General features: G+C 37.0%; 2 protein-coding genes and 1 long non-coding RNA gene across 3 annotated transcripts; 1 reads left to right on the top strand and 2 right to left on the bottom strand.

Moving 5' to 3' along the window:
* Window positions 1-20,224: 20,224 nt before the first annotated feature.
* Window positions 20,225-29,437, bottom strand: MINAR2 (membrane integral NOTCH2 associated receptor 2). The gene is made up of 3 exons (XM_063181382.1): window positions 29,273-29,437; window positions 21,215-21,460; window positions 20,225-20,404 (listed from the first exon to the last, which is right to left on the bottom strand). Exons 1-3 carry the CDS (start codon window positions 29,435-29,437, stop codon window positions 20,225-20,227), a joined length of 591 nt encoding a protein of 196 aa, XP_063037452.1.
* Window positions 29,438-35,152: 5,715 nt separating this feature from the next.
* ADAMTS19 (ADAM metallopeptidase with thrombospondin type 1 motif 19) lies at window positions 35,153-165,492 on the bottom strand. The gene is made up of 23 exons (XM_063180612.1): window positions 165,373-165,492; window positions 163,789-164,399; window positions 140,029-140,194; window positions 133,310-133,482; window positions 132,278-132,361; window positions 131,274-131,431; window positions 120,945-120,988; window positions 98,447-98,552; window positions 87,573-87,713; window positions 86,833-86,983; window positions 79,625-79,726; window positions 76,721-76,851; window positions 74,977-75,146; window positions 71,871-71,998; window positions 71,073-71,193; window positions 69,013-69,093; window positions 63,372-63,529; window positions 62,505-62,658; window positions 59,603-59,738; window positions 57,109-57,313; window positions 54,992-55,144; window positions 38,911-39,088; window positions 35,153-36,373 (listed from the first exon to the last, which is right to left on the bottom strand). The coding sequence occupies exons 1-23, from the start codon at window positions 165,455-165,457 to the stop codon at window positions 36,222-36,224; spliced, it is 3,588 nt and encodes a 1,195-aa protein (XP_063036682.1). The 5' UTR covers window positions 165,458-165,492; the 3' UTR covers window positions 35,153-36,221.
* A 16,714-nt stretch (window positions 165,493-182,206) lies between these two features.
* LOC134432321 (uncharacterized) lies at window positions 182,207-192,487 on the top strand. The gene is made up of 3 exons (XR_010031294.1): window positions 182,207-182,367; window positions 186,273-186,469; window positions 191,531-192,487. It is a non-coding gene; the product is annotated as an uncharacterized LOC134432321 (long non-coding RNA).
* Window positions 192,488-277,514: the final 85,027 nt, after the last annotated feature.

Genomic DNA, 277,514 nt, shown 5'->3' on the forward strand with positions numbered 1-277,514 from the left:
TCTGGCACTCTTTGTCACAAAAAGAGCAGGTAAACCCATGAGAGGTGATTATAAAGCCCTTTACACACTTCTGAGTTGAAAATGGACCGCAAGTTGTTGTGTATTGTCAAAATAATTTATAACGTGTGCATCTACCTGCATTTGCATTTTTAGTTCAATATTATTCCACTGTTTTGATACACTGCAGAGAAATCTGTTGAAGGTTTGCCGGATTTAATGGACACAGATGTAGATTGGACCACTTTTATAGGAGCAATGGTGGCATCTAGTGGTTAACAATAACATCCTGCACCCGTGTTGAGAAAGCCTTTAAAAATCATGTAAAGGTCATCTAAAACACCATATGTATTCATAGCCGCCATAGGTGAAAAGCATTGACTAAATCTGGCTGTCCTTTAGGTGTTCCATTAGAAAGTTAAGAAAGAATAATGGCTGAAGACCATTTTCAAAACAACACCAACAAAAGGAGCCTCAAAAAGTGGTGAGAAGTAGATATATTTGATGCAAGAAAGGGGAAATTTAAGATTGTTGTATATTAAATATTGAAAGGACTGGAGCTATTTCTATAACTAGTCAGACAAATCTGAAAAATTTGCAATAGGGTGGCAGTGCTCAAATCCAAAACAAAATCTTTTCCACTACTTTTCCACTTTCATTCTTTAAAGTATCACCACAAATGAGCAAATAACTCCCTTTTAGGTGTGTGAGATTAAAAACTAATTAGAGCATTTGGCTCTAAGTGATGGAAAATTATGTGCCCAGCCCACAAAAATAGCTCATATCAGAGCTAGCACAGCCACCTGCAAAAGATAAAGAAATATCAATTGTCTTTGTAGAGCAAACTTACAGGAACTCTAAGCTTTAAATTCCCCTTGGGCATTTGGTTTCATTAGGGAGGCATACAGACATCATTTACAGAGCAGTAGTTGTAATTTCCAAACATCCTATAACATTTTTTTAAGCATATATTTATTCATTGATACACCTGGGTAATCATATGCGTTAATTGTATCTTAACAAAAAAATAGTCTTTAGTCTTTATTATAATGTTCCAAAACTCCTCAGGGTTTATGGCTGAGTTTGGTATTTTTACATTGTGTTTGCATTATTGCAACATCTGGCTTTATAACCATTTGCATTTTTATGCACCGTTTTATTTTGGAAGGTAATTATATGTCCAATCTATTAAGCTTCACAGGCATCTAACTGAATGTGGTTAAAGCCTTTTCAATTGTTTTTACTGGGCACTGGACACAGCCACATCTCAGATGAACATGCCCCTTTCTTTCAAGAGAGATCGGCTGCTTAAATCCTTAAGATCTGTCTTGGTTTGAAAACAAGTGTCTGCCATGGAAGGTGGGAACCTCCCTTGGAACAGAAAAAAAAAAAATTACACCCTTCCCTCTGAATTGCTATCACTTAGAAATAAAGGGGCCTTCAGGCAGATATGGGAAAAGGAACAGTTCTTTACTAGTATATATTTGTGTAACAAGGCAAAAAAACAACGACAGAGACAACAAAAAGAACCAGAAGAACGAAACACCTCTGAGGAAACTGGTTGACTTTTTCCTCCCTTCTTGGCAGTCTGCCTGGGAGGAGGTGAGTTTTGGTGGGACCAGGGAAAGTGACATCCCAATTGGCAGCACCCTCCTGTACCTGTGGAAACCCTTGCTCAGCACAGCTCACTACCTCTGTCTATACAAGGCAGCGTAATTTATTTAAAGAATATCAGACTTGCTGGGTTTTCAAACTGAAGTTGGTAGGGTTCAGTTGAGGCTAAATATCTCATGCAATCCCTTTTCATGTGTCCTACGAAGCAGTGCTTGGGAAGTGATTCCCACCTGCCAGTGCTACAGGAAGCATCCCTCTGAGGGGGGAGAGGCTCAGGGATCCCAACTCAGGTACAGAGAGTAGCAAGCTGCACCCTTCTCCTTCCTCCTCCTCCTCGCAGCAACATCTTTTTTTTCTTGCAAGTATCAGTAGTAATTGTTTCTTAGAAACAGATAGGACAAAATTCCATGAGAGAAAGAAACAAAAGGAATAATCCTAATCCCCAACACAGTTTTACCAGAATTTCCTTGCAGAGAAATTAGACATAGTGCAGCAGGAGGCCAACTGCAATATCTTGCTCCTCCACTACTGTCCACAGGGCCAATTCTGATGCTCAAGTATTCAGTCCTGTTCCAGACCGAGATCAGTCAAGTGCAACAGTTATTACTAAAAACAAAACCTTTATATCTTCTAGAATTATTTGCAGTTCTAAAAATCCATCAGTAGTTAAAATTTTAGATTCAAGATGATTTCACAACATTACCTATTAGTAAACCCATATTTTATTCTGGGAAAACAAACAAACTACACTATCTGCAATTTAACTAAAATGTGGAGCTTCATACTCAAATTTAAATAAAAACAAAATTTAAATTATATGATAGACTATGCTGGGAAATCTGTACTTCTGAAAATCTGTTTAGATTTAACATTTTCTTCATTATTTATAAAAAAATATTATTACACCAAAGTTTACATGGGCAATTTATGTGTAAATTTGTTTAACCTGCTTTATTTTACTCCTATTTCAAACTGCTTGTCTTGTCTGTACTTTGTAGTTGTTTTTCTGTCTTCTTAGAAGAGAAATAAATTAGGCAAAATCACTGTCTTTTATGAATAGAAGACCTCCATACATAGCTCCCATCTCTGCGTGGGATGCACTAAAAGGTTCTAAGTGGTGGACAGCAGTGTTTACTCTCTTCCTTCTCAGGTACCCCGTGGTATATAGCCAGGGACTAGAATGGAAGACATAGTCTCAAGCGGTTTAAACAGATTTGTCTTAGCACTTTTGTCACACATTATTGCGTTCATTCATCTCTAATGAGAGATGAAAGAATTAAAAGAAAGTCAGCAAAGCTGCCATTTGAAAGAAAGTCAGCAAAGCTGTGTTTCCAAATGCTTAGGATAGACAGAAATCCACTGTACCTCAATCCTGGTAAAGAGATGGCTACAGCTGTAAGGAGCACAACAGAAAATTTCTCTTTTAAAGAGCTTAGCAAACACATTCTCCATCTGAGAATAGCCTGTATGGAGGAAAATCAAGATTGAAACTAAAAATCTTTCTTGCTTTACATAACTTCCTGCAATTTCTGCATTAGGAAAATAAACTGTGTAGTGTTTTAGTTCAAAATTGTAAAATATGTTCATAAGACTGAAAAAGTTTTAGTTCTAATAGCTTTTAGCATTTTTTTTACTACCAAAGGTAAGAGCACCATTTGATTAACCTGGCCACAAGAAATCTTTTTTCTTTTTCCACCTTGAAAAGAAGAGAAGATAAAATGGAGGAGTAATTTCTAATAGCAATAGCAGTATCCTACATACACAAATACCTTGCTGGTAGTCTGCAGACTGCAGTAATGCATGCAGTGTGAGATACTTTGCTGTATGGTTTGGGAAAGATAGAGGTCACTGGTTTAAGGCTGCTCAAGCAATCTGAAAAGAAAAGTCTGGCAAAGTAAATAAAAATCCAAACTGAATTTAAAAAAAAAATTCTACTCAGAAGAGAACTCTGGAAAGATAATAGCAAGATGTCTACAGACACAAACAGCTATTGCTCCCAGAGGAAGAACTGAATAGTTATCTTTCATTATAAACCAACCAAAACCAGTAGTGACAACAAACAACATACACATCCTCTCTTCCAATATCCAGTGTCAGTGAGCTATGTGACATCTGAAAAGGAAAAACTAGGAAGGGAGAACTGTATGGTCAGAAGCCGGATTCTAGGTGTATTGGTTTCATGCATTTACGTAATTCTTTTTTAGGAACTGTTGAAAAGGTTATAAACCAGTTGATAACAAACATTTTTTCTAAGATTTTTAGGAGTTGTACTCAAATATGACTGTTACTCAGATTTGACATCGAAGTCACCTAATGGAATATCCTTCTAGTCTTCAACTTGAAATGCCTGGATGAAGGACAAATACTGATACTTACAAGACTCACTATCTTCATCAAACATTGCAATAACATTATTTTGCAATTATTATAAAAAGCCAGAAAAAAAATTTCTTTCTGTATATTATGTCACTTTTCCACTTGATCCTAGAGACAAATTTCCAAAGTCTGAATTAAGGATATAAATCATTATACTTAACATTAAGAGAGAAAAATAGAAATAATTTTTATTAGAATCCACTCTTTTAGTCTATCAGTATTCTGAATTTATGTAAAAGCTGTCCCATTGAATTTGGTAGGATTATGGATATGTCAGCTTCTTGTTCTTATTACTGGATTAGTGTATTAGTAATCATACCAAGATTTCTAAAAAGCCAGATGAGAGCTAAGCATTATGAGATTATATTTCCTGAGAAGTTTAATATGTTGTCTGCTGTAGCTAATCACACATGGGATTAGAAAGCCTGACAGGGGAGTTTAAACATGCCATGGATAAACTATTAAATTCCTATCAAAGACATCGGAAAGATGCTTATTGATTTCAACTAGCCTTGGAACGGGCCTGACTTCTTGTTTATGCCCGAGACTTCTTGTTTATGCTTTCTTGATTTGAATACAGGTAGGTTCTTTAACAGCTACACTGGGAGCCTAATTAGATGTTGGATGAAGAAAATATGCATGCACAATAGGAAGAGTAGTTGTGCCACCTTGTGAAACAACATCATGGTTGCAGTCAGATGGTTTCTGGCAGCATTTCATTACAATTCAAACCCTCACATAATGTCTTCTGGACCAAGTTATTATTACACTGTTTTGTTTTATACCTTTTATTAGAAAAATATTTTGAAAGAAACAACTTTTCTGGCTTTCTGATTTATTTTCTGAAAATGCTATCACAGTTTTGAAAAAAAGTATCTTTTACCTGCTCATTTCTGCCCTATGTAGCTGCAATAGTTTGTGCAAAGAGTAGATATCTATTAATAGCAAAAATTTTTCCAAAATAATGCTATCTTCGTCAAAAATAGTATAAAATATTTTGTTCAGAGAATCTAGAATTTTGAGGGGAAACACAAATAAACAAACAAATCTTCTAAGAGGCATAAGGGATTTCCCAAGGAAAAAGTTTGATTTTTTGTTTTATCTTTATCTTATATGATTGCATTCAAAAATTTTTTAAAAATTAAAGCAATTGAAAGAAAACTTTTTGGATTTAAATTATATGATATTTGTGTGAGTAAAAATATGTGCTTGAAATATCAACCATGAAATCCATTCAACAAATTTCTACAAGAACACAGTTGGTCTCTTTTAAAAATACATCATATAAAATATATACATCATAATTTTTACTAGCATTTTTTACTTATAAAACAAATTGGAGATTTGATTAGTAATGAAAACCTGCACTTGGCTGAAAAGAACCCCACAGCTGAAGAAGGAATTATCCCTGATTTCCTGTCTATCATTTGACTTATTCAATGAGCAGTTTGTGGCGTATTTTCTCTGCTCAGTTACCCAGTACATGGTGGCCCAAATTCACCAGAATATATTCTTTTTAGCATAGAAGCTATCCTAATGGAACTAGGACGGTTAAACTAGAAGTTTCAAACCAGAAATTATGAAAGGTTAACTTTGTGCATAAAATAAGGACAACCCCACAGTATTTTACTTTAGAATGACTATATTTTAAGAGATGCTACAAGTAAAAGTTCAGGTTTGCATTTAAATGCACTGTCCCCAAATCACTAATATGGGAATTAAGCTTGTTGTGATTAGAGAAATAGAGGGCTTGAAATTAAGTCCATTTTAACTTCTTTTTAAAAATGTATTTTTACTCTTAAAAGTTGCTGTAGTGAAGAGAGAAACTACGAAATTCAATTTGTGACTCATATGCATTTAGAACTTAACATTCTCAGGGCAATGGCATCAAGCGTGAAGTCTGGCAAATTTGCTTTGCAACATCCCACTGCTTACATATATATTTGTATTTCATGCAACGTTTACAAAGGAAAAGTTTACTCGCTGGAGAACTGGCATTAACAACACTGATGAGCATCAGCATGTAACAAATTGCAGAACATATCCAGGCTCAGGATTGTTTATCAAGTTAGTTTGTGGCCTTGAGGTAAGAATGAAGAAAATTTACAGTTTTACAGTCTCATGCTACAATTTTCTACGAGAAATATTCTCATAGGTTCTTATGATCATCTGAAATTCTATTCTGAATTTCAGATGATCATAAGACAAATACGAATTAATTTCTCTGATGATAAAATAAGCATATGTGTCTTATTCTCTTTTGTATTATCCTGACTATGGTTGTCTCCAAGAGGTGTGTCTATGCAAAATCTAGCTAAAGTAAAAAAGGCTTTGGATTTTAAAGGTAGGCTAGTTCGTCAGGCTCCTGTCCCATGTGGGCACCCATCCTTCCAGGCTGGAAGATGCAAGGTTGATGACAGCAGGCTGATCCCCATGAATTCTCATTTCATTCATATTATGTAACAATTCTATATGCCTTGTGCCTCCCAGCTGCTACGGCCTATGTGGCAGACATAGAAGAATGGGCTGTTAAGAACTTCTGAGTGCTCTCTGGACAAAGATGTGAAAGTTCCCCTGCGGCAAGGAGGATAAATTGCCAATTGTTCTGAATTAATAAACAAAGGACCTAGGAATTCCTCAAGTAGTATATTTCAATACTTCCATTTTGTATAGTTCTTTCCACGTGGCTGAGACAAGCAGGACTGATATGGAGAGATATCTCCATATCACCCAAAGGAAACAGCCACAAACAGTTTAGCAAGAAGTCGTGCACTGCTCTTTTTGGCTGGACTGGTAAGACTGATTGCTGTGGCCATCAAAACTTACCCTCTGTCATTTTTCTCACTATAATCTTTTGTAAAACGGGAAGGAAGGAAAGGAGAAGCCAGCAACGAACTAAACCAAACTTTGAAAGGCTGGAGATAGATGTGAAGGCATAGATGTGCAGCACAATACAAAAACATTTGAAGAAGGGAGACAACCCCATTCCTTCTTATTCCTAGGACAGTAAACAACACTTGAAGTCGTTACCTAAAGACATTTTTATATTAAATTGGTGGTTCGAGTATATTATTAGCTATATTTGTCTTTATTTCACCAGTAGCTGTAAATGAGAAAGCAAGGAATTGGCATTTCTTAGTCCTTGCTGTGTGTATGTGGCTAATCCTTGTCTCTGGCTCCTTTTATTCAAGAAATCACCACTAGGAATTTTAACACTTGAACTTATATTTTTCAGCTAACTAATTATTTTCTCTCAATAATATTTTAAACAGATTTCAGCTGTTCAGCAGCTAGAGCAATATAAGATCAAATTCAATAATACCATGCCCTGTCATTTGCAGCATTTCTCTTCTGCCATGCTACAAAAGGTGATTAATATGCTAAACCAGTGTTATTAGTAAATACAGCTTATAAGTATTTTTTCTGTCAAGCACACATGAAGATCCCTGCTACTACCCTCAAAGTAGTATTTCCCCAGCAGCATAAGGCTGCAGAATTTATTTGCTGGAGAACATTTTCTACAGATTGACCTCCCTATTTTGATGGAAAGGTTCAGACCTCAACACTTCTCATATCTGCCTTTTCCCAAAGTGTGATTTCCTGAGCAGAGGGGAGTCAGAACATTCCTTATCTGTCTCTTGCAGTGTCAGGCAGGAAATTATAGATTTTATTGAAGATCTAAAATTTGCCATTCTCTTCCATTTATTTAACTTCACTCTTTTAAACCAGAGACATGGGAAATAAGTCTTCTGTTCACCTTCAGTACACCCAGTGATTCATCTCTTCTGTTTTCAGAGTTGTATTTGAAAGCCTTTTCACACTGAAGAGTGCTCAGCATGCTGCTTTATGCTTAAACAGTAGCTGACAGATCCTGCACAAGAAAAGAGTTTCCTTTTCAATGCCTCATTTTCAATGAAGCTGAGGCTAGCATGGGGGCATATTCTTAGAAGAGAACTCACCACTGACACCAGTTTTCAGCAGAATGATACATTACAGAATGGGCAGGCATGAGTAAGTTTAGAGCACTGCCATGTAAAAATCCCTTGGATTTCAAAGGAAGCAAAAAATTGGTTTCTCAAAGAAACAGTGCCAGCGCTAAGAGAAATTCCCATTGTGTGCATTTACAGTGCACACATTAGGTACAACAACTGAGCCCACCTGACTTAATTTTATATTTTTAGTGCCTTAAATAAAATAAAGGGGTATGCAAAATGTGAAAAATAAGTACTGAAAACAAGGCTGAACATTTAATAAAGTATCCAGGGACTAAAATTATGCAGTATAACAGTAGGTATCAGAGGTAACAAGAGCTCCTTGTGCAGTTACAGGAAAAGCAGTGATGCTGAGCAGGCCAGAGGGCAGATATGTGAGCACTCATTACATCTTTCTTTCCTTTAAAATGCCATAATACTTACATTTTTCATTAATTTTAACCGAGGAGGCTATTTTTGAACTGGTTGATAACACAGTCAGCACCAAAGACATAAGAATTCAGTATAAGGTAGGGCAGGAAGGCACCAATGAGAGCCCTTAGGGAAATTATATATTGCAAACGTGAATTCTGGGATGCTTCCAGAACTGGGTTGCTGCTGTAAAACCAGAAGTTGCATCTCATAATAGTGAATTTGGTGAGGTTCTACACAAACAAAACAGTACCAGTGCTAAACTGATTTAAAGTTCAAACTTCAGTGTTTAGAATCTCATAATTTGCCTAACTATGACTTCCAGAGAGAATAGCCTGAAGCAAATCCAGCAACTTCCTGCTATGTAAAAGCCTAACAAGAGCTGAGAGTAGAAAGTTCTCATGAACTTGGGGCTTTTCTGAGCACAGGGAGATGTGCTCGGCCAGTTTCCACTTTTGAAAACAAAAACATGTCCTGAGGTTTCAACATGTTTTACAAAATCTAATCAGCATTTCTTGAAGATGACTTAGGTTCAGTCACCCAAAAATTCTAGATTTTTGAGCATGGTACTCAAAATTAGAACAGGAAAAATTGGTATATTATTCTTAGTACCAATTCTTTAACTCTTTACAGATTTTTCAGGTCCACTGGTCCACTGCTGAGATTGACTTTGAAAACTAGAAATCTGTACTGATGCCTGTACTTTAAAAGGCTTTTACCATTGTTCTGATCAGGAGATCCCATCTGCCCTCTGCTTAAGTTCAAGTGACTTCAGTTCCTGCTTCTAGTTCCATGGACACCTCCACAGTGGTTCTAAACTCTCCTGATCTTGGGTGAACTCTTCCAAATATTTCTGCTGAGGTTTGCATGTGGAAGCTCTATTGCCCTGACAGACCATGGGATCCTCTGCCATGCCAATGCTGCACACATCACTCTCCAAGTCTGTGCAATAAAATGTCCTGGTTGTGGTTTCTTGGCAAGCATTTGCTGGTACACTTACAGCAATGAATTCTTTCTAAAAGGGTATCTTCCTTGTCTGCCATTTGTCTATCTGCAATAATGCATTTTATGCATGATGACTGCAATAATGCATTTGAACAATCAGCAATCTCCCAAAGGAAAGCAACCAAAAAACCTAGGTTTTTTAGAAAAAATGTATATCAGGAGGGCAATGTTACGATGTCTTAGGAGAAAAGCATTGGGTTTGTATCTGTAGCTTGTATTAGCAGTAAGTTTTCCCAGGGTGTATTTCATAACAAAATATAGTTCAATTCACAATAACATAGTTAAATTATTTTGTTGAGGGGTTTTTGGTGCTTTTTAAATAAAAATAATAGAAAGATAATATCAAAGTTCAACCTCCAAAATTAAAGATAAGCATTTTTCTTTCTGGTTCTTCATTTATTTCTACTTTCAAAAAAGCATCAAATTAAACTTTGAAGGAAAACGTAAGTTTTAAAAAATAATTTAATAAATTTTACGGCATTTTTCAATACAACAGTAATCACACTTGTGTTCCCTGCTTTGATGCCAATATTTTCATCAATGGAATAGATGTTAGCTGAAGACATCTTTTTTTTTTTTCATGTAAATTGTCATCTGAGCATTTTAGCTGTCAATGGAGAGGTTACACTAAGTGGAAAGCAAATTTATATTGCATAATAAAAAATGTACTTTCATAATAGAGCTTATTGACTGCTTTGATGTGTTAATATTCTCTGGAAGAAGTGTTCATAAAGTAGACCCCAACCCTGCCATTATAATGCTTAGTAGTTATAGTAATTTACTTTATAAAACAAACTTGTATAGGTTTTAATTTTTGGGTTTTTTTTCTTTCTTTTAATTTCATTTGAAACTGCAAAACAGTAGTACTTAGAAGACAGAACCAGGTTAAAACTCATGGCTGTCTGGTTTACTTACTGAGGGGAAAAAAAAAGAGAAATATCTGGGGTTTGGGCAAATTCTGCCAGCATAATTAAATAGAACAAAATCCTTGTTTATGACCAACAATTACTGAGAACATTATTCACTTTCTTTTTCTGGAATAGATAGTAACTCATTTTTTGTCTTAACATTGCCACATTGAAGAAATGATGTGCAAGATGAGCCGAAATTATTCACCTTTTTACAGAGAGCAAGGAATTTAATTTTTTTATGAAGACCAGTTACTGCTATTTGCAGCATGGTGATAATTTAGGCAGTGTCTCTGTGCCAGGCAGCTCTGAGTTCCTGCTACGTTCCTTAGGAGTAGGATCTGTGCACCCAGGAACTGGGTGATGGTTTAGTGACAGCCACCAACTCCCCAGGAGTTCTCAGCTTCCCGCTTCTTAAAGCAGCCCGGGACTGCTGCTTAACAGCACCTGGTCACCTGCATCCTGCCTCTGAGAGCATCATATTTCAGAGTCTACCTGTTTTCATCAGTCTTTACCCATGCATTTTGAAGTCTGCTCATTTAAATGTGCAATGGCCACCTTTTGAGGTCGCTGGCCCTAGCGCAAAGCATTACTCTGCTGTAGGTGGTGGTGCTGCTTTCCTCCAGATGGTATGGCTGAGATAGCTCAGTGTGGTCAGCCAGTCTCCACAGAATATTGCATCAATATTCTGTGGTGTAAATATGGTGCACTTAAGAATATGCCAGAGGGAGCTGCAAATATATACTGATTTATTTTGAACCCTAACCTGCTTGCCAAACTTGCATACTGTCAATGTGTAGCATGAATAGAAACTGGATAGAAGCAAGCAGTGGATGTAGTTGGCTCCATAAACTTGAACTGTGTCAGATAACCAAATATGATGTTGGTATATACAGATATAACCAGTATGGATAAGCAGGAGCTAAGTTTGTGTCAGAAAAGAAACTTGAGAAGAAACTCATAACTGTACTGTAAAAGGAGGATTTGTCTAATAACACTGCTGATGTTACAAAGAACAGCAACCAAGGGATCCTGACATTCTCTCTAAATGCCATATATGAAAGGAAAAAATTACAAAATCTTAAGCCATTGAACTTTTTTTTTAGTAGGACATTATTTAGATTCCTTAGAATGAATTGTCAAGACATGCGACTTATTGTTATCAATTTTTAAAGGTATATCTGGAAGAACATCTTCCAACAGAGAGCAGGCAGGGAAAACTTCCTGGACTTTAGTACCTCTCAATCAAGTATACCATGTGCTACTAGTGACAGAATTAAGTCTTTGCTTTGCAAAAGTTTATAATGGATGTCTTCTTCATCATCTCATTGATCAACAGGTTTCTCGAATTTATTCTACTGAAATAATCAGTAACAGCTTGTTCCTTAACACTTCATAAGCATGCAGCAGCAGTTTACTTAATTAGTAGGTTTGAAACTGATTTTGGACACTAAACAACTCCTGCTAATTCACATAAATATATATAATTTTGGTTTTGGCGACCTGTCACTGTATCTCACATTTATGGGCCACATCACCATGCTGAATAATGAAGTTAAAACGGATTAAGAAAACAACAGCAAAAAGAAGTTTTATTTTCAGCAAGCTTTCAGCCCCCAGTCATAACATGTTAAAACATTTGCAGGGGAGAAAGTGGGGAGGAACTTTTTCATTAAAGGTCAGGGTCATCTCTCTGGAGTGAACTGATCCCACAAAAAGTTTCAGTGGGAGCCAACAGAGATAACCAATTCTACCTGCCTGGTTTGCCCCAGTTGCAGGGCTGCCTTGCTCCCCAGGTTGCCAGTACAGCCAGCTGAGCTGCTTCAGTGTCCAGCTCCTTGTCTGAAGTGCCTGTCTGACAGGCAGGGTGCCCAAAGCCCTGCGTCCCCTCAATAGCCTCAGCTCACAGATGTGTGAGAAATGCAGCTTTACAGACCTCTGCATAATTCAGATGTTAATTCAGGCATAATTCAGAATGAAAATACACTGATGAGCATGCCTGGAGCAAGAGGTGCGCAACTGAAGATCCAGCAAACAGGTGTCAAACAAATGGAAAGGTCAGTGGTAGCTGCCTGCTGCCAGGATGCAGAGGGAGGAAGGCCAGGTACTTTGGCAGCATCTGACTGAGCCATCTTCACAATTGTTGTGGCCAAACTCAGGTGTGCAGGGAATAATCTACCATAATGGAAGGAAGGAGATCTCACTTGGAATGGAAGCAGATTTTCTGATGGTAGAATTGCCTTCTGAAAACAAGGCCACTCGCTTTCCTCTTGTGATGGGGGTATGGACACAGCACTAGGGAAAGTATCTGACCAAGGCACATACTCTTAAATGTAGTCACTGGTAAAATTCAGTAGATTTCACTATACAGATCCTACCTTTATTTTTGTCAAAAAACACCCAGAGAAGCTCATTTCTCACTTCAAGGTCAGACATGCACTCAGGCCCTAAGTGAATTCTTCTCTCCCTCAGCAGTTTGCAGGGTATTGCAACATTCATTTCCACACAACATTACTGCTATAAACATTTTTACTCACTTGTTTTCTACTGCCTCAGGACTTGACAACTTGCCAATTTAACACACTGCCTTCCAGGCTGCAAACAATATCTCTATTCCATTTCCCAGGAGAGCCCATTTTTCTCTAGCTTTGAGCTTTGCATAAACTTATACTTCCAGCTTAATTACTTCAAATATTTAGTATTTTAACCCATATGTAAAAAGCCAGAAATACTGTTGTATCAGCTCATTCAATTCTAAATGCCTTGCCCAGGATTTATCCTTGTCCTAAGTATACTTTCTATGTCACATTTCAATCAGGGATAAAGCCTGATTTAATGTCATAGCTTTCTCTTTATCCTCAGCTTAATCTTAACAAATTAGGAGGTTTTCCATTCAATTTCTCGTTATTTTATTTTTAAACAGTCTCTATAAACTGTGCTCTATGGAAACTTAATATTGCATGCATTTCAGAAGTGTTTATGGGGTGCAATAACTTGTCAAACCTTTAGAGCAATACAGACCATTTCAGACAAAACAGGGTTTTCAGATTCCTTACTTGAATTTTTTTCCCCACAAATTATTCTGAAACTTAATGCTTAATTAATATGAGTCAGTTATTATTAGATGCTTAGTTAATATTAAGAAGAAGACATTTAAAAAATGAAAGTAAAAATAAACATTTAGGCCCTCAACTACACAAATTACCAACATGCCAGTTTACTAACACTTAGTTCAGCTCTCAATGAGCTGAGATAATATTTATGGCATTGCTCATTAAAAAAGCCAGAGAACTAATGCAGATTTAAAGATTGAATGCCCTGTGCTCATTTTAGCCTAAGAAATACTTTCGTGAGGCACACAGTCTCCCCTTTAGCAATTCACCAGCACACAGAACATTATTTACTAATGGCTTCTGTATCCAGATTATTTTATGTCCCAAGCAGTTTTAAAACATTATCATTCTCACAGTTCAGAAAATAAAAAAATGCATAGGTGGGTGCAGAGAAGAGGACTCAGACTTTGAACAGAAGCAGGCGTCTGCCACAACAAAATCATCCCCTCTTATTTCCATTATCTTTATCACTTCCGTCTGAGAAAGAAACAAGATTTTTAGAAGAGAGGCCCAAACAGCTGAACAACACCACCAACAACAACAAAAAAACTGCTTTAGAATACATGCTTATGTCTGTGTTTTCAGTATTGAGTTGTGCCTAGAGAAAAGCAGCTTTAAAGGCTGAACAGGCACACACACCCACAGGTATTAAAAACAGCAGTCTGCCAAATTTGAAGCAAATGAGCCCAACGCTCAGTAGGTTTGTGCTGTGTATTGAACAATAACTGTGCTGCCATAAAACTTTCTGCCTTCTGCCTTAATTCCACAATGCTTCCTCCAAGAAGACTGACCTTACCACAGGCAAGAAGAATTCCCACAGATGAACCCACTTACAGCTACAAGAGTTTCAATTTACTACAGCAGCTGCAGCAAATTGATTTCTGAGCTGAGAGTGGCTTATTGGAGAATTTCCAAAGAGAGCACAATCAGCACAGACAAAACCCCAGAGAGAAACAAGCCCTCTTCAGGAAGGCTGGTTCTGGGTTGTCTGTGAAGCTAAATACATGGATAGAAAAAATAATGCACACCAATTCAGGATCTGTGTGTTTCCATCAAAGTGACATAGCTAGTCATGCTGCTATGAATTAACCATTCTTCTGTCTCAGTCTAAAAATTGCTAAATGTTTTTGCTGGGTTGCCTAAATAGAATGTAATATATCAGAGGAGAGAGCGACCAGCATTTTTTCCACAACTAGATGACTTACAACAACTCTGGTGAGGGAAAAGAACCCTTAACAATATGGAATTGGTAACAGAATATTCTGGCTCTTGGATTCAATGTCTCAGGATCAGCATTTCGCCATATCAGGATCACTGCAACAAGGAGGAGAGTTGCCTGTCAGGATGCACTGCCACCACTGACCAGACCAGCTGCTCCCAGGGAGAAACTCACTAAGAGACAGCTACAAAAGGAAGAAATCAAGAGGGATAGAGCGATCTGGTCAAAAGCTGCTTACCTAAAGCACATGTTCGTTCAAACTCCACCTCAGCTCAAGGCTGAACTACATCTGTTCTTCAGCAGAAATCTGCAAAGAATGTGGGTTTTTTTGGAGAGGAGAGGAGAGGAGAGGAGAGGAGAGGAGAGGAGAGGAGAGGAGAGGAGAGGAGAGGAGAGGAGAGGAGAGGAGAGGAGAGGAGAGGAGAGGAGAGGAGAGGAGAGGAGAGGAGAGGAGAGGAGAGGAGAGGAGAGGAGAGGAGAGGAGAGGAGAGGAGAGGAGAGGAGAGGAGAGGAGAGGGCAATGCTCCCACAAATCCCAAATGTTGCAAGTTAAATATTATACAGATTTAGATTCATGGACTTAGAGATGAATATTACATGAAGAAATTTATTGTTCTCTACCATTGTTCTGTTGTCCTCCTTTCAGATCATGGACTGTAAGTGGGCACAGGCCTATCAAACTTGACTTATATCTCTGAGTTTGCAGTGCCACCAAGTTGCTGAGAAATTATTTGAACCATAGCACATGTCACGTTCCCATGAATATATGTAGGTACCCCATGCACCTGAAGTGGGGTGTAGCAGTGCCTTGAGTCCAAACTAATACCATGGAAAATAAGAGTTGGAATAGAGAAATCTTTTCAATATAAGCAGGATCTCACAGACAGAAAAAAACAAATAAAATGGGAACTTAGTTGCATATTTCTGGACACTTTTGGGATGAGAAGAATGAAGCAAAGGAAGAGAAAGGCTAAGAATTTCCTCAACAGAGTCTTCCAATATATTCTAGTGATTTGGGAGAGTAGTTGTACTGAAAGCCATATGAAAATTTTATTCAATTAGGTAGTTTTAAAAGCTAATCCTTATTTACTGGAGAATAGGTAATTTCTCTAAAATCACTTGTGAAAGTAATTGACAGTGCAATTATAAGTGGGCACAATCTGCAGAACTCTCATTTGCTTCCAGGTTGCTGCTGTGCAATTTATAAGAGCAAATTCCCGCAGTTCCTGCATGTTACTGCAAATGCCAGTTTTGCCAGCAAAAGGTAGTATTCTACCACAGTTATATCATTGTCCTACATCTTTTTAGAGGCGCTGGTAAGATATTGATGTATCAACTTGTATGTTAAGAAGTTTCACTGACTACATAAGAGTCTTTGCTGCTATTTTAGTTGATTACTACTGGAATAAAAAATTAAAAATCAGACCAGGATTGTTTATGTTCTCATGAAAACTTGACTTCTTTCCTACCTTTAAGCACCTGTTTAAAGTCCTGTTGAAGTTAAGTTTTCTGGAGGGCTGCAGGAAGGGGACCTTGAGGTCCTTATTAAGGACAAGTTGATCATGAGCCAGCAGTGCCCTGGCAGCCAGGAGGGCCAACTCTGTCCTTGGGGGCATCAGGCACAGCATCACAGCCAGGCAAGAGAGGGGATTGTCCTGCTCTGATCTGCACTGGGGCAGCCTCACCTCGAGTGCTGGGGGCTGTTCTGGATGCCACAATATAAAAGAGTTATTGAGCTATTGGAGAGCATCTGAAGGAGGGCTGCGAGGATGGTGAAGGGTCTGGAGGGGAAGCGGTATGAGGAGTGGCTGGGGTCATTTGGCCTGTTCAGCCTGGAGGAGACTGAGGAGAGACCTCACTCAGGTTTTCAACATCCAGCAGGGCGAAACAGAGGAACAGGTACCAATCCCTTCTCTCTTGTGACCAGTGACGGGACTTGAAGAAATGGAATGAAGCTGAGTGAGGGGAGGTTTAAGTTGGATGCCAGGAAAAGGTTTTTCACCCAGGGGGTGGTCATGCCCTGGAATAGTTTCCCCAGGGAGTTGATCACAGCACCAAGCCTGACAGAGTTCAGGAAGCATTTAGACAATGCTCTTAGGCACATGGTGAGATTCTTGGGGTGTCCTGTGCAGGGCCAGGAGTGGGACTTGATGATCCTGATGGACCCCTTCCAATTCAGCATATTCTATGATTCTGTGAAGTATGAAATTATGTGTGTAAGCATGCTTTCAGGGTAGGAAGAGACCAATGAATGTAGATCACAGAATACTTACTGGAAACTTACCTAGTAGTAAGTTTCCAGTAAGACTTGTTTCATTTGTGGAGTCATATCATGATTAACGTTGGAAAATATCTCTAATAGATATCAGTGCCAACTCTTAAACCAGCACCACCATAATGACCACAAAACCATGGCCATATGTTTCTTTTGCACTTCCATAGGTGATGACTCCATCACTTCTCTGGGCAACCTGTTCCTATGTATGACAACCATTTCAGTGAAGGATTTTTTTATAATATCCATTCCTAACCTTCCCTGGCACAACCTGAGGCCATTTCCTCTTCCTACCTGGGAAAACAGGCAGACACCTACATGGCTCCAACCTCTTTTCATGTAGTTGTAGACAGCAACAAGGTCCCCCTGAGCCTCCTTTTCTTATAGTGTTTTAAGCATTTTTGGAATATACTAAATATTCTGTTCTCTAACCATCAATACCTTTATTATGAATGTTGTGTGATGACGTGTCTTTTTCAGTCTCTGTCATTAATGAATTAAAAGAACTCTAAATTACCCAAAAGCAAAAAACTCACATGACAAAAGAAACAATACACAGCAATGTCTATCAACCAATTCTTTTTTTTCTACAGGATAAGTAAACCAACACTGCATCAAATGGTTAAAGGAGGGGCATCTAATTTACTATTTTTGGAGTTAGCACATAGTACAAAGGATCCCGAGGCTCCACCATTCTCCTCTGATGAAAAGTCTTTGTCTCTCAGTCTGTTGAGCGGGTTGGTTCCTCTCAAAGTATCCGAGTGTTGTTTATTTTCCATTACCAGCAGCACGGCTCGCGTTTACGCTGACAATCGGCTCTTCCCATGCCAGCGCTCCCCGAGGGGCGCAGCAGCAAGCCCCTTCCTTCACGGGCGGGCAGACGCTCCCGCAGGGCACGAAGGAGCCGTCCCTTCCCTTCCCTTCCCTTCCCTTCCCTTCCCTTCCCTTCCCTTCCCTTCCCTTCCCTTCCCTTCCCTTCCCTTCCCTTCCCTTCCCTTCCCTTCCCTTCCCTTCCCTTCCCTTCCCTTCCCTTCCCTTCCCTTCCCTTCCCTTCCCTTCCCTTCCCTTCCCTTCCCTTCCCTTCCCTTCCCTTCCCTTCCCTTCCCTTCCCTTCCCTTCCCTTCCCTTCCCTTCCCTTCCCTTCCCTTCCCTTCCCTTCCCTTCCCTTCCCTTCCCTTCCCTTCCCTTCCCTTCCCTTCCCTTCCCTTCCCTTCCCTTCCCTTCCCTTCCCGGGAGCAGCAGGATCCGCGGGTCCCTCCGCCCGCCGCGAGGGGTCACCAAAGGAACCCGCATCCCAGGCCATGCCTGAGGATCGCAAAAGATCGAGCAGCCCTTCCCCCACATCCAAGAGAAACATGACATTATTTAAAAAAAAAAAAAAAAAAAAAAAAAAAAAAAAAAAATGTTCCAAGCGGCATCTTCGCGCCTGACACGTTTTTCGTCTTTGCTGGCTCTCCGCTAGGTGACAGCAGTGAAATCGGACTAAAACAGCCCGTAGTCAACTTGTGGAGAAAACGGCTTTATCCTTTCAACTAAGCCCTCACAGAGTAATGTAGTTTAGAAACTCGCATTATTGGCGATTTTCCTGGAAACTACAGAGCTCTTTGCTTTTAGGCTTCCAGCCTGCAGGCCTCAATAATTTACAAAAGTACGTCTCTGCATTATATGCAATGCACTTAAAGCAAATGTACTTGGGCTGGAAAAAAGTCAAGTATTGTAGGTTTAATGTTAGTAGTTACTTCATAATGTCAGCTATTAGTCTTGTAAAATACTCCCAAGTTCTTACTTTTGTAAACTGAACGGGCCTGATCTTTCAGACAAGAATCCCCATCTGCACTGAAACTGCAGCAAGGCAGGAGGCTGAGTTCCCTTGTATATTTACAGCAATGTACAATTTTGTAACAGGGATACTAATTTTATGCACGTGCATTTAAATGCTACTACTCTTTTACTGTTGTCTGCATATCAGATCAAAGCACTAAGCTTTTTTAGCTTGAATTTTTTTTTAAGTTGAATCTTCAAACTGGTTATAGTATCAGCTAGAGCAGGTCCAAGAAGTTGCAGCACACAAAAGAATCAATCATGAACTAGATGAGAAGGAAAGCATGAAATACACTTGTCTGAGGATGAATTCATCTTGACATGAGTTAAAGCACTGTAAACCAGCTGTAGGTAGGACACATTCTAGAATTCAGAAGACACAGTACAAACCTTCTACCTTAGTTCTATTCCTGACTAATCCAAAGCATTTTTTGTGGGATAAGAAGCAGACCTGGTATAACCTCAACTTTCCAGATTATGTGTACCTGTGAGATTCTCTTCCAAAAGGGAAATATCTCAACAGTATTCATAGCTCCTTAATACCAAATACAGGGGTATAAAGGGTTTGCAGCACCCAGAGTATCTTTTCGGAAAGAAAATAATTACTTGAAGTTCTTGTCTCCCTATTCACTCACTTTTTCTTTTGTAATTTTATCTCATGTTTTGATTCCTCTGAATTGTTCTGAGGCATATTAACTTAACGGTCTAAGTGCTCTAAACATTTCATTTTATTCCTTTAATTTACAGATATTCTTTTTCACAGCCTGGTTACACAACTTTAATATTTTAAGGTGTGTTAATTCCAGTTTATACCCTTGTACTCCACAGATTTTATTGAAAATAAATATTGTCTCTCCATGTTTTGGGATGACAGAAATATATTGAAAGAATATGAGCTAGTGATGGAAGAACTTTGTCACAGTTTATGGAATTTTTTGATAGAAACACAGTGGTCTATTTTCTGTTTTTCTTCTCTGAAAAAGTGTAAGAAAACATTTATGTGTTTAGGCTGGCATTTACTATGTGCTCCAACATTGCAGCAATGCATTCAGTGACTAAGTAATGTGTTAATGTTTGTTTTATAATTCTTTGGGATATCTTGAATAATGCTTTATAATGCTTTTCTATATTCTAAAAATATGTATCATAAAAAGACAAGGAGTGTAGTAGGTGTTTATTAGAACAAATAGTCAGCTGGTTCTCTATATGTAACATACCACACATACTGACTTAAATCATTAGACTAAAGAAGGCACAAAAAAGATTGAATATAGTTTTCTTTTTAAATTATACCTGTAAGGAGACTTTTAGGCATGCAAAGAATATTTGTCTCTTTTCAGGGTCAATTCCCTGTGCTGTACAGGAATATTTTGAAGAAGTGACATTAAATGAATCGTGTTTGTGACCAAAAAAAATTGACTTCAAATAAAACCAGAGAAGGAAATCATTTAATAAAACTATTTATTAAAAAAATTCATCATCATTTGGCTAAGTTAGGTAAGTAAAATACTAAGTGTGATTACAGAAATTAGAATGCAAATGGCTAGTATCATGAGCAGAACGATACGGCAATATTTTGAATGTTTTTTTTCTCGCTCCTTCTTTTTTAACAAGGTATCATACCCAGGAGTATAAATATCCCCCATCCAGAACTGTAGATCATTAGGATTTTCCTAGAAGAAAGATCAGAAGATGAAATCATTTCTCTCTTTTACACACAAAGTCATTAGAACATACCCAGAAGTATTTTGGCTATCATCAGACACTGATTAATGAATTTAAGATATCACAACACATATGCAAGACACTTTCACTTGAATGTAGGTTGTGCTACTTTCCAGATGCTGCAAATGCTCCACTGGGGAAAATTAAAACCACACTTTTCATCCAGGAACCAAAAGTAGGACACCAGCCATTGAAATGCATTTAAAAACCCAGAACAAACCATGTTGTCTTCTCAAGAAAAGATGCCATGCTGTGAAACACAGTTCGGACTTTTCAAAAAAATGGAACAGCAAAAAAACCCCAAACCAAACCAAAAACTAAAGTAATCCTAGAAGTGATTTGTGCCAACCCACGGGGAGGCAGGAGCCTGTATGGTGTGGATGAGGCTGAAAAAAAGATGTAATTTGATAACAGAATTTTGCTACAAATAGTTATAAAGTGACTATATAGTATTTAGGTGCCACATTTGTAGCTCTTCCCTATGTAAACAGGGGAGCTGAGTTACACAGCATTGTGGTTTAGGAGTTTCTCTCATCAGATGTCATGTACTGTAAAATTTAAATTCTTGGAATCTCGCCAGATGTGTGGACTTCTTTCCTGATCACACTCCTGTTAGTGTCATGCCTGTTCCAGAAAATACCTCCACATTTACTTCTGTAATCCCACCTAAAGATCAAGAGGGCTGCACAGTGGTTTATGCACGCACCACACAACTCGCACCAATTCACTTGCTCAAACTCAGCACAGCAGCCAATTACCTTTATGTGGCTGGCCAAGTTAGAGTGCAGTGACTGTCTGTCATAGTCTTGCACAGTCCAGGAAGGGTTCTTTTTCTTCTCCTCCCAGTCATCCTCCACATGAATATCACTGTACAGTGGGTTGCTCTTGATTGTGGATTTCAGGGTGATGGGAGTAATGTGTTTCCCCAGTGATTTGTCTATTATTTCTTGACTGACCCTGTTGAAGTCTAAGCCTGGCAGCTCGGTGACAGTTTTCTTTTCTCTCTGTAAGACATAAGTTAGATCAGAACCTGGCTTTCATTTGCATTACCTACAATACAGGCCCCCTTCCAGAATTATCACTTGTAATATAACAGAATCATTTTAAAACTGAGCATGCAACAATTTTTCTCCTTCTGGCAAACTTCTACAACAAGGGAGCCTGACTGCTCACTCTGGACAGATTTCTTCCTTCTGGGGAAAGCAGGTGGGTACAATCTGTACATTAAGTTCTTTTGCAAATGTGAACTGACGTTACAATGCCTGCTGTAAGAAGACCTCTGCTTTAGTGAAACAGTGCTATGGAGAGCTGCAGTAGAACATTATAGTTCTGGTGGAAGCCATGGATGTATGATGCAGGAGCAAAGATGTAAGGACAAAGCAGAATGATCACAGGGCAATGGTGTGTAAGTGAAAACTTCAACTGGAAATGCATCTCTGATAGCAGGGGTGAGACACAGTTACACAGTTCTGTTCACACTCTTGAATGCCAGATCAAGAGTGTCAGGATGTTGAAGAGGGTCTTCATTCAACTGAGGTAATTAAATTTCTGAGCATTCACCCAATAACAAAAGCTGTTAAATAAGACCTTTTACAACATGTGAGTGTCAAGAGAGGAAGAAGAATAACAGCCCCGGTGGGATAATATTTTTTGAGAAACCACAAGCCTCTTAAAACGGCACTAAGGACCTCTTTAGGGTTCTGTAAAATAGTAGTTATGATACTTTTCAATCTGTAATTGCCTGGAGGAATGCAATCAGACTCTCTATTCCAAGCTATTCAAGATTTGTCCCAATCTTCTGTCCCCAAGACTTTCAATTAACCTGGTACTGATCTGTGGTACCACAGTGTGTCAGCTACCTAAGAGACCTGCTTTTTCCAAAGCCTTTGTCTTGCACTAACACCTCTCCCATTTCTTAGGATTTTAGAACCAACACAGAGCATATTCATCCCTCCTCACCAGTACTTTTATCCGTAGGAACTTTATGTTGAGTCAAGGGGAGCCTTGGCCTGACCCAGTGGTTCCTGTGTCAGGTATGCTGGGAGGGGGCAATCCCCACCTCTCTCCTGCTCTCAGAAATCACAAAGCACCTGCTGCAAAATGCCCATAAGGTAAAGTGCACATACTAAACAGCCAATGAAAAAGACAGGTCCTGAGAAACTTACTTCCATCTAAGGATGACTTTCCCTGAATTTTTCACTTTTACTGAGATCTCCAAACTTTAAGGCACCCCAGGCTGGATGGACTTCAACTGCAAAAGTGCTGGGGGCATGTTCTGCTTCTCCTTCCACCTTTCTGGTGGGAGCTTGGGGCATCTGACCTCCTGCACACTGGCATTGGGAACTGCTTGGGCACCTCATCAAGTCAGTGAAGGTCCCTAAGATGATAGTAAACTGTTGGCTTCTTCTGCTTGAGTAATTTTCTGCCCACTTTGTGGGCTGGTGGATCCATTTTCAGTGAAAATCAGCTCCTGTGTGCCATCACCTGCTGAATGACTGCAGTGTCATGTGTGCATGTATAGATTCCTATACATTAGTCTGAGGCAGGCAGGTGTGGAAGGAAGCATAAGGATTGATTTCCCTCAGAAAGTGAAGGTGGAGAAGAGAAAACAACCGACTTTGTCTAAGAAACTTTAGGAGGAAGCATCATGCTGGCATTCCTATCACTAAATCCTGCAGAAGTGACTAAGCATGTTTCCCATCAATAATTGCCATTAGTAGGCGGGTGGATCCTCAGCGACGTCCCATCCTTCTGTTAGTTCATAATTTCCACATGTTGTTCCTAAGCCTCCACACATCCCCTGATAATATTACTCTCTGCATTGCAGTTACAGCTGGCACTGAAGCCCTCTGGGCTGTACTGGCCAGATTTCAGCTGAGCTGGTGTTTTGAACTGCCTTTTCTTTCTGACTGCATTTTATTTTATTTACTTTATTTCTTATTTAAGATTTGTCATTGACCCTAATGGCTCTTCCCTCAGGCTTGCTAAATAGTTGAACTTGGAGAACATTTTGTTGAAGAACGCGAACTGTCTCACCAGGGGTTGATTGGTCTCCCTAGGCTAAAGTGTTGTGAGAAGAATGTGACTTGACAGTAATTTTAAAAGCTGTTTTCCATAAAATTCTCCAAAACTTGGAATAGATGGCACAATGCAAAAATTTGTTTATAAAAACAGTGCTTTGTAGCAACATTTTTCCCCCTACTGTCTGAAGTACCTTTCTTTTCATGGGCATGAGGAGAGTGTGGTGGCTTGGAGCAGATATAGAGAGGGAATTGATTGGGAGGGGCAACCAGGTTTTATCATGAAAGCTGGACCAGAATTTGGGGTAAGATATAGTTGGCAGAAATTTTAGAGAACAGACATTGAAGTGACAAGCTAACTGGGAGAATGTACTTGAGTACAGCAGATGTTTGATTGTAAAATTTCTGTGGTAGATATGTCCTACAGACTAGTTAGGGAAAAGTAAGGACAGAAGCTGGAATCACACACAAACCCCAAAACTTTTAAGACTAAGATATCATACAAAGAAATATGAAAAATATTGCATTAAACATATGCATTTCTAGAAGCAGAGAAACATAAGATTAGATAAATATGCTTGCTAGTATTAATTGTTGCAAAAGTTACCTTTTTACATTTTCTTTTAAGATTCAAAACACTTCCCAACCTTTGTCACAGACTCTGACTCATGCAGCAAATGTTCAAAGAAAGAGAAAAGTATAGTAAATTTAGGTATCAATATCCATTACAGAATTCATGCTATATACACTGAATATAGGAAGACAGTGTGAATGAGGTTGGACAGAACAAATCAAAGGCAATTTATGTTACTACTTACTAAATTGAAGGAATGGATAGTGAATACTCAAAGAAGCAGTAGTTATGGAGAACACTGAAAATTGTAGATGAAATACGTTTCTGAAATACTTATTTAACAAGATGAAAAGCGCTCAACTCTGCAAACACATAACTGTGTTTGATCTACGTATAGCTCATGAGCAAGAACACTGTTATAACTGGTTAATAACTCGTTTTCCACGGAGAAGAGTATGTTCCTCTTTGACAGACCCAGAAAGCTGACACATGCAAGTACTAGTACTCTGTGAAAAGCCCAGAGATCTATAGAGGGTTGATGTTAGTTCCATTACTGAGTCAACATGTGCCTACTCCATGTTTTTTTCTTGCTGATTATTTTAGAATTCAAGTTATGCATACCTTACAATACACATAACTGAAATTATAATTTAGTCTTTATTACTAGGAAATATTTTTATTTCATTTTTATCTTGACTTTATCCTTCTGTTCCCACTTCTATTGTTATTAATAGCACTGAACAACCCAAGCACCAAACCATTATTTTCTCAGCCTGTGATATGAGGTATCACCCACAAAACCCAGGACATCAACAGTTAAGGCTAGACCTTGGTTTAAAGCCCATTCACCTGAAAGAAGACAACAAAGAGACAGATAAAAAATCAAGGAAATATACTTCCTGGAACTCAAGCCTTTCTTTCCCTCCAGGCAGGACCAGTTTCTCTGTTCCCATGGCCAGCCCCAGTTTCCACTTGATATTGGCGATGATGCTCAGGGGAAGTGAGAAATGCTGCTGATGGGCTGCTACAACTAGAAGTTTTAACCAAGGCAGTCCTACAGAAACTTACAGCCACCAAATAGCACAGGATTGGTTTCATAACAGCCTTCTCAATCCTAATGACAAGGACTAGAAGAGTGGTCATTATATTTAAGAGTAGTTTGTTTAATAATATAATCCCCTGTTATGCAAAACCTTTGTAAGAGATTGTGGAGGACCCTCCCTGCACTCATAAGGATGTTTTTCTGATGTAGAGAAATATTTTGAAGGCAAACAACTTCTAGAGTGTAGCTAAGAATCCCTCTGGTAGGTGTATCAACTGAACAGGTATTGCTAGACATTTGGAAAATTAAAAGCTCTTTCACTATGAAGAATATTAGCACTTGAGAGCTTTGTTCAACAAATCACATCTCGTAGGAAATGCAATGGAAAAGCAGTTGGGAAGGTAAGGATTAACTAAAGGGGCATAAGGAGACAAGCAAAACAGTAGGGCAGACAGTCACATCAAGGGCTCCTAAGAAGCCTGAGCAGGTTCAGACGAGGCTGCAATGATCAGAGGGTTGAAACACCTCTCCTATTTGTGCGAGCTGGGGTTGTTCTGCCTGGGGAAGAGAAGGTGAGACCATGTAGCACCCTTCTACACCCATCATACAGATGTCTGACAAGAAAGCTGGAGAGACAATTTTTACAGAAATAGGACAAGGGAAATGGCTTTAAACTGCAAGAGGACCGGTTTGGATCAGCTATAAGGATGACACATTCTTTGTGAGGATGGTGAGACACGAACAGGTTGCGCAGAGAAGTTGTGAATGCCCCATCCCTGACCATGTTCAAAGCCAGCCTGAGTGGGGCTTTGGAGACACCTGCTCAAGGGGAAGACATCTCTCCATATGGCAGTGGAGTTGGCGCCAGATGACCTGTGATGTCCCTTCCAACTCAAACCTTTCTATGATTCTAGATATGAAACTTTTCTCAAGGAAGGAAATAAAGGGGATCTGGATTCCTTGTCAGAGACATTAAGACAGCCTCAGGTACTGCAAAACTGAAAAGCCACCAGACATGGGCGGGAAAGAGAGGGGTCGATGGTTACAAACACTTCAGCCAAAGTGACAGGAATACTTAGACAAAAGTGAATATTCATATGGACTATCTAAATTGTGCATTATTGAGACTACTACTTCTAAAGATTTTTTTAGTTTAAAAAGATGTTTTATCTGTCGTTGGCAATGCAGCTCTGCAGGGCTGTGAGAGCATTATATAAAAACTTTTGTACAGACCAAAGCTCCTGCAAACCTTGCAGCTGGCTCTTATTGTGGCCAGTTGCAGATGTCTAGGGAAGAATAAGAGAGAGAGTTGAAATATGTAATGCACATATGAGCCAGGGGACAAAGAAGTGATTCTAACCCGGCACCTAACTTACAGATTTTTAAAAACTCTCTTGTCCTCGTATACTGAGAAACAAGCAAGGACAGGACACAGGCATTAACTCATATGTAAGGCCAAAAACCATCATGCCAAGAAGTAGCATGCTGCTAAGACTGAATGCTCTCTGTTGTCTTCCAAAAATAGGTGGGAGAAAGGGGAAATATAAACAAGAAAGAGAAGTCAGAGAATTGCAGAAAACTACCAGGTTGACTACAGGGAAGACATGCATGAGAAACAGATATGGAGGATTAATCATCTGGTGTGTGCTGGGCATTAAAACATATTGTGGGTCAGAGAGTCCAGCAGGACTGGAAATTGTCAGGGTGAGCAGAATGCAGTCAGCAGTGATACATTTGCTGGAGAAAATCTGTGCTTTTTATGCTGCTTTTCACAAGGAAGGGCCAAAATTCCAGGACTGCTTTATGGTTTGTTTTAGTCAAAGTAGATGATGAAAGTACATGCTAAATGGAGAAGCTGTTCAGTTTGCCTGATACCAAAGAGGAAAGTGAGGAGAAAGACCAGCAGTTTTCTGTCATTACATGAAGCTGCTTTTTATAATGGAAACAAATTTTAAAACCTAAAGGTGGAGAAAACACATAAGCACTTCAGTGCTTTTGAATTTAAGTGATGTCATAATAAACGTTTGGAAGACACCACAAACATACCACCATGCAGTCACTTTGCATAGGGAGACCTGAGTAGCATTAGTTTCTTTAGAGAATATTAACTTCTAAAGAGGGAATTTAGGCTACTCTCAAGGTTTAATGACTTTAGGAATCTTTAGATCATGCACATATTCTGAAATTAATTCTCTCTCTCCTCCTCCCATCCCCCCTTTTTCCATTTCTGAATTAACTAACCCTTAACCCTATTGTCTTTCTCATCTTAAAGTGAAATATGTTATTCCTGCACCATTAGTTCTCCACTGTGCCATAGTGGTTCTTCTAATGTCTGGAACTCATCAGTACTTTTTCCTTTATTTGATTGTCAGCAAAAGGAGAAAAAGAAGGCGAGCTCGTAAGGGAGAGAGAATGGCACAATGAATTTTATCGGAACAGTTTGAATTCTCTAATGACTACATTAAAAAGTTTAGGTTGTATCCTAGGTTTAACACTTATAAAATAATACCACTTTGCAAACTCCATTTTTGGAGTCATGGTGAGTACAGACATTTCCTTTGTAACAGCCATCCCGGGCTGGGACACAGAGTTCCAGGAAAACCTTCTCGCTGGTGGCAAAAAAGCAGAGCGCAAGTCAAAAAGCACGGGGCTCCCGACACATTTTAATCCTCCCGCAGCTCTGCAGCCCTGGCTCGGTGTCAGCGCGTCCTGATTGACAACAATGGGGAGAAGGATCCCTGCTGCTGCGGAGGCTCTGTGTGTGGCTGCCTCCCTCCTGCACAAAAGAGGGGCTTGGACGGGGGGAGGGGGTGAGGCCGGCATTGCACCATCGCCTCCAGTTCGGCATCCCTCAGGCTCCGTCCCTCGGTTCGGGCTGTTTGCGTGGGACACCACGGGCGGCCGCGCGTTCCCCGCCCCAGCTCTCCTTGGGGAGCCGCCAGCAGAGATTATACAACACGAACAGAGCGGCTGGAGGCGGTGGAGTAGGCACAGGGAAGGGTGTCTGGGGCAGGGGAGAAGCTAGGGGGAGTAAGGGGGGAGCATGGAAGTGGATATAATGGGAGGAGGATGGAAGCAGGTATCACGGGGGGAGGACTTTCGCAGTTGGAAGAAGACTGGAATGGACTCTGAGAGGGAGCAAAGGGGGTTTAGAGAGCTGATGGGGAGAAATGTATGAAAAGGGAGAAGCGCAACGAGAAGTAGCTGTGGGAGACTTTCAGCATCAGTCTCCTCCCTTCCCCCAGGTTCAAGCTTTTTTGGCTCTTCGTCCTCATTTCCCTGGGGAATCAGATCCCCACACTAAGGATCCTGAGAATGTAGACCCTTCTCCATCACTCCCCTCACCCCCAACCACTTATGTATGTCTCCATCCCTTGACAAGAACCAGACCTTGGAGCTTTTGCTCATGCTAGGGGTGGGGAAAGGCGAGGGGCTCCCTGGGCAGCAGGGAAGGAGCGCTGTGGAGTAGCAAGAGGGGCCCAGAGGGGTGTGAGCTGATGCAGCTGTACTGCTGCTGATCCAGACATGAACTTCTCCTCCGCCAGCTCCAGGGCCTCTGCTAGGCAGTGCACATTTACATTTTTACCAAGAAACTGCTGCTACCACTACATAATAACCTGGATTAATGCAGTCAGCATGTTTCCCACTTTCAACAGTTGTCTTTCAGTATACTGGGAAGGCAAAGTTCAATGAGGGGAAAAAAAATAAGGAAAATAAAAAGGAAGTTATTGTGAGCTATGTAGATATATACATTTGTAGCAAGTATCTTTAATGTCCCTGTAATGTGCCTTTTCATCAAGTTTAAGGGATGTAACTTCACTTTTAGTTTTAAATCTGGGGCTTTTCTCACTTCAGAGAGCACATTTCATGCACAACTTTAGTACAATTAAGTTGTATTTGACTTCAGTAGACTTTCTGGAAAATGCAATGAAAATGTTACAAAGAGCAGTAGAAATCCTCATACACTGAAAAATGTCAGTGGACCCCCGCTGAAGAAAGTTACCCTTCTCATGGATCCTTGCTGATGTCCACGGGAAAATACACAGGAATATTAACCATGTGGATTAAGAGACGCGGGAAGCTGAACTACAGCTGAACTGTCACCATCATGTAATTTTTCTCCTGATCGTTAAAACAAGGTAGGAAAATCAGGAACATGTCAGCCTCTTTTAGACCTTACCTGTAAATAGATCCTGTTGTGCCACCGCTGCACTCCAGGTAAAGCTGCTTCTGGGAATTTTGCCCAGTTGGCTGGTAAAAAGGCAGAGTTTTTCACTAAAGTTTTAACCTCCAGTTGCAGGAATTTATCAGGATGGTTGTTGTTTGGCAAAACGGAGAGGTCCATGTTTCTGTGCTGTAGACTAGTAATGAAAACAGCCCCAGCTTCTGCTTCCTGGCTGTGCATGCTCTTTCTATTATTAATGACGTGAAGAAGGATACGACAGTTTCCTGAAACTGTATCTGACCCCTGCTTGGTATCAGGCTCACTTATATCATCTACCAATGATAAAAGATTGTTTAGAAGTGGCAGAGAAGACAGGACAAGTTTGTCTAAGTGCCTGGCTTAAGTTTTTGGGTTCAAGGTCTATTTTGATAGATACATATGTGCTCATTCAAACTAACTGAGTACCAGTGAGTAGATGCATAAGACACTTAAATGCATACCAGCACTTCCTCAAGTTATCTGCCAAAAATGTCAAGCCTACAATACTTCAAAGTAACATTTTTTCCCCTGAGAAAATTAGAAGCAGCTTCCCGTCAAAGCAAGTCTTCCTTTACTGCAGCAGTACCAAGAGGCTCCATTGTGGTGTGTGTGTTGGTACCATTTACCACAACAGCTATAACATGCACTTTTTTTAGGGTCAAGGATTTCTTTCACAGTAAATTCTTCTTGACCCTGGGAAATATTAGATTGTTTCAAGTAATTGATAACAGAAGTTTTCAGGGAATTGATTCTGCTCCCATTCAAATGCATGGAAAAATTCACTGCAACTGACTTGAATGGTATGGCCTCAGTCCCATCACTTTTATTATTTTATTCTGAGATTTGATATTTTCATCATCATTTTATGAGTCTTAAGTCCTTTTGACTTTCAGCTAATGAAATTCCCCTTCTCATTATGGTCCCTATGTATGACTAGCAAAAGTAGCCTCCTCATTCTTATTTTTAACCTTTTCTTAAAATATGTATGTTTTTCCAGGATATGTTTCATTTGGATGAAATTGCTACAGAGGATAAGGTCATTGCTTGAAATCCAGGAAAACCTTTTTTGAATCAAATTTGTGCTGAGAACTAGGGCATCACAAAAAATTTACCTCTGTACTTAGACCACAGAATCAAAAAAATCTATTTACCACACAAAAAATAGCTGAAATATAGAAACAAAATAAAAATAGGAAAACATTTTTTAAATACTAAAGTAAAAATTGATTGTTGGATATACATGTAAGTAAAACCTGTTATTTACTTTAAAAGCTCATGATGTTTCCTTGCATGTAATTATTGGAGATCTTAAAGCATATCTGTTTAAAATTATTAATATGGCACCTTTCAAGTAGGTGCTGAAATAAGTATCTGTGAGAAGCCACAAAAGAGGTAGTAGTGACTGTGTTTCTGAGTGGATGTGCATGCTTTTGGGGAACCTGGTGCTACCTTTACAACTATGTCTCCCCAGTTTAATGAACCCCTGAAACACTAATTCAGGTTTCCAGTGTACCCTAGGTATTACCATGAAGCTGCTGTTTTGGACTTACCATGGCACATAGTTCTCACTTTTTCCCTGTGCAGTAATAACAAAGAGAGTAATGATTTGTGTTCTAAAATACATGGGTATATGCAACCATGACTTTTAAAACATAGACTTTCCAGCATCTCTAGAAACACAGGGCTTGTCTGTGCTACTGTTGCGTAAGATGTGTGCGTCTGTGTGAGTTTACATACCAACAGTAATCCATTTGACATAAGAACATAAAGGTATGTTATTAAGTCAGACCTCTCCAATCCCAGGATTTATAATTTTTTTTTGAAAAGGACAAGAACAAGATGCTGTTTAGGGAGTCAGTGTACACCCTGCTACTTTCATTCTTTTACTCCCTCAGAAGTCACACTTTTTTTTTTTTTTGGTGCTGAAGTACCTCTTTTCCAGGCTATTTATTATCTATTTATAAATTGTCAATAAAACTGCCTGTTTTTCAATTCTTCTGAGAGGACCTCCACCAGAAGCAAGATTCAGAACCTCATGACCATCTGCCTTAACTGCTTACTTTTATGTCTTTTAAATTAATTTCCATATTAGCCATATCAAGGATGCCCTTCTTGTAGTACTGCAGAGTTTTAAGAAGAGCTCCCCAGACAGCTTATCCATCACCTTCAGGATTGTTTAAACTATAGTTATTTCAGTCTCTTTCTTTTCAATCTGGATTATCAACATTTTAAATCTCATCTTGTAAGCCACCTAGTCTATCTCCTTGCTGATTTATTTTCAGTGTGTTGCATTGTAATTCCACTACATTGTTCATTAGAATACAGCAACCATAAATTAATACAATGCTCATGTTCTGGTTACACCAGTTCCAAAAATGGGAAAAATTATATCTTTCTTTCTGAAAACATCCGTCAGTTACTGGTGCTTTTTTCCCCACTATTCTCATAGCAGTAGTAACTCTCACAGGGCTAGTAACTTCACTTCTGTGACTGCCAGTTGCAAATTCAGTGTCTCATAGGAATGGTTCAGGCTATTTTTATAGCTATAATACTTGACATATACCTATATCAAAATTTTTCAGTTAATGTCTTGACCAATCACTCAGTTTTTTGTTTCTTTACAACTGAGGCAGGAGTTAACCAGAAGAGCTTTATGGCACCTGCCTAGACAGAGAACTCAGTTTTTACTCTTCCACATGCCACTGATGAAAATGTCAAAATTCCTAACTCCTTAGGGAACCATACTGCTGACTTCTCTCCATCCTGAAAGATGATCATTTTGCTTCCAATCCTTTAATCACCTTTTAATCCATAAAGATTGCTCCTGTAGTCCTGTGTGAATGCAGTTTCTTGAATATCCTGTAATGCTGAACAGAGATTTTTGTGTCCAGCAGTTTCTTTTTGTTCCATTCACAACTGGAGCCATGCTGACTCTCACCCAAGAGCACACGCTTATCCAGGTGCTCAGGGTTCTTATTATTTTCATTGGCTATTATGGCAATCTGTAGCTCAAGGGGTTGCCTTTTCCACAGGCAGGAATTACACATCAGTCTGCCAGCCTGGCAGACTGACTCTTTGCAATGACAGCTTGGGCAATATGGCACGTGGCTCTGACACCAATTTCCTAGTTGTGTTCTTCCAATAATCTCAGGTGACTGCAACCCTAGATACTGTTTGCATTGAACATATTTATTTAGTCTTACTTTCCTGTACATTTCCTTCACCTCGATCCAATTTCTCTGACATCTTTGCTATAAGGAACCTTGCAACTTTTCATCTGGAAAAGTCAACACAAGTAATTCACTGAACTTCTCTTTCGCCACTTTATCACTCCTGAGTGTCCCTTTCACAGCTGTGTTATCAGATGGTCCCACCGTCTCCTTTTTCAGCTTCCTGTTTTGGATGTATTTCAAGTTCCCTTTCTATTGGTTTGCACATCTTTTTTACAAATATCTTTAAATTCTTTCTGAGTGCTTTTAATTTTCTTTTTATAGTTGATCTGTTAGGTTTTAGGGCCTCTCTTGGTATCATGACGCAGGCAAGCTTTCTATTTTTAGTGTATTTTTTGAATATGCAAATGGCTGGTTTTCTGTCACTAAAGAACATAATGAAAACTGAATGGAAAAAACCTGAAACAACCCCAAATGTAACCCACTTCCTCCAGAACAAAGCAGCAATTTCCTTCAGAATAAATGACAATGCTATTAAAATTCAGGTATTTCTTTAGGAGAGTTATGAGAAGTGGTAGCTGTTGTAACTTTCGGTCACTACTCTAGCTGACCAGTGGGAGCAGGAAGTAAACCTGCTGTGCACCAGACTAGCACAATCCCTACGTACCACTTAAGTCCCACTTAATCTGACAAAGTAGGGTTTAAGTGGTATTTAATTAGCAGAGAGGCCTGCTGTAGCCCTTAGGAGCCAAGAGTGAATTTCACCTTTACATGCCAGCTGAACTTGATTGATTTGACACTCATTTGTTGAAATGTTACATATTCATCAGGCTGGACAGAAAACGTATTAGTGCAGAGGGACTGTCCTTGAAGAAGAAAGAACAAATCCAAAATAAAACAGAAAAGAGTAAACTCTGGACTGTTTATGCCTGCAGAAGTCGATAAGGCTATGGCTTGCCTGAACACAGCTGGAAAGGGCTGCCTGCTGCCACCCAGGTCTATGGAAAACTGGCACATGCCTGCCCTCCCCATGGCATGCTGCGGCTCAAGTCATAGCCTGGGCACATTTTCAGAATGTTCTTATAATTTCCTGACCAAAAGAGTATTTCAGTCTGTACTGCTCCTCTGAATGTTGATAGGATCCAAAGCAATAAAATGAACTTGCAGTAAAATGAACTTGCTTTCAAATTCAGAGGTATATTTGCTATTTAGACACAAAACTGCTTCAAAATGATTCACACACATTTAACTAGTATTTTTGTACTACAGTTGCTAAAGGAATCAGAACCAGACTTATCAGCACTATAATATCCTGATTTCACTATAACATCCTGATCAGAATATAATAATATCTGATCTTGATTTCCCTCATTACATTTTTTAAAAAAAGTCATTTTCAACCACAACTTTCCATCCCTGCCTCTCAATGAAAAGTACTTCCTTTTTATGATCTTCTTATAGAGGTGATGGGAGGATGATTTCAGCAGAAGTCACTGATTTGTTTTTGACAGATAGAGCCAGAGTCAAAACACACTTCTTAAATTTTGTGATTAAGATGACACTCTTGTTAATGAAATATTCAAAATCAGCAGAGGATAAACATTTAGAATTGTGAAGATGATACCACTGGCTGATAAAAATTTTCCTCTCCTAGTCTGGAGGCATCTTTTCTTTTGCTTGATTTTCAATTGTGATTCAAGTGAGTGCAGGAGTATTACCAAGATCTGTTGCTAAGTATGAGGAAAACTTAAAATAAAATTTGCTTCTTTTGCCTGCCAACTACAATAATTCTATTAGACTTTCAAATGTGCTTCTGTGACTTCAAGGAATTATGCCCCAAAGCAACTGAATTTTCTATGCATTGAAACTTTTTTGTTACACAAAATGTAACATTCCATGATGTCAACATTATTTTTTTTCTTTTTTTTACTTTTCAAAACCAGAAGGTATTTTATTTAAAATCATACACTAGCACCTCATTAGAGTTGGAGTTTTCAAGTGCAGAGCAGTAAGATGCCAAACTAAAGATTTTGATAGTACAGCTATTTGAAACACAGATGTTGATTTCAATGGTAGCTAAGACTGCTACCTAAGTATTCTAAGTACCTAAGTCTAAGTATTCTTTCTGGACAGAATCACAGTCCTGACTGGGGGCCTCAGTTTATTGTCTGTGGGTATCTGTGGTTATCCATCTGTGGAAACTGTGTATCACACCTACACACTAGACTCTTTGCAGAGAAGGAAAAGCAACATTCACTTAAATAAAGCTGCATTTACTTTTTGCTTTGAGTAGAAAATATACCTTTTTGGCTTATTTCTCCAGCTGTCTTGCCTTCAGGACTTGCTCTTCTACATATTTTAAGAACAGACATAAACACTTCCATCATAAAATGAGGGCAGAAGACCCACTGCTGTTCACTTGCCAAGTTCAGCAGTTGCAGGACACACCTGAGATGAATACCTGCATCTCCACAGAATGTTACCCTCTTATTCTCAACTTTCCATGGATACATATCGAGGCTCACGGAGTGCCATGTCTGTCTGCAGCTGCAGAGTGGTGCCTAAGCCAAGAGGCAGAAGGCACTCGTACTGTAGCTGTACCTGCTGCGATGCGGGGCTAGATGGATTAATCTACCAGACCCAGACACACAAAAAAAGAAAAATTCAAATAGCAAAAGGAGCTTTACTTTTTATTGAAAATGTAAAAATCATGTGAATCATGTACAGTATTTTCTCATAAGGAAAATCTTAGCTGTTTCATAATGTTTCACAAAACTGTAAAACATTTAATTTTTATAAAGACTGTTTCATTAGTCAAAGATAAAACTAAAGTAGCATTACAAAGCTATTTTCTAAATTATCAACAGAGAACTGAGAATGTTTAACAGATTAATCCATACAAGTGGCAGGAGAAAGGACTCTTCCATTTGTAAATCTGCAAAAGGACACACAAAGGTATAGAGGGACATGGGTTTTTTGTTTCAAAACTTTAAAAAATTAAGTGACATGTTAAAACACTACAGATGTGGATTCATAGGATGGTACAAGTTCTAGGACTGCATTTCTCTACACTACCTCAAACAGTGCAACAGTGATTCAGTGTAAATCTCTACAGTGTTTCATTGATTTAATACTTGTGTTCAAGTATGTGTCCATGAGAATGATCAAAATCTCTACTTAGCTATTTTAATTTTCTTGTTTATAATATAAGTTACAGTAGAATATCCCCTTCAGTATGTTTCTAAATCAAATGAACTAATTTCACAATACATTCTGTAATAACCTGTTTAATAATGTTAGCTTGTTCACTTTGACATCTGTTGCAAAAAACACAAGCTCATTCTGACTCCAAATGCCAAAAATATAATAAAATTTAAAAGAACTTTATTTCCATATACAGCAAAACTATTCAGCTAAATTAAAATAAATTCAAGATAGCATGGCTTTTTTTTGCAACAGATGATCTTACTGAAAATAAACATTTAAAATACTAGTTACTATTTTTTAAAAATTCCGATAAATGTATCCAAAAGTGTTCATATAAAAATTAATTATGAAAATGTCAGAAGATAAAACATGTTGGCTGTTTAACCAAAACCATTAAGGATGACTGGCAGGCAAAAATAAATTAATTTGATTAAATTATATGCCATCTGATAATATTTGGTCTGAAAAAGCCTGTGTGGGGGTGTGTGTGTGTGTGTTTATAAATAATAAGATTGCAAAGAGCTGAGAGCCAGCCAGCCTGACAGAGGTCAGCTCTTTTGTTGCATTTTTTGCGCATAAAAGTCCCTGCACGTCTCACAGCATCGTTGATACCACCTCATGTCTTGACAGAGGTTCTTCTCTCTTATCACTCTGCAGTACACAGGCCACTGGTCTCCTAGGCATTTGAATGTCAAAGCAGCTGAAAAAAAAGTGTAACAGCAACAGCAAAATCAAATATACATTACTGTTGCCTTTACTAGTGAAGAATCACATACCAAAAGAGACAAGGACATAAGAAGCGTGTCTGGGGAAGAGAAAGGGTTATAGATGTAGATATTTAACAAAAGAAGGAATTCTCCTTGTCCTCCTATTGCCAATATATTCAACATCAAAAAATTTTAAGGCCAGCTTTATTTACACATCGGATTAAGTTGCATCGAACTTAATTAGTTTAATGTCATGCAACTACTTTCTCATGACTAAGTGGAGCTCATCTTTCTGCCTTGCTTCACTTATGAAAGCCTCCTTACACAGCTTATCACAGAAGGACTGTGTTACTGAAGTTGGAACTCTTCACATTTAGTTACATATATCAAGTACTTGCACACGTAGTACGTAGTACATACATGGAATTAAAATGGGAACTCAGTGAAAAACAGGGCTCAAGAACAAGATATTATCCAAAACACATCACAAACACTGAATAAAGAACTCAATCTCAGATTTGAGTTAATCTCCTCTGCTAAAAGAAGATAAATTTGTAAAAGCTCTGGGGGCACAATCCCCATCAGCTTTCACTAGCCCTACCCCCCAATTCTTTACTCATGATATGAATGGAACTGGAGTCCAAAATTATCAGTATATTGAAGAGAAGCATTGCATTATGTATTTCAGAGATGTTAAGGTTTCTACTGGATTGGATTCTGACTCCATGCTGGATGACACTGACTTGTAGATTACTAGTATCAGTTCTAAATAATCCATGCCATGAGGACAGTGTGGCCAGCAGGGGAGGGAGGTCATTCTTGCCCCTGTACTGGCACTGGTGAGGCCACACCTCGAGCGCTGTGTCCAGCTCTGGGCCCTCAGTTTGGGAAGGACCTTGAGACACTTGAGCATGTCCAGAGGAGGCAACGAGGCTGGTGAGGGGCTGGGAACACAAGGCCTGTGAGGAATGGCTGAGGGAGCTGGGGCTGTTCAGCCTGGAGAAAAGGAGACTCAGGGTGACCTTACCACTCTCTACAACTCCCTGAAAGGTGGCTGTGGTCAGGTGGGGGTTGGTCTCTTTCTCCAGACAGCAGCTGACAGAACAAGAGGACACAGTCTCAAGCTACACCAAGGGAAATATAGGTTGGGTATTAGGAAGAAATTTTGTACAGAAAGAGTGATAAATTACTGGAATGGCCTGCCTGGGGAGGTGGTAGAATGACCATCCCTGGATGTGTTCAAAAAAAGACTGAATATGGCACTTGGTGCCATGGTTTAGTTATGGTGTTTAGGGCATGGGTTGGACTTGATCATCTTGAAGGTCTCTTCCAACCTAGTTTTTCTGTGATTTCGTGTGACAACATAACCCTTTTTCTTTTTCACTTCACATTAAGTCAAATTTTAATTGACACTGTATTTTTTGTGTGACTCCGATTCACTTGACTCTGTGACACAAAGTTGCTTACATAACTTCATCAGAGGAAAATCATCAATGATGGGGAGATAGCATCTAAATTCTGAGAGACCAGCTGAACAAAGAAAGATAAAGTACAAAGGGGAGGAACATTCAAACAGTGAAATAGCAAGGAGAGGACCATAAGCAACAGAACATTGCAACAATGACTACTGTGCAGTAATGTTCGAAGGTTAAAAACCTCAAAGAGAAATACACTTCACTGTCTTAAAAGAAGTATTGCGCACAGTCTGAAATGCCAGTCTTGTTTTCCATGCAGGAGAAATCTACTGGACAGGAGGTTTTATCTTAATAAGGGCTGGAAAATCAGCTGGAGAGGGTGTGCTGTCTTAAAGCAAGCTTTTGAATATTCCCATCATGTTCAAGATGCAGACGAATGATTAGGGGAACTAATGGTAATCATCATCAATGATGCACTAGGAAACAAAAACTACCAGAATTAACAGTTCTGTAGTTATATAATAACATAATTTCCTTAAGAACAGAAGAGACCTAAGTTCTGCCAGGTACAGCAAATCTCTTCATTCAAAGTAATTTTCCTTCATACATCCTAATACATTGGGCATAGATGTAGATTTGAACTAAAGACAAGTGGAAAGAGCTGTTTGTATTTAAGGGGCAAATAAGGGCCTCCTTGATCTCACAAATATCAAGAGATCATAGTTTGCAACATTTTTTAACAGAAAATAAGGTATTTTCTTACTTTAGAAAGATTTGATAAAATTGGGTAAATATATAAATTATATATATATTTAATATATACATATATATATGTATAAAAGCAAATATGTTTAGAGTGTCTCTAATATAAATATATTTTCATAGGGGACATAATATCAGAGTCTCATAGTAAGGTCCTTCCATGGATAACAAAACCCTTCACCATTCTTAGTTACAGTCTCTGATGTACACACTCAAAACCTGAAGAAAGATCAGTCTCTGCGTAGAATTTAAATCTCCTGAATACCTCCTGACTTCTGTTTCTAAACTGGGATCATCGTTAACTGTATGGAGAGAAAGATCTGAAAAGAGATTTGTCATCTTTGACTGCTTACCTAACCTGGGTGATGTTATTGTATTAACATTAATTTTCTCATTGCAGGGATGGAGATGACAGGGTCTGTAGGCTGCAGGCTTTTCTGAAGAAAAGCATTCATTGCCATGCCTTCCCGTGATCTTGTGCATGCACTGGATGACTCGAGACTGCATTCCTTTGCCACAGGTGACAGAGCACTGGAACACACAGGAGACACATTCATTGGAAAGGTATTTTAGCCAGAAATCATGAAATGAAGTGCCAGTCCACGTGAAGTGAGTGGCTGCGTCTTCGGATGTCAGCATTCCAAGATTTCTGAATTGTATTCCATTAGCTAAATGAAAATTAATTTTAAAAGCACATATTAATTAACGGTATTAATTGAAGGACTCACTTCAGCATTCTATTGCTGTCCAAGTTTATTTTATAGAGCCTGTGATGAAACTCAAATACAGCAATGTGCCTGGAGGAAGCAAATATTACTCTCTTGTATCTACATACAAATTTACTCTTATTAGAGGTTAAAGTGATGGTAAAACCATTCACAGAGAGAAGAATTTTTAATAAAGCTAGTTAATTAACCACAACATAAGTGTTCTTTCTGCTGAGCATAGTTTCTGCCTCCTGTCTTTGTATCACATCTTCATGTTTTCACGTGTCTCACAAATAGAACACGCAGAGTGAGACATAATGCCTGGCCTTTAATTAATTTTGACATCTTGTTGCCACAGAGAATGAGGTAAGAAAATAAAACAACTGAGCTCTTTAACAATGGTAAAATTTTAATTCTATCACAGTAACATAACATATTAGAGTAAAAATTTGGACAGGGCTGCACAGATGCTTACAAAACCTATTCCAAACAAACAAAAAAAAAACTAAACCAAAATATGCTTTTGCCTTTTCTGACTTTTTGTGAACAAAATTTCATAGGACATGAATTACTTTTCTGTCCATTTGACTCACATGCTATTGCTTTAACTACAAATCTATTAAAAATTACATATTGGAATTTTATCCTAGCCTTTAATGGTTTCTCAATGGTTTCTCTAATTGTAACTGAAGTACCCAGAAATTTCAAGCTTTACAGAAATTTTCTGTATAGAACATCTTCAAATACTAATCAGTTTCTTGTAATGAATAATGTAAGAGCTCAGGCTACAATCCTGAAAATGTTTTTCTAAATAATTTTAATTTCATAAATATTCAAAATATATTTCCTTTAGAGGCTTCAAAAAGCAGCTGAAAAAAAAAACTGAAAGAAGAAGGTGCTATAATGAAAAATATTTCCCAGCCATCCTGTCTCAAGATGGAGAAGTGTAGTTTTTTTCAAAGGATGAATAAACTTTGACTATATGAAACACTACACAAGTTTTTACCTGTTGATTTGGATCTCTATGTGCGTTTAAGTGACAATTTAAACACTTATCCAGAAGGAGGATTTACATGTGCTTAATGGAAAATAGATATGTACATCAAGAGAAGGGAGAAGCCCGTCTTTTGGACTCATAAGACTCCAACAGAGGTACGAAAGACTAGGATATACACTAGGATGTTTTCACAAGGGACTGAACTTGTAACCACATGAAATCAAACAGTGGCATTTTATAGAGGCAGCAAATGGACTTGATTTTGCTCCTGTTCTCAGTGAGCCAATACAGAACTGTATCTTGCTGAGTTAAACAGTTACAGCCTCCATGAATCAAGGCATGTAAAGACATTAAATTATGAATACACAGTTGTCTATTCAGTATCAACCACAGTTTAACACATGAACAAATACATGGTTTACAGAAGGGAAATCAGTTAGTACTGATTTATTTTCAAAGTATGCTAGCAAACCTAGTATACTGCTGTAAAATTGCATGAGAAAAGTCTCCCAACAGAACTTGAATTCTTCAAGAACAGAACTCCCCTTCTTGAATTCTTTGCCTTTTCTCTGTGCAGCTAAAAATAATCTGAGTTCCTATAACAGCCAACATTATGCACATGGTCAACATGTAAAACCACATATACACACTGGCACAAATTTTATCCCCAACAGCAGATGGAACATAGATTTTAATTTTGCCCAAATTCTGACCACTCCTTAAATTCCTCTCATCATAGTTCCAAAGATATTTATTTTTGGAATATTTTAATCAAATTAAAATTGAGACAATGGAAAAGCAAAATTTAAAAAGGTGTAAAGAAAGACAAAACTAAGACTACAACACAAAGAGAAAACAAATGTGAGAGTAAAAGAAAAATGTAGGTGATATAATGAAGCCAATATGTTGAAGGTCTCTAATAAGGAAAGATAATCTTTAAATGTTATCATGGTGATCTTAATTTAGAGTAATATTACACACAGCATTACATTTTTTTCCTTCAAATATTAGTATGTTTATCAACCAAAGTTAGAGTATGTGTGAATGTGTGTCAGCTGCAGAGGAGGAGGATATGGGCTGGTTGACGTGGTACATAAGATCACCAAAAATAATTTCTCTGCCCTTAGGTCATCCTAGAGTGAGTAGATGCAATCCAGCCACCTGGAATACTGGAGGGGAGAATGGGATTTGAAAAACACTACTCTTTTGCTAACAAAATGGGTTCCAATGGTTTATCTGTTAATTGGCAATGCCAAACAATTCATGTGGGCAGGTGACTTTGTAAAGAGTGCTCTGGCAGCAGCAGATCTTCTCTACATCAAATGAGCTCTGGCTTGAAAGTTTGTTGTGACTGCAACTGACACAACAAGCAACAAACAGACAAATCTCTCAGCTAATCAGTGTTTAAGTCTGAATTTCTATGCATAATCTGGCAAGATTTTGGCATTAAAATCTCAACTGGTGAATTAATATCCTTTAAATAACTGAGCCTGCACTGGCCTTGGTGAGATGTAGTTTTCCATCCCGAGATGCAGAGATCTTGCAAACAGTTAGTCTTGATTGACCTACTTATTAAAATCACAATTTTAGAAACTGACATCAAAGGATGATTAAATGAAATGTTTGAGTTCATATAAGAAACGTGGCAAAGCAAGAAATAGAGAAATTTGTGATCTATGCTCTTTTATTTTCACAGAAATGTACTAAATTTTAACAGTGCATTTATTTTTATTTTTTTAAAAATGGGAACTTATTAAGTCTTGTAAGATGCTAGTGGAATATTGAGAAAAAGCAGGGCTACCCCAGCAATTTGCAATCCAAAACTTTTAAATCCAACCTAGCCAACATGCAAGTAAAGCAAGATTTTTCCAAACACCCCGGGTTTTAAAATCAGTGAGGGATCTGATAAGCATGCTGTGCTCTTCTATGTTCACATGGCAGTAGCAGGAGCAGCGGTGGTGTCTGACTTGGAAATTACGAATTCTATTGACTGGAAGCCAGAAAAAAAGTCTATTTACCATAAAAGCTCATATTAGCTATTAGCTATATTAGCTTATATTTAAAATAGTATGAAATAGGGAAAGCATCAGGCATTTTGCAGTGCACTTGCTAGCCACACAGACAAACCGTGAAGTTTCTGTGTTCATGATGTCCATGTCTTAACTGTGAGTTTGTCTTACAAACACATCAGCCAACTGCTGCTTTAACTGAGAGCAGACACTGAATATTAGAGAATAAAAGTAACTTGTATTTTTCTTCTTTATCCTTAAAAGATACAGACTTGTTCTGACTTCACTAGGAGACAACTCAACTTCTGCAGATCAGTTAGATGCCCCTTCAGAGCAACATCTCTGACCCTCATTTTGACACTCATTTTACTGTATATACATGTGTACATTCAAGCTGAAGCAGACTCTTCCAAAACTGCCTCCCAAACTTGCTTCACCTTTGGATTTCTCCCACTGCAAATATTCAATCTGAGGTAAATACCTTTCACTGCATATGCAGCTGTCACATTTTAGGTAGTGCTTATGGTACGTAGTTGAAGCTGTATAGGTTCTGTATATTTCTGGACTTTAAAGGTTTAAAACTCCAACAAAGTTTTTAATTTCAAAGAAATAAAAAATATTTTCACTTTTACACATTAATCAGTGAATGTAATAAAAAATAAATTTAACTGTCAAAACTGTTTGTATTTTTTGTATGTTTGTGTGTGTATATATATATTTATATATATGATTTGCAGAAAATGCCCACTCCCAACCAATATATAGCATTTTCATTAATTCAGCAGGTTCAGGTTAATTTAAACCCACAGCTTCTATTATTAGTGAATGAAGAATACATTTCTATAGTTCTTCCCACCCACTCTATCTCCCCACATGTCAGTCTAGCACATGCAATACTTTATTTTTGTGGAGGTTAATTACATTTTACTCCTCACTATTCACATGACCTACAATTTGAGGCCATGCAGCTGATTAGCAAAAAATTCCTGTAGGAGAACCGTATTTGTAGGTTTAGACTAAATGTTCTAGTACACAGCCAGAGGAGTTTTTTTTATGTGGCTGTTAATCTGTGCATCTTGGACACAGTCCTAAAGGTACTGTAAAATCATTCAAGCAGCAAGACATGTAAAACATTCTTGTTAAAGATTACAAAAAATCCTGAGTAAAGATAGGTAACAGCTATTTTTCTAAAATTCTTTTTTTCTTTAAAAAAAATCTTACCAGCCTGTTTGAATTTGGTCCAACTTTTGAACTTCTTTTAGATATATTTTCAAGGACAGAAATCTAGGTGTTAAATATAACAATTCTTACACTTGGCATGCACACCCGCTACCCAAGATTCCTTCTTTCTGTTCCCTGCCAAAGATATATATTCTGGAGAGAATACATATTCCCAAGGCCAACAGCTGAGGAAGTTGCTGTAATGTGTTAGCTGCTTCCAGCTGGCCTTCATGAGAAGTAGGAATTCCTAAATTAAGGGAAAAATTGTCACTGGCAGACAGTAACGGTCAAACTGTGTCTTTCTGCCAAGACAACAGGCAATCACTGAAGAGGCTGATACAATCCACAATGAAAAAGCCAATCTGTGACAGTATTAACAGAATTGACTTGGACAATTTATTTTTGAGAATAGGTGGACTGCTCAATAAAAGGTTTTACAAGTCTAAGTAGCATTCAAAGCAGGCTGACGTGCCTCTAAGGAAACTCAGTGATGAGTTTTACTGGAAATTATTAGCAGAGCATTCCTAATCATTTATGTATAGGTTCATCAGTTCCAGCTTTAAGCAGTTTCAACCTTTTCATGAAGTGAGTGTGAAACAAGAATAGCAAGCAATCAGACTTTAGCAGCAGGATTCATATTTGCTAACACGCTTGCAAAATCTTCTGCTTTGTCTTTTACGAAGCCTGCATTTAAAGGCAGGTAGTAGATAATGTGGTGCATTTTTTTTTTCAGCAAAGGCTTCATACTAAATTTGGCAATATTCCTAAAGATTACCTAAATCAAGCAAATAATCTGAAGTTTATTTAAACCTTTTAAACCTTTTTTTTTTTTTTTGTTACAAAGGCATTTCTGAATAGTGTAGCAAAAAGAGGGATTGACGGATACAAGCGTAAGATGGAGTCTGAGTTCTCACATGCATCATTTCCAGGAAAGTCGTTCTGCCTCTCATTTCTGACACACCCAACACCTCAGTATGCCAAATTTAAAATTCAGAACTTGTGCTAAGTTTAGCTAAAATGTATCTGCTGTTGGTCTCTTCTAAGTTTAGCAAGTTTGAGTCGTGCCTATTTATTTTATAGCCTTCTTTTTCTCCTTCTTCTGCCCGCTGCCCCTCCATTTTTTTCTTTATAGCTCTTCTTTCTAGGGTAAGAAGATATAAGATTCAAAAACAGATAAGATTTTAAATTAAGAGAGACAGAACTCCAGTGCCCTTGATAAACCTAGAGATAGGGTTCCCATGGAGGAAATCCTCATCACCTCATCTCAAGAATTTGAACCTTTCTTTTCTCTCTTTTTTTTTTTTTTCTTTTTTTTTTTTTCCCTGAATCCTTTTTAAGGCCCCATGCAGAACAATCTGGTTGCTTGGCAGAGGAGGCAAAACTGCCTTTGGTATCAAGACAAGAAGCAACAGAAAGTTCAGGAGCTGATTACAAAAAGAAATTTATTTTATCTAGGTCAGTATATATGTATCTTTTCTTCATTGCCTATCAATAGTGGGGTTGGATAGGCTCAAATCTGAATGGGCTCTCCGGACTCAGCTTGGAAGTGGAAAATTCTCTGTCTCCATGTGAAACCCAGGTTCCATTGCCCAATTTCTTTCTTGGGTGAATTAATGAAACACAATCACCCATTTAACAGTTTAAAAACTGGGATTATTCCAATGACACAAATTTGTTCTATTAGAGACAACCTGGAGTCAAAATCCATAAAAAACCTGAGACTCAATTACCGCCTATCATTTCTCCCTGGTGTCAGAGAAGGTATCAGCATTTTTCTCTCATCATTAATATATCAATCTCTCATCATTATTATATCAAAGCATGGACAAATCCTGTAATACTGTAACAGATCTAGAAAGCCAAGTTCCTCTATGTGCTCCAGATGTACGTACTCACCATTTTAAATTTTGTAGTTATACTTTCTATAAACCTATATATAATAAAAACATATACAAGTTTAAAGGCAATTTACGTATACCTGAAATAGTTATTTATTCTTATTTAGGACTTTAGACACACTGCTAAATAGTATTTCACATCATAATACTGGTACATTTTACAAATTTCAGCCTTGTTTGTGCACCTCAGCCTGGGCACTTGCTGCAGGGATCCTCTGTTAGCAAGGAAGCAGAAATAAATTTTAGCTGTGGATTTGTGGTTGTCCCAGATGCCTGCCTGTGCTGACTCACACATGGATATATTACTGCCACTAGTGCTTAGCAATGAGCAAGACATTATTACATTTCAAACTTTGATATCTGAGATATCATTGCCTGGTATTTTGGCAGAAGATGACCGTCCATTCATTAGACTATCACACATCCAAACAAGAATCTGGAAACAGTTAGATTTCATTACATAATTATCTTTATCTTTCTGATTAAATTAGTTGAGTATGCTATTCTGGAATGATGAAAACAAATTCTTTAAATTAACTTAAAATATTAACCTTTGACTATATAATTATATTACCATACATGACAATGCTAGCCTGATGCTCAGTTGAAAACCTTGCACCGAAAAGCATTAGAACAGCACAAAGAAGTAATTAAAGGATTACAGTATTTCTAATGAAAAGACATGTCACAAAACCCACTAAGGACACAAAGGAAATTTCAAATCAGGGAAATGAAACCTACAAGAAAATCCTTTCTTTTAAAAATTTCTATTTTATCTATTTACTTTTCAGAAATCAAAGAAACATATGTCAAAAAGCTCTTCTGTTCGACATAGAATTAAGCACTGTCCTTTAAATATCATCACACTACGCACCACTTTAAAGTTTTTCCAGTAGGTTGAATAAACGAAAGAGTTCTTTTCTGATAATGACTTTACTTCCAATCACTCTATCTACCATATTTTAAATAATGAAGATCTGAAATAGCAGATCTATGGCTGTGAAAGGTATTAAAAAACCAAAACACAAAAAAACCCTATGAGATTACAAGGAAACTGAACTCCTAGGACTCTTATTTAACTGAAATACAAGAACAAAATCATAGAATCAGTTAAACTGGAAAAGGTCTTTAAGATCATTGAGGCAAACCATTAACTCAGCACTGCCAAGTTCACTACTAAACCATGTCCCTAAGTAATGCAACTACATGGCAACTCCACAATTTGCCTGGGCAGTCTGTTCTAATGCTTGATAACCCTTTTGCTGAGGAACTTTTCCCTAATATCCAATGAGCCTCTGCTGGCTCATCTTGAGGCCATTTCTTCTCATTCCCTCACTTGTTACCTGGGAGAGGCGACCAAATTCACCTCACTACAAACGCAGAGGGAGTTGCAGAGGGAGAAAAGGTCTACCCTGTGCCCCCTTTCCTCCAAGCTAAACAGCCCCAGCTCCCTCAGCCACCCTTCACAGGACTTGTACTCCAGACCCTTCACCTCTGTTGCCCTTCTCTAGACATACTCCAACACTTCAATATCTTTCTTACAGTGAAGGGCTCAAACCTCAACAGCCTCACCACTGCCAAGTACAGAGGGACAATCACTGCCCTGGCCCTGCTGGCCACACTATTGCTGCCACAGGCCAGGATGCCATCGGCCTTCTTGGCCACCTGGGCACGGCTCGCTCATGTTTAGTCACTGCTGACCAGCACCCCCAGGTCCTCAGGTCCTTTTCAGCCAGACTGCTTTCCAGCCTCTCTGCCCGTGCCTGGAGCAGTGCCTGGGGTTCTTGTGATCCAAGTAAATGATCCACCACTTGGCCTTGTGGAAGCTCTTACCACTGGCCTCAGCCCACAAATTCAGCATGTCCTGATCCCCCAGCTTTTCTACCTTCAGCAAGTCAACATTCCTATGCAAACTGGTGCTGTGTGTGAACTTACTGAGGGTACACTTGATCCCCCTGCCCAAATCACCAATAAAGATGTCACACAGGACTGGCCCAACATTAAGCCCCAGGGAGCACCTCTTAGTGGCCAATTGCCAACTGGGTGTAACTGCATTCACCACTCCTCTCTGGGTCCAGCCATACAGATAGTTGTTAACTCAGCAAGGAGAGCACCTGTCTGAGCGATGGACTGCCAGCTTTTCCAGGAGAATGCTGTGGGAGACAATGTCAAAGGCTTAGGCACAGGTAAACAACATCCACAGCTTCTTCATCATCCACTAGGTGGATGACCCTGTCTTAGAAGGAGATCAGGTTAGTCAAGGACTGCCTTTCATAAACTATATGCTGACTGGGCCTGATCAGGCAGGTTCAGCACATGCCATATGATGTCGCTCAGGATGACCAGCTCCTGACCTTCCCTAGCCCTGAGGTCAAGCTGACAGGCCTGTAGTTCCCTGGATCCTTCTTCCAGCTTCCTCACTATACTCATGTGGATCCCATCCACCTTCACAGAGCTGTCTGTTTCTAAGTGATAGACAAGGACCATTTTTCCTTTCCATTATGAGGGTTTGATTTTATTTCCCATTCCTGTCTTTCAGCTCAGGGGGCTGGGCACCTGCAGAACAACTGCTCTTCATACTAAAGATTGAGGTAAAGAACATACAAAGTACCTCAGCTTTTTATTCATCCTTTGTCACTATGTTTTCTTTTGCATCCAATAAGGGATGGAGATTCTCCTTAGCCCTCCTTTTCTGTTGGACATGATGCATTTTTTGTTGTCTTTTATGGCAGTAGGATGATTAAATTCTAGCTGGGCCTTGGCCCTTCTAATTTTCTTTCTGCATAACCTCACAACATCCTTGTAGAGCTCCCAAATTATCTGCCCCTTCTTCAAAAGGCCATAAACCCTTTTTTTCCACCCAAGTTACAACCAAAGCGCTCTGTTCAAGCAAGGGAGTCAGCTCATCTTTCAGCACGAGGGGACAGGCAACTCTTGCACCTATAAGATTTCTTTCTTGAAGAATGACTAGCCTTCCTGGACTTGTTTGTCATTCAGGACTGCGTCTCAAAGGATTCAGTCAATCAGTCTTCTAAACAGGCCAAAGTCTGTCCTCTGGAAGTACAATGTGGCAGTTCTGTTGCCCCCTCTCCTTACTGCTTTGAAAACTGAAAACACTCTTGTTTCATGGTTGCTGTGCTCAAGACAGCCCTTGAAACAATTATTTCAAAAGAATTTTTCAAGATTCAGTTATCTCTTACATTTTTAAAGTATTTTCATCTTTTGCCTTATTATAAACTATCAGAAAACAGCAAAAAAGTGACAACCCCATAGAGTCAAACAAAATAATGGAAACCAAACAATAAATATTTTGAAATAAAACAAGAATTTCATAGAATAACAAGTTTATCACAAGAATAAATACAAGACACAGTATGTTATTTAGCTGCATGAAATACAGGATAACAGCAACATGAAATAATAAAAAAATCCAACAAAGATAAGCTAGATCCCACAAGAAAAAATGGATTACATAAATTTTAACAGAACCCAAGTGAATCAGCTGTAAGAGTTATGCCTTTGCAGATGACAGAGTCAGAGATACTGAGGAAAAAATTAGAAAGAGAGAGGTGGCCTTAGATATGGAGATACACCAGGCAAAAGAATGCCTAATTCACCAAGTCTGAGCACCAGACCATTTATTTATCTGCTGAAAATACACATCAGCCTTCCAGAAGATCCACTGTTCAAAGATTCCAGTGTCCTTAAAAAAAACCTGGCTGGCATTTCTAGGAGAAGTCATAGAATATAAAGGACTTCTCTTCAGCTTTTCCCAAGAACGGCTTCCTTCAATCTTGCTATATGCATATGTACGCATATGTAAATCCCCTGCAGCAGTAATGTATGGCCTAGCACTGTAAAACTCAAAAGCAAAAAAGTCTGGAAATTTGTACCTGTTTGGGTATAGACTGCACTACAATGACTTGGAAGACATTAGCAGTAAATAAGGTGATGAAAAGCTGCGAATGCTATTCTCCCTAACTTCCGCATTTGAGGAATATTATATGTGGTGCATGACACAGATTTTCTCCTTCACCTGGCCTTCGAAGGGATCACTACACCCAGTCAATCATACTTATCAATTTCAAAGAGTGCCAACTTCTGGTACAAGAGAGACCAGCTCCACTGTTTTGCTGATAGCAAAGGTTTCAGTCTGTTGGTAGAACCATAGAATATTTGGCAGGAATCAGCATGCAGAAAATTTATAGAGCTGCCTAAAGATTTGAAGTCAATGGCCGCATACTAATAGCAACAATATTTCATTCTGAAATACTGCTGGGCATAAGTAAACAAGAACAAAACTTATTTATAATGTTATCAATCATCCATTTTAGGAGAATTTTATCATTTTACTTCTGCTATCAGGGAGTAAAACCCTAGCTTTTTCAGGGATATTTCAGATCTCATTTATTTTTGGATTTCCTACACTTCCTCTAACTGTTCATGTTTAAGAAGGTGATTCAGAAGTCAATCTTTTCACTACAGATTTGTGTCTCTACAGAAGACATCTCAACCTGCTTCCCTGGAAACCACTTTTTAAAATCTTCAGAGTCTAAAACAATTTGTTCAGTTGCTGAATGCATCAGTGTTACCCCTTTCTTTCTCTGTCCGGCAGTGAAAGAGACACAAGAGTGTCTCCCCAACAGTGGCTGTGCAAGTGAATCTCCTTCTTTCCCACACTGCTCCTTCAGGTGAGCACATTGTACATTGTGTGGCAATTCTGTGGTTGTACAGACACATTTAAACACGGGTCTGCATTTGCCTACACTACACGCTGCCATCTTCCAGGCATCCTCTTCTAGCTATGAGGGTTGGTTTTCTGCACATGCACCCTTCTTTCTGCACAATACCATCTTCTGTAACCCATGCTGAGGTCACAAACTAGCTTACCCTTGATGGAAACATAAAAGGAAATGTATAGTGGTGGTAACTTCTGCTTAAGACCCTCTCCTAGGACACATAAGGAAAAAAAAGGTATGTATTATGAGGTGGATTTAAATTTCTTTCTTTCTTTCTTTTTCTTTTCATTATTTATTTGATTATATAGTTCTCCCACTACCATGTCACTTGTCAAGTAAGGCAGAAAGCATCTTTCAGCAGGAGCTGTCCTCTTATTTTGTTCTTGTTCATTTGTGCTTTGTTTTCCTCTGAGCCTAGGAAGGTTCAGTCCTGATGGGAACTATTAAGATGTACCAAAACTTAATTGTTTTCTAATATAACCACACTTACAGATACTGCAACTTGAGAGATAACACTTGTAATTACATTTTGATTCCCCCAAACTTCTTACACTAAAGATGCTTGAAGCAGAAAACCAACAAAGATATCTTAGTAGATCTAAGTGTGAAACAGATACTAGAATTTCCCACTTACGAGTGATTTTCTCTGTGTGCAAAACAGGTGATATCTACTTTTAAAATCCTTTCCAGTCTTAGTGGTTTCTTCTGTTATGAAAGGTGGTCTCATTCTGTTTTTCAGGAAACTGACATGACATTATATTTATTCCAGCCAAAATTCTGCAGTATATTGATCTAAAAAACCCTTTATATGAAACAAAATATGTTAATATTGTTAATATTATAGGACTGGTTAGAAACGCATAAAATCTCCCAATGCCATTTCCTTACATTGACATCTTCCACATTATTTGATAATGCTTCATTTCTGAAACAAAGACATGCATCATTTGCTGCAAATTAACTATATTTAAGTCAATATGAAAGTTATTTACTTGATTACATAATTAATTTAACTTCTATTATTTCACATTGCATAATTGCTTTGTCCATATATCTACTGATAGTGCAATATTACACTACTGCTACTGATAGAGTAATTTTGACTCGTGGCCAGCACTATTCCATTCCAAGTATCTAAAAGAGATTAATAATTTTGGATGGGGATCTGAGGAAAAAAACCAAGATGAATTCCCTTGTCAGTAAAATCATAACATTAATATCATCCTTTTTTTTAATTGGAGGAGATCAGTTGAGTTTGTTTGCTGTGGAAATTTAGAGTCTGTTTAAATTCTGTGTTAAGCACACAAAATAAAGGCTGCACATCCTGTGCTCTTGAATAGTTAGTAAAAAAAGTTTGTGGGCATTTACCTCTCTCCATTTACATGTGTTGTTTGACTGGGGAAGAAGGCAAACAATCCTTATCACTGACATCAGCATTCTGTACCCCTCAGGAGATCTCTCTGTGAATCGGCCTCCCTAACAGCTGGAGACTTGACTTCTTCTGACTACACACACACACATACACACACACTTTCTAGGGAGCACTGAAATACTCTCTGAACTAAATAATTTGGAATAGGATGTGAATTCTGGGATTCATTGTTGTAAAAACTAAGAAGTTGGCTCAAATTCCCTTCCAGACTCAATAGAAAAATAGTAGGAGATTAACCTTTGCTTCATGTTTTTGCTTCTTCAGGCTATAGACAAAGGGAACTGCATGCCAACCGTTGGGACCACTATCTCAGATGTCATATTTGACTCCTCAGCATCTCTGGTCTAACACATAGATACTATTTAGAAATTTTGCTGCTGTTCCATCTTTAGTTTCTACAGAATGCATCCTTTTGCCAATCTTTTTTACAACTTATGCCACATTATCTTCTCTGATCTCCTATAGACATATACTGTATATCTCTTCATCTTACAAACTGCTGTTTCTAAATTCTAGTTTGTTGTCCAGACCTTTGTTCCTATGTTTCCTTGCTGAATGATATACTATTATATCAAAGTTTTAAATTACCATTTTCAATATCCCCTTTCCAAATTATTCTTTGTTCCAAAATTCATTCTGGTTCTCATGCTTCATTTATTCTGACAATGGTCTGAAAAGTGTGATAGTAGCAGACAAAAATATTCACATTTTCCTACACAAAGTACTGTAGACATGCCCTTTGAGCACCCTATGTTGCTGAAATTTAAGTGGTTTTTGGAGAATTACTTCTACAATGATGTGTTCTTTTGTATGGTTTGCAGATGTGTAAACATGCTGTTCACATGAATTTAATTTCACCTCTCCTCAGCCTAATTGTTTATACTTAGCTGATGAATGCCTCTGAGCATGATCCTGTCCTTGTATGGCTTTGAAATGGGTAGCCAGTGGGCAGCTTAGCAAGGGACACTGTTGCTAACAACACCTTGCCCTAGCTGGTGCTAGAAATAGCTATGAACTCTAAGCATTCCTCATTTGAAGGTAACTCGCACATTGTTAGGTAGGATATGCCATGGATGGCATATGCTGGGAAAATACAGTGTCATTGGCAATGCTGCTAGGTGCTGGCTCCAGAAGTTCAGTTTGAGCTTTTATTCTTTCCTTTCTCATCATACCTATATTCCTCACAAAGGTGGCACAGAGCCTAAGTGATGTTATGAACAGCAAGTTTTAGCATATTGACCCACTCTACTAAATTAAACACCATTACAGAGTTAAAGATTGCACACAGGCTGGGTTGTACAGACTTCCTTTAGACTGAGTTTTAGAAGGACTACTATCTCCATAATTGATGTATTGGAACTTGGAATTTTGGTCAAATTTTATTTGATCTTGGTATTGTTAAAACATAGAGGTGAAAAACTATTTGATCTTTACGTGACTATACCAATAAAACAAACTAACTGTGTTACAGCGTTCCATAATTATTAATCATGTTATCTTCTCAGTAATAGTGCAATTTAAGCTTAATTAAAAATTCTGTCTTAGGAGTTCAAAGGAAGCAGCAAAGCAAGTAAAGATATTAGGCCTCTTGTTTCAATGTGTGAGAAGCATCATCTAAATTTTTCAAGCCAAGTCTTGGCATTAGCTAGAGGGAACTTGGCTCTGCTCAAAGGAACAGACTTCTGTCAATGTCAAGAACAATCCTAGAGTAAAAACTGAACACAGAAGGCTGCATTGAACCACTGGATAAGAAACAAACAGAGCAAAGATTAACATTTACCCAAGCTTTTCATTTGTTCTCACCATTGCAGACATATCAACATGTAGGCCATGACTTCATGTTGCTATGTAGTCCTTCAATGGAACAGAAGATTTACAGAGAAAAGAAATTCACATCCAAATATATTTAAAATTGAACTTGTGTCCCTGTAGAGAAATCAAGATATCTATTTTTTAGTATAAATCTTGGAAAATCTCTGCTGCACAAGTCATAGTCAGACTGTATGTTAACTGTTCAAAAGATTTTGCCAATTCCATAATTCCTTATGTCCTAATTTTAAAGTTCAAAGTGCAGTTTGGGTGAGAGTATTACAGCTTTGACTCAAAAAGGAGAGCAGGAAATACAAAATTGCCAGTAAATTTTAAACAAGAAGATATAAGTTTTTGTACACTCATCTGTGACAAGGTTGTTTGTGAAAGGTGCAGAGAGGATAAAGTTCTTCACTCCAGAGGGCACTGGAAACACAGTGTATCTGTCTCAGCATACCCACATAGCCTCAGCAGCCCCAATTTGAATGGTTGCTTCAATTAAGAAAGCAGATGGTCATTTCTCCATGGTTTACTTCCTACTCGTGCTAGTGCTAAATGAGGCAGGTTTTCACTGTGGTTATGTAGTAGAGAAATGGAAATACTAAATATTATTGCCAAACATATCTTCTTGTAAAAGTAATATTGCTACTGAAAGTTAGTTGCTTCTGTTGTTTAAAAAAAATAATGGCTATACTATGTGCTTTTGAAGTAGCTAGTTACTCACAGAGTACTTGAAGCTAATTCTTGGAAGGCTGGCTAGCCATACACTGCTGGCTTTAGTCCTTGTTTCCAGCTCCTACATCACATGAAAGACAACTAAAAATACATTAAATACTTCTCCATACAAGCAAGTTTAAAAAATGCTGCAATAATGTTAGGTGCTGAAAGTAAAAGTGTGTGCAAAGTTATGAAGAGAAACAAAGGAAATAAAAAAAGATTACAATTTTTCTGCTGAAGTGTGGTCTGTGATACAGCAAGAGAAAACCTTGACAAGGTTCAATTTCAGAATTTCAGCATGTTTTGGGTTTTACAAAACTGTATCAGATACTGAAGGCTAATCACAGATCTAACTAATATTGTTTGTTACTGATTGACCAATGCGTATCCACCTCTCAGAACACATATGCCAAGGAAATAATGTAATGACAGTTATGCTGAGTGTCCATAATAATAAAAAAATAATAAAAGAAAAACAGTAATAGATGCTTCCCACATGCTAAATGGTTTATGTGGAAATTTAATAAGCTAAAGGTGCTAGTATATAAGACTGGAGAGTGTACTTTACTGGAATCACAAATAAAATGTGCAAACACAAATTAACAAAATATGTGAATGGTAAGGTTGGAGCTGGCTGCAGTTTCTGAAGCTGTTTGCCTGCCTGACACAATAAGATAATACAAATTTGCATTATACTCTAGATTTATGTCACATTTACTTTATATTCCTGATTTTTATTTATACTGTAGGCTCACTGCGACTACCAGTTTAGGTTTTTTTTGTTTATAGCCTTATTGTTCCCTCAGCTGGGACATCTGTACACTTTTGATAAGAGTAATTCTTATTAAGAACTCAACTTGCAAAATGTGTGATGCTGGGAGGTAATAGTATCAAGGATTACTCACCTTAGACCAGTCTCCCATTCTCCAGACATAGCATTTGGAATAGTCCTCACAGTCCTCTGCTTCTTTAGGTCTTGTGGACAAAACACATTTCTTGCGTGGATTGGTGCACCTCACAGTCCGATGCCGTACTCCCTTACCACACTTCACAGAGCACTGTTGGAAAAAATGGTTTTCCAGATTTCTACAAAGTTCACTTACCCCATTTCATCCCCTTCTATATGACTTCTGCCAGGTCAGCATAAATATTTCACAGCTTCAGTGATCTCCTAACTTCCAACCTTCAATAGCATCAATACTAGATTTATTAAAAAAGAAAAACTGCACAAAAATTCTTTAGGGGACAAAATGATAATTGATTCATTTCTACCTAAAATTAGAGAAAAAATTACTTGCTTAAGGACAAAATAGTATTTGGAATAAGAAATGATCCAAGAAGTCATGATTAAATGAATGCAAAATTTTACACTAAAAATACAAGGCAATCTTTCTTCTTCCAATAAAATGAAATACAATGAAAGAAAATCAAAATAACATTCATATGAATAAGATATGAAGCAATTTACATCTTGCTAACAGCGATATCTACTAACAGAGATATCTACTAACAGAGGAAAGCTCTGTTAGTGTCCAACAGCCTTTTTTGGGAGGAGGAAAAAAATGCAGAATGGAAAAGTAAATATTCCAAAACGATGAAAGAATCCAGACTGAACATGAAAATTCAAAGTCACTATATAGTCAGCATGTGAAAGCTCTTTTCAAGTTGCTTAGAAGGTCCTAATCTATGGGGTTTTTTCACCATTCCCCCTTACATAGCCAAAAATGATGCCATTTCCTTCTCAAAACATTATCACTGCTTTTGATCATCCCACTGCTTGCAGTTCAAAACTCTCCTGTGCCAAGGTGATTATAACCACAGGAAGCAGTAATGGCTAGCTTCCTACATAATGGTGATAGTAGGAATGGCCACGGGAAATACCTCGCTCTTCAAAAAGTATTTATTGCTTCCAACAAAAACATGCTCTCTCATTTCTCATCTCTCAAGTAACACAAACTGACTGAACAATCTGTGATTCTGATTTCTTTTACTCATCTCTGTAAATGGATGCCTTTCTTCTCACAACCAGCTCTTGCGTCATAACACTGTGTACCTCACCAGAAACTGGTGTTACTTATATCTCCTGTCTCTACCTTAGCATGTGCTTTCCATCTTTGAAAACATTCCCTATTTGTTAGCTCTTTCTTGCTTGGGGATCAAGGAGTTCTGCTGAGTAGAGCAATTGAAAGAAGGGACTGCACCCACATTCAGAAGCTGCTATTCCTATTTTGATCACAGAGGTATTCATCGCACAGCTTCTAGTCTGGGAGGCAATCAGAATTGCCTTTACTCTTTCAATGAAAGGAGAAGTTCCAAATAACCCTTTCATCTTGTCCAGATGGCAGTGAGAACAATACTCTTCTTCCTCCAGTTAATTTTAGAAGAAATCAAAGATGAAGAAAGCCAAATAGACAAGCACATTTAAAGACCTTGAATTAATAAAGCTTTTTGAACAATGATTATATTTTACAGCAATACTTCAGGATGCAGCATATGTGAAATTGTGTTATTTACAAGCTCATTTGTCTATTGCTGTTGGTTTGGAAAAAGAGCAGAAAAGAAAGGAAGGCAAGAAGATGTCCTTTTTTTGCCAAAGGCTCTCCTCAAAGCCTCTCTGAAGCAGAATAGCATCACTCATCTGCTGATCAACATCCCTTGGTACAAAAGTACATCCCAGATGTTTCCACTCTGAACCCAAGGTCTTGTAGCTGATAAGTGGTGCCTTAATTCTATTTCCCCCAAGTTACCCACTACTGCACACAGGACATACTTGATTATATGTGCTTGAGAACTGGCCAGAAGAGATCTGCACAACATTAACTAGGTAAGATGCAGTAGCTCTACACAGCTGGTTTTCCTAGCCCCTGAACCCTTTGCCAAAACACTGCACAAGGACCATGAAAATCATTAGGCTGAGCTGTGCCACTTGATGCTGAACAAAACCTTGTTTCCAAAAAATACCAAAGCACAAATAACAACTGTGGAGTATTTGGAGAATATGGAGTATAAATAAATGCATCACCTCAGACCAGACTCCTGCCTCCCACACTGTCATGCAGTCCTGGCCTTCACAGCGCTGTGCAGAAGCAGGCTTTGGCCCCAGACAATCCCTCTCCCTAGCTCTGATCAGGGTCCCATTTCTGAGCTGCTGTGTGCAAGCTACGTGTCTGTTCTGGGTTCCTTTTCCACATGTCCTTGAACATGGTGTCCATTCTGTCATCATCCATCTGCAAAAAAACACAGGCAATGTACTAATACAAAATCAGGAGGGAAAAAATGCCTTCACATCTTATTCACTTAGAATAAGTGTATACACCCAAGACACACTTGCATCTTTTCAGCCTCCTTTTACTGTCATTTTGCTAATGGAGTATTTATGAATCTAACATATATTAAATTTCATATGGTATTAATGAAATCCTAACCTTTCCCCAGACCACTACCCCTATGTTTTCAAACTACTTTCCTCTAATTATAATCCCAATTAGAAAATTTCCAATATATATATACATAAAGATGACAGATCCCTGATCAGCCTGCCTGTTATTCTCTGTATGTCTATCTATCTCAAGCATCTAAAGCCCAGCATTCCTTGAAAACACTGTGTTGCAAGAATCACTCAAGTGTGAAAGACTCATTGCCCTGGAAAAAGCACAAAAGCCCAAAATTCTTCATGTTCTTCAGAGTAAAGCCTAACAGGTTGCATGGCTTAAATCACAATCACAGGGAAGGCTGATGCAGTTTGGCACAGACCACATACCTAGAGAGCAATTGTTCTAGAACATAATTTTCCCCAGATGTTCTGCAGATCCAGATTATGGCCATGTGCCTTTAAAAAATTAAACAGCTCTGCCCCTGATGTTCTGTCTCCTGAAAACACAAAAGTTTTCAAGGAGACTTAGTTTGCAAGGAAAGTTTTTAGGAAACTGATATTTAATAACATTTTTTCAATCTTCTGTCATGCATTTGTAGCAAAAAAATTAAACATTTAACTGAGGAGTTTTTTTGTTATCTGTCCAGATATATAATTTACAAATCATGACCTGTCAAGATGATGAAATACACTTCAAGATATTTCTTCATAGGCCCATAGCAAATAAGTATTTATGCAAGTGTATGCTTTGGTAACATTTCTGCCTGAAAGGTAATAAAATTTTGTAATCATCATTTAGAATATTTAAAAAATTGGATTATTAAATCTTTCTACATTTCTCAGAACAGCATCTGAGTATCAATTAGCAAAGTTTTAAAATTGTCACTTAATAAGCTGGAAAAAACACAGAATACTGAAAATTTATGGTAGACAATGCCTCAGAAAAAGATCAGATTATTCCATTTCTATCCATTAAGTGAACAGTGGTGCTAATAAAACAAAATAAAGATCTTCTCAAATATGCATACAATGAAGTTTAAATAATCCCTCCAAAGTGTAACGCCCTATTTTGTGGAAGACCAAATGTCAGTTGTTTTGTCTTACTTAAAATCTATCATACTTCATATTTTATCAATTTCAGTACTCATCCTTTCCAAGAAAGCTATGCCTTCTCGTTCACTTTACATACTTTCTTCAACAGTATTTGCATTTAATTTATTTTGCATTATTTTGTTTAAAAATGCCATCTACCTGTCCTCCAGATGAGTGCAGCAGACTGATCCTAGTGCTTACTCCCGGGGATGCTAGCCAGCTCTTGCTAGCTGCTTTCCCCCCCCTTGAAAGGTGTGGACTTCCTCTAATTTGCTTTTAAAAAGTACATGCAATTCTGGAGGACCTCCTTAACAAATAATTTTTAGCTGCCAAGTGGTACGACTCTGAAATGGGCCCCTGTGCTGACCTGGTCAGCCAGGGCAAGGAGCAGGCTGCCAGCTCAGCTGCAGGAACACCAGTGGGTGGTGGGTGGGATTTGCTTGGCACAGGCTGCACACGGAGCTGCCTCCTGCCTCCTGCAATGCTCAACCACCAGAGTCCAGTTCAGTCTGTTTGTTGATCCACATACAAGGACTTCCCTCTCCTGGGGTGAGAGGAAAGACTGGAGTGAGGGGCAGGCTCACTACACTTCAAGCTGCATTAACACAAAAAAAAAGTGATAAATAGGGATTTATTTATTTATTTACTATTTAGGGTACCCAGAGTTTATCCAGAGCTTTAAAGACATGAAGCCTTGCTTCAAAAAAAAAAAATCCCACTGAAACATATCATTAATTAGGAATATGGGATTAAATCCCATATATGTCTTTATATAAACAGCATTTAAGTTTTGTAGCACAGATCAGTCTGTGAGAATACTTCCTGAGTAAAGGGATTAACTGCTTTACTGGATAAGAATTTATTCAGGCATGGTGCTTACAGACTCTCTTTCATTAAAACTCAGGAGAAACAATTTCCAGCATTTCTGTTTTCCCTTTTATTTGCATTATAATATTTTGAATGAATGTATTTACTGCCCATTCATTGCGAGAAGCAGTCCACTGCTTTGACATCTAGATATTATAGTTTAATTTAACCAAATCACTATTACCTTGTCTGGCAGGGTTGTTCATTGCACTTGCGGATCTGTGGTTCAGGTTTTGTTAAATATTTGCACTTCTTGTTGTCAACAAGACTGATATTCTTGTTCATAATCTTTGTGCAAGAGACTGTTGTCTTTCTTTCACCTAGGAAAAAAAAAGAAGCAGGTTTTTGAGGAAATCCAGAATATGCAAATTGTTAAGGACACAGATACAGCTATTTCATACACAGTTTGGCTAAAAGAACTGAAAAACCAGTGTAAGAAATTCAAAATTAGCAGGGAATCTGAAAGAAATCCTACAGTTTGCAGGGAACATTGTGAGTTTCTAACCTAGTCTTTGCACACCAGCATCAAGAGTCTTTCTGCTTTACTCCTGCAACTAGTTATAGGTCAAACCCTCATTCTAATTTTCTTTCTCAACCACTGCAACTCTATCACTGAGCAATGCTTGAAGAAAACTACAAATATGGTTGTTAATTACTACATAAAATGAGGAAAGAAATGACAAATTGTGGCTGGCATTCAGATAAAGGCAATCAGCACATGCATCCTTCAGCTGGGAGCCTGCACTATTTCCCATGAACTAGAGGCCAGATGACCTGATCTGCAGGGTCAGAAAATCATTTAGGAAGCGGGGTACTGCTGCAGAGATTGAGTGCATGCTGTGTACAGAGTCCTTGTCCAGATGGTGGCCTGGAGCCTGGTGTCCCTTGAACATGGAAAGACTAGAAATTAGAATTTATTGTAATACTGATCACAAGTAGTAACTTGCAATTAGACTGGAGCCTTAATTTTAGAAAACTAGCAATCCTTGAATTCAGGATTTCAGTTAGAACCATTTTTTCTTGTAGTTACTTTTATTCTGTCTGGAAGTTTACTGGCAAAGGGGCTGTGTGCAGGAGCGGGGCAGGCTTAAGCATGAACATTCACCAGATGTGAAAAATGAGCCCGTGGATGAAGCAGTTATGTTATAAATGCACACTATGTGCATGACCACTGCTGACATTTTTACATAGGGCTTGTGTACGTGAGAGCACATGCAACTAATCTGTCATATCATAGGTTTTGAAATGTTTGACAATTCTTTCTGCACTTATATATACATCTATGTATTCATATTCTCTCCCATGCAAAGAAAGCTTTTCTGCAACACAGGAGGTCACAGACCAGTTACATGTGCAAATATACACAAAACCACGTCTTCATCAATAGTTTTATCCTCACACATGCTTTGAGCAATTAAGCAAAACTATTGATAACTGTATTATTATTTATTCATATTAATCAAAACATTGATGTTAAATTTTAATCAAAAATACTTAAAGAGGGTAAGAGCTGGTATTTTGATTTCATTGCTGCTTGATGTTTAAGCCAGAAAGTAAAAGAAAAAGGAAAACAGTTTTGTCCAGAGTAAGAAAAATATTTCAGTAGTATTTCAGAATATTTACCTTCTAGGGAACTTTGCAATAACTTAGCTATTTTAGACAATAACATAAAATGAAGACCAGTTACAACACAAAAAAAAAAATATAAACATTAGAGTAAAACATTAAAATATTTATTTAAGCATTAATATAGAATAAATTACTGACATACTGCATTTTGAGATTTCTGCAGATGATAGAAATATTTAGAAATATCTGGGGCAATAATGACAGATTGTAGTAGCATTAAAATTATTCTAAAAATACATCAGGAAACTGTAAAAAGTGTGAATTCACAAGTAAACTGGGACGCACTATTAAGAATAAGAGGATGCTACTAGCACCATGAACAAAATACCTTCTAGGGAAGGAGCTTTCCTACCAAACCACAAAAAGCATGTTTATGGAAACTAAGCAATCTTTCATGACACCAGGATTGTTCACACAGTCAGAGGAGCTAGAACACTGTGTTCTTTATGCTGATGTTATGAGAAGGAAAAGCCTTTCCAGGCTTTCCTATTCAATCACAAGGTGCATGGCAGTTTTCAGAACTGTTGATGAGAGCAGCCACGACCGTCAAAGCTGTCGGCATGAAAGACAGCTATCAAAAATTAACCACTGACTAACTGCACAAAGTATAAACACATCACTGTCCATGCCATTTATTTAAAAAAAACCCCTACCTGAAGTGATTTTTAAGTGTAAGTAAGTATCATTTTAAATAACATCTTCTAGAAAACAGTTTGAAAGACTTTGTTACATCAATACTGCTCATATTCCAATATTTGTTTTCAGAATCAGATTTTGTTCTTCCAAAATCACTTTTTTATGTTTGATAAACTCAGGAAAAATATCATATCAGTATAGTAATATCTGCTGTTGCAATATCTGTTCCATATGTTTTTGGATCATCCTCAACTCATGTTACTAACTGTACTTATTTGATCTGAGACTGGGATTCAGCTTTTCTGTGGTTTGAAATGTCTCTTACAGATCATTTATCTTCAGGAGTTCCAAATGCAGAGTGGAATGCACTTTCTATTCTTGTTCTAGCTCTTGCACTTGTATTTCTTCTTGGCAACTGTGTCCTGAATTTGCTTGTTAGTCTAGATTTTGTTCCGTCATTACCATCTTTTGCTACTTTTTATATTTAGTTTTAATCTCATCCTAGAGCTATCACAGTATTTTTAATGCAGTCAGAAAGCACAAGACTGACATACGTCTACATTGTATGGAAACATACAAACCACAATGAGGATATTAGTATTAAATATACAACATTGACCATCAGAATCCTAATTACATATAAACATACAGTGTTTATACATATAGGTGTGTATTGCACACACACATTTGCAATACATATATACATGCATATTGCATGCACATAGTCATTTTTCATGTGTTTTTCATGTGCGCGCGCGCGTGTGTGTGTGTGTGTGTGTGTGTGTGTGTGTGTGTGTTTGTACATTTTCCTTTTATTTTACCTCCTCCACATACAGCATCACAATCTTCCCAGGTAGAATGTGTCCACATGAAAAGGGGCTCTGGTACTTTAGAGCTCTGATTTTCAGGGAGAGGATCCAATGGGATTGTGTATTCATAGTGTAAACCATAGCTCTGGTCGTGGAAGAGCAGCACCTGCAAGATACAAAGACCGAAAAACCTTCCTACATACAGAGACACTATGGAAGACAAGCTCCAAGCTGCAAGTAGATCACCTTGAAAAGCACAACAGAATGACTTGATGCACTATTGCCTTTCAGCCCTCCTAACGGATTTGCTAGAATAAATTAATTAGAGCATCCAGATCAAGCCAATGGAAGAAAATATTTTGCTTTATTAAGAAAATTCCTTTAATTAAAAAGATTTTAATTTTATGAAGTCCTTTGCCGTCACTTCTCCCTTTTTCTTTATGGTGGCTATTAACTTTTCCTCTCCTAAACCGAAATGCATCGAAATTCCACTTTTTTCACAGAGAATTTGGTGATTGCAATTCTGAAATGGTGATGCTGTGCTATAGTCTGCAAGAGATTTCAGAAAAACACCTGAAAATAATTTGAATTTCTCTCCTTATCTGGCACATCGGCTTTTTATGACATTTGTAGGAATGCTGAGACCTTCAATGCTGCCTCAACAAGATAAAGATTGCTCTTGGATTTAAATGCATTTTTTTACAACAAGGCTGACAGACCTCTCTCTCCTCATCCCCTCCTTCCCACATTCATAGATACATATGTAAACACAAAATCAGGTATATCTTACACAGATCTTATTCTCTTGAGGAGTCTGGAAAAAATATTAGTTACTATCCTCTATCATAGGAATCAAGTAAAAAAACTGAATTGTCATACCAGTAAATGTAAGGGTGATGTTGTGGGACCTTTGGCTGATATTTTCTCCCAGAGACCTCTCCGAACATAATGGACTGTGGTCCCAGCAATATTGAATGTTCCAGAATGTTCTATCTTCCAATCACTATTGATTGACTGTTTTCCAGCATCCCTAAGAGCTGCAAAATACATGAAAAAAAAAACAAGATAAAAGGTTCCTCTTCAGTAGTGATTTTCTTCTCCTCTCACTTTCTGTTCAGATAATTTAAAAAGTAGGTGAAATTCACCTAACTCTGATTGCAAAGATATTTATTGATCCTACTTTACATGAACTTCAGTTGATATGTGCTTCAGAAATACATTCTGGAGGGAATGCCTGGCAAAATTGTGTGCATTTAACATTACTTCAAATTAATACTTCAAATCAGCATTTTAATGCCTGAGAAGACTGACAGACTCTAGCATAACTCACAATTGAAACACTGAATTACTTTAAGGCAAAGGGAACTACATTCTCTGTTCCCAGGGTGGCCATTTCTATAATCCATAAAAGCATGGGAAACACAATTTTCACATGGGACTCTTCAAGATTTGTGGACCTAAGCTAAAACTTAAAAAAAAAAATTCTACTTAAAAATTCTTTTCTCTCTAATAACCACACTTGCCTTTTTTGCACCTTAGAATTTGGTAAGACTTTACACACTTTCACCATGTAATTGCATGCTTCTAATTAATAGCAAAAGCTTCTTCTTTTTGGCTGAATCATTCTCAAGTTGATCTAATTTATATTTAAAAATATGATCAAACCAGACAATATATACTCCATACACTGAAAACAAAGAATTCTACATAAATAAAATTGACATTTTCTATAGTAAATGAAATAGATTGTTCAGTAAATTATTTGTAATTTTATTTTATTTTGGTCCATTTTATTTTGGTATAATATCTTATTTTGGTCCAATTTGTTTTGAATAATCATGTGAAGTAGACTTGAAGAGATCTTCTGTACAAGAAGTTTCACATGTCTGACTTCACTGAAATTGCATGTTTGGCATCAGATTGTTGTAAGAGAACGTCCACATGTTCCAAAATTTCCCTTTTTAAAGTTGTAAGTTAATGTGAGTCATTCCTGTAATCATGTCCTCTCCTATTCATATTTATACTGTTATGTTTTGTTTCTATGGGAAACAATGGCAACAGGCCTATGGGCTGGCAGGAATCCAATTGAATAAGACACCACTGAAATGTACAACTGCAGCACTGTGTAATAGATGTTAAGACTATAAAATCCATTAACACTGTATAACAGTCTTGTACTAAAAAGAACCAGTGATTCTACAAGATTTAAAAACCAGTATTTTAAGGTAAAGCATTCAATTATTAATGGTAATTAAGTTCTATTCAGTGTTCAAACTGTTGGGGCTAATCCTCTTCTCAGTGGAGAAATTAAAGAAATACACTCAAACATGCCAAGGTCCAGCCGGGTCATGCTGCTCAGATGGAGCAGCATCCTCTCCCCAGAGAGCAACAGAAATCATTCTGTCTGGTCTTTAAAGTGAATGCGTGTGCCATAGCATGCAGACATGCGCAGGAAGCTGGAATCCCAGCTCAGAATACAGAAATATGCCAGATCTTGCATTTTCTGCTTTCAGATTCCTCATATGAGTCACTGGTCTTAGAAAAAGCCAGAAAGTGTGTCCTCAAGCCTTAAATATGGATGTGGATTTGGATTCAGACAGTGCAGCTTCTGTTCTTGACTCTGTCACACCCCATTTTGTAAGCAAGTTCACTGAGTTTTATTCCATACTGCACATATATTCCTATTCTGCTTAACTTTTGACAGAGGAGTTTACTCCGTACAAGGTAACCCAAAATAGGAAGAACATTCAGAACACAAGATATCCTCTCTCAGGTAATTCAAGCAATAAACCTACACCTGAAAAGACCACCAAAGAACACTTGGACTGGGAAAGCCTACCACAACTTTAATAATGTAACCACAACCACAATTTCAGTGCTAAACCAAGGGGACTAATTACAGCTGTATCTCTGTTGAGCATAAAGCAGCCATCACAACAATGGCATTTAAATGACGGTGATGAGTGCAATGTATTTTTTAATTACTGTGCCAAGACTATACACCTGTCTAATTTTAATGAGGTGTGAGAGGATACAAAGCCAGACATGCAACAAATCAGTCCATCTACTGCATTTCCCATTTCTCAGTGGGGAGAAGCAGTACCCTGGTTCTGGTCCTCCACTTGGTAAATCAGTACCTACTAATAATTTGGGTTTCTTTAATATGGACAAATCACTCTACTGTATTAACTTAATGAATCTTGTTTTCTGCTTTGTCCAAAATATATTCATATTTCAAGAAAAGTGTCAAAATAATGTCATTTTGACTGACCCTTACTTTTCTACAGAAAATGTAGAAATCATCTGAAATTCAATTCCAAATGAAAGTACAGTCACTGATATTTCTTTCAATGAAGTAACTGCTTCACTTCCATTCAGGTTATCAGGTGTCCCTTCAATACATATTAAGAACATTAAGACTTGATATTTAAGTAATTTTTGGAAACAGCAGGGCTAAGGCTGACTGATTGCTAGTTGCCAGTGTCCTCTTCATTATCCTATTCTCTTAAAAAATAATGCAATAGCCCTTGTTCTTCAGCCAGTGGGCACTACAGCAGGCTGCCATGATTCTTCAAATATACTTGAGAGTGGCTTGATAACTATATTAGCCAGCTCCCTCAGGACCATGGGATGCATCTCATTAGATCCCATATATTTGTGTATGTTCCGGTTCCTTGGGTGGTCTTAAAACTGATCCAGGATGGGAGGAACATCATTCCACCATTCCCTGCCCTGGTATTGAGGGACTTGAAAGATGTGGAAAAAGTGTTTACCACCAAAGCTGAGGCAAAAAACTGTGAAGCACTGCAGCATTTTCCACGCCCACCATCATTAGTTTTTCTTGTCTTATTTTTCAGTGTGTGTTGTGGGTGTATTTTCTTTACTATCCCCTTTCTGACTAAAAACCTGTAGAAACCCTTATTAACCTCCTCATTCCTTGCCAAAATCAGCACTATCTGTGCCCTAGTTTTCCTGAACGTATCCTCACATATATGAGCATCATCTCTATATAGTGCCCAGGACATATGTTCCTGGTTCCACTGCCTGTGCACTCCATTCTTACACTTTGTTTTTACCAGAAGGTAAAAACATTCTCACCCATGCTATTCTCCTGCCTTCCTTGCTTGATTTCTTATATGTTGGCATAATCAAGAGCTTTTGCAATCTAGGAAAAATTATTATCCTTAATTGCGACTAAAGAGTATTATCCTAAATCTTTAACAAGCTGCTATCCTAAATCTTTAATGAGCTCTGCTTTGCCCTGGTAGACCCAAGGGCAGTTTCCCAGGTGCTACCATCTACCAATTCCTTAGACAACTGAAAGTTCGCTCTCATAAAGTCCTGGCTTTAGTCTTCACCTGGCCCATATCCCTAAAAATGAGTTCCAGCAGGACATGATCATTGCAGTCTAGGCTGCCACCATCTCTCTAAATAACTCATCTGGGTTGGGAAGAAATCAACAAGGTCCAGGAACACCATTACTTGGGCCTATAGTTTTGATTAAAAAATTATCCTCAGTACACTCCAGGAGTCTCCTGGACTATTCACAGGTTGGTGTGCTGTTTTTCCAGCAGATATCAGGTTAATGAAATTGCTAAGCCAGATCAAAGACTGCAAGCATGATGATTCCTGTAGATGAAGTAAGAGCACTTCATCAACAGACTTCGCTTGGTTAGGCAGCCTGTTGTAACCTACCAACAAAGAAGTTTCCTTTCTTGGGCTGGTCTTTATTTTTTACCCCTAGGCTCTCAACCATTTCCTGATTTCCTCTATAAAGGAAAATTGGAGACCAAACAGAAATAGTAATGGCCTGTATTGACTAATTTCAAGTACAGAACCAAGTATGGTGCCACATAACATTAGCATAAAGAACTGTAAAATAGAAAACATGAAACATGAAAGACTTTAATATATTTTACATTTCAAATTTTTAACCACAGCATGTGAAGAATCTTGTTTCTAAGATTAAAGTCTTAAGTTCTCACCTCAAAACTTTCATTATGCTATGCCTATTCAAAAACTATTCCTCTGCAATTCAAATTCTGATGCTTTCAAAATAACCTAAAAATGAAGAAAGTTTAAATACCTTGTGCTAGCAAAAAAAAAAAGGTGCAACAATACAGGTTTTAATTCAAGATATGGCAATCAACCTGTTACTGGGTCCCCAAAAAGGCTTAAAAAAAAAAAATAAGTTGTAAGCCCAGCAAAAGATTGCACACAGAAATACTGGCAGAGCCTCATTCAGATATAAACCAGTAAAATTAGTGAAAACAAAATTAAAGTAACAAGAAAATAGAAGCTAACTGGCAACTTTCACAAATGAGCATCATGAGTGATATTATTTCATGGACATAAAAAAAAATTTCACTCTTTTTGCCTTTTGTGGGGCAAGGGTAAAACCAGTTTGTGGCTCATGAAGAAGGAATAAATTTCCCTAAACACAATGCCAGCATTTATTTATTTATTTTTACATTATTCAAAAATAGAAAATAATAGTATTTCTATTCCCCACATATGTCAATAGAAAGACAAACTTCAGTTATTGTTTTAACACTCTTACATATCCATGTCTGTGGTTCATTGGGGAACAATTAAATATTCCAGATCTCTAAATGTCCTGGGAAGGTGCAGGCCTCAAGGCAAACCAGCAGTCACCCACTAATAACCTAAACTATCATAATTAAGATTCACCAACTTCAACATTCTCTCAGTTGAAGTACTGAGAATACTCAAACACTTCTTTAAACATAAATATTTCTTATGAACATAACTAAGAACAGTGACCAAACCAGGGAATTTTTCATATCATTGTCCTACTTCTCATGCTATGTCTCTCTCAATTTAAATTTAAGCACTGCACAAAACAATACCAATTATGAAATCTCATATTTTTGCTTAAACCCTGTAACAATAATGATAACAGAGTGTATTTTCTTACACAACTTCTTTAGACCTCATTAAAAGAGAAATACTTTTTTTAATCAATGAAAGACAATTTCACTTAAATGGAAAAACTAAAGGAAAAAAATCACTGTGATTAAGTTTGTCTATTCGAAGATTCAGACAATTCAAATTAGTGAAAGAAATACTTTTCTGCTTTTTCAGTCTAACTTTAGAACTTCTGTTTGACTTTGTTAGTGAACTTCTTTATGATGCTCAGTGTCTTCTTTTCTGAGTACAAATTATTTTAAGTTTCAGCACAAAATTCTTTTCAGTAGTTTTAACATACTTTCCATATAAAAAATTGAAAATGTGCAAATATACATATATATACACAGACATTTTTTACATAATCTAAATACAGTGTTTGTAATATTCTCTAAAAAAGATGAGACAAAAGTCCAAAAGAAGACCTATATGAAAAATGGTTCTGTAATAATTTCTTCAGTTCCTTAGACAAGTTCTTCACAGATCTATTTTTCTACTCAGAGCTTTGTTGAATGACAAAGGCATGTTTAGCTTGTACTTTTCAATGTTGAGCAAAACAGGACATTAACACTAAAACATATATAATATTTACCTAAATAACTGTGAGCTGGTTTTTCTTCCACAACTTTGATTCTTCTTGCTCCTGCAGGTATCACCAAAGCTTCCACATAACCTAAACATGAGACCAGATGTCCCAAGTTAAGTAGAAAAATAGAAAAGCATAGAAAAGTATATCTTGTATGCTTTCTCATTTCTTCTCCCTTATTTTGCTCCTTAAGGGTAGCACGTTATAATTTATATAGCAGTACTTTGAAGATTCTTCCAAATTGAAGAAAAGCTATGGAACTGTGTATTATATGTAACATATATATATAATGCTACATAATTAAAAGAGTACGGCACAGTAAAACCTAACAAGAACTAGTGAGGCTTGGAGACTGGGGCTGGAGCCAGTGTAGCTATTTCTAGATAAGTGGTTCAATGTCATCATGACCACAAGATGACTGTAAAATAATTCCAACTTCACTCAGCATGTAAAGACAAATGGCATGATGCTAAAATCTAAGCATCCTCCCACCACTTGGTTTTTAGTTTGTTTTATGTATCTCCTCTCCTTCTTCATTTAACATATTCAAGCCCTGTTATGATAGGCTTTGATTTTGTAATCTACTTATTTACTTCAAATTGAGATTGTCTCTTGCTAGTGTGAGACTAAGAGAGGACGTCGAACATTTTACTTCAAGTAAAACTCAGTGAAAAGGCAACAAAGGTGGAAACCACTACAGGCAGGAATGTCATTAATAAAAAAATCCCCTATTTTAGATTATCTAGGTACATTTCACAAAGGGAAAAAATATTTTATCTTTTATTATGTGTAGCTATGTGATATCCTACAACAAAATACTTAGCATTTACAATACTTTTTCAATAATCCTGAAACGTGAAAGTTAAAGCAGCATCTTTCATTTCTGTAAGAGATAATAACACTTCCTAAATATTGTTTACAGCTTCTTGAGAAGCAAAATAACTTACACAAGGGTTAAGATGGCAATACCACAATACTGAGGATTGACACAAACAAACTTGAAAGTGTGTGGATATTCACATTAGCCATTGAAGAGAGCTGACATAATGTGATTTTATTAGCAGGAACTGTCTTTGCTGGTTTTTTATATCTTGTAGTCCTCCAGACTCATCTGGGGTTTGGGATGCTTGATTTGCCTTACATTCTGCTTCAGAGGGCCAGACATAAACATTTGAAGACCATGCGTAACTTTCCGCTCTTGCCTAAAGTACTATACTTGAGTCTGAAATCCACTGAAGTCCTTTATTTTTCTAAGATATGCTGTCTGCTTATAATTACAGTATTTTTGTTGTGATTTACTTGCCACCTCTAAATTCCACATATTTTTTACTCAGGAAACTGAAAGTGTAATGGCAAACAAATGATGATAGTGGGTCAAATGCTGTTTCAAAGAAAAGATACTTGTGTACATGGTGCAAGATGCACATTATTAGGATTTCAATTCTCTACTCTGTCCACATTATTGGGCTGGAGCCAGTAAGCTATTCCTATTAACAGGACAGATCACAGCAGCATTTGGATATCTGATGTTCATTTTGCATTAGAAAACCTATTGGCTTGTTATCATAAGTTATTATTGAAATAAAATAATGAGTAATGAAGAGGTATTAGACTTCTTCATGCATTTGCCTTTATGATTTTTCACTGCCTGGCTTCGTTTGGTAACATTGCTCTAAATAAAAAATCATAATTTGGATTTTTATTTTGAAGAACACTAAATGAAGCTAAACACTAAAAGAATTTACAACACACTATTTGCTAAAAATATAAACCCAATTTCTCATACCCCTTAAAAATCAGTCTCTCCTATGAAATAGAGTGTATCTTAATGTAAGATCTTTCCTTCATTTTGCAAATGAAATAATGTGAAATAACTTTGCAACAAATTTGAAAATACTTATGGACTCTTATCCTCAATGTCTTAGCATCTTTAAAAAGCTGGATCTAAAGCTCTTACAAGGAGCTGCATAATTTTAAGAAACATAGCTTTTTTAATTTCCCAATGCTCCAAGTAATCAAAAAGCCATTTGTTTCTTTAGAATTTGAAATAAACAAACAGACATTACCTGCTCCTCTGGTATGGTTAAAATCACCTTTAATAACTTTGCATGACTTTCCATTACCATTGCATATACCACAATGATCTTCACGAGCCAGAGACCCTAATATACCATCACAGCCAAATTTCTATGGGAGAAGAAAATAAAAGCTATTGAGACACAGGCCAAGTTTTTCATAAAGTTGCTTTTAGTATCAGGTACCTCACCCTTCCTCAAGATGCCTAGCCAGCATGACCCAGCCTTGCTGAGAGTGAGGGTTGCACTAGCTCATGGCAGAGATCTGTCCCATAGCAAATTCCCCTGTGACTTTATGCAGAGCGCTGCATTCACTCTTCCTAGGTGGTTGGCTAACTCTACCAGCTGCTCTCCAAGAGAAACTTGCAGAAACAACTGCAGTCTTATCTCCTGGTGGGACCTGTGGCACATCAGACCACACCCCACAGGTCTTCCCACTAAGAGAACACAATGTGCCTCTCCTGCTTTCTACTCAAAATTTGGATGGTTCTTTGCTATGCCCACAATGGTAAAGTGCCATTAATGTCAGGACTTATTCTGAATAGGGCATAAGCAGGTCCAGAATATGTAAATATAAATTATACCCACGTTTTGATCAAAAGCATTCAGTTTAACAGAAATTAAGTTTACTCAAGCATTTCCACATTACTGTTAGATACATTTCTATGAATTAATATCAGGGGTAGCTTGACAACAGCCTAATATGAAATAAAAATGTTCTAAAGTCTTAACACATGTGTATGCTTGGTGTGTGCCTGTATACCCAGGTTCAAAACAATTAACTCATACCTGGCATCTACCATCTGCACAGATATCTAGCCCATGCTGGCCACAGGACGTCCCATCCATCACCTTTTCTGTTAGAAGAACGGGTTGATCCTTTCCAGCCGGTGAACAGAATAAAGCACACGGCTTTTCTGTAGCAGCAAAGGGTGGAAAAACGTGCATTATTAGAAAAAGGGAACTTTAGAAATACAGAATTATCATCAATACGCTTGTTAAAACTGATAATTGCTTATGCATGGCATGCAGCTACATTAGCATAAGAAGTTATTTTACACACAGGGAAAACAAAAAAGATTTTGATCAATTTCTTAGCTGTTTAAAAAAACTTGGGGTTTTTTCTTCCTAGAGCATGCTGTTGCTATAAACTTGGCCTACACAGTACTCATGTCATGCTCATTGTTGCAATTAAGAATATACACATTACAGCTGTTGCAATATTTTGGTTGTAATCTATACTTTTATTCTCCTATATTTTTGTCACACTATAAATATTGGTTAAAAAAGAAAGTTAACACTTTCCAGACTTCCTAACTCTGCAGGTCAAGGAGAAAAAAATGAAATAACTGACACACCATTGGAAGAAAAAGATATGAATTTATGAAGTTTACATTAAAAAAAAACAACAAAAAATCCCCACAAAACCCCTGGAAACATTGTTATGAAGCTCAAGCAATTTTCCAATAAATGCCTAAAACATTCTGTAAATAACTTCTAATTATGAAAGAGCATAAAAATGTAGTAATATCCTATGTATCCATGTATTCCTAATGGCCACATCATAAACAATGCAGTTTGTCTCACCACTGTGAAAGTAACAGCAAATAAAAGAAACTAAGTCTCTCCTCAGTGGTCAACCAAGTACAAAATGACAGGATTTTTTCATATCTTTGTTAGCAAATGTACTTACTCAGAACTTCTTCCTAAATCTGTTGCAAATTTTTAAAAGGATAAAAGTCAGTCCTGAGCCTGAAACTGATTTCACTTGGATACAATCTATGCCACTCTGACTTCATACTGACTTCTAGATTCCTGGAGTGCATTTTTATTAGTAAATTAAACAGTTCCAGGAAACATTCAGGGGCACTGGAATTCTACTGTCTATACAGCTGAACTGTAAAACAGTCTATGCCACATTTTTTTGCATTTGCTAACTAGAACCAGCTCAGTCTAGACTGGAAATTGCTATCTGCAAAGGACTGTTTTCAAAAAAAGTAGTTTTAGCATGCAAAGGAGCAGAAAAGTACAGACAGAGGAGTTTTGTGCCAGCTGACTTACACAACACAGAGTGGTCTGGGCACATTTAAATTACTAAAATTGACAGAGCCTCAGGGTATCACTAGAGGACCAGTACAAACAGATGTGATCTCTTCTGCCAACATGTGAAGCTAGTCAGACACAAGCCATCTCCAGCTGAAAAGCAGCCTGAGTTTGTGCCCTCTGCATTCCAGTTATCCTCCTTAAACAGTAAACTCAAAGTTCCCTGGGGGCTTTAAGCAGGTATCAGCATTTTTTAAAGGAATACAAGATTGATGACCTAAACATTATTTTAAAGACACTGAACTCAAAGAGACAGCAACTAAACAGCACCAGACAACTTCAGCAGACTACAGGAGATCACATACAGCAACTATTTTGGACATGGTGCACAGTTAGTGCTAACTAAGAGAGCAAACAATTAAGGATTTGAGAATAATGTAAAATGGGATACAGGCATTATCTGGCTGGTCCACTTTTGTTTCTCCTGAGGGACACCTCGAGATAACAGGATCACTCAGAAAACAATTAGATCTGTACTCATTAACATGGCACACGACAGTGTCAAGATTTTTTCATTTGAATTAAATAATATTATTCAAAGCCAGATAAACGTTTAGATCCTTTAGGATATAAAAAATGTGTGCCTGTGCTAAAACAAAATGTAGTTAAAAAAACCAAACTAATTGACTTGATAAGCACCTTTGTAACTGTTGGAGAGAGTTCTTTTTACAATGAAATGAGCTAACATACAAGCCTAATGAAAATAGTATCTAAAGTTTTCCTTTGGCACCTTGAGAGAAGGCTTAGAAGAAAAGAAAAACACTTCTCGAGTTAGACATATAATATGTTGATAGCAAAAACAGTCTTCAATGCTTTCTAATGTTTTCTGATAAATTATTTCAAGAGTAAAAATAGTTTACAGTAATGAACTCCTTAAAATTTGGTAACACACACTTATAGTACTGCTGTGTCATTCTTGGGTTTTCTTTATTACAGCTTGCTATGATTTTGTGAAGTTCTCAAGTCAACTGTTTTCATAACTGATGTGTTTTTGTTGTGCTTTTTTCTTTGTTTGCTTCTAATTTCAATAAATTAAAACACAAGAATTTACAGAAAATTCAGTGAGGTGGAAATTACTGTTCAATGTTCCAGTAAGAAGGAATTTGTTTTCTTAGTCACTGATGTTTTACACCAACATTATTGTTGCAGATAATGTAAGTCTGACCTTACTATACTCTCACCTGAGCATTTTCCTAATGAAACAGTATTTAAGCAAGTTTGTTGCACAGAAGCATGCATACAGTATGCCAGGACTTCGTATGCAATAGGTACTAGGATTTATAGAAATCTAACCAAAGTTTACAGCATACATTATGTACACACTGCTGCCAAATCAAACACTGATATGTAAAATACTCCCAATTTTAAGCTTTCTCCTTCCCCAAAAACAAAGGCTCACAACATCAACATTGTCTCTTTGTCTTTGCAGGTAAAAAATATAACTGATATAGCCATGTTTAATAATGGAGCATTACTCCAGAAAGCTGTATTTCTGAGTCACTTCATACTACAATTCTAACTAAAAAGGAAAAAGTTGATTGGATTTTCATTTAAATGTAGTTATTACCTATTAAGTAGGACAAATTCAATGGGAATAAAAGATAAAATATTCTAGAGCATACAAAAGTATCGCGAGATCTTGTCTGTGAAATTAAAATAACTTACCAAAAATACTGTATTTGAGGTTTGTTTGTTTTAGTTTTAACTACATCTTTCTTGATTAACCACAATATCAACAAGCTGGAAGCCATTTAAACAGATTATAAGAACAAGGGAGATAGTTTACACTTACCATCATCAATGACAGCTTGCCACTGGTGCACATGCTTCTGATATGAAGATCGGACACTGAAAGCTTGGCACTGCCAGTCCCTAAAGGCAGGCACTCCAACAGGACAAGAAGGATTTTCACACACCCTATACTGCATTGTGGGCCCATGACACTGTCCTTCAAGGCCTGAACTAGAAAAGATGGCATAAATACAACCCTTTACTGTTGGCAATATTTTGTCAAACTTACAGTATAGTTTACTTATGGTAGACACAAATTAAAAATAGCAGGGTTTTTTGTTGACACTTAGCATTCAGAAATCACCCATGAAAAACTGAAGTCACAGAACAAAACATGTTTGCCTTCTCTTTGTACTGGTTACATTACATATAAGGAGTGACGGGTGCTAAGCCACAATTTACATTTAGCTGCAAGAAAGCATGAGGACTAGCAGGAGTTCTGTCAGGAGAGCCTAAGATACAGTTTTGATAAAATTGAGATTTTTCTCTATCTGGGCTGAGCCAAAGGGCCTACTGAAAGGAAGCAACACCTGCAGATTTGCTACCTCTCCTTTTCCTACAAGTGTGGTGTTACGGGGTTCAGACAAATGCTTTGTTTCTCTTTGGTCACTCCAGCTGTGCTTGCAGGTGCGAATGAACAAATGCACAAGAGAAAACTGCAGAAACTGGAGCTCATTATTTGGAACCTTACCTGGAAAAATGAATTAATGAGCATGAAATTAAGACATCCATAAATGCTAGAAAGAGCTTTAAGGTATACAGCTGGGGAGTATAGCTTAAAAGTGGTGTTTAAATGGCATGAACTATGAAAGAATTCTGCATATCAAAATTTCTGTTAAATCCTCATGCTTTTGTATAGCCATATACAACTTTTCCTCAAAATTATTTTTTAAACCCCCTGCCTATTTTACAACAAAATCTGCCACACAGTTTTCCAAAACTCATCATTTTCCCCCTTGTTTTATTCTTTTTTTAAAACAATTGATTCGAGCCTTATCCACTCTGGACTAGTTTTCCCTATACTTGCCTTCATTACTCCACTCTGTTCCCACTCCTATGCCTATATTTTATTTTCTTTTTCACTTGGTGTATAAATGACACCAAAAAAAAATCAAACTGGTACCAAGTAATTAAAAGGAAAAGACCTTTTAGCTGGTCACTGAGATACAGTGAAACAAATTTCATTCAAGTGAAAAGTAAAAGCCTTTATCCCCAAAGGCAGAAGGTTTTCATTTTCACAAGATAAGGAATCTAAATTCTGTTTCCAGATAATCTATCTAAATGTCTGAGAAATGTCTATCTAGATGTCTGAGAAATGTCTATCTAAATGTCTGAGGGCAGAAAGATCTCTTCACCAAACCTTCAGTTCCTTGGTTTTGCAGATGAGAAGCAGAAGTCAATCTTCTCAAGTTGAAAAATTTAAAGACTGGGATTACACACTAACAATCTGCAAGTCATAAATTTTAAATTTAAGTTTCTGTTGCTTCCTCAGGTGAAGCTTACAAAGAAAGTTTTATTCTTCTGTTAATATTATCCAGGGTCTTGACAGAAGCAGAAAAGATGAAAAATAATGTTGCCATGCAATAAAATACCTGAAATACGCACTCTTCTAAGTGTTTTTCAGTATTCATAAAGTATTAATTGCTTAGAAAAAGGCCAACTAAATCTTCATGGGGTCCTGTTCTGATGTAAATTTTGTTCAGAAATTCTGATGAACAGCAATGGAAACCTGAACTTGTTTTTACCCAGGGCATTTGCGTTGTCGACTGCTGATTCCAGTGTTGCAAGTGCGGCTACAAGTGCTCCATGCGCTCCACTCCCCCTCCATGTGCTCCGTGAAAGAGGTCCGATTGATACAGTCTCCAGCCTTGCACCACTAGGTAAAAAAATCAGCTCTTAGGTTAATAAATCAAGGCGTATGCAAAACAATTCACTTCTCCACGAGCCCACAGGAAGCACAACATAAACATTTGGTTCAATACATCGTTTTCAGATATATTCAGATGTATTTCAGATTTATTTGAGTCAGATATATTTTTGCCTAGTACTCTCCAAAGCTTTTTTACCTGTCCTAGTAAATGCAACAGTCAGAGACCTTTCTCTGTTTCAGTGGCCAAGGAGCAGGTTCACCTCTTGTCCACAACCTCAAAAGTAAGTTCATTTCCAATGAAGGATACCTCCTTCATTGGAGGTGTCCATAATATGCTGTCTCCCTTCATTTTAGATCGGGCATTGCCTAAGAAAGCATTTTAGGGTCCAGCCCAGACCTGCTGCAGGGATCATTGTCCAGCTGAACTGTGCAGATGATCACAGCACAGTGTCCAGGGCCGTTTCAGGACTTGCTCGGCTCAGCATGACAGTTCCCACCAGCAGGAACTTCATCGTCCCTCATTATCCAGTGACAATCTCAACAGAAAGACATATTAGAAGTAATAGAGGAAATGAGATTTTATTCACCATTTGTATTCAAAGATAAATTGGAAGCTTCAAAAAGCTGATGTTGAGAAAGTCTAGAGAATTTCTGGCATTTATTAAAATAGTAATAAAAAAATCAGTGATCTTGCATGCATATATAATTTACTAGGAAAGCTGCAATTTCTCACTCAAAAATTTTCCAGTCACTATTGTTAGGCTTTGTAACCTATGTCCCTATCTCATACAAATCACCATAAACTCTGCAAAAATTAGTGCTTTATCAAATTATACCAACTTAATATCTGTCCCATGTATTAGGAAATAGAGGAATTCTCCCGCCTTAGAAATTTCATGATTCAATGATTCAGCAATTACAAAGCAAACAATCATCAGTTAATGACATTAACATTAGTAATTTAACTAATTTCTTTTTACTTTCTGAACTGTTGGTAAACCACGGTTACCAATGGATAACAGACTTCCCAAACAAGCCTTGTACTTGTAGCAAAAGAAAAGATGTCACTAATGCAATCAAGAGACTTCTGTTTCTTTTAGAACATACTTCTGTAAGTTTTAATGTCCATGCTGAATCTTCACCTGGTAGCCTTTTCACCTACAGTTTGAAACTGGTCTTTACTGATCAACTGATGTTAATTTTCTCTCTTTAATCATCACATTACAATGAAGGCATAATCATTCCACTTTTAAAAAGTCTTCACGTAGGCAGTCTCAATCTTTACATTAGATTTACAACCAGAAAATATAAATTTTGTAATGCCCTTGGATGTTTCAAACCAGAAATGCTCATATACAATTTAAAGTTATTGCTTCAGATAAAATACAAATTTTTCTATTGAGATAGCATCTGCTCTCTGTGCAGCCTAAGGGATTTTTTTAAATTCTTGACTTAAACCCCAACCAAGTAGGACGCTATGCAAATGACATTTCCATCACTTCCTAAGACCCTAAGAGGAGCACAAGACAACAATACTTATTCAATACAATAATAAGTATTGAACAATACAAGATCAATAAAAAAACCCCAAAGCCAGTGACCTGTGTATCCTAAACCTCATCCTGCACAGATAATAAAGCAAATAAGAAGAATAATTCTTTCTTATCCCCTGCCATGTTTTGGTAATGAATGCATAGTTTTCTACTGCTGTACATAAATAAGTTATCTCTTTAGCCTGGCTCAATAAGCTGTTTTAATTACAATCAGTAATTGTGCGTAATCATCATAAGAGGTTCTGCTTTCTTATTCCATAGCATGGGCAGGCCAGTCTCAATGTAAAAATTGTGATATCAAACAAAACTCATGTCTCTTACTTTCCAGGTATTGACTTCAGACAGTATCAACTACGAACTTTATCAGAATTAAAATATTGAAGCAATTGTCATTATTTTAGAGATATGAACAGAAACACAATCCGGTTTTCCTTTAGCATGTTATCTGAACATTTGATATTAATTGATTGATTTGATTTTAGGAGAATGATGAGAGTCTTGGTGAATGTAATATGACTCAAAGAGTAAATCACTCCTGTGGGAAATGGCTGTCAGCACAGTATCTTGAAAATCTCAATACATATGTATGCTCTTTCTCTGTTTTCTGTTTGATGTTATTTATATTCGTTTACAGATATATACAAAGATCACAAATAATTTTAACTGGAAAGCTCTTGAAGGACAATTCATCTAAGTCTGATTTAATGTGTCTGTGATGGCATGTTTTTAATAGAATTTGTGACTCTTAAATGTGCATGGGATTACACTCTTTTACACCGTATTTCTTGATAACACTTATGCTGAAAGGTTTTAACAACTATCTATCAATTCCTTCAAAGAGACTATTTCTAAATCTTAAATTATAGCTGAGAACTCTATATCTTTGAAAGTTTAAGTTTCTATTTACAGTTGGAAGAGCAAAAATTGCATTCTATTCATAAATATGACAAAAAATGTGAAAGAAGTTGAAATAAAACAGCATAAATATTAAAACATCTGTCTCTTTGGCTAACCTTGGTTTAATTCACTGGTTTTAGGGAAATGTTCTCTTTTCATCTCTTTATTATAAAATCTATCATATATAGTACATGCAACTGTATATAGCTTATTTGTATGATAACTGAGGTAAGTAGGAACTTTAAAGAACAGCAAAGAACTATTCTGCTTGTTTCCTTGAATGCTAGATGTTTGGTATAATTAATATTGCTTTTCCACCAGAGGCATACCTTTCCAGTGTCACAGTCTGTTCCATCCATTGGTGGATCCAGTTTAGTTTTGCATTCCTTCTCACTCTCCACCTTACACCACAACCCAGTGCAAATGACATGCTGAAAACCAAACAAAGAGTAAGCACAAAATTACTTTCTGCATGCAGGCCACTAATGTTGTCTAAATTTACTAGTTTGATGGTATTGAAATACATTTGAAGACGTATTAAACATTAAAAAAAAACAAGTGGGCAGAGTCTGCTTAGACTTTCATTAATTGTGCTTCTCTAGGACTTCCAGATCCCTCTTGTTTGTTCTGCCCCAATGACTGCTGCTGTCATGCTCTTCAATAATTCATAATTCCTCTAGAATTCACTTATCACTCTAGAAAAAAATTCCAAAAGCCATCAAACTTGATCTCCACAAAGAAGCCAAAAGCTACCTGACAAATGAAATATTTTTGCTGGAAAGTAGAGAAGGGAGATGACAGGGGTGCAAGTCAGCAACGAATTTTAGAGATGGAAAGAAAAGCCCTCTGAAGTATCAGAACAAAATACTTTTTACTTTACTCAAAAGAAAGCCAAGCCTTGCAGGACGCTGGCTCACATTTCCCAAATTTCCCTGGCAGCTTTCCCTATTTTTTGCCTGAAAAGTCTTCCTTCTCCCATGGTTTTCAGTCAGGACTGCATTCTCCCTGCTGTTTGTTCCCCCTTAATAGTAAACCATGTGGAAATGAAGAGAGGTCCCGTGAGGCTGAACTGTGTCCTGAGTATTACTGCACATGCACAGTGATCCTCCACAATGGATACTGCCCAAAGCGGGGCAAGAAGGATCAGGAGAGGGGGAGGTGATGCAAGCAGGATAAAAGATAAAGAACAGCTGGGTTTTTTTAAAACAGGGCTGTCAGAAGACCTACTTTTCCTGAGTGAAATGATTTGTTGTATTGGTACACCCAGTAAGAGTCTCTTTGCCTTTTTACACTATGCAGGAAAAGCTTGTCATAAATCTTATGCTACCTTGAAAAAAGACTAAGAGCAGACAAAACACAATTCAACAAATGATTGTGTTTGAACCAAGGAACAGGGCAGTTCCATTGGGAGTCTTACATGTAAAAATGTCTGTAAAATCAGTTATCAAAAAAAGAAAAAAAATCAAAGATTGTAGAGGTCTGAAGCATTTTACGGAAACAAGAGACAGGATAGCAGCAGTCGGACTCACTCTTGATTCACTCTGCAGCAGTTTTTTGCTGAAGCTGAGCTAACAACACAACAACCAGCTTATGTATGTCTCCGAAACACAGCTACAGAAGTCCTATCCTGTTCCTGGGTAATTTTAGCAAGCATTTTTCAAGTAACAAACTCTAATTTCTGTTCTTCTTCATTGTTTTTTAAACAATGTAGATGATGACAATAGTAGATCAGATACAGTATCAGATGTTCATGACAAAGTAGGAAATGAAAGACATACCGTTGATAGCACTCCACAAAAATATATGTTAATTTAATTGTCCTAATTAAATTTTTTCTATAAATATCCTTAAATATTCAGTATGAGCAAATACAATTGTAGAAAATCCATCCAGATTTATCCAAGTTTTCAAAAAATACAGGCAAATTTTCTCCTGTGACATCACATTTTTAGGTATATTTTTTTTCCCCTAAACACTTTAAATGTATGCTTAATTTGACTTGAATGTGATTGCAGAATGGCTTACAACAAACATTTCTTTACAAATCTAGAAATAATTCTTCTAAATATAGAGAGGCAGTAAATCAGATTTACAGGGTTTTGGGTATTTTGAGTACCTAAACACAGAGACATACTTGAACCATGTAAACTAAATCAAGAAAATCAAATCAACACTCTTTGCTTGCTAATGTACATTTTATACATCTCATATTTCTACAAATACTTGTATACTACCTCCCTTTGAGCCATGACCTAACTTCCCCAAATAGAAATTACTTTGGGCTTTAAGTGAACTGCATTCTAAAACCACTCACTTCTGCTGAAATAAGCACTCAGTATTGGACTTTAATATTCCCCAAACCCAGGAAAAAGGAGGTATGAAATTACTAAAATTGGTAGTTTACTTGCAAGTTGGTTTGCTTTTTTTTTCCCCTAGGCTTTTCATTCCAGTCAAATCACAAATAGACTCTTTAGTTACTGTTCAGACTCTATTTCTGTTGCAGTGGTATGAGATATGGAGATTATTGTCAGTATCTGTATTTTGACATTTAAGGATTTCTGCATAAGGCCAGGGAAAGACTGTAACACACAATATGGGTTTTTCATTAGCAACCTGCAATGAAGCAGATCCAGACTGATTTGAAAGCAAACAGAAATATGGAGGAGACTTGTGAACTTTACAGCTACTTCAAAATCAGGGCACAGACTTCTACACTAGGATTTTGCTCCTCTTAAAAGAAACTTTCTTCAGGCAAAATACAGATAGCTAAGGTAATATTCACAAAGGTTTACCAGTTATCTATGATACGTATTGTTTAACAGCCATCACAGCTTTCTAGATGAGCCAAGGGAAAGAACAGACATTGGAGATTTAAAACTTATAATTGTGATATTAGCCTATTCACAATCTGTAAAATATTTTTTTGTGTGTACACTGGAAAACAAAATATTGCCAAGCACACACAAAGGATTTTTTTTTTCTTTTGAAAGAATGTGTTAGTCATGAGTTATTAACAGCAAAATCTTGTAAAACAGAACATGGAAGCCACAATGCATTACAGAGGTCACTCCAGTTTTGGAGTTGTGTGGAGGTTTTGTGTCTGTTTGTGTCTATTTAATTTAATTAGTAAGGCAGCTCTATGTGAATCAGAAGAATACATTTCCAATCATGTAAGCATATGGAAAGAAATTTCAGTTGAAAGGAATGACCAGAGACAAAAAGGGAATTTTAGAACAGTATTTGTGCAAAGTCAAGATTGTTTAAAATGTGGTGGTTGAGATGAGGACAGATATTTCACCACGACTATAGTGTTTCCATTACTTTTCTACTTTTCATGTGATCTTTCCCTGAAATGCCTTAAAAATCCCCATGAAATATAACCAGTCTCCTACTTCTTTGCAAAGATCACAGCTGTGTTATGACAAGAACTGTTTTACTGGAACTGACCACATAGCATTCACATCCTGGACTTTAATCTTAAAAGCCAGTATTTAATAGTTCAACAATTGCATTAAATTGTCAAGTTTTACAATCCTGTTTAATCATCAAGAACAACTTCTGGACCATGATCTCACTATCCGTTACGTGAAACAATGTTAGGATCTAATTGATTCTTGCATGAGACATCATGGGCATAAAAGCAAACTTGGCTCCCTTACAAGGTAAGCATGGAGACACAGCATAAATCATGAACCTGAAGATCCACTCATTCTTTTCTAGGGTCTAAAAATTTTACCTAGGATATAAAAAAAAATGTCTTTGAAATGAAAATGAAAAGGAAAAAATAAAGTCACCATTTATGAAAGGGGAGTAGGAGGGCCTCACTTAGGAAAATGCAGGAGTAGGACTGAGTAGCTCCTTCAGTTCTTTGTTTCATTCATTAAATTAAATAATAAAGAATTCTTGATAGCAAGGGAACATCACTGGCACCAGCAGCATTTCTCAGAGGTTGCCATGTAATGCAACTGCGAAGTGCAGTCCTAAAGTACTACTTAGTAATAACTACTGTAGAAAATTGTATCTCAGCAGAAATGCGCTATTAATTGTACCACTGATATTTGCAGAATAAAGATTATTTTTCATCATTACTCAATTGTTTTCTTAGTTAAACAGCTGTTATATGTTTCTTAATGTAGAAGACTGTATAGGACTCTGTTCATTAAATAATCTTCCAGCCTCAAAAAACTCAAGATTGTGACACAGTTCATAATTTATATTTTACACGGTTTTACTGAAGTGCATGAACTGTTCAGCAAGTAGAACATGCCTAAAAAATCCTGGGCTATAAATTGTTGGATTTACTGACATTTAAATGAACCTTAGAGGAGTGTGTTTCTCTCATTTCCTGGCTTGTGGACAACAACTATAACCATAATAAACTTCCAGTTACTGGCAGAGTAGGACAGACTATACAGAGATTAAAGGAAGTAGTCTGGATATCATGGAATATTCAGTGATTACCTATGCATAATTAAATAATTATTGTAATGAATTAATACAGTTCTTATGTAATATGTAATGAAATACTGCATTCAACTTAGAAAGATATTCTAAATATTGATTTCTCCAATGGCAGCCACAATAATTTGTACAGTCAACACAATGAAATTTGAGTCATCTTCATATTAAGTAAAATGTAATTAATATTGCAAGGTTAGACTCAATATATTTGTTACTTATATCTAACATGCTTTTATTTCTGAAGAAGACAAAATTAGCAACCAAGTAACTGGGCTTCACCAATAGATGATGTTGATGTTGCACAGTCCATGTGCTAGAACTCATGAAAGATTTCTGGAAAGCTTAAATGGTCTGCGTCTACCTAAATTCCAGCGGTAACTTTTTTTTTCTTTTCACACATATGAAAAAACCATGTAGATGAAGGACAACTTTCTTATCCTCTGGGCTGTACTCTATCCATTGCTCTGAGTTTCCCCTTCACCACAGAAATGTTATTTCTATTATTTAGAAATTCTGTGTCTAACTGGAGCAGCAGTAAACTTCCCTAACAGAAGAGATAAATTTAAAACCCACAGTAGGGAACAAAAGAAGATTCGAATATAGAGCCTAAGCTTTCTGCAGTAGCTCTTCATGTCTAGAAACTGAGCATCAAGTTTCTTGGACTTTTTTTTTTTGTTGTTGTTGGGAGGAAGTTAGGAGCGTAAATTTTGCTTAGATAGAAGAATACAGAAGAAAATCAACATGGTGACTTTACCAAGGTCGGGAAGGAAGCTTTGGAAAAATTCTTTTCTACTCTCACCATGTTTTCTCAATTTTGTCCTTAGTGTCAATTATTCATTTCTAATAGATCCAAGGTTCTTAAAAATTCATTACAGTAATTTCTTGGTTCAATATTTCAATATACAATTTGCAGTTTAGGGTTACCAGTTTTCTGCAAGATTTTGGGAAAACTGCAGAAGATTCTTCCCATTGCTGTCTTCTCCACAGATGATACTGAGCTCCTTTTCTAACTGTTAAGACCATAAGGTCATCAGGTAACAAACACGTTTGCTTTTATGATGAGAGCTAAAATTAAATTGCAGTTTATCAGGAAAAAGCATAGTTGAAAAAACATTGGCCTTTTGTATTGTCTTACTATATTCTTTCTTTGCAGCAAACTTGGATTATACTTGGATATAAATTACAGTGTTTCATTTAATACAATACCATTTAATAATATTAAATAGTATAGTAATACTAATATTTAATATTACAGTAAAATTGTCAGAAAATTCTGTTGATTTTACTATAAATATAAATATTTAATATAAACATAAAGCAACGATCCCATAAGAAGGAAAAAGCAGACATATTTACTTAGCTGAAAATAATTTTTTTAGCTGAAAGGCATCTTACATGCAGAATGTCAGAAGAGGGGAATATGACTGAAGATGACTAGAAACGGACAGTTAGCTATGAGCACCTAGAACATAAATCATCTCCGTGCAAACAGCTGAACTCTACCCTGGTAATATATACACTGAATTTAATTTCCTAATATTTCTAAAATAATAATGTAAACCAAAGAAGAGTCAGAGTTATGATATTGAAGGGCAAATATTTACTGAATCTACGACAAACAAAACAGGCATAGGACAACTTGACTATCTGAATTTAAATATATGAATAAGAACAAAACATAAAGGTAACAGGAAGGGAATTTATCCAGACAAATGAAAAGCATATAAAGACTTCTCTTATCCAACAGAAAATCTTGACGTTTCTCTCTTTCTTCAATTACTTTTGAGAATCTTTAACTGTTAAAGAAGATCCACAAGAAATACTAAAGACACTACCATTTCCTTGTTCAAAATAGGCTTCTAGAGAATGAAAGCCAGAAATTACATCCTTCCTTTGAAAGCAACGTACGGAAAATCCAGACACAGGTTGAAATTCATAAAAAAGCACTTGGAAGTAATGAAGAATATCTGTAGAACTGTGACATTTAGATTTACTGCCCATATCCAGAGGGAAAATGTTTTCAATAAGACAGCTAGAAAAAAGTCCATTAAACTATGACTGTTTTTTCCTTTTCTCTTCAACTATACCACTCTCAGCATGCCTTAGAAGTACATGCACTGCAATGTTTCCTTTGAGAATCTTTTAGATAAAGATTAGTTTAAGTGAAAGTCTCTGAAAAAACAGTACTATGTCTAAACTGAAAATGGGAAGAGAACTGAAGAACTAAAGGAGAAAGGAATTATGTTTTCCTGTTTAGTACTCCTAACCTTTTCAGGCTACCTGCCCACTGAATCCTTATGAAATTTTATTTCACAGTTCCTCTAGTGTTTGCTTTATCAATCCACACTCCATGCTCTTTACATATTTGTATATTGTCTTCCCATCTTGTATTGGCCAGTGTCTTAAGGGCATCAAATACGTTTAGTCTCTCCTGTTGATGCTAAAAAAGGTTGACTTTTCTCTGTAAAAATCATTCTTAAACTGCTTCTTCAATCAGATGAAGCTCATAAAATTATGAAGACCTGTTCAATTTTGCTAACCTGTCTTTTTAAGGCTAATATAGTGACACTGTTTCACACTGGCATGAAGCAAGGTCAGCAAACTGACTTATGTACTGGAACTCCTCTTGTCATGGCACTGTACAGCTCTGCCTGGGCTCAGAGGTGCAGAGAGCCCAGTTAACATCACTGCTACTGCTCCCAATTTGCACAGGCACAGCATAATCTTCTGAAGGTCAGAAATGGATGTCTAGTACCCAAGCCATAATAAGAGGGAATCTAATAATAAATTGCAAATATCCCACTTGCTGCAACAAGGTGTCTTAACACTATGACATCTTATGTTTCTAATGTACAAGGGAAGTATCAGTAAAACATGCTTCAAGATATTCAGAAACCTAAAGCAAGACTTACAAGATAAACCAATGAACATGTGCATAATAATTTTTGGAAAGGAAGTGTAAAATTCTAACTTCAAAGATATCATATTCTCCTTCCATCAAACACATGCACAAAAGCTACTCTCACACAAATATTAGATGGTAGATGCATTTTCTGAAGCGCAGACACAGCCTTACCTGCATTTCTTGGCAAAAGGAAGCAGTTGGTCCAAAAAGAATCTGACACTGCTCATCTGCAGTGTACGTCATTCCTGGGAGCTTAGAGGGAATAATCACAGAATTGAGGCTCTGAGGATTCGTCTGTACCAGACAGTTACTGGCCTTTGACCTGGTGATATGCAGAGATTCATACGCTGAGAAATCCAAGGGTCTGATTGCCATGCCAACTTAAACTTGTATACAACATTCAAAATACATGGACAATTATAATTTTCTTATTCATCAGCACTGGACTACTGCTCGTGTTTAAAATTACATGGCCTGCTTGTTATAAGTTAATCTGTTCCGTTATTCTACATTTGCAGAAAGACAATATAAATGATCAACATTTCAGAAAAGTGCTGGACAACATTTTAGCATAAAACTTACTTAATGGGTAAAGGTTTTGGTGGCCAAACATTTCAGTACACAGCATATTAACATATAGTAAACACAGTGACACATAAAAAATTTTTATAAGTATATATAATTATAATCATACCCCTGAAAGTATAAAAATCCATACCATTGCTGAAAACCGATATTAATAAATCTAATATTAGATTGTGATAATTTCAAATATTTTGACAGATTTTGTAAAACAAATCTCCCAGAGGAGTAAAAAAAAATTGAAAACTTATAATTTTAATATATTTATTGCATCTATTTCTAAACAACATACAGCAAGAGTTCTTTTCTTCTTTTCTTGAATTATATACCTGAGAAATCTTTCCAGATCTTCTCTGCTGCACTGAGACCATGAAACATCCCCAAGATTCTGTCCTTTAATCCATTCTCCAGACATGATATGGACACCATCTGCACAGGATGGGTGGTCATTGTCGTGGTTTATCCCCATGCTGAATTTTGAAGTTATTAAAAATAAAACAAAGTGAAACAAAGTAACAGGTTGTTTTCAGAACTTTTTAAAGTTAAAACTCTTGCAAAGGGCTGAAAATAGCTCATATATATTACATGTAGGAAACCACTTTTGATTATTTTTTTCATGGTATCTTTCATAAAAGTGCATGTAATCATGTGTAGATGACTATTTTATAAAGATGGAAGTGGAGCTGCATTTATTTGATGAGAAATATTGCATTCTAATCAGTTCAATACATATTTTGGACAACTTCTTGAATTTTCAGAACTGCACAATTGCAAATTTAATGAATACTATTTATCTTTTAAATGGGCAACATATTCTTATTTTTTAAGATCAGTGAATATTTTGGCAGTGATTCTACCTTCAATCTATATGGAACAGATTGGTTGAAATTTTATGGAATACTAAAATGATCACTACTTTGATGGGCAATTATTGTGTCTAAAGAAAAAAACACCTAAATGATTTTTCAATCTCTTGTTAACAATAACACTGATGAAGAAATTAAATTGATTTTGATTATAAAGACTTAGCATCCTTACACATCCCAGAGAGTTCTAACATTCAATGCACTGCAATGAAAAATTCCACTGAATATCTGCTTGAAACTCCTGTTTTAACTGAAGACTCACTGTCATTCTCATTCAGAATTAGCTAACAGAGAGGAAGAAGAGGCACCTAAATAAAACTAAGATTTTCAGAATTAGCTAAGTGGATCATGCTTGACTAATATTACAAGAAATAAATACACTCAACTGTCTTTGGAGATTTACAAAAGGGTGTGAGACTACTCTCCAGAGTATTGGATTTAAAATAGTGCTGGAATTTTGCATCATTACTATTCCCTGCAGAAAAGCAAAGCTTCAGGCTTAATAAAACTCTATGCCTTGTATTGATTCTTTCACTTACAGACTGCAGAGTAAGTTTTCTGTGTCTACAAAAACTGGAGTACATTGTGGTTTCACCATCCCACAGCGGCAAATGGCAAAAAAGACCTGTCTCCCCACACTTTTGTTCTCCACTCTATACCAAAATCCATTCATGACTCAAACCATACATTAATTTGCAATTTGCTTTACCTTTTGTTTACTAATGAAATTAATGGAAATATCATGCAGGACTTTACCTTGCCTATAGAAGTGCTCTATCTCTTACACTGATGTGTACATCCCACACTCTGAAGTACTGGAACAGTGCTTTCTGCAAAAATTAGGTAATTTTGCTGCCTCTAAACCATATAACAGAACTGAGGCAAGCAAATGTGTCTAACTCTGATCTTAGCCTCTGTCTTTTCCTGACCTGCCTGAATGGCACAAAACAACTATACAGAAGTGCCTCTGCACTTGCCTTACATTCTTACTGCATGCCTCACATGCAGAATTCGAGACGTGTCTATCTCCAGAATTATTTACACCCATTGGAACTGTGCAGGAAGACACAGGAAAGCTGGGGATATGTAACCTAGTGGACTACATAAGAAAAAATTTTGCTCATAGCTCTTTGAGTTTTATGCTTCCTTAATGCAAAAGTAGTAATTTAAAAATACTCATTTGTCAGCATCATATACACTGTGGGATTTTAACTAAAACATTTACAACACAAAATCTTGACCAAATGTATTATAAAATTCATGGTTCCAATTTATGCAGAGTGGAATTAACACATTTATATGTTATTTAAAATACTTTTAAGGTGAAAATTACAAAATCCCTGTAATTTCTAATTATGATTAATTCCCTTCACTCCGAAAAACAATTCTTGAAGCTTGACTTTGTCACAAAATATTCTGTATAGTCAGCCAAAGAAATTTGTGCTGAGCTGAACCATTATCTTGATTATTTCAAAAAACACAAGCCACCATTACAAAAATATATAAGCGCACCCCCCTTTTTCCAATCTACTATCACAGAAGCATTTTATGAATTATATTAGCACAAGAATTCCCAGGAAAACATTGTATTTTAAAACAAACAGACTTAGTCCAATAAACTCCACTAACAGATAATTCAAGTCGACTGAAAAAAAAGTTTTTATCTAAAAACCCTCTAAAACTTTTTTAAAGGAGTTTCTATGTGATACCATGTATAAAAGTGAAATAATTTTTGCTAAATCTTTAATATGCAAGTAGAAATAATACAAAGAAACAACATCACTAAATTCTGTGTATTTAGAATTAGTAACTCAGGCCACTGAAAGTAGAAGAAAAATATTAGCTCAATATTTCAGTAAAAAGGCAATTCTTTTACAATTAACTACAGCTGCAATTATACATGTACAGCTGGAACAAAAAAGGCAATAGCATCTCTCCTGTCACTTTAGAGAACAGCTTATATTCTTGCATTCAAAATGCATTCCAGTGTCAACGTACTGAACAAGCACCAAGTAGTACTATTTTACTCCACCTAATTATAGTGGAGTATTACAAAATCAAAGCTCTTTTAAGCCTCAAAAGAGGATCCTCAGACATTATTCTATATTTAAATACGCTACATAAGGTTATGCACACACCTTGAAATAATTAGGTCTGCACTGCTATTTTAAATTACTTCTCACCATAGGACATCAAAATTCTTTGACATGTGCTACTTTCATGACAATATGCATTTGCTCAGTGACTCCACATGCTTCCAGATAAAAGCTTTTTATTATTTATTCATTATTTTGTTTGTGCTTTGCAAATGGTAGATGATTGTTGTCACCACTCTATCACACTTAAAATGCAAATAGCTCATCTGAACAAGAATGATGTTGTTAAATCAGAAACAGGCAGAGAAGGGACAAAGATTAAATAGTATCAAAAAATTATTATATGAGCAATTAATTGGGTTAGTTCAGATAGATGTGGAGAATTACTTTAAGCTTATCTGTAAACAAAAACTGAGAAATTAAAAAAAATTAAAGAGAACAACTAAAGCTCAGATTTTCATAGTCATTAACAGTGAGACAGATTACGAATAAGAGGTAGATTAAGAAAAGTGCAAGAGCAAGTGCTGGATCAAGGAACCAGTGGTGTTCACTACAATAAATAGAATGTTCAATATGATAAATAGATTCCCAAATAAAGGACCTATTTATTCCAAGTGATATATAGAACAAAAGAATGATGAGTGTGAACTGCAGATCAAGTATAATACTACTAGTATGACCTCAGGAAAGACTGAAAATTACTAGAAAACTTTCCCCTTGTGAAGGAGAAAATAAATCTCTGAATGCAGTTGACAGTTTATACCTGTGATGTATGATGAGATCACAGGGATTCCATTTGATTTGTTTAAAATTCATATTGGTATAAGTGATTACTATACAGTATTTGTAAATTCTCTGCAACCATTATCCTAGATAATTTTATATTTGGTGAAATAAATCACTAATATAATAAATTCTGTACCTTAAAAATAAAAATAACTTTAAAAAGTTATTTTTAATATAATACTTCATTATTATTAATAATGAAGTATTATCTTCCTTATTATTTCCATTGCTTTTTTTTTAATCATTTTGTGCAATAGTACAGTAGAATGATGGAAGCATTTTAAACTATGGATCCAAAATTTACAAGGCTTAACAGCTTATATGCAGTTTTATAGCACAATGATTTTCACACGAGTTTGTCTGATCTCCAATTCTGCAGTATCATGAGGATGTATTTAATAAATGAATATAATACCCCTTATGTGATTATCACAGACAGAAAGACAGCAGCTACACTACCTTCTTAGTACTTTTATTGCACTTTTTCAACAAAATGATTTATCACACTGCTATCTTTATAGAGAAATATATATAAAAAAGACCAGACTAGTAGAAGGATTTTATAAGCTGTTATATGTTGGCTTGTTGGTTATTTTTATGTCCTAGTTAGTGAAGTATTAAGTGCTGTATGATTTTTATATGTCCTTTAAAACAAATGAGGGCTTCTCAGATGATTGAATAAATGGAGTAAGAAATCTTTCAACCAGGAAATTAATTATTTAGCTAAAAGTGAAAGGCGGTTGACCAGCTACAGAAAAATTATGATGGTAAAAGGTAAAACATGATTTCTTTTGGAAAGAATTTATATTCAAAGGAAAATCTACAAAACAAGGAAATCTCCATCTTCTTGTTAAAAATTATATGATCAGAAAAAGTAAAAATAAATAACTCTATGCAACTGTTATTTCCCTTTTGTAAATCATTGCTCATTCTCCACAATGCTGGAAATTCAGATTGCATTTTCAGTCTTAAAACAACTGGGTAAAAGTAAAACATGCACATTAGTATAGGGATTTTAACATATGCTGGATGCTGCTGTCTAGCTGACTTGGCAGCTTTTGCAGAACAGCTTTCTTCTCTAACTCCAGTACTTCAACCACCATGCTTCCTGCGGCTGGATCTAGACAAACTACTGAGCCACAGTCCTTTGACTGAAGTATACAAATAATTTAAAGGTTTGCTGTGACAGGTATATTTAGCATCATAACATTAAAATATACATTGCTCTTCCTGAAGGTTTTTTTACAGAAATGATATAATACCGAAGAAGTATTGGCTTCTGGTAAATATGACACCCATGCCACATTGTTGAGCTATCACAAAATCAGTGAACAGCTATAAAAAAACAGGTTTTGCATTAACAAATACATTGACATTGTTATGATCTTTTGCCAATTTTTTCACATGTATTTTAAATGTATCAGACTATCAATTAAGCTTTTGCATCCTGTAGGATGTTTTTCAGTTACTAATTGTTTCTTTTACAAATGTTATCCTAAGGAAAATTTAAGATAAATCCACCCAGGAACAGTATAGCCTGGCAGAAACATAACCCTTAACACCTTGCTAGAGAGAGAGTTGAATAATCTTAATTTCATGTAAAAAAATCATATCTTTTCATGTTACTAAAATGCTGATGCAGTGCTTCTTCCCTGTCTCTGTGCTTCATTTCTTCCTGAGCTGTTTCTTCAACTGTCTTGCTACTAGCAAAAGGTTAGAGATGCTTTATTTCTGCCTGATGTTGCAGGGATGTGATGCATGAACATGATTAGAACTGGACCAACAAAACTAATTTTTTTCATGGTTTTTAATACCAGAAACATTTTGAGTACAAGTAAACATAAATGTGAAATATGTTAACAGACTTCATTATTTTCCGTCATCTGTAATCTTAAATGTGTTTTATTGTACAATTTTCAGGCCACTGAAGTTTGGAAATATATACCCATGTGCCCAGTAAGATCCTAAGCTGATTTAAGTCAGCAAAAGTATATGACTGTGGAACAAAGATGTCGACTTTGATGTGGATGCAGGCAAAAAAGAGACTATCAATTTTTAAAGAACTTACCCACTAAAGCATGAAAATGAGTGTAAGGTAATCTCAAGGACTTGCATAGTTGAACATCTAATATATATATACTTCTAACTTCATTAAAGTAGTTTAAAAAAAAGAAAAGAAATTCCTTTCAAGACCATTCAGTGCAGTGTTAGTTTAACTGCAAGAGTTTAGAATAGTTATCTTATGGATACTTTTCCTGACCTATCAGGAAAAAAAAAGTGATGAAACTACTAGGGTGGTTTTGTACAAATCATGTTTGAAATAGAGAATATGTAATGCTGAAATGAAATACAAAGATAAAGTCTCCTGTTAATTTTTATCAACTAAATAAGTTTCAAGGAAAAAGGAAAGCACATTATCCTTCTTTTTAAGAGTAATTTTAAAAAAAGTAGATTCTTATTAAACAAGTACTATGCTTTATAGATAAATATCCCTATAAAGTTTCCAATTTTTAAACAAGGAGGATAGAAAATTTCACAGACAGTAAAAAATACAAAAATAATATAAAAATAAGAGAACCATAGAATCATATAATGGTTTGGGTTGGAAGGGACATATAAGATCATCTAGTTCCAAACCCACAGACAGGGCAACTTCCACTAGACCAGGTTGTGGTCAAAATTCCACCCTGCCTGGTATTGATCAATTCAACATGGGGAGTGCACAACCACTATGGACAACCTGTTCAATGCCTCACTATCCTCACAGCAAAAAATCCTAATATCGAATCCAAACCTACTCTTATTCAGTTTAAAGCCATTCCCCCTTGTCCTGCCACCATGTGCCTTTGTAAAAGGCTCTCCAGGCTCTACTGCAGGTCTCCTTTAGGTCTGAAAGGTGCCAGAGCCTCCTCTTCTCCAGGCATGTCCACATTGTATGCAGCTATGCACAAAAAGAAGGGAATTATAACAATTTCTCTGTAAATCTGTAATGACACAAATACGTGTATGGGAAAGATGATTGCCTATAACTGTTGTGCATGTATTTTAAAAATCACTACAAAGCTCAATTTTTCAAACAGTAGCTGTACTTTTCAAACTATTTTACTCAAAGTTAGGCTCCTGTCTCTACACTTCAATTGACTTTGATTTGAACAGAAAACTCAGTGGTGACGAAAACCAGCCAGAACAGTCAAAGTTCAACATCTCTGATAGTACCCACAGATAAATTAATATCCTTATCTCTGTATCTTGGTCTGGAAAACCCAGCTTTAGACCATTAGCCAAAAAGAACAGAAAAAAATTAAGAAAGAAACAACTAGAGGGAAATTAAAGACTTTGCAGTTGGAATAAAGCCACAATGACAAGAATTTTCCCTGGGTATTCTATCCAATACCCTAATAACCCATGGTGTTGTATGGGAGAGAGACGGAAGCAAGATTATTTGGGTACAGCTTACCAGCACAGTCTCCACCGACACTGTGGGACCCTTGATAAACTGAGTGAGGATTTCATACAACTTTTTAATATATTCACGAAGAATATATGCTTTCTGCTTATTAACTACTAAATAGGTGATTCAGAAATTCCACAGACTCCCTGTTCATCACTAAAAAATATGTGGCAGAATATCCTGAATTTTAGTAACAGTTACCTCTCATATTCCAAAAATGCTTGTCAGAAAAAGAATGCAGAGGTATAAAATTAATTCTGAAGAATTACACCAGTTTCTCTTTTAAGTGGCTAAAACAACTTCTAAACTACACTTAGAGCACTTAATAATTGTAAATTAACATATTTTGAGATGCAGAAATTTACATCCGTTCTGCATTTCTCCATCCCTCAAAAGGAATCCTAGCACTTAGAGGGCCATCATTCAAGTAAAATCACATGTAGCTTGTTAACCTCAACACCAGCAATTGTCACTCTTATCTCTGTCCTCCACACAATGTCTTTTAATTAACTGTTATTAGTTTTTACTTTGTAATGTGACCTCATTATGTAATTACCTAATTGCTTAGTAAATTTTTTTTAAAAATTAGAATATGTTTAATAAAACCAAGTCCATTAATGTGATACAATTTTTAATGACCAATTACACACAATTCAAAAATCAACTGTTGACTTACATAATTTCTCAATGTCATTAAAATCTCTACATCCAGATACACAAGGCTAGAACAAAAACATTTCACATTGCAAAGTAAGGTTTAGTCTGCCATTGTATTTCACTGAGAATATTTCTCTTCCAATTGGAAAAACGAAAATAAATCAACAACACAACACTTAATAAACATCCATGTATCAGAATGTATTTAATATAAGGGCATGTTCTTCCACACAACTGGCTACAGGACAAGAGGACATGGCCTCAAGCTGTGCCAGGGGATGTTCAGGTTGGATATCAGGAAAAATTTCTTCAATGAAAGGAACGCATTAGAACTTTATATTCATCAATACAATGACAACTGGTAATGTCTTTGTATATGCTCTCAGAAAATGAAAATCAACAGCATCTATATTGCTTAAGTTTTGAATCTATTTGTACAATAATTTATGAGCAAGAATATCTGTTGTACACAACGGAAAAAAATTGTTTTTCCTTTATCCTTCAAGAAGCAAAGTCTTTGAGAAAGCTTTTGGTTCTACATTGCAGATATTACATACAAAAAAGCCAAGGTAGTAGTTAAAAGACCTCAAGATTCAGAAAAAGTTAGTGAAAATTTTCTAGAAAAGATGATGTATTGTAGAAACCATTTATGACTAGTCTGTATGGTGAGCATTTAATCTCTGCTTCTGAGGCAGTTAAGAACAAGCAAGACAAATCTCTGTAAGAGATACTCTAGATATATTTGAAGCTGCTCAAGTCCCTTCCAATAGGATCTACATTCAAATGTTTGTCTTCAAACATTTTTATATTGTCTCTTCACAAAGCTTCAACTATTTCTAGCATCTTCGTTGCAATTGCCAGGGCCTGGCTGGCAGACAGAGACACCCATGCAGAAAAAAACAAATCTCTCTAAAATGTCACCCTACACTCCTTGGTGCAAGACTGCTGTGTTTCAGATTGTGACAGCTAAGGACTCTGAATCCATCATGAAGCAGGAATCTCTCCTCTACACCTCTTCATCTTTGGCACTGGGGGGTGCTCTTTTTTTTTCTTTTCTTTTCTTTTTTTTTTTTTTTCCTTTTCTATACACTATGTGGTCTGTTATAAACCTTCATTAGTTTGGACTTCTTGAAGAAATGTCTGATTCAATCAACATCCTGTCTTTTATATTAACACAAGATTTTATTTATTCTTTATTTCCACTTTCTAAAAATACCTATTACATCACCCACAAAGAATTTTGAGGATATCTCCAACAACACCCAAATGCCATTACTATCATTACCAGTGAGAATATGATGGCTGGGATACCAGCATGATTTGTTTTTCCACATTCATTTGAATTTGTATGAAAGGATTTGAAAGCTCTGAAATCTCATATGTAGCCTTGTAACATTTTTTTTCCCCTGGGATTTATATATCAGCAATATAAGTTTTATGTTCCTGTAGGAAGACTGTGTAAATTCCTTCTGTTTCACAGTCCAACTGCAATGCAAATCCATGAAGATATTCCAAGTTCACAAAAAAATGTAAGATAGGTTATAGAGTCTGACCTGTGCTGCAGTCTTGGAAGAACTGCTAGCAGCAACAGTGAGCTTTTCTGTCTACCTTGTTTTATGTATGGACTGCCATCTAGAAGAACTTTGACTTCTTAGGAAGTCAAAGATAGGTTTGACTGTCTTCTGCAAGACAAAAACCTTACCAGTATGTAAGCATATAAACTTCTCAAGATCCATATCCCACATTCGGAAATTTGCTATTGCGCAACCAACACACCACCCGTAACTATGCAAGAACATTACCTATCACCATTTTTCAGAGAGCATATGATGTTGTACTCTTTGTTGATTGAGATGTCTCTTTTTTCAAATACAGTAATTTTTCAGCAGAGGCTTTTATACTCTAAAAACACTTTTACTGTGTTGGTCATAAAGCAGTATATCTGTTATTATCATACTTGCAGTAAACAATTATCTAATTTACTCTACCAGTGAACTTATCTGCAGATCATATTCAGTGATTGTTTCATTTCCCTTATTTTTGGTTTACTGCCATCAGAATAAGTTTACAGAAAACAAATCTTCTTCTACCCATTCCCTCTTCCAATACCAGCAAACACTACAGCAAAAAATAGAAATAGAATGATGTTTAGCTACAAAACATGAATACGTATTTCTTTTTAGGCCTTTCCTTATCACAACTATCATACAAGCAGGCTGGCTTATATTAACCAGGAGATTTTTTTCTGCAGTTATGAAAATACAAAAAAAAAAGAAAGGAACATAAAATATCAATTTCATGCAGCAACTTATACTTCTGTCAATCTTTAAATAATTGCTCTGTATTTGCTTATTTTGCATCCAGAAAAAAAAAATCAATAAAAATATTTTAATTTCCAGTTTCTTCTTATAATTAACTTCATTTTTCAACATTAGATGTTAGGATCTCCATTCTCAGGAAGCTTGACCAAATTTAAACCAAGTCACTTTCAATTCAAAGTATTTGTCCTAAGATACCTAACCACACACCGAGCAAAACATCCCTCTCTGTTGTCACTTGAAACTGACATTATAATACAAACACACAAATACCTGGCACAGACACTGCATAAAAAATGATAGAGTAATACATACTCCCTTTTTATTCCAGTTTAAATTAAGACATTTTCTATTTCCTTTTTTTTTTCAAGTAATGAAGGCAAGAATGAAGTTGAAATCTTATTAACAGATTTTATTATTGCAAAATATTAATTTTTCACTTTGGGCTAAAATATTTGTCACTGAATGAGTAAAAGCATCCAGCCCAGCTGTGAAGGACAGCTAACTTCACCTTCATTTTGCCATCCTTTTCTTCTTCTAAGATGAAAAACATTAATGTTGCAATGACCAATGACTGTTCTACACTATAACAGGATCTATCCTGAGAAAGCCAAATTAAATAAGGGCTCTTCCAACTTATGATCTCATTAAAATGCTTGCTGGCAACAACTGTTAGAGTTGGACCTGTTACACAATACCACAGTCAGCATAGAACAAACATCTTGGGGCACCTGATTTTCCCCAGACAATAGCAGTCTTTCCAGTTAATTTATTTATTTTGTAGCTATAAAGATTTTTGTATTACTTCAAGTCATAAACAATTTGTTAAGCTACATACCATATATTGATACATATTATTAATATTATTATTAACAGAAACACTACTTTCTGAATTTTAAATTTAAATCCCCTCATTTAAATCCCCTCCTTAGAGAAAGAAAGGAAAAACTGAAGTACACAATCAAATTAGTCAAATCGCAGTAGTATTACATGCAAGTGAATAAAAGGCTTTAACATCCACATACTTACTTGTGACCCATTTCATGGGCAATTGTAAAAGCCAGATTCAGACCATTGTCCTCTGCAATAATACATTTTCTTTTTTCACTGCACATTCCACTCAGGTATGCTATACCTAGGAAACACAACCACCACAGTAAATTATTTTGTTTTATTACTAATTTTATATATTACAGCTTAATTAGACCCAAACAAGACTGAAACCTTGTTGTGGTCAGAACCATCCAAGTATATAAACAGGTACCTGACAAAGGTTTACTTACTCAATTTGCAGCCAGTGGTAATATTACCTCACAGTAATGATTACATGGACTGCAATGTATAGAAAATGCATCCTTTAAAAGCATTGCTCGGTACCTTAATGAGATATGATAGAATACGTGTATGACTGTCAACAGGGCTGTAAAGGAAAATAAATGTCTACAGCAATAGGACACAAGTTTGAACAAGTATTTCCTCTGACAGAAGAATCAAGTGCACAGAGTTGTCCCTCTACATTTATCACTACTAATTATTCATAAAGCATTCAGCATGTTAGTGGTTTTAAAAACATTTAGAAGAGTCAGATGTCCCAGAAGAGTTCATAGGAGACTGCAGCCTGTCAAACATATTAAGTGTAGAAGCTATAATGCCTTTACTACATAATACCTTCGTTTTCAAAAAACGCATTGAAGCCTTAATGGTAGGGGTTTGAATTCAAGCTCAGCTTCTTAAAAGTGGAGTGTCTGTAACTGTAAAAGCTTGAGGAACATGAAAATTAATTTGAGTAATGGTAAATTTTTCAGACCACAAACACATTTAGTGGGGATGATTGTCGTCGTTCCTTGTTTGAAAATCTGGAGTAAGCAATCAAAACACTGTTTCAAGCGTTTGGCCTTCTTCCCAGGAACTTCCTTTCAATGGAATGGTGCCCTCCAGTTCAGCATGTTTGCTGGATTATTTGCATGTAAAGGTCAAGTTTGAAATGTTTGACAGTATTTGAAATTCAGTCATAATTATCATTCCAATTTAATAAGATAAGCCTTTCTTCTTACAGTCCAAATATCTGTCAGTCTGTGAGCACAACACTTCACCCACAAGTAGTAGTAAGCCCATCACTATTCTGCCAACTTTTGAGTATCACCCTCAAAAGAACTGGCTGAAAGCTTTTGGACACAGAACTTTTGACAAAAAATGGTGTCCAGGACTGAACAAAACAATGACAAATAAAATTTGAATAAGGCAGAGTATTTAGACTTTTACTATTTGTTTCCAAAATAGGGAATAGCCATCTGGGATACGAAAGAAAAAGCACAATCTCATCAGGAAAAAAAATGTAGTCTTTCAAATGAGACCTCATGCTAAACATAGGTATCACTCATACTAACTTCAATAAAAAACAGAGAAGAAATGCTCTGAAACGCAATGTTTTATTTCAAAAACGTTTTGTTGCAATGACTGAACTATAACCAAGAATATTTCTAAAATTTTGTGCCTTGTAGTTCCACAAATATATGCATCCTCTTTTACAATTTGGTCACCAAACTGAAAAAGACAGAAAGACTTCTAATGCTGGAGCTTGAAGTAGTACAGCTGGTAACAGTACCAGAAGAAGCAGTCAGGGTCCTGATTTTAGCCATCATCAGTGAACTTAAAAATTGGTCCAATAAAATAGAAAAATCACTCTTGCCATAGACAAAACTCAGTACTGCATTTTGAAGTACTGGGAGTGATCCTTTATTATAAGGCGAAACATTTAGAAATACTTTTCTTGCTCGTTTTGGCTGTGATAGAGTTAATTACACAGTAGCTGGTAAGGACCTATGTTTTGGGTTTGTGTTAGAAAAGTGAGGGTAACACAGGGAGGCGCTACTTGTTGCTGAGCAGTGGTTACACAGATTGAAGGCCTCTCCTCCTCCTCCTCCTCCTTGCACCACTTGGGCAGACACTGGCAGGGGGCACAGGCAGCACAGATGGCCCCAGCTGAGCAGGAGATCCCACATCCTGCAGGGCTGCGCTCAGCAAAAAGAGGAGCAGGAGGCTGCCAAGGGGCTGAGGCTCAGGGACTGTCCAGCCTTCGGTTGGTTGGTGGTAAGCAGTTGTTTTCAGCAGCATCACCTTGCTTGGCATTTACCTATCTCTGTTATTTTCCTTCTCATTATTGCTATCATTCTTACTGTTATTTTTATTTCAATTAGGAAACTATTTTTATCTGAACCCATTGCTTTTTTCACTCTTACCCTTGCAATTCTTCTTTCCCATTTCACTGCGTGGGGAAAAGAGCAAGCAGCTCTGTGGTGTTTAATTGCCATCTGGAGCTCAGTCATGACAGTGTTGATGGCTACTCTCAGTTGGATAAAACTTAATTGCTGGGATCTACAGAAAGAGAATTCCCAAACCTCCCTCTTCCTGATGATGCTCAGTACTAACAGAAAACTGCAGGATAATCTCTAGCTTTCTAAAGGGAAAAGGAATTCCCTAACCTTCTTCTGACCTCTAAAATGAAAAAAACAAACAAACAAAAACCACACTAAAAAAAAACCAAAACCAAACCATTAAGTATCAATGTCATGCAGCAATTTATACTTTTGCCCCTCTAAAATGGCAGGTTTTCCCTCTAAACCTCTAAACTGGCAGGTTTTCCATACAACAACATGAGTACTACCAGTTGCTGTCCACTATTCTGACTGCCCCCTCCATTTACTCGCAAAGAATTACAAATGTTTCCATTTCATACCTATTCTGCAAAAGAAGTAGTCAGCATTATTAAGAATTTTCAATAATACTCATATATTGATCATATAATATTCATAATAATACTCAAGTAATGCTCATATTCTCACATAAATGTTTTCATACTTGGAATTCTTTGAAGAAAATTATGTTTGAACTTTATAAGTTTGGCAGACAAAACCTAAGATGTAAATTTCATTGAGATTAAATTAGTTTGCTGATTCTAGAAATGTCTGAAAGCATCAAAAGCAATTAATACTTTATGACTTCTCCCCTATTAACTAAATTCAACCTCCTATGTGCAAGCCAGACTCAATAGCAACTGCTGAGTGTATATCAGCCAACTACCAGCTGTGAACTAGTTTCATGTCTTGTTTTTGCTTATGAATTTCACATGTAGTGAAAAAGAAACTGACTTCAGTAAGCAGCTGCTCTTGCTTAGTTGTCTATGTATTAGGTAAGAGACCAAATTTTTTATAATATATTTATGTTGAGTGAAGCTTCCTGAGGTTTATTAACACAGCTGGAACTGCTCCAAGGTTAAATCCACACTTAAAAAAAAAAACAACAACCCAAAACAATAAAAGGTCAATGAACAATTGCTCCCTTGTTATGATTAAGATATTCCTAGTGAAACCCATTAGCCTCAACACACTGTTTCAAATTAAAACCCTTAGTATCTGAAAAGTATTAGCTAGAAATCAGTAACTTTATCTCACTGACAATATAGGGAAGGATCTGATTATTTATCTATAAAAAGCTATGGTTTGAAACCAAAAAAAAAATCTTGATTGAATACATTAATCAAATGTAATACATTCAAATTACTTCTCTCTGTGGATAACTTTTCCTCAAGTTAATTCAGAAGAAAATACATGTCACATCAATTAGAAGAGTAAAGCTGTAGCTTTGTGCCTGAGAAGAAGCACATAGGGACTACATTTTCTTATCAAACACGTAAATATCCAAATGAAAAAAATGCTGCTTCAAAAAAGTGGAACTTTTCCCCAGGTCATAGCAGTAGTTTATTACTCCTGTTATTAGCGCTACCCTTAGATGCCGGTGTTTCATTCTACAAACTATGACAAATTTTCTTGTTTGTTAATGAACATATTCATCAAATCACCAACCTACTTATTCTTTGAAATTAGGTGTATATCTACACCACTTCTGTTGAAAAGTGATAATTCATTTGACAGGGATGTTACACTTAACACCTCACCAGCTAAAGTATCTGAACAAGTCTGTTAGCTTTACCTATTCATTCAGGGCCAGCTGCCTGTAACATAAATCCCCTACCTATGTTAAAAAGGCAATTGTCAGCATTGCCCCCAGGAACAAAAACTCCATAGTATACAAACCCCAAAGAGAATCACAGCAAGAGACAAGCAGTCAGCCTTACAAACACTGTCTTCCTCACAGTGACCACAAACCATGTAGGTATGACTGCAATACTGCATTCTAAAAGGCTAGAAAATGGTTCTTTTCCTTTTACAGTGAGCACTGTAAAAACAGAGTTAATATTCTGGAACTCTAACCACCCAAATTACTTACTCATCCCACTTACATTTCTTTTCCTCTGAACTTCCTTGGTTTCACAAGATATTAAAGATTTTTTTGTTATGGTATTAGCTATGCATTTATTCAGAACTTCCAACAGCATGATCTTCATTTGAATTATCAGTGGTGCACAAAACTCACAAGCCACTACAACAGAAGCATAATTTAAAGTCCAAGTACATCTGGCTTTTGATTCACAAATAAATATTTCGCATTAAAATATTTAAAATATATTTTAAATGAACTGGAAAATCAATGGGCTTTTAAGCATAAAAATCATTATTTAACTGCACTTGATTACTAATCTAACAAATTATTTTTTTAGCAGACCTACTAAAAAAGAGGACCTTTTTTTAAAAAAGCAGGAAAAAAAAGTTTTCCACCAAGAGGACACTTCAAAGTCTAATTAGCACAAGCTGTTCTGAAGAGAGTCACAGATGACTTCCAGGAAAAACAAGTTTTGTCAGTTGTCTGTGAATCAACAGCTCTTAACCATAGCAGTAATCAAAACAAGACAGTTAACAACCAGAAGTCTCAAATACAAAATCCAAAGCCCAGGAACATTAATTTTTGTCTTTTTAAGTGAGCGATATAACAGCGAGGGCAAATATATCTACTCGTGTGTGTGGGGTATCCTCACAAACACACATCACAGCAAGACATCAGAAAAAATAATGAGATACAATCAAATCAGCTTCTGTTGCATTATTCCCAAATGAAATTTAATTTTTATTCATGTCTTTTGTTATTTTATGATTTATGTACATCTTAGAAGATCCATGCTTTCAGCAGAACATCAATAACTACACTAATTTATATGTACTAATAAGTGTGTGATTTTATGTTTCAGAATAGACTATTAAGCTTACTCCTACACCTTGAAAGAAACTGCTGCACTTTAATCCTTAATTTCCCCTGAGAAGGGGAAAAGACTAAAAATGGAGAGTGTGCATGCATGCCATAATTGCAAAAATAAATTTTGAATGTGTATTTACACAGTTTTAGGTTTTTAGTTCTTGCAACATCTGAAGGGTCCACAGGCCTCCAAGATACTGTTAGAGGGATGGGATGGCAAAAGTGCTGAAAGATATACTAATTTTCTTTTAACGTGCTGCGCACATGAAAGCATTTCTGCCAAGATGAACAATAGGTCAATAAGTAAATTCTCCCCACTGCCCATTCCTGGCCTTTGCTGACAAGGGACGTAGGGATGCCCTGAGCTAAAGGCTGGCTGCATCGGTACAGCCAACTTTTACAGCCAACAAATTACTTATTCTCTGAATTTGGGTATTCTTCTTACATGCGTCTGCCTGGGTCTATAACTTGTCATGGCAAATAACTCCAGAGTGTAGTTGCCTACAACAGTACATATGTCTCCTTTTATGAAGACTGCAGAGAGGGTGCTCTAATTCAAATACAAAGCTCTATTCATCTATTAAAAGTAATTTATGCCCTCCTATATCTCTGTCAGCAACTGCAGTGATCAACTGAGAAGATCTAGTGAATTTAGCAACTCCTCTGGCAGAGGCCATTTACGCGTATTTGACATCTTATGTCCCACTGCATACCTTACTTACTCTTGTACTACTAAAGTCTTTCAGACAAAAGTGGTTATAGTTAAAATTACTATTTTACCATGGGATAATAGAAGACCAACATAATGATCTTTCTGTGGTTTTCTATTTTTTCCTGCTCAGTCCTAACATTCAGTTTACTCAGCTGATCATGAGGACCAATGGTATTCTGGGCACACTGGCAAGAGCATTGCCAGCAGGCTGAGTGAGGTAATGCTGAGTGCCATGTGCAGTTCTGAGCCCAAGACAAAGAGCCACTGCAGAGGGTCCAGTGGAGGAAACAGAGGTGATCTGTGATCTGGAGCACCTCTCTTCTGAGGACAGACTGCAGGAGCTGGGCCTGTTTAGTCCAGAGAAGAGAAAACTGAGAGGGGATCTTACTAGTGAATATAAATATGCCAAAGGCAGGCGCCAAGAGGATGGTGCCAGACTCTTTTCCATGGTGCCCATGACAGGACAAGTAGCAATGGCCATAACTAAAACACAAGAAATTCCATCTCAACATGAGAAAAAATTTCTTTACATTGAGGCAGTCAGAGCACAGGAACAGGCTGCCCAGGGAGGTCATGGAGTCTCTCTCTTGCAAGACATTCAAACCCACCTGGACATTTCATTTTTTCACCAGCTCTAGTCGAATCCCCCTTGCTTTTGCAGGGGAATTCGACTGGATGATCTCCAGAAGTCCCTTGCAACCCTAACAATTCTGAAATTTTCAGAGAACCAGCCCTTACCATTCTCTGATCTCTTTCCTCAGTGGCAGCAATGCCCATGACTTCACACATACAGGCTGAAGACTAGTACTTTTCTTAATATGCATTACCTTGTCTATACTTCATCTTCTTTTTCACTTCCTTTTCAGTATCTTGATGTCTGTAAACAATTCTTTTTGTCAGTTTTTTTTACTGAACTATCCAGAATGCTTCAAACCATATGAAAGCATATGCAGGCTACTACTTCCAAACAGTTTATGAAGCAAGGCATCTCTGAACTCAAGGATATTTTCTTCTAGTGTAAAAACTGACAAGTAATTCCCATGTCATCTTTTTTTTTCATGTATAAGCCACATATAAGAATTTCTTAAAAATTTAAAGGAAAATATTTAACACCATAACACACTGTCACTGAGTACAGTCAGTATACTTTTAAAATATTTTAATTACCCCCCCCCTTTTTTTTTTTAAGGCAACATCATCAAGTGGAAAACTTGTCCATGAAAGTATGCATGAACAGGAAAAGACACAGATGGAAAAGAAAACTGCATAGCGTTAAAAGAAAAGCTGAAAGTCATAAATTTGAGAAAGTCACAACTTCTTTATCTCCTCGTTTCACCTTCCTTTTGTAATCTAGAAAGAGAAAAAAACCCAACTTGAATAGATTAATATAATTAGTATTAAAGAGGTCCTAAATGATTCTACTCAGAAGAAAATATGAAAAATTGGATATGAAGTTTTATGCCATAAAAATTTTCTTTGCTTCATATTTTGTCATACTATGAACATGAAAGAAAAACCAAATGTAACCTTTCTAAGAAGTAACTCAATCTTCTAAGAAATTGAAACAGTTTACTTTAACATTCTCATTGCATAATTTTCACGAGCAACTTCTCTAAGTGTTTGTTTTACATGGCATAGAAAATTAATAAGAATCTTGATCTAAATTTATAAATTAGGCATTTGGACAGAAGTAGAAATGTCTATTTTAGGACTTACACAATAAAGACTTTCAGTTCCTAAAGTACCTGGGTAAATTATAAGAGTGCTGTATGAAACCTTCATGGAATTGCTGTATACAATCAAATAAGATGTGACTTTGAAGACACCCCACTTAATTTGGCAACAAAACTGAATGAGGCTCACCTAGTAAAGGGAAAGTTTGTTCCTTAAAGAGCCAGCAACAGGTTGCAAGCTTAGCACAAGAACAGCTCTCACCAAACACATGCATAAATAAGTTAATCTTGAGGATATGGTTTTCACTGATGCATTGGATAGGGATGACAGATACACAGCTTACTTTGAATGATTATCACATGCCCCAGATAATGAGTTTGGGCCTGCTTCCTACCATAAAACTGTTTTTGTACACCGACCAAAGCCTTTGTTACTCTGCGAAATGGTGAGATGGATGACAGTGAACACTGCAGTATACCACAGGAAGTCATTTTAACAATTCAAACTTGCTTTCTGTTTTACAACTTGTTCTATAGTTCCATCTTCTTTAAAGGTGGGCAACGTGACAATGCTGCTTGGCAGTCTTTCAGGCTTTCCCACACAGACCCTAAGGAAAGACTGCTATAAACGGACCACCATGACCAGGAAATACACAAACCAAATAATACACTTCCCTTTTTCTTCTTTACCTTTGTGACTGCATGCACCACTAATCCAGACTGACACCTACACTTGTGTAGTGCTACAAGATGCACATGCTGTGAAGGCTGTATCTTATTCATTTGACCATCTCTACGCTTCTGAGCACATACATTTATTCACTTTTCTTTTTCTTCTCTTTTGGTCTTTATTTAGTTTATCTTTCATTTTTCTTTATCAAACCTCTTTTTCTTGAATAAACCCGTTTATTAAAAAAATAAAATTACCTTTTGATTTCTGGTCAGGAAACCCCTAAAAGAGGTGTGGTGGCAAGGGTGATGTACTTACGAAGCTGAGCAAAGAATGCAGGGAATGACTGATCACAGCTGCTGCAAAGAAAACTGAACCCAAGAGGGACTGGAGAGCTACTTTTAGATAAATGCTTATATCAGTCCAGTGGATTAACTGTTTGTGGAAATGTTTATGCCTGAGTTAATCAAAAGAGTGTAAACAGCTTCTTGAGTTAGCCAGCCCAGCAAGGGGTAAGTGCATATGTAGCTCAGCTCAGAAGAGAGTACAAAAACTGAATAACTGACAAAATGAACTTTGAACAGAGCAGTGGGCTTGAGCAGGCTTTTACACACATATTCCTTCCCAGCCCCGGGGAATGCTCAGCATCATGACAGGGAGCATATGAGGGCCAATAGTGAGAATGAGATTTGTACTGTGAACCCACAGTGCACTGCAATGGCTGCACAATGGCTTGCATTGATTTCAGTATACTGCCATATCATTTTCTGCTAAATCAAAATCCTACACAATATCAAATGTACTCAGGTAAGTACACTTAGTTTTAAACATTAAACCCTCCTCGTGTGGAATATCTAATGGAATGTGGTCATAGAATTCTGACCCTCATGAATTCAGAATACCCACAGAGGGTACTCTTTCAAAGATAAAAGAAAAATTAATACTGTTCTATACAGCATCCATACAGAACTAGCCCTTTCTAAAACATATTCTCTTCCTTGCTGTTTTCAGCATGAGTCAAGTTCTGTTCAGTTGCTGGAAACTAATATTAGAGCATGTAGTAGCTCTTTAAACTATCAGAAAGCAAGTGAAACCACTGTGAACATCTGGAATATGTAAGTGGTTATCTTTGCTTAATAGTGCCACAGAAAAACTTGATAGAGGAGGTCTTGAAAGTGAAAATTCTCTCTGAAGTTCTTTTAAGAGACAAATTATTCCTGAGATCATTTAAAAATAAATTTCCCATGTTAAAAACAGATAACAGGAAAAAAGTATTATGAAACCCGCATTTTTCTTTCTAGAACACTTTTTTACAAATAAAACACCTGATACACGGGAGCAAATCCTTCATTCTTAAACAGCCTGATTAGTGTTGGATGATTAATATCTGGTATTTGTCCATTCAAAAATAGAAGGCACATATTTACTAGGACAAGTATTTAAAAAGAGTTAACTTAAAGAAAAAGAGAGAACAAGTTCATTTTCTAGCCCAGTATAATTGTACTTTGGAGTACAATTATAGTCCAATATTTTGGAGGCTTGTAAACTGAAGTTTCTCCCAGGATATGACTGTAAAAGGGGAAGTAGGAACAAAAGTTTCTAGTGTAAATTCAAAGGAACATAACTGTGCCAAAAAAGACAAGTGAAATTTTTGTCTAGAATATCACAGTATAGGAAATCACAGTACGAATACCTGCTACTACTAAGAAAGAGAAACAGACCTCATTTGATGAAGACAACTCTTCCTAATAAATTGTTACAGCTTTTGTCTCAGATGCTTTCTTGCTGCTGCCAGTTTTTAAGTTACCTTTTTTTTTTAATTTAATCACTATTTAAACATATTTTTTATAAAAATAACACACAAAAAGGCTTGGTCAATTAAAAAATATATTAAATGTCTGGAATACATGAAAACACCCCAACATTTTCTTTTAAAATATATATTTTTTTAGGCCTTATCATTTGATGTCATGGGCCCTGGCTTAAGGAAATAAGAAGCACAGCGCACAGAAACAGCATGTTGATTAAATGCTGATGTAAGTGTAAGTTTTAGAAATCCAGGGAACCATGCAGGGGCTTTAAAAGTTACCCTAGTTTCCAAGATCAATTCTGAGGCAGACTTTATTTTCCATTTGACATAATTTCTGCAACCTTAAAAGAATTGTGCTGGCCTTAAAACTTGAGCGCATAAATCATTTTAAGATTTAATGTCCTCATTTACTTGTAAATAGAAAAAACAAAAAAGCAGAAAATACTTATTGCATTATTATTTTAATGAAAATGCTGTATGTTTACAACTCTCTCTTATCTCTGATTCTGCCTCTGAAAAAATTTGCCTCTTCCTGTAAAAAATGTGATGATTAAATGTAGCCCTGGAACACCAGATGGTACAATTAGTTTTCAGAACTGCTTCCACTGCTGTGCAGTGTGAGTTCACTTTAACATATTTTAGACCATTATGAGTCTACAAGTTGATACACTTGGGTCAAATTATATCAGCATCACAGAGTAAAATGCATACGGGAATAAATTAAGAATTATGTCACTCTGTCAAAGTAGTGAAAATATTCACCCAAGCGACTATCTCTCCTTTTGCCTTCCTGATATCTGGATTTCAGTTCTGACATTCATAAAGTGTGCAGCTGCTAAAGCTGCCCCCACGTTCTGTACTCTACACACAATGCAACACCTTTGAATTCACCTCCTGTCTCATTTCATCAAATCTTTTTTTCTCCTGAATATGTTCCCCAGGCTTCTGTAATATCAATACCCCATACCAGCTTGATCTACTCAAAATATATCACTGATCTTTTTCCTGGTCTTAAAAGAAATACAGACTTGATACCCTATTTAGCTGATTCTCCTGCAACTTATTTTTGGGTGCCTTCTTCCTGGAAGGTGGCTGGTACCACCCACTATGCAACAGACCAGTGAGAAATTGCTCACATAATTTTCACCCTACAATACATTATTTACATTTATTTTTGTTCCTGCAACAAACTAAGGAAAATGAGACTGTCTTGCTTTCTTTTGTAATTTATTTTATTATACCAATGTTATGAAAATGACCTCTGTTACAGAAATATAAAATTATTCCTTGACACAGAGGGCTTTAGCACAGTAAAACATTTCCTCATTTTCTGCAACCAGAGTCATTCCTAAAACACTTCTCATGTTTTTAGGATACACTCAACTTAGGTGATAGGATGTGATTATTTTTCTATTACTGAGATCACACTTAAAGAAAATAGTCAGGATTTTTGTTCCCATTTTTAATGGGGTGCTCTCTTTCATGTGAGACAAGGGACAGTTAGTGGGATTGAAAAAGGTATTAGTCTGGTTTTTCTTTGACTATTCTATGAATGTACTATTCTATGGCCAAAGCTTTTGCAGTTTATGCTATTTAAGATTTTTGTGTGAAACTGTACTTTGTTTCACTGAGAGATGCACTATAAGAAAGTGACTGCTCTTGGGGCTGTTTATAGCATAAAGTACTAGCATATATTCTAGAAAATATGAATTGAATAGCCAATTGTTCCTTTATAAAGAAAACAAGGACCAGATATAGATGCATAGCTTAGTTAGTACCTTTTGTTCAATGAGAACAAAGGAAAAGCTACCTTGAGAAGGGTCTTCCACCACATCTCTTTTTAGCTAAAATAATTTGATTTAAAATTACTACTGTTATCTGCAGATATTCAACCAGTATTTTGTCTACACTGGTATAACTAATGCGATGTTGTTTCATGCTGTACTATCACACATGATGACAGCATTTATGCTGCCCCAGTAAGAATCAGTGTTAACTGACTGATGGCACAATCTGATCAGTTTCTTCAAGTCCATGTCTCAATGCTCTCGCAAACTGTTTTCACTTCATAAATTCCTGGAGTTTGTTGGGATGGTTCTCAGAAAGTTTGATTTCAATGAAAGCAAGCTGAGTAGACTGAGTGTCTACCCAGGTCATTCTTCTCCCAGGGTACCCATTATAACCCAAAATAACCTTTGCAAAGTCTGCAACATGCAAGGTAATTGAGAACTAGAATGCAGCATTAGCCTCTGCTTGAGCAATCAGAGTAAAAGGAAGACTTACTTGATTGTTTTATTCAGTGTAGGGTACAATCACCCTGGTAAAAATCTTCAGTATAGACTAAAAACTTCAGTATAGACTCAAAACAAACTACAAAAACAAAACAAAACAAAACCAAAAAAATAACCAAAAAACCTTGTTGCCACTTAAATGCTACAAAAGGGAGCTATGAAACAGACTCAAACTGAAAGTCTTCCCAAAGACATTCAAGTGAAGAGAGAGACTCGGCTGTTTCCCTCTGTTCTATTCTGCTGATGTTTGTGGAGCACTTTTCCTTTTGTTTTGACAAGCTAGATGCAGTTGAATAGATCATCTGCAGTACTCTCCACAAATATGGAGCTCTTTTTGTCTCCTCCTCAGTTAAAGGACTCATGTACCACTGACTTCCAATCTCACTCTTCAAACAGATGTGGTTTTTACAATCTAACTCCATTACATTGCTTTTTTTCCTCACCATTATATAGTTACAGGATGCAGAAACTGATGCATTAGTTGCAAGGAGCTACTTGCCACTCTGAAAACATTGTTCTGAAAACATTTCCACTAAAAAACACTAGGATTCCCTAGTGCACAACACTATATAAAGCTCCCTATTCATGCATTACTTTGCAAATGCTTCTTTTAAAGGGGATAAAGAAACTATACACAAGCATATCTATGGAGAGCTGAGCACAAGACTAATATGAGCAAAATGGATGATAGCTGGAAAACAACTATATATTTTACAACCATAGATTCTGAATCCCTTTAATTTGTAATGTGTGACAGAACATTTTATTTTTTTATTTTTTTAATTTAATTGTATGCATGATACATTAAGTAAAGAATTGTTCTTTATAAAGACTAATACAGAGTATATACTGGTATTATAGCATACAGAGTAACTTATAATTGATGCACAACTGTTTACAGCTCCAACCACATGATTTTATAATTTACATATTAAAAAAAGCCCATAAAAGATGAGTAGTGAAGCTGTAAAATCCAGGAGACAATGAAAAATATTTTTAAGTGCTCACAGCTGCTTGGACCTGATTCAGTTTTTCAACAATTTCAGAGAATAGAGTGACACAAAACATAATTCACTCTTTAATGCATTGAGATGGTCTCTAAATCATGCATGTTTTTATCTTTTGCAATCTGATTAGCAAAAAATGGTAAATTTTCTCCTGGTGAAAAGATTGTGTAATCCTAAGTAAGCCATGCCCACTTCTGTCCTCTGCTTTGTGTCTCACTGCCCATGCCCCTTGGCATGAGCATCTCTTGTGTACCATGGCAGTATTGCTCAGAGGCTTCACTCATTTTTCACTTCGGCATCTGGCACACCACAGGCAGGATCCCCACATGAAGTTAGAAAGCACACACTGTTCATAAGACAGACAAAATTACTTAGATAATTACCTTGAAATTTCCTTCTCTTTTCTTTAACACATAGTAAATATCCACCACATAATACATGGGATTCCTTTGTCCTTACTTTGCAGTGCCATTTTCTGATGGACCCAGGAATTTTGTCTATGGACAAAATTCTGAACTGAAGTTCCAGGTTGAAATATAAATATTTTGAATCCTATTTAGTGTAATGTTAAAATTCTAACATATAGTACATCTCTCTATATTTCAAGTTCCTTTGAAAAAGGATTTTAAATACCTCAGATAAATTGAAACTAAACAGAAAACAAAATAAAATAAAAAATCATACCTAGAGATGAGCCAGCATAATCTGCCGAAAATGAAAAACTTTTAATGCATTTTCACAGAAAGAATATGATACCACAAAGGCCTATGGATAGTACTGAGGCATACTACACCACTCCTTACTCAAGAGCCAAATTCAGAGCTTGATCTAGCTGAATCCACTCGGATTTAAATATATGTTAAGAACAATGATCCCATGTTAACTAAATGAGAAAGAGCACAACTAAATCTGAACTGGAATGTGCAACAGGAATTACATATAGGTCTAACCTAATAGTATTATTTCAATACAGGAAAAAAAATCATGTCTAACCTCAGAGATATTTCAAGACAGACACTATCTGGAAAAGTTTATTTCTTTAGTGACTGAGGAATGATTGCACCTTTAATACTATCTTAACAACAGTGCATTTATTTTTTTTAGAACTATTATACAAATAAACAGCTATTATACAAATAAATAGTACCAAAGGCAACCATCCACACCAACTCTATCAACAAATACACAATTTTATCCTGCATATCAAATGAGCAACACGTTTCAGCCTCAAATACCCCTTTAAATAGAATATCCAGAGGCTAATGGAAGTTCCATACAGAATGTCATAGATTTTCTCAGCTCTATCTAACATTTAAACAGACTTCATTTTAAAGATCTGAAACTATTTGTAGACATGAAAATTAACCTTCCCATCCTCCTAAACACACTCAAAGGCCCTACTGCTTCCTAAGACAGACTGTTAACACATACTTAGCAAGAAAGCAGTAAGTGACCTCTGTACTATAATCTGAAAAGCAAAACTGAAAATACCTTTTTTATTACTTTCAGCTCTCTAAATACATTGGTTAACTGCTTCAAAGTAAAATAACATAAAAGAAGGTAAACAAAGGAGTTGCCTGCATCAAGTCCTTGATCAATCGTTTAATGAAGAAAAGACTTTTTTTTTTTAAGTACTGTAAGGGTCACTAATTAAAAGCTCAGTGATTATGAAATTGCAATCAAGAGTCCATTCAGACAGATTCATTCTCTGTCACCCTACTGCTGTTGAGATTAATCAAGCTTTAAACACTTTAAATAAAGCACTGGAAAATGAAACAAGCTGATGTGTTGTAACCCAGTAATTTTGTGTCTGAAGTTACAATATTGCTTGAAAACAAAAGTTTGCATATCCTTACGTGAAAACCCATCTCTCTGGTCTCACTGGAGTCTTGTCATATTCTGACTCAGTAAGACAAAAGGCAAGGTAAGATAGAACAAGCATCCTAAGAGCTTTGCTCTTCATAAAACATGAAGTTTAATACTTTTTTGAACTGAATTTAATATAAAAAGAATAAAGTTGAGGATTGTAACAGTAATGTCTGGATATAATGACTGAGCACATGTAGTACAGTCAGCATTCTACATTCCTGAGAAACTGCACCAAGCATGTATAATTCATTTGATGTTTTATGACATATGAGGTAAATTCTATTTACTTATTTTGCTTCGATTTTTCACATTTTTAATTGGAATTCAGAATAAATTAGACCTGTTTTGCCGTACTTACAGACATGTAACTCACCAACAAAATCAAATTTTATTCTGTAGGCTGTAGAAGTAAAATTTTCCAATTATTTTTTTAAAATCTTGTGTATTAAAGGTACTTATATACTAGATACACTGGACTATCGTATGGATATCGCTTCCTAGGGAACTTATGCATTTCTACAGAAGAAAATCAGTAGAAATGCACTGTTCAGAAGTCACATGCGAATAATGAAGCTACTGAGGCATCTGCAGGTACAGACTACACATCTGAGCTACGGTGCTTTTCTTTTAGAAGAAACAGAAGTCCAGGAATTAAAATTGAGTGAGATCACTTCGTCTAGCTTTTCTATAAAAGTACTTATAAGATGCCCCTGCTCTCACTTTATGAGGTGCTCCTCTCTATGTAAATATGTGAGCTACTATGATTTTGCTAGAAAAGAGAATGTTGCATGAATGCAAAACTGTATGCATTGTAAAGGTTATGTGAACCTTAAGATTAGATTAGACATTGGAAATCTCTACAGGAAATCTTCTGCAGATTAAATTGTGAGCCCAATTCTCTGAATGTCAGCTATCTTACTGAAAAAAATATCTTCCCTTTACATAAGATACATTCTTAGAGTATCTATTGTTCAGTGGGACAAATCAATTCGAAGAGCAAAACTCAGAGCTTAAAATGCTTTTGCTGTTTTTGCAAATTTTGTCTAGCATCAAAAAGATATGTCAGAGAACATTTAAGACCTAGGAAATTTAACAGACTGCAGTTATGCCTTTGCTGGGAGAAACTTGCTGTAATTGTTTCTCATCATCCAATCTGTCATTCAACTGCCCTCCTCCCACTCTGAATTCCCCATGGCACCACAAACAGTAACAACCATAACAAAACCAAGCAAATTAATTACACTGGTGATGAATATCTGAAAAAACTGCTGGTGTACATCTCTATGTACAGGTAACCTTAGTCAATAGAATTTTAAAATGGTATATACTCATAGAATATTCAGTTACTTAAAGCGTAACATCTTTCACAAATATCCAGCTAGACTGTGAGCAATGCTGAAATGTTAAAAAACCTAGATGTTGCAAAAATATTACAAGCCTCATTTTTCTATCCTTAACTGATTTCATCCTCGAAACATTCTTCCTGCACTTCTATCTGTAAGACTGACTGTACTCTGCTATGTACAGAACAGTACCTATACATAGGTTCTATATTACATCCTACGTGGTAGTACTCGTGGCCCATATCCCAGTCTCAGCATTACCTGTCTTGTGGAAACACCTGTTTCCAAAAATGCACATCAACTTTAGGACATACCATAAATGGGAGGCCCTGGGATTTTTGGATTCCTATTTGCCTTGACTGATTAGAAACCTTCCTATACCCCCACAAGTGACAACACCTAAATAACCCACAATATTGATTTATAACTGCTGCAAGATGTTTCTTCGATAACTGACTCAACAAAAGAGAAGTAACAAGCAAAAAACAAAGAGTAACAAAGACTAACCTTGCCAGCATGGTTTATGTCACAAGGGCTCCTGTTCTGCAGCCCACAGGTACTTGAACTAGGTCTGAATCAGCAGCACTGAGTGCCCAGGGGAGTCCAGCACACAGCTCAGCATGAGGAGGTTCACTGCAATTCCCAACAAACTGCTACCAGCTAGTTAGGCTGAGGGCAGCTGCGCCAGACTACAACAGAGCAGAAGTCTGGATAAGAGGAGGGAAGCCAGATGAATGGATTCAGATGAGGAAGTACAGGGAAACAGACTTCTTCAGTTTACTTCAGCTGGGCTGCTGCCTGTGTTCTCTGCAACTTCTTTGGCTGCTTGTTCATTGGTAACCAGCCCTAAGCATTCATCTTCAGTTTTTCCAGCATTAACCACTGGACATGGATAGTCTGCCCAATTCCCTATTTCTATCATATCTCTTAATGCATAGGGCTGGTCTAAACCTTTGTCCCTAGGGCAAAAGTTTGGAGGAAAACTCCAAGCTCCTCATATTAAAGATCGATAGCTTTCATATTAGGAAAGAAAAGTAAATAAATCTATCTTTGGTACTTTTCTAAGTTGGATGGAAAATATGTTCTTTCACTTCATTTTGGTTTAGGTCTTTATTGTGTAGATGTTTGTCTGAGTCTTTATCAATTATGATTTGTACCCACACCATTGAGTTCCTCTGCTCCAGAACAAAAACCTGATGGTGCCTTAATTTTCTGCCTTTTTTTTTTATCTACAACACTACATGTTACCAAACTTAGAAAATTTTAATATGCTATATTTATGCCCAAAAACAATCTGACAAGTTTTTAGAGGAACTCTGTTTAGAGATTACATTTTATTGGAAAAATCCTTTTTAACAAACAGTTTAGATAGAATCACATTTTTATAGCTGTTGCTTTAACTGAAAATGTCTAAAAAAATAAATGATCAAAAATGAAGAAATCACTGCCTGAGTTTCAGCAGATTAACAGGGCCCCAAACTGATGCCAATACAAGACACACATCATTTTAGAATATTTCCATGCCTGTGACACTGCATTCAAAGAACACTCTAGTACACTGTTTCCACAGAAGACATTAGGTAGCAGCAAACAACAAATCTAATCCAAAAGAAATATGACTCACAGAGTCACTGTCTTGGTTGCTGAAGTGGAAATGTAGACAAGAGGAAGGGAAATTAAAATGTGCTTATACTTGCTTCAAGAAATAGTCCTTCTGTGTTTACTTGTAAGCCTACTTGTTGAGAAAATATCTGTTGAGATATCTGTTTTCAGTGAGAAAATATCTCTTTACTTTCCTCTTAAAGGGAGGAAATATCACTTTATTTTCCTCTCTTTTGCAATATCCCAATAACAATTTTCCCAATGAATAATTGCTCGTCTGAATTACTTCAATAAGGTAATACCAGAAGAGTCGCACACAAGAACAGTATAGCATGTGCAATCTCCAGTTTGCATTTTGTGCTGATTCTATTGCAATGCACTTCTCTGGAAACCAACAATTAAATTACTTAAATTTTTTTAGAAATTCACTGGGATGTCTACACTAATAATTTTACCTGTCATCAGCCCAAGAAAAAGAACAACATTCCAAATCACCAAAAATTCAAAAGCAGCTTCCTCTAACTAAGTTAACAAAACTTGCTTGTAGGAAAAACTACTATGATCCCAAACCCCAGTTGTCTTCTGGGGGAAAAGAACCTTGGACAATCAGATATCTAACACAATCTTTTCATTAGCTAAATTTAATTTCATTTTTATACAAACGTCTTGATATTTTCCACCCTCAGAAAAATCCTCTGTTGTAATCATAGGATGTCCATGGTGATCATACTGAAAAATAAAGTCAGAAACCTCTCTTTAAACTATAGAAAAATTGTGAGAATCAAGGGAGCAGTATGATATGAACACTTCTGTGCAGGAATAAGGGAGAGAAATGAAGCAGAGATAAGGGAGACATATAAGGGAGACAAATGAGCAGAACAGGAGGGGCAGAAAAAAAAAAATGCTGCAGCCAACCAACCAATCAGAGGAAACCCCAAAACACTTGAATCTGGTCAATTTTCAGCCTAGAACAATTGCTTTGTGGTTCTCCACCCAGAATGAAGTTCACAGTGGCTGCAACAATTGGCAGTGCTGAAATCCGAACAGCTTTGCAGAAATCAATTGACCTGGGCTGACTGATACCACATGAGAGTCTAGCTTAATGTTACACAGAAACATGGGAGTAGGTAAGGAAGGCAATTATCTGAGTTACTCTGGATTTACACTATGAAGTAAGAAAGTAGACCCTCAACTTCCTGGCTACAGCAGAGACTTCTAAACATTTCTAGCAATAGGGAAATACTTAATATTGAAATAAATACATTCTACTTCCTAAATTTCAAGACACTTCAGGGAAATCAAATTCCTGAAATCATTCCTCTCTTTCTGTCTACTTTGCAAAACTATAAAATATGAAGTATTAATGAGTTTTGGAATCATAAAATGGTTGAACAGGAGCTTAGAGATCATCTAGTTCCACCGCCCCTGCTGTGAGCAGGGAAACCTTTCACTAGATCAAGTTGTTCAGGGGTGCATCCAACCTGGCCTTGAACTCCCACAACTTCTCTGGGCAACCTATTCCAGGTCTTCACCACCGTCTGAGTAAAGAATTTCTTACATATACCTAATTCACACCTGACTTCTTTCAGTTTAAAACCATTTCCCCTTGTCCTGACACTATCTGTCTGCATAAAAAACCCTTCTTCCTTCTTTTTATAAGTCCCCTTCAGGCACTGGAGGGCCACAATGAGGTCTCCCCAAAGCCTTCTCTCCTCCATGATGCTTGGTCTGCAATATAGACAGATTTCTTTTCCCTAAGAATGCAATATTTTGACAATCAATGCAAATAATGTTTTTTATCTCTTTAGAAAAAAATCTTGTATTTTTCCACTTAAAATGGTTTTATGAAGGAATATTTAGAAGATTATCACCACACATTTTATTCAAAATCATTAATGAAATATATTTCAGTGTATTTCTAGGGAGGTTTGTCATATGGTTTTGATTTTGAGTAAACATTTTTTTCCGGTTAACAGAAAAATTATATCTTTAAACCATTAAATCTTCATATAAATCACTTATTTTAAGAGACAATGAAAAAGTACTTTTTGAAGAGTAAATAAGTTCTTTACTTTCTGTAGAACAAGACCAGAAGTACAAAAAAGTGCGCTATTTGCCACCTGAATACATGAGAATTTTGTCTATATAACAGAATACTGGTCTTTTCTCTCTCTGGCCTAAGAGGATACTCATGTCCAGTCTGAAAACTCCGAGTCTAGGCATGTAGTGACTAAACAATAAATCCAGTATTTGTCTGCTTAAAGATCACTGCTATTATCCAACATGACGTCCCTTTCCAATATTGAGGTCTGTCCTGTACATGCTCCCTTCTCACAACTTTCCCTTCTGGATTGCCTAATGTGCAATCAAGATCACAAAAGATCACTTACAAAGATCACCTTGATTGCCTCACATTCCTGTGAGGAATATTGTATTAATATTTCAGAGATAATTGCTTTATTCTTCTTTTTAGGGTAAAGAAGAGCCTGTAGTGTGCATTCTTCTGGACTTCTTGAGAGGGGGGAAGGTGAGGCAAGGTCTCACTGGGAAATTGTATAGTACATTAGCATTTCTCATTTACTGTCTTTGGCAAATTCTGTAATTTACAGCATGTGATACATCCCTGGAATGTATTGTCTCTTTTTGCCTATAAACTGTCTCTTTTTGTGTATAAACTGAATATAGGAAAAAATATCAAACTGCCCTTCAACTCCTTTCCAGAAACTTTTACTCATGATATAATCTAAAATCTTCTGGTTTTCCTAGGGGAAGAAAAAAGTCAGGGTAGATACCAAAATGAAACAACCTTCCACATGTACTTTCAACAATTTGGCACTATAACCCTGTTAGCCTTTAAATAATTTACGTAATATATCCCTGGCATTAACTTTAAAAATCCTCTTCAAGAGGAATGTGCAAAGTTTTTCAACCCTCTTCCTTAGATGAGCTCCAGAATGATGGTAGACAAGACCCTCAGAAAACCATCTTCTAAACAGTGAGCATGAACCCACAGTACTGTAACTATTTATGGAAAAAGGAAACCCTACATTTATGGCAAGGCACTATATTCATCTGGGGAAATAATGACTGAAATTTAAAAAATAAATGATGAAACATAGGGAAAACAATTACCTTTGCTTTTGCTGCACAATTGTACCTATTGAAAGGTACAATTGTACATATTTGTATGTATAGTCCTATGGAAAGGACTATACATACAAACTGTGGTTCAGTTCCTGAAGAAACCACCAAACAATAACCCAGAGAATGGCAAATTCCACAATAGCCAATCCACAATACGCCAGATCATTCAGTCAACGTCTACTTCATTTTGTTTATCAATATTAAGACAATATTAAATTTAAATTTTTTACTTCCTGTGCTCTTAACAATTAATAGACTGCCACATTTTCAAGTTTCATCCTAGCTTGTTCACCACAGACCTGTCAATTACTGATACTTGAGTGAGTTTAATTTTATCCAATTTAAAATTCTACCGACAAATTCAGAGACAAATAGCTCTCCTACTACCTCCAAGCTTCAGCCAAAGAAAAAACATTGTTCAGGAAAAATCCTTGAATATATTCACTTCAATTCTGAAATTCAGGAAGCAGCCTATCCTGATTTAGATACACTTGGAAGTACTCCAGATTTAAATTTCAGTTTAAATCAACATAAAATGATGAAGACTTCTTGTCACATTGCTTCCTCTTTCAGTTGGAAGCAAACTTTTTTGCACAAATAAGTCAAAAATAAATGCCTCATACAGAATTCATCTAAGACCAATACACCAATTAGTGAAAGAACACTATGAACTCTTAATCATTTACTGCTGTGAAAGACATTACATTCTTATTTATAAGGCTTTTCTCTTGGTAGCCATCCCACAGATAAACTCACATACACTTGGGAGACAGCAGTAAAAGAAAAAAGAACAACAAGTGGTGAGGTAATATAGTTTACATAAGAATTCTCCTCAAACCTTTGCAACTGAAATGAAACAGAAAAAAAACCCATAAACCCAAAAATTTATAAAAATATTCAAACCAAAGATAAATCCATTCAATAAAAAAGAATCATAAACACAATTTCTTAGCTTCATATTCAAAATTAAAAATCTTTAATAATAAAACAATTTTCTATCAGTCAGTGAAACTAAAAAGAAAGAAGTTTTAAAGTTTGATCTATGAAAGAGATAGAAATATTATACTAAAACACTTATTGTGCCAGAAGCATACACCAATCTAACAGTATTATTAGCATTTAAGATGTACTTTGAATTTTAGCTAGTTACTTATTTCTATCACTGATTTTGCTGTCATCTTTTAGCTTCACATTTCTACCTACATAAAACTAATTTTATTATGTAGTTTATACACAGTCTCTTGTGTTTATTTACTTACCAACAGTATCACATGGTTCATCCTTATGTACACAGAAATCCTTCCTAGAATTGGGGGTGAAAGAAAAAATGTTAAGCAAGTCAAGCTGTTAGTTGTTAACAACGGTGTAACCTATTTAGAAACATTTTTTACGGCTCAATGAATAAATACAGAACACCATTATCTCAACAAAGCACAAGGGGAAGCAAAGGCCGGGATTACACAGAGCACTTAAACTCCAGCTTATTCTCAGAGCACGTTTAAGAATAGTCAGGTGACAAAACATGTACTGTATATTCAAATTGCATTGCACCTAATTTCTATGTTCTGCTGGGTTTTGGGGTTTTTTTTTTCTTTTTCTGTTAAGTATCTTGAAAAGTAACAAGTCTAAAGCTAGTCTTCCTATCATTCAAATGAAGATACTTCCAGTGATTTACATAAGATACAAAAGCAGCATTTAGATCCGTAATAGAGTCAGAAAATTTTTATTCTATCAAGTTAATGGTTAAAATCACTAATAGGAATATGTCAGGAAGCATTTCTGCTAGGGCATCCTCTTATAGTAGTGGAAAACTTATAAAAATTAACTACCCTATCTCCAACATGTATTTTAGTCCATCATAGGTCTCTAAATAAGACTGTTCTAGTGAATAAAGGAGAATAAATATTTCAACTGTGTCTTAAACATCTGCTTGGGATTCTTTTGATTTCACACGTATTTTACTTCTTGGAGACATGAAACGTTATTAAAAGAGCAAAGGGAAAACTGCTTTTTACTGGAGTATTTATAATGTTAATTTGTTATTTTACTTTAAAAAATGGCTGCTGAGGTACGCATGAATTGGAAGGTTGGGAGGGAACCAACAGGCAAAAAAAACCAACGAAAGCACCTCAGATATAGCGACCCCACAAACAAAGAAGTTCTGGTTTTCTGCTGTGCCACAGAGTAAGGATTTCTGTTTTTAGGGAGAGACCATATGAATCAGAGGAATTTAGTTCTTATATTCTGTCTATGAAGGCACACAGATAAGACAAATAGATTGATAATGATAAAGATATACATACAAAGAAACACCCATTTTCCAGGAACAAAATACAGGAATTGTTTGGTGCTTGAAATGAAAGATACTGACACTTATTTTTTTACCAAGTGTAAGTACTCCAAGGGCTGTTTCTTTGTTGCGCACAGACTATTTCTACATAGGGATTTAGACCCAAAAGCAATTTCTGGAGGTTGGCAAATTTCTGCCAGTTGTTAAGGGCCACACAGATAGATGCATGGGGTTAAATAGCTTTTAATTCACCAGTCACCACTACCAGATAATTCCACAGAGGAGAAGTAGAATGGCATTGCCGTAAATTGATAAAGTTGTGAGCAAAGTGATCAGGACAATCTGGGAATATACTCAAAAGGGCCTTGGAAATTGAGCAAAAGGTGGTGAACAAGAAACTATAATCAGACACAGAAGAAATTTATTTTATTTTTTCAAACCTGCAAGAAATTGCATTAATGCACTGGGTTGTAACACAATTCTTTGTTTTGTGCTATGTGACGCAAGGAACTTATTGTCTTCTTAAGCAACATGACAGAATGATTAGAAATATGGGACTTGAGGTGAAGCAAGAGAACATGTGTAAAGACAATCTAAGGACATTGATTGCCTTCCATGCACACCCACCCAACCACCATAAAACGCCATAAAATTGATTGATGTAATAGTAAGTAAAAAAAAAAAAAAAGAAAAAGAGAAAATAATTATGTCATACCTCCAACTGTAAAAGAATGCTACGTTATGTTTGAAAACTGCCAATATCCAAGAGGTTTCTGCTCATGTAATAGCTTTCTTGTCATATACTTACTGACTGTTTTTCTTTTGTTTTCACTTCTTGGCTGAATCAGACTATGATTATGTTGTGCATTCAGGGTTTCATTATGGGACTTGGGGAAAATGGTACTGCTATGATTTGGCAAGAGGGAAATACAGTAAACCATTCTTAGATCCCGACTTACATCAAAGGAATGTAATGCCTCCTTTAATATCCAGGAATATGAATGCATTACATATATAGGCTCTGTAGTAAAGATTTACAATTCTAGCTATCAGTGACTCTCACAAAAATAAAGCACACTACTAAGACCTCAGACAGATTATTTGCCTTCCTCCTTCTCATCCCTTCTCTCAGCAAAGCAGAGCCAAAATATTAAAATTACTGTTACTGCATATAGAATATTTAGGGGCACAGTTGTTGAGTCTGTCAATGAAAGCAAGAAATAGTAAAAGCCCACCTACTCCAAACAGTACCCAGGACATAATGTCCATTACTCTAAATGGTTATCTTCATATACATGGAAGAGAAAACAGGTCCTTACTCAAGTGAAGGAAAGGAGGAGCTTTCACACTATTTATGCCTGAATTCTGCACTTGAATGAATTGGCTAACCCCAGAAAAGAATTCTAAGCAAGGACAGACAACCACTACTGCATTGTTTCAGAAAATTATGTTTAGTTAGTAGATTTTAGTTCATTGAATGTAGCATTAGGAAAGACTTTCACAGCACACAAAGGGTACTTAATTTCTAAATACAAAGTATCTCAGTACTTTGTTAAAAAAATCTTGATGTGTAGGTGGTATGTACAGCAGAAGACAAAAAGAACAATAAAGGCAGACTAAATTAAGAGCCAGACTTATTTTTCCTAAATAATTGCCAGTAATTTATCATTTTAGATAAATTTAATACTTGTTTTTGGCAAGTCAAAATATTCAAAAGATCTATTTTTTACTCAGCCTGGTGTATCATATCATATGTTTGATTGGAGAAAAGAAGAAAAAGGACAGTTAACAGATTTTACCTGTCTACCGGATCTTCATTCTGGTTGCACTCTACTCCAATTTCTCTAATGTTTGTAATTTTGAAACATATAGGTAGCTAGAATAACAGCAGAAGTTAGACTGCTTGAAACTTCAGTCCAACTTCTGCTGTTATTGATTCCAGGGCTTACCACATTTTTGAGGCTTATTGCTGAAGTAGTAAGTTTCATCAAGTCGTAAGATTTTCATAAGGAATAGTTTCAATAAATGGTACTCGTGGCAAGTGACATTATCATCAAATTGCAAACACCTTCACTTGTATTGTGCAAAGTGAATAACTACAACACTGAAGATGTTCTTGTCTCTTCACATAACAGGACATTCTGAAATACTTCTCACATATAAACCAAGCACACATGTACTAATTAAAAAATGCACTTTTAATGACAGCAATTAAATCTAAAATTATTTTGGTGTTAATCAACCACAAGAAAAATTACTTATTTACTATTTACTTGGGAATTTAAATAAATGGAAAATGGTAAATGGTATTTCAGACACTGTTTATTATTTTGAGGGTAAATCTCAAAGGCATCAGTATGTACTGGCCAGTGTATTTTAGGAAAAACAGGAAATTATATATTTAATTATTTCAAATGGTTAACACATCACTTAGGCACTGTAAAGCTGAATTGAGATTAAAAAGGGTGATATAAATAATCATATTATTATTATATTATAAAGCTCATATTTCATTCAGAATGAAAAACAACAGTTTGGAAGTGTGATAAGTAAACAGCTGAACTGAATGTATCATTAACATATTGAAACAGATACAGAGTAGTTAGGAATCCAAGAAAGGTCCTTTTGAGTGAAGTCTAATAGAACCTAGACGTAGCATTAGCATTAAACAATGATGCAGAAGAAAATACAGAAGCATTCCTGGCAAAGTTTAAAAATTAAATGAGTTCTGATAGATACATATAAGAATCAATACACATCAAATTTTAAAGATAACTCATTTGAGTAAATTTTCTTCTAGTGTAGCCAAAAGTGGCCTCCCAACTTGATTAGACAAAACAACAAAAAATGAGTATTTGGAACCAGGCAGTAGAAAGGAACAGCATCCTTGGATAAAGATACAGGAAAATATCAAAATGACACCACTATTCTGTTCACACAATATAGTGGCCAGTTTTGGCGTTTATGCTTGAAAAAAAAAATTTGTAAAGCAGAAAAGGTCTGGAAAGAAGTGAGAGAACAATTACATAGAGTAACCTCTGTAAATTACTCTGAGACAAAGAGTTGTGACTTCAGCACAGCCCACCAGTCTTTTCACAGGGAGGAGTTTTCCAACAGATTTCAGCAACAAAGGCTACAAAGGGTATGGTTGAAAGCTGAAGTAAGAAAAATTAGAAATACATCCAACTGCCTATTCAGAAAGTACATAACTGTAAACAATCAACTGCTAAACAGTTAATCTTCCTTTCTTTCAAATTTTTTTGTCTAAAACTTGCCTACCTTTCTTAATCACCAGAAAATTAAAATGTAAAAATAACTGTATAAATTTTATGTTTGGGTCTCACACTAGATATTCAGAGATTTTAAATTCAGTTTAAGTCCATGTATTTCTAGGGAACAGACCTGTACTTGTGAATGGAACATACATAGCCTAATTATTAGAGCTTGAAAGAGTAAGCTGACAGCAAAAGGTAAATTCATGCAAATTTTTCCCACACCCATTATTACAAGCATTATCACTTCACAGACTCGAACATATTAAAAATTAAAAAAACAAAAGAGCATAAGATGACTTAAAATTAGTGAGATTTTTTAAAAATACACAAGGTAAAAATACAGGACCTCAATCTTACAGGAGATTCACTTTTTATTTAAATATGCCCTTTTCACGTTTCCCTGCTTTCTTCTGCATCTGCAATCCTATTAATTAAATAATCAACTAATTAATTATCAGAAAGGCCATGTGAGATTCTCATGAAATTCCCTGATGCCTCCTGGTAGTGCCAAATAAACCAAATAATCAAGAGATTGATAAATTGAGTACAAAATGGTCAAGAGAGTTGGCAGTACTGAAATTATAGTGATGAAGACAAAATTAAGAATAATCTCATCTCTCACCATGCATGTGCAAGAATTCAGCTTTCCAAAGCTGAAATTCTCTAGGAGTTTGAGGACAGCAGTAGCAGGTTAATAACCCAATCTCTATTTCAATATGTTTCAGCCATTTTGACTGCCAAACACTCCAGGTTTTGCAGTGACCCTGTGGTATCAGTTCCATTTATGCAGGGATCTTTCACAGTCTTCCTCCTCTAACTTTCTTGAGGATTTATTTTTGGTTCAGAAAGGTAATAAAAATCAAAGTCAGAAATTTTGGCTGTTCATTGGAAGGTAATAGCAACACTAAAAAAAATCTTGTCCAAGCTTTGGGATGAGTTCTGGATGGCTGAAACTATTGGAAGTGAAACAGTATTTATGAAATCTAAGTGCTGTTTATGCCATTAGATACTTCATACAACACGGTACTTTCTTACAGCGGAAGGAGCTAACAGCACTGTTTCAATTATGTGTAACCCAGGGCAAGGAGACCTCAGATAATGATGATCAGAAAGAATAAAGGGATGATGCACATCAACATGGAATATCACTACCTGATGAATATGAGGAGAATCAGAAGTCTATTTTCTGTCACAAGGACATGTGAAAATATCAGTTCTGAGAAGGAGAATAAAGAACTTGGTCTTTTTCTGTATTATTCTTCTCATATTTTTTTCTACAAACCACTGTGACACAACAGGTTGACCAATGCACTGGAAAAGCAGCAAGATGCATAAGTTTTAGCGAAGGTAAATTCTGCCTCATTCTTGTAAGCACATGTTTGTACACTTCAAAGCTTTCATTACCTAATTTGTAATAGAGGCTATATAGGAACTTAAGCACCATCACACAACAACTGGGAATTCCACAGGGCTTTTCCTGCCATATTCTCAGTTACCTCATTCAGGTCAAGCACCCTGTGCAGATAGGAACTGATAATGTCATCTCAGGGGCCACCAATATCTGGGCATGTCTCTGCACATTCAGACCCTGTACCTTAAAAGGCAAGGAGGATGTTGATGCAACCTGCTGCATTTTTTCCTCAGAGAAATTATCCACCTTTTTATAGCTAGATACAGTTTATAGATAGACAGTATCTATATCAGATAGATATACTATCTATAAAGTAACTGTGCTAATTTATAACTGTGAATACAGTAAAACTTACCTGATAAAACAGGTAGTTTTATCAAGACAGTCCTTAAAACACTTTTTACCTTAATTTTCACATATATCCATCATCCCTAGTAATCTTCTAAATAGATTACAATCCCTTTCTGCCTTTCTTCTGCTTCATGACACCATACTTTAAAGAGGATACCAGTTCAACAAAATAAGCCAATTTAAAGGGAAACTAAACGAAAACTGACATCATGAAATAGGGCCAAAGTAAATTGAAATGAATTGGTAGCAGATATGCATCATTACAGTCTAGCTGGGCAGCAGAGAAAGCTGAGGGGAGAAGTTGGTTTTGCTTTCCTTCTTACAGAACAAATGCAAAAATAAGTTTTGAAAAGTACCTTTTTCCTGAAAATGGCCCTTTGGCTGCTGAATACCAATCTCTACAACATCCACATCACACTCTTTGTATTTAGGCATTAAAAATTAGCTCTGCAGAACACTCAATACTTCATTTCTAACTCTTTTGGTTACTACACAAAACTGGCATGTGAAAGCACACAGGAAAGCTTTTACAAAGAACTCTTGCTGTTCTATTATCATGCGAGACAAAAGAGGAGATGTGGCAACTTTTAGGAGGGCTGCCACAGAATGTGCTGGATACCCAAAACTTCACACATTTACTCAAAAAACACCAAGCAGTTGGTGTTCATCTGTATAAACAAAATCATTTCTCTCAATAAACAGACCTGCTGTCCAAATGGAAGTTGTGACAATGGAGATTGTTCCCTGCTTGCAAAACAGAATGAGACTCTGAATTAACAAAAACACACGTGTAGAGCCACACATGGTATTAGCTATACCATAAACCTGGTGGTGTGTAGAGGTAGCCTGGATTAGCAAAACATTCCCAGTCAGAAAATTGCTCTCGTCTGATTTATTAGCAGCTAAAGCAGCTCTCAGGTGGGAGGCAGTACAGTCTAGAGAATAATACCACTGCAAAATAAAAACATCAGAAGAACAGATCTTTAATTTCTGGCTCCCACAATAACCTATTATCTGACATCTAACCAATCATTTTCCTTCTCTGTACTTCAAATTCCATAAAATTGATCACAGACTTAATCCAAAAAATTGTATTTAAAATGGCAGGTAAAAAATTGCAGACAACCCTGGAGCAAGTCCAGACAAGAGGCATAAAAACAATCAAAGGGCTGGAGTGCCGCTTTTATGAAGACAGGCTAAGAGATTTTGAGTAGATCAGTCTGGAGAAGAGAGGAGCTCTTTATACAACCATCCAGCACCTAAAGCAGACTTACAAGAAGACTGGAGAGGAACTTTTTACAGGGGCATGTAGCGACAGGACAAAGGGGAATAGCATTAAACTGAAATTGGCAAGATTAATATTAGATTTTAGGAAGAAATTCTTTGCTGTAAAGGCGTGACATTGGACCACGTTACCCAGTGAAGCTGTGAATGCCCCATTCCTGGAAATTCTAAAGGCCAGGTTGGATGGGGCTTTGACCAATGTGCTCTAATACAAAATATCCCTGCCCATGTGATTGGGAGTTTGGAACTTGATGATCTTTAAGGTCCATTCCAACCCAAACAATTCTATACTTCTATGAAATCAAAATATCATTATTACAAAGCAGAAAAGCATCTTAACATCAGATCTTTGCAAAGCTTTTTTACTATTAGAATCATAGAATGCCAGAATTTTTAGTGTAGGAAGGGACTTCTGGAGATCATCCAGCCCAATCCTACTGTCAAGGCAGGGTCACCTGGAGCAGGTGATACAGGAACATGTCCCAGTGGGGTGTAAATGTCTCCAGAGAGGGACATTCCATGACCTCCCTGGGCAGCCTGTTCCAGTGCTCTGAAAATCTCAATGTAAAGAAGTTTTTCCTCATGTTGAGGTGGAATTTCCTGTGTTTTGGTTATGGCCATTGCTCCTTGTCCTGTCACTGGGCACCACTGGAAAGAGTCTGGCACCATCCTCTTGGCACCTGCTCACTAATGAGATCCCCTCTAAGTCTTCTCTGGACTAAACAGGCCCAGCTCCTGCAGTCTCTCCTCAGAAGAGAGGTGCTCCAGATCACAAATCATCTCTGTGGCCTCTGCTGGACCCTCTGCAGTAGTGCCTTGCCTTTCTTACACCGAGGAACCCAGAGTTGAACACAATGCCACGGATGTGGGCAAAGAGCAGGGCAGGATCACCTTCCCCAACCTGTTGGCCATATTCTTCCCAATGCATCCCAGAATTCCCTTGGTCCTCCTGGCCACAAGGGTACACTAGCAGCTCATGGTCAATTTGTCATTCCAGAAATGCTGCATTAAATCCAAAAAGCTGTGGGGCCAAAAGCACTGACAGCTGAAGACATTTCCAGACCACTGACTCTCATCAACTTAACTAATGCCTCACTTGCACCAGTGCAGAATGCCTCTGCCTCTTCCCACAAAGGCTCATTAAGCTGAAGAAACAATGACAGGAAAAAGGTGTCACATGCTCTATTTATTGTACAGCATCTTACTACTCGTGAGAGGCACCTTATAAGCTAAAGAATGCAGCCCAGTGTTCACTCTCTTGGCCCATACAGGCTTGAAGCATTTGATACTTGCTCTAACTGCTGCTGCTATTGTAGATATTGCTGGCTGCCTCAGCTATCTCAAATAAGAGAGCCCAAGGTTTCTAGCAAACAAGCAGAATGCTGTTGCTCACTATCCTTGAACAGTCACAAGGAATAGCTAGATGTAAGGAAGTCTATTCCCCTTCAGCCATCCTGATTAACCCAACACCATCTATGATACTCAGGCATCCTTCATGCCTTAGCCCAAGTTTACTCTTTCCTACAGCTTGCTTCTTTTCTTTCCCCTTCTTTCTTTCCAGACCTTCCTGCCCTACCCTGCCCCAGCCCCACAATGCACTCACTACTATTAAAATCAGTTTGGGGTCTTAATCTACAAAATTGACTTCTAGTCTGTTACTCCAAGTATGTTTCCTGATGAGCTTAAGCAAAGTTGCTGCAGAGAACATTATTTCTTGTGTCTTCCACTAGACTTGAAAGGAGCTTGTGAGAACTACAGCTTACCTCATTATAAATGTGTAACAAAGAATAATCTGCCCCCTCAAAGCCCCGATAATCCATAAAGCTGATACACACATCAAATAGAGGAGGATGACACAGAGTAAGAAGTGTGGACTTTTCTCAGAAAAGAAAAGGGATTGTACAGCAAAAGTAGCAACAAAGCTCTTACCACAGACAGTTTGGACTTCTAAATTTCCTGCTTCACATAAGTGACTGGCTCTCCAAAGCAGGAAAATTTAGGGAAACATTTTTCTGCTTCAAAAGATTGAAATACACTATAGACATTGGAGTAATCAGAATAAAACTAATTTTAAGAAGAATGCATTATTTTTATTTTCTATAGGTTCTCAGGGAGAGTGCTGTGAATAAATGGCAAAAGATGGCATGCAGGTGTAAAGATTACAGATGGTTTTAGAATACCATATCACTGACCAGCATGGGACTGCACAGCGCTATTCCACTATAGCCAGTCACAGGAATTTTCTTTGGAAGGGAGCTCTGAAGGTTACCCAGTCCAAGCCCCACCTCGAAAATGGCACTAAGTCCAACCCTAGGCTGGTTGAATCATCATTCTGTCTCTTCCTCTGGATCATGCCTCTGGATCAGACAAAACCATGAAAGTCCCTGCTTGGAAGGAAAGAGGTGAACTGGAGGCCTATTTCCTTCTCAATGTGTGAAATGCCTGACACTTAAGAACTACAAGGAACTGCAGATCTGGAATCACACCCTAGTGCTGCAGGACACATCCTGAAGATGTACATGATGTACCTTCAGCACAGAGTGAATCATACCAGTTCTAGATCAGTTAGGAGGGAAGCATAACTCAGTAATGTGCCTAATGCTGGTCTAGCTCTGAATGGTTTAAATATGCTTTTGTTTTTTGTCTGAAACCATCTACAGGTTTGGGGTGCTGCCTCTTTTAAATGAAGGCGCATGGATGAAGGATTCCAACCTTTGCTATACAGATAAGGTCTTAGCTATGTAGCCAAAGAAGAAACAAGTGTAACCTGTTCATCACTTCAAATATTTACCATCTGGGAAATACTGCTTTCTGCACCATCTTTAGCAACACTTTATCACCAACTTTGAGATCCAGATGCCTCAAAATGGTCCCTTCCTCACTGCAAACTAAACTCTTACTATATTGGCCATCTACTTTGATCTAAGTTCACACTAGCCTTCTGCCTATTTTTAATGCTCATCTTTCACTACTTTACCTTGTTATCAATATAGCTGCATCAACTGAAGTCATGTCTTCTCCCCAGCTTGTTGACATTTCTAAGTGTATATCATTCTTCTTGCCAAATTCCTCATGTTGCCATTTACAAAAGCTTTCCAGCATTTTTTCACCATGATGTCCAATATACATATCTGCCTGGAAATGAAAAACAATTAATGTTATTAAAATTAGGATCCTATATGTAGAATTTGGAACCTTTTTTGACTGAGCTAGCAAAAATATTCTGCTTTTATGGCATAATATGTCCATGGCAAAACAACTCAAACTTCAGGTGCCAAGACCACCTTCCTTACATGTTAAAGATGTAAATGAAGATAGTGCATTAAGAGTGTACATGTGTACTAGAGTTCACTCAAACTCTAGTCTTATTTATTTCCTGACTTCTCACCCATGGTGAGGAAAAGTATAATGGTGTTATAATGGTGTTATACTGGTGTTAAGATGCAGAATGTGAGCAAAAAATGAGATTACTCCAACTGCTGAGAGGAACTGGAGAAATAAATTATTTATTCACTGGAGAATTATAGTATTTTAGATTAGAACTATTGGTAAGGGGATTCCACTTCCTTATAAGCTAAGTGCTATATCAGCTTTTGTTTGTCTAGGGATTAGACAACAAAGAACATCAGTCCTCCTTCTGCAACCCAATGGATTTAAAGGAAATTATTTTTCTATTGAGATATATGACTGCACAAAAAGCAGAGCAGAAGCAGATTTTGCTAAGATCTGCCTGATTTCCACATGGAAACTCTGACTGACTTTTAATTGAAGGAAGAGATAAATCTCAATACATGGAGCACATAAATTAGAAGATTAATCTTCACTGGGGCTGCTTGTCAGTGGAAATCACTACATAATATACGAAAGCTAAGAAGGAAATTTTTTAGCCATTAAAGTTCATAAATATTGCAAGCTTTCGCGGAGCCACAAGCTAAGTAGCATTACCCTCTACATGCTAAGACAAATGTTATAAATACCTACTGGAGTCTCATGAAGAAGGACAAGTTTAGTCACCCGAAGATTTACTTGTAATCCTAGACTCTTGTGTTGGAAAAGATTAAAAACCTAAAAGAGAAAAAAAAAAAAATCCAACAAATAAGAATATGAATTTGTATTGCACGTACACTAAAAATAACAGAACCCCAAAGAACCTCAAAAACTCTCATATTCTACTGTGATTGCTTTTATTTTCTGTAGTCTGAACAGAACATTAAGATAATGTACTGTGTTGGTCTTGTGAAGTGAAAACAGAGCTTAGGCAAAATTCATTCTGGGAACATTAAAAAAGACCTTTTCCTCTCAATGGCCACAATCACTTTATAAACTGTGGCCTTTTTCTCCAAATATATACATACATATTTAATACTATTCACATGAAAATTTCTATTCATTTAAATCCAAGATCTTGGACCAAGTGGTCTCAGCCAACATCTAACTCTCTAATTCTTCCTATCATTCAGAATAGTTAAAGCTCATATTAATTTTTCAGCTTATTTTTTCGGCTTATGCTCCTTCCTTAGAACAATCTTTCCTTGTATATTACATATGCTATTTTTCACTGCTTTATGCACCAAATGCTTTATACACTACAGCTCCAGATAAAACTGGAAGGGAATGTAATTGTCCAAATTCATTAATCTTTCTTTTTTTCCCACCACCACTGACCACACAATGCTTTCCCATAACAATGTCATGTCTTCATATCAAGCACAGGTCACCAGAAACTATCCAATATCCCAACCTTTCCAACAGCATGGGCTTCTAACCAAAAAGTCATCTTGTTCTCTCACTCCCAGGTTTCCCCAAGATGTATGACCAGACAGTACAGACAAGCCTGCAGCACTACAATTTTCTGCTGCAAAAAATATGGACTAAGTCTGTACAGCCGGCTGATAGTCCTGTTTTGACTGTGCCTTCCAGGTGTTCAGTCAGAATCACTAGAAGGAGCAATGAAATCAGCCTGCAGTGCATTTCTGGTTGGCAAAACATCAAAAATAGTTTTAAATTTCCTACCATGTTTAAGATGGTTAGAATAAATCTTCTGGCAGCATCTGTTCCATGATACGAAACCATAGCTGGATCTGCCACCACAACAGTTTCTATGTTGTACTCTTGAGGCAACTTGTAAGAGTATCGCTTTCCTCTTCCACTTTCAGACACTTTTTGAGTCTTGGATTTCCTTTTATCTGTAAACCAAAAACAGTGCTTGAGAAACTCATCCTTCAAACTACCCCTGCAGTACTTTTCAGGATTTGTTACCCTTGATTATATTATAACTCTCATCATGTGGAAACTAATAGCTACGGACTTTAATATGTTGTGCTTATTTGCTACTGCCAGTGCTAAGGCTCATACTGAAGGCATGTATAAATATGTATAAATACCACCTCATACTACTACTATGTATATTACCTCATACCAAGAAAACAGAAATTTTATCCATCTTTTCAAATGAAGTCAGAAAGATTATTTGCAGCCTTTCAACTAATGTATTTATAAAAAGAATATGTGTCTCTTACTTTGGTTTGTGGGAGAAAACTCAACTCATGTTGGGTCTGAAGGAAAAACAGTGTCACTGACATTGCATAATTTTTGTCTGACCATCTTCATAAATCACAGAGAAAATATCTTGATGTCTCGATATCTTAGCATACAAGACAACAAATACAATTGCTCCACAAAGTCCTGTATTCGATAAATACATGCAACAATTCTGGGATTTGCAAAGAGGAAATAATATTTCAGATGAATGACAGAGAATGACATGGGTTTGTTACAAATAAAAAAGTGAGTTTTTACTGACATGACTTCAAAATCTGTGCTCCCATCATTATAAGCAGCTGAAGCAAATAAAACTAAACCCCCTGGAAACAGGCCTCCAAATCTACCGAAAGCTAAAATCTGAAAACATGTCATGCTTATTGTAAGGTTGAAGTTATTAATGGTGTTAATTTTCAGTTTCCCCTCCAAAAACCCAACAAAACTGCCCTTACTACTACGATACATAGTAGTATGTAGTAGGATACATAGTAGCATCGTAGTACTTCATAATACAGGAGGCAGAAGGTGGTCAGATTTACATACAAGAGTTAGCAACGCCATTTTAAATAATCTAATTTAAAACAAAATGAAAAATTAAACTTATTGTAATAGCCAAATATTGTTAGATCCTCTTGAGAGGATGTAAAACTTCTGGGACTGATCTCATTGAAACCAAGTGAACTTTCTTGAAGCATCTAAAATGGAATATCAGGCTCTCTGTGATGAAAAAAAGTAATGTTTAAGATGACAATTATGTTCTGGAAACAATCAAATATTCAGAATTTTAAGACAATGTTTTGCAATTCAACCAATCTCATCTCTAATTGGAAAGTTCCTGCAGTATATTTTATAATACATGACCACTCTCCAAAACATAAGTCACTCTTCAGGACAATGCTAAAAATGAACTCCCAAAGTCAATTAACTAACAAATTAAATTTAAAATATAAAATATCAGTGGAAGAGGGGTCTGTGATTTAAATATATGTGTAATATAGATTTTATGTAAATATAACGCAGATACATATTTTTCAATGTAACACATCTAAATTACGCACACTTAAAAAAGGTTTCTATCCTTTTCTGAATCATTCCTAAAAGATTACACATTTGAATTATTCAGTCCATCCCAGTATATCTGAGAAGGTCTTAATGATCCCTCTAGAACTGGTGGCACATTTACTAAAAGAAATCAGTATGTATCCTCCAGAAATAAATGTTTGGTGTTCAATGACCTAGAAGTAGAAACAGCTATAAATTCAAGCTATCTTAAATTACAGTGTCTTATTTTGATCCTTCAGACACTTGCTTAGCATTATAACTTCTGCTATAATCTAGCCTAACTCATGTTTGCTAACTGTGGATCTACAGCCTAGTTTATAAAATATTACGTGTGTTTTCATCACTCTTTTGAGAATAATTTCTAATGAAACCTCAGTGTTAGTATTTGTGCCAAAAAAAACACCTCCTATAAGCTATACAACTATGGCTTAACATAAGAACATCTAATGCTGTAAGTGTAAGCTATAGGTCTAAGTTTAAACAGCAAACTCATGTGGGTTAAAAAATATCTCTTATGACCCACCTGGTCAATCTGCCTTCTTCCTGGGCACAGTGCAGTTTTCAGCAACAGTTTATTCACTGTTCATTTCTTTGTAAAAGACAGCAGCTAGTGATTGAAAACTTTAAATTCAATCTTAGCATGTACAGAGAATTCTCTTAACACATTTCTCCAGAAGTTATAACTAGTAGTGCATTTCTGTTCAGACCTGACAGTCCACAATAAAATATGTCATTGTGCTAAACACTAAGAACACTGTGGTCCCATAAGCTGTTGAAACCTCTGTCTTTTGGGATTGCAGTGAATGAGAAGACTACACAGCTCTCTAGACAAGCTGTCTGCCCATCATTTGTCTGCCTTAGATATCTCTCCCATTAACAAACCAATGGGCAATCTGTTCTTGGCCAGCCAACCTTTTCCAAATTGCTGGCAGAAATCCCCATCACGAGATCTCATTTATCTGAAACTTGTAGCTCTTTTCTAAGAACTTTAAATAAATGGAATTAGTAATTTTGCTACTACTGGTATTCAAATAACTGCCACAACTGCTGCCAGATAACAAGGGAAACAGGCTTTAGGCAAAAACTCATGTTTCCTTACATATTCATAAATCAGTAAAAATTACAAAGAACTGGTCATTATTGAAGGCAAAGTCTGTCAGAGATAACTGCTGCAAAAAAACCCAGATACATAATAATTCATGTACTAACAAGATAAAAGACAGACTGAAGATGCATAAATTCATCTTAAAAATTTAATTACACTGCCAAAATAAAAGATAAATTCTACAGGAGAGGTCTGTGCAGTAAGACTTCTGTTTGTGCAACTAGGTAGAATAAGGTGATTCCATATCCGTAGACTACTTAAAACTCAGTTGACTGAAAGATAGGAATACTGCATTACTTCAGCAAGAAGGGTAAAAATACTGCAGCAAACTAATTTGACATAAAATAGGCAATTAAGAGAAAACAAGCAGAAATGTTAACAAAACAATTATCCTACATTAAAAAAATTTAGAGTCATCTACTATAATCAGAGGTTACACAAAGTATCTAAGCCAACATCAAGAAGAGGCTGTGACTACAAGACCCCTGGACACCTTCAAGTCCTCAGGCACAAAAGCATTTCCTGAGTATAAGCACATGCAGCCCAGACTAGAGAGGAATCACCAGCACTCCCCAGGGGGTAATCTAGTCATACGGAAATTGCAGTGTTCTGCCTACACAGGGAATATTGAGGAGCTTAAGAAGCCATGAGCTATACTGCCACTATAATTTGAATAGGGATTTAAATACTTTCCTACAGAGCGACAACTTTTTCTACCCAAGGAGTAGAAATTAATATCTCAAGTAGCACCAGTCTCCATCTTATGCAATCTCTTAGATCATGACGAATATTGTTTGCACATTTTATTGCATATTTTATCACATATAAACAGGCTGTAGAGCAGGAATCAACACAGCTTTCCCAGCTGATCGCCCAGTCTACATGCCATAAAGTAAGACTTCTGCTTTTGATTCAGTGAAACTTAGCAGGCTTTTCCAGCGATATTCCATCATTCTAAGAGGAAAAGCACACTGGTATCTCAGGACAGGATATTGTTTACTGCCCGAACTAAGAAGTAGAAGAGGAGTCTTCCAAATTCAGAAGGGATTCAAAATTCGCATTAACCATATCCTGGGTAAGAGATTTCTTTTTCCCCAATATGCCTCACGCCTTCACCAGGAGTTCAGTTTACTATATAAACAACTTCAGTTTGGAACAAGTGCTTCAGAGCAGATAGAAGAAAAAAACCTTAGCTTCCCAATATGGCCCTTTGCTCTAATTACAACTGCTTCTCTCACATTTTTTCTGTAACATAGTTCTGTACTGGTTTCTTTTAAAGGTGTGGAGTGTAAGGTCTGTGTATGTGCAACTGGCTCACATACGTAAATAAATCATACACATGTTCAACAAAAGGATATATGTGCACACTGTCAACAATCAAGAAAGCAACTGCTTCTGTCAGTATGATTCTCTCCCTTGCCTAATTAATAAGAAAACTACTCCATTCACAAAAACAAGTTCTTTGTTCTCTCCAAACAAGTTTGGCTGCGTAGCAACTTTCAATCCAGCCCTCAGTGGTAACGGACAACAAACAATACCTTCTTTGATTGTGTCTGCTAGTTCTCCATGAAAAGCTATTATTGCCAATAGTGATCCTTCAACACCTCCAGCACAGACATTCATTCCTTCTGATAATTACAATTCATCACTGGCAATACATATTTGCTTGATAGGTAGCCAGCTTTTGAGATCAATTTGGATCAAAACCAGCAGGAGAAATACCTGTTTCTATCCTGAAACACAAACTGCAGAAGCAAGAGACGTGGTTGTAAGACAGACCATATTGCTGAAAAGTTAGTGTGTTACCAAGGTTGCAGCTGCAATATGTCACAAAGTTACATCTCTACCATGTAAACGCTTATTTTTGATGCTTTTATTCACTTTAAAGCTGTACCATGTGTGCAAACATGCATGTATGTAACATGTGTCCGTAGCATGAGTATTTTGGTGATATTAACTAAATTCATGTCACACCAATAAATTGCTTTTAGCATAGACAGAGCTTTTAAGCATATAACTTACTGCAGTCACTCTTAGTAAAATAATCTGTAGCAGGGGAGTGAGGGACTGGTCTTCTAGAACAACATTGGTTAGAAAGTGCAGCTATTTATACTCCCTAACATAATAACATTGTGTCAGAAGATCCTACTCAGTTATGCACAGCTTGCCCTATTTTGAAATTTTAAACCTGATGGTAGATATAATGAAACCTCCTTCAAACAGATATTTGATTATCTGTTGACAGATTTATAAGAAATCAGAGCTTGGAGTGTAAGATTATTAGAAAAGATTAATCTCATTTTAGAGTGTAGAGAAAGTGAAAGGATATTTGATAATGAACATCACAGAAGAATCATGTCCTTATGGACAAAGTTTGCATCCTTACTCATTTTCATACCCATCACAGTTTGCTACTTTGTCAGATAATCCTCCCCCCTTTTTGCAGTGCATACACCATGCATACTTTTCATTTTTTCTTTCTCATTCCCATACACATGCAGGCATGCATACTCTAACTCACTTTTCTCTAATAGGGAGGAATAAATAGCTTTACTTAATGTGAAAAATTTGTGATAATATAGAAAGTTTAACTTTCAGATAAGCAGTGTCAATGTAATACAAAGCTTAGAATATAAAGCCAAGCTGGAGGAAGTTGTATGTAACTTACTTCATCCCACTGCCAAAAGAGCCTTGCTTTGCAAATTTATCTTTGATTTCAAACTCTGGATGGATGCCTAACTATAAAAACAATACTTCCAAACTAGAGGGGAAAAAAAACACCATAAAACCTGTCACATTTATTCTCTAACTATATAAAATGGACAGTGCAGTACAAACGTTCAGAAAGGATCAGACAGCTATGGAAAAGTTTAGGCTGAAAATGATCTCCAGAGGGCAGCTAGTCCAACCTCCTGCTCAAGTCAGGCCAAGTGTCAGAGTATGATCAGCCCTTTTAGAGTCATTTCTAGACATGCTTTATAAATACTTGAGGATGTGGATTTGACAGACTCTCTAGGCAACCTGTTCCCATGCTAAGCATTCTTGTAGAGATTTTATTTTCCTTATGGAAATTGAAATTTCCTTAAACACAAGTTACAACTGTTGTCTGTCACAGCATACCTCTAAGGAATGTCTGGCTTCACCTTTTCTCTGCAGACCCTTAGGCACCAGACAACTGCAGCTACATCCTTCCTTTACCTTTCCTTACCTGCTTGAAATAACTTAATTCCTTCTGCTTCATCCCAAATATCATATAATCCAGTCTCCTAACCATTTCAGTGCACTTCTGCCATTTTCTTTGCATTTTGCCAGGATTTCACTCACACATGAAAAATAAGCCTAAAAATGTGCACTCATTCTGCTTTATTTCCAAGGAGAAAAGTAACTTCTCACAACATCACTAGAAACACCCTCAGCTCATGCTGAGGTCAAAGGACTGAGATGTCCTCCATCCTTTGAAGAATGACAGCTGGTGATGAAGCAGAAAAAACAAAACACCATCTTTCACAAAAGCCATTTTTCGCTTCCCCAGTGAAAACTATGAAGTCATCACTATGTGCCAAACTTCTGCTGAAACCCTTCTGCTTCAACAACCTGCTCTACCTGCCATTGAGGAAGATGCATTAGCATTGTTTCATACACATCTAAATGTCATTCACAGAACAAGAACACGTATAAAAATCACAGAAAACAGAAAATTAAGTGCAAGCATTGCACATGGTGAGTGATTAAGCAGCTCTGATGACAGAGAGAGACAAGAAATAGATTTAAATATTAAGTTGAAATTAAGACATGCCCTAAAGATTTCTACTTTCAAATACAAATGCATATTAAGAAGCAGAGTCTATTCCTAATGGACAACTCCTTCTCCCAACAAGTGACATGCCACCTCAGAGTCCACTGTAGGGTACTGCTACAAGAATAATCAGTTCTGCTTCTGTCAAGGTTCTGATGTAACTACTATCTACTTTTCCTCAAAATATATTTGCTACATTACAGCTTTGCAGTGCGATTTTTATATTACCTGTAACAACACCACAGTAATGATTCTGAGAAGGAGGCTTTTCAGAAATTTTCTCCTCTACGGACCTTTTTCGTCTGTACACCCTGTGAGCATGTCCTGTCACAGCCAAAGTGCGATTGAGTGGCTCAATAAATATGAAGTCCTCATTAATCTGTATAAACCCCATCTGTAAAGGAAAACAAAAGGAACATATAAGGTAAGAACTTAAGTTGTGCACAGTCCTGCAGGAGAAAAAAAACCCCACAACATTCCATTTAAGGAAACACTTTGTTTCAGTAACCCTATGAGCAAAGTGAGTACCTTTGTATTTTACAAGTTTTCTACTTAAATGAACTAGAATAAATTTCATTTATTTCAGCTAAATCTGGGTGGGTGGGTGGCTACATGCCAGTAGCATATGCACAGTAAAAGATACAGAATGTTAAAAGTTTACTTTGGGAGACCCAGGAGGTCATTTATATATGTACAGTATGTACAAAAAAGTCTATACACTGGTTTTATTATTTATTATTGTCACATTTTTAGATAACTATATTTAATGAAATAACAGGAACTATATAAGGCATATGAATACATGCTGAGCAAATGTGAGGATGGAAAAGAAATATTGTGGCACTCTTTTTACTCTTTTTAGAACTAAAAGAACCCAAAACTATTTTTAAAAGGCAGAAATCCCTTTTTGGTTTCCAGCAGTAACACCAGAAAAATATTTGAATAAAGCCATTAAGTTGGTTAATTCTTCCCCTGTCTCAATGTATTTATACACACTAACACACAGGAAAAGTTAACACACCAGATGCACATCTAATATTACAAGGGCACAGCCAATGCTGAAAAAAAATACTATAAAACATACTTATATAAATACCACACAAATAAAAACTCAGCACAAACTGTTAAGCTTCCAATACACAAAAGTTTCCTATCAAGAGTAAAGCTGGAGACAGCAACGTTTGTGGGGTTTTTCTCCCCCCACATTACCAAGACTGACAGTTAATTTCCTCACTCTCTAAACTTAAAAAACATATTGTACTGTTTTGCTACAGAAACAAAACTATGTGATATATCTGGCTAACAGAAGCAGACAGTTCTTCTGTATATTTTTATGTAGGGTCAATGGGGAAAAATAGAAAATAATTTTGTTTCTTCTGGAATCATGTGAGTGCCATTATCACATTGGATATCCTGTCTGACATAGGAATAAACCACCCAAAAATATTCTGACCCAAGGAAAAAAACAAAATCAAAATTTTTGAGTGGTACAAAACACATTTTCATTCAAACACAACATCTCAAAAAGAAAAAATCCAACAATCTTTCTGCACAATCACATGAAATTAATGTGAATACACACACTTAATTTTTCATTAAGTTACAATAGCTAAGGAATGCTGAACAGATGTCAAAAGGTCATCACTAACACTGCACACAAACACAAATGTATCTGGGGATTTGGCTGTTCCTTCTCATTTTACACTTACCTTTTAGGTTCAGTTCAGCAGGAGCTTTAAATGTCACATACTAGAAAATTAGCCAGCTACGTATTGCTAAGTAATTTCTGTACACCTACAAGATAACACTTCTTGAAAAGTTATCTTTAAAAAGGCTACTTTTACATAACAATTAATTTGTCCTATACAAACTTCAAATTACGTGAAATAAATTTATTTAAAAGCATAGTTCTCAAATACTAGTAAAAGACATAAAACACTTTTCATTCAATTTTTATGTCAAATGCTGAATTTCACTCAGGCATAGATCATTTTACTTTTTTAAAGAATTATTTTGTATATGAAAGATGTTGATTAAATATAGAACAAGAATAGCAGTTCACTAGTGGTGCTGCAAGTATCCCCTGTACACCAACCAAAAACAAAGCCTTATTCCCTCCTGAACAGAGTCAATCATAGAACATTTGTCCCATTTCTTCCATCTCCATTCTCTTTGTTGCAAAATGAAACCAGGGCTTTAAGATGATGCTCTTCAAGTTGTCATCATTCATCAGACATTCTTAAAAGTTGTGCTAGGACTGACATTTAATGTTCTCTTCCAGGTCCTTGCAGAAGGAGCAGAAAGGGAAGTTTAATTCATTGGTAGAGAAAACCAAAATATATTGCCTGTTTCCTGAGTCAGAAGTTAAAGAACCGAACAGTGATGTAAATTTATAGATATGCAAATGGATGCTTCTCAGACAAATATGGATAACCAAATAATCTTTGATGTCATTTTGACTGCTTTTGGGGAAAAAAACCAAACCAAACAACAAAACATTATTTCTCTAACTTTAGCATAATTTCACAGGAGAAAGTGGTAGGTGAAACTGTAGCTTTGTCAACCATGCTCTTCTATTTTCATAATCATTAAAAATGGAGTTAAGAAGATCTTTTTATGAAGTAAACACAGAAAGCAGAGAAGTCAAAGCATGCATTCAAGCATTTCAGTTTCAAAACATTTTCAGATATTGAATGCTAAGGCAAATTACAGCCGTTAGACAGTTCAAAGGGCAAAACTTCCATGTTATGAGAATGTGCAGCAGAACAAGGATTAAAAAGATGGAAAAGCAAAACACTAATATCCATCTGGGATAGAACTGTGAGCTCGGACAAACTGACACATCTTCCACCAGTTTCGTTTGAAAAAATACTACTGCTCACAGCTGCAATTGAAAAGCCCTCCAGGATGCTGGACACATCTCATGTAGAGGTAACATAGCATGCCACTCTTTCCCCCTGTAGCACACATATCTCAGTAGATTTCAAGCCCAGTGCAATCTAATTTGTCAAAAAAAAACCCTTCAAATTTTGTAACTATTGATAAACTCGGTACTTGCTCTGTATTGTATTTATTTATGAAATAAAGAGAGTCCTTAAGTTTAGGGCAAACTTCAGCTGATGGGAAAATAAAACTTCACTTGCAGAAAACTAACTTTTTGCCAAATTTGGATAGTGGGAAACCAAGACAAATGAAAACAACACCTTTCCCCAGCGCCTTGAGTGGCACAGGTCAGGTGGGGAACAGTGGGTTACAATTTCTCCCTGCTGCAGCCAACTCTCCACTGTCTTGTGAAGCAAATGCACACAGCGAGTAAGGATGGGCTGTATGAGACTCTACTCCTTCCTGCTCCCAACATACTTCCCAAGGCAAATATCAAGGGGAAAAATGCACTCCTATCAGATGCATAAAATGTTTATGTTACTTAGTACACATGTTGCGTCCATCAGAACCACAATATTAATGTCACATTTGCAGTATAAAAATGAAAGGTTCCCTTCACTGCACCATATGAAAAACCAAATTGTCTTTATAAGGTCATTATTTACTTGTTTTGAAACATAATTTCATAACAGGCTTTGTGCTATTTGTCAAATGTCCCAAAACTGAGCATTAATTTCTGAGTAAACAGGCAAAATCTTTTATTTACATTTCAGTATGCCATTCTGAAGGTTTTTCTCCATGATTTTAACAATCCAGAATTAATTTGGTGACTTGATTCTAAGAATTCTATCAGAACTTGACCTGAGCTGAAACACAACAAAAAGTCTCCAGCTCTTACTAATGACTTTCCATCTATAAGAACCTTCATTGCTGAAGGCTGAGGAAACATAAGCGCTTTCAGTTCATAAGTGCCTTCTGTCTTCAATTCATGGTGTTTCACAGCTGTGCACATCATTTGCACTGCCCTTTTCCTGTAGGTTTTCTCTACCTGTCTGTTCACTCCAATCTGCTGCACGGAGTTAGGAGACATCACAGAGGGAAGAGTCAGTATTATCACAGTTGACTGGCTTTCAGCTGCTGACATAGTGATCAATCCAATCCTTTCTGGGATCTTTTTTAATCCTAGGGTGGTGCCTTACTGAAGTGCACAAACATGCACAATGCTACACCTCATAGCCTCAACAGAGGAAAAAAACATTTAGACTGTTATGCAGAGATCACTGCATTCAAGGCATGTATTCAGGTACTAGCCCCCGGATCTGAGGTCTGTGGAAACCATGTTTGCATGGCTTTTAAATCCTTCCAAATCCTCTATATTCCTATACAGTCTACAGTCTGGTTTAAGATACACACTGCTCTGAATTCTTAAGAAAATCATTCTATATATGAGAGGATGCTGCTCTCAAGTTTAAGACAATGGCTACTTTTTTCAGAACAACCTGATGTTGCACAAAGATGCAGGAAAACATTTACGTTGTTACTCCGCAGCACTCCCTATGCTAATAACAATTAAACAGGTATTCACAACACTAAGCCATAGACTGGACTTGATAAGCTCAAAAGTCTTTTCCAACTTAATTGATTCTATGATACACACAAAATGTAACTGCAAACAAAATACATAAAATTTATCAATTCTAAATGCTCTAATTTTTTAAGTGTCTTTTTTAGTAAAAACACAAATGTACTTCCTAAATTCATGGTGGTGTTTTAAAGTCAGATATTCGGTCGCTGCTATCAGCAGTGAAACTCACGAATCAGACAGGAGTCCCTCCACATGCCAGAGCTATCTGTGCAATTCAACAAGCTGGTCATCAGGTTCAAGTGACTACTACTTCTACATGCCAGCTTCTCTCTGTTCTTCTTGTTACAACTCTCAGCCTCCTGGAGACTGTAGACTTCTGGAACTTACACTGTCACAAAGTTCCCTGGTTCAGCTTGTGACCACTATTTTCAGAAAAGTCAGTGCAGCCTGAACTACTGCATACTTGCCTTTTGACCATCAGAAGAATTTAGTAGAACTGGCAAACCAATCATAAAATGCTGAAATTATGTGCTCCATGCCCCTTTCTCTTCCCTTGTCCAGGAAGCTCTTGCCCACTTTCTGGCTGACTAATCTGTGGCTTAAAATATACCTAAACTTAAGAAACACCTGTGACAAAGGAAGGCACAGGCACACCCCAACACACGAAAAGACTGAAAGACCTATGAAAAGAATAAAAACCTAGCAGAAAAGACCACTTGCTATCAGTCATCCAGAGCTCTCCAATACTGATTGTAACACCCAGTATTAACACAGCTCATGCACATTATTCAGAATAAAGGACACTGCCTTGAGGAAAACACCAGCTCAGAGAACAATTGGCTAATTCCTCTAGCAACTTATCTGGCACAATGGAATTTCAGCTTTCCCTCAAAGTCATAAAAAGCCATTTAATCTTCTTATTCTAGCCAGAAAATCAAACATATTAAAATATATTTATACATCATTCATGAGTTGCAGCTTTGCTTGTAGATTTCACTTGATTGTTGAAACAAACTCAGCTAAATTCAACACACTAAGTCAAACCAAATTTTCTTTTTGCATCATATGCATCATGCATTATTTCACTATTTTCATTATACAACTTAAATTTTCACTGCTTAGGTCCTGTAGTACTAGGAAAATAATGAATAAGACACAATGCAAATTACCTCTGTATTTTAATGTCTTAGATCCACACATCAATTCCAGTCTCCTATGTATTTGAGATTTTGTAAAATTGAAATTATCTTATCTAGATATTCTTATAACACAAATCCTTTGCCAGACTACAATTCTTTTCACATTTCCTTGCTGCTACTGTTAAATAAAATAGTTTCAATAGAACTGCTGCCCTATTATTTCACTATCCTTATTTGAAATGTTTTGCATTTTTATCTTTTAACATTTGGAAATCATTCCAATGTTACAACTTTATTGATTCATGGCCATTATTTTAGATCCATCTGATCCAGGGTCAACATTGCTTTCCTTCTGGGCCACCTCTGCAGGCTGGCTTTCCAAGGTCCCTTGATACTCACTTCGCAGTTTTTATGAAAGGGAATCATAGAGTATTGCAGTTCCTACTGTGTGATGACACATACATCAGCCTTTGACTATTGCTTGGTGAAAGAGGCTTACTATAACTCTGAGATTAGTGTTATGAATTAGAACAAGGCCAAACTTTCTCCAGAGAAAGAGGTTCTCGTTTATTAAAATAGCTGCAAGGAACCCAGTGTCCAGGACAAGCCCAGGCACCCACACAGCGAGCCAAAAACGAAACAGTACGCTTACCCCAAGTGCACTGGGTTCTCCCAAACAAAAAGTACCCCAAAAGAAGAAGCACCCCAACCCACACAAACTCCCCACATTTATAGTCCCCCTGGAGTCAAGGATTGGTGCACTTTGGATCCTCATGATGATTGGTCCATTTCCAGGCTTCTCATTGGTCTTTACCACCGTTCATTCTGGACCAATCGTTTCTGCAGGGCTTCGAATGATTGGTCAGATCTTTCATCCAATCTCTCTTCGACCTTGCCTTGCCCCTGTTTCACCAAACCCTGGACCCTTCTAGCACATTCTAATAAGCCCCCCCCTTTAACATAATACAAATAATATAACATAATTAATACAATATAATTGAACTATATCCTATTTTAACTTAACTTTTACCTATAACATTAGCTCAGCTGGTTAGAGTCAGGTGCTAATAGCATCAAGGTTTGTGGATTCAATCCCTATATGGGCCACCCACTTAAAAGTTGAACTTGATCCTTGTGGGTCCTTTCCAACTTGGAATATTCTGATTATGTAATTATCCTTGTAACCACAAATTAATTCCTCTCTCTAAACATCAGCAAACTGAACTGCAACTCAACTGCAACCACATTTCAGCTATCACTACAGTGCAAATTTGTGAAAGGAGAATAGAGTTTCTACATCTTCACTTAACGTCCTCCACCAAGTTCATACACTTGATGGCTCATAACAATACACACACCTTTTTTTCCTCCTGTCACTGTCAGCTAATTCACTAGGCTACAAAGTAAATCTACAAATGTATAAAACTGGTAAGTCACAAACAAAAGCAACTTACCTTTGGTCAGGCTACAGCCTTTGGTCTGTTTAATTCTTCTGTGCCTCCCAGCTCTGAATGTGCCACTAAAGGAGAGCCAAGCCCCCAGGGATTGTTACTGACTTTACCTCTGGATCATATAAAAGTCCAAACTAGGTGTTTCATGACTACATCTCAAAGGGACTGACCCTTCCAGCCACAGAGGGGTTCACTTCTTTTGAAAATATTTCATCATCTAAAACATTGCCTTCTCTCCACATTAATATGAACAAAAGTCATGCTGAAAACCAAGCAAAGTTTACTGGAACTCTTTCTCTCACTCTGCCAGTTAAATTTGTGAGAGTTGGACTTCAAAGTAATCACAGGATGTAACACCAAAGTTACATCTTCCACTGAAAGCCAAACAACTTCACATGAAGAATGAAGTCTTCAAGAAGTGGGAAAGCACAGAACAACAGACAAAAATATAAGATGACTACAGGTAACACAGTTCCTACACTTTCCGATTTCCAATTTATTATTTATGGTTATGGTTACACCTGACATTCAGTTTCTATAAAAATACCTTTTTGTATCTTAACTTTCTAGCTCTGCCTAGTTTTATCTGTTTGTCTTTGGAGCAACTTATTTTTCATAAGGCATAAGGCGAGTAACATGATATGGTTGTGAAAATTGTTTCACCAAAGCAATGTGCCCACAAGTTCATTACAACATCATGTATGCTTTCACAGGTTTTCCTTAACAGAAAAAAAAAAGACAAATTTTAAGAAGTTTATTGAAACTAAACATATGTTGCCATTTTCACAAATTTATTGCCTCAATAGCACTTTGTAAATGGACTCCACTGTACACTTTTATTTTGGCAGCAGTTATCCTGAAGTGTAGTTTAGCTGTAGTTTGTTTCAGTCAAATTAGTTGTGTAAAAACATTGGAATGGCCTTAATGTTTTAAAACACAGAATTCATTTCAAACCCTTTAGAATCTTGCAATGAGAAGGCACAGAATAGTTTAAGCACACATAAAAATTTTCAAAATCACTAAGGCACCATAACTCAAATTTCACGAAACTAAATGAAGATAAATAGACATTGATGTTGAGGGAAACCCTATATTTCTTATGATGACTCGTTTTGGAACAACTAGAGGAACCTTATAAACAATTACTACCCTACATAGAGTGTCCCATGAACTGTATTTGAGTGTGCTGTTCTTGCTCTCCCTAGACACAAGACTAATCTTCTCCAGTTTGAGGTAACTGAAGTATCTTTAATAACACTTCATTGAAAACTACTTCCACAAGGCAATTCTAAGTTCCATTTTCAAATGCTTAGAACAGAAAAGTAACAAATATGAAACACAAACTCCTATAGCTAAATGTACCATTACTGTTGTATAGCCTATTTTTATAAAAAAATGGATGGCAAACAAACCAACTGCATCTAGCTGCAGATAACTTTATCACAAGGTGTCACAGGAATATAATACTGTTATGCATGATAGGCACATACACGATATGTAATAGTAACCTCCAGAAAATTTAAAATTTTGGGGCTTGAAAAGGTATGACCAGACAAAGAATGTCATCTATGAGCCAGGTAAAAGTACAGAAAACTGCAAAAGCCAGCAAGAATCCCAGTATCTTTATTAAAACCATAGAATGACATAAATGTGGGACTCATGGAAATATCAATAATTCACATAACCTCATTTGAGTGTCACCAAAAAAAAAAGTATAAGTATGTATTTATGGAGAGTTATCAGAAGGAACATCATGAAATTCATCTAGGATGAATGCCAAGCCTAGGTCCAGTCTCTGAGACAGATCCGCATCTAGCACTAGTACAGACTTCACATTACATGGATGGATGGTGAGAAGATATTCTAAAATGGTCCTGGCAGTCCTTGAAGGCAGTAGGTATACAATATAGAATCATAATTGTCTGCGATGTTGTTTTACTCAGTTGTTTATCAGCGGTTGTGATCTCTAAATTCTAGTCCAATTCTATTACTTAGTTTCATTCTGTCTTTGCTATAAGTTTTGAATTCTCATCTTGTTCTCTCATTGACTTGCAATCTGCATTTTGCCAAGATACTGATGTATTCTTAACTAGCATTCAGTTTGGGTATTATATATGTATATGCTGAATACTGAAAATCTGAGACATTCAGAACTAGTGCCTATATTTTAAAAAATTTACATAAATCACCATTTAAAGCCTACTTTTCAATTGCAACATCTACAAAACAAATAACTGCAGTTACATGGTAACACGCAAAAATATTTGAAAAATATTTGACAGAAGCACTCTAAATGCATTTTTCCTGTTACCATGTTGCACAGCTAAAATTACTGGGTAACTAAATATCTATTTTTTACTAAATTGCAGATATCAAGATTCTTGATACACAGCTATAGAATAGCTTTACATCTACCCATCTATCAGTGTGTTTAGGTTCTACAGCCTTTCAAAGAGAAGGAAAAAGGAAAGGGGAGAGAGACTACGGAATACAGACATGGTCTGGAAATTTGAGTTTCATGAACTTCCATTTTCCTTCACCTAAAGAGTTTCATGTTCACTCAAGAAAACTATTCCACAATTATAACTTTAAAATCATAAATTCAAAATTATTAATACCTGAAGATTTATACTTATCAACTACAAACCAGGAAGTGCAGACTTAACACAGGCATTTTCTTCTTTCTTTTTTTTTTTTATGCAGCATTCTGGAAGTTTATGATGTATAGAAAGCCTGCTACTCCCAGCACAGGTAACTTAATTAGAAAGAACAGCATACACAACTATTTTAAAACTAAATTAGCATTTTTGATCCAAGTGCTACAAGGTATCATTGAAATTAAATTGAGTATACATGGCAGTCAATTTAAAAACTGTTTTTGAGACACATAGGATTAATGAGACACTGAAAATACCCTTGATTTTTAAAATAACTTAAATTGAAAAACTATTTCATTCATTTGCTACAGGCAACTATAAAAGGATTGACTAATACTATTAAAAGAGACACCTATGGGCAAGTCAGACTTCATCAACGATGCAGCCATTTAATGTTCAGAATATCCATACTTGCACACAAGGCACACTGTAATCCTTAAGAAAATAAACACAATACTTTCATCCTTAGATGCTTAAAACAATGCAGATCTTATGGCAACCATGATTTTGACACAAAAGACAACAACATGTAATATGCCAGCTCACCATGTTATATGTTAATGGTCTCTTTCTGATCATTTCTCCCTTCACTCAGTAGCTTCTACCCTTTATCTTAGGAGGTTGAACTAACTAGATCTAAAACCAACTAGATCTTGGAATTATTCCTCTCTCTCATGCAGTTTTGTCTTCTATTACAGAAGAAACAGAAATTACAAGGAAGGGCTAGAAAGCCTTAAAGGCTGACTGTTAGTTCAGCATATAAGATGAATTTCTAAAATCATAGAATGATTTGGGTTGGGAAGGACCTGAAAGATCCTCTCATTCCAAGCCCCATGTCATGGGCAGCAACACCTTGCACTAGACCAGGTTGCTCAAAGCCCACCCAACTGGCCTTGAACATTGCCAGGTATGGGGCATCCCCAGCTTCTCTGGGCAATCTGTTTCTGCACCTTCTGAGGAAAGAATTTAGTTGTAATTTCTAATCTAAACATTTATTCAGTTTTAAGGTATTTCCCTTATCTTATCACCCCAAGACCTTGCAAAAAGTCCCTCTCCAGCTCTTTTCTAAACTTACAATCAGATCAGAAGAGACTTTCTCAATTATAGAATGTTAAAAGGCAAGACAAATGAGGCTGTTGTTCTGGCCACGATGATAACTCTCAAATAGCTCTGGGCAATATATGCTTAATAAAGCAAGATAACAGTATTCCATCCTAGCTGTCTAAACACTAAGATTTAGATCTGATTTCATACTGATTTAGATCAATGGTAGTGTTTTTATAATAAATATAAAGTTATTTTACAAAATTAAGATTCCAAATTTATGCTACATAGCAAAAATCCATTGCCCATAGCTTTATGTTACAAAATTAATTCATTTAACAATAATATTTAATGCATGGAGCTAGAGCTACTAAAGAGAAGACAACTAGAAGGCAATGTCTGCGCAAAAATAAAAATTGGCCACCTTATTCCTCTTCATTTGCATTAAAAAAAATCATTATTACTGACTCAAAAATAATTAAAATTCTACTAAAAGAACATGGAAAATTTCTATACTCACAGCTCTAAATGATGATCTACGGACAGAAACATTTATTTTTTTTAAAGAAAGTCCTTTCAGTGGTCTCCCAGCATCTTGGTTTTCAGGTTTCAAATTTTGATCTGTCCTTATGAGGGCTACAGAATTAGTTTTTCATTTTTCTCAGTTCTCATTTTCATGTAGATATATGATCCAAGAAGCTGGAAGTAATAAAAGGGCCGTGTCTTCAGTTTGGTTCATTAAAAACACAATGATCAGAGCTGACTGTGGTTCAAGCACAGTTTCCACATATTTTCATTTTGCCCCCTATACAATCCTGTATTAAATATATGTTTTATGTGGTTGCATGACTTCAGCTCCACTGCTGGTGCATGCACCAACTGACAAATAAATAAAAATGCTTCCGATCTGTTGCCTGAAATGTTCAAAAAAGCCTTACTTTATTTTGCTTCAGGAAGTATGCTGGGGCATAATGTTCAACCAACCACAGATGACTAATATAGGCCAATAAAATAAACTGCAACCAAAATGAAAATCAAAGTACTATTACATTTGAACAAGCCTGACACAGCTTTTTACTTGCAGAATTCAAAGGAGAACTAGCATAAAACTCCATTTTTAAAATGGAGTTTTTAGCCACCTAACCTGCAAATTGTGTCTATCATGTTGTCCTAACTAAGGCATGATGTTAACAATGATTTGGTTTTGTTGACCAAGTATATGCTATATAAAATGGAACACAGCCACTCACTTACTGTTAAAAAAATAAAACTCAGAAACCCAGCCATAACTCCTTTCCAGAATAAATACAAGTGCTTCTATAAAGTGAGTCAGGATTTAAAAAAATTTATTCCATAACACTTAAACTAAAAACTCTTTACAATGAGCTGGTTTAGTGATATTTAAGATCACTTATTTCACAACAACGTTTGAGTAGTTATCAATACATTCCAAGAAAGACTGTTTGCACAGCTAAACATGACTAGGTATGAAAAAAGCAACACCTATGGAAAAATATCACCTAAGGAAAAAATCCTTGCAATTAAAGACTCAGAGCTCATAAAGATGTTCCTTTAGAACATTTTGGTGTAATATGAGTAACTTCAGCAATTCTTGTGGTAAGACTACAAACCACTCTTTTGGAGTATGAATCAAAGGGCTGTACCTTTAGCTAATGAAACCGCATTAAATCTATTTCTTTTTAGAGCAAGCCTGGATTTTATCCCATCAGAATTTGAAATGGTATTTTATAGAGGAAAAGTATAATAACACACAAAGGATAAGCACTAAGCATTCTACACCTAGTCCCATGCAGGAAGTTAAACAGGAAATACCAACAACTCTGATCTGCATTAGATAAAACACCTAGACTAGTACCAAGATGACCAACACAAGAGATCCGAATTTAAATTGATTCATCCATGTAAAACACTTAAATAGTGCATACCAATGAGCTAGCATTGTTCAAACCCGTGCGCTTTCATAGTAGCCACAGAAGGATGTGGCACAGTTCCAAAACCCACCCATGATTGTCCATAGAGAAATTTAATCTCTGCTAATCCTTACTGAAATATCCATCCTTGACTCCATTATCTTGGTTTTTTTTCTGACAGACAGGCTGAACTGCTCCTATTATTCCTATTATTAAACATTATTTAATTCAAGGCAACATTCCATGAAACTCAGTTTCATTCAAATCTGCAATCTGCCAAAATTACTAACTGTAGAAAACAGTAATTCAGGAAAGGAAAATAAAATATATTTATAGGTATAGAACTACAATTAAACAAATAAAGTTAGTTCTTCTATAAAATAAAGTAATGCTTAGGGGTTTTATATCTCTATCTAAAATTATATTAATCCAAACCAGAAGGCTTTAAGAGAAATAAACAAGACTCCCACAACATTGTTTTAAAAAGTTGAAAATATATAGAAGTTATATTCTTCTATGACTCCTGACTGAATTTTTTTTCCTAATCTATGCAGTTTTTGGCTTTTAACTTTTAAACCTAGACCCTACTTTCACTTTTTGAGGAAAAAAAATCAATTTCTTTTCTTGTGCTAAGAAACTAAAGCCCTGCTACCCTTAGAAAGAAGGAACACTATCTAATTATTCTTCAAGGATTTTTATTTACATTAAAAGAAGAAATATAAATTTGGATTAAGGTTTTTTTTTTTCTTTTAAGTTAAAGAGCTTGATTTTATGTGCGTAAGAACACAAATGGTGATCAGAGTGGAGTTTTGACATTAGCATCTCTTGAACGAAGCACCGTCAGTCTGACTGGTCACTTCCAAATAAAGTTGCTTCTATGAAATAGCCAAATGATTTATTACCCAACACGAAATACAAAGGAAAGGAATTATTTCATTCCATTATTTCCCATGTAAATGATTTAGTATGGGAAATTAAAAAAAAAAAAAAAAAAACAAAAAACAAACTAAAGAGACACCCAAGAAATGTGTTGTTATTATTGTGCCTCCTTAGATAGGTTACTACAGAAGAAATAGGTAATTGGACAGAAAAAGTGAAACATGCTAGGACTATCAGCCAGAAACTGGAAAACAAAGCTTTTATATGCCAAATTGCATCCATTTTACTCCATAAATCCTCTTCCACTTTAAACTCACTCACTACCCTCATGTATTTCTAAATAAATATTTGAGGTGAGGTCCATTGAGGTCACAAAGAGACAAAAGAGACTGGCAATCTCTTATTTAGACAAAAATCACCTAAGCAACTTCCTGTCTCCTAACTTACAAGATTGTCAATTCTCAGGTTTCAAAAGTTGCGCTAATTAGAAGAGTTTCACACACAGCTTACAACAGAAACACATACAGACAGCTTCATGTTTAGGAGCATTTTTCAAAAGAAAATTACGTAAGGCCACAATTAAATATTAAAACAATATGAGTCCCTCATGATGTCCCTTTTATGTCCTGTGTCCCAGTTCAAGAAGAAAACTAAAGTACTTCATACATGCCTTGAATCAGAGTTACATCTGAGTTTTCAGGGTTATAATCTAAATGCCAGGCTAATCAGACAAAAACAAAAAAAACAAACCAACCAACCAAAAAAAAGCAAAAAAAAAAAAAAGGCAAAAAAAAAAGATCATTCCAAATTGTAAGCACATCTGAAGCATAGTTTAACATTTTATATAAAAGATGGCATAACTGTAATTGTTGTAGCTATCACTTGGGCACTTCCATCCAGCATCCCCTGAAGCCCAGAGGGACAGAGCAGGACATCTACTTTGCACTGCAGCATAAAAAGTTGTCCTCAGATGAATTAACATCACATGCAGAAATATCTGTATTTTTCTTAACTTGCTACTATCTAAATAAGCTTGCCCTGACTTGACCCAGTTAAACTTCTGACATCTAATAAGAACTTAAGGTAGCACAGCTGAGATCATGAAACAAGCATATGCAATTGTTGGAAGATAATCACACAGAAACTAAATCACTTCACAAGTCAGTTTTGGGGCACATTTCTACATTTTTGGATGCAAAACTCATTCAGAAAATAATTCTGACTGAAGTACTGGTAGACCTAAGAAAAACATTCAACAGCACAGGCTTCCAAAAAAATTTTACTTCTATTCACTTACATGCAGATGTATGTATTATTAGCAGCTAATGTTAGGAGACTGATTTCTCATTCTAATTCAACTGTTCTAAAATTAACACTAGAAATATTCTTCATTCTTTCACTTCACTTCCAAATAATACTTATTGCTCATTTATGATGGCATATTAGAAGCAATAAAAAAAAAAACTAACAAGAAGACCAGATTGTCCAGGCAATCACATGTTAACAACAAAAGGTTAACTGAGCTGCTAATGCACTGCAGATGCACATCTGATCTTAAAACTAATATAGATGTTTTGCGCTACTGGTTTATAAAAATTTGACCAACTACTGTCTGGATCTGCAACATAAGACAGATGCTCATGCTTAGTATATTTCACACTATTTCCACAACTCCTCTGCAAGGAGAAACCAACCAGCCCTCCTGCTATATCCCTGAAGTCATCTGAGAGATCTGAGTAAAACAAGAAAGACACACACACCACAGAAAAACGTCTGCAAACACCTCATTCTCCCACAAATCCAAATCACTCTGGACACTCCCTTCTATTGAGGTACTTCTCCTCATCACATAGCAAAGAGGTATGTTCACTATTTGAATACTACCTCTACATGAGCATTGGTTTTCACAGATTCCTCCTGAATATTCCCACCTTCCATCAATCTTACAGCTCAAACACCTAATGCTTTCTCTTGGGTTTTTTTCCCTATTTCCCAGCTCCCCCAATTTTTATCTTATTTAGCATGGAGATCATGGATGCTGCTTTTTTTCCCCTGTCACATCCAACATTAACAACCAAAATAATCTCCACTCCCACAAGAAAACATTTTGAAAAGAAAGACAAAGAACAGTCTTTTAACATAATATTACAAGAGTTGCAACATGGAAAACATTTGGTTCTTTTAAAAATCCTGGTTCATTTGCTAGCAAAGAAACAATTGGCAGATACATGAGATATATAAGCCAGGGATACATGTTCTTAAAAAAATTTTCATTTCACTAACGTTACCATTTGTAGCTAGAAGTGCTCTGCCTTTTCTTTTTAAAGCAGTTAACATCAAATAAAGAGGCCAAAATGTCACTAATTTACTAATTTAATTAATGGAACTACCCAGATTTTCTGATTTACCATCTCACTTCTCTATCTTGAAAAGTAACCTTGATAATTTTATACGTTCATGACAATAGGCAGAGATCCCAGGTGATGCACAGTAATCTCTTTTTTTTTCTTAAATGAAGCCACTCTGGAGACAGCGTATTTCTAATTTCTAATTATCACTCAGAAATATATTGCAAAGGAAGTACTTGTACTCAAACCAGGCCCTTTAGGAAGATTGCAGGATTTTATAAGCAGGATTGGAATCACAAATCAAACCTGTGTAAGGATAGAGCACCTGCATCATTGTGGGATGAAGCTCTTCGAAGAAATGAATCATTACCACATGGTCTGAGGCATGGTGGCCCAAAATCTCACATACCATGTGACAGTGTTTAATATTAAAGGAAACAGAGATTGTTACAGTTCAAAGGTAGTCCTGGCCTAAGTCAAACCTGATTTTCTAAATCTTTCAGCTTTACATTAACCATACTGTTTGTATGTTTAGAAGACTTATCTTTCTTATGAATTAGGATGAGGTCTCAGGTACACAAAACAAAAATCTAACCAAAAGATGTTTCATCCAGAAAGATAAAGAAGAATAGCAACAGACTGCAGCAGCCGAACCCAGGAGGAAAAACAGAAACAAAGAGGGCTTATTCCTTTATCTTTATGCAGATCTTTGTTGGTTTATGGCACTTAATGAGAGTAATAAAATTTTAAAGGGATACCATCTCCAGTACTAAGAAGGAAGGGAAGGAAGGGAAGGAAGGGAAGGAAGGAAGGAAGGAAGGAAGGAAGGAAGGAAGGAAGGAAGGAAGGAAGGAAGGAAGGAAGGAAGGAAGGAAGGAAGGAAGGAAGGAAGGAAGGAAGGAAGGAAGGAAGGAAGGAAGGAAGGAAGGAAGGAAGGAAGGAAGGAAGGAAGGAAGGAAGGAAGGAAGGAAGGAAGGAAGGAAGGAAGGAAGGAAGGAAGGAAGGAAGGAAGGAAGGAAGGAAGGAAGGAAGGAAGGAAGGAAGGAAGGAAGGAAGGAAGGAAGGAAGGAAGGAAGGAAGGAAGACAACCCTCCCCCCCCACAACCTAGATCTAATAGTTTTGTTTGTAATTAACTTCCTGTTCCGCAAGTTTGTTAATTGTGATTTCTTGTACATATATGCTAATTACTTCAGCTGGCCACAATCACCTACTCCATCTTACTTTTCTTAGGCTTCTCTACTGTGAGCTGAGCTCTGCTTCATTAGATTTTCTAGGTGATATTTTAATAAAAAGATTTAAATAGAGAGATTACAAACACAGCAGCTAAACTTTAGCTGGAGGCAAACGTGCCTCTGCCTAACCATGCCGCAGTAACCTCAAGTAAACAACTTGTTTTGTCCTGTTGGCAACCAGACTTCCTACAGGGCTGGCTGCCCTCGTTTTTCACACCTTCCACTGTCATGTAAATCCAGGAGGATAAAGCCAGATGAGTTTCAACACCGACACTGAAAGACTTCATTCATCCAGGAGCACTACCGCATCTCATTGGTTCTCCAACCTTATGCGGAGGTAGAAAGCATTAATTTCTTGTCCAACACTTTATCTTCCCGGGGATGTTTGTTTTTTGGGTTTTTTTTTTGTTCTGAGGGAAAAAAGACTTAAAACCCTTTCACAACAGAGCAAAGCTGCTTTCAGTTCTAACATTACCATTCATGTCCTACCTTGCTCACCAATTTATAGTGATCACAAATTTTATATTGCCCATTTAAGCGTGTTTAAAACACAAATAAGGCATATTTTAAAGTCAACAAAGCAGATCTTGTTGAAGCTGTGAATTGTCAGTATGGGATACTCATTGAGTACCCTCATTCACATATTTATTTCTGTCCTTCTCTGTAAAGTTTCCTTTCTCTAACAAACTCACAATGAAACAGTAGGCAGACTACTTCTATTTGTTCTCCCTTCGTTTAACGATCCCAGGAAGCTGGGTGAATAGGAGAGAGTTTGTACTTAATTTCATCCTGGCAGCCTGTAAATATAATCCTATTGAATTTTATAATCCTCCTTCTGCAATGTCAAAATCTAGCATGTATGTATCATATGGACCAAAAAGACTGCTAACATTCTCTTTTCTTTACCCTTTTATGAAAAATTGTGGGTGATCTCTGTTTTCTAATGCTTACCACCAGCATAAAAGAAGCTGTAATTGTCTCAAATTTCTTTTGGAAAGCATCTGGTGTGGAAGTTACTCAATACGGATGTGTAACTGCAAGGGTCACTGAGGTGGGGAGGAAGGGGCACTACATTTGGTTGACAAAAGGCCGGGTATTTAACCCATTTCAGCTTGCATGTGGGTACTGTAGGATTCAGGATGTGTAATGGGGTAGTTGCATTCCAGCCTGATCGAAGCAAGAAGTCTATTTAAGTCTCAGATCATTACAGCTCACATCCTGTAATAGCACAGCTTCCCAGGGCAATGTATGAGTCGTTCTGACCACCTGCTCACAGAGGCGGACAAAAGCAGAGATACTCACAAAAGCAAGACTTTAGCTTGCATGTCCCCCACACAGCAAACAGACTCATTACTCACACCACAGGCAAACAGCCTATTCATCCTCAACGCATCAGATCCCATGCCAGGAAAGGAACTTTCCAGCAGGTTAAATATTGCACTGCCAGTGAAAGCTGTGCAACCAAAAGGAAGAGAAGTTCAGGATAGCTTTCCAAAACTTTTAGACCTGTCCAAAAATTCAAGTATACTTGCCATGTCAGGCACTACTTTCATTACAGGAATCACAAGGAAGTGTAAGAATTTATTCATGGGGACTTTTCCCATATAAAAATGTTGAAACACTAGGGTTAAAATCCCTGTCTAGGAAGGAAGATGTCAAAACACAGATTCAGCTTTTTCTTAGGCTGAATCCTATCCCCAAAAGTGATTGTGTGCAGAATTGTAGGAAAACATAAACTTCTTAACAGATTTTATTACTATTATTCATTCCAATTTCATTGTGCTTGTTCTGAGACAAGCTTCAAAGTCAGACTGTCTTCAATGGAGAGGTACAAAATAATAATTCCAGTTTTTTAGAAGCTCTAGTGTCCTGAATGTAAGGGACATGTGAAATTAGAATATCCTAAGAAGTCTAAATATTTTTAATGCATCATTTGCCATTCAATTACTAGTAGTTAATAACACTAACATTCAAAACTAATCTTCCCAAACTTTGTATCAGAAGTAGAAAAAGATATGCATTTCCTGTAGAGCCGCTTCAGGTTTTTTTCAAATCTTACTGAAGTGCTATACAACCCTTCCATTGGCCAGTAAAAGGCACATACATTTTTCACATCCTTATTTACTTGTTTTATTGTAAAAGTAGGACATTACAATTAGAAATATTCATTGAAATGCTGCCCTCCAATGATACTTGGCACATTTCTGCATGGCACAGAACAATTGTCATCCATTCTTTTGATGATCCTGGCAGCTTTGCTTTGGATAGGGCTATTTAAGTGAAGTACTTGTCTGTATCGTTTTAAAACCTGCTGGTCACTGGCAATGAGGCAGTGAGGCCTAATAAAAGCACCACACACTTCTGTAGAGAGCTCTTCCCTGGACTGGAGATATGCTAAGACTTGTTCCAACTCAAGTCACTGTGAGAATGCACATTACTTTTAATAGCAAATTGTATTTTACACAGATTCATCCAAACTATAAATATGCTGTTGCATGATTCACTTTCTTATGATCCAGTGAAAATCAGATGAACTTCAAAACTTCTCTCCAGTAAACTAACCCAAATGTCAATGTTGTCTTCTTAGGTGGAGCTCCAGAGATGTTCTTAGACAGCTTGCAAGAAGCTGAGATGAACAGCACAGCAGCAAGGAGCTGCATTGTTCTGTCCATTCCCTGTGTCTACATTTGCTCCTGTTTGCCCTTCCTGGAAGTCTAAACATGCTCCATTACTTTAGAAATAAAAAAGCCATTCAGATCCTTTCTCGGCCCAAACAGAAATAGCTGTTCTCTATTTATTGCAGACTGCTTCAGTGAAAAGAAGAAGAAATGTAGGGGAAATCCCTGCCTGTCAGTACACAGCCATAGAGTACTACTGAAGGAATTAATTACTGAGAAAAAACTGTAGTCATACCTGTCTTTTTGAAATTAAATGAGTAGGGGATAAAGCACATATATGCCACAGTTACAGAACTCTGTGGTAAAAGCAGTGAGACTACTTCAACTTTCATTCTAGAAGTAGATACAGGATCAGCAGTCTGATTTCTTAATTCGAAGTCCACAGTAAATTTCTCCTACAGCATGCTATACAAAATTACCATATATATATATATATATAAAATATGTATCAGCAGCCACAAATAAAATTGTCCAATAACCTTTGACACAATTTTCTTCTTTTTTCAAATATTATGTCAGAACACAAGCAAACAGAAGAAACAGCCATTTAAATAATTAATGGTCCAGCTCTTCAATTCATCACTTACAGAGAACAGTCTCAGTGGCATCAGCATGACTGTTTACATCCTGGTATTTGGCTAGCCATGAACAAGAAGTGGGCAGTCCGCATGCGGATGGGAGAATCCTTGGAAACCTCTCCTTAATCATCTTTCCACAGCAGCAGTGCAGAATCCCAAAATGTACTCAGAGTAAATCTCACTGAGCTTCAAAGAGATGTAAGCCTCCACAAGTGTTTTACCAAGGAGTTGGAGAGGACTGTCACCACTGATGATGTGAGCTCTGAGACTGCTCAGGTCACCATGATGAAGTTTCTAGATAGACCATGCATATCTCCAACCTTTAGATTCATTACAAAATAACCACTTAGTTAAGTTTTGTTTGTTAAGATTAAGCAGCTTAATGAAGACACTCCTGAATGCTTGCAGTCAGAATTTGGTTAGTAATTATCCATGAGCACAGCGTTCATTTCTCACTTGTATTTTGGCATGACTTTCACAAGGCATTAGGAGCCCCATTAATATTACCTCTCCATACTGGTTCTTGATAAACAGCTTAAAAAAAAAACAAAAAACAAACACTATTGAAGCTCTCAAGAACTGTGAAATAATATAGGGAAGCTTTAATGCTGTCCTTTATGTGAGATGCTTTACACAAATGCAACCAGTGAAATATTCAAAAAGTATCTGAATTTCAGCTTCAGAGGGTAAGGTCTTTAACATCTGCAGCAATATTCTTCTTTCTATGTACATAAGTGGATTACTACACAGACCTTTTTCCCCCCCCATTTTCCTGACTATCACTGGCACATGAGGTCACTGTGCCTTGAGAAACTGAACTGATACCAGTATCCTATGTGGATGGTACAATAATTTGACCTAAGGCCTCTCTTTAATTTATTGAAGATGCAGTATCTTTTGACAAAACTAGTCCTACAGCAATAGCCACACATCTGTACTGTCAGGTATGACCTTTCCCTGCATTTGATGGCCAAACCACTACACTCCTCCACCCTTTTTCCTGCACAGAATAATCACTGTTGTCTGTCAGACTACAGCTAATCTTTTTGGTCAGTAAAAAGACTCACTGAAAGGTTATTTCTGAAGAGCAGAATGGTATAATCTAAGCTGCATATCAGCCCACATTTGACTTTCCAAAGTGTATGCAGCTTACTAAACCTAACCCAAGGTCTGCAAGGCTTTGAAATGAGAGTACATCTAAGACACTCGTATTTTCTCTGAAATGTCTTTATATTTAAAATGAAAAAATAAATTTTAATTCCAGTAACTAAAATAAAATATTTTTGGGGACAAGTTTCAATGTTATTTTACATGTTAAAAAAGAAAATGTAGTTTGAAATACAGCTTGGCTCTATTTGCAGGTTCAGGCCTAGATGAAGCTTGGCTCTATTTGCAGGTTCAGGCCTAGATGAAACATGGCGGAATATCCAACGCATGTTAGGATGTTTTTTCAATACTCTTGGAAACTCAGCAACTTACATATGTAATAGAGCCCAAGCAATGACTGAATAAAGAATGACAAATAGCTTAGGATTTGTTATGACAACTTTGACATAATAGCACTGTGCCATTTTTTTTAACTAAGCCTGACACAGCAACACTCTCAGGAAGAACAGCTGCTTAACTATTTCACCACAAACAGGACAGTGCAGTTGAGGATCATGACAACACCAGTCAACATCAGCAACAGTTGACAATTTTATTTGAGATACACAGAACACTTTATGTTTCAGCTGCAGTTTTCTAGATGGAGAGCATGATTTGGGCACATGCACACTTAGATGGCCAAAGGCTTTGGAGTAAGCTGGTGCTCCTAGTAAAGTCTAATAGTATCAATAATTACTAATAGGGCTCTCTACAAACTGGGATCTATCCAAAAAGTGAATCAATTTATATAATAAATCAGAGGTGTTACAGACATGCAATGATGTACATGGCTTTTGAATAGACACAATAAAAAGGTGATAATTATTTCTACCAATTTCTTTACAAAGATTTTCTAACCTAATTTTACCCAAACACAATGTAGAAGGAAGCAAAATTCTCAAAATAAGAAGGAGCATAGAAGTCAAATGCTTTTCATGAACACAAAACTCTTTTACCCAATTGTTTTCAAACCACCATCAATTGACTTTCAATATTTTTCTCCCCAATTAATTCTACTACTTTGCTTCGGAAAATCTGACAAAATATCAATAATTAGATGCCAACCACTTAGAGTTGTGTGAAACTTGGCAGTTTCACTTTGCAGGAGTGCAGGCAAATATTTTATTTGGTGTCAATCCACCATTTTCAGTTTGTGTTGGTTTTTTAATAAGTTCAAATAGGCAAATGAATAAGCAGTCAAAATTTCCATATTTTACCTGGTTTCTCTTCATGGCCATACAAATAAAAAGGCATATCTTCATGAATCAGCAATGGAGCAAGTCAGATGTTCAAATTCAGAAAGAAATACAAGGAAAAATCTATCATGCAGTTATGGTGATCTACACCCAAATCCCAGAATTATGGAGGATATTAACCCTCTCCAGCACCACTACTCTTTCTATTCTAAATTCTGTTAAGTGCTCCAAGAATGTGCATTTATTATGCTACATAAAGGCCCCAAATGATAGTAGCCCCAAAATAATAGTAGCAATAATTGGGGTTTTTTAAGGTCCTGCTAGCATTCTATACCATCGCAGGTAAACTTTTTTTCTTTCTACACTTTCCACCCACCTGCAAGTACCTTAGGATGACTGGTCTTTGGATCATCACTGCTGTTGTCAGTGTACCAAATTCTGCTCTCTATCTAGCAAAACTCATGATTGATGCAATAGAAATAATAGCAGGGGGGAGCTTGTTTTAAATAAGTGAATATTACAGAAGTAATAACAATTGAAAAGGTCTGACCGTATTAAGGTTTCTGCTGAGAACTTACTCATTGCATTCTACTGTGGAGGAGTTAAAAGGACAGAAGTCTCAAATTCAAGTAACTACAGGTACCACATGTGAGAAGCTGTGAGGTAGAGAAAAAAGGCCAAAGAGGTGAAAGTAAAGGAGTAATGAAAAGGAGAAAGGGGACATTGGTAAAATACTGCTAGAAATAAAAAAGACAGAACAGTTTGAAAACTGAACTGCAGAAGGAAGATAATTCAAATGAGGGAAATAACTTTAGAATACAGGATGAGAATGAAGAACAAATAGATTACAGATGGACTACAGGAGAGATGATGAGACAGAGAAAATAAAGGAGACAGAGCATGGAGGTATCTAATTACAGAACTCATTGAAGGCAAGATAAAATTACACATGAAGATGAGAAAAGTTTAAGAAATGGAAATCCAGAACCAGAAAGGTACCTATCTGGAAACAGGATAAATAATATCACCATTGTACAGGCTAAAGGCAGAATTAGGAATTGAGAAATGTTATGAGAAGTGTATGAATAGGAAAACTGTTAAAAAATTAAGTTAGGTACAGAGGTAGGACCCAAGATGCTACCAAGAAAGAAAGAAGACCTTAGGAAAGGAATGGGAATGAAAAGAAATAGATGAAGCAGGGACTTGGATGCAGGCCTAGGTGCATGCAAGGTCATCTTACCAGTCCACCACAGGTACTGAAGGAGGCGAAGGAGCCCGGGTAGCGGAGGACAGCACCACTGTAGTAACAAGCTCTCTCAGGTTGCAACTGTGTGGCACTGGGTGGAGTTTTGCCCTCACCCCCAAGCCGCTCTTCCACAGCAAAGCCAGGAGCCAGGAAGCGGCTGTCCCTCTTGAGCAGCAGGTATAGTTCCCGAGCAAAAGCTGGGATCCTCAGCAGCACTTCATCTCCATCCTCTGCTGAAGGTGGTGGTGGGGGGGATGGTGGAGGTGGCAACTGAGAGGCAGCACCAGACCCCTGGGGCAGGGGGGACCAGTGGTAAAACTCCTGAGACTCATACTCATCCTCAGTGTCCTCTTCCTCTGCTGCCTCCCCTACAGCCTGTGCCTGCCCATCCACCGAGGAGGAGACTGAACGCACCTCTCGGGAGCTGCCAGCTGCTGGGCTGGGTGTGACTGGGCCACTGAAAGTGCTGCTTCGGTTCCCACTACCGGGATCAACGTTGCAACCCCCACCACCACCACTGCCACCTGTTGGCTCCTGCTGGCCCGGGCTCCACAGTGCAGGGAAGACGATCTCCCACTCCTCAGTCTCTTCTGAAGCATGGAGACCTGTGAGAAATGCAGCAGATGCTTTAAATGAGTGAAGCACTGAACAGCATCCAGTGCCTGCTAAAAACCTTCCCCTTTGCCCACCACAAGATGGTCCTTCTGATTCCAAGACCAACAAGCATGCCAGATAAAACATAGTGGGATTAATTTGCTCCTTTCATCTTGTCCTTATGCAGAGCAGGGGGGCCAGCTGTTGGATGGGTCTGTTCTGTTGATGCGTCTGGAACACACAAGGCTCTGCAGAACATAGAGAAAGCTGGACCTCAAGCTGGGCAGAAGCTGTGTTTGTACCAGTAGCTGGGGATGTCTTTCCTTTTGATCACCACCTCCATGCAAGGAAAGTTGCATAAACCCTTCATCATTTAGACAAAGCAACAACTGTTTCATATAGCTAAAATAAAATTGCTTGGGAAAACCTGAACAAATTTGAAAATTTCAACCTTCTTCTCAGCATACTGTGCAAGACCCATTATGCCTCCCAAATTTTGGCCAAATGCACACATACACACACACACCATGGCTGCACATAAAAGTAGCAGTTGCATGCACATGCTGTATGATGATCATTCTTATAATGAAACTGAATGAGAATAACTTACTACTGATACTTGCATATCCCAAACACTCTACATCACAATACAACCAAAGTCCAGCATGCCAGCATTATGTTTACAAAGATCTGAGTACACACAACCTACACTAGCCTGAGACAGGAAACAGTTTTATTTACACATTAATCGCACACTCTAGGAACAGCACAGCCAGGAGAGATGAGAGGGCTGCTTGTGGAAATCAGGTCTCGTACAGAGCAGCGCTGCTCAGTGCACTCTCACAGCCAAGGCGCACACTATCTGATCACCCATCGCTTACGGGGGGCGGGCGCGGTTAACAATGGCCAGGTACCGCCACCGGCAGCCGCGGGGCGCGGAGGCCGCCCCGGGCTCGGCCCGTCCCGCGAAAGGCGCGCACTTACCTGCGCCGAGCCCGCTTGACAGCACGCACAGCTGGTAGAACACGCAGCAGACGCGGCTCAGGCGCATCCTTCCTCCCAGCGCCATCGGCTCCGCGCCCGCGGGACGCCGGCTGGCAAGACACGCAGGGCCGTGCCGAGTCGTGCCGGGCCGAGCGGGGAGTGCCGTGGGGCGCAGCCACCTGGGCGCCCGCGGAGAAACTCGGGAGAGCGCGAGCAGCGCGTCCCGGCGGGGCGGGCAGGCAGCACCGGCGGCGCGGGATGCGCGGGGCACGGCGGCCGGGCGCGCGTGTGTGCGTGTGTGCGCGTGTCTCTGTCCGTCTGTCCGTCTGCGTGTGCGTGTCCGTGTGTGTGCGCGTCTGCGTGTGGGTGGGCGCGGGCAGGCAGGAGCGCGGCCCGTGCGCGCACACAGCGCCCGGCGGCGGGCGGGCAGCTGCGCCCCGGCGGCAGCGACCGCGCTGCCCCCGCCCGCCGCTCGCCCCCACGGGGCGGGACGCGCCGGGCCCCGTCCCGTCCGGCCCCGCCCCGCCCCGCCCGGGCGGGCACCCGCCGCGGCCCCCCTTCCCTCGCCCCGCCGCAACCCCGCCGCCGGGCCGCGGGCAGGCGCCCGGGCGGGTCCGCGGGCAGCCGAGCCCCGGCCGCGGTGCCGGAGACGGCGCTCCGCAGCCTGCCGCCCCTCCCGTCTGCGAGGGGCGCGCACCGGTGCGCCCCGGCTGCGGGAAGGGTTCCCCTCATCCCCGTTGCCAGCAAGGCGCTCAGGGGAGCCTTTGCCTAAATTCAGGGAGCCGCAGACACTGACTGCTTTTGCCTAGTTTTGTGTAATTTGATTCTAAACTCCTTTTGCCCCCGCCACGCAGCTCTCCATGGAAACCCATCACTTTCCACCCCGGCCCTTGTCAGCAGAGGAACGAGTAAATGAGGAGCTGAGCAAAAAGCTTTAGCTGCACATCTAGCATCAGCATGAACTGCAAAAGCAACAGGTAAACACGTCCCTCTAAAAGTCGGATTTTGTCATAACTTCTGCTGCTTTACCTACTGTTCTTAATGTCAAAGGTGATTGTTGTGCCTTAGGGGAAGGCAGAGCAATCCAGTGCGGCGAGGAAAGCCATCTGTGCCGTTAAGGGGAAGCAAAGAAGTTGCAAGAATTCCTTCTAGAAGTTAGTTGTGTAAAATGAAAAGCAAAACATACAAACAAACAAAAATCACGTGTTACAGCTCCAAATAAAAAACACGTTTAGACTCCACAGAAGCCAAATGCAGCTGGCTTTTGGTCTCTGCTCTGCTCGATAGCTGCTTGAAACGTATGCTGCATGGATAGGTATTCTCAGCTGGCTCCAAATAGTATTTTTTTATTAGTTGTTTCATTTTATAGGGGAAAAAGGTTATCATACGCTGGTCTTTTTGTCTTTTTCTTTTTTTTTTTTTTTTTTTTTTTTTCATTTGAGCCAACTAACACTGAGCAAAATCAGAGGGACTCGGTGAAAACAAGATGAATTGATTAGGAAGAGGGGAGCTTTTCAGGGCTGCAAACTGGTATTTGCCTGATAATTAGGTGACCTTAAAATGCATTTCAATGGAAGCTTTGTTTTCCAAATAAATAAAACATATGTACTAATTTACAGTGGAATTAGTTAATAGGCCAAATCCTGCAGCCTTTTCATAGCCACAACTATCCTTACAACTGATCAGGAAATGCTGCAAAATGCGGTTTATAAGCTTCTGTGAAAGTATTAGAAACAAATTCTGGTTTTATTTTTGTTACAACAAATCAGAATGTACAGGCAAGATGCAAAAATGCACAGAGAGGACCTTTGCTCTGAGATAACAAAGGGGAATAAGGTAAAAAAGATATGGCATGTGAATGTGCTTACTTTAAAACTGTGAATTGCTGTGACTGTTTCCAATCTGCTAAAGTTGTTGATCCCTTTGGACAAGATTCTGTTTCTCTTGTTCACATGTATAATCTTACTAGAAAGACACAAAACACTGGTTTTGACAATAAGGTAAGGAGAATTTGGCCTTTTCAACACAAACTGCAAATGATAAAGACGTTTTAAAAAATGCCAGTTGAGAAAGATTTCATGTGTTTGACTTCATCACCAGCCAAAGAAAAAAGTACATTTCCAATAATTCTCCACATATGAATACAGGGCAAGCTAAAATCAACATGGAGCTGCAACAGATTTCTTTAGTTCATTTTATGTTTTGTTTTTATCGTTTCAATAGTTAAAGTAAAAATATAGGGGGAAGTTCTCTATGTTTACATTTGGGGAAAGTGCACTATAAAATAGAGCCCCTACTGGTGTTCATTAGTTTTAACAGAGAGTCTGGTCATAGGTTAATGCTGGTAGATGATATCGTAGCCCACCACATGCTAACTGTAGTCACTGTGAGACTAGTGCAGGGAAGCATGTCTCAAAGAGAATTAGAATTAAGGGAACAAAACAATTATTTCATACCACAGTAAGTTTGCAGAGAGAATAATATTGTATCCGTGTGTACTCTACAAAACTCTATTTTCTTAGTCACAAAGCCATTCCAACTCTGCAAAATAGTTTTTACTTTACCAAAGGTGTGGTACAGGACATGTTATTAACTATGCATTTGTAAAATTGGAAGAAGAAGTATCTTGAAGAAGTATCTTTGAAGAAGTATCTTCAAACTTGATACAAAAGGAAATGCAAAGAAAAATTGTCTGCTCCACTAAATTCTTAAAACTGAATCACCCATCTGAAAGGTCGAAGCCTTCTGGCATTTCATGAGATTTGTGCAGAATCACAAATGTAAAGCATGTGTTAATTTGTAAAATACAACAATTATTCAGACCATCTCACTGATATGAGAAAAAAAATCCACAGAATATTAAGTAAAGAATATGTCCTTGTCAGTCCTTCCTGACTGGGATTAATCCACCCAATTTTGTTGAAATCAATATAAATTTGGCAATTTCCTTTTGTTTAGTTCTCCCTGATGTTAAATTTACGAAACTGTACCATCACTCCCTTAAGGACTGTCTGATCAAGGATTCTACCAGTCCCCTCCACAGGCTGACTTTCCATTTCTTCAGTATGCCAAGATCATTCACAATCACTGATAATACAATATGACATCTCAAGCCATCTTTTGAAGATATCAGTATGATTCTTCAACTTTCACACCCTTCACTCCATGGTTTTATCTAAATCTGTGCTGCAGTTTCTGTCTTACCTTTCAAAAGCAAGGGCCGAATCTCTGTTTCCCCTGGACCCTCATTTCATTTACTGTCTGTTAGGAGTGATTTATTTCTGAGGATTAAGGTAAGTATTGACAGATCATTCTATAGAATTCAAAATATCAGCGTCTAGCAATATAAACACCATCATCAGTCAGAGACTTTCATTGGTTTGTTTTTTCTCCTTACTTACTTAATCATTTAACTGTAAAAGCTGATACAAATTTATGCATAAGAAAGGGTTTTAAGATTACCTGAGCTTTTCATTATATACAAGATTTCCTCCAATAATTGTTACCAAAAATCTACAAACCTTTAATCCTCTTCACAAGGATATAGTTATCAATTATTTTGGTATATGCTTTATATGTAACTATTGAACTAGGATAATATTGATTTTTAAAAAATCCTTAAGCATATTTGTTTCAGATTTTTACAACTTAAGAAAATATTCTGGATGGATGGAAGAAATCAATTCTGATTTGTATGATGCTTACTACATTAAGGCCACATATCATATGTCCACTGAGATTAGAAACAGAAACTCACATCTTCCTGTTTCTGGCGTGCTTTACAAATGTTATCTCAGTCTAAATAAACTTGTTTCAAAGAAGATTGAACAAAATGTCTTCTGATGCAAAAGATACATGCGAACCAATGCTGCAAATTTTCTCTACCTAAGCATAAATGAAAAGAAATTTTTTCCCTTTTAGAAAATGCTGTATTCCCTATCTCTTCAATTGAACAGTGAATTTCCACTGTCGACTAACTCACAAACTCTGAACATTTAGTCTGTAATTCTATACCTTTATTTACAAGCTCAACATGAAGGTTTATTTAAAAGGCATGTATTTAAGATCGCTACAAAAAACTTCTTTTGCAGCTCTTACTGCAGAGCAAATCTTACGGTTACATCTGAACTCTGTAGTACAATCAGATGACCTGCTGAGTAAGATATGTGTCAAACTGTTGTGAGCTTAATACCTCCTCTTTAAAGTGCATCGACTTTGAAAGGACAAAATTAAGCCCATAGCAACTCAATGTCACTATGCCACACCACTACTTCTTATGATTCAGTTGAACTTAGTAAATTCAATTGAAGCAAAATTTACTCCCAAGTTGTTGCCTTGTGAGTTACTTCTCAAAGTCATATTGATCAATTTGGGCATAGTATTAGCTAAAAATATGCTGTCAACACAATATTCACCCTATTTATTTAGAATGCTTCACGAAGTCACCACTTAATTAGAATAGTCTTTCACAACTCTTTTATTATATCCTTTTAATTTAGTGATTTCTTTAAAAAAAAAAACAAAAGATGCTTGGCAATTGTTTACATTTTGACAGAAAGCTGTACAATGGCAGGTAGTAAAGTACTCTACTCAAGCTGAAACCACTTTAAAGACAGCCAGGCACTCTGTGTGAACCTGAGTTCCACACAGCTTTCCAAGCTAAAGTTTTCCCTCAAAGTGGAGCTTCTTCACATTCCTTAACTGAATCATCTAACAGGCAAATATGTTACCTGATCAATTATGGCAAACAGGCTACTTCAGAATGATCAATAAATAGTTCCCATTTTTTGGAACATCTTAAAGGGGCAAGGCTTCAAATTTGAAACCTGCAACTCATCTCTTGGAGAAAAAAAAAATTTAATTTCTAAGAATCACAGTATCATTTAGGTTGAAAAAGACCTCTGAGATCATCAAACCTTTGCCTTTAGAGAGTATAGAAAAGATGCTATAACAGAGGTTATTTATGGAGAATAATTCACATTGTTGATTAACATTGCATGGTTCTTCTTGACAATTACACTTTAAAATAATACAGTAATCCTCTTTTAGAGTGCATCTACAAAATAAAAATAGTTCGGAACTGTAGCATAATTTATAAATGTATATGAGCATATGGAAATGGTAACTATTGAAAAAAAGTAATTATGGAAAATACCCCTAAAAAAGGCTTAATGGACACAAATTTTCAGAGTGGAGGCAAGTCTTTCCCCAAAACAAAGATTATGAAACTTAGCTCCTCTTCCAAACTGTAGGAATAGTTTAGAAGAACAAAGAAATTTTTCATCCATCACTAAAAATGGTGAAAACGTTTCCTGTAGGAAAATTATCTCATTTGTGGCATTAGTATTAAAAAAAAAAAAAAAAAAAAAAAAAAACAAACCAAAAAACCACAAAGCACCTAAAACTTCTAATTCATATCAGAAGCAAAATCAGAAAATTTGACAAGGTGACTTCGTGATCTCTCTGCCCACACATCCCCCTACATTTAAAGGAGGTAGAGACAACAGGCAGAAATACAAATCTTATAAGTAAAAATTTTTGGTAGGAACTGCAAACATCTGGGACTGAGTACAAAACTGAGCATTATAATAAAAGCAGAATTATTGCCAACTACATTAGTTTATTAGAGAATGCTAGGTCTGCTATGTTTAAAGTAGTAAGTTTAAAATATTTGATAAGCCAGTTATCCTAATATATATATAACTAATGTGTTATATCTGTTAATCAGTTATCCCAACCTCACTAGTCTGTTTCAGAATTTATTCAGGTTTTATTCAGAAAAATGGACCAATCATTTCAAGTGAGTTAAAAATACTGTCCATTGCTTCCCTAAACAATTTAGATGCTAAGTAGTACTACCATCATAATCTTTTTACAGGATTTTCTCTTCTGAAAAGAAAGAACAAACGCCCTACTTTTTCAGCCAAGGAATTAGTATACCACAGAAGCCTATAAACGTGAAAAATGAATGAAGAATACAGAACTGGGAATGATAATATAAAAGGCACTGCAGGCAAATACGGTATGACATGAAATAAGGCTCCAAGAGATGTTTTAAAAACTGAGTAATTTCTGGAGTTTCAGACAGTTAAACTGCAGTTTATCAGTATAGATGCATTATCATTTTTATTATGTATTTATTATGTTATTATGTAACCATATCTTTATTGTGCTGCTAACTCACACTGAGAAAAAGAAGACAACAGGGAGGAGAATGGATCCAGGATCAGGAGAAGCAAATGTAGAGGTGATTGAAAACTGATTAAGGAAATGAAACCAAGTAAAACAAGAGGGAATACAGAGAAGATCATGGGATTCCACTTCAAAAGCTGTAAGTAAATCAAAGGAAGCAGTCCATGCAGCAAGGTGATTTCCTCGCTGTTTTGTAAGGTGAGGCACACAAATAGCCTTGCTTTCTGAAACACATATTTCTTTCTGTGTAGGTTTAAAGAAAGCATTCAATGACAGCTAAACAAAGACAATCACTGATTTCTAGATATCAGCCTTCAGCTTCTCACCTATCTGCAAGCATTGAAGATGTCATAAAACCTTAGAAATGAAGGTAACTAGTCCCCCAGTCATTATTCATTTAGATGACAGTGTGAATATCCTATTTGCACTTTCCCTTGCCACAGAAGAGAAAGACTTCATTATAGCTACCAGATAAAAAGCAAACATTGTAGAAATGATTTATTTTCTCCTATCTAAAGGATTTATTCATAAGAACTGCTGTGTGGCAGCCTGCAGAACAGGCTGCCTTGCTCTTTTAGCCTCTGTAACTGGGAAACCCATTAAGACCACATGAGTTGTCAAAGTATACGGTATGTTACATACTGTATGAGTACTGTCCACAGGCACTCACTTTGAAGGCAGGCCAATGGCAAACAGTGGCACCAGGAGACCAGCTAAAGTATAGAGAAATGAAGGCGACAGCACATAAAACACAAGTTGTGCAAGACCTCTGTTAAACAGGCAAAAAGCCAAGAACACATGGCTAAAGGGTTTCCAAGCTACTCTCTAGGAGTCTTTTGCTTGAACAGAGGTGGAAAAAAAATACTGGCATCATATGAGATGTTCTAAGTTTTGCTTAGTAATTCTTAATCTCTGCTTCACTCTCTTCCCCATTAGGTGAGACAGATAATAATCAAAGTGCAAAAATTGGTGGTTTTAAGCAAGGCCAGGCTGTAGAAATAAACAAATGGACAAGCCACACAATGGTGATCGTGTCCCTGGCCAAAACCAGGAAGTGTCAGTCAACAGAGAACTCAAAAATCTCCATAGTGGAAGAGACATCAGTTTCTGTTTCCAGAGCTCCCTGAATATTAAATGTGCTATCTATCATTACTATCTAAAAAATTCAGTTATCCAATAAAATGCCAGAAATCTTTGTCAGAAAACTTTGGGGTTACTTATAAATGCTTTTTCTGAACCAGATGGTGTAAATCTGAACCATGATTGCTCCTGATATTTTTTCCAGTGTAAAACCTTGACCAAGGATTTTACCTCCATGTCTAAATAGCCATGTAAACCTAACTCGTGTCCAATATGAAGGAAACAGGCTTCTGTATATTCAAACTAAATATTACTGCAGGACACCTGAGATTGATACCATATCACTGAAAAAAACAGAAGGAATGGTTATCCTGCCAAAAAAGACTAGCAGTCGTTCTGATAATAAGAAATAAGTGAAATTTCCTATGCCTAGAAATATTTCAAATAGAACATCAAAGTAATTGTTTATTGCTAATCCACTTCTGTTGTACATAACCCTACTTTTAAAGGTCCTACTGTCATAGCCTTATATGACCAAAAGATACAAAAGCATGTTTTCATGTTAATTTTTGGTGTAAAAAGCACATAGACACAAGCTAGTGTACTGTTGAGAGCTACGCAAGTTGAGTTTAAAGTTACATTCATGATTCTATGATCTCTCACTTCCAAGCCAGTGTCCTAGATAGCAGAACCAGTTATTTTAATATTTATGCTAGGTAAGACAATATCAACCCAGGATACTATAAATTCAGCAATTTCATAAACAAGTAAAATCATAAGCATGTTTCCCCTCCCATTTCTTACCTTAATTTTGATGTGAAGGAAAGGAGAGGAGCGGGGTCTAGAAGCTTATTTTTAGGGATGGCTGATTTAACAAGATCAGTGTCAGTGTGACAGTTTTTCAGAGAAAATTAAGCTGGTGTAATTTTTTGCACAAACCTTTTATACAAATTTTTCATAAATACAGTAAGAAGATGGGCTTGAAAGGGAAAACAGCATATTCTAAACAAAGCCTCTCTGGCTTTTGCTGCCAAAAGAGAAAAAAGAATATACTTTAACACATAACCGTTACCCGGAAAAGGTAAATGCTTGCAGAATACAGATCAGAGAATGTTGATGGGTTGTTTTTTGCTTCAGGAAACCTGTGTTTGGTATTTGCACATTGGTGCCAAAGCAGCACCTCCTGTTTCATTCTAAATGTAGCAGGATTTCTTTGTACTTTGCTTATCCCCTCATTCATCAGTCTGCACGTATTAGAAGAAAGTCTTCCTTTGATCTTTGGAAATAAAGACATCTCTTCTAGAAAACTATTTCAAAAGCAAGAAGGAGCCAAAGAAATAATTTTTGCAAAGCAGTGAAGAAACCTGGATGTCGGCAGAGAGATTGAGACTTTGAAATAAAAACTGCAAGGTGCCAAATTCAAAGAGTGGGCTCTCTTGCCTGGTTAAATAGCTACCTGCTTTGTAACCAGGTGTTCCAGCACAGAAAGCCTCTTACTAATTCAGGCTGGGGGATGTGAAGACCAAAACTTACACAGGTAGAACTCTTCCCACTGAAATCAAAATCCTAAATTTAACTTTAAACCATTGGTTGCTCTGAGGAAAAGTGAGCATTCAGATTTAGCTTAGTTCTGAGAAGGAAGATAAGTATAGTTGTTTATACTGCATTTACCCCCAATAGCTATAGCTTGTATTGCACCATCTATATAAAAGCATCATTGTTATTGGCTATTTTCCACTTGCTATTTATAAAAAAGTAGATCCACTTTGATTCCTTTGTGACTTGAGATCATGAAGTTTAGAGTGCCTTAAGGAATATATGTAGTTTCACAAGCTAGGAGGACCATATAATCTATATTCTGTTTTAATGTGACATCTAGAGAACAAGAGATGAAGGCACAGCAAAAGCAAATAAGGATATAGTTTGATTGGAAGCAATTATGTGGAAACTGGCCAAATAACAAGCTCTGCCTGTAACTGTCCCTCCTGACCTATGGAATGGCTGTCCACTATCAGTAGTGGAAATGCCCTCAATCAACAAGTTGCTCCTCCTCTTCTCCATTTTGGCCAGTGAAAGAGCTAACGAGAATGACTACTGCTTCATTCAGAAAACGGAATTACTTAGAGGGCAAAATCTTCCCCTACTTTTAGGCACTGCAGAGCATATTGCACTAAACTTTTAAGTACTTAGTCCACAGAGGGTCAGCTGCATTTGTTGAACAAGCAAAGCACAAATTTGCAGTTCAGATGTGGCTGGCAGTGGAGTGTCATCTTGCCCATATTAATATATCATAATTTTTCCCAGCTTACTCTTCTTTTTTAAAATACTTTCCACTATACAAAATCAAGTGGCTATTCTGATAAGAAGTGTGATTCACAAATACAAGCAAAAGTGATAAATGAATGAGGAGACAATCAAAAATATAAGGAAAGAGGGGGAAATGAAGGGAAGAAAAGAAAAAAGTGAGACACATCCTTTTCCTTTTAAAAGTTATGAGTACTGCAAGGTTTCTGTGGTGACTCTCTAGCAAACCAGCCTTCAGCTTGAGGACTGCTGAAGTTTTGCTCCTGCTTTAGTAAACTGCAGAGCTTTGCAAATGGCATACTATTTTAAGGCATTTTGGACAATATGTCAAACTTCTGCATGTCCTTTTCTAAAGTAAAGTTTCTCTTTAGAGAAATTATTCTCACTTCCAACTTCTAAATTATTAATTCAAAATTCCTAACATCAATCAGTAGGTTGCATTGTTTATATTCCTAATATCCATCAGTAGTTTGTCTAATTTAAGAATAATAATTGTTTCTAGACAAATACATATGCCCATCATAGATCTGCAGTAGATAATAAAGTTCTAGATGTCTTGGAGCTTGACATTGAAAAAAATTATCTCCTTTTGTTTTACTGAGGATTCAGATATAAGTTGTGAGTTTTAATAGCTCAGTGGAGACAGTCAAATATTAAAGAGATTGCTTAGTTTCTGTTCCTCAAAGCTTCAGGGTCACATTGGTTGAAAGTCATCTTGATAACTTTTATTATCCTGTTAATTTTTTCTTGATCTTTTTCTATGTCTTCAAGAAAATATTTCATTAGGTATTTATGTAATTTATTTGGTTAAGAAAAATAAGTAAAACAGCAAGCAATAATTGTAAGATTGTAAGAAAATATGCTGCATCATATAAAGTATATTTTAATCAGTACAAATCATGAAGGGAATATGTATAATGAAGATAAATAGAAAATTCCTCTTTAAGAAAGGAAATGCCATCAGTTAAGGAGTGTTACAGTCAAGTTTCCCAGTGAAATAAATGCATTTTCAATTCAGTAGAAAGAGAAAATTCAATTAAATATATTTTGAAATCTAAACTTTCACAGAAATACTGAATTCAGTTATCTTAAATTGAGACACCTTCCCAATTTATCAATTGCAAATTTATTAAGAAGCATTTCCAATTTTATATACACTGAAAAAGAATGATCTGTCTTTTTTGGTGTTAACATAGTTGTCTCTTTAAAGCACACTTGATGTGTTCACAGAAGGGTACAAGTGACTGCGTATTTCAAAGTCGTTTTCAGGTATCCTTTCAAGATAAGAGTGTTTTTTCTTTACCTTTTTGTCTGGAATGAAAATAATGTTCCTGCATTGTATACATCACTTTAAAAATATTTGCAGAATATCTAGACTTAACTTCAAATAAAAACATGTGTGTGAAGCAACGTGTTTTAAGAAAACAGGGAGAAAAGCAATCATAGAACCACTTCAGAGGACAAGCTGGATAAAATGTCTGAGAACAACTGAACTCTGCTAGAGGGAGCTCTGCAGCTACATATTTACTCAAGTGAACTTTAAAAGAATTTGCAGTCTACCTGCTGTTGTAGACAAAGTTAGTCGGAACTTGGAGCTAGCAGCTTAAACAGTAGTAATAGCTAGAGCAGACAGAGCCTGTAGATTGTGGCATATGATCCACAGCAAGCAGATTTCAACATGCCAAACATGTTGCTACCCGCAGGAGCAGTCAAAATAGACTTAACACGATGTGGCATCTTATAAGAAGATGACCACTTAACAACCTCTTAGTAAAAAAAGCCCCAAAAACCAACACAACAACAACAACAAATCAAACCAGTAGAAAACCAAGGAGATCCTAATATTATTATGGGTCCAACCTATCTCTTGAGGATGGGACAGGCAGCTCAGATGCTAAGAGCATAATTGCCCAGCAATTTCTTTGTTTCAAGTCTGTCATCAAAAGCACCGAGGTCGAGCTTCAACAACTCAACTTATTAATAAAAACAACTTTCAGCTTATTGATTCAGTGGAAACCTGGTGTTGAACCCTGTTATGGTAGCTAGCATGTGTAATTTCCGTAACACTACACAGAATTATGATAATTTAACCTGAACTTGAAATAGCATCACATGTTGCATGTTGTCCTGACCACAACATATAGGTTGCTAATGATCCAAAAAACATTAGGTTTTGCTTTGAAAATTATTTTTTCAATCAAATTAAAGTCTGGTCTTAACAGTTGTATCTTAAAATGGTAGTTCTGTTACAGACTCAATAATGAAGATAATGTTTTATAAAAATATACAAAATTTCTTTTGTATTTTCAAGCCTAAATATAAATAGAGAACATGCTTTTGCATAAGAAGTACAGTGAAAAGCCTGATATCGTGTTAGGTAAAACATTCATTGCTTTTGGGACAGAACCAGACAAAGCATATGAGCTCTGATAAAGTTGTGATTTTTAATCATGTGCTTTAAGCTGGTCAAGAATTCAACTCCTTTTCTCATTTAGGCCCATAAATTAGAGTCAAACTGTCTTGGTGCATTTCTTCTGTTCATTCCTTGGAAAGTCTACTTCTTATCCACTGTTCAATTTGATGCCTCCATACAGCTGTACTGCTGCAACCTCTCAGCGTCTGCTTTGCATTAGCAGGCCCCGGCTTTGCTAGCACTCAAGACAGCACTAAATTCTCTTGTGTGAAGCAGCCTCACTGCAAAACCTGTGTGAGGCAAGAAAATGTTCTGACATTTTACCACGCTAAATGTTCTAGCCACTAAACTGTCCAGCTAGAAGAGCCAGTTAAGGTTTGTTTCAAAGGACTGTCTGCTGCACTGCAGTGCTGTGCACAGAGGTGGCCCCTAAATGAAAGAGTGTAAAAACTAAATAAGTGTCTTCTCACAGAGAGAAAAAAGTTTCCTTATTAGTGCTTTTGCTTTTAGTTTATTTCATTACTAACTACTGCCTGAATCTCCCTCCCATATTAGTGAGCAGAAGATAGAACTAAGTGTTAAAAATCAGAGGAAAAACCCTGACTATTACAATATATTAGTGACAGGCTTCAGCTTCCTACACTGTAGTTACAAGTAAACTTTACTGTAAAACTTCATTGACTGCAACATATCAAATTGTTCCAGGAAGAGCTTATTCCAATGAATAAGAGAGCATATAAGCAGTTAAGGGTAAATGAAAGGACAGCATGATTGAATTTTTCCCCCCCTTAAAAATGGGAAAATATAGACGTTCTAATTTAGAAATTATTTAAATAGAGTATGTTTGCAAAGAATTTGTTGTTAAAAATATCACAGAAAAAGATCAAAAATAACCAGCTGAAACAATGGCCTCTTGAGTCTAAGCATCTTACCAGATGGTTTCTATTAAACTTCCATTGCTTCTTCAAGAAGAACAGCTTTAATGTCTACTACAGTTTTATTATTATTATTATTATTTTGAGAACGTACCTACAGTATTTTAGACATATAATTTAAGGGCAATACTATGCCAAAACTCTGACAGAAGCATTTCTTACGCCTTAATGTCTATGCTTTTTTCTGCTGTTGATTTAGGTCACTTTTTCATTTACTTTCTACTACTGTTGGACTTGATGAATGATTTTGTTCAACAGGAGTTGAACAGCCACAGTTCAGTTTCTTTTCAGTGTTTTCTCATGCTTTTCTTCAAGAGCACATTCAAAGGAAAATTGTTCTAAAATATTTTGTTTCCTTGGATTTTAAAAAGCACAAGTATTTAGGATATACAAGAAGGCATCCAGCAACCCTTATGGAAACTTGTTGACGTAGAGTTTGGTCCTGATCCCAGACAAGAAAACTCTCATGACTTTAAATCCTTTGTAAGCATAAGAAATAGCTATGTAATGTACTTATCTTGTATTATTTCATAGGAAATGTGTTCCAAAATGACTAAGTGTTGTAAGTCAGTATTGGTACATTGTATTCCAGGACAATATACCATTTCTTCTTCTAGAATAAACACTATACAAAAGAAAAGATACACAGAAATATGGTAGATTTTAATATATTCAAAAGACCAGTGGAAACAAGGCAGTGAGGAGAAGAAATGTAGCACACAGAGAGCTCTTTGATTTTCCCTATTTTGCTACTGCAGGCAAATTAAGAACCATAACTAGGGCTTTGTAGTGTCTCTGAGTGATTCTAGGTATTAGCTGGAATTAATTGTACATAAACTTCCATAATTTGCATTTGAGAGTGTTCTCTGCCTCTGTATGATTTCCTGGTTTTCAGGTTCAGCATTAGGAAGCATTATGGTGAATCTCCTCAGCAGATTCTGTAGTCATAAGTGACTACAGAATGAGTGATGGCTATCCAAATGAACTTTCTATTGACCTGTGAGATCTTGAAGTCCTGATTGCTCCAAAGGACCTTCAATTTCAATTGCTCACAGAAATGGTAGGTACTATATCTTTAGTAAATGTCTCTCTGTTTAATAGGCAACAAATAAACAGAATGAATTTCGAGAAAGATGAGACCATAGACTAAAACTTTAATAAAAAGAGCATAATAGTTCCACAGAGAAAGCAGAAAATATAGTACCAAAAAAATTATTCACCTATTTCTCTAGTGATCTCACCTTATCTAGTCTAATTGCTGGCAAGTATAATGATCTCACCAAATATCCACCTGCAAAAATATCACAATTACTACTAGCATTACCTTTTTTAGCAATAGTTAATGACATTCATGTGAAAGGAACTCAAAATTAATTTCAAGGGCATCTATTATTCTGTTTTAGCAATAGTTAATGACACTCCAGTGAAAGGAACTCAAACTGAATTTCATTGGCATCTATTATTCTGGTTTTCCCAGCCTCAGGATTATGCAGTCAAGAATAGGAAAGAAATGTGCCAACAGAGTACAGGCATATTTTCATGAGCCACAGTCTGGAGGGAAGTGAAATGTTTACTGGAGGGGTCAGCTTCTCAGGATCTCTAGGGTGGTTATAAAACTTATTATCATCACCATCCTTTTGTTCTCTTACACATTTATATTTTCCTCTATGTCCTTCTAATTTTCTGTCTCTTTCCCTCATGGTGAAAGGGACTGGTCTCAGCCATGGCTTAGTTAGACTACTGAGCACTTTAATTTCTCCTTTGCACTTCTCCTTAGAAACTACTCAGAAAAACCTTCATGCTCTCCATTTCAGCATCCATCACCAAAGGGATTAAAGTAAGCATTTAAAACAGAATTAGGCATTGCTATCCTTTAATCTCTGGTTCATGGGTAGAGCTACAGTCTCCACAACACAGGGATACATTGTGGGTGTGTATTCAATAGCAAAAATAAATTGTGTAGTTTCAAACTTACAGCTGTATATGAAAGTAAAAGTGCTGGACAGTCAGAAACAAGTCACTGTTATTATGGTAGATATATTTCTGAATTAATTGAATGGTAACATGACATCGAATGATAACAGAGTAAGATCACAGTAACTCTCTCCTACTCTCCAAAATATGGACAAGTACAACAGTCTGGAGGAAAGAAAAAATAAATACAATAATAAAATAAGAAAAAATACAGAAGATGCCACAATATGACATCAAAACTGCTAATTAGAGTCACTCAGCTCCGCATGGGAGTTTCTAAAAAATACAGAGAGAGAATGCATAATGTTAAGCATTGAAACAAAATAGCCAAAGGGTATCTTTAAAAACTATGGAAAATCAATGTATCAGAAAAAAACAATAGAGTATTTGTTCTTTTGGGGACAATGCAATTTATGGAACTTATGGAAGCTGTCAAGTCTAATGGAATTTGTAAAGATTAAACCACAGCAAAAACATGAAGGCAAACCCAAAATCAAAACAAATTTAAGAGTCTGGAAGCCATAGAACTAAAATAGAAAATTAGATTCTTAGTAATGGTTAGAAATAAAATAGCAGATAGAATGAAAACTGTTACTAGTCCTCTGGTTTTAAAGACTACTTCTTCATGCAGATGGCACACTTTTTCATTAGCTTCAATAGCTGTGGAGCTGTGGGATCAAGCACTGATTTTCACTATCCAAAAGCCCAGACTATTCATGGTACAAAAATTAGGAAAGTGGTTCTGATTGAATGAGGGGGAAGAAAAAGTTTGATTAAACAAACAAAATAACAAAGAGGTCTGAGACTGAGTCTCTGAACAAAACTGGTTTTGTGCCCATATTGCAGTTCCAAACTTTTATGTACTTGGACATCTAGGAAGACTGCTAGTGTCTTCTGAGCCATTTATTTATTTATTTGCTTTTTCATATTCAGCGGGTCAAACGTAGTCAAACCTGGTCTAGTCTCTTTCTGTCACAGCAAGCAGTGTTCAGAGTGCCACGACCTTCCTGTAGAAGCGTCTTGAAAAAGGCACCTTGGGGGCACAGGCGATTTCAGCTCTTCTGTGATCCAGGCAATGCAGAAGGAGAGACAGGGTCCTCCTATGGGGTTCCAAGGAGAGCTTTATTGAGCTTCTTCCTCAAAGTGGTCCAGGAACAAAGAGCTGCTCTCCGGCAGGGAAAGTCATTTTTATATGTATTTTGAGGGGTGGGGCAGAATAACAGGGCCAATGGGATGAGGGCACAGGGGTGGAGCAAGGGGGAAGGGCCAGTGGGATACATTGGATCTGCATGGTGGGAGAAGTCTTTTTCCTTACCCTAAGGAGGTGCTTATGCATTGAGGGGTTTTTCCTCCAGGGGAGTGTTGTGAATTCTTTCCCTGTTGGCCCACCAGCATCCACACGTTTCCATGGCAGGGAGTTGAAAATAGATGATTGTAAGGTCGCTTCCAACCCATCCCATTCTGTGGTTTTATGACTATGATTCTATGACATTATGGTTTTATGAAACAGACTTTATATGTTATCTCAGTGATAAAACAATTAATTGCATTTCTATTCTGGAAAACCTTCTGTATCACTTCACTTGCACGTATCATTCTTTTCATTCACTGCTATCACATGGAAGCTATTTTCGCATCATATTTCTCGACAGTTTTCTGAAATTAAAGCTTAGTTTTACAATAACAAGTGACAAGAATGGGTTACACCTAGATCAGCCATTTTCATACACCAATATGTACCATATACCTTAATTCTGTCACTTGCTGGTATCTTTACAAAACTGATTCATGTGGGAGAAAGTTGGATTTGAAATTATTTTATCTTGGCAATTTATAATCTTGATTTTCCATGCCAAAGTTGTTTTACTTCATGAAGTGGTTGTACTTTCTGTTTGGTGACAAAGCTCATGTTTTTCAACTTCAGGTGGCAAGAGGATGTGTTTAGAAAGATTCAGTTTTCATTCAGTCAAGAATACCGAATCTGAAGTAAGCGTAATGTGTTTGTCCTTAGTCTGAGAAGAGGCATACAAAAAAATTTGGTTTTTTCTCAGTACAAACAGAGATTTCCAGCTCTGAGGTCCCAGGAACAATCTAGAGGTATGTCTTAATTGCACAGAAAGATAATTGCCTGAATTGCCAGTTTTCCCTCCAAGCATAACAAGTTGAATTTGTGCCATGAAAGTTAGAGTGAACTCAATGTCCAGTTTTGTTCTGGACATGTATTTGAAGCTTGTGTTAGATCATGTTCAACAAAAACAAGGAGACCAGGAAAAAATTTAAAATCCACTGAGAACATGAGTGTTTTCCCTCAGGCACACCCCCAAATAAAATACTTCTGGTAGGTCTTAGTGAGTGATTGTGAAAGGCATCTGCACCAGACAGATGCATAAAGGAAAACAGGATCTAGCTTTTCACTCCAGAGGAAGAAACAGGATCTTTATCTTTGAGTGGGTAGGGAAATTTGTCTACCTGGACATGATGGGAAGTGAATATGGGAACAGAAAGAAAAACAAACAGTCATTAAAGTGAAAACCAAAGAGAAAAATTGCAGTAATGGCTGAGGCAAGAAGATCTAATAGTACAAGTGTCAAATAAATGAAAGTTGAGTAAAACACACTGGAACAACAGAATTTGCTCCAAAACCAGGTCTGTACAATTGGGAAATATACTTAGTCAGAAACCTGCTCATGCAGCAGTAGGTTTGCATGCAGGTAGTCCTGTAAACTCCCTACGAAAAGGACAGGAAAGTCCTCCAGTATTAAACTTGAAAATGTTGTCAAAAAACTAGGCTCTTTGGTTTCATTATAGCATAACAAAAACAGGATATTGATCATTTGTAACCTGAATACAAGGCATGTCAGAGATCAGAGAGAAGGAAATATGTCAGTCTTCATTAGTTCTGCCAGGATTGTCCTAGTAATGATTACATTTTAGCACAATCAAATTGGAGACCCTTTTGTGAAAAAGATACATTTCTTAAGTATTCCATATATATTGATAAGCATAGTCACAAAAGACTACAACAGACTTATCTGGAATCTTAAACCTTGGAGAACCTTTCATTAAAAAGGGCCTTGGTTCCATTTCTCATGAATAAACAGTTAATTCTAACTGGAATGCTGAAGATATTCTTACCTACCATGGTAGCAGTCTTCAGAGGGTAGCTGTCTTTGAGTCACATGGGACCCAATGCAATTAAGGAGATAAGAGATAAAAGTTAAAACCAAAACAACAAAATTAAAATGGAAACAGAACCTTTGTATTACATAGGGAAATTAAATGAAAGCTGAATATTACAGACGTTCCTTTCTGAGAAACTTTTCCTAAAAATCCATATAATCCTCTCAGTTGAAAGCTGTGGGTCAGAATCCCCAGTTACAACTCCCTAATAGAATAGAAGATAGGACAAAGCCATTAGCTCTTTTGATGAGTTTTGCAAGGCTAATTCTTCTTATTTTTGTTCCCACAAACTTGTTTGCAGACATGCCCTTAGCAAAAGAGACAAGCTGACGATTTTTGTCTTACCTAGTAAATTACAATACAAAGCTGAGTAATACATACAGACACCACTATTTTATTGCCGTCACAAACTATCTTGAAAGCAGGGCCCAGGAGATTGTTCTTAGTCTATAAATAATTTAAATAAATTAATCCAAGTTAGATTTATCTTTGCATGTTAGACTATGTCCCTTTTGTTCAATTAGAATCAATGGCTAGAGTTTGCACTCTATTCCCATTTATTGCGAGGTAGCAAGCAGTCATTGGCATAGGCACAATATTCTGCCACAAAACATAAAACATGAGAAAAAAAAATTCTATATTTTTTGTTCTGAATTCTGTTCTATGTGTTGTCATAGAAGGAATGTTTGATAGCAAGTTGGTAAAAAATTTGTCAGTGCACAAAGAATTGAGAACAAATGAAGTGATATCTCCCTGTAATCTCATTGATCAAAAGCAACTTGTGTGTTTGGCTTATTTATCAGTTTGAAACTCCCCTAGTGCTTCTAGAGTCTCACCAAGGGATACTGCTGACCAGAACTTAAGCCAAAAAAACATTTGTCCTTTCTGAAGCCAGCTTTTAGTTTGCAAGCCAAAAGTCAATTCTGAGTTTTAGTGTGTTTATCCAAGGATAACAAAAACCCCTCATCATGAAACACTCAAACAGCCCCAAGAGTAGACAATTACTTGGAACTAGTCAGTGACTGAGATGCTACAGATGTCATGGAAAAGAAAACTAATGTAATTTTTCTTGAGCAGTCAGGGCATTGGACAGTCTTTACCAGCATCTTTGTCTCTGACACTAGAGTTTTCTCTGGTGATACTTCAGGATATTATTATGCTAAGTCTTGGAAAGAATTATTAGGTAGTATTGCACCTACAACTGTGATAACAGTGGCTTACCAGTCTCTTAAGAGGCAGCAAAACAAAAATTTTTACAGAGCTTTTTATAGGCAGTCTGGATCAGGAAGTGTTGCAGACAATAATGAGGAAATTTTTAACCATTATGTATTTTGGAGATTTCTAGTTGGAGTTTATATATAATATGGATTCTTTATACTACACTGGTGTTATCTCCAGTCCTGTATGAAAAGCAAGATCCAGAAAAGGGCATGATAAAAAGCATGGTCCATAACAACCATAATTATTGCCTTCATTGCTACTTACAGAAAACACTATATTTTTAAACTGTTCAGGGGATTTGGTGTTCATATAGGTGCTACAATTTCCCAGGGCAATAAGTTTATTCATATTTCATCTGTTCAAGTAGAGGTATTTTAGCCAGCTGAATGAAATTATTTAGGTATTTTATTTCGATATTAACTTAAGTACGAAATGGAAAAGTTCTAAAATAAATATATCCAGTAACCTACTGGACTGAGGGAAGTCCATCTGTCATTTCATTTCACTGGGATTCCAGCCATGGTAGATACCATGAATGGAGGTAAGTTGCATCATAAATCAACAGCAGAATGGTATCAAGATCCTCAGAAGGGCTGAGGATATCTCATGGTTAATAATTTAGTTAAGGTCTGTAATTCACTACTGAGGTTAGTGGACTTATAATGTACCACTTGTTAAGAAGTGGTGTCTGTGTCTAATATTAAAGTAAATGTTAATGGTCATAACAGTACCTGAAAATTTGTTACATTACGCCACAACTTCCAGCTAATCCAACACCCTAATGTCAAATAAGCGTGTGCAGAGCTGAACCAGATTTAATAGATGCTGTTGGGCCTAGCAGTTCAGGCTTGGTACCAGAAGTGCTAGAAAAGCCCAGCAGATAAAGAAGCCACAGGAGCAGCAGCTGCTGAAAAGGTGGCGGAGATTGTAATACAACTTATGTTTAATAAATCCTGATGCAGCCTGATAAGCAGGTGAAGGTGACCCAGCCAGACATTAAGAAGTTCTAATTTTAATTTTGTTTTTGTAAGAGCACAACTGAGGTACCTTACTTCAGCCATGTCTATTCAAAAAATATGTCTGTGCTCATTTTGGCCAGGATAGAGTTAATTTTCTTCATGATGTCTGGTATGGAGCTTGTTTTGGATTTATACTGAACACAGAGTTGATAATGGAGAGATGTTTTTATTAATGCTGAGCAGGGCTTGTACAGAGCCAAGGCCTTTTCTGCTTTCTGCACTGCCATGCTGGCAAGGACATTGGGGGTGCATGGAAGGCTGTGAGGAACTAGGACAGGTGACCCCCAGCTGCCCAAAGGGATGTTCCTGACCATATGGCATCATGCTCTGTTATAAAATGGGGGGAAGGAGAAAGAGGGGTGTTGTTTGGAGTGATGCTGTTTGTCTTTCCAAGTTACCTGCATATGATGGGGCCCTGCTCTCCTCAGGAAGGCTGAACACCTGTTTGGTCATGGGAAGGGGTGATTAATTCCTTGTTTTGCTTTGCTTCTATACATGGCTTTTGCTTTTCTTATTAAACTGTCTTTATCTCAACCCATGGGCTTTCTTCCTTTTATCCTTCCAATTCTCTCCCTGATCCAGCTTGTGGGAGAGAGAGCAAGTGCCTGTGAACGGCTTGCTTGATGGATGAGGATAAACTGTGATGATGTCGCACTGCAATAATCACAGGAGCTACAGAATACCTACAGAATGTACAGCCTTCTCTTGGATTTTGTTGTCAAGCTTACATAAACTAAATGAAATTACACAAGAAATTAATTCTTCATTGCATGAAGAAGGTGAGAATTTCTTACCATACTGTAAACATTGATTAGGCTTGCATGTAAATAATTCGCTCATGGATTATAAAAATTCTTTAGACTTCAAGAGAAATTGCTTATGAGTTCTGCCTGCAGGGTTGGAGCCTCAGAATTTCACAGACAAATACTGATGCATCTTTTTGTTAAAGCTAGAAACCATCCCAAAATATGTTTCAATACACAAAATGTCATCATCTATATTAATTTGCACTTTTATCACTATGTCTTAAAAAGATTTTTTAAAATTAAAACTACAAGTTTGAGAGAATCTATGGACAGACTCAACTGGCAGGGGGTGGAGTGGAGTTAATTTTCTTTATATAGTTATTTTGGTGATGTTTTGGATTTGTGATGAAAACAGCATTGATGACACTTAGATTCTTTAGTTATTGCTGAACAGTGCTCATTCAGTGTAAAGTCATTTTTGCCCCTCATGCTGCCCTGTCAGCAAGTAGGCTGGGGTGCACAAGAGTTTTGAGGGGTACTCAGTTGGGAAAACTGGCTCCAGTTGATCAAAGGGGTGTCCTATGCTGCCAACAGGTTAAACCACAACACAGGACCAGGAAAGATGCAAGCATCTGAAGATATCCCTAAATATACAGATTTTGGGGATATGCTAGTACAAGTGCACTGTTCAAGATTGCTGTACCTCCAGGGAAAAATATTAGCACCAGAAAAAATGTAGTTCAAACATGATTGGTAATTCTTCCTTCATGTTTTTTCTCTACCGTTGATGAAAGCATTCCTTTTGTGTCCACTACTAACATAAAGCCAGTTAGAAGTCATTTTCACAGTGAGAGTGAGACTTTTTGTAAGAAACATCCAATGCTTGTGCTAGGAGAATGGCTGGACATGAATTTCACACAAACTCATGAAAAACTGTTGAAGTGAAAGAAAGACCATATTATCTTCAGTAACTGAATTTTAATAACAGTTATTTTGAAGCAGGCACGCAAGTGTGAGACAGCCACAAAGCAAAAGTCATAGAGATGATAGGGATGGAAATCTGAATGCTGAGTTTTCTGTGGCTTTGTTCTTGGAGCAGTAATAGTCATGCTACTTTTGGACATTTCATATCTCAAGAAAGCCTGATGTTATATCCAATGATCAATTCTAACAATATACAAAAAAAAATCCTCCAAAAAATTGAAGAGCTTACATAACTTGTAATAATATCTTGGTACTGTTCTCTTACGTGTATGTAACATCTTCTCTTGTATAAACTGTGAACAACTAGAGCATTGTAATTAATGCTTAGCCTACATTTTAACAGTTGAAGTGACATTGAAATACATTTTCAATCACTTCTGATATATTTTAAAATCTATTTGGAAATATTATATATAGATTTAGCAGAACAATTACATTTATTTATCCAATTTTACAAATTTATTCATTAATTCCTCTCTACAGGTCTGAAAATTGTAATTAATTTGCCAACTTTTCCAAGCTCTCATGCATACATTTTGGATGAAAACTTCTTCATTTAACTTTAAAAACTTGATTGTTTCTGCTTAGTATTCTTCATTATAAAGTAATTACTTTAAGATGATATGGAATAAGTAAAATTGATTCCAAATAAAATATAATTCTAGCACCCTTTTTTATGTACTCTTTAGCCACAGATTTGTTTTCCACTTTATAGTTTTTCTTTTATTGTGAAGTACCTATGATTGACACTTATTCTTTAGAATTCCCTCTAGAGACTCATCCTGGAGACAAGACTACTAGTAGGATGACACTGCCTTCTGGGAAAACAAAAGCGGTAGACAATCTGGTACTCTCTTGAACAGTTTTCCTTTCAATGCTGATAGCAATTTAAATCAAGTCCAAATCACAGCATTTGGCCCAGTATATCTTTCTAGTTTCCTATATTCATATTTTCAATAGAAACAGAGAGTGAGACTGGAAGCTGGGGATTCACACATCCTGCATACACTGCACTTCTATACAGGTATAGGATTTTGAAGGAATATTGATGGGTTCTTTACACTGTCCAGGAAAGATAATACTCCCAGGCCAACCTTGAGGAGAAGGTAAGAATTAAAACAGTAGGGAAAAGCTGGCAATAAGCATGATCTAATAGAAGAGTTCATTGTGTCAGCTCAGGCAGTTGTTTTCTCAACAAAACCCCTTTTTCAGCTTGGACACAAGCAGTAATGGATATCTGCTAAGTTAACTGTGAGCATCTAAAGATGTGTGGGCTAAAGTACAGCTTACAAAGTTTGTCAATGCCAAGGTTAGCAGACGCTCCCAAAAAAAAGTAAATGAAGTTTTGAGTTTGGTTCCCAATAGATTTAAAAGGTTAGAAAGGGAGTTTTGTATTGCCCCTTTTTTCCCCCACCTTAGAAGCTAATGAACTCTTCAAAGAAAAAAATCTGTTTATTCCCATTGGCAACCAATAACCCAAATGAAACAGATATGTGTGTTCCACTGGGATTTATACCATTTGCTCTAGCATTTATATTACTGGCTTGTACAAAGGAAAGAAATAGTAGTTTGAGCTCATAATATGTTGGGCAAAATATCAAGAAGATTAGGCCACATGGTAGAGCAAGGTCTGATGAAAAACATACATTTACTGCAGAGAAATTTTTATGCCAAAATCTAAGAAATCCTACTGCAAAACAGTGTCTGCCTTGTATCATAGTCTTTTATCCACTCTCCCGCCATAAGATTTTCTTAGGAACAAACTAGCCCTTAGCAAAAAGGATCGGAATAGCAGATTATTTCTAAAAGATTAGGAGAATTAATGTAGGCATGGAGAAAATAAAAGATAGAAACTAAGAAAATCTAGATAATTTTTTTTATTAGCAAAAATATTAATCTTTTCCTGTTCCATAAAGTGATGACTGCCACAAATACTACAGATGTTAAAACCACAGATGTTGAAGGAGACCATCAAATGCACTTTAAGATGTTTATAATATTTATTATATGACCTCATTTGAGATTCATTCTAATATTAATTATGCACTGCAGCTGGTAGTCCACTATTTCCCTAGGGAATAAAATGCTTCCAGTGCATCACATCCATGAAAAACAAGCTACATGTTAGAAAACTCTTCCTTCATACATTTCAAGGCTGCAACCTTTCTCTCCACTGCTCAGCAAGGAGTTATAAGCCAGAACACAGTTGCTGTCTACAAAAATGAACAGTCCGACATCTGAGTCCTTCTGACTAGCCAGAACAATGTTGATGGCACATCTTTTTTCACAGTTGTTACCCCAGGCAGCATTCTGCCAAGAAGGCTCAATAGATCACAGAATCACAGAAATTCTAGGTTGGAAGAGACCTGTAAGATCATCGAGTCCAACCCATGTTCTAACACCTCAACTAGATCATGCCACCAAGAGCCACATCCAGTCTTTTTTTAAACTCTTTGAGGGATGGTGACTCCACCACCTCCCTGGGTAGATGATTCCAGTATTTGACCACTCTTTCTGTAAAATACTTCCTCCTTAATTCTAGCTTGCATCTCGCTTGACGCAGCTTGAGACTGTGTCCTCTTGTTCTGTCTGTTGTTGCCCGGAGAAAGAGACCGACCCCCAGCTCACCACAGCCACCCTTCAGGAAGTTGAAGAGAATGATAAGGTCACCCCTGAGTCTCCTTTTCTCCAGGCTGAACAACCCCAACTCCCTCAGTCGTTCTTCATATGGCTTGTGCTCCAAGCCCCTCACCAGCCTCATTGCTCTCCTTTGGACACGCTCAAGCATCTCAACGTCCCTCCTCAAGTGAGAGGCCCAGAACTGGATGCAATACTCCAGGTGAGGCCTCACCAGTGCTGAGTACAGGGGCAGAATGACCTCCCTGCTCCTGCTGGCCACACTATTCCTGACACAGGCCAGGAGCCCTTGGCCTTCTTGGCCCCCAGGGCACACTGCTGGCTCATGTCCAGCCGGCTGTGGACCAGCACCCCCAGGTCCCTTTCTGCCTGGGCCCTGTCCAGCCACACCATCCCCAGCCTGTAATGCTGCAGGGGGTTATTGTGGCCAAAGTGCAGGACTAGGCACTTGGAGTTATTGAAGCACAGCCTTTACTTTCAACCTTTTCTAAGCTGAGCTCAGTACTTCCATGCTGCAGAACTCACCCTCACAAGCACTGCTTTATCCAATGCAATTTTTTCTTCTCAAATACATTTTGGCACCATTGGGTAATATTCTGTTTCCTACTGACACAGAAGAAGCATACTGGCGACAGTTAATTCTGTCAAATCTGTATGAATTGAACATTTACTTTGATTCTTATTATTTTAATCCTTCGGCATTAATAGTAGCATTTGGTTATGATTCACTGACTTGCTTTCCATTTTTGTTGTTCCAACATGTAGACAAAAATACCAGAACTATATTGATGGCATCCCTTTTTTCACAGTTGGTTGTATCTCATGAAAGAGCCCCACAGAGGAGAAAAAACTGTTAAGAGGGAGGTAAAATAAGATTTCTTAATAAAGAAGTTCCCATTCTAGGAGTAGGCATGTCTCAGGAGGAAAAAACATGAGGATATTTCCCCAGCTGTCAGGGAAGATGAGCACAGAACAAACTATTTTACTCTAGCAATAACAAGAAAGAGCATATCAAGCCCCTGTTGCAGCATAATGGGATTTTCAAAGTCATATTTTTATGAGGCACAACACTAATGTTGCAGAAAAGCTACAAGGTGAGAAACCGCATTTACCAGCAGTTTATGAGGATTGTTATGGACACAGCTCTTTTGGTAATACTGTGCTGATTTAGTAGAGTTTCAGGCTCTGTTAAGCACAAATAATATAACATATTAGGTGTAGTTAAGGCAAGTACTCTGTGTGAAAGCTGAGTGCTCCATAAAAGGTACCAGATACTTTTGACATATATGTGATGTCCCAGAGACCTGGATGTATTGCATATATGTATTCCGCCTCAGGCACAGACATTACTTTTGCTAAAGATGTTTATGGGATCTCTTTTCTTTGATAGGGGTGCTAGTTCTAGTATTATCACTTTAGGTATTCTTGTACAAGTTGGCAGATTCATATCACCTCTTCTCTTCATTTTTGCAGGGTGAAACTTGGAAGAAGGAATTGGGTCTCTCGAAACTTCCCTCTGTTTGTGTCCACCAAATTTTCAGGACTGCCATATAAGCTGTTACTGTTGTTTTCCTGTGCTAGATATATAGTACATTTTTTCTGAATGGGAAAACACTTCAGATACTGTACCGTATTAATTTTTCTGTTTGTCATTGTTTGCTTTTTTGTACTTCTGTAATGCCTTTATTCCTCTGGAATCAGTTTTAAAAATTACAGGCCCACTGCATTCAGGTTTCTATTAAGTATGACAGCTTGGTTCTTGGCTGATGCCAAAATATAATTTGATTGAGTGAAGTATAAATGACACCACATGATTTCTCTAATGATGCTTTGCTACTGAGGAAGTTTTCCTTTTGGACTAAGATGAGTGATTTTATATCTCACCCTAGACTTCAGTACTTGAAGTCACTGTCATTTTTCTGTGCATTACATAGACCTGCTATGTTAGATATATAATGTCTTGCAAAATAAAGTTTCAAATCATCTGTCTTCAAGCAAACTTATTTTGGAAAATCAGGTTTCAGGGCTCTTGGAGAAGTTGTGGAGTCTGTAGCTGTATTGTGGTGTTGACTGTCAAATTGCTCAGGATGTGGTCCCACTTATCCTCAGTCAATATACCAGTTTTTGCCTGCTTAGCTTTGAAGATTGAAAACCTTTTTTCACACTACAAAACATTATTAATTTGGGGGGCAAAGGGTGTGTTCCCAAATCTATGGCATATGCAGAAAAATATGACAGAGATTTCTAAATATTTTGCCAAATATTATTTGTAGTTCTAGAACTCTCTCTCTGCTCGTCTTTTTCACAGTCTTACAAAGGTCCAGGACAGGCCAAAATTACAGTCTGAAGTCCAGGTGAAGAACCAGATTCCTGCAAAATTTTACTTGCCTTGTATTTTAAACAATTTTTTCCTTCCCTTTAGAAAACAGTCCTAGCTCATAATGTGCATACCAAGCTATTGCTTTCTGTTTCATTTACTAAACACAATAAATGTTTTAGTCCAAGACAGTTTTTAAAATAAAAACCCTGTCTGAAAATCTTAGTTTGTACTAGTATCCATTTATTTCTTAAGTACAGAATAAGGGACTCTCTGTGGAAACTCATTTTGCAGTTCTGCATCCTGCAGCATCTCCGCTCCTGTCACTTTACATCTGTGTAGGAGATGGCTCCACAGCAATGATATCATCCGCAAAAGTGTGTGTCTTGGTTTGAAAAGACAGGTGTCTGCTAAGGAAGGCAGGAGCACCTCTTGAAATGGAAAATGTAAACTCCTTCCCTCTGAACTGTTATAATTTTGAAATTAAGGAGCTCTCAGGCAAAGATAAGGGTGTAGGAATAACAGTTCTCTGTCAGGAAAAATAAAAATGCAGTAATACAAACCAACACTGGCAGAGTCAGAATACAACCTGACACCCTGTGGGTCAGGGTGTTGGTAGCAGTCTGATTGAATGGTGGCTGCAATCCTCCTGTAGTGACAGGGGTGGTTCTGTTGGAGCAGGGATCCTGTAGAAGGGCATGATCTTCCTCTGATGAAAGTCCAGTGGTGGTGTAGATGGGCCTGGTCTTCCTCTGGGAATCCAGTGGAGAAGAAAGCTGCTCCTCTGGGGATCTAGTGGGAAGACGCTCTCTGTGATGTTTCACATCTCAGATTATATCCAGGTAGGAATGCTTAGCTCCTCCCCCTGGGCGGAGCATCTCACAATGGGATGATGTGATTTTATCAGTCATGCAGTGACACTCAATGGCCCATTAACAGAAGATGTCTTCTGAAGGGAGGATTGGTCATGGAAGAGATAAAGAAAACTGCCCGGCCTCTAACAGATGGCAGTAGAATACACCCCCCAGGCCACATCTTGCATGTGCAACCTCAAACTTTTAACAGTCTTTTAACAGTCATAATAACGTCTCTGACAATAAGATGCATTTTCTAAAAACATAGATATGTAGTGCTGTGTCTAGTTCTGGGCTCCTCAGAGAGACGGAGCTCCTGGAGCAGGTGCCGCAGAGGATAGCATAGATGATTAAAGGATTGGAGTATCTCTCTTATGATGAAAGGCTGAGGAAGCTGGGCCTTTTCAGGCTTCAGAAGAGACAAGTGAGAGGGAACCTTCGCAACGTGTATAAATATCCAAATGGACAGTGTCAGAGGATGGAGTCAGGCTCTTCTTGGTAAAAGTAATGAGACAAGAGGAAACGGGCAGAAATGGCTGCGCAGGAGGTTCCACTGAATATTGTCCAGAGAGGTGGTGCAGTCTCCCCCACTGGAGATACTCAAGAACCATCTGGATGCAATCCTGTGCTGTGAATGCTAGGATGCTCCTTCTTCATTGAGCTGGGAGGTTGAACCAGATGACACACTGTGATCTCTTCAAACCTGATTTGTTCCATGATTCTGTATTATCCATTAATGGCAACTCCATCTTAAAACATATAATTCTAGCAAAGCAGCATTTTTTTGTAATTTTGTGTGGATCTCAATTACTTCCAAAGAGAGAGAAAGAGTAGTTAAACCTCTTTGCAATCTCATTTCTGTCCAGTTCCCAACATTATGTTTAATAGTAACTAAGAAGCAATGAAATTTGGATTTCATGTTATTAATTATTAATTATTACACAGTAGATACCATAACTTCTGTATGAAAACACAGTAACTACTCTTGTTCTTAGCTGGGGCTCTGGCTTTTCTTATATGAAATATTCAGTTTAGAAATGCACAACTGAAATGCCAGAGCAACCTAATCTCTATGCTGAAATGTGATGATGTCTGTGTAGGTTTTAACTGGCAAATAATCTTGTTTGTTTACACTGTCAACCAGTACAATCCATGCTACTTTAGCATGGCATCATTCCTAAAGCCATGCTTCAGGCCAAGGCTTATTAGCTTGGGCTCTGTGATACTCTAATTGCAGTTAAATCGCTTAGGTTCTCAGAGAAGCACATTCATGCCTGTTGTAGCATGCCATTTAGTATTACCTCAGGAAGTAAACGTCTTAATTAATAATCCCACTATAACTAGCGTGTACTTTTGCAATTGCAGTTGTTGTCTCTGGAGCTCCTGTTGCTGCCTCTGAGATTGGCTTCCCTGTGGACCCAAACTGAAATGGTCCAGTATGTTTAATTCTGCACTGAAGGAGTGTATATAACATTGATTATGTTACAGTAGGTGGAAAGCCTACAGAACTCAGCAACTGCTTAAACAGTAATCAATACATCTTCATTAAGCTAGTGGTTCTTAAGCCTTTCTGAGCCGTATTGCTATCAAATTTGTAAGTTTCTTTCAAACTATTTTTTAGGACTATCAGAAAATCTTATGCTTCTGTTCATCAGTTTTCAATTTTATCTCTTTTTTCTTCAGTATTATACAAAATAAATCTTTGTTTCGGTATGTTTGGCATTGCCTTTTCACATCACATGATATTATCCAGAAATTGTGGTAGTCTATACCAAAAAGGGGCAAAACAAAGAGCAGTTTTCCATGTTATGTTTTTACGTGGAAAAAAGACTGGCCTATTTCCCCATTAGTAATTCTAAAATGAAGAAATGGTAATTATAGATTAAACTCTCCTGCATCTCCTTATCCTTTTTTTGCTCTAACAGATGAGTTTAAATGACACAAAATATGGTTAGCCAGGTGTTTGTATTGGCGTTTGATGGAAATGTATACAGCAATTATATAAAAATCTCCAGAGAAATTACAAATATCTAATACCTTTCTTTAAGATAGATTGTGCCCAGTTTTCTGACTTCTATTTGGAATAACAAAAGAAGTCATGAATAGCCAAGTACTGACAGTCTGCCAAATGTTGATTTGAATATAAGAAGTTGCGGTGACCTGGCCATTATATTGAAAGAAAACACAAAGTTATTTAATCTGTCAACCTAACTAGAGTTGAAGATTGTCCACCAAGATAGATACTCAGGACTCGTATTCTAATTATAAAGTATGTTTCCAGGAATCTATTCCCCCATGCCTCTATCACACCCATCTGTCATTTGTTCAGTCTCTGAAATATTCCAGAGTTGACCTTGTCCCTGTTTTCTGTTTCTGTTTCTCCCTACCACTCTTCTACTGGCAGCTTTCATACACCATGTGATACTTTGTACCGCATTGAGAAGTCAGGGTGTTTCATAAATACAGGTTTCTGGATTGTAGCATCCTTATTACTTTAAATTAGGTCTTACAGATCCGTTCTTCAAGGTTAAACAAAAGAAACAACAACAACAAAAAAATCCTTCAATTAGCCTGTTAAAAGGAAGGAATCTCCTGTAGTGCAATTACTTCCTACTTCAGTTTGCAAATCAACATTTAAAAAAAAGCAAAGAATTCAGAGCTGCTTAGATGCTATAGATTGGCCTTATTGTGACAGGGATGATAATTTATTTTTTTTTTAAATCTATACTTTAATTTTTGTATTTTTTATATTGTACTGAAGGAAGCCCCCTATATACATTTGTCTAAAAGTGGGTGTTGGGATAAATTTAAGGTTTCCTGTCTGAGGATCAGTATGAGATGGTTTTGACTGTCATATATCTGTTTTTTCCTGACAGCAAATGCAACATCTCCAGAGTCTTACAAATGTTAGATGCTCTTATTAACAGCAAAATTGTCTTCACTCACCTTGGAAGGGACTTAGTCACAAAGTCCTCTCTACTAGAAAAATCTAATGTGAATTTTATTTGATTTCTGTATTTAATTTTTTTTCACCTTCTGTAAAGCATTTCTCATAACTTTTATAATGCTTCATGCCAGAGCCTTTTCATCAATTTCATTTCATATCTTGATTTAAAGATTTTAAAAATAATTTTAAAAATCAAGTATTACTTTGCTTACATATTTGGTTAAGCAGAATGGTTTATAAAATTACAAACTTTAAAATTCTTCATGTAGCTATAGATTTTATCTTTTTACATATGTATATTTAATGCACACCCCCTTTTTAATTTAGGGTATTAAAAGGAACAACTATTGTGAAGAAACTCATGTAAAGAAAAGCTGCACTGAAGTTGCATGTCAATTTAAGTCATCCAGTATAAAATGAAAGAGACTTTAAAGTCATCAAATATTAAATGGAAAAAACCTACAGAATTACATGGCGTTATCTTCTTGTTTTATTCTGCAGGACCTTATTGTCAAATTCTGAAACACACTACTGTATAAAACAATATCATACATGGATTTACACAAAATCAATCCATTTGCCTGAAGGGAGAGATTGAAATGTGAGATTGAAATTTGCTTTGTCACAGAGATACCACAAAGACAGGGAATTTCATTTGGCTCAAATGAGACATTAGTAATCTGCTCAAATGATGGTGCAGACACAGAGAAGGTATCAAGAGGAAAGAGTAAAGTTAGATATAGCTGGACAACAAGTTAATGTAGTGAATTAGAATAATTTATCAACATTTTTAAATACATCAATATGAAGTTTATTAGAAGATCAGTTTAAGTAGAAAGCTAGGGTAGAATCTGATGCAGTGATATTTGCTGGGTAGGAAGGACTCTATGCCTATGATACTCAGTCTAGCTGAAGCTGAGATAATAAGGATTTATAAGGACTGTGAAGAGGGAAGAGCAATAGTTCAGATAAGAAATGATTCATGACTGATTGACTTTCTTTTAGCAAAAGAAAGGTCTTCATAAGACAATGCAGACAATATTCTGCATACAATAAAAAAAAAGGATTCAAGAAAAAGGGGAAAAAAGTTTCTTGACAGACCAAAATTATTCTCAAGTCTTTCTAAATATGAAAACTAAGAAGAATAAAAAGGGTCAGGTATCTTTGGACTAAGTCATTTAAGCAGGACAGTTTGAAAGAAAGTCTTTATGGAATATTCAAGTTTATCCTTGGAGCAAATTTTTCTCTGCTTTTATGAGTGCTATCTCATAGCAAACATTTATTAAGTTTTCCTTAATGAGCAGCATCATGTCAGATTGTTCATGCATAAAATCTCCAACACGAGAAAATAGTTCCTTTTACACTACTAATCTCTTGAGGTGTTTGAAGGACATAATATGCAGCACTCTGTAATTGTGACAGACAAGATCATACAATATGCAGAAACCCTAACCATTTATCTGAAAATCAATATTCAAAAATCTAAGGTTTGACTGCTTTACCAATTTTAGATTTTCTTTAGAAAATACAAACAAATATTCTCTCAGCCTCATAGGTACCTATGTAACAAACTACTAAAGAAGAAATAGCCTTAGTTAGATCAAATTCCATTTACAGAATTACTTGTACTTCTTTGAAATTGTACAAAAATGAGAGGAGTGATTTAAAAATTCTGAAAGGCCATATTTTTTCTGATGAATAAACAAATTTATGCAGGCCTAATTAGCCCATCAAGCAAAATAAAAACAAATAAACCAACCAACTCCCACCCCCAAGTAAATAACAATCAAAACTCTGTAATCTTCAGAGTGTTTAATAATAAGGTAAAGATTAATAGCTAACAGCTGACTAGCTATACAGCTGATACCTTGTTTTAAAACAGCTTTAGAAGGAAAATTTTCCAGTGCAGAGAGGTGAAATTAGAAATAAAGTAGAAAACATTTAACAAGATCTAAATACAGAATGTTAACAAATCAGCAAAACCAAGTGATTTAGGAAAAAATAAAAGCAACCACAAACAAAAAAAATATTATATAAATAGTTGAAATAAGTAATTGTAGGACTACTTTTAAATTTTTATTTTATCAGACAGATGTCCAAACCTACAATTTGATGTAGGTCAATATTCTTGCCAGTCAGTTTGTATGGATTTTTTAAATAAATACTAGTACTACTCACAGACTGCATGCCTTAATTATTTTTTTCAGAATTGCATTTGATATGGATGGAAGCTTTTCTTGCAATTTTCCAGAATCGTAGTCAATGGGCAAACAGAAAATATATTCAATGCTGGTACATATGTACCCATGTACAGTCACATACAGCAGTTAGCAAGAACAGGTCTGCATGACTGTAAGTCCTTTGGGCATATAATTTCTTTTCCTATGCTTGTTGGCAGCATATAACCAGTAGCACCATTAACAGCAAAAGGAATGGAGAGGAAAGATTATAGCTTCCTCGTGTAATTTCATTATTTTCCTCTTTAATCTACCATTTGGTATTTCATTGCAATTATCATGATTCTATTTAGAGAGTAATAAGATTTCTGGAGTAGGGCATCTTTCTAAAAGTGAAGATGCAGGATCTAAAGTTCTGCTGGTGGGACCCCATGCAAGCCACACTGGGTGAGCTTTGGGTGAGCTGCTGCTGAAGGGAAGGTAGACAGAGTTTTCTGAATGTGGCCCTTAAGAGAAGACCCCTGAGCGCTCAGAGTTGTATAGCATGTTTTGAATCCTAACAAATCAATTTTATTTTATTTTCTCTCTTTCCTCTCTTTTTTTTTAATGAATTAATTATGTGGTGGAAAAGAAAGAAAATTCAAAATGCAAGTTGGTGGCAAGCTGTAACTACTTCTGCTGTAATTCCATCCAGCTATTTTTGGCATAAGTTTTTAAATACCAGTATTAACACTGCATATCAATTCTTGTATAAACCACCATATGAACTCTGAAAATATGTGCTTTGTCTTTCCTTGGTATTTCAATTGGCAGTGTCATTCAGCTACCATGTTCAATTAGGTTAAATTTGTCTTTGACACTAATCCTAAACACAAAGAGTACTATATATTTAATATTTGTAAACAAGAGAAAAAATCCAGAAGTTATCATATTACATGAAACCCTTTGTTTGCTGTCACACGATTGTCCTTCAATCAGATGAATTAACTGACACTCTTCAGGGAGAGATATATCCCAGAAACCTCAGTTCAAGGCATGATAGCCTACCATACTACAGTGAAAGACAGAATGCAGTATTTAGTAGCCTTTCTGTAAGGATTATACCAATGGTAGAAACAAATCAGATTAAGACATCCTTATCATTGTACATAAACCAGGTGGACGTTAAAACAAATATTTATTCATCATGTGAATTCAGAATAACTTTCACGGGGCTGTGAGTGAAGATTACAGAAAGAGGTGCTTTCAGCATCCTGAGCAGTCCCATGCCAATTACGGAGCCAGTTCCTCTGATCCTGGCTGCATGTTGAAGAAAGGACTGTACACCCCCTCATCGATACCAATCCGTACAATTTCACCTGTGAGTGAATTCAGTGAGGCTGTTCAGCTGTGGGGTCCTTGCAGAACATGATCCCACATCTGTGTAAAACAGCATGGTTTCAATCAAAACATGATGACAACTGTCCAGGGAGTTTTTGCTTCAACAAGCTGACTGGCTAGTTAAAGCAGAAGTTTCCAGTACAAAACATACTACATTTTAGTTCATTAACAAAACCAGGGGAAAGGGCAATTTTTAAAAAGTACAGGTGAAGTTCCCTCTTCCCTTTCCTCTCCTTTCTGCCATCCTTTCCATGTCACTATCACTGGTCTAGCATATGCCCAGCTGTTTTTAATGCCATGGGATAAACATGAAAACAAGTTTGGGCTCTACCCAGTCCCTCTTGGCTCATAATCACACAAAATCTCCATGAAGGGGGGGAAAATTACTTCCAAAGATTAGTGTTACCATTTTACAGACACTCTGAGCAAAACCTTGAGCCAGGACCACAGGCCACTGAAGGCATTGCAAAGTCAAAATTCGGGTGATTGTCTTCCGAGTGATTTTAAGTAAAACACTCATTTCCTCTGACATGTCGCTGAGCTGAGTTTTGTTTACATATGATTCTTTGAAATGCTCCTTGCTACCCTCTTTATTTTTTTAATCTTAGTCTAGTTTCAGCTTTGTTCATTAAAAACCCATCAGTGAACTATTATGTTTGAATTCTGACTTAAACAGGCCACTTGGGGGTACTGTGCTGTAAAGCCAAGAGAGCAAGCAACATAAAAAGGCAGACACAATCTCATTCACAGCCTAAATTTGCAGAAGAACACCTGGAATATAAATGTGTCTGGATAGGACCGGGGTTTTTGTGATTAATTGCCAGCTGTTGTCCACAGAAGATAGAACTGTGCTGTGAAACCAAGCTAAAGTGTTCCTTGGGGTTTCTACTGCTTTCCTTCAGATGTGTGGGGTGGGAAGGAACACGGTGAAACTCACAAGAAGAAATAGATCTTTCCAGAGTTAAAAAGAGCCAAATATTGATACACTATTTCTCTGTTGCCTTGTTAAGGCTATACCAAATAAAGGGTTTAGGCAAGTTTGCAACCTGCTTAATTATCTGTGTTTTCCCACAGTCTCCTCGTAGAAAACACACCTTGCCTAACCATTAATTCAATTAATAATCAAGATGTGCTATTTAAGCATATAAATATGGCAAATCTGCTGAGCTACAACTTATGGAATATTGTCTAGAAGAAAAAACCAAAAGGTTAAAATTTCACTTCAAAACTAGCCTAAAAAATAATGATAGTAACCAGCAATGTTAAAGTAGCAACAAATTTTGATATGTTGATTTGATTAATTGAAGAAATACAGAAATGGCATAATTGCCCAGAATTTCAGAGATTTGTAGTGCTCTTCATTCAAATGTAGCAGTTTTATACTGTGGCAAAATAGATTGCTGGTATTTCAGAATTTTCCAATTTAATTAGACATATTAAAATAAGCTGAAACATTGTATCAAGTCATATGCTGAATCATAAAGCCCAGAATGTCTTTATAATTTCCTGATATCCTTTATTAATTTTTTTATTTGTTTCTCTAATCATGCACTTAGAGCAGCTAATGAGTACAGATTTCTAAAGCAGCTAGATGATTAAGAAAACAAATTCCATTTCTAGTAGTGTCTCACTTATCTAAGAGAGTGGAATGTAAGCCACTAAGTAGCAATTCCTTGAAAATTGGCATTTAACTTTGATGCTTCTGAGTATTTTAGACTTTAGATCCAACTATGTAATGTGTAATGTAATAGAGTACTATTCCTCTCAAAATCAAACTCAGACTCCCTTGGGTAAAGGATTTAACACTTGTTCTTGTGTGGAGCTTCTGCAACTGCCTAATAATAAGCATGCACTCCAATAGCTTGCAGTTTTATCTAATGTGACATAAGAACATAAAACTAGAAAGACCCTCTTGGAATATTAAGTCTAGACCCTTTTTATTGCAAATAATCTTCTTCTTTCTTGTCCTCCATAAGTATGTAAACTTACCGTTTAAAATAACTTACTCCTTTTTTCCCCTGTAGGAAAATTCCTCCAAAATCCTATTCCTTGAATTCTTGGTAGTATATTTTCCAGTCTGTATTTACTCAAAGAAAGTTTGCACTCATTTGTTTTTCCTGCTTATATAAATTCTCCTCATTGGTCTTTCTGGTATGTTCAAAAAGGTCAAAATCTGGAGTTTTTAAAGTCACATTAGATGTGTGAAAAATATTTTAGAAATATCTTCAGAATTATGTTAACATTCAGGAAGATTTCTAAAGGTCAGCTATTGCAGATACTGAAGCTCTGAAAACTTAGTTTAGTTTCAGCTGTACGAACCTTACCTAATTAGGATCAATATTACTGTGGAAGTGCAGGCAAAAAAAGATGAGACTTCTCTGCTCAGTCACTGAATAGATCGTTCATTAATCCCTTTAATCTAATAAATTAAAAAAGGCAAGGTTTTCTCAATGGTTTTCAGTGAGTAGTCTTTTGTTTAGTTTAACAGTTATTGGTAGATTTTGTGATTTAGAGCAAATCTGTCTTCAATGAATTACTTCTTCTTTAACATGTTGCCTACAAATATATGTGTACTCTGGATTCTACACTATTTTCTCTACACAGAGCCAGAATTTCTCACACAGCTCCTTTACTGTTTTCATTTCATCATTAATTTTTACTTTATTTTTAGTCTCAGATCATGAATACATTAAAATCTTACTTTTCTCTTTTTGCAGAATATGTTTTATCCTCTATCATCTCAAAAATATAATTTTGTTTTGTTTCACTCAGTGATTGCTCAAATGGCTTCCAACAGTCTCAAGGGGAAAATCCCAGGTCTACAGAGTATCTCAGAATTAATTGTCCTTATTTTCTGAAACCTGGGAACGCACAGGCAGACAAAATTTTTAATTGGTTGGTTGGTTGGTTGGTTTATTTGTTTTTGTGGGGTTTCCCCCCCCCTTTTCACATGAAAGCCTTTTTTTGTCTTCTTTTCTTCTAAAAAGATGAACCCATCCTTTCTATCAATAATATAGATTATGGCTATGCCATGTCAATTCAGAAACCCTCTCTATCTGAATTAGAAATGTTTCAAGAATCATCACAATAACTTGTGTATCGCACAGTCTCATATAGCCTGGGGGAAAAGAAACAGACTGGGTTGTCCAGACCAAATTCATCACTGAAGTTTTAAAAACTAATTGCAAAAAAGAAGGCTTATAACTTAATTATTTCGTTGATTGTCATTAATATTTACAGACAGTAGATGTTGTGAAAAAATCTCTTACAAAAGTACTGCTTATTCGGGTCATGAATCTGAGTGAAAACATGACTTTGTTATGCTTCTTTGAAAATCAATTAATGCACCTAAAAGGAAATAAAAACAACCACCTGTTCCCTTCGCCATCTGCAAAATGCTACATATGATGCAGCATTGTTAAATATTTGATTTTCTAGGCATTTCACGGGGGCAGATGAAGAAAGTGGAGTTTACAACAGAAACTGGTAAATCTGACTAAAGTTATATAAAACTAATGGGCCAGAAGACTGGGCAGGGTTGACTTATTGGCAATTTTGCAAATTATTGTACTGAGCAGTTCATGATTATGAAAACAAACAAATATTTTAGGGCTTTTTACCAAGCAGAAATAAACCTTGGATCTATTCTCTGAGTCACTCTTGTTCTGAAGTCATAGATAGCAGAGTGGCCTTGTGTTGTACAGGAGTAATAGCCATAAAAGTATTAGACATAATACTTTTACGTTTCAGGGAAAGCTTGTTAATGGCCTCTCTTTTCTCTGCAGTGAGCAAAACTGTCTTTAACAGGAAAGCAAGAAATTATTTTGAAAGCAGACTGATTTATTATTTAGTTATTTTATTATTATTTTATTTCATTATTTTAATTGTATCCCATGAAAAGTGGGTGGTGTAGAAAGGGGAAGAGTAGAAGTAGGACTTAAAAGTAGAGAAAAACTGAATTTTGTGAGACTTCTAGGGAATTTTGGTGGGAAAGACAGATATTTAATAGATTAAAAGTTAGAGATGGGTAAAATATATGCAAGAAATGGACAAATACAAATGCTTTAATTTTTTTTAACCTATCATCATTCTGTGGACATTTTCTACATATAATTTATTCATTATTTTTTCCCAAAAAGCAAGTTTCTATGCATATACATTACATGCATATGGTCTGAAAAGAGAAAGGAAAATATTTTGACGATTTGACATAAGCTTTCTAAATGAGCAAATCTAACATGCAGGGCCAGAGCTCTGCAATAAAGTCTCCATTTGTAGCTAACATAATTTCTTGCTCTTACTTCATACCTCACATTTCCCCCTACTCAACACAGCAGAATGTTTGCAGGATTGTGCTTAACTAGTATTAGAGAGGGTGGAGACCTTTTATGGCTTGAAAGATCCCTCTAGGAACCCAAATGCCAGCTCTCCTGAGGACTTGAAGGCTAATTAGGAGCCCAAGTCTGTTCTCTGTCCTGCAATTTAGAATGTTTCCCACTCCTGAGCCAAACATAATGTAATGCACACACACAAAGTTTGTCCCTCAAACTCATTTTTAGGGTGCAGAGAGGGAAGGTATTTGAGTAAATTGTGCCACATCGGTTTTTTTATTTTACAGACTGTGTTTTGCAGCTGTCAATTTAGGAAACGGTGCATTTCCATAAGTTTCTTGTCGTCTATACAGAATATAATGTTGGTTTGTTTGCACTCGGCGTTTTTCAGAGTCAATGTGATGTTCTAAATAGTAAACATAGTACATTTCTACATTTCTATATCTTTACAGTAAATTTGTACAACTTCATGTCATCTTGTCCAAAGGCAGGACAAGATGTCCCTAGGAACAACTTCTCTGTTTTCTACTGAATTGCACCAGGAATACAGCAGTTGAGCAGGGATACAAAACAAACTTTGAAAAATTCTGAGCAGCAGTTGCTACAGTTGCATCTTTGCTACATATAGACACTTATCTAATTAAAATCACATGTCCTGGTTTGAACCCCAACACAACTGAAGGATTCTTAGCTCTAATGGAGTGAATGTGTTAATTCATCTTTTCTTTCTCAGTTCATAGTTCTGTTTCCTCCTTTAGGTATTTGGTCAGTTCTCAGGCAGTTTGAAGACTTATATCTATTTACATTTATTCCTTTACTCTGAAACACATCCAATTTTGGTGGTTCCACAGAACCACCAAAAATAGGTTCAGAGTGTTTGCAGTCATACATAGATTTCTTAAGAATTCTTAAGTTGCCACAGTTTAGCAGGCCATTTAAGGTAAATTTCTTCACGTATCTTCTTCAGAAATTTTCAAATGTCTGCTAAAAATTGATTTAAATATTGAAACTAAGATATGGAAAATGCATTACAGCCTTCTCTCTCCCCCCCCCTAAAAAGATCTGGTGATCTCTGATGTCAGTTTGATCATTAGGTAATGTAAACTGAATCTGGAGTAGATGTATTTTGAATTAATTAGGTGGAGGGTATAACTAGGTGTTTACATAGCATTTGCCATAAAATTTTCAGCATTGGCCCTGGTTGCTTGTGTTCATTCTCTTCTAGCATGGTGGTGGTGAGGCCTTCCACGGTACTTGTCTGTGATGCGGAGTCTGTCACCATCAGTATGGTCACCCTCCTGATTTGTCAATTTGTCATGGTTTTCACTGGCTGATCTGCGGAAAGACTTTGTTTTTAACATCAGTCATTTTGCTGTCAGTAAAGCTTAAATAAAATTACAAATTGCTATATCAAGATAGGTAGCAGAGGACTGTGCCACAAATAACAGAATTTGAGGGAAATGTCAGGTTAAAGAAACCTTTTTCCGCGGCCATCAGTGTTTAAGATCTACCTCAGTACATAAACTAGTCAACAGAATAATTCAGCTAGGAAAAGAAATGCCAGGATTATTTGAAAGCTGTCACTGTCACTGACATATTGTACTGCTTCTAGCAACTCACTATGATTCAGAGGGCAATTCAGAAGGCCATGCCATCCTGTTAATTGTAGATGGTGCACCTGCAGAAGAGTGCAACGAGGTTTTATGGACATGGCTTTCCTTATCCATACCAGAACAACCAGTTTCATGTATTATGATGTATCCTTATGTCATCTTTTCTGGCCACTGTTGTTTCCTGTGTAAACACAGGAAAACGTAATTCGCCATTGCATTTTGACCGAATCATTGTGTTACAGTGAACGCTTTACCACCATGTATGTACATTGCAATGTCAGTAGGTACAAGGTAGAGAGCTTCTCCTAGTGCAAATAGCAAGAAGCTAGAATGTCCCTGATGCTGAATCTCTCACTGCCACCATAGTTACGCTTGCTAATTGACAACTTCTTCAAGTTTACCTGTCACACTTCAAACAGAAGTTCATTTAATTTATTTGCAATGCTGTCCCACAGAGAATTGGAGAGGTACAAAGACTTGGTATACTGGGACAGAGAATCAGAAGCACCGTTTGGAGGCTAGGGAAGGATAAGGCTACACCTTGTTCAACTTTGTTCCCTGAAGAAAGTAGCAATGGATTTGTGTGCCAAGTGCTTCCATAAAATTGCAAACAAAATAAATTCTGACAAAAAAAAAATTAACACTCCATCTAAATAGTGAAGTTTGAGTGTAAGGAACATCTTGATCTAGTTTGCAGAGTAAAGCAGCATGTAATTTAAATTACTGATCTCAATGACAAAAATTTAGTCTGAATATCAGATTAATGCTACTAATGTACAGTCAAGGCTGTAGAGCATTGGGAATTATCCCCTTAATTCTTATTAATAATTAAATATTAGTGGAAGTTATTTTTACTTTACTTTTTAGCTGTGCTAAGGAACGTGACAGACAGCCAGCATGGCTTTGCCAAGGGCGAGTCCTGCCTGACCAACCCAGTGGCCTTGAATGATGGAGTGCACAGGGGAAGGGCTACAGGCTGTGCCTCTCTGCTCTGCTCTGGTGAGACCTCACTTGCAGCGCTGCATCCAGCTCTAGGGTCCTCAGCACAGGAAGGACATGGATCTCTTCGAGTGAGTTCAGAGGAGGGACACAGAGCTGTCACAGAGAAGTGGTTCTCACAACCCACAGAGGGTTGGAGAACCACTCCTAGGAGGAAAGGCTGAGAGAATTTGGTTTGTTCAGCCTGGAAAATTAAAGTCTGCAGGTTGTCCCAGCTGTTTTTAAGTTCCATTTTGAAAATATGAGAACTGTGAGAAGAAATCTTGAATCTGATTGTAATAAGACTGACAGTAACCTCTAGTTTTTCCCTTCTTTTAATCTTTTTTGTTTATGATTAAGGTAGTTTAAGTTTCATGTATGATATCTGTTTTCTTTTTTTTTACACTTGAAATAACAAGATTGAATGTCCACAGACTTGATGTTTATATAGCCTTTTACAATTTTAAAGTCTATGTAACATATATGTTATTTGGTTTAGGCATACTATTTTAGTAAAGATTATACAACAGCTATGCTGAATGGGGACAAAGATCCTAGGAAAGTGGCAAAGCTATTAGAGATAATTCTAAATGTCAAACAGTAGGATTTAACTAGATGACAAATAAGACATGAAACAGAACAGTCTTTGCAGACAACTTGACATTACTTTGTAATGGAAGGAGGATTGCAGACATGAATTGAGTTCAAAGTCTTCTAATGGATGCAGGGTGGGAGAGACTCCATAGTCAATGTCTGTGTGGTTTTTGATTTAACCCTTCTGATTTATGTAAAAATCTGATAAATAAAATAAAATAATTTTTAAACCCCAAAACACCAATCACAAAAATTTTAAAAACAAAAAAAAAACCTAACCCCCCCCCAGAAATAATAAAAAAATAAATAAAATAAAAATTTTTCAAAAAATAAATTTAAAAAAATTAAAAAAAAAAAAAAACAAACAGAAAACATATGGAACTGGACATTTAGCTTCTTTTTAATGATGGTTTATCCAGCTCCATTGCCTAAAATATTTATACCAGTATCTTTCCACAATGTGATGCTCTTTGTAAGCTAAATACAAATTTGAAAACCTCCAAACTCACAGCTTGAAACAATCATCTTTAGAAGAGGAGATTGCATGCCCTTTGGATCAGAACAACAATACAAGCACCACCTAGTGCAACTGAGTGTGGAGTTAAATTTTATTTATTCTATGATCTCTATATTGAATTTGTAACCCCCAGTACTTTAATTAGCATGAAACCAGCTGCACTGAGCTCAAAATGAGATAATTATTAGAAAGCTAGACTTCCACTATGTTTTTCACCCAGAGAAAACACAGCTATAAAATTTCGTGTCTCAGGAGGTTTTTGTGTTGATATTTTAGTACTGACTCTTCAAGGATGAAAAAGAGTTATCATTTTTCATCTCCTATTTCTAGATTGACAAGAATTTAAGTACAATTCCCAGTGGCTCAAGGGCAAGTATTGCTTATTATGAAAAACAAATAATCTAATTCTGCTACTGAACTCTGTATGTAGAAGCATGGCAATATAGAGAAGCTATTTGAATTATAAATACTGGCATTATCATTTTACTGACAGGAAATAAATTACATTAAAATGGTAAAAAAAAAAGGCATTTTAACTGCTTTGGGAGAAAAATAATTTCTAATTTGTTTTCTTCTTGACTCAGAACTAAAAAAAGTGGAAAAAAGCTGGTGTTTAACCAATTTTGATTTTCTTACCCTTGCAAGCATCCTAAATGAGATTAATTAGCAGCTGGAATATGGCTGAAAAAGGGAAGTCACCCAATTTAACTGGATTTTGCACATTATCATATAGATGTTATTATGGAGGATCACAGAGTGGTTGAGGCTGGAAGAGACCTGCGGAGATCCAATTCCCCTGCTCAAAACAGAGGTAGCTGGAAAAAAATTTCAAGGCTGTGTTCAGATAGGCTTTGGATATCTCTAAGGTGGAGATATTAGTAAATTCTTTAATAGGTGCTCATTTAGATAACAGACCCCCCTTGCAGCATACAAGTGGAAGGTATTTAGTCTCACATGTATCTCAGCTGATTCAAGAGCCTGTTAGGCTGACATTGTGAATTATCTTTCACCTATATACTTTTATGCACAGTAAGCCACGTCACAGGGACTCCTGTTATTGAATACCTGATATCCAGCTGAGCAGACAGCTGCTGCTCTTTGGCATCTATAGCCTTGTAATCTTCATTTTTAAAAAGTCATGTTTTTATGAATATAGTATAAAACTCTTCTAACTTTGACTTAAGAGACACACACACATTCCAGACAAATTTCAGAATACAACACCTATGGATGGCAAGAAAACACGCATACCCTTGGGGCATTTTCTGTTAATGACAGTGATCTTCCAAAATAAATAGTTACTTCAAAGAAATCCTACTACATTGCAAGCATACTGACAGCTCATGCAGCCCTGCCTTGCCACAGAGTGCTGTAGGCAAAGTATTATTGCTAAACTCTCTGTAGGCATTAGCTAAAGTTCCATTTGGCAGCTTCAAGATTGAAATAATCGAATGAGACAATTAAGTGTTGGAGGGAGCTCCCAGTGAGAGTGTCCTCTTGTGAGACTTTTGCTAAGCTCTTGCAGAGCATGATGATGATCCATGCCAGAGATAGTGAATACACTTCAGAGAAAATTTTCCACTTTTGGAACAATAGGAGGTGTGAAGTAATTTCTTATAGTCTCTAGAGTGAGTATGTGGGTATACCGCAGGAAACCCAAGACCTTTACTGTTCCTCTTTATCTCAACCACCTCTTTCTTGCTTGGAGTCAGAAGAGTTGTAACATATTCATAGCTCTGGACTGCAAGGCTGCAAGGGCAAAATGGAAATGTCACATCCATTCAAATGAAGTACATATCACCCACACAAGGAACAACTCTTCTGAGTCATATGGAGAAGAAAACAAGATTATGATCTTTTTTCCCATCTGTTTCTCACTCCTATTTTGTGTAGGCTGGTGCACTGTTGTCAGCAACCTTCCGCTCCAAGTAGAAGGGTGATGACTTCTTCCATCTTCTTCCCTAAGTACTTTCAGGTTAAAACCTGAACTCATACTTTTAAATTTAGGCCAGAGTAGGGAAAGGAAAGCATAAAGTGAGAAAAACAAGATTTCTTCCATAAAAAGTTACAGTAGAAATTCACCATGTTTACTTTATACAGGAAAAAAAAGAATTAAAGGAACTCTTAATCTTCTCCCTAAATTTTAGACCTGAATACCTTGTAGTAGTGATAAATATTTTTTTCTTGACATTAAATATAGTAATTTGGTTGAGAAAAGGTAGTTTGGAAAAATCTGCAACTTCAAATTACAGTCCCTTTACCCTATTAAAAAGAAAAGCTGGACTTCAGATTTTTAAAATTCTTTATTACCCATGGTATTATCTTAACCTCTTTGCAAGAGAAGAAATTCTTATGAGACAAGTGACAGATAATTACTGCATGAGTAACAGGTGGTGTCAAAGGTCCAGTCATCACAGTTATGTAGTCCTTCTGAGTTGTCCTTTTAATTTAACAAAACTTAAAAAGAGGGAGGGAATGGGGGAGATGTTAAAGCTCTTAATATTAAGGCAGTGAGTGTTGTAGTATTGACCTCAGTGGAAGAAATTTCTAAGAAGGTTTTTAATAATCATCATCATCATGACCACAATTATCATCTTGTGTTCTTTGTATTTATTAAACAGCATTCTGTTTCTGATTTGAGATTTTATTGAATACTTATTAACATTTACGTTTGCTATCCTAAACCCTCTTTGATGATAATTTAAGTTGTGTTATAAATTTCATTGGACATTGTCATAATTCCAAGGTGGTAATTTTATTTAGCTTAACAATAGATATAATCATGAATGAAAAGAAAATTCCTTAGATCTGAGAAAGCGAGAAGTGTCTAACCTCTCTAATATCTTCTGAGGTGAAGTTCCCCTCAGCAAAAACTTTTAAACTTGACCTAGCTGGTTTGCCAAAGAAAACCAAGCAACCCCACATTGAGTTAGACCAGAACATTTCAGATATTTCAAAGATAGACTGTTATAGGATAAATAAGCTTCACAGAATGTATAATGATGCCCTACTACTATTAATCTTTGTGACCACTTATTAAATTCCTCCCCCTTCATCAAACTGTGTCAGACTGCCTTACTCATTGCAAGATAGGTGTCAGGTAGTGAAATATATTCATGTAAAGCCCAAAGCACTAAAATCTGGAGAAAATTAGTTGAGAAAAAATTCATTTTCATGGGAAATCTTCAAATAATACAGATATATAACTGACATTTAATACACAGGTAAAAGACTTAGATAGAAGTGTGCCATTTATCCTTCTCCCAAACTGAACAAAAAATAAATCTCCTTCACCTCCATTTCTATAATTTTGCTGAAGAGGTCAGAATTTATCACACCTGAAGTTTTAAATATCCTTGTCAAATGCCAGACAGAAACCAATGACACTTGGGGAATCTAGTTATTCATGTATTGTCATTACTTGGCAAGATTTTGCTCTGATCATGAGGTTTTGATTAAAACCTTTTATACTTTCATACTAAAAACATTTTTACTTATAGCCCAAAGTTCCATCTTACCTGTTATGAAATACTTAGGAAATAAACCATAAATAAAAGTCCTATTACAAGGAACACACTTGGAGTTAAAAGTCTACTATTACTTGACTATAGAGTCAGGCTCTCAGAGTTCATCTGGGTTTACACCTGCAACTAAAGAAATCTGGAAAAAAAAATGCCTGTGGTACAAAGTAGTAAGGATTTGAAGAATAGGCAGTGGACAGAATGAACAATAATATAAAGGGTTAAAAATGAAAGACAGTCAAATTCACAGATCTTTTCCTATCTAGTTCACAAAAAATAAGTATGGTTCAAATATTCATTTCAAAATCAATTTTGTCTGGAAAAATATTTAGAAATTACCCAAATGGCTTTTGTATGGGGAAACACTTATAACTTCCAGTAATTAACATTGGTGTTGTTGCCCTGCTGTTTTGTGTACCAGTTTCAATTAAAAATCCATTTTCCATGGATAGAAGCCCTGAAAACAATTATTTGCCATGGAAATATTGACACAATGCAAAACACAAATAGGACCAGTTCTGCCTCTAGACACAAGTGATTCATACAGCATTGAATCACTGTTCCACACAGGCAACTTGATTTCCTGGCTCTATCACTCCTCCCTTTATATCCTAAAATATTATGCTAGAATGTTGGCCATGATATTAACTTACACAACTACTTTATTAATAAAAACTACCAAATTATCTACAGAGCTACACAAATTGTTCTTCTGTGTCATGGAATTAGATAGCAATGTCATGCTTCATCTAAAGCCTCCCATTCTGTACCTTTGAAGATTAGGTCAGTATGCCATATGGTTAACCTCAAGTTCCCTCAAGGAAAACATTTCTTTATAATCAACATATCTAAGAAGTTGTAATTACTTGGCCTTAATTCTTTGGGATTATTTCAGCTGTACTCTCTTGTGCTTATTTGTTATTTCTTATGGTTTACTGAGAGGTAGTTGTTTGCTTGATGCTGTGCAGGCATAAAGACACTGAGTAATGCACTTTTTTATTTCTAATGGGGTTTTTTTCCTTCTTTTTTTGTGCACTAAAGTATTGTCATTTTGAGTTTTCACATAACACTTCTAACTTAAATCTGAGCTTGGAATACAATTTTCCAGGATGAATGCATCATATACATGCACATATACAAAAGACATTTATTTCATGTAGAGAAATAGTTTGTACTTTCATGAGCTTAAAGTCATATAACCAAAATACAAAGCATTTAAATTCCACAATCCCATGTTGTCCTGTTGTTGCAAAGAAAGATAGTTTGTAACAAAACTCCACTTCCAATTTAGAGGGTTTAGAAAATTTTGATTCACATTTTGAGACTATGATCCTTTCCTAGACTGTTATCCAAATCCTTCCTGATTTTAAGCCAAAATTCAACAGAGTTAAATAAAGGTGAGATCTGGCCAAATAATTTTTAGTGTAAAATGAATCTTGTAAAAACATTTTGGACTAGCACAATGCTAATCAGTGCTTTATGTAATCAAACTAAATATCTGTTTGTTTGCTGATATGTTGCTGCCTTTTGATCAGGGCTTTCTAGGTGCAGCAGCAAGAAGTTAGCATTTCTTCAAGCTCATGACTGGGCATCTTTCTGAAAAAGGAAAACCACAAACATGTGATGGAAAGACAACCATGCCTCGCTAAGAAATATGGAGCATGGCAGTCATAGCTGTTCATTTCTTCCTGCTCAGAATTGCAACAGTAGGAAAAACCTGATGGGGAGAGAAGTTGCCACGTGGTGAATTATCTGTTCCCTGAAATCCTGAAATAAATGAATTATACTTTTCCTAGCAGTTAGACTATTCCTTAAGAAAAGAAAAAAAAAAAAAAAAAAGAAATATCAGACACAGCCAAATGCGTCAGGCAGATGTGGCTGGAGAAGCTACCTGAGGTGCCAGCTGGATTTATTTTAGCATTCTTGGAGAGACTGAAGACACGAATGGCTGCTTTGAATTTAATCTATGTTATTTCCTGCCTGCTGGCATTACTTACAGGACATTTGCTGTCCACTCTGTTATGCCCTTCAAATGTTCGGTTTGAGTTTTTTCCTTCAATTTTCCTTCAATTTTATTAATTTTTAATGCACATTTTTCATTAAAAGATACAAAAATATTGAATTGTTGCCTTAATAATTTGGCTCCAATCTCTTTGTTCTTAACCAAAGACAGAAAGCAATTCATGGTAAAGAGCAAAGGCAAATGTTTAACACATTTTGAAATAGATTTTTGGCAATAAAATAAATTTGTGAAATAGTTTCTGAGTTTTTTCTGAAACAACGCTGCTTTCTAGAACTACTAGAAAGTTTCTGTGATACCATTGCCCTTGTGAAGCTTAATTGCAGCTCATATTGTAATTATGTAATATGAGCCCTGCTAGTGACATAGTTTATTCAGAATTTTTATTTAGAAAAGCTGAACCAGTGAACTTGATTGAAATTTGTAGAGTTGACCCTAATCTTACTGGCCAAATACTGTGCTCCACCATCTAGTAGTGTAGCAACTAAATGTTCTGAGGCCAAAATGTGCTAGAAATACCAAGGGCACAGAATTTAAAGGTTTTTATATGGACTATGTCCATCAGCTCATGAAGGTGTAAGGATTAGTACATTTGTATGCAAGTATGCATAGATATATCTACATGCACATGTTCACATGCATTCTGGATGGGCATCTCTGTTTCTGTAGCTTTCAGACACTGAGTGCTTCTTAACAGATATGTTAAGCACATATTTGGATGGTGGCAAGTCTTGAACCCTGTGTGTTGTTTCATCATTTCTGTAGTTTTGTGACAAATAAAATTCTAGAGGTTTTTTTATTGTGTTTCTTTGGGGTTTTGGGCTTCTTTCTTAGTATTTATTTTATAGAGTGGTTAAAACCCCAGTGCTTTACACTTCTCTGCAGCTATGTCCATATTCCTGCATGAGTCTGCCCACAACCTGTCAGGTCCCTATCAATGTTTTCTTGACCAAAAATCATCAACAAGTATCATGCACTGTGGCTTTTGAAAATGCAGCTGTGCCAAATGACCAGCAGCTCTCTGTGAGCTTACTGCCTGGCTAGTTGCTATTTCTCGGCTGCTGGGTGAGCCTAAACAGAACAACTCAACTCTGATAGATCAAACAAACAGCTCTGGAGCCTGAATGAGGCCTCAGGGCAATATCTTGTACAGTCTGGTTGAAAGAGCTTAATATTTTGAAAACTCCATGTCTGTAAATTTTTTTAAACTGTCCAAGGCACTCCAGGGCACCAGTGAGAGAAAGACAGACACACAGACAGCATGACTGCCTAAGCCTTGTTTCCTCAGGAAACCAGGCTAAAAATGTGCCTAGAGATATTTTTAATGTCACAAACTGTTAAGCAGTCCTCAAGATGAGGAAAAGAAATACCTACACTACATAATATTTGAAGGAAGATTTCAAATGAGTGTGCAAAATGAGAAGAGTAAAAATCCATTCAGTGTTGTATAAACTGATAATTTTGGGGTGAAAAAGAGTGTCTTTGCTTTCCACAATTTATACTTAAACAACTACAGTAATACTAAATGCTTTTTCTTTATATATGCTCATGAAACAGTTCATGGCAATAGCATGTCTCCTGTTAAAGCAAGGTTAATTTTATTGGACCTGCTCAGAATGTTGTCCCATACAAATTCTTTGTTGCATGTTGTGGTTTTTTTCTCTTCTAGAAATATTTACAGATGCCTTACTTTTCCACAAAAATATCTTTACAGCACTCACTGCTTATCTGATCTAATATTTTGTGAGTTTTGCTCATGACTTTCAGATCACATCCTATGTTCCTGATCAAAAAGAAGGCTCATGTATCTTGAATATGGAATACAAACTAACAAGCCTGGATGAAAGAATATTCTTTTTCTTTTTATGAGATTGACTATCCAGACATACACTGTCAAGAACCTGTAATGCAAATATGGACCTGTCCTGGGTACAGAGACAGGGGAGTGGAGCTTTTAGTGCTGCCTATTCAGTACCACACATGTCACTGCTGGGGAAGAAAGATTTCCATGGAAAAAAAAAAAAAAACAAGCCTGGAAATGGAAAGTTGGCCATTTTTGCCTGGCTCTCTGCAGGAAAAGGCACTGGGTCACCCTGTGCAGGCCTAGCCCCCCTCCATGACTGGCAGTTCCTTTTCCTGGTCCTCTGAACCACGGCCTTTGTGGATTCGTGTTGAAAGACAGCAACAGTGAGTCTTGGTGGCCAAGAAGGCCAAGGGCTCCTGGCCTGTGTCAGGAACAGTGTGGCCAGCAGGAGCAGGGAGGTCATTCTGCCCCTGTACTGGCTCTGGTGAGGCCACACCTCGAGTGCTGTGTCCAGGCCTGGCCCCTCAGTTTGGGAAGGACCTTGAGACACTTGAGCACGTCCAGAGGAGGCAACGAGGCTGGTGAGGGGCTGGGAACACAAGGCCTGTGAGGAATGGCTGAGGGAGCTGGGGCTGTTCAGCCTGGAGAAAAGGAGACTCAGGGGTGACCTTACCACTCTCTACAACTCCCTGAAAGGTGGCTGTGGTCAGGTGGGGGTTGGTCTCTTTCTCCAGACAGCAGCTGACAGAACAAGAGGACACAGTCTCAAGCTGCACCAAGGGAAATATAGGTTGGGTATTAGGAAGAAGTTTTGTACAGAAAGGATGATAAATGGTTTGCCCAGGGAGGTGGTGGAGTCACCATCCCTGGTTGTGTTTAAAAAACCACTGGATGTGGCACTCAGTGCCATGGTTCTGTTGTTAGGGCATTTTAGGGCATGGGTTAGACTCGATGATCTTTAAGGTTTCTTCCAACCTAGTGACTCTGTGGATTCTGTGAGATGCCACTTGAGAAAAAGAAGAGAGAGTGGCGGTGGCACGGGAGCAAGCTGTGTGGAGCCCAAGCCCCAGCAGAGCGAAGTGGAGTGGTGCCAGTGCTGGAGGCAGCTGTGCAGAGTTGAACCAATGGAGTGGATTCATCTGAGGACAGCAAGTGGGCAAGAGGGATGACCTAGCTTCCAGGGGGTTTGTTTGATGTAGCTCTCATTGCTTTCTTGCATTGAAGGGGTGTGAAGGGGGGTGGATGCGCGTGTTATGCCACAAAAACTCTCGTTTTTTCAGTGGTGAATACCCTTTGGTGGATAAAACACCCTCTCTCTTTTGTACACTCTTTGTTATTAGAATTTCTGTGATTATTGTGATTTTCATTAAACTGTGATTCCAATTTATAATCTCTCTTAGTCCTTTATTGAAAGGGGGAGAGGGGAAAGGGAGCATCCTGAGTAGGTTTAATTTTCCAGCTCTGTTTAAAATAGTAGAGCACCTGCTACCAAAGTACAACTGATAATGTCAAAAGCTGCTGAGAACAGAGAGACATATATACTGAAGATACTGGGTAGTATCTTCATAACTTTGAGAATGCAAATAGTCCCATTAATGTTAATGAAATTTTCTACAGATTTGAAGTTACAGACCTGCTAAAGAAATAGAACTGAGGCCTATTTTATCAGATTTACCCAGGAAAATATTCCTAACACAAACTGGTGACTAGATAACTCCTTCTAGAACTGACATATAAGGTTTAAAAGTTTATTCAAATCTGCTTTACCACTGGAAAATATTTTACACTCTTTCATTATATATCTGCATTTCATTAGGCACAAATTGCTTTTCTTTCTAACAAGGTCATCATTCAGATTAAGGTCCAAACAACTCTTAATCAACACATTACAAACTCAGATCCTGCCCTTTCCACAAGGGCCAGCCTTGAGTGAGTCCTGTACCAGGACCTCATGATCTTTTGAGGGTCCCAAGGGCAAAAAGAAGGGTGTGAGTACTAACACAGAGAGAGTGTGAGTTTTCCCCATTGCTTGCCTGCCTGAACTGCCTTTTCATTAGGATATTCCCTGGCTCTGTTTTGTCTGAGACCAGCTTGTGCTTTCCAAAATGTTATTTGGAGCATAGCAAACTTCAGAAACTATCCTAAATGGGAAGACTCTAGTGTGACTGTCCCGTTTCAGGGGATTTACCTGCAGACAGGAAAAGCTGAGATGTGTGTAGTCAACCCAGACTTTGCTACTTGGCTTTGGAGCCAGGATGTGGGCCCTGGTCTCTCTTATTTAGCAATCCAGATTGGGCCTTGGTGCCTACACCTGGGTACTTAATAGTGATGTAGTAAAAAGCAGTATTTCTTCAGAGATAGACAATTTCAAGTATTGTAGGATTTACAGGAGCAGATAAGAGTTTGCAGAATAACCCAGTAATTCACCTGGGCCCCAAAATTGTTTTACCCTTTTCCACATACCCCGTGGACAAATCACAACAGTGTGCTGCAGGCACTGAATCAGTAAACACATATTAGAGGATAAAATCTGGACCTCTTATTTCGGAGCTGGTAGCTATGCCTTTGGCAGTTTCACAACTCTGCTTGGGAAAAGAGACAGGAGTTCACTCAAAGTTGCAGGGAAAACTGTATTACCTTATATGACTAGGAGAGGTGGTAGAAATGGAAATTTTGACCCATCCCAAGTTGCTTGTAAGTAAATTAATGAAATTTTTCTTTCCTTTAATATGTTACAGTTCTAGCATTTGATGAGAAGACTCACTTTCACAAATTATTTTATTTTACTTCAAAATACATTTACTTAGATATAAGTTCTGTGATATGATTTCTCATGCGCATCCATAAGGATATGTAAGAAAAGAGGTGAAAGTATTAAATTGTTTAGTTAGCTGGTCTGTTAGGATATAGAATCACTCATTTCTCTGAGACTCCACTGTGCCTTTTTTGGGTACACTTGAGGTACATTTAAGCTTTCTCCTGTGTATTTTTTATCTACTGCTTTATGTTAGATATCCATAGTCCTATTCCCATGTGATTTTAACAAACATTTTCTCTGGATTACTAGGACACTATATTCATAATGCACCATTTCAATAATTCTTTTAGATCAATTCTATACACAAAGAAAAAACCCAGGTTTTTTTTCTTTTTTTACCACAAGTGTGCCTATTTTCATACAGCTGAAATCAGTTCTTTGAAAATACACCGGTGCAGAAATATACAATTCTATGGAATTCAGAAAACATTGGCCAGCAGTGCTTCCCTACCATGTCCAAATCAACTTAATTTGTACCTGCAAGTCTTGAAAAGTGTGAATAAAAACAAATAAGAAAAAATAATAGCTATTTTTCAGACAGAAGTTATCTATAAACGTTTTACTGTGATTTTTATCTTGCATAAAGCACTGCTGGATTTTATTTTTTGCATTTGACAACATAAATAGACCACAATTCGTGTGTAAATTCTTAAGTTTAAGTGTTCGAAAAGTGCTTTTAAAAGGGTATGATCCACAGCATCACAAAAACAACGGGGTTGTAAAAGACCTTTGAGATCATCCAGTCCATACTATGAGCTAGCACCACTGTGACAAAGAGATCGTGGTCCTGAGTGCTGCATCCACTCTTTTCTTAAACATCTCCAGAGACAGTGATTCCACTGCCTCCCTGAGCAGCCCATTCCAACCTCCAGTCACTCTTCCTGAGAAGAAATTCCTAAAGTCCAGCCTAAACTTCCCCTGGCACAGAAGGCTAGTGGGAAGGCTGTGGCCTCTTGTCCTGTCACTGATTATCTGGAAGAGATCAACCTCACCCAGCTACGCCCTCTTCTCAGGCAGTTTGGGAGAGTGATAAAGGTCACCCCTGAGCCGCCTCTTCTCCAGGTTAAACACCCCCAGCTCCCTCAGACACTCCTCATAGGACTTGTGTTCTAAGCCCTTCACCAGCCTTGTCCTTCTCTGACCATGCCCCAGCATCTCAACATCCTTCCTGAACTGGGGGGCCCAGAACTGGACACAAAACTCTAGGTGTGGTCTCACCAGTGCTGAGTACATGGGGACAATCCCTGCCCTGCTCCTGCTGGCCATGCTATTGCTGCTACAGGCCAGGATGCCACTGGCCTTCTTGGCCAGCTGGGCACATTCCTGGCTTATGTTCACCTGCTGTCAGTCAGCACCCCCAAGTCCCTTTCTGCCTGGCTACTGTCCAGCGCCAATGCCCAAAGCCCAGTGTTCTTATTCCCTGTTTATCTCTTATTTCAGTTTGAATAATTGAAACTAAAAAGAAATACGTAAATTTCTTGGTTACTCAGTAACTACACTTTCAGAGAATATGTTTGTAAGACCAGTCCTTTGAAGTAGCACCCTATTTAGCAAATCAATAACTCCCACACTGAATACTTCCCCGGTACTTCTCATTCAGACCTCTTTTGTAGGTAAAATGAGTATAAGTAAAAGCAGCCCTGTTTTGCAATGGTTTTTAACTTGAGAAAATAAACAGTGTTTTATAGCTGGTCATGGGTATCTACCACTTCTTGTTTGTTTTCTTCTCTTCTTCTTGCTGTGGCTGGCATCTCTTTCTCATCCCCATCTGTTTGTTCAGCAGTGCAGCTGCAGCAGAGAGTGCATTAATAAATTGAACTGGGCCCATGTGCCTCTGGCCCAAGTGCCTGGGGTTGTTTCTGTATTGAGCTCCTGCTGAGGAGCTCAGTGCAACAGGAACACTGAAGTTACTTGAAGGCAGGACATACTTTCTTGAACTCCCCAACCTACCTAATATTGACAGGGTTAACTGCTGCCTTACCTACCTGGAAAGGTGCATAAAGTTTTATATTTCTGTTCCTTCAAAGTATTTTTTTCTGGTTTTATCTTCAGGCATTAAACCTTCTATTAAATATAATTTTGAAGCTAACTAAGTACTTTTGTTCTAATATGTACAATATCTAAAAAATATGTAGGTGTACAAGATGTATATGTACAGCATCTATTTTAGTCAAATATAGAATCAGTAATGAATGTTTTTAAATATATGTTTAAGCCAAACCGTTTAAAATTATTTCCTTCTTCATTTAAATATCAAAATCTAAAAGGCTGTTTGGTGTTTTTTGTTCTGCTGGTTATTGCTTGATTTTTTTGTGGTTTGGTTTTGATGGCATCCCTAACATGCAAAGCAAATACAAAGAGAAAATTTCTACTGCTGCTTTGGTTGTTTGTGGTGTCTTCTGTAATAAAAGAAGATAATTGCTCTGACCTCATTTTGGCAGATTAAAAAGTTGTTTGCAATGTTTTTTCTTCTTGCTTTAATTGTGCAGAGAAGACATAGCTATTAGAAACATATTTTTATTTCCATTTGTTTGTTATGACTACCAGTTCAGGGTTTGCCTAGTTATTTACAAAGTATTTTTTCCTTGACAAAGAACTATTTCTGAAGATAGTAAATTTCACCTGGTTTTTTATATGTATTAATGATACTGCAATTTACAGTTCCTTTCACAACAAAAGGGGAATTTTTCTCAAGTAAGTTGTGAGATACTAGCAGTAGGAACCAGGTAACAAGCAGCTGCATTTATATTTAAGATTTTTAATCCATAGAAATTATTTTATAGTAATAGTTCTTGGTAGCAGAAAAATATTATTAACAGTAATTTCTTGAGGACATTTTCTAAGAGCAATACTGAGTACTTACTGATACTCTTTGCAGAATTTCAATGATACTGGAAATTACCCAAGTTACAATGAATCTAGTTAAAAGATCTAAGAACTGTTAGTTATAAATCAGCAGTACTATACAATGTACTTTACTGAGTCAGAGATGGAAGACACAGATATCCTTTGAAATCTCAAATCGTTAAGCATACAATGCCTTTGATAGTGAGATCTCTTTTTTCTTAACACCAACCTATTAAATTCAAGAAGGGCAGTATACAACTAATGAAGTTTTTTTCAGACTTGTTAAAAGACTGATTTAAAAATTACAGTTTGCATGGGTAAATAATTTGAGATTGATTAGATGCATCATGAAAGAAAGAGTGAAAATAGATTACTGGCTTTTTCTGTCCATCCAGTTCCTGTGAAATTGTCCACAAGTAAATAGAATAATAAGACAGTATTTGTTTTTTCAGCATTACATTTCAGTATCACAAAATTCTTAAATGTGCACATACACTATTATGTCACTAAGAACATTGTTACACACACAGTCAAGTACATGAAGAACTTGGGCTTCCAAGAGCACATAGACATATGACAATATAATGGGAGACTTCTTGACAGTAAAGCCAATATATAATATGGAAACACAGTGTGAGATTTCTCATTTCAAAACAGTGTTCCATAAACAGAAGGGTAAGTTGCCAAGTTTCTTCTCTTTCATAAAGAAAAGTAATCCCAGAACCTTTCCAGTTTGTCAGAGTCTCAAGAAAAACTAAAACTGAATAGCTGATAAGAAAAAAAATCAGAAAAAGGGGGACAGAACTTGATTGCATTTTAGTCTGGTTCATTGCTAATCTTTCACTCATGAGTACAAAGCTGCATGAGTGCGAAGTTTACCAGAGTAAAGACTTAAGACAGGGACATAAAAGAGCTGGAGTACTAAGGAATGCTATTAGCACAAAATTGATAAACATGACTGATCTTCTACACTAAAACTCTTATGTAAACTTGATTAATCATTGTCATGAATGTTAGTATGTACATACTTTTAGAAGAGTAAATTAATTTGTCAAAAAATATAACATTTGTATATTCTTTGAAGAATAATTTTACTCCAAATACATGTTCTTCAATTGGTTTTAGCGCCATCTGTTACAAAACAATTTAACACAAGATTTAAAAAATGTATGCTCAGAATTCCAGATGAAATGGTATTCAACAAAGAAACTGTTTGTTCCCTCCATTGCTTTATTGAAGGAATAATGAATGATGCATATAAAAATCTGAAAAACGTGGATAATGGAAATATAAGATATGTTTATTGTTAAGAAGGATCCATAAATGTTAATCCAAGTTATGTATTGCTATGTGTTTTACTTCATTATAGTCACATACTTGGAATAAATGTGGACCTGGAACAAAAATTATGCTTGTCCTTATGCAAACTTTGTGTCTCAAGTAGAAAAATAGATCATTTCTTTAAAAGTAAGAATAACAATCAGGAAAATATAAGCTAGTTTTCTCACAATGTTAAAACTTAAAGACAAATAAACTTTATTGTTTAATGATGTTTTTTAAATATTAAATCAGTTTAACAAATAAATTTTTTACTCTCTACTCTTGGAAGTTAAATAACATTAAAATTTTAGGTCCATTTTCATTCTACTATATAGGATAGTATATCTATTATTTTATTGTCGAGATTTCCAGTAACAGGGATAATTAGAAAGAGGCATGTCTTGGAAAACCAGCTGCTTTTGATATATAAACTTTATCTCAAGAAGCCTTTTTATTGGCTATAAGCCTGTCTTGATGGTTTATGTCATTGTATCCAAATGTTTATTAAAGAACTAAGTCATTAGGTCACCAAGTTAATTCACTCTCTAGAAGTTAAATTGCGGGCAAAGATAGAGATTTTAGGAGATGATGAGGAGTGTCTCAGTCAAGTGTTACACTGAAATGCATGTGCTTAATTCCTTGAGGACATATTCCTCATAACAGTTTAAATATAAAGGTCATCTTTAAAACTCTTGCCAGGACTTACAACTGAACTCAACAGAATCAAACAGCTCTAAATAGAAGAGATGGAAAATGCTGAAAATCGTTGTAGTATGTTAGAGTTTGGCCCCAATGGGCTGAATGAATAAAGTTCAAGAAGAGAGAGAAGATGATCGATGTTTACACAGGAGAAAAGCATCTTCTTTCCCCTGCGTTGCTGTAATTCTGTGAAAATTCTATCAAGTCTATACCAGAATTCATCTCAAAACGGTTATATCAGACTTGAACATACACCATGTGAGGTACTTTAAAATTTTAATTTCATGCAAGGTGATCCCATCAGCTTCTAAATCCATCTAGAGTAAAAAAACCCTTTCTTAATAACTGAATGAGAAATTCACTCTCTTCTCCACTGAGAAAATTATTAGAGAAATTAGAGACATTATGGGTTACATTCAAATTAGCTCCTTCAGCCTACATATTTTCTTCCATCTGGACCAAACAAAATTATTATACACTTCACTCTCCTTCTACCTGCCCTTAAGGCAAAATAAAAAGGAAAAATGTCAAGTCCTGGTCTTCCTAAATGAGAGAAGTAAAAAAAAATTATGGAAGTTTCATTTGCTTTCTAAACAAAGCCCAAAGTCTCTCTCATTTACAAGTAATCTCTAAAAATATTAGTGTTTACTTGGCATATGCACAGGAGCATTCACAGACTCTAATCAGAGAAATCTAGATAATAAAATTGATTCATTTTTACATCTTATTTTCACTAGATACATGCTTCACCACTATATTACATCTCCAATTTTGAAAGGAACTGACATCACAAATAGTTATTCCTTCAGGCTGGATCTTTTCTGAAAGAAATAGAAATATTTTACTCTTTTGTGAGTTTCAGTCAGTTACAATTCAAGTCTATAAGGAAAAAAAACAAGTATAAAAAATACAAATGAAGTTTCTTAGTCATGTAATTAATTGATCCTACTTCTTCACTTTACCACTCCAATAAGTCATTAAAATAAACCCCAAACTCTAGATTGTGTTTGACAAGAGAGACAGATTTTAAGGGTCCAGAATAACAGAAAATCAGATCAGAAAATGGACAAGAATCTCCATCTTTAGCACTATGTATAAAGATTCATATATATATATATATATACACAAAATACCTCATCAGAAAATGTATCTGAAATATTTTTCTATGTAGAATAGTCTGGTATTAGCAAAGTAGATTAGCAAAGTAGACCATGTCCTGAAAGATGTCAAGCTTGTTTTAAGAAATACAGCCTTTCAAATTACAAGAAAGTCTTCATTTGACCTCTGCAAAGCCCATGGAGAGCAAACCTCCAGCTGCCACATAATGAACAAAACAAGATCACAATGATAAAGTGACATTAGCAGCTGCATAGCATGTATGAATAAACAACTATTTAATAAAACAAATCTCTTTATTGTTATAAATGACAGAACATGTATTTCATGCTGGTATGACCTATTGAAAAAAGTGTATTTACCATTTGTTTCAGCCATATGTTCTCATTCACAGTATTGCTTACAGAACTAAAAAATATTTATCTTATGGATTAGAATGCAGGTTTCTAGAAGATTCCACAGCTTTACATGATGCTAATGAGATGAATTCATAACACCAAATATCAGAGCCTCTTTACTAAGCTTTATTCAGCCCCAGAACTAATTTTTTTTTACTATTTACCTAAAGTTTTCTGATCGCAGTAATACATTTCTCACTTTTGAAAAGGGTCAGAGAGAGAGAGTAAAAGGATGACACACAAAGAAAGCAAAGAATAAAAAGAAAAGGAATTGGGTGTGTTTTTTCTCTCTCACATAACATTTTACTGTTTTCATTTTCCCTAGCCTCACGATTAACTAGTATTTTCGGGAATAGCAGAGCCCTGTTCTGAAGCCTAAAGGGTCATGTTAGAAGTGGCAGCTGATTTCTATCCTTTTCTAGGAATAAACCACTCACTTCACAGAGATTTTAAGGTTATTACTAAATTACAGTTAGCTGAAGAGCTGAAAGGAAATAGCAAACTTGTTAGCAACTTAGGTGAAGAAGTTCATTGTTCTCTTCCAAAATATTTTTCTTCTTAGATATAAGGAGAGAAAGAAATTTATCAACAGGAATTCTGCTGGAAAGAAAAAAAAGGAAAAATAAAATTAGCCAAAAAATGCAACCAACTTTGAACTAACAATCCATAAGAGTAAAAATTTTCATTCTACTGAACATTCGGGAATCATTCTGGAATGTGACAAGACAATTTCTAAAGTTAATTTAGCACTCAACATTTAAATTCAACCAATTGTTCCAAAGGTGTCAAAACACCTTCATCCCTTCCTTCCCTCTCCCCAAAGAAAAGATACAGAAACAAAATTAAGCCTTACATTTTCCAGTTTATTACCACTTCCAAAACTTGATTGGCAAACACCAGATGCATAGTCAGTAAATCCTGGAGATCAAAGAGCTTCTCTTGTCTGATAGAAATACATAAAGCAACTGTCCATAAATTAAAAGAGAGAATAATAAGAAAGAAAATAAAAACAACTATGTATATTAGAAATAATTCCTGTGAAATTTGAAGTACAGACTCATACCAAGGCATTTCTAAATTATCAAAGGTGGCCTTGATGTTCTAGAGTGTACTCTATGTTTTTCTGCAGATTTACTGTCAAGATACCCTTTGAAGATCTGAAGTTCCGCACCTGCAGCTGCAATAGTGAAGGAATTAGGAGATTGACAGAAAATCTTCCTCTAAAGCCTGTGATTTTAGTGAAAGAAGCTATGGAGTGAAGCACTGTATGGAGTACAGTTATTATGCCAACTCTGAATCTGAAGGAACTCCAATTATTTTCCCAGTCCACATCAAATAAAGGCTTATGAAAACATTAAAAGGATTTATTAAACATTATAAATTAAATTGAATAAAATTGCAGTTGCTAAAATTACCGGGTTTTTTGGTTCATTATGTAAAATGTCATTATGATGACTTGTTGTTCCCTTAGTCTTCTACCAGTGTTAAAATGCTGAACTGATAGTACTGATGGAGTCATTTACACTCCTCTCTGATTTGAGTCCTTCATCCTTTCATGGAATAACCATCAACTAAAGTAAATACACATGGGCAATGTGCACATATTTTTTTCAATGTTATAGTATATTTAAAATCTAAGATTATAAAAATGTTCATGAAAAAGGTCTAAATATGCAAACTAAAATAAATAATATTTTGCTATCAGCTAATGCAGAGTTTTGCAAAATGGCTCCCAAATTACTATTTTCTTATTATACCGTACAGAATTTCAAACTTTGGAGTGAATTCTAGAAAGCCAGGTAGAAAACATATATGGCTAGTGGTAAAATGGAGGTTAGAAATTTATATTCGGAGTTGAAATTTTCATTCATTTACAGGTATTCAGTAATTAGGAATTCAGGAAACATGAACAAATGCTGTAAGGATCATGTGAGCTGGTAGATCTGTTGGGTCATCAAGATTTGTTTTATAATCTGTTACAGATACAGAGTGCTCACTGTATTTTAGATCCTATCCTGAAGGCTGTTGCCACCATGTGAATTATCAGGAGCAGCTGTCACCTCTTTCTGCTATGTCAAACCCCTCCTTAGGGCCCTACTCAGAAATAAACCAGCTGAGAAAGTGCTCAGCAGTATGAAATAAAAATAAAAATTATATCAAAAAAGACCAGTGGAAAACCAATAAAAATCATGAACAAACTCAACTCCTATAAAGCTCAGCTATGAGACTAGCCCTGACTGTCTTACATTGGATGAAATTTTAATTTATTTTTTTTAAATAATTTTTGGAGTGAATCTCTTCTTCAAAGAAATTGTTACACAATTTTAGTGATTTAATACTTATAATTACATTGCTGGTATGTAGAAGAATGGATAGGATAAAGAGTGTCTTTTTTCTTATTACTTAAAGAATCAGCTTCCAGCTAAAGTCAAAAAGCCCTCAGCACAGTGCCATATGCCATACACTCTGTATGCACCATATGTGTGCATCCATTAGAGAGGAAATATCAACAGCGTGCAAAAGTTGTAAAATAAATGCATGACATTAAAAATTAGATCCTTATATAAATTTAATGTACTTTCTTGCACTGACTGTACCAAACAGTAAAAGTAAGCAAGTTTTCAGCTATTATGTCACAACTAATTTTTTCTTCAAATGTGGATGTTGTAAACATAAAGATGGACTAGCAGAAAGGAAAGAAGGGAGGAACACAGAAAGCAATTTGACCAAAATCCCTAAATGCAAAGCATCACCCATTAGGAGGCTGTGACACGCTAAGAGCTTGTCCTGCAAAAACAGTACTAACTCTACATCAATAAAACTGTCTGCATGAATACTCACAGCTGGGTGATAAAAAGGGAAGACGAGAAGAGCCAGAGAGCAGCTCAGCCTTTCTTCAGTTGTTTATGAACCTCATGCAGCAGCTGGGGGCCATTGCTCTGGTACGTTCCGTACCGGTGCAGGATGTCAGGCTGCTCTCCCGGCGAGGGGCACTGCACCCCAAACAGCTGGCTTTGCTATCAAGCTCATGTGCTTCATTGACCCCATTTCTGAGTCTCCTTCCCACAGAGCTCAATATTCGGGGGACGGAAGATATGACCACAACCTTTGTGCAAGGTAGTTAATAAATGAATGTGTAGCTGTTAAGCCACAGCTGGTTTTTCACATATGGTATTCTGAGAGTCTTTTACAAGGCATCACAATATCACTGCTTTTCTCCACGTTTTTCCAGAAAATCAAAACTACTTATCAAATATTTTTTGAAAAATCTTAGCAATGACGACAGTAACTAGAATGAAAGTTAGCTTCACCCAATTATCCTTGCAGGCACTAAATGTGTTTAAGCAATATTAATTTAAGATTGTTTTCTTTACTTCACTTAGTACAAGAGAACTTTCTCATAGCCTTACACATGCTTTGTCCTCTACCAGATTGCATAGATGACCCCCATGTTAAAGCATTCAGTATATTTCTTCACTCAATACACAACATGTGTACACCTTTAAGGAAATTTAGATGTACCCTGTCTAACCAGGAGACAGAAAATTGATTGTACTACACCAATCAAAAGACAAGGGCTTTGCCTTTTGGGTTCAGCCATGAGGAATACTGCATAAAGGAGCCAGGAAGAGTTAAACAGAGAGAAAATAGTGTATCACTTACAGAAGCAGAGGAATATGATCAGTTAAAAAGACTGTGCATGCATGTACAACTATGCACATTGGACAGGAGGGTCAAATCTAGACGCAACAAATCAAGAACCAAAACTTAAAAGAGGTTCTCTCCTGTCAAGAGAATCTGAGGTTTTCTGGATTCCCAGTCTGTATCTGTATTGCCCTGGAAGCCCACTTTCAGGCATAGGGCATCCTTTTTGAAATCTAGCAATATCCGTGCAGGAAATTAGAGTCTTCCACTCCTCTCTGAGCCTTCACCTAAGACAGCACACTCTTTTTCAACCAGTGGTAAGAATGTTCATCTGGTATGCCTTACCCTTTTTATCAGTTAAAATAAGTGGATTCAGGGCAGTACTTAGTAAGTTTGAAGTTGCAGAGTAGATTTCATCTGAAGTGGATTAAATAGTTGTTATGCAAGGAGCTTGGATCGCAGCTTTAAGAAAATGGCACCCTCTAGTATGAATGCAGTGATGAACATACTTTTCTTTTTCACAATAGGAAGAAAAGAGAAGGGGGATGTGAACATTGTTTTGTAATTCTTCCAGGAATAAGAGTGATTTAAAAATCTTTACAGTAAAATTGTTTAAATGACAGCAGGAGTAATTAAAAATAAATATTAAAAATTAAAGCAAACAACACATACAAAAAAAAGAAGAAAACAAGAAATCATAATCTCCTTGAGATGTTTCCAGAATGTAAGTGGGCACAAGTTACAAAAGCAGGCTTCATGATTCTACAGTGACATAAGAAGTAAAGGCTGGAAAGAGAACAGTCTTAATCTAATCATAAGCAGCTACAAAAATGCTGTGTCCCAGCTGTGATCTCAGGAGAACCATATTAACATAGGGATGTTGCTAAATGTATGTGTCCCAAATAGTTGCAACCCATGGAGACCAGCTTTAGATAATGAGCAAAAAGAAGGCTAGCAATTGCTGAATACAAGCAGAAAGTAGCAGAGCTCTACATGTATCTATCCCCATACCACCTATAAAACTTGAAGTGTATTGAGCATAACATTTAACTTTGGCTGAACTTGATAAACAACTTGAACCGGGTAAGAAATGCGTTAGTAACCCCTCCTGCTTTCTGTGCTAACCCACTAATAATTCAAATATATTTAGGCAGCTTCAACTGCAAGACATTCCTAGTATATCCTTAACCATTCCAGTGCTAAATACTGCATCTCAGCTCCACAACGGTGTTTATGAACACAAATCCTGCTGGAGTCAATACTGTACTTCTCTGAGTGTTTAGCTATCTAGATGCTTGTGTAAACTTTTAGAAAATATTTTCTTTTTAGAATAATTTTTTGCACAAAAGAGGAAGTGAGTGTAATACTATGGTAAAATCACAAAAATGTCACTGTAGTTTGCTTTTTGGTTAATGATACATGAATATATAAATAATATATATAAAGGCTGTTTCATCTTAGACCTTATCTCTTCACTCATCTATCTACCATTTTGTCTGATCCTTCACATCTGTATATTTTGCCATGGGGAAGTTCATTTTCTTCTCAAAAAAGAAAGAATTTGAGGCAATAGCTGTGATCTTTGCAGTGAATGAGGAGAAGGAGTGAATGAGGGCAGAGCCCTATGCAGAACTATGTGCCAGATCTAAGGAGATTTATGCACTGCTGAAGTGGCTCTATTTTTCCCAGGAGATAGAACAACAGGGGTATGTCTCCAAATTTTCAATTCAGATTTGTTAATAAATTTCTTGTTCATATTATTCTGACTTGCTATTATTCTGACTAACATATGTCTAAGCCCTTTCACAGAAGTACTGTTGGTGTCTGGGATGAAATAAAGGACAGTAAAAGAAAAGCATAGGATAGCTGCTCCTAACCCACTTTTTCAAGTATTTCTAACTTTTAATACTTCTGGTTCTTTCTCGTCAGGCAGATGAGATTAAGCAGCTTTAAGATACTTTGTTTGGCTTTGTCCTATAAAGTGGAAAAGGAGATAAGAGCAGATAGAAAGTCATTTCACTTGGTGCCAGGTGGCCTCTGCACTAGCAGCAAGCAGGCAGCTAAAATTCATGCCCAAACTCTATTTGTAACAGCTGATTAAAGTGAGTGACCTTGATTTTTCCCCCAAAGGACAACTGCAAGGGCACTCTTATCTGTCTTCCCATACGGTAAAGCGGCACATTTTTTCCCCTAGACCTGAGCTCTCAATAGGGATGTGAAAAATTACTGTAACTTGTAGACACTTTAAAAAATATCCAACAATCTACGTTGGCCAGAAGTCCTCGATACATTTTCAGTAAACTGAAAAAACCATGAAATTATTTTTTAATGACTAGTTACCTTAGTTGCATCATTCTTTAAAATAATAATGAAGTTTAGTCTCACAAAGTAAGAGCAGCTTCCTTCATAGTTGCAGCAGTTCCTGCAATACAGGTGTACATAAATTCAGTGACACAGTGGCATGAAACTTTAAGTTGGTAGTAGATTTTTTTTTCATGTTATCACTGAGAAGAAGGGAAAAGAATTTACAAAACAAAATAAGGAGCCCATTTTAACCCCATAACTAGAACCTTTATGCCAGATCTCTCATGCCAGATCAAACCCTCTTGCAGCATTAGAAACATTTGTCTAAGTGTTTTCTTGCCACTATTTCTCATTGTTGCATACTTCTGCACTTGTGTAAGGAGACCTTAGTGACAGCTGAAACACAAAAAGCTGTGAACTGCAATAAATATGTATATCAAAGTTTTCCAGTGGGAAGAAAAGTGCCAACAAGTGAGGTAAACTGTAGTGATAAGCAAAATACCCTTAAAATACAGCAATTCTAAGATACAAAAATATATTAAGAAAATTATTCTTATAAGAAAATCATGTTGGATGTTTACAATACATTACAAAAATGCTTCTGTTCACAACCCAAGCTCCTAAGTCATGACCCTTAGAAGAGATTTCTTCAGCATAAACTGAACTTAATGGTTTAATTTGTTTTGATCTAGCAAAAAGACAAGAAGTTAAATCCTTGAGAGGTTCAAATCAGTACTATGGATTTATTTATTAAACATTGTCATTTTGGTTTCTTTTCTCAGAATTCCTTACAGAGCACCATAATATTTTTATTTTTCTTCATATCTAAAAGAGCTTATCAGTTTTTACCCATGAAAAAATGGTTGAAATTATCCACTTGCATTTAAAAATTTTGAAGTGAAAGGATGCCCTTCCCCAGTACATGCCATTTTTTCCCCCCACTGATTTTACGTGCTGTTCTGGATGGGTAACTTTTATCTTTTTGTGAGACCAGTTTTCCATAACAGAGCACACACTGCAGGATGTTATGCACACATGGTAGTATGTTATAGAAAAGTTATGCATTACAAATACCCAAGACTTGGCTTTCTCTCTCAGAAAAATCCTTTTAAGAAGGTTCAGTTTCATAATTAGCAATAATTAATGAATACAATTGGTGTTCACAGTCGACCAAAGTCACTTTTTTGCAAGTTTATTTATAATTCAAGTTTTTCTTCTACAAAGAAAATTTAGCCAACTCTAATTACTGAAACCTTCAAGCTTGACTGCAGATTGGACAGCTTGTGAGTCATGGTGATGACAGTAACAGTGAAACAGAAGGCTGAACTGGTGGTTCAAGGACTGGGCAAGGTTGTAGGAAATACACATTCTGCTCTTTTTCTGCCCCAAATTCTTCTATGATCTTTGGCATGGCATTTTAGCGCTTTATGCTAGTGACCCCACTTGTTAAATGTAATTTAGCCTTCGGACCACCCACATGCCTTGTGACAGAGATGTGACTTTCACAAGCAATCAAAATGAAAAAGGAGTACCTGGACCAGAAGAGTTGTTTTTCAGGCCATCTGTAAGGACAAAAGTCACATAATTTTTGGATCCCAATCCCATTATTAGACCCATGCGAATAAAACTGAGCTTTTATAGAGTTCTACTGTCATCTTATTTTATTTATCTTCAAAGTAACTACCTACATGCTTGGGACTCCATTTGTGCTTTTCCAGATTGAGAATCAGGATTATCAATGTCCTTTTTTTTTTCTTTTTCTTCCAATGTGAACAGCTAAGACAGGGACTAAACTACATTGACTGAGAAAACAACCTTTGGCAGTGTAACAAGACTGTTGCAGAAGGCTCACCAAGAAAACTGTTAGCAGCAAGACAGAACCAAAAAATGCAATGCTGGTGATAAAAGGAAGATAGTACTGGTGAACAACTTCACCTCAGATAGGAGGAGGAGGTTAAGTGTAGTGCTGCAAGATGAATGCAGAAATACCAGTGAATTGGACAGAATAACACAGAGAAATCCAAACAGTTATTGTCTATTCTATGGCTCACTGCTTAAATCCAAACTCTGCAGTGGCCATTCTCCCGAAAAGAACTTTTTTCTGAAATGACAGTCCTTTTTTGTATATGTGAAATCTGGATGCAAAGATGGCAAAAATCATGATGCAATAATAAGCTAATTTTACTGAATAAAGTTACACACACACACAGAGCCCTGTATTTCATACAGGCATAATTACTGTGTTTGCATTGTGTTCCAACATGCAGGCCATTTGCTGAAATGAAACACCTAGGGGAAGGATGGCGATTGTTTTCATTGCTTAGTTTTTGTTATATCTTTCTGCATCCATATCTCAAGCTGGAGCCCACAAATCAGACTGAAGAGATACTTAAACTCTAAAATAACGTCTCTTATTTTTTGTTATCTTAAAATTCTTAAGTTTCTTGGCAAAATTATCAGTATGTTAGCAAGAGGAGTTCTTGTTTGTGTATTGTACTCATTTTTTTTTTTTATGGTGACAATAGCAGCCTTTAAATGCAGCGAAACAGGACAACAAATAGGATTCCCATATGCATAAGCATATCAGGTGTTGTACAGTCAATTCTTTCAACACATTGTACAATTTGCACATTTCACATTCAAATCTCAGTGTTGCTCATTAAATGCTGGGTCTTACAGGAATTAATAGGTTTGGAATGTCCTTATACTTGATTCAAAATTCAACTTTCTAGTGCCTCAGTAACAGAAGTATTATAAACAGTAGGATGTGATAATGCCAGAACAGGGTTTCCTTCCACCAAAGTATTAGAAATCAAAGGGTATGTTGTATTTACCTCCCTCTTCAGTTTCTGTTCTTTTTCTGCACCTGTGTAGTTTTTCCTAGATATAAACATGGATTTAGGTTTTCTTGTAAAGAGTTTACAAACAAGTACAAGAAGTTGCTCAAGTAGAAATACTTCCTTATTAAAAATACGACCCCTCAGAAGTATTGAGGGAAAAAAAATCTAAAAATCCAAAGGACAGAAACTGGAAAAATACAGACATCTTTCTGATGAGACATGAGACAATTTTCTCAAAAGCTGATTTTCCCAATATTTTCTCTTACATATGGCTAGATTTTAATCAGTATCAGAATAAAGGACTTTGAAATAGTATTAACTGTACTACTGACTTGAAATTGTGTTTACTTCTGGAAAACTAGAAAATTTTTAAATAGTATGCTTTTATCTAGGAAAAAATAGTGAATTTTCTTGAACTAACTTCTAGGTTCACTCTCAAAATTCACTGGTCATTCTATTTTTTTAGGATTTACCTGAGAGAGGTTCCATAGGACTTCAAAATTAATAGTGAAAGAAAACTTTTCTTTTATGTTCAAAAAGAGTAACTCATGGACTCCAAAATGTTATGCTTTATTATTGAAAGATTTATTTATGTCACAGTGCACATCATAACTGTGAAGCCAAACAGCTGGAAGCCAGACAAGTGTATATGTTACACTCCCTATGCTATTACTACCACCTCTGTTAAAAATGTGCACTCTTTAACTAAATCCTTCTTGTCAAAGTGATATTTCTTTAGTCTTTGACATGATGTGATTAATGTTCTGCCACCAAAAAAACCCACAAATGCTGAGGGTTTGGGAGATAGTGGCTGGAGAGTAATTTTTCAAGGAATATTAATCCAAGTTATCTACTTCATAGTTGATCTTTTTTATCATTTTATCTTAGAAAAGCATCACAGTAATTTGCACTAATAATAGAATAACACAATATATGTTTAAAATAGCCCTGCAGTGTACCCCAGGAAATAAATTGTATACAATTTTTCCCTTTAATTTTCTAATTGCATAATTTTAGGCAGGTTGAGGATGACCATACACATTGTTTCAACTAGTTATATAGCCAGCAACTAATACTACTTTTAGGTGGAGCAAACAGAAATGAATTTTTATAAAAAACTCAGAGGTTTACATTGACTTCAGATACCTACCTAGAAAGCAAAAACCTGTAGAAAGTCAGCCAGTATAATGTACATCTAGAGTCTGCAAGGACTCACTTCTGGATGGGGCAAAAGCTGCTTGTCAGTTTTTTGAGGAAATTTAGATAAGCCAAGAGTGCAGGGCAATGAAAAGAGATGTCCAAGATAACTGACCTGCCTCTAATTTTGAATGCCTTGTTCACTTACTGTCAACATTGAGACAATAATACTTCAATGAGAAATTCTTCTTAACAGGGTTACATATTAGCAGAATTCACAAAATCTGTGAAAGAGGTTGGAAGAGACTTTAAATATCATGGAGTCTAACCCATGCCCTGACAACTCAACTAAACCATGGCACAAAGTGCCGCATCCATTCTTTTTTTAAACACATCCAGGTATGGACGGTGACCACTACCTCCCTAGGCAGGCCATTCCAAAAATTTATCACCTTTTCTGTAATAAACTTCCTAATAGCCAACCTATATTTCCCTGGGTGCAGTTTGAGACTGTGTCCTCTTGTTCTGTCAGCTGCTGTCTGGAGAAAGAGACCAACCCCCACCTGACCACAGCCACCTTTCAGGGAGTTGTAGAGAGTGGTAAGGTCACCCCTGAGTCTCCTTTTCTCCAGATGAAATAACCCCAGCTCCCTCAGCCATTCCTCACAGGGTTTGTGTTCCCAGCCCCTCACCAGCCTCGTTGCCTCCTCTGGACACGCTCAAGCATCTCAACGTCCCTCCTAAAGTGAGGGGCCGAGAATTGGATGCAATACTCCAGGTGAGGCCTCACCAGTGCCAGTACAGGGGCAGAATGACCTCCCTGCTCCTGCTGGCCACACTATTCCTGACACAGGCCAGGAGCCCTTGGCCTTCTTGGCCCCCAGGGCACACTGCTGGCTCATGTCCAGCCGGCTGTGGACCAGCACCCCCAGGTCCCTTTCTGGCTGGGCCCTGTCCAGCCACACTGTCCCCAGCCTGTAATGCTGCAGGGGGTTATTGTGGCCAAAGTGCAGGACTTGGCACTTGGAGTTATTAAACTTCGTGTTATTGGACTCTGCCCATCCATCCAACTGTTCCAGGTCTCTCTGCAGAGCCCTCCTACCTTCCAACAGATCAACACACACTCCCAACTCAGTGTCATCTGCAAATTTGCTAATGAAAGACTCAACACCCTCATGCATGTCCTCAGTAAAAATATTGAACAGAACTGGCCCCAGCACAAGCCCCTGAGGGACACCCCTGGTGACTGGCCCCAGCTGGATGCAGCACCATTCCCCAGAACTCTCTGGGCCCGGCCATGCAGCCAGTTCCCAATCCAGCAAGGAGTGCTCCTGTCCAAGCCCTGGGCTGCCAGCTGTCCCAGGAGTGTGCTGTGGTATTTTGAGGTTTGGTTTTTTTTACAATTATGTACATATTTATTTATATATTACATATTATATATTTATTTGTTTGTTTTTTAATATGTTTTATATCTGTGTATAATAAAAATATAAAAATTTAAAATGTTGATTGCTTATTCCTCTAATCCTACTGACTCAATCCTACTAAAAAGGTAACAATAAAAAGGAAGAGGACTGGAGATGTTTCCTGTTCCTTGATCCTTTTCTTTCATTTCAGTTTGCATTATTTGCAGGTTTTATATATGTGTGCTTCAATGCTACTAAATTTTACAGCCTTGTCAGTCAGTGTCAGCCTTTTTTTTCTGAAAGAGTAATTCCTGACCTACTGATACTAAGTCTCCAGCCACAGCATGTTTGCTTGAAAACTGCTAGTCTGGTACGAACACAGCTCATTAGAAGACTACCATATTCATGCTTTCTTCCTCACTTCATCAGAAGTAACAGTAACAGAATAACACACCACAGTTCATTAAATAAATGTGAAAAAAAAGATTAACTGCTTGTATTGTGATCTAAGGCTTAGACTATTTTACATGGTTCACATCCAGGTAAATTACAAGCTAAATTTTGAACACAGTAAATACAAAACATTGCAGCTGTTTTCATGTTGTCTAGCTACACCTATCTGACAGAGCAACCCAATTTATTGCCATGTACAGAAGTTTGAGCTAGAAAGTGCACATAACTTCAAATTTCAGATACCAAGATCAAAGTAGAAGTCCACTTTAGACAACCGTCCATACAGGAGTAGTTTAGAATATAACCTGTATGGGTTTAATTTAAAAAAAATTAGGAAAAAAAGTTTACTATTTTCAGTACATAAGGATGCTGCTAATATTATTTACAGATTCAGTGGCAACAGGTTTTATTTCTCTATTAAATTTTAGTCTTGCTGTGTTTGCAATTCCTTATCCTTGAAGAGAGGATTATTTCTCTGCTTAAGGATTTCTACGTAAAAATAGGAGCTGAACAGTATTCATATGTTGAGTCATAATTTATTTATTCATTATATTTATATAATGAATTAGTTTGTAGGCTCCCACATTCTCAGTGCAGTTCAGTTACAGCATTTTCCTATGTATTTTCACCTCACTACATGATCAAGGATGTTGTAGGGAAGATCTGTGTATGGGATTGATATGGTTATATTAAAAAAATGCTTAATTCAACATTGACAACTTCACCACATGAGGTCAAGAAGTGCTGACATAATATCCCCACAGGATTTTTGGAAATAATTAAGGCGAAGACAAGAGAATGGAAACAGTATGTAAGACAGATAGACTGAACAAAAAGAACAAGAAACTGTTTTGTAGAAATTATTTCCAGGGTTCAAAGAATTACTGCACATCTAACTAAAATTCAATTGTTCTCATCCATGGTCTTTAGAGCATTTCTGTTTCTCAACAAAAGTTACACAGAATATTTTTGTTTTCTGTTTTATAATATTTTAAATCAAAAACATATGAATGAGGTTTATGCAATAACATATGGAAGTCATTAATGCTGCTTTCATTCTCAACTAAGTACTCAGTTCTGTACTCCTTAAGTAAGAAAAACACTTACTGAAGTCACTGTGAGTTTTTCTTGCATAAAAGGAAAAAAAAATTGAGTAATAAATGTAATGATCTGTACGCTACTAAAATTGCTCAGTGACCCCTATGTCAGTCCCTTTTAATAATGTATACTTTTTTGCTGGATCTAAATTCTCACTATACAGTGAGTGATTGTTTTCTATTCAACTGGGGACCAATTTGGTTTCCACAAAATCAAATGCAAAACTCCAACCAACCTCTGCAGGAAGAAGGATTAAGACTTTTACATAGTTTCTTTATAAGAAATCTTCTGTTTCAACGGCCTGCCACCTTCTCAGTTAACTACAGGTATGTGTGGTCTGCTGTATCAGTGTCACTCACACATTTCTTGACAAAGAGAGTGTAGAAAACCTTATCTGAATATTGCAAGCAGAAAATTGCAAAAATCAGACACACTCAAGCCTCTATATATTGTCTAAAGAAAGACCCTATTAGCCATTTAAAGAGATTAATTAACACAAAAAAATCAGCTAGCTTGTTTTCCAAATAACAAATGCTTTGAAGTACTGTTCATCTTGATCTCAAATCAAGCTCATGGCAACCAATAGTAAAAGAAACCTCTCACAGCGGTAAATGGAGTAGATTCAGAAATACTTTTGCCTTTGTGAAGTAAAATGTATAGATAAGAAATTTCATTAGTATTTCAAAATAAAGATAGAAATATTGTTATGTGAAGTCTCAGAATTCAATTCTGCTCACATTCCTTGTTGTTCTGACTTTTTATACTTGTGTGTTATTCTTCCATAAACTGTTCACATTGGTCATCTCTTCAAGCAATAACGTCTTTGTCACTGGAAAATAAAGAAGAAAACTGAAGATGGGAATAATTTTCAGTGAAAATATATTACACAGAAATATAAAACGGTCTGACCTTTATGTAATCCCTGAGCTGTTGAATAAGTATGTGTATGTATCTCTGATATAACACTCTATTTCTGAAAATATATGTTCAAAGAACAAATTCGTATAGACTTACATAGTCTCCATAGTACATTGGAGCAAAATCTGTTCTTAGAAATTTGAAAGGGGAATTCAGATAACACTGCAGTACAACGATTACTTGTTCCAATATTTTTCTTGGAACTGGCTGATTATTCAAATCTCTGTACATTCATTATCAGTTCTCTTGTTCCTCAGAAATTCATTGCGAGATTTGATGTAAAGCAAGAGAGAGAAAAGAAAGGAGAGGAGAGGAGAGGAGAGGAGAGGAGAGGAGAGGAGAGGAGAGGAGAGGAGAGGAGAGGAGAGGAGAGGAGAGGAGAGGAGAGGAGAGGAGAGGAGAGGAGAGGAGAGGAGAGGAGAGGAGAGGAGAGGAGAGGAGAGGAGAGGAGAGGAGAGGAGAGGAGAGGAGAGGAGAGGAGAGGAGAGGAGAGGAGAGGAGAGGAGAGGAGAGGAGAGGAGAGGAGAGGAGAGGAGAGGAGAGGAGAGGAGAGGAGAGGAGAGGAGAGGAGACTTCCTTCTATGTGTCTTTTATAATGTGCAACAGAAATTCAATCTGGTGTCTTACTGCATATCACTCACACTATAAGTGTTGCCAAAGGCAAGCTTATAAAAATTACTTCTCTAGAACTTAATATATAATCTGGCTGGCAGTGAAAGAAAACCGTTGAGGTTGGTGCAAAGTTTTATTCTATGTGAAAGGTAATGAATCATCACCAAAGTTGAAATGTGTTTTGACTTAATGGAATGTGATTTTGTAGGTTGCTTCACAATATGCTGATTTGATTCTTAGTAAAATAAGCGTGAAGTGTCAGAATTTCATGGACAATAAAATTTTCTGTATTCACTGGTACAGATGTACTCCACAAATTAGAGGAATTCCAATGTGTATTTCCTTTGACATTTTCTTTTACTGTATTCCTTGTAGTTGTTTCTTTCACACGTCATTCAGTGCAGTGTTCTTCAATTTGTACTTGTTTTATGAGGATCAGATTTCATTTTGAAGATTTCTGAGAACTGGAATGGGTTGTCTTCTCTTCTTTGCCCCCTCAAATAACTCTCAACTGTAAAAAGGCAAGGCTATCAAAGTCTCAAAATACTTAAGTATTTAAAAGTCAGATTTTAACATAATTCTATGCTGTTGTGATTACATATTTACTTAGATGTGGATTACACAAAAATCAGTGGACAGGAAAAAGCCAACTCAAACAATTTTCCAGCAACCTTTCCAAGTTAAATCAAAGGAAATGGTCAGGCAACAAAGAGTTCTTTACTTTAGCAACCAATGCTTAACTACCTTAGGGACTACTGACTTAGATTCCTGTTTCCTGGTAGGTTTCTCATAGATGTTGGAAAGATGTTTCTGGACGGTCAGGAGGATAACCATTAATTTGTATGTAGCTTTTTCACATGAAATGTCTGTTACTCCTATACTCTTTCTACTTCAATGAAAAGTTTAGTTGCATGTTTGTTTTAGGAACTTGACTAATTAGAAACTTAGTTACCAATTAACTTATTAATAGTAAGCAGCATGTAAGCATCTCATTTGCAACTAAAAGTGACAGGAAAAAAATCTGTCTTTTCTGATACTGACATTGCAAAACTCATGGAGATAACCTTTCCTTTAGTTTCATTTTACTAGATGGTGAAAAACAGAAGAGGGTATCCTGTCTCAGTGGATAGAGCAGGCAACCTCAGCTGATTGAAGTGGTGCCAGAATTTTACCCATGAGGTTCAATCAGAAGGACAAGGATTGCTTCATGTATGCACTCCTGGCAACATTTCTTAAGAAAATGCTATTTCCCAAAGTTTATTTTTGCTTTACTGAAGATGTTCTAATACACTGGAACATTAAGCTATGCTGAAAGTATATAGAAGGTACAAAAATTATGATTTCTATGCCACTAATGTTTTACCTCACAATTAAAACTGTTTCATGAAAAGTAGGCAAGAATAAACATTAAAGAAAAAGTCTAGAGGTATCAGAGTGGACGTCCTGTTGTAGCTTAGGAAAAGAAGCAGAGCTGCTTCTTAAAACAGGATGAGGTTTATCGCATCATTCATTCTCTTGTACCTCTAAAACTGTTGCAGATGAACCTTATTACCCCATCATGGAAACAAAATTAATTCCCATGGTGGTTACCCAGAGGCAGCCGGAGAATCCCTATGTGATTCAACTAAAAGTCAAAACACCTCAGAGGCAGGTGGCCCTCTGCTTCAGTCCATAACTATCACTGTGTTTATCTACATATATATGTGTAAAAATGTGTGTCATACACTCATACCTGTACACATATGCATATCTGCACACACATACTCCTTGAAGTCCTAAGAACCTAAATTGCTCCTTTTAATAATTTGGCACTTTTTCCCACACTTCCAGGACAAAGAACATAATTGTGGTTTGTTCTCCTAGAAACTAGAGTGCTGAGATCAGGTTTCCATTGCCCACTTAAGAAGAGTATTAGAACAATTTAGGACCCAGAAAGTGTATAACTATCATTGTATCCCATACTTCATGGCTCTTCCTTCAACTTTTTCAATTAGCTTGTCCAATGTCATTCATCAGACTTCTTTTTCCTAGAAAAAGAAAGAATCACACTCATAGTGATACTAGCTTGTACTACAAACATGGGGAAAATCCTACTTCTCACAATTAAAGAAGAATTTTTAATGAGCTTTATAGATTAAAAATTATAACAGCCAAAGACAGCATGTCATATAAACTAGCAAGGACACAAGATGAATATTTGAAGATGCAATCAGAGAAAGCCATTATATTTTGTGACACATTCTGCTGAATTTCCATGGACAGGTATCGTAGGAATACACACATATATATATTATATACATAGAACTACAGATAATTTGTTATGGCTATTGGGATGCATGACACACACATGAAAGGATGGATTAATCAATAGATAAATGTTGTTTCCAGTTCTCATAGGGTGAGCTGAGTTTATTTGTCCAACTCAGCTAGAGATGTGTCATTGTGGTAGCTTATCCCAAGACAAGGCAGTTCTATGTGATACACAGAAGTAAAGAACTGACAGAAACTTTCTTTGACTTTCATTAAATACAAAAATATGCTTAAGACCATTCTTTAGCATCCTGAACATAAGCATCTGTGCTGTAGCAAAGAACCTACATAGATTATGGCAGACAGTTTATGAGACATATGTTTTAAATTGCTTTCAATTCTTGCTGTAAATGACTGGAATTATTCTGTATGAATTAAATATAATGTAATACAGATGTTGGAAGTGTTAAAATTACTGGTTTAGGGACAGCAGTTTCTGAACACATTCTGTCGATGAACCTAATTCACACACACACACACTGCTTGTCAAAAGTAATGGGATCAAATATAACATAGCTGAATGCGTAACTGGTCAACATTTTACACCTAGATCAGTCCTTTTTGAAAAGTTTAGGCTTAAAATTAGGATATAGTTTAGGCTTAACATTCTTCTTTGTCAATAACACTGATTTAAAATATGCTTTCCATCAGAATTTTTGTTTGTTGAATTAATCTGTTCAACATTTTCTTAGCTACACTTTTCCCTATAAGTAATACAAGCTACTATATTTACTATACTTATTTCTGATCCTTAGATCCACTGAAGATTTCCTCTTCTGCATTTCAGTGCACCCCTCCTTTCAATCAAGCCTTATCATGGGCTGTATCTGGGAGGCATTATCTGCCAGGTAACTGCAGAATTGAGCAATAAGCCTCCATTAAACCTCTATAAAGGAAAAAAGGCAGTTAAGCTGAACAAAAAGATTTACACTCTTATATTTAAATAGGAAGTCAATTAGGAAATGTATGCTTCTGTAATGAACTGAAAGATCCTGATGCTATTTCTGGAATTAGCATTGTAAAAATTTTATTTTTCAACTTTACTTAGCATAAAACCATGGTACTATGAAAAAAAATTCACATTTTACCCCAGTTCTAGGGCAAGCCATCAAAAATGCACATTTTACTAAGTCTTGAATAATAATCACACTAAGTAAAAATTCTCTAAGCCTAAAGAAATCCACTTCTTCATCTTATGGCCAATATTAAAAAAATCAAAGACAAAGTTTATTAAATTCCCTCTATTAAATTAAGCTCCAGAAAGGCAAATAGCCCAATTATGAACTTAATTTTCACTCACCTTAGCCCTGTGTCACATCAACCTATTGTTAATTTGGAGTTTGTTTGCTTTTTCATAGAAGTATTCATTCACAGTTTTCTCCCCTACTGAGTGATCCTATTAAAGATAATCTCATTTATTTAATCTCCTTTCTGAACAACTATTTTATCCATAGCTCTCTCTGCCATGGTCCTGGAAGTCTTAGCCTAGCAGGGTTTGCAGTGTAGGTCAGAGCTTTCCAGGTGTGCTGCTGCTAGGAAAAATGAGATTAGCTGTTCTTTCCTCTTTTCCTCTGTTCTTCCCTGAGGGAGCCCGTTGGTAGGAAATAACAATTTTCCTGGACAGAGAAGAAAATAGCATTTTATTTTCATAGACCTTTGCCCTTATTTTGACATTGTCATGAGAAACAATTAAGTCATGAAGAATTTTAAATGAGTTTAATAATTGAAAAGTACAGGATCAATGCTGCACATGCCAATTCAAAAATTACATCATCAAAGGAAAAGATCACCTGCTCTCAAGGTCATATCTTGTTAAAATCTCAGATCCACTTAAATTTGTGCATATATGTTCAACAGTCTAAAGGTACATCCCAACATTGATAAATACTGGCAAAAGAAACCATTGGAATTCCTAAAAATTATTCTGTGAAATCCTACAACCTTGTACTGTAGCAGAGAAAACTTCTGAAATAATTGATGTCTGCTGGCAAGTGCAGCCAGATGCCTCTCCACCACGAAAGAGGAAGTCTGTTTCCCTGGTGGTGGGAGCCCTTGGTAGGTTATTACAGTACCCCGACCCGCTAGCTCTCTCCTTTTCTGGGAGCCGTGATCTATGAGCTGTGAAACTAATAATCTTGCTACTCATTATGTTTCCCCCAAAGCTGTGAAAAATTAACAGGCCATACAGCAAAATTCGCACATTCTCCAAGACTCTGATCCTTGCAAACAAATCTTTGCTGCATGGTTGGCTTTGTGCCTCCCTGAGCCCTCATGGCATCAGTGGAGTTCTGCACAGGTCCAACACAGCAAGTTCACAAACAGAACCCAGCCTGAAGCGGCCTCTCTCTAACATGAGTCTCGCTGTGACACCATAAGAAGTCCACATACTCAGAAAGATGTCTTGCAAGTGTAACTCTTGGGTCAAAGCCTTTTTTAAAACTAATACTTTTATTCCTTAGGTTTTTAGCTCATAAACTGGCAGACCTCATTGAGAGGGCTTTAAACTAGGTCTGAAGGGGGAAGGGGAACCAGCTGAGCTATCTGGAAACAGGCCCAAGGGTTGCAAGGCTGAGTTAGGGGTGAAGTCAGCAGCCCAGATGCGGTGCATGTATACCAGTGCATGCAGCATGGGCAACAGACAGGAACAGCTGGAGGCCATGGTGCAACAGCAGAGCTGTGATGTCGTTGCCATCACGGAAACATGGTGGGACGACTCGCATAACTGGAGTACTGCACTGGATGGATACAAGCTCTGCAGGAGAGACAGGAAAGGAAGAAGAGGTTGAGGGGTGGCCCTTTATATTAAGCAAACTTTTTATGCCATCGAAATTGAAACTAAGGAAGATGGAGTCAAATGCCTATGGGTAAGAATTAAGGGGAAGGACAACAAGGCTGACACCATACTGGGAGTCTGTTATCGTCCACCCGACCAGGAAGAAGAGGTAGATGACTTATTCTATAAGCAGCTAGGTAATGTTTCAAGATCATCAGCCCTTGTTCTTGTGGGTGACTTCAACCCACCAGACAGCTGCTGGGAACTTAATACAGCAATAAAGAGGCAGTCCAGGAAATTCTTAGAATGTATGGAGGACAACTTTTTGTTGCAGCTGGTCAGTGGGCCCACCAGGGGAGGGACTATGTTAGACCTGCTGTTTGCAAACAGAGATGGGCTGGTGGGAGATGTGGTGGTTGGAGGTCGCTTGGGGCAGAGTGATCACGAAATAATAGAGTTCTCAATATTTGGTGAAGTCAGGAAGAGCACCAGTAAGACTCTTACATTGGACTTCCAGAAGGCAGACTTTGGCCTACTTAGGAGACTTATTCAGAGGATCCCTTGGGAAGCAGTCCTAAAAAACAAAGGAGTTCAGGAAAGGTGGGCATGCCTCAAAACAGAGATCTTGAGGGCACAGGAGCAGACTGTCCCTATGTGCTGAAAGATCAGTCAACGGGGTAAACGTCCAGCCTGGCTGGGCAAGGAGGTTTTGGAGGAACTCAGGAATAAAAAGAGGATGTATCAGCATTGGAAGGGTCAAGTCTCTAAGGAAGTATTCAAGAAGGCTGCTAGAGCATGCAGAAAAAAAAATAGGGAGGCCAAAGCTCAGTTTGAACTTTGAATGGCAACTTCTGTAAAGAATAATAAAAAATGTTTTTACAAATATATTAATGGTAGAAGGACAAGTAAGACCAGCCTTTGTTCTTTATCGGACAAAGGAAGGAACTTAGTATCTGAAGATGAGGAAAAGGCAGAAGTGCTTAATGCCTATTTTGCCTCAGTTTTTAGTGGGAAGATGACTTGCCCTCAAGACACCTGCCCGCCTGAGATGGTTGATGGTGTCAGGGAGCAGAATGGTTTCCCCATTATCCAAGAGGAGGCAGTCATAGAACTACTGAAATGCTTGGATATTCATAAATCTATGGGACCAGATGGGATCCACCCCAGGGTAATGAGAGAGCTGTCAAACGAGCTTGCAAAGCCACTCTCCATCATTTACCAACAGTCATGGCTTACTGGTGAGGTTCCGGATGACTGGAAGCTGGCCAATGTGATACCCATTCACACAAAGGGTGCAAAGGAGGATCCTGGCAATTATAGACCAATCAGCCTGACCTCTATACCTGGCAAAATAATGGAACAGTTTATATTAAGCGCCATCATGCAAAATTTACAAGATGGCCAGGGTATCAGACCCAGCCAGCATGGATTTAGGAGGGGTAGGTCATGTTTGACCAACCTGGTGACCTTTTATGACCAGGTAACGCGCCTAGTGGATGCAGGGAAGGCTGTAGATGTTGTTTACTTGGATTTCAGCAAGGCCTTTGACACTGTCTCCCATAGCTTACTCCCAGACAAACTCGCAGGCCGTGGCTTGGACAAGAGCACTCTTTGCTGGGTTCAGAACTGGCTGCATGGCCGGGCCCAGAGAGTGCTGGTGAATGGTGCTGCATGCAGCTGGGGCCAGTCACCAGGGGTCTCCCTCAGGGGTCTATGCTGGGGCCAGTTCTGTTCAATATTTTTATTGATGACATGGATGAGGGTTTAGAGTCCTTTATTAGCAAATTTGCAGATGACACTAAGCTGGGAACGTGTGTTGATCTGTTAGAGGGACGAAGGGCTTTGCAGAGGGACTTGGAACGGTTGGATGGATGGGCAGAATCTAATGGGATGAACTTCAATAAGTCCAAGTGCTGAGTCCTGCACTTTGGCCACAATAACCCCCTGCAATGATATAAGCTGGGGACGCTGTGGCTGGACAGTGTTCAGGTGGAAAGGGACCTGGGGGTGCTGGTCGACAGTCGGCTGAACATGAGCCAGCAGTGTGCCCTGGGAGCCAAGAGGGCCAATGGCATCCTGGCCAGTATCAGGAACGGTGTGGCCAGCGGGAGCAGGGAGGTCATTCTGCCCCTGTACTGGCACTGGTGAGGCCACACCTGGAGTATTGCGTCCAATTCTGGGCCCCTCACTTTAGGAGGGATGCTGAGATGCTTGAGCGTGTCCAAAGGAGAGCAACGAGGCTGGTGAGGGGCTTGGAGCACAAGCCATATGAGGAATGACTGAGGGAGTTGGGGTTGTTCAGCCTGGAGAAAAGGAGACTCAGGGGTGACCTTATCACCCTCTGGAACTTCCTGAAGGGTGGCTGTGGTGAGCTGGGGGTCGGTCTCTTTCTCCAGGCAACAACAGACAGAACAAGAGGACACAGTCTCAAGCTGCTCCAAGGGAGATGCAAGCTAGAATTAAGGAGGAAGTATTTTACAGAAAGAGTGGTCAAATACTGGAATCATCTACCCAGGGAGGTGGTAGAGTCACCATCCCTCAAAGAGTTTAAAAAAAGACTGGATGTGGCTCTTGGTGCCATGATCTAGTTGAGGTGTTAGAACATGGGTTGGACTCGACGATCTTACAGGTCTCTTCCAACCTAGAATTTCTGTGATTCTGTGATTCTGTGAAACAAATATTTCTGAAAGACTTTTATTATCTTCCAAAACAAAAGGCTTGTAGGTAGTATTTTAGTTTATTTTGAGATTTTTATGGCACAAAGTAGTGAATATAGATCATTCCTATATAATTTTTACATTCAAGGAACTTTAGAAGCTAGAGACTCTAGAAGTAATCTAACTCTAGAATTCTTCTAGCCTAGATGACTATTTATTGTCTTAATTATTTTTAAATATCTACAAATAAAGAATAAATAATCAAATACACAAAATAAAATGGAAATACCACTGTCAGACAGACTACAGTTTCAGAGCTACCACTATCCATTTGTCTGAATTCTCCTATAATTACTAGGCAGTTATTTTTGTATCCATTGTAAAGGCAATGCAAGACTCAGTTTCAGGACACGAATTCAGACATTCTGATAGGAGGTAGGAACATCACACAGACAATGTACCAATGAAGAATGCAGCACAGTTATATTTTTCATATCTCTCCAATGGACTGAGCTTTCAAATCTCTCAAAGCAACTCAATAAAGCATGTTAAATACCTAAATACTTCAGTGTCATAATTCAGTATACCAGGCAAACGAGCTTTCAGCAAAAACAAGGAAATAAGCAGCAAAGGTGCTATGGGGATTTAACATGTGTTTCATAATGAGCAAAGGGTACCATAAACTGGTCAAAGATATACAGGAATAATTCCTTTGAAATCATTGAAGTGCATCCCTTTTGCACTGAGATTTACTTTACTCCTAAATTCACAGCTACTTTTACACTTTAACAAGTAGAGCATTAGCATGGTCATTCTGAAATTACACAATAGCTCAAATGATTTTTGCTTTGGTGTGGTATGCCACATCATTAGAACAGAATAGCTCTTACATATCCTTATTGAATTACAGCAAAACAGATTGGGTAATCCATTTATGATTATTTAGATAATTAAATACTGCATTTTATTTATCATTAAAGTACCTTTAGCTGTCACATGAAGGTAATAGGGTAGTGCCATAAAAAGCAAGCATTTCTGACATCTTAATTAACAAATAATTTGTTAATACAAAACCTGACATTATAATATTTTCACCTCTCAAATATCAGTAATCCATTATTTTAAGGAAAATTAATTTTTTCTGCATTTCAGTTAATATTCTAGGCTAATTACCTGATAATGATTTTGTTACTGAAAGCTGAATCTTTTAAATCTCTGTGAAATTTAAAGGTAAGGCAGAAAAAGAACCATTTTGCATAGTTTGGAGGCTACATTTTTTTCTCAGCATAGGTTTTTTTCATAGAAATCTTTATGACAGCTTTAGAGTTATGTTTACTATCACCTATAAAGAAAATATCAGAAATTATTTCTTTAATAAACATTCCTTCTAGTTTTCCTAATATTTATTTTGCTTTCCCTACATAAACAACTTCATCTCTTACCAGATGCAGAAATTGTGATAACATCTCCTACATAGGCCAATTTTGAAGTTTTAAAATTAATCACATAAGAAGTTGACCATTCCCTGGAACCTAATTGTGTTTTGCCAAGATTTTCTGGTGGGACCACTCTGATTAATCATCTACTTCTGTTCTCCAGTTCTGCCAGACCTTCTTCCTGCCTAAAAAATAAAATTTATAGCAACAGAAAAAAGAAAAAAAAAAAAAAAGAAAAAACAATCTGAATGCTAGTTTCTGGGTTTTTTCAACATGTCAAATTTGACCAGCTGTGCTTTCTGCACACATCTGTGGGGAAGACGCAGAGCCACAAGCACTTTTTAGTTATTGATCTCATCTGAAAAGCAGAAGACTAAAGGGTGCTGGGACTCTGCAGGGAGTTTAAGATCATCACCTCTATATTGATATGAAGATCCCATTTCTATTCTGGGTCTGGTACAATAAACCAAATTACTCCTTGTATATACTGCATTACTTTAATCAAGAGTGTTGTCCCAGACTCATCTGTGGCGGTGTTTGAGGGTCCCTAGAATGAGGGAAGAGATGAGAATCTTGACTCCATGTTTCAGAAGGTTGATTTATTATTTTATGATATATATTATATTAAAAGAAAATTATATACTAAAACTATACTAAAGAATAGAAGAAAGGAGACATCAGAAGGTTAGAAAAGAATGAATAATAAAATCTTGTGACTGGCCAGAGTCCCAACACAGCTGGACCTGTAATTGGTCATCAAGCAAAAACAATTTACATGCTGGGTAAACAATTCTCCAAATCACATTCCAAAGTAGCAAAACATGGAGAACCTGAAGCTTCCCAGCTTCTCAGGAGAGAAGATCCTGGCAAAGGTATTTTTCAGAAAATATGTCCGTGACACTCATCTTTCAAGGGACTGTATGTTTAAGCCTTCAATTCTGCAACAGCTGTAACCAAATGGGCCTGTTACTTCAGTGCAGTGGTCACTTCGAGGGGGCCCAAGGGTCGTGTTGCACTTCCCTTTCTCTCATTTAGACTGTTATATTTCAGTAACATAAACACCTCGGGCAGTGCAGAGCAAGCAGTGTCTGACCTCCAGGGCTGCTTTGGAAACTAAATATTTTTATGTTAGCACTTTTAAGACTGATACCACTGAACTCCCTTCTAGGTAATTCAAAGTCAAGGACTGGTAATTCCGTTACCATCAGAAAACCTTATTTTTGCAAGCAAGAAAAGAACATTATAGGGCAAATTCTTTTCAGAGTTTTAGCATATTTAAGTGTATTTATCTACAAACAGATTTTTAAAATGGATGTTGACATTATGTCGGTCTTTTATACTCTCAAGTTACATAATGATACTATTTCCATTTTATCTATTACATCTTTTTCTTAATATTTATGCATGTTGTCTTTAATACAAACTGAATAGAATGTGTCTGTCTGTAACACTACATATGTGAACGCTAATGCCATAGAAAAAGCAAGACATTATGCTGCATTCCTGTATTTCAAATCGTCAAATTAAAGCAGTTACATTCACCCAACATTTCGTGACATAACTGATACATAAACAATGCTCAGCATTTCCTAATTTTTGCAACCAGCATGTATTGAACTCCTATAAGTTCAATAAAAGGCAACCAGTCCAGAGCTAGCAAAAATCCGGGAGGGGTACCCAGCACCTGAAGCAATATGAACATTTTACAGGCAATATTTTTTTTCAAAGACAACTTTCATTCCCTAATCTTGGAACTACATGTGGGATTTCCCCTGACACAAATAAAATTCCATGCTGAAGGCAAAGGGAAGGTATCATCATGGCTATCTACTCCAAGTAAAGTAATTAATAGCTTCTTTTATTATTGCCTCACATTTAAGAAAATGTAAGTATACAATATGATTGATAAAGGACAAGTGGTGTGAATACAGTTGTGTTTGGATTTGCATCTGAACTTTCTCATATCTAGAAAGTTACTTTGAATACTGTTTATTCAATGATATCAAATAGTTTTACAGGTATCAGTATTATACTCTGAAAAGTAGTTAAAAGTTGTGGGAAGAAAGTGATTTACCTGGAATAATGCAATAAATAATTTCAAGAGCCAGGGACAAATGTTATCAATCTCAATTGTTAGCCATGTACTATACCCAGGAAAAGATACTTCCAACAGAAAAAATAGATACTCTTATAACATGTCCAACAGTTATGCTTTTATGATTAAATGAATCAGCTTACTGAAGTAACCAATGGTCTTCAAGTTTATAGCTGAAAGGATCTTGTTTGTTGTCTACATACAGAAGGTGAGGAACTAAGGGGTCACTTTCCAGACTAGAAAAGCAAATACCATTAATATTTTTGAAATCTATCCAACCTAGAAGTGGTTATAGAGTAGTTGGTAGACTGTAATAGTTGGCCTGCTGCTGAACTGAACAGGATACCTGGTCTAGACATTTAGGTACAGATGACAGACTCCTAAATTATACTCTGCTTGAACTTACATTGCATATTTCATACACTTAAACTGCCTAAGTAGACTTCAGTGAGCAAAAACACTAGGACAATTCATGTATTTTTTCAAGGAAATCAGTTTTTATAGCAATTTCTTTTTAAATTTAATTCTAAAATTACTTTATTCCATGCAATTTTTGAAGGATAAGGTTTAATGCCACAGCAATAAACTTCAGAAGGCAAATTGTTTTTATTTTCTACTAGCGTCTTGTGATCTCTGCTAAGTTCAGTTCTTCCTTCTCTCAGCACAAAACATCTGATATTCAGCTGAAAATTTTCACTGAAGTCAGGGAGCCTTAACTACTAATCTCACCTCTCCAGCAGAGACAGAGGAAAAGAACAACCTGGGATGCCTTTCCTCTCAGGGAATTTCATTTGTGCACTATAAGGGATTATAAAATTCTTGCAGTTAGTTTGATAATACCAAATATTTTGTTAAATATTCAATATAAACAGTTTCAGAGTAGTTGTTTTTCAGGGCATTTATTCATGATTGGATGTCCAAAATTATCTAATGAAGATAGAATTAGCAACAAAAAATCCTATTTAGAAACATCCTATGGCTTAATGATCAGAACACCATTCATGAGGACTTATGACAAACCTTATTTTCTATGTAAACAGGAAGAAAAGGTGTTGCCCTCTATGTACTCCACTGTACACTGTAACCACAATTGGAGTGTTTGGCAGCAGGTAGATAAAACAGTGGAGTTGCTGGCAGCAGCAGTAGCATCAGTTTGAGGATTCTAAATTTGATTCTAACATGTTTTGTTTCAGCTAGAATTATGACCTAAAGTTAACTCAAATTCATTATTTTAACTCAGATTTTCACATCTGTCAAAATTCCAATTGCAAGTTAAATATTCAAAATAAAAACAGGAATGAAAAGGAGCAGGTAGACGTTGGTATCTCATACAGACTTTGTTTGCCTGGTAAAGAAAGAGATCATTCTCATTCACCTTATTTTTGCCAAGTAAATATTTCCCTCAAGGGGCTTAATAATTGCAAAGGGGATGGGTTTCCTAAGGATATTGTGGAGTCTCCTTCCTTAGAGATACTAAAAAACTGTCAGGATTCCACAGCAACTGATTGTGGCCTCTCTGAGTTAGGGAGAGGCCTTGATGAGTTGCTGAGGGTGCCTTGCTGCATTGGGTGAATTAGGAGGCTTGGATCAGTTGCTCTCCAGAGATATGTACACAGCCCTGAGTTTAATGTCCATGAGGCCAAAGGGAAGAGTGAGTAAACATGAAGCAAGTAAATGGATGTCAACTCTTCAAATAAAGCAAAAGGAGAAGAAGCCAAATTGCAAATTCCATCAAAAACTAAATCATGCCAAGGCAATCTCTTTTCTTTCTCAAACACATTAATGTCCTCCAGAGCAAAGGAAAGCACTAATCACATGTATTGGGTTTGTAAAAAAAAGTCTTTTGATAAAGTTCCATGTAACATTACACACACCTACAGAAGCATGAGCCAGAGGAAAACAGTGCTGGGTAATGCCAAAATGCCAGTCGTCATTACTAGCACACTGTCAACATAGCTGCTTGAGCACAGTTTCACATATGGTTTTTAAAACTTTATTCCACCATTACTCAGATTTTGAGGGGGAAAAATTGGGGAAAACCCCGTATATGTTTATTAGATATAAACCAAAATGAAAGAGAGAATAAGCACGCTAGACGACAGTATCTGAAAATAAATTTATAAATTTCAAGTCAAAGTCTGAAAGGTACTACTTAGTTATATGAGTCTATCACCCTTGTAAACTCACAATTTCTTACAGGTAGAAGAGTTTCATATGTGTTTAGATAGAGATATATTTATTTGTGTGTATATAGATATCCATATGTGTGTAAATAGATATTTATATGCTGTGTTTATTTGTGTATGTGTACTTAAACATCAGCTAAGGCAGGTGAAAAATAACATCATGGACAAGATCCCCCCCTCCAGGGAGGAACAGAAATTATTCCATTCAATGGGATCTTGTGAACAGGAGACAAATCAAGGCTTTAGGAAGTTTTGACAATCTGCAAGGTCCTTTAATAGAGTTATTAGCAATGTCTCATTGGAAGTGGAAAAGCTATGATAGATCTGGTAGGCATTTGACCTTTCTGCTGAACAGATCATTACTATCAAGTAAGATTAAGAGTGGTTTCCTGTTCTAGTCTGACTTGAAGCTTAACCACACTGGGGAAGAGCGTATGCTGCAGGAATTGATTTACTGTTGGAAACAAAAACATACTGGAAACAGTAATGTAGAACAAAATTGAATCCCCCAGCCCTCCACCCAAAAGAAAAGAACAGAAAGAAACACTTGTGAACATGCCTGCAGCATTTTCATAGCCATAAACTAACTAAATAAAAATATTTTTTAAAATAGTATACTGAAATAGTTTGTCATCTACATGCACAGATATTTTAAACAAATTTTTCCTAATTTTCATTCTAATGAAAGTATTATAAGCCCAGTAATCCTTCCATACCATTGTTTTGCAACAAGTACAAAGATATTCCCTAGACTTAAGCTCTGACAGAAAAAAACCACAAACATCAAAACCAAATAAAAAAATAAGGGAGTCAACCAAAGTATTGCTACACCAAAATATAGTATGTATTCCTCAATTCTTGTTTGTAGAATTTGGTTTATCAATATTATCCATTGCTTTGGAATTACCAGTTACATTCTTCAACAGAGAAAAGTGTGTGCATTTCCAAATGTCAACAGTAAGCAGCAGCAGATGTATGGAAAAACAGGGCAAGCTTACTAACAGATTTCTGCTGATTTGTACTTCATGTTACAGTCACTGCAAGTAATCTAACCAAGACAGTGGAGAGGTTATCCAGAATGACAGAGTTAAATTACTGCAAAAGTTTATGCCAATTTAGACATGTATATCTTATTTAGATGGCGATACCAGCAAAAGGAAGTGAAGTAACAGGTCATGATAGTACAGACCCCGAGGTACAGTGTGGGTGGTTATTGGAGAGGAGATTGATCCTTTTCCAGAGTTCTCAGTTTTGAACTCTGGAAAGTAAATAAGCAACTTGTGAGATTCATTTTAAAAGTGTTTCAACGGTTTCAGTTTTACTCAGTGATTTGTACTGTCCTCAGTTATGAAATCTATGAAATCATTTTTATGGCTTATTCATCTACAAATCAATAAACCAAATGACACCTGCAGCATCTGATAATCTTACTTAGGCTGTCTGTAAACATGACATCCATTCCTTAAAGCAAGTCCAGGTGCTATATCACAGAAACCAGGCACTTGATTATTCACAGCTTGTTTTTCTTAGGATAACCAGTGCCTGGTGAGAAGTCAGGTCAGTTGGACAAGCACTGCAATTTTTTCATGTTACTGTGTGTCCTTGGATTCCTTTCCTATGGAGCAATACAATAAGCAGGTCATGTTATCTTCCTTGAATCTTAGCATCTTGATATCCCATTCACCCAGGAGGGTAATCATCTGTTATATACATGAAAATCAGCAAAAAAAAAAAAAAAAAAAGAAAGGAAGATTATTTTTCAATATTCAAAATGACAAGTGAGTCTGAACTTTTACCTTAGTAAGACAGCTATCATATGGACTAAATGGTTTGGCAATACCTGGTTTATTTACTGCAGAGAAATTCACTCAGCCTTTCAGGAAGAAGAAGCTGTGGCAGGAATGTAAAAGAAAACCTCAAACAAGATGGTCTTACTGTGCTCGAGAGGGAATGTCAGTATGGCCTGGCTAACTTTGCTTAGTCACTGTAGAACACGCTGCTGGGAGGAATGCTTGCAGTGGGGGCTGCTGATAGGTAAAAAAATGTAGGAAGGGATTAAGTATTTTCACAGAAGTATAGAAATATAGTGAATTAGCCAAACACTTAAGACAGCTGTTGTAAATGTCTGTCCTCTGGGGAGAAGTTTTCTCAACACTACCTAAAGTACAACACTGTTACACGAGATGACAAGAAGAGTGCTCGGAATTGCTTACCGGCTGGCTGTGTACCAAATTTATGAGTCCGTATGAGGCACAACTGGAGCAGATAATAAACCATCATGTTCTAGTACTGAAGGCTTCCAGTCATTTACATGATTCTTTCAGCAAATTGAATGTGAAAATTATTTATTAATTGTGTAATACATTACTTCTTATATAGTTAATATCAGGTAATGTCAGCAAGTTAAAGAGTTTAATGATGCAAGTATTGATATGAAAGACACCTACAAATTATTAAAGAATTCTAGCTGAAATACATGGAAATGAAAAACCACATGTCAAAGCCTACTTCTCATTCCAGAAATTTACATCCTGAAAACCAAAAAGCATCAAATAACTAAATGTTTATTTAGTTTCATGTTTATTTCTAGTAATAAACATGAAAAAGTCCACTTGAGGACTACATTCAGAAACTTAACAATACAGTCTATAAAAAAATTTGTGTTTCTTTTTGCACTTGTGTGGAAAAGCCACTGAAATGCATTAGACATGGTGTGCTGATGCAACCCTGTAACTTTTAGGCAACTGAATTGCACCCACCTACTGAGGAAAAATCAGCAAAGGTTTTCTTGTCTACGTGCCACAGAATTCTTAACAAGTTAGCACAGGTAACACAGGGTAATTTATGAATTACTTAGTTCAGCAACTGCCTATATTTGCAAGTTAAAGGACAGCCCATGAACTTTTATGTGAAAGCAAATATTAAACTAAATTCTACCCTAATTATAAGTTTTTGTTTTTCTCTTTTCAAACAACTGCATTTTTCTATCTTTTCTAGTATTAATGGATACAAGACAGTAAAAGAAGTTTCAGTAGCACCACTCAAAACTAAATTCACACAAGAAAAAGAAAACATTATTGCCAACATACATCCAGGCAGTTTCTTGAATCAAAAATAAACGATTACAAAGCATTTATCAAAGAGAAATAGAAAAGAACACAATCTGAAGAAATAAAACATTTTACCGAAATTACCAACAGTAAATGGTAGAGAAGAAGTTGGGTTCCCAAAAATGTGCTTAACCCTGCCAAGATGAGCAGCTCTTAGCAGCTGTATCAAGTTTATACATTGCAACTACCTCTGAAGTACCAAGGACACAAGATCTCTGTTTCTTTTCTTAAAAGGTGTAGCATGTCAAGGCACTGCGAGAAGCTACAAATCCCTGGATGGGAACTGTAATATTCTGCTGTACCAACAAAGCTTTCTGACAGGTACGATACTAAACATACATTATATGCACATACTGTTCTGGAATACTTTAAGTATCTCTCTAAAATCAAGCGATTAATTTATTTTAATGCCAGAATAACTGCAGATGGTTTATCATGAGGTATTCTGTATGCAATGTCTGTGCAGAGCAGCTGTATCAATGTTGTTGAAGCACAGCCTATTTGTATAAATAAGTGAATATACTACACAGATATAACTCAGTAACTGATAAAAGAGGTCACTAGGTACATCACTACAGATCAAATTACCTCAGCCAAATCCTGAAGGGCCAACTCTGTCCTGGGGTGCATCAGGCCCAGCACCACCAGCCAGGCAAGGGAGGGAATTGTCCTGCTCTGCTCTGCTCTGCACTGGGGCAGCCTCATCTCCAGTGCTGGGGGTGGTTTTGGTGGCACAATATTAAAAAAAAAAACATTAAGTTATCAGGCAGCGACAGGACCAGCGACAGGACCTGAGGGCATAGCCTAAACTTGTGTCAGAGGAGGTTTAGGTTGGATATTAGAAAATAGTTTGGTACCCAGAAAAACCACCGGGGACTGGAACAAGATCTCCCGGGGAAGTGATCACAGCACAGTCTAACACAGCTCAAGGCACATGCTATGATTCTTGGGGATGGTCCTGTGCAAGGCTGAGAGGTGACTTCTATGATTCTTGAGGGTTCTTCCAAGGTAGGATTTTCTGTGATTCTCTGATTGTTTCAAGGCCCTTTCATCTGCTGACCTATTGCAGTAGTCTACGATGGCTGTGTTTAGATGGTATGTTATGATTAAATTATTCTGTGTTTCAAACTTGTGGCTCAGATACATATTTTCTTCTTTCCTACTGCTTAACTCTCTTCTTTTTTTCCTCTCCTCTAAAATCAGAGGGTGTACAGAGTACAAAATAAGTTACTGGAACTATTTTACAGTATAAGTTGCTTTCCATTTCTGTCATAATTATGTCCTATCAATCATGCCTTCCCTTCTCATTTTGTGATATTTTGGGTTGCCTATTATGGAGAAGAGCAACGAATATGCCTTAAATACAAAAGAAAAGACCTGATGTATCATTCATGCCTGGTATATTTTACTTCTTGTTAATACTTACATGATGTGGCCAGCTGCTGAAAGGCCCTAAAGTGTTGCCTGAATGCATTAATTGTAACCACTTAAAGCTGAGGTCTGGGGGATATGCTTCTTTTCCCTCTACTGATCAGTTGACTATATGCATCAGTAATTTCAACACAACCATGCTGTTCTTATTGATTTTCTAGTATGGATCAAAAGTTCTTATTTAATAAGGGTTGCTTACTCAAGAAGAGGTACCTTGCAACATTGTTGATATCACAAAATTTTCATTGATAAGCACCTGCCTCAGGTATTTTTAAGAAAATTTTTAGGCATTGCTAGAGACTTCATGTGTCAAGACCCAAAATGATCCTATTATAGAAAAGTCCTCCTGTAATAAAAATATTTGGTGTGTGTTACAACAACCAGAGTTCTCATACTGCTTGAAATTATTTATGTTAAAAAACAAAAGGAATTGCAAAGACATGATTGCAGGGGGTGCGTTTCTTCCACTCACTTTAATGACTGTAATAATAGAAGCCAAACAAAATAAAAGGATAAAGCTGAAATGCACTGGAATTGGAGAGAATATAAAACTAAAAATACAACCTCTGATGTGAATACTGTGAAAACCTTTCTATGTTTTACATATGCAGAGGAAATGGCAGTGAAACGAGTGAAGCTGAAGTACTAGTCTAATCCTCCATCTCCTGCCAAAAATCCCAAACCAAACCAGAAAAAGCCAAAACAACAAAACCAGACAAGAAAACAAAAACCACAGAACTCCCCCTACAACCTTTTAGTCTCATCTATTACTTTGCACATGAAATAGTCTTTGAAATGTTTTAAAGATGTCAATTAAATGTCCATACCTCATCAAAAAAGATGGAAGAACCTTGCCATGAACTTGCAGAGGCATTGATTGTGTGGTCTTTACTCTAAAATATTTTTTCTATGTATTAGTAACTTGCACGATTTATAGACCAGTTCTAGAAATCTTAAACACTGCTACCACCTGCTGGTTAGTTTACATTTGAATCCACTAGCTTGTCAGCAAAGTAAGAAAGGAGAAAAAGAGGAAAAGCATGTTCTGAAATGCTTTTCAAAAATAATTTTGCTTTGTTATTCCATCAACTTTATATAATTCATCTCCTTCTGTTATCATAGATGAAAAATTTTAGCGTCATAGCGTCACTATAAGTGACTCTTTCTTATTTACAGAAAGAGTCACTTATAGTGAGTGGCCTGTGATATTGCTTTCCTCCATTTTCATTTTTATTTCCTATAATACACCTTGTAACTAGGTCACTGTGGTCTGCTATGTAGTCTTCCATGTTAGAAGACAAATATATCAGTACTCCATACTACTCTTTTACCAGTATTGAAGTCATTCTTATGGTGTCTATAGATCAGAAAAGAAAAATAAAAACATCTCTTGAAAAATTGAAAAAATCATCAGCAGCATTTCCTTTGTATTAAAAAGACAGAAACACAGTAGTTATCATGACAACTGAACTTTGCAGGTTTATGCCAGAAAAAGTTCTTATCCCTTAATGTTAATTAAATTAAATTAAATGATAGCAATAGAATTCCATGTTTAAAAACTTACTGCATCTGCCTTAAAAATTAGAAATTCATACAAAAAAGAAAACACTACAAATGAAAAGTATACTGTTTCACTAGAAAAATGTTGAAAATCTTGCCTAAAATGATTTCTAATAAAGTTGTGTATCAAGAACTTCCATTAAATATCCAAATAAAGAGGAATAGAAGTCCCTGTTTAATTATCTGCTTGGAAAAAACCCAGCTAGTAGCATCCAGCACTGACATCCACAGGCAAAAGAACAATAAGGAGCCTAAGACAAGATACTTGGATCAGGATCTGCACTTCTTCACATTTCTTTTATTTTCAAAGCTGTGATTATGGTCCAACCCAGATTACAGGTTCAGATCAGAATATCTCTAGATTTCAGGTACTCTTTGTTGTCTCTAGCCATTCTTAAAGGAGGTATTTCGTCAAAAACTGGGAAAATGATGGCCAGAGATGTTGATGCATGTTTCTCTAGTTCATCACTGAAGAACTGTATTCCTGCATATAAAAATTTCTTGGTAACACTAAATTTTTCTGTAACTTTTTCCAGAATTCTATAAAAATTTCAAGATTTTGGTATTTTCCTCAGGTTGGAGTGAGTCGTTAGGCTAGTTCTCAAATAGAGTTTGGTTTTTTTTTTAGTTTTATTCCCCGTGTTTTATAACGTTAGTGTTCAGCACAAAATACAAAAAAGTGTCTGTGCAAGATTCTAAATTGTTTAATGCTTGTGTATGATACAAGTGAAAATTCACTGATTAACACTAGCCAAGTTCTTGCTGTAGTATAATCAAGAACAGCATCTGAGCCTTCAGTTTTAGATCAAAGGGGGGACTTTTGCCATTATATTCTTTCTTGATTTATCACCCCATTAAAAAAGCCCAGACCTGAGCTTACAGAAAAAGGTGCATTTAAACCTTGCATTTCCAAAACATTTAAGCACCTCTTTCATTTTACCCCTTTAAATATTAGTTTTGGTGAGAAGAGAAGCAATCAGACAAAAGTAAAAGGAAAAAAATATGATTTCTCCTGTCATCCTGACAGCTGGGTTTCAAGCAAGATATGCTAGCAACGTCATAAAAATATCTCACTGGATTTTTAAGATTTCTAGGCCATTTTGTATACTAGATAGCTCTGATCAATCATCCCTTTTTTAATGCTTATGTTAACAAAACTTTTGTTGTTAACAAAACTTCAGTTGTAAACAAAATTTTCATTGTATTAGTCAGTATTATGCCGTGCTGTTTAGATAGCTGCTGAAATTGAATACATTTGTCCTAGGTTTCCTAAAATCACCAAATCTTTAAAGTGATGAAGTAATACATTGCTTTTAGCCTTTGAATATTCCTGGCTAACCAATCTGGAGAGTAATTGAATTTAAATGGACTACCAAATACAGAGATAAAAAGAGAAATAACAAGGTGTAAGGCATAATATGAGGTATAAATTCTGCTGCAAAGCATGTTAAGAATAGTGTAGCCAGCATTGGCTTATTTTGCTTCTGTTGATGTCAGAGGGGCAAAGAAAGGCCACAGCTAGGCGCTTTCAAAGATTCTATCCTAAGGTTTCATAAACACTAATAACATGGTGACCAGGCCTTTTCTTTCCTCTTTCATCAATGTTAGTTCCAGAGGAACAGAAACAAGAAACTAGTTAGTGTATGCAGTTACCATGTTAAAAATATTTTTGTTATTTGATGCTATGTGGCAGTGGCTGAACCTAAAACTGGAAGTTTTCTTTCTTACATCCACACATATGTCCTCCTGTGGGATCTAGCAACACGTGGTTTACACAGGAACACCGGCTGCTCTGTCATTTTGTGTGCTGAACAGAACAAGCTCCAAGAAGTGAGCCATTAAAAGGTTGGAAATGTTGTTCCACTGCATCAGTTGTTCCACATTTGGCTCTTTCCAAATATTTCCTGAGGTTGCTACTATGCATACTAACTAACCAGCTTCTCAGCTGAGCCTGTTCAGGGTGGTTTTCATATTCTATAGCAGGAAAAGAACCCAAACCCCAGCACTTTAACAGGAGTTGGATTGTTTAGACTTGAGTATCAAAGCGACTTTAGAAATAAACTCAGCATATAAATGATCCTATTTCATTTCTAACAACATCTCAACATCTGATTCATTCTTCAAATAAATTTCTTTTGGCACAATTTGCACGTATCTGAAAACCACCATGTAATTTGGCACAAGGCTACACATTTGGCAGCCTCTGCTCAAGAAAGGTCCAGAACAAGAACCACGAGGGATATCACAAGCCAGCACAGAGGTGCATTAGGCAAGTTGCGTGGGGAGGATTTCAGAGTGATTGCTTTCACCATGTCGAATCAAACCCAATGTTATTGTTTTCTTGCTTTCAAAAGCATTAAAGCCATGTAGAAAAAATACATGCGTGTATCCAAGACTTTCTCACTCCATTCAGAGTGCCCCTCCCTATCTCAAGCTCATTAAGATCTAGAATTTTCCATTTTCCAGAAGGCATTTTCAGAGTTGTAACCTCAGGATATAGAAGTGTAAAAGTATTTTTATTTATAAGTAGTCAATACAAATATTTTGGAAATTCAGACATTTGACATTTTGTTAGGGCATCCATCACAGACTATACATACACTGCATAAAGTCCTATCTCATAGTCATTTCATAGTCATCATGAAAAAGTTTGTATGATGTAAAATAAATTCCACTTCAACTGGGGAAAAAAATAATTGCTTCTGCGTATTTATTGCCTTAGTGTGCAGAAGGGAAAAGTAACAAAAACAAAAACAAAACAAAACCCAAAACAAATCCCAAAACAAAAACAAATAAAACCCTAAAACAAAAAACAACCCCCCAAAATACAAACAACCAAACACAACAACTAAAACCTAAAACCAACAACCTTGCAAGAATTTAAATTCCATAGATGTTTAAAAGTTCTATCATTACAACTAATTAACTTCATATTCCCATTTGAGGAAGGAGTAATATTGTGATCCAGCTAGTTGGCTCTAACCTCCTTATTCCCAAGGAAAGCACAAAAAGAAGTTGGTAGAAGTGACACAGACCCAACACCAGCTCCAGACCACCATGGATGGCCCAATGCCTGTTGACACAGAGGCATTAACCCAGCTTTGGCTCACGCAGAAAGCAGTACCTCAGTTGCAGCAAAAGGACTTTTATTCCACAAATTGTAGTCTAAATGATTAATGGAGTTTGCTGAAGTTCAGTTCTTAATAAAATGTTACTCAACAGCTTTACAATAAATGGGGAGGGCGGGGGGGGAAGGATAATATTTCATGTGTTATTTAAAACAAATTAATTTCATATTAGTTTGTTGGTATTTTTTTAATTCTTCTTAGGCTCCTTGTAATCTGATTCTACTTTTTAATGAGACCCCTGAATCTTCACCCTGATTCTCTGGCCAATGGCAACATTACAGAGACTCTGAACACCTTTTAGAAGAGATGGGATTTTGAAAAGGCTAGGTGAAGGACATGGAAATAAAGCCTTCTGTCTGTGGTTCTGGCTGCTGAGGATGTGAGAAAAGGAGGGGAGGTGGCCCTCCAAGCACCTGAACATATGACTTGAACATCCCTCCCAAGTACTGTGGTTGGTGCTTCAATTTCAACCCTGTGACATTTTAATTTCCAGTTCTGTTTCTGGGACACATCTTTGAAAGAGGAGAAAGGAGAATTCCCCAGAGGGCCAGTTGGATGAGCTTGAAAGTGCATTGTTCATCTGGAAAATTTGCATGAAAATGACCGCATTAACTATGTTCTATATTCTCCACTAATACTGTCTGCTATCATTTCAGTGGAGAGACCACAACTAGACCACACTAAGCCATGCACAATTAGGGATCTGTATCTTTCCTGAACCTTTGTAAATTCTATTTCCATTAGAAAATGCTATGCACGGAAGTATAGATCTGTCAAGACATTCCTGTGTTTCCTCCAGAAAATAAATCTTGCCAATTATAAACCTCTGAGGAGGGAATGATACTCAGTGAGAAAGATGAAGTGCAACATAGAGGCCTCTTCCTGCACCTTCTGCTTATTCTTGAGAAGGTACTTGATATTTCATGGACTTTCTCACAAGGTGGAATTTCTATTTCATTGTCTGCATAGGCGTTATAGGAAAACATTTCTTACCTTTCTCAAGAAATCAGTGTAAAGTGAAAACATGAGCTTCTTAAATGCTCCTAGAGAAGCTGGTTACCTTTGTTAATTAGTGAGTGGTTCCTTATCAGTGCAGGGATGGGAAAGCAGCTTATATTAATCCAACTCAATAACTTCAGGGGAACGTTTTTTCTTAAGATAAAGCAGTCTCTAAACGAAAACCATAATAAATAAAAATTGCAATTCCTACACATTCCACCCTTACAAAACTGTTTTGAAAGATGTCTCATGTTTACCTGGTCAAAACAAGATTGTTTATTAAGGTATGTTAATTTTTTAATAACTTATGCTCTTAAATAGCAAATCATATCTCATCCTGTTTTTTCTAACTCAAATCCTACCAGCTGCCTTCAAAAGACGGGTTTTTTCCTTAGACCATCTAAGTTTTGAATCTTTTAATCAGATCTAAAAGCCTTCTGTTCCTACTTCTGCACTTCTCTCCAAAGAGCTATGTTTAAAAATGTGTTCATTTTACTCCTGTCATTACTCCACCACCACCTTCAATGATGTGGCTTTGTTTCTTAGTTCTTTGATATTGGGCATATCCCCCATTTCTGGAATACCATAGAGATGTTTTTTTCAATCAAATACTTACATCAGAACCTGTCACTGAACAGGACTTGTTATTAAGTTGCTTCATAAGGCATTTTATTTCAAAAAGCCATCTTCCAGATAATATTTTCATCTTGGGGACCAACATATATGGGGATGTGTTTTAGTTGGGATTTTTTAAACATGTGTGAAATATAAATTCTTATTTCAGGAACTATGTCCTTCTCCAAGTTCTAAAAACCCTTCAGCTCTGTGTTTTCCATCTTTAGTAAGAAGAGCAAATCAGTAAGGGTGTACAACAAAATGTGTTTTTTCATGGGATCTTTCTATAGTAAAGAAAACTGCTTTTAGGGAAAAATTATATAATACTATAGTAAATTCATGCAAAAAAGCAAGTAGCATGGAATATGTGAATAAAATGACCTGAAAATACATGTAAGGTAACAGCTTACTAAATAAACTTTAAAAATTGATAATTACAAGGGCCAAGGGGAGAATGGCAGAAACACCTGACTAAATCCATTGAGTGGGCAACAAAACACAGGGTGAATGAAAGACAGTGTCAGTAAACACAAGGTGGTGTATAATGGCAGGAAGAATCCCAACTCTCCTCACAAAAAGGGACAAGAAGGCAAGTGCCTATTACCACTCCTGAAGTAGGATTTTAGGGCCGCAAATCTCATAAAAGCATTATCTTCTTCCTTTTCTAAGCCTTTAAAGTACTAAAAGGCCACAATGAAGAAAAGACTCCCTCAAACATTTTCTTATCCAGGCTGAAAAACCCCAGCTCTCTCAGCCTGTCTTCAGGAGAGGTGCTCCAGCCCTCTGATCATCTTCAATGATGTCCTCTGGACCTGCTCTAACAGGTCTACATCTTTCTTGTGCTGAGGACCCCAGAGCCAGATGCAGAACTCCAGGTGAGGTCTGTATCTGTGAGGTAGAGTAGAAGGAGAGAATAACCTCCCTCAACCTAATGATCACTTCTCTTTTTATGTAGCCCAGGATATCATTAACATTCTGGGCTGGGAGTGCACACTGATGGCTCATGTCCAGCTTTTCACCCATGATAACCCAGAAGTCCTCCACAGGGCTGCTTCTGTGACTTCTTCTCCCCATCTGTAATTATATCTGGGATTGTGCCAACTCAGGTGCAGCACCTGGCATATGGATTTCTTGAACTTCATTAAGTTCTCTTGGGCACAATTCTCAAGTTTATCCAGGCCCCTCTGGAACACATCCCATCCTTGTGTTATGTCAGCTGCACTGCTCAGCTTTGTGTCATCTCCAAACCTGCTGGGGATGCCCTCAATCCCACTGTCTGTGCCATTGGTGAGGACACTGCGGAGCACCAGTCCCAGCCCTGACGGACGTCACTTGTCACGGCTTCCACCTGGACAGAGAGCACAACGCTCTGGTGGCACCCATCCTGCCAATTCCTTATCCACTGAATCAAATACATGATCAAATCCATCCATTAAGTCTGTGTCTCTCCAATTTGGAGATGAGAATGTGATGTGGGACCGTATCAAAAGCCTTACAGCATTCTAGATAGATGACATCTGTTGGCCTTTCCATGTTGACTGTTGCCATCACTCCTTTGTAGAAGGTCACCAGATTGGTCAGGCACAATTTGCCCTTAGTGAAGCCATGCAGGCTGCCTCAGAACACTACCTTGTCCTTTATGTGCCATAGCGTATCTTCTAGGATGCTCCCTGATCTTCCCAGGCACAGAGAATAGGCTCGCTGGTCTGTTGTTCCACAGATCTTCCCTTCTCCTCTTTTTAAAAATTGGAGTGATATTTCCCCTTTTCAGTAACCAAGGACTTCGCTTACCATCATGACTTTTCAAATATGATGGAGAGTGGCTTGGAAACAATAGCAGTCAGTTCCCTCAGGACCTTGGGATGTATCTAATCAGGTTTCATCAACAGGTGGCTCTTCAGGTTCAAGCAGTCCTGAACCTGCTCTTCTTACAGTGGGAAGGACTACACTTCCCCACAACTGTGTCTATAGAGAAAAAATTTGTGCAGCCAAAGCTCCACTGGAGTTGAAGCTGGCCATAACTTTGGGGGACAATAAAAAGAGCTTTTTCCAAAAGTATTAATGGCAAAAGGCAGTGTAGCAATTACATCAACCAGTTACAGGATGAGGATGGTCATCGCACAAACAGGGACATGGACAAGGCAGAGGTGTTTAATGCAGTCTTTGCCTCTATTTTCAACACAGATGAGAGACCAGGGGGTCTCAGTGCCCTGAGCTGGAGGACCATGACTGCAAGAAAGATCAATTTCCTGCTGACCCTGAACTTGCACAGGATCTGCTGGGTAATTTTGTCCCAGTTTTTCAGAAGGGCAAGAAGGAGCTCCTACAGGCCTGTAAGTCCCGTGGATTTTTATTATTTATTATTCTGGGAACTACTGAAAATTGCCTGGACAACAATGTGATCATTGCACCCAGCACAGCTTCATGAGAGGAAAGTCTTGCTTGTCAAATGTAATTTTCTTCTAGGACAGGGAAACCCATCCAGTTGATGTGATCTTTTTGGACTACAGCAAAGCTTTTGAAACTGTCTCTCTCAGGACCCTCCTGCAGAAAATGTCCAGCCCACAGCTGGATAAACACATCATGTGGTGGGTGAGCAGCTGGCTCATGGTCAGGCACAAAGGGCTGCAGTGAATGGGGTGACATCAGACTGGTGTGACCTGTCACTGGCTGGGTTCCACAGGGCTTCACAGGGTTCTGTCCTTGGCCCACTTCTCTTTAGCATCTCCATAAATTACCTGGATGTGGGACTGGAAGGAATAGTAAGTCAGTTTGCTGACACTAAATTGGGAGTAGCTGTCAATTCCCATGAGGGCAGAGAGGCCCTGCAGAGAGACCTGGATAAATTACAGGCCTGGGAAATCACCAGGTTTAGGTAGGATGTCAAGAAAAGGGTAATGGAACAGGCTCCTCAAAGAAGCGGTTACAGCACCAAGCCTGACAGATTTCCTGAAGCATTTGGACAATGCTCTCAGGGACATAGTGTGATCCTTAGGGTGTCCTGTGCAGGGCCAGGAGCGGAACTTGATGATCCTGATGGATTCCTTCCAACTCAGGACATTCTATAATTCTACAATTTTAAGCTGAAAAGTAGCAGAACTCAAGATAATTTTCTGAAATACCTCGAAGATCTCCCACTCCTTTAACTGTATTTACTAGAGGATGCTTGAAACCTCCTTGAAACGTGGCATTCTTATTTCAGTGTAAATATAGCCTTTTAATGAATACTAAAAAATAACCACCTGCTAGATATATTTCTCCTGAAACAAAATAAATGTCAGACCTTCATTGGATTAGTATGTGTCAAGTTAAAATAACAAAGTCATGGGAATTTTTTGTAGTTTGTGCCAAGTAATCCTTAATAGTTACCACTAGGAAACTATTAATAATACAAAGCAACAACCATTGATGCCTAAATATTTCTGTGTTCAGTTACCTCACATTAGCAAAAACTCACTTCTAACATAGAGATTCCATTCTTTAGCCACAGAAGACCGTGTGATCTGTACCTGTCCCTCACAACACCACCTATTTGTCGCATGAGCCTTTGGTTTAAGCAGATCACCAGAACTCTCTTGCTGAAAACATTCAGATGTTTCACTGATACTGTGTCAAGTAGTTATCTCAGATAAGGGGCAAGACAAAGCTCTTACTTAATGTAGCGAGATATTTCTGAGTGAAAGAGCTTCTTAGCAAAAAGAGGTCTGAAAATGCAAGACTCAAGAATACTCATTGTCCCCACCAAACAGGGCAATAACTTAAGCCTCTTTATTTTTTTTTCAGTGAGGTTTGCAGCCAAGATTATACTTCAAATAACCTTTTAACCACACCTGTTAGATGGAGGCTGAGAACATTCACTTCTGAGCAACTTTCAGAGACAACATACCCCAGGCTCCTTCTCGCATCCTTTCCCTTTCTCTGATAGAAAATCCTTCTTGGGCTCCTATCTATCTTATCCATGTCGCCATGAAAGTAAGGTTCATTTTTTCTAGACAAAATTAAAATTGTTATTGCAATGTGGATGGCCTGACCCTTGTCAGCGATTACAAAGGAAATAGGTGCTCGGGGACGTGATGTCCAAAAGTCAGATCTGTGGCAGACAGGTGGCTGGTAGTACAATGTACTCAATCAGGTCTCTCATTCAGCAGAGACCAGATACATAAATGCACGCTGCACAACTCATAATGAACGTGTCATGCCTTAAAGGATCTGTCCTGATTTTTTCCCACATACCTTTATTGTTCTCTCAAGAAACCAAGCATAATTGCCATCAGTGTATCAATTTGGTCACTATTCAAATGGAAAAGCTTTCCTTTAGACACCTTTGACACACATTTTAAAACAGGGAGGAAGTAAACATCAGGACAGTTCTATAAGGCTCGCTTATTTTTAAATGTAGCTTTTTCTTTAGAAAATGTCTCCACAGGGTTATAAGTCATGGTACACAAATAGATATTTAAATCATTTTGTGGCCTCTGAAATGCATAAAGCAGTTAAGGTGCTTCATATTTCTCCAGTCTGTGTTTACTGACTGCATCTTGGCAATGAATATGTTGTTTTCCATTGATATTTCTTTGCTAGGTCACAAGTTAAAAACTTCTTGGGTCTATTTCCTTGTAACAAATTTTCTAGGAAGAATCTCATCAATTTTCTAGTGAAAGCCAAGCATGGTGACAACAAAAACTAGATTTTCCCTAGATTTTTAATTTCCAATTTATCTTCCAGTCAGAAAACCAGTATGTTTTTATTAAAAAACCCAAACAAGCAAACAAACAAAAACTCCAAAAAACATGCAGAAAACCAAATCAGCACAAGATAACAGACAGAGCTCATAAGGAACTTAAAAGTAAGATTTACTCCAAAAGTTAATAACGCTTTATTTCTTTGAACTACTATGTACTATCAGATTCTACATCTTTTCCCAGGAAAAGAAAAAGTGTAAAAATAAACTAATATTAGGGGAGAATTTAAGCACTGGTCTTCTCTATGCAAAGTTAACTGTTTTCAGAAATCATATTATTGCATTAAACACACATATTTTTCACTGTACTCCACATCAGAGCTATGAATCTGGCCTTTTTGGCAGGTTCAGCTATAAAGATGCACAAACTAAGGCCCCAGATGAAAACACCTACAAATCACACTAGTTCATCTGTAAATACAGATGTTTTGCAAGCCTCGGCTGGTTATATCTCCAAGGGTTAAATATATCTTGTAAAAGCATTGTCCTCTGAGTAGAAGTTTACCTGAGAAGAATTGCCCAATTGTACTTTGCTCTATCTCCTCACCTTTTCAAGGTTTAATGCTTTCCAAAGTACTGCATGTGCTGGTTTCCAGAGTTTCCTGCTCACATGGTTACTGATTAACCTATGAGTGCCCTTAAAAGATTAACCTGAGACCGCATGCCTTCAAGGCCCTTGTGGCTTTTATTAACAGAATGTGGTTTGCCTTTGAATATCATAATCCAGCTGTGGTTGATTATGCAGCTCTGAGAATATTTTTTAAATTTCTGGACAGGTGTGAAAAATAGCTAATTGTCCGCTCTATATATAGATTTCATGTATTACAGCAACAATTGGTTGATGTAACTTCTGTTATCTTATCTTTAAGCAAAAAAACCCCCTGCTTTTTAGATGTGTGGGCAGCCTAGATCTCCATTATGAAAAGAACATCAAGTGTTCATTAAATTTTAAGCTCAAAATCTGTGCATTACAGACTGAGCATGTACAATCTTTACTTATTAAAATGTTCTTTAAATTGTTGTTTATGTCCACTCAGCCTGAATTTGAAAACATTATATTGTTTTGCATCTTGCTGGGTATCTATTAATTGGTGGTTTTAAAATCCACAAAAGCACCACCAAATATATTGAGAAAAAGAAATATTACTCTTAAATTGAACAAGTTATGGTGACTTGCCATAAGTAAGTGGAAGAATAACATAGCTATTTGATAAGTAGCTCAAGAGACTGCTTACAAAGAAACAAGCAGAATAACAACATTGTGATCATGAGTCCCCTCTCCATTATCATATATATTTGTATTTTGTGAAGTGGTAACCCCATGGATACTGGTCTGCTAAACTTCAATTAGAACACAGCATCTGTCTCTCCCATATTAACTCCTCACACGGTGCCTCTGGCTGGTTGCTGAGTTTCCATTACAGCAGGCTGGGGAAACTGGCAATGGAGGCAACCATGCAGTCCTTTGTTTGCTTCTGCCATTTAATTTAACCCTTCCCCATCACATTTTCTTCAGGGTCAGCCTCAAAGTAGACCTCATGCAGCCTGATGTAGATTTATCTGTGCCTTCCATATCTGTCAGATCTGCTAGGCATCCCCCTTTTAAGTGTCTCCCCAGTACGGCTGCTTAGCGAACAGAGTCAGAATGAACTATCGCCCACAATCCCACCATGTGGACCCACATTTCCTGTGCTGTTACCTTTTCCCATCAGCTGTGCAACTGATTGTAAAGGCAGCAGAAAATAGCGTTATCATCTGCAAGATGACAGAAGAGGTATTAATACAGGGGCTGCACACTGAAGTGTCCTAGTGATACATGTGTAATGCCACATTGCAGTGGAATCAATATGGCACAAAACTGAACAGCATGTGGAAAGCAGAATATTTAAACATTAGGATTTATAATGGCCATTAAGTTTTTTTAAAGTACTTAAGGCCTTACCACTAAGTTAAGCTGCTAAGAAATAATAGTTACCACTGTCAAGGCACTGTCATTGGAAGCTAACCAATGGTAATGGGATCATCATGCAAGATAAGAGTGAACTGCACCAGAGAATTGCAGCATTAAGTTTTTATGAAAAAATCTATGAAGATAAATTAATAATCACAGAATCTGAGGACAGTTTAAACTGTACTTTCAAAAATCATGTCCCAACCTCTTGCCATGGATCTGACCCATAATCTGCAGGGAGGGACACTTTCTTCTGAAGCTGAGACATTCTAGAAGTACAGAAATGCTATGAAGTGTCACCAAAACCCCCCAGTTAAGACATGTGAGTATGTTTGTATGTGCTTGGATGGATGCTGGGGGAATTTAAAAATAGAAAACATAGTAACTTTAGCCTTGAACATTCAGAGTTTTCAATTCAGGCCTCCTACAGTAAATACGCTTTTCCTACACCAAGTATTCCGGCGAGTTAGGAATGATCGTAAAGAATAAATTAAATTTACATTTCTCTATGGGATAAACTACACTTGTAATGAGATGTTCCAAAGAAACACTAGTACTTACTTGAAATGTTCAGCAGCACATATAATTTTGAAATATTGAAAATTTTGGAAAAAAAAAAAAAAGGCAGGCTGTAAAGCAGTATACCTGAAGTTTAATTGGCTTATTTTAGTAATAGGCTTATTTTATACAACTGAAGTCCTTTCTGCTTAAAATTATTTTTGTTATCTAAGATCTCAAAATGTGATACCTTGTTTTAATGATGCCATATAAGATACTTCCATTTACAAATGAAAAATTTAAATATTAACAATCCTTCAAAAAATACCCTTGAAGCAGGATTATTGTAATGTCATGGAAAAGAACATATTGTAATGTCATGGAAAAGAACAACCACAAAAGTAATTTTTATTCTTGAGGAAATACGTGTTTACTTTCAAAGATAATACTGTTTAACATAGTTTAAAAATAATAACTTAAGTATTAATTAAAAATTTTCACTACAAAGCCAGCATGAAATAAGCAAGCAATCTCTACCTTCCTTTTATCTCAGGTACTTAGAAAGCAGAAGAAAAATTGAAGGAAACAGAACTGATTTCTGTTTTCTTTCATAGGACTAGAGGTACCAATGGGACTAATTTTGTCAAATGCCATCTTGTTTTAATGGGTTTTAAGTCTTTTATTAACCTTGCCTACTCAACCTAGATTTTCCAGTTTATAAGTCATGCAGACAATTTTTCCCCAGGTTTAATATTTATTAACTATCATTCTCTTCTTCTCAGACAATAGTAAATGATGCCAGGAGAGTCAATTCTTAAAAAGCAGCAATGAGACAGTATTGAGGAATTAATGGCAGACTTACTAGAGCTGGTAACCCTGGAAAAAATGAAAGCATTGCCTCCTGCTTTTGTCACCCTTACTTGCTTTCTTTCTGGCAAGCAAAGATGAAACCCTTCAATGTAACAAGTCACTTTCCTGTACTGCTATGTGGGTGTTCAGAGGCATGTGAGTTGAAAGATGAAAGTCATCAAATTTTTGTTGGTACTTGCTTTCTTTATGTATGGAACGATTACTGAACTGATTTTGTTAGGCGACACAACAAAGCTTGTATGCACACCCACCAAAGAGCACAGGGTGAAAACAGCAGGAGGCGGATGCCCCAGATAGTATGACGTCCTGGCTGCACCCACCCATCAGAGCCCATAGCACAAGCCTAGCTGGAAGCCCAATAGCAGGATGGCAGGAAGGAACCCAAAACAAGGCTTTCTGAGAAAGAAACCGCCTTGCCACGGCCCTCCCAGGGCTGTCACAGGACCTGTTACACTCCTGTCCACATCCAGCAGGAAACCCATCACTAGCCATCAGAAGCACCTCCAGGCCATGCTTCTCACTCTCTCTTACAGATTGGTGTGAGTGAGGGAATTTTGGCTGTTTTGATCATGGGATAGTTCCTATGGCACCAGGCCTGATGCAGACAGGGGGTATTCACCTGTATGAAAGGGGGCAAAGGATTCTAGCTCATGAGCTGGCAGCACTGACTGAGCAGGTTTAAAGGGGGAAAGGGACTAGATCAAGCTAGCTAGAGAAGAACCTGGGGGAACACGCCTCTGTTGGGGTGGCATGGACAGCCCAGCTGAAGTGCATCTGCACCAATGCACCCAGCGTGGGTAACAAACAATGGAAGCCATTGGCAGCAGGCAGCTGTGGCGTGGCTATCACCATGGGAATGTGGTGGGATCACTGGAGTGCTGCAGTGGATGGCTACAAGCTCCTCAGAGGGACAGGTGAGGAAGGAGGGGCTGTGGGGTGGCTCTGCACACTGGGGAGGGTTTTGGCTGTACAGAGCTCAGGGACAGTGGGGATAAGGCTGAGGGCCTGTGGGTGACAGGCAGAGGGAAGGCCCACAAGGCAGAGATCCTGCTGGGAGTCTGTCACAGACCACCCAGCCAGGATGAAGTGAAATATTCCATCAGTGGATGTTTTATGGTCACTGGCCCTTGTTCTTGTGGGAGACTTTAACTTGACAAATGTCTGCTGGAAACTTTAATTTGACAAATGTCTCCAGCACAGCAGAGAGGAGGTTCCTGGAGAGAGTGGAGGGTAACCAGGTACAGCTTATAAGGGAGCCTACCAGGGCATGCCTTGCCAGACCTGCTGCTCACAAACAGGGAAGGGCTGTGGGACCACCTTGGGCACACTGGCCATGGAATGGAATCAGTCATAGAGTTTTGGGTTCTTGGAGAAGTAAGGAAGAGATTCAGCAAAATACTTGGACCATGGACTTCCAGAGGGTGGACCTTGGCCTGTTCAGGGCACTGAACATATTCAGAGAGTCCCCTGGGAAAGAGCATTTAATAACAAAGGGGTCCAGGAAGGCTGGACATACTTTAAGAAGGAAATATTAAAGATGCAGAAGCAGGCCATCCCCATGTGCCAACAGGTGAGCTGGCAGGGAAGAAGACCAGGCTGGCTGAACAGAGAGGTTTAGCAGTAACATGGGAAAAGAATCTATGAGCACTGCATGAAGAGGCAGACAGCTCAGGGACAGTACAAGGATGGTTTCTAGGTCATGTAGAGAGAAAATTAGAAAGGGAAAAGCTGAGCTAGAACTTAATCTGGCCACTACTGTGAAAAACAATAAAAACTGTGTTTATAAATACATTCACAACAAAAAGAGTGCCAAGGAAAACACAATCCTTTATTGGACTTTATTGGGAGTGGGCATGCAAGGACCAGCAAGGATCATGTTGGATGACAAGCTTGGCTGGTGAAGTGGACAGGAGTAAGTGGGTGTGGGGTCCTCCAAGGGCAAGAGCACAAGGGGTTTGGCTACGGGGACAGAGAAGTCCCAGCTAGCTGCCATTTCCACTGGAGGAATATTTATAAAACATATTCTTCTGATGATTTGCAATTGTCTTTAATTTCATGTCTGAAGCCACTCCTGACTGATGTCTTTGTCTTTTGTGACTATAACTCTTAAAGTTCTGAGGCTTTCTTTTTTTGCTGGGATTTATCCCAGTATGCTCTTCTAGAGAGCAAGTATTGCCTTTCACCCCACTAGTTTAAAAATGTCAACCATTTAAAAATTATGTTGACACGAAATATTTAGCTGGTGCCTGGGACAACTAAATTTTTACAACATCCAGAATAAGACACACCCAGACACCAGCCTTTCAATTTGTAAATAACGGCTAACAAATGGAAAACAGTGAGGAACAGCTACCCAAGCCGTCTGTCAACTGTAGCCAACTGAGGTCTCCATTTTAATACAGCTGGATCTAGCCAGACTGGTCCTTTAACTATATTGCTGAATATAGGAAGCAAATAATGCCTGCCTAGCAACCTTCTGGGCTCCCTTTTCACTGATTCTTGAATGCTATTGATTTTTTTTTCAAGGATGTAATGTGGTAATGCAGATGTGACCTTTCTGTCTTACAGATTAGTAATAGGTAACACTGTACAGAAGAAACCTACTCCACTAGGTTTTAAGAAGACTAGAAGAATAATTGAGTCTTTGCAAGGTTGCACATAACAATAAAAAGAACATAACTAGGATTTTCAGAAAAAAATGCTTTGGGTATTAATAACAATTGCTAAATAATAGTAATTATTCTGAGAGAATTTAATTGCTTCTGTTTATTCCACACATTATTTGGGAAAGTAAAGATTAATTACTTTCCCTGGGAAAAAATGAATTTAACTGTGGAAACAGTGAAAGATCTTCAGGATTTGTAATAACCAGTAATAAAGAGTATTCTAGCTTGTTTAAAGGAACACATGGTGAAACCACTCCATTTCATTAAATGGCTAATCTCTTTCCAACCAAGGGGATTAGTCATGAGTTAATCAAATCATTAACCAAAATAAACTGGTATCATAATCTGCATTCCAGAATGAAATCCTTAACTCAAATAAACTGGTGTCATAATCTGGATTTCAGAATTAAATCCTAAGAGAAACAGGAGTATCAGGAGAGTGATGTCCAGCAATTTCAGTGGAAGATGAGCGGCCAGTGGGGAGACATCTCATGTGTCTCTTGGCTGAAAAAAGTCTGCTTGGATAATATATATATAGTACAAACATATACTTGTGAAAGGGGAAAAATTCTGTAAACCTTTACTTGTGTGCATATGCAGATAACAGACTTAAAACACTCATCACCTAGAAGGATCAGCATCACATTGCAGCTGACCTGAAGCTGCCCCCCAAACTCAACCAGCCTAGAAGTAAAAACAAGTCCCTGGGTGAACAAGAATACCTTGGATTCAAATCTACACAGGGACCCTCAGCCAGTGTCATTCAGCCCTAAATGCAGAGGTATCAGGGGCCAGAGAGCTGGATGGTGCTAAGACCTCAACCAATCACTTGTGTAAGGGAGGGAAATTTGAAGCTCCTATACAAGGAGCTGCAAGAATAAACTCAAGGCTGTTTGTCAAAAGAACCTTTGAGAGGACAAACAACCCCACTGTAACAGATCAGCCCAAAATTGAGTAGTTTGAAATATCCCACATTTTTAAAACAAATGAAATTTCTAAAGAATCTAAGTAAAATTATTTCCCTTATCTGCACAGTGAAGGTTTTCAATACATTCTAGTATGTATTTGAACTCAAGTTACATTTGAAAATGCTATTCTAATTGTTTTCTACCACATTTTTTCTATTGGTATTCAGAAACAGGTTGTGGTATGAGACAAGCAATAGAATACTGCCCCACAATTTACCTGAATGCCTGCAAAAACCCTGCTAGGAAGAATTAGTCTCTGCACAGACGTGTTTTGTTTCCACTTTTTATGCACTCAGAAATTTTTCTTTGTTGGCTTTATTCCAGTAAGGAATGATCTCTTATTTTTCCTTACAGATGCAAGGAAAAAAGAATATTCATTTGAAGTATTTATAGGAGCAGAAGGTTGTATCAGGCATCAACAATAGTGGAGTTTTACTAAGAAACATATTTTGTGTGAATGTCACTATAAAGCCACATTTACTTCCTATTTTTTCCTCACTTCACATCAATTTCTTTCTGTGGACAAATTAGGTGTGTAAGTGCTGCAATCCAGTGCTAAAGACTGTAAGACACCACTGCCACTTGGATTTGAATTCTATTATTCTTCTCTGTTTGATGCATACTTGCATATCCTGAATTTCCAACATTCAATGACAAAATTCCCTATAAGATTTAAAATGTGAAACAAGTCTATGATAGCAAAAATTCTTACCATTCCTGTGCCAGTGTTAAGGTTTGGCTACAGTGATTTCCTCTTCTATATATCACAGAAGTTTTGAAGGATCGTATTAAATCAGCATATCACAAAAAGAGTCTGGTGCTGTGCCCAAATTTGCATCCAAATTCCACTTTGCCACCAGGTTCTTTTTGGGAATTAATGTGTTTTCTTCAAATCTATAATGTCACGAGGTAAGAAATGTATTGAACAGTGATCTCCCATGTATTAGCTTAGGAGAACAGACAAGAAGAACTTTCAGAACTACAAGAGACAGGAATTCAGCCCTCAAAAATCTTTTTCCGAAGGCATTTAATTCAGAAGGTCTGTGCTCCAAACAGAGTTTAGAGCATGTTTTTAACATCACCAGTATTGAATAGAAACTTCAAAATTTCTCAACATATGCCTTCATTATACCTCTACACTGACATACGAACAAGAGTCACAGAGGCCATCCTGATTTGACATAGGTTCATTGAGGTTCAATCATTGCTGTCTCTGCTCAGTCATCAGAATAACAAGTGTTTCAAAAGCTCTTTCAAAAGCTGTTCAGATGTCATGTCTTGGTCCACTTTATGTGGCACCTGTCACAGACACACTTTTGCATCAGCAGCTGGACTAGAACTGCTTCAGTTTCCTGGTGCAGCTGTGCAGCACTGGCGCAGGATCACCAAGGGAATGGTGATCTGTCTGAACCTATGTCAAATCAGAATGGCCTCTGTGACTCTTGTTCGTATGGCAGTGTAGAGGCATAATGAATGCATATGTTGACAAAATTTGAAGTTTCTATTCAATACTGGTGATGTTAAAAACATGTTCTAAACTCTATATGGAGCACAAGTTAAAAATTATGCAGAAATTATTTCCCATGTAATGAAAACTACTGATAATGAGCAGTAGATATCTGTACAGATTATCTACGTTAACTAACCTATCTAGCAGAAAAAAAGAGTAACATTCAAACAATTTTAACCACCTTTACATTGCTGTCCTTCATTGCTATACACAAATGCATTTCCCTGCAAGGTGCAGTGCCCTTCATTGCTATACAAAAATGCATTTCCCTGCAAGGTGCAGTGTTTTTTACACATCCTAAACTTCTCCTATCACAATGCATTACAACAAATATTTTCAGCTATTACTCTTTTCAAGCTCAGAACAGGTTTTTCAGAGGAAATTACTTCAGCACAGCATTCAGCATTTGTTAGTCAGTCTTCCACAGAGAATGCATAGATTTTAGGTAATTAATAACATGGAATACAGATATTGCTGCTCTTCTTTCCATATGCGGAATATGAAATACAGACGTTTTTTAACATGAAAACATGTTTCTGTAAGATCACATTAGCTATTCCCATCAGAAAAAAACACTATGTAAATTTGCTATATGGTACCCAGTTGTTTTAAACTAAGGGTAATATGAACATAATTTTGAATATTAGTAAAATATACTAAAATATGCCATCTGGAATGAACTTATGACACTTTTTATAGGAGAAACCATGTTTCACAGATACATGATTAGAGGAAAGCATTTAATATAATACAATACATTATAAAATATAAATATATATTTATATATATATATATATATATATATAATATAATCCACCAATCACAACTTTTCAGGAAAATTTTCTAACCTCATCTCACTTTACAGACTGGACATTGGTAGATCTTCAGTATTTGGGGACTTTGATCTGTCATTTGCTGCTGGGCTCAACTCCTGCAGATTGAGTATCCTCCTGAGTACTCATTAAAATAAAAAATAAAATAACTGTCTAAAACAATAAAATTTATGTTCTTTAGCTTTTCAGTTTTAGTCTTCTGCTTGACCTTCAGATAATTATGAGATGTTTATCACCGAGAAGAGTGGTTCCACAGCAGACTTTAGCCTGTCCTCCCTTTAATGTGACCCCAGGAGAGAGATGAAAGCATTCAACTACTTCCACTTCCTAAGAAGAAATTTGCTATTTTGCTCTCACAGGCTTCTTGCAATGTTTCCCTGGAGTGACTGTTACCATGCTTTGCAAAGGTCTGTCTCCTGGAGAAGGCAAAGGCTGCTCTGAGACTTTGGATGGTCC

This window comes from Melospiza melodia, chromosome Z, assembly GCF_035770615.1.
Source record: "Melospiza melodia melodia isolate bMelMel2 chromosome Z, bMelMel2.pri, whole genome shotgun sequence".
Lineage (NCBI taxonomy): Eukaryota > Metazoa > Chordata > Aves > Passeriformes > Passerellidae > Melospiza > Melospiza melodia.

What these genes read in the sequence shown, in the direction of transcription:
- MINAR2 (XM_063181382.1), bottom strand. Translation starts at nt 29,437, where the DNA reads ATGGACCTCTCCGTTTTGCCAAACAACAACCATCCTGATAAATTCCTG. An exon ending in ACAACAGGATCTATTTACAG is followed by an intron (nt 21,461 to 29,272) that starts GTAAGGTCTAAA and finishes TATGTCTTACAG; the next exon opens with AGAGAAAAGAAAACTGTCAC. An exon ending in ACTTGGCCAGCCACATAAAG is followed by an intron (nt 20,405 to 21,214) that starts GTAATTGGCTGC and finishes TCTTTCTTCTAG; the next exon opens with GAAAATCCTAATGATCTACA.
- ADAMTS19 (XM_063180612.1), bottom strand. Translation starts at nt 165,457, where the DNA reads ATGGCGCTGGGAGGAAGGATGCGCCTGAGCCGCGTCTGCTGCGTGTTC. An exon ending in GATCTGGAAAGATTTCTCAG is followed by an intron (nt 86,984 to 87,572) that starts GTATATAATTCA and finishes GCATATCACCAG; the next exon opens with GTCAAAGGCCAGTAACTGTC. An exon ending in CGACAACGCAAATGCCCTGG is followed by an intron (nt 75,147 to 76,720) that starts GTAAAAACAAGT and finishes CATCTTTTCTAG; the next exon opens with TTCAGGCCTTGAAGGACAGT.